The sequence below is a fragment of the Hemicordylus capensis genome, chromosome 5, assembly GCF_027244095.1.
Source record: "Hemicordylus capensis ecotype Gifberg chromosome 5, rHemCap1.1.pri, whole genome shotgun sequence".
Classification (NCBI taxonomy): domain Eukaryota; kingdom Metazoa; phylum Chordata; class Lepidosauria; order Squamata; family Cordylidae; genus Hemicordylus; species Hemicordylus capensis.
In genome coordinates this window covers 16435714-16724071 of record NC_069661.1, presented here as the reverse complement: position 1 = coordinate 16724071, position 288358 = coordinate 16435714, and the positions used below count along the sequence as shown (strand labels likewise).

Genomic DNA, 288358 nt, shown 5'->3' with positions numbered 1-288358 from the left:
CTCTTGCACAGTATGAGATGATGCCTTTCAGCATCTTCCTATATCGCTGCTGCCCGATATAGGTGTTTTCCCATAGTCTGGGAAACATACCAGCGGGGATTCGAACCAGCAACCTCTGGCTTGCTAGTCAAGTCATTTCCCCACTGCACCATTAGATGGCTTGACACAGGTCCATTTTCTCTGTATGCCAGCCAATATGTTCAGCGCACATACAGAAGTATGCTCCCTATCTATCCTGTATTTGATGGGTCCTGTACCTTGGCCCACTTTTAAAACGAACACATGTACAGTCATTCACATATAAACATGTCCATTTGTGTAGACATAATATCTGTACAGGGCTCTTAATTCTATTAGGCCCTCTGTTCTGAGTGATTGTGGAAGAAGGAGGCCTGCATAGATTTGTTTTGTGCTGCCACAGAAATGATTATTAGATCGATTGGGGTGATGCTTGATTGTTTTCCTGTTTTTATACTGTTTTAATGTTCTATATGCTGCCTCAAAACTCTAAGCCTGGAAATGTGCAAAGAGTCAAAGCTGTGTTGGGTTTCTTGGCACTTGCTGGAGTGGATTGCAGAATTCATACAGCTTTCTAGAATGCAGAATCTACTCCAGATTTCTGGTGGACTATAATAGATCCCATCCACTCTCTGCCAAAATATTCTTCAGCAGAACCTAGCAGTCCCATTCATCCCTATTTTAAGGAGGGAATGGTGGGTGATAAGCTGGAGTATCACTAAATCGCTCAGAGTGGACTTCTTGTTAGTCCCATCCATGGCCAAAGGCCATTGTGGCTGAGGATCATGGGAGTTGTAGTCCAACAACATCTGGGTACCCAAGGTTGAGAACCCTGAGTTATACCTGAGAGGAGAGCTGGTCTTGTGGTAGCAAGCATGACTTGTCCCCTTAGCTAAGCAGGGTCTACCCTGGTTGCATATGAATGGAAGACTAGCCGTGTGTGAGCACTGTAAGATATTCCCCTTAGGGGATGGAGCCACTCTGGGAAGAGCAGAAGGTTTCAAGTTCCCTCCCTAGCTTCTCCAAGGTAGTGCTGAGAGAGATTCCTGTCTGCAAGCTTGGAGAAGCTGCTGCCAGTCTGTGAAGACAATACTGAGCTAGATAGACCAATGGTCTGACTCAGTATATGGCAGCTTCCTATGTTCCTATACCATTGAGGGTTGAAAGACAATGCTTTTGAAAGGAATTAAGGACATAAGAATGATCATGTTGAATCAAACCAAAGGTTCATGCAGTTCAGCAATCCTTTCCTCCAGTGTTCAGTCACATGTTTCCACGAAGTTACCAAGTAAAGAAGGAAAGCAGCAACGGACTCCCTGTGCTGTTTAGATGGCCCTGACACCTAGTATTCAGAGGTATACTGCTTCTGCACCTGAAGGTTCTACAGGGCCATCACGACTAATATTAATTAATTAATTAATTAATTAATTAATTAATTAATTATATTTGTACACTGTCCCAAACTTACGTCTCTGGGTGGTTCACAACAACATAAAACAAATTAAAACAAAAATTAAAACAACTTATAACCACAATTCTAGTTAAAAACCTGGGTGGATAAATGTGTCTATAGACTTTTAAAAAGCTCTCAGAGATGGAGAGAGTCTTATCTCAGCAGGGAGCGCATTTCAAAGCCTCAGGGCAGGAACAGAGAAGGCCCAGACCTGAGTAGCCACCACCAGGTGAACTGATGGCAACTGGAGACAGACCTCTAGATGATCTCATTGGGTTATGTGGCTCATAGTAAAGACAACATTCTCTTAATTACCTTAAATTTAAGTTTTCTTATGTACTTAATAATAGCCATTGATAAACCCACCCTTCTCCATGGATTTGCTTATTTTCAGGCCAACGAAGACAGTGGTCATTATCACATCTTGTGGCAGCAAATTCGAGCAACCTGTAACACAAAGATGACCTTTTCCCTATCTGCCCCGAATTTGTCATGTGGCTTGTCTTGCTTGCATGAGTCACCTGGCAGAGGAACTTTGGGTACCCAGGCAGCTTGCCTGCTGTATTCCCGTGTCCCTTGCTAATTCAGGAGGCCGAAAGATGGTCTCTTGCCTGCTCACTCTCAAGATCCTGAAGCCAGCCCGGCTTCCCTCAAAGAACTCCCACGGCGTTCCAACCAAATAACTCAATGCACACAAAGACTCCCACCCCCCACAACAAACAATGCAGACAATACACTCAATATCACCCTGGCGTAATTATGCCGGATTAAGTGCTGAGCTATCCGTTTCCATAAGAGAAAATTGTTTAGTGGAAAACAGCATCAGATTATGTTAATGGCCTTTCCTTGCTTCCCCTCCCCCCTGCCTGTTTTGCATATGAACATTTCCCTAACGAGCTGACAATCAGACTTAAAAGACCTGCTAACATAAATGTAATAGGTCAGAAAAGGCATTTATTTGTGTAAGGGATTAATGGAGGCATTGTATAATGCTGCTTTTCAGAATTACTCTCAGGATTAAGAGGCAGATATAGCAAAGGGACATATTTTGTATTCACTATCCATTTTGATTAATGTTTACTGGAGGATTCACGGTGGGTGGTTGGGTGATGGTGGTGGTGGTGGTGAAAACTTACTGGTCTGGTCTCAGGAGCAGCAGTAACACACACAGATTTCAGGCCACATGTGACTCTAGGTCAAGGGTACCATGTTCCTGATTGGATCAGATCAAGGATTCTCTACACACTGATTTGTTATAACAGTTCAATGTATTTGGGATGGATGCTAGAGTTACTACAAGGTATATAGTATATTATTTTCTTTCTTTCTTTCTTTCTTTCTTTCTTTCTTTCTTTCTTTCTTTCTTTCTTTCTTTCTTTCTTTCAGTACATTTCTATACAAATGCACTATAAAAAAAATTTCCCTGGGCAGTTCATTAAAACATTAACACGATTAAAACAATTTAAAAATACAGATAAAAACTCAAAAACCCAAAGCTTTAAAACTATAAACTGAAAGCCTGGCTAAACAGGTATGTTTTTAGGTCTTTCTTAAAAACATTCAGAGAAACTCTAATTTCATTACAAGGCACATTCCAGAGGCCCAGGCAGAGGCATAACTAGGGAAAACGGCGCCCGGGGCAAACACTGAAATGGCGCCCCCCCCACGCCCCCCGCCCCCCAACATACTACATTATACTTAGGTTTTTCCTCACAAGCGCCCGCCGCCGCCAAGCCAGGCCACTGACTGGCCGCCAGGCGCCAGCAAAGCAATGGGGGGGGGGCGCAGGCGGTGCGGAAGGGACCGCTCGTGGGGAAGGGGGCACCGACGCGCTCCCTTGACTACTGCAGCGCTGCTGCACTGAGCAGGAAACATTTGTATTAACAAAAAATTAAAAAAAAAATTAAAAAAATTTTTTTGTTGTCATGGTGGCGCCCCCCACATGACCAGAAAAGATGGCGCCCAGGGCACGTGCCCCCCCTGCCCCCCTATAGTTACGCCTCTGGGCCCAGGGCAACTCTAGAAAAGGCCCAGTTTCAAGTCGCCACCAACTGAGCCAGTGGCAACCGCAACCAGATCTCCCCAGATGATCTTAATAGGCGGCAGAGTTCATGAAGAAGAAGGCATCACATTCTCTTAAATACCTCGGACCCAAGCTGTTCAGGGCTTTATAGGTAATGACCTGCACTTTGTATTTCGCCCAGAAACTTACAAGACTGCCAGGATCTCGGGAAAAGGCCTTTCTCAGCCCTACTTCATGAGCTTTTTCTGTCTAGATGAAGATGCCAGAGAAGGAACTTGGGACATTTGGTGTGCAAAGCAGGTGCTTTGGCATGTCTGGCAGTGATAAAAACTGTGTGATAGCTATGCTGTGAAGAGAAGAGAGAAAAGAGAAGAGAAATACTGTCTCAAGGCAATCCAGAACTGTACCAAGAATAGACACATTTGTGACCTGCATAAAATCAAATTTCATAATTTGCCATTGTAGTATTGTGTATAATTTATTTTGATTTTGCTAAAGATGCACGAGGACAAGAGGCTGTGCAGGGTATTGCACAGATATTCTTAAATTCATATCCAGGCCCATCTCTGGCTTTTGTGATTTTGACCGACATTGTTCATGCACTTTCAGGCAAGATTTTGTAGTCATGAGGGCTAGAAATGTACTCTTTATAAAATGAAGGATGCAAGAAATGAAGGGGAGGGAGGGAAGAAAGAAGTACGTTATTAAACTATTAACAATTTGGTTTCAATTCCAGTTCAGATACATCAGTATGTATTTAACTTTCCATTTCAATTTTGATTCAGATACTAAAGTGGTTTAGTAACCAGTTCAGATTAAACCATCTTTGAACTGGTGTAAATACACTCTGTGCAGAATAACTTCAAACTTGCTTACTTGCAGTGGAACTCTATACAATAAATATAACTCTTTAATTTGAATAAAAGTATTGATTACTTTTAAACTTTGTTTTTGTTACATAGATATGTATTTTATAAACTACATACAACAAATAAAAAACCCAAGAACATTAAACAGTAATCATATGGTCGCAAGCAGTCTGATTACTGAACCACTGATTTTGAACTCATTTCCACTTTTTGCATTTGGGGGTTTGGTTCTGGTTCAGCTCAAGGCAATCAAAAGATTTGAGATTCAGATTCAGTTCCAGGTTGTTGGGGTTTTTTGGGATCTCTTTCCATTTTGGGATTAGATTAGGGTTAGTTCACCCCTTTGTGACATTATCAAGGAGTGGAATTGTGATCTCAGTATCACATTTGCTGGGTTTTCTGCACTCCTGTGGAATTACAGCATGCATACCGCCCTGCCTATGGCCTCTCCCCATAAATAAGTTACCCCAAGGCTTCTCAACCTTGGTTCCCAGATATGGTTGGACTATAATTCTCACAATCCCCATTAACCATTGTGACTGGGGATGATGGGAGTTGTAGTCCAACCAGGGGCATAGCTAGCCCACCGGCGGCCCGTTTGTGGCCGTGGCGGGCGCCCTGATAGCCCTGCCCCCTGTGTCTGACGTCAGATGCAGGGGATAGCTACATCCCCGTGTCTGACGTCAGACGCGGGGGGCGGGGCGTGGTCTGGCTCCCGAACGGAGCCTTGAGGCTCCGTTCGGGAGAAGCAGCTTAACTGCTGAAGGGGCCATGCGGCCCCTTCGGCAGTTAGACAAAGGCTGGTGCGAACGCAGTGCCAGCCTTTGTTTAGCTCCCGAAGGGGCCGCGCGGCCCCCACTTGGGAGCTAAACTACCGCCCCCGCGTCTGACATCAGACGCAGGGGGCGTGTCAGGGCCGCGAATGGCAGCTCCTGATTGGGCATGGCCCAGATTCTTTGAACCCGTTCGCCCAATTATAGCTCCGCCCCTGAGTCCAGCAATATCTGGGGATCCAGGTTTGAGAACCCCTGAGTAACCCAAATGCATCCTCTTAAAATACATATTGTTTACCATTCCATCTGAAATATATTCAGGTGTGGGCCTTTAAACCTTGCTGAGAATTTTGTCTTCTCCATGCTTAAACCTCTTTGCTTGACCCCCTATTCAAACCTGAAATTGCACACTTGTCTGGCTTTGAAGAGCTAGCCTGGGACATGGGGAAGGGGCTTTGCAATAACTTGGAAAGGTTTCAGTTCCTGGCAGGAGATACTCCAGAAGCATTGCTGTGCTGCGCCAGTTTTCTTGTGCACTCCTGTTCTACTGGTTGTTCCTTTTCCTTCTTGTTTTGGAGACTCCATTGGTATGTGCAGCAGTGACACTAACATGATTTATTCCAAGCATTAAATTATGGGCGGGAGAGAGAGTTGTGGCTTTATGGCTGCTCCCTCTGCCTTTGGTCTCTACCCCCTACTTGCAGAGATGTTGAGCTACATAGAAATTTGCATGCAGGATGGAAAACTGCCATGGTTTTCCTCGAGCTGCCTGATGTCCAGCTGTGCTCTAGTGTGTCAAAGATTTGGAATGTCACACAGTGGCACATCTGCTAGGTGTGGGGAGCATTCAATAGCCAAGATCTCTCTGCTCAGTGAGATGCCAGCGTTCTGACAGAGCCCTGACAGTGAGATGCCAGAATCCTTGACGCCAATCATTCATTTGTTGCCAGTCCAAAGGCAGATCCATTTGGGGATGGCTCTTTGCCACACCTTGGCTCTGGGAGCATAGGAAAGGCAGGGAACCTGCTCCCCCAATAGGAACTTCCTTTTTCCAGACTCTGGGAGGGGGGCAGCTGGGGCAGCCCAAGGTAATATGGCATCTGAGGTGAGGCACCAAATGCTGGAACATAGGGACGTAGAAAACTGCCCTATACCAAGTCAGACCATTGGTCCATCTAGTTCAGTATTGTCTACACAGACTGACAGCGGCTTCTCCAAGGTTGCAGGCAGGAATCTCTCTCAGCACTATCTGGAGATGCCAGGGAGGGAACCTGGAACCTTCTGCATGCAAATATGCTGGTGCTCTTCCCAGAGCAGCCCCATCCCCTAAGGGGAATATTTTACAGTGCTCACATGTAGTCTCCCATTCAAATATAAACCAGGGTGGACCCTGTTTAGCAAAGGGGACAATTCATGCTTGCTACCACAAGACCAGCTCTCACCAATGCTGCCTTGCCTCATACCCCTGGTGGGGGCCAGCCTCCTTTCAAACCTTTGGAAGTGATAGAAAGGCATGGAGGAGGAAAGGTTGTCGGTGATCTCCTCTTCTCCAGCTTCTTGCAAGCTTTGCAAGGAGGAGAATTAGATATAGTGGGCATAACAGAAACATGGTGGAACAGTGAGAACCAGCGGGACACTCTTATCCCTGGATATAGGCTGTTAGGCAGTGCTGGGGAGGAGCCAGCTGTCGTGGTGCACATCAGCACCAACGATGTGGGGAAATGTAGTCAGGAGTCCTGGAAGCCAAATTTAGGCTGACAGGTAGCATATAGGTCCAGGACCCCCAAGGTAGCATTCTCAGAAATGCTATGCTACCTATTCCAAGTGCAGGGTCAGCGAGACAGGCAGAGCTGAGGGGTCTCAATGTGTGGATGAGATGTTGCTGCCGGGAGGGTTTTTTAAAGATTTGTTAGGCTCTGGGGATACATTTTGAGACAAGCAAAGCCTGCACAAAAGGGATAGGCTGCACTTGAACCAAGATGGAACCAGACCGCTGGCGCTTAAAATAAAAAAGGTTAAAGAACAGCTTTTAAAATGACGCCTGGGGAATTGCCGACAGGAGCTGGGCAGTTTCCAATTTGGCAAATGCCATCCTTTAAAGTGCGAGGGTGCAAAGGATTCAGATAAAACAGAAGTGGGCAGAGCAGAAACACATAACAGATGTGCACAGAACCAGTTCGGAGACCCTTTATGGGGCTGGCGGGGGGAAAGGCATATTGGCGACTTCCGGTCATATCTGGAAGACATATCTGGTCATATCTGGAAGGTGACAGGGTGGCAGGGAGGTACGCTGCTGCCCCAATGGACTTTGAAAAACATGGATGCCGGCGGGGGGTGGGGGAGTGGCAGGAGAGGTAAGTGCACCCTCCCCCGCTCTTAAAGATAGACCCCTGCCACCTTCGAGCCTCTCCACCGTGGTTCTGTGCACATCCCTACCACATAAAGAGCAGACAGGAGGCTGTGCCAGTTGGCCAAAGAGTCAAAAGAAAGATAGCATTCAGCTGGTAAGAGATTCAGCGTAGAGGTGCTTATATGCCAATGCCAGAAGCCTCCGAGCCAAGATGGGTGAGCTGGAGAGCTTGGTTGCTAATGAAGAACTAGATATAGTGGGCATAACAGGAACATGGTGGAACTGTGAGAACCAGTGGGACACTGTTATCCCTGGGTATACATTCTATAGAAAGGAGTGCACTGGACGTGGAGTAACACTCTATGTTAAAGAAGGGATGGAATCCAACAAGCTAGAAAACCTAGGAGGACCAGAGTCCTCCACAGAAACCCTGTGGGTGACAATAAAAGTAAAGTGTGTCATCAAGATGATTTCAACTCCTGGCACCCACAGAGCCCTGTGGTTTTCTTTTTGGTAGAATACAGGAGGGGGTTACCATTGCCTCCTCCCCTGCAGTATGAGATGATGCCTTTCAGCATCTTCCTGTATCACTACTGCCCGATATAGGTATTTCCCATAGTCTGGAAATACCTATAGGGATTTGAACCGGCAACCTTCTGCTTGTTAGTCAAGCATTTACCTGCTGTGCTGAAATGTGCTACTGGGGGCATGCTATTGCCCTGGATCAAAACGTGGCAGCTGTGAAAACGGCCAATTCCATGCTAGGGATCATTAGGAAGGGGACTGAAAATAAAACTGCTAATATAATGCCCTTATACAAAAATGATGGTGTGGCCACACCTGGAGTACTGCATACAATTCTAGCCACCACACCTAAAGAAGGACATTGTAGAACTGGAAAAGGTGCAGAAGAGGGCAACCAAGATGATCAGGGGTCTAGAGCACCCTTCTTATGAGGCAAGGCTACAACACCTGGGGCTATTTTAATTTAGAAAGAAGACGACAGTGCAGAGACATGATAGAGGTCTATAAAATCATGTATGGTGTGGAGAAAGTGGATAGAGAGAAATTCTTCTCTCTCTCACATAATGCTAGAACTGGGGGTCATCCCATGAAATTGATTACCAGGAAATCTAGGACCATCAAATGGAAGTACTTTTTCACACATCTTGTGAATTTTTCACATAATCAACTTGTGGAATTCTCTGCCACAAGATGTGGTGACAGCCAACAACCTGGATGGCTTTAAGAGGGGTTTGGATAACTTCATGGAGAAGAAGTTTATCAATGGCTACTAGTTGGAGGGCTATAGGCCACCTCCAGCCTCAAAGGCAGGATGCCTCTGAGTACCACTTGCAGGGGAGCACAGCAGGAGAGAGAGCATGCCCTCACCTCTTGCCTGTGGGCTCCCCAGAGGCATCTGGAGGGCCACTGTGTGAAACAGGATACTGGACTAGATGGGCCTTGGGCCTGATCCAACAGGACCATTCTTATTTCTAGACCAAGCAAGCTACTTTAATGGCAGTGATATGGAGCATCTTGTTGCCATGCTGGTGCCCTTATAATCTGTCACCTGACACCTTTCTCACCTTGCCTCATGAAAGGGCCAACACAGGGCAGAAATGGCTCTTCAAGGGATGACCCACTGGTGGGTTTCAGAAGCGGTGCAGAAGAGGGCAACTGAGATCATCTGGGGGCTAGAGCATCTTTCTTATGAGGCAAGATTATAAAATCTGGGTCTTTCCAGTTTAGAAAAGAAACTAAGGGGAAACATGATACAAGTTTATAAAATTATGTATGGTATGTAGAGAGAGAACTTTGTCTCCCCTCTCACTGTTAGAGCTAGGACCCTGGCAGCATCAGCTCTCAGCTGCAGTGTCTCATAGTGACCACTGGGGGGTGTTTCAGGGTCATGGATAAAAGTGATGGACTCCTCCCCTCTTTGTTTTTCCCATGTTAGTCTCCATTTTGTTGCTCCAGAGATGGCTGTTTGGTCTCTCTCCCCTTTCAGCCTTAAGCTCTGCTTTCCTATCCTTTCCTATAACTTCTAAATACATCATTGTTGTTCTTCAAACAAAGAACTGTCTCCAGACCTCTTGCTTGGCTGAATTCTCCCCAAACTGGTTTTGCTCTGCTAATGGGAGTTGAACTGCCATTCTCCCCTTACACTCACAACACTAGAACCAGGGATTGTCCCATGAAACTGATTGCCAGGAAATTTAGGAATGACAAAAGATAGTACTTTTCATGCAGTGCATAATAAAGCTATGAAATTCTCTTCCATGGGATGGGGTTTTGTCCGCCAGCTTGGATGACTTTAAAAGGGGCTTAGACAAGTTCATGCAAGACAGGTCTATCAATGTCTACTAGTCTGGTGGCTACAGGCAGGCTACCTCCAGCCTCGGAAGAAAGATGCCTCTAAATACCAGTTGCAGGGGAGCAACAGCAAGAAAGAGGGCATGCCTTCATTTCTTGCCTGTGGGCTTCCCAGAGGCATTTGGTGGGCCACTGTGGTGGGAAACTGGTTGCTGGACTAGATGGGCCTTGCACTTGATCCAGCAAGGCTGCTTCTAAGTGTTTGCCAGTCAGGAAGACAATTCCCAGGAGCTGTGGGACAAGAGGCAAATGTCCAGAGATGAAAGGCAGGCTTTTCACATACATGTTCCTTACTCAATGACTGCAGTTGCTTCTGAGGACTTGCATGTGACATTACAGATCAAGCATCAGAGGCGGAACATGCAGCTTGTGTCTGTCTCCTCACATTACCTCCCCATGCAATGCTTTTCAATGGAGCCAGGTCACCCAGCCATTTGCCAGACATCAAGGCTTGGTTCACACATGCTTGAGTATTGCTTGGTTTCTGACACCTTCCAAATTCACTGTGTGTGAGGGGCACTGAACATTCTGTCTGCCTTGTTATGTCTGTGATGCCCCATCCCACACACTCCAGACATCCCTGGATGCTGCAGTCATCAAGTGAGGAAGAGGATGTTGTATGTGAACCAGCTCATAGTTTTGTTTCATAATGGTGAAACATTGTTTTGTTTCATTGGTGATGGAGAACTTCCAGAATCCAATTATGGCTGCTGTGAAGGCAGAGGCGTATCTAGGGAAAATAGTGCCTAGGGCAAGCACTGAAATTGCACCTCCTGTCCAAACACCTGACACCCATCTTTCAGATAACTTTACCATAATATCAGCTGAAAAATACAAGTCAATCTTGTTGATCTTTTAATACTTCAAAAAATATTTAGCAGTGGACGTAGCCAGACCAAAAAAATGCTAGAAAACTACACATTTCAGTATTCTGGGGCTCATGAAATACCCAAATACTATGTGGAGGTGTACTTGTAAAACTAAACAGAAATGCCTGTCTAATTCTCTACTATGCACTGTAGCGTCACTATGACATAAGTTTTAAAAATAAATGGAGAATTTGACTTTTCCCAGATACTCTGAAAATAATTAAAGGATATGCAGAGTAAACTGTGTCACTGCTTGGAATATATTCTAGTATTTCAGAAAGACAGTTAAAATGAGAGAAAGAGAGCAAGAAACTCCCAGTGGGGCTTAATACTAAGGATTTAACACTGATTCAAAGACAAACTCACCATTAATAGACATATTAGCAAGACATCACATTTAATTCACTTATCACAAGAAGCAAAGTATGATCAAATGAATACAATCCTAACTCATAAGCTTCAGCTCAGTATTCACAAGCCCTGATTCTCTGTACATAGTGCCAATCTGAATATGTGTACAGTGACTGATATTATATTAATTTTTTAATTTTTTTTAACCTGTAGCCCCTTAAGGGGGCTTTCTAAAGGCCGTGGGGGGGGGGTCTTCAAAGGTTCCCCCTACCCTGCTGGCCTCTAGGGCCTCGCAGGGACCAATTGAGCATGTGTGGCATGGCCCAGGGCCTCACAGAGGTCATTTGAGCATGCGCGGTGGCCATTTAGTTTTTGGTGGCCATTAAAAAAAATTTTTAATTAAAAAAATGGCACCCCTCTTTCAAATGGCACCCGGGGCATGTGCCCTGCCTGCCCTACCCTAGATACACTCCTGTGTGAAGGTGTGTGAGCGGGGGTGTTGATGGGTACTTAAAAGATCTGGGCCCTGGACCCACAACCTCCCTTTTGATATTTAAACTCAGTTGTAACTATAATGATATTATAATATAGCACTTATGAAGATGGGAGCATCGGGGAGCTAGGTGAGCCTAAGAGCTCTCTTCCAAGCTCTGTGCAGGTGTGTCCACTGTTATTATTATTTTTTATTATTTATTCGATTTCTATTCTGTCCTTCCAAAAATGGCTCTGGGTGGTTTACACAGAGAAATAATAAATAAGATAGCTCCTTGTTCCCAAAGGGCTCACAATCTAAACAGAACCATAAGATAGACACCAGCAACAGTCACTGGAGGTACTGTGCTGGGGGTGGATAGGACCAGTTACTCTCCCCCTGCTAAGTAAAGAGAATCACCACATTAAAAGGTGCCTCTTTGCCAAGTTAGCAGGGGTCAGCCCTTCCTTTCTGAAAGAGGTTGTGGAGGGGGGACGTGGCTGATGAGATTTGGGGCTTGGAGCAATTAATTTTGGGCCCATGCCCCATGGGCAGCCCTTTAATGACTTTTGCCTCCAATCTGTGTGTGAGTTTGGAAGCAGTTCTCAAGAAGAAAAGGCTCATACCAAGAGAGACAGGAAACTTTTTCTTTCCTAAAGAAGCAAGCAAGTAAGTGAATAAATACATCAACAAGAAAGCAAGGGGGGAAAGGAGGACTAGGTGAGTTTGTTAGGGCTAGTCTTTCCTAGGGTTTTATTTTTGGCTAGCTAGGGGTTTGTGTTTTGACAGGGCAGTTTCAGTCTCAGTTGTACTGAGAGAGACAGTGGGTAGGGATTAGCTGCAGGTGAGCCACAAAGCCTGTGGGAGGGGCCACATTCCCAAGGAGGCGCAGTTTGGTGGCAGCTCTTGAGAAGACAAGGCTCAGACCAGGTGTCGTGCAACACATCCAGTAGCACTCATCCATCTGTGGTTGGAGATCCCATTGGCACTGGCAGAGGTGACGGTCCCCCAGTAGCAAAGGTTCAAGTCCAGTCTCATAGGTGAAAATTCCCAGTTCAGAGGTCACTAGGATAGGGTCTTAGTTTAGAATCAAAAGCAGAATCAGATGGTCAGGTTTAGGTAAAAACAAGGAGTGCAGGAACTCTAGATTCCAGCTGGCATAAGAGCTCAACAGACCTGTTTGAGCCATAGTTACCAGCAACTAGCCCAGGGAAGAAAGTGATCTAAATACTCTTAGGAAAGGGCCACACTCTTTCCCTGGAGATTGAGGGCAGACAAAGTGTACTCATTAAGAGTCTGGCTCTTGGTCCTCCTCTTGAAGAGACCCTTCAGTTGGCTGCTTTCTGGCTGCAAGGCAAGCACTTGGACAGTGTTGGTTGAGTTCCTCACAGACATGACTACTCTGCCATGTCAGACCAACCAGCGAGACCAGGCAGGGCCAGGGGGCTATGGCCATCCCCCTGGTTTGGGTTGGACTTGGGGAGGTAGGAGTGGCCATAGAGCAAGGAGTTTCCCATTTGGAGTACTGTGTACAGTTCTGATCACCATATATATTAAGAAAGACATTGTAGAACTGGAAAAGGAGCAGAGGAGGGCAACCAAGATGATCAGGGGCCAGGAGCACCTTCCTTATGAATCAAGGCTACAGCACTGGGGGTTTTAGTTTGGAAAAGAGCCAAGGTGACTACAGGGAGACATATTAGAGGTGTATAAAATTATGCATGGATTAGAGAGAGTGGACAGAGAAATAATGTTCTCCCTCTCCCACAACACTAGAACCAGGGCTCATCCCATGAAACTGAAGGCCAGGAAATTTAGGACCAAGAAAAGGAAGTACTTTTTCACACAGTACAGAATTAATCTATGGAATTCTCTGTCATGGGATGTGGTGATGTCCACTAACTTGGATGGCTTTTAAAAGGGGCTTAGAAAAATTCATGGAGGACAGGCCTATCAATGGCTAGCGGTTTGGTGGCTATAGGCCACCTCCAGCCTCAGAGGCAAGATACCTCTAAATACCAGTTCCCGGAGGTGGGGGGAAGCAGGAGAGGGCATGCCCTCGCCTCTTGCCTGAGGGCTCCCCAGAGGCAACGGGTGGGCCACTGTGTGAAACAGGATGCTGGATTAAATAGACCTTGTGCCTGATCCAGCAGGGCTGTTCTTAGTAAAGAATAATGTAAACGACTTCTTTCTTCCTATAGCTACCTTTACTGTTCAGGGTGACTCCTGGATACATCATCCTTGTTTAAAGCATTGTATATTATAATACCTCAACTATGAAGACGGAAGCAGCAGAAACATTTTTATTCTCACAGTCTTAGCTTCTGATTCTCACAACCTTGCTTGTGGCTGTCCCACACCTTCACATTGCTGCTCTGTTTGGGCCGAGAGGAGGCTGCCCTGGCCAATCACCTGCATAGCCGGCCATTCATTCATTCATTCATTCATTCGATTTCTATACCACCCTTCTCAAAAATGGCTCTGGGCAGTTTACTCAGGGAAATAACAAATAAATAAGATGGATTCCTGTCCTCAAAGGGCTCACAATCTAAAAAGTAACATGAGATAGACACCAGCAACAGCCACTGGAGGTACTTTGCTGGGGGTGGATAGGGCCAGTTACTCTCCCCCTGCTAAATAAAGAGAATCACTATGTTAGAAGGTGCCTCTTTGCCCAGTTAGCAGGGGTTGAGACTCGCTTCCCATTCGGAGGGAATATTTCAAAGAGCAAATATGGTGGGATGCTGCTGCTATGTAAGTTATGGCAGTTGGCTGACCCTGCCCAAGTCTCTGTCAGCTGCCTTGTGTATGGAAATTTAGGACCATAGACCAGCACAAAGTACAGTATCCCATCCAAATGCAAACCAAAATGAAATGCCAAGGGGCAGTTGATGCTTGCTACCAGAAGACCAGCTCTCCTGCATCATTACAATGGGCCCCTTCCACCCTCCAGTTCTGCATTTCTTTTGTATGGTGTCCCTCAGGGCTCCATATTGTCTCTGATGTTGTTCAACATCTACATGAACTCGCTGGGAGAGATCATCAGGAGATTTGGTGCAGGGTGCTACCACTATGCTGATGACATTCAAATCTACTTCTCCATGTCAACATCATCGGGAGAGGGCATAACCTCCCTAAATGCCTGCCTGGAAGCGATGATGGGCTGGATGAGGGATAACAAACTGAGACTGAATCCAGATAAGATGGAGGTACACATTGTGCAGGGTCGAAACTCAGGAGATGAGTTTGATCTGTCTCTTCTGGATGGGGTCACACTTTCCCGGAACAGGTACACAGTTTGGGTACATTGCTCTTAGCTGTGACTACCAAATGCAGAATGCAGTATGAGGGGAAAGCCAGCTCAATTTTGCATAATAATAATAATAATAATAATAATAATAATAATAATAATAATAATAATTCAATTTCTATACCGCCCTTCCAAAAATGGCTCAGGGCGGTTTACACAGAGAAATAACAAATAAATAAGATGGAACCCTGTCCCCAAAGGGCCCACATTCTAAAAAGAAACATAAGATAGACCCCAGCTACAGTCACTGGAAGTACTGTGCTGGGGTGGATAGGGCCAGTTACTCTCCCCCTGCTAAATAAAGAGAATCACCACGGTAAAAGGTGCCTCTTTGCCCAGTTAGCAGGGGCATACAAGCAACTCATACAAGCAAGACAGTTCTGCTTTTCCTGGAACCAAATGTGGGTTACTGTGGTAGAGAGCACAATTTTGGGACTCTTTGGGGAAGGAAACTGAGGGGGAACGTGGCTGGCAGGAGCGGGTTAAAGACTCCCACTCCTCTTGCCTCTCCCCGATGCAAATTTATTTATTTATTTATCACATTTTATATCCCGCTCTTCCTCCAAGGAGCCCAGAGCGGTGTACTACAGACTCAAGTTTCTCCTCACAACAACCCTGTGAAGTAGGTTAGGCTGAGAGAGAAGTGACTGGCCCAGGGTCACCCAGCAAGTCTCATGGCTGAATGGCGATTTGAACTCGGATCTCCCTGGTCCTAGTCCAGCACTCTAACCACTACACCACACTGGCTCTCCCCCATCCCATAGAAGGCCAGGGCTTTGTGATACATGGCTGCTATATCTCCCATCATTTGCCCCCTAGAACAGAAGTGTTTTTTTGGTAGCTGAAGTCTAGAATTGTGGTTGAGTTTTTACAAGATTTTGAATGTTTGTTTCGTTTGCATGTGACATTTTGAGGACAGGCAGAAAGCTACCTTTGCAAGGACAAGGAGCTGCTATTCCTAGTATGGAATTCTTCACGTTTCATGCAGTTATTGGCACTTCTGTGTCCTAATTCATAAAACTCTCCTGCCTTTGTTCCTCTTGAGTACAGCACAAATACTCGGGCTATTTACTGCCTGCTCAATAATATTCTTTGTTCAAAACTGCAAATGCAGTCTAAATAAGGACTATAACCCACTGCAGCAGTAGCAGCATTAGGCATCAGCTAACATTTTCGAGGGCATATGGTACTTCAGAAGCCCATATGTATAGCTGTTTAGCGATTCTGGCAGAGAGGCGTGGAATGGTGAAATCCAACTGCCAGCACTGCTGAAAACAAATATGTAAATGCTCCAGTGCTTTTGTTATTCATAACATACCTCTAACACAGCACATACAATATGTTGTCCATTCTGGAACTTACACAGCTACTAAACCACAGTTGCTTCAGATCTGGGTTGGGGGAAAGTTTCTTTTATTAAATGTTGACATTTCCTGTCATTTGCAGGTCCCCCCTCTGCTTCCATGGTCAGATGCTCTGAAATATTCAAGGGGCAGGGGATTTTGCCCATAGGGGTGAACACCTGGGAATGGATATGCACTCTGATCATCATCAGCTTGCATGGAAATGAGCAGATTCGGCCACAGCTGGAGATGGAAGTCTGCTTTGTCCCAGGGCTGGCCAGAAAGGTAAGGTTGTGCCGTCAAGTTGGTGTCGACTCCTGGCACCCACAGAGCCCTGTGGTTTTCTTGGTAGAATATAGGAGGGGTTGACCATTGCCTCCTCCCATGCAGTATGAGATGATGCCGTTCAGCACCTTCCTAGATTGCTGCTGCCCAATATAGGAATTCCCCATATTCTGGAAAACACACCAGCAGGGATTCGAACCAACAGCCTCCTGCTCTCTAGGCAGGTTGCTTTCCCGCTGCGCCATTAGGGTTGGCCATAGAGCTGCTATATCAAAGTGTGAGCAGGGAGCTGGGAAGTCACAGGAACCTAAGAAGATCCCTGCTGGATCGGGTCCAAAGCCTATGTAGTCCAGCACCCTGTTTCCCACAGTGGCCCACCAGATGCCTTTGGGAAGCCCACAAGCAGGAGATGAAGGCATGCCCCCTCTCCCACCATGGCTTTCCTGCAACTGCTGTTCAGAGGCATCCTGCCTCTGAATCTGGAGGCAGCCTGTAGCCATCAAGACTAGTAGCCATTGATAGTCCCCCTGACCTCCATGAAGTGCCTGGTTCAAATCTTGCCTGAGCCTTATGCTCACTAGCTGGCCTTGGGCAAGTGGTTTGCTGCTGCCCCCTATCTGTAATAGCAGGATAGCACTGATCTTCCTTATCGGTTGGTTATAAAGAGAACTGAGATAAGAGATCCAGCCCAGCTGGATCTGACCAAAGGTCTATCTTTCTTCTGGCAACAGTGGCCAACTGTCTGCTTCCTGGAAGCCCACAAGCATGGCTTGAAGGCAAGAGCCCCCCCACACCACACACTGTTTGCCACCCAGCATTGTGTATTCAGGGGCATACTCTGAACCCTGCAGGTTCCATTTTAGCTGCCGTGGTCATCTCTAGCTGTTGGTAGAGTTCTCTCTCATTAGCCTGAGAGTCATCTCAGCCACTGGTAATCACTACATCTTGTGGCAGCAAATTTCATCAGTCACTTATGTGCCAGATGTGAAGAAAGGGTTCCCTTCTGTCTTGGCACTGAGCCAGGGCAATCTCTTTCCACTGAATGGCCCTTAACGTCTAGTTGCCGTTTTTTTAAAATCCAGGCTTTTGGCCAATGGATTTTGATCCCTGGATCTCTTTTTAGGACAAAGCTCTGTTTGTTTTTATTTTCAGGTTGTTTTTATAGAAATTCTGTGATTATTTTTATCTTGTCCTAAACAGCCCTGGGGTCTTGGGATGAAGGACAGTATACAAATATAAATCATAATAAATCATAGTGATGTAGGCATGTAGGAAACTGAGTCAGACCCTTGGTCCATCTAACTCAGCCTTAGCTTCTCTGCCTGGCAACGGCTCTCCAAGGTTTCAGGCCAGAGTCTCTCCCAGCCCTACCTGGGCGTTTTCCTCACAGGGCTTCTAGCTCGCATCTCCTCCAGAATGGAGGGGGTGCATTCACATATTGGCCAGATCGACCCCAAAGTCCCTGTAAGCTGTTGGGGAGCACTTCACACACAATTTGGGTTTTTCATTGTGCATTAGCGTGTAGCCCGATTTATTTCTGGGGTTTAAAAAATCCACTTTTTGCATCTTTTTTCCCCCGGGGGCAACTTCGAACTCGCAGTAAAGCCTCGCGGTAACGCCTGCTGTCTGAAAATGCTCCCGGAGATTCCAGGGACTGAATGTGGGACTTCCTGCGTGTGAAAGCAGATGAACTACATCCCCATCCTGTATTTATAGTCCGACCCCATCCTTGGGGGGTTATGCAAAACATTTCTGTCTTTCTCTTTCCCTTCAGATCTACACTATGCATCCTTGTGGCTATCATATTCCTCCTTAGAGCCAAGCTGCGCATTATGTCAAACACATGCGATGCAGCTGCATGCTTGTTGTTCACTACAGGCTATGCCTGTATCTTTGATTGCTGACATGAGGATAGCAGATCTTGCCATGCCCACCTGGCAAATGCCCATCTACAGCTTCTCCCTGTCGCCTTTCCTGCTGGATGGACCTGTCATTTGAGGTTCATCCTCTGCCTATGGGCTGCTCTACAGCCCAATTCCCCTCAGTTGGTCACCTCAGTCATTTATCATGGAATGTATGTGTGGTAAAAGTAAAGTGTGCCATTGAGTCCGTGTCGACTCTTGGTGCCCACAGAGCCCTGTGGTTGTCTTTGGTAGCATACAGGAGGGGTTTACCATGGCCATCTCCTGTGCAGTTTGAGATGATGCCTTTCAGCATCCTTCTATATAGCTGCTGCCCGATATAGTTGTTTCCCATAGTCTGAGAAACATACCAGCGGGGATTCGAACCAGCAGCCTCTGGCTCGGTAGTCAAGCCATTGCCTGAGTGGAGGAGGGGCTAATTGCTTGCTGAGTTTTTACAGCTTTACTTATCTTTACAGTTTTACCCAGCAATGCTCAGCCCACACAAGGGTCTCTCACAGCAGCGTATAAACTCGGAGAAATCCATACAAACAAAAAAGTCAATTAAAACAAATATGCGAACCATCTAAAAGCAGGCGAGTCTAAAAATAGCAACGGGAAGAGTTTTAAGACTTAATAAATAAAACAAAGAGACACTTGAGCACTTGATAATCCCAAGATTTACAGTATTTCAGTGTACTTTCATAATCAAATGATTAACCAGTGAGTAGCTGCTGCTTCGCCATGCATCAGCTTCAGGCTCAGCTGCTTCTTGTTGGAGATGAACTTCCAGTGCATCGACCTTTTGCACCAACTGTCCTAATGACCACTAGGGGCATTGGGAGGAGAGACAGTGAGTCAGGGTCTCCCTATCTGTCCCTACTCTATGACCCCTGAACTGACTCTGCAGCACTTCCTGTGCTGAGTCACAATCCTTCCTTTCCTCCTAGAGAGAGCAGATGGAAATATCTCTCTCTCTCTCCTTACCTATCCACTATGTAGTCCTTTAGATTAGAGATAGGTCTTTCCTGTCTAAGTGTATTTAACCAATAAATGTGTAGTGTTTAGTCACACAAGGATCTTCATGTGTTTTCTTTAAATAGCTGCAATATCCAAACCATCCTCTGCTACCTACTCTGTAACTGGAGTGTGTGCTCATTCCTTAGTGCTCTGCTGTTTTACCTATTGTGGGTAAAAATCAACAACCTCTAACACTTCTTTGCCATGCACCCCACTGTTTGGAGTGGGATATAAACAATCCCCCGCACACAACCTAAGTTCAGAAGACTGGTTCCATTTTGTTCATTTGCAAATCATTTAGCACAGCACACGCAAAATGGCACCAGAATTTGCCTTTCTCCCCAGAAAAGTGGAAAAAGAACCCGTCACAAGTTACCAGCAGTATTGTTCCTCACATGCAGTTCTCTATAAATAGCAGCAGGTGGAGTGAGACGAAAGTTTGGAAGTTACTCTCCAAACATCCGACTGGCTGAAAAGTTGTTCCAGTCAGAGGCATGGTTGTATCTGAAAAATATGTATTGCTGCAACACTTTTGCTATGCCTAACATAGAGTGCACATGTTTTTACAGTCTCTTTTTAAAATGGAGAGTCTTGCATCCATTATTGGCAGCACTGAGATATATTCCCAGCTTCAGTATATTTATATCTCATCATATTACAGCTAGTAAAACACCCACCAAATGGCGTAGTGGTTAGAGTGTTGGACTAGGACTGGGAAGACCCGAGTTCAGATCCCCATTCAGCCATGATACTTTCTGGGTGACTCTGGGCCAGTCACTTCTCTCTCAGCCTAACCTACCTCACAGGGTTGTTGTGAGGATAAACATAACCAGGAAGAGCGGGCTACAAATGTAAATAAATGTAAATAAATAAAAATAAATGGAGTAACTGTACCAGCTGTTGCTCACCTCCGGCGGCTTCCCACAGCTATGCTCAACCCTTTGCTTCTGGACTTACCAAGCATTGCACTCTTTCTCCCTTTCCTTACTAGTGAGGTATTTTGACTGCTCAGCATGCAAATAGGTCTGAGATGAATCCTGGGTTTGATGGAATGGCTGCTGCTGTCAAAATGGTACAATTGTTCCCAGGCGTTGTGATGAAGAGGTGAGGCAACAGATATTGGGTAAAATGAAGGCCAGAACTTTACTGAAATGTAGTAATGACTACCTAACAACTATCTGCAATAAATGACCTAAATTAGTCAATCCACCCAATGCCAATGTGGGTAGCTCTTGATCTGTGGTGGTGGTTCCTACCAGCAACAGCTCGGTCTCTGAGGGAAATAGTCATGTGTGGCTCTATGCCTATGATCAGTCTATACCACCTTGGTCCAGGCACTTCCAAATCACACCTTCAGGTGTCTTGAGGGATTCCAGAGCTCTTCATCACCACCCAAGCCCTATGTACCTGAACATGTGGATCAGACCTTCCTCAAGGGGCTCTGCTCCCTTTCTTCTGAGCCCACTGACACTCAGGATTAGGTCCAGGGTGGAACCCCTTCACCCAGCAATGCCTCAGTGTGCCTGGCAACCAACCCAGCCCCCGGTGGACCCATAACCTGCATAAAGTTCTGAGAGTAAGTAGTCCCTTTTTATGAGGGACAATAAATCCCCCGATCACTGGAGTGCAGCACCTACCATTGTTTTTTTACTTCCCTATGGGCTCCATCCAAGAGCCTTCTATCCCCTGTGCCCCTACAACCTTTGGCCATTGTGGCTGGGGATGATGGGAGTTGTAGTCCAACAGCACCTAGGGGCTCCAGATTGGGAACCCCCACCCTACAGCACTGCAGACCACTCAGTAGGGCAGTTCACGCCATCAGCATTAGGAGGCTTCTCCTACCCTAATTCGGGAGCTGTGTGCTCTCCATTTGCCAATCGGCCCTGCATCCTACCCAGCTGGGGCTTAGCTCACAATCAAGCTCCCAGCCTCCAGTCAAGCTCCTCCAGCCTCTACATGCAGCTCCCAAATTAGGCTTCTACTACCCTAATGGTGATTGTGTGAACTGCCCTCGTGAGCGTTCTTGTAGCAGAGCACGGAAGTCCCTCTCCACCTGCACACTCAACTCCCTCCCCTTCATCTCACCCAACCCCTTCTCTCCCAAGCATAGCAACACAATGTCAGGAGGGGGAGCACTTGAAAGAACCACACAGCACTGTTGGCAGCATCTTATTCCACCCAATGCTGCAGTGTGAAGAAAGCCAATACGGTAAAACAACCCTAGCACACATTCACCCTCCCTGGGCTTTGCAGCCCCTTAATGAGGATGGATAGATCCCTTAAACATATTGGACCAACCATTCACTGCTTGGACTCCTCGGGCATCCGAGCCCAGCTGAGCAACTTTTGATTTTGGCCAAGGCTGGCCCAATGGGCCTTGTGGAACGCATTGATGGACCCAGCTGTCACTCTGCCAGCTGCCCAAGAGGATGACTGATAACCTGTGTACTCTGCAGACCATATCCCATCTCTTGGCTGGCACCAGTTACACACAATCGGTGTAATGATGAGCATACAGACTCTACTGTTAAGCAAATGCTTGACATGAAAAGAGGCCTCCTTGATGTGTCTTTGCTACGCAGTCTCTTAAAACACTCTGAAGTTGTTCGCACAATAGAAGAACACTGGTCCTCCCCTCTTCTCCCTCTTCCTACCTAGCTGTTCTTCCCTCCTCCTTCTCTCTCCTCCTACATAGCTAGGAGGAAGTTGGAGGAGGGAGCAGGGATTGTGTGAGAGTTAGGAGCTGAGTAGGACTGTTTTCCCCGCTACCTTGATCAAATGCTGGGTATGAAATCTGGATAGGAGAATGCTATCCTACCCAGCTCCTGCCTCCCACACAGTTGCTTCTCCCTCCTCCTGCCTAGTTATTTGCCCCCACACAACTGAAAACTGGGAGTGCACACAACTCTCAAACCTGGGTAGGACAGGTTTATCAGTATGCTGATGACACCCAAATCTCCTTGCCATCCTCATCATCAGGAAGTGGTATTCACTCTCTAAATGCTTGCCTATGGGCAGTAATGGGCTGGATGAGGAATAACAAATTGAAGCTGAATCCAAGCAAGATGGAGGTACTCATTGTGGGGGATCAGAATTTGAGGGATGAGTTTATCTTCCTGTGCTGGGTGGAGTTACAATCCCCCAGAAGGAACACATACGCAGCTTGGGAGTGCTCTTGGATCCAGGCCTCACCCTGGTATCTCAGGTGGAGGCTATGGCCAGGAGTGCTTTCTATCAGCTTTGGCTGATTCAACAGCTGTGTCCATTCCTTGAAGAGAATGATCTCAAAACCGTGGTGCATCAGCTGGTAACCTCCAGGCTTAACTATTGCGATGCGCTCTACGTGGGGCTGCCTTTGTACATAGTTCAGAAATTTCAGTTCGTTCAAAATGCGGCAGCTAGACTGGTCTCTGGGGTAACCCAGAGAAACCTTATTTTATTTTATTTATTTATTTGTTTGTTTGTTTGATTGATTTATATACCGCCCTTCCAAAAATGGCACAGGGCAGTTTACATCATATTATGCCTGTCTTAAAACAGTTGCACTGGCAGCCGATATGTTTCAGGGCGAAATACAAAGTGCAGGTTATTACCTTTAAAGCCCTGAATGGCTTGGGTCCAGACTACCTTAGAGAGCGCCTTCTTCTGTATGATCCCCATCACATGTTGAGGTCATCTGGAGAGGTCCATCTCCAGATACCACCAGCATGTCTGGTGGCGATTTGGAGCCGGACCTTCTCTGTAGCTGCTCTGGCCTATGGAATGCACTCCTGGTAGAGATCCACAATTTAGGCTTGCTGTTGACCTTTAGGAGAGCTCTAAAGACTTACTTGTTTGGCCCGGCCTTCCAAAGTTTTTAAATTGTTTACATATTTCAGTTGGTTTTAAATGGCTCTGAATTGTTTTTAAATGGTTTTTATATTGTTTTAAGCCGTGTGTTTTAAATGGTGTTTGTTTTATGTTTTTTAAATTTGTTGTGCATTGCCCAGAGCATTGGATGGGGCAGTCTAGAAATGTTAACAACAACGACAACATTTTGTGTCTGTATCCTCAGGATATAGCAGAGAAATTTAGTGTACATTTTAGGATGTGTTTCCAATTCACAGAGGGTGCTAAACAGCCCTTTGTGCCTAGGTCAGAGGTGGGTAAACCTGGCTTGCAACTGCCGTCATGCCCAGCCATGATAAATTGTGGCTGGGCATGATGGGAGTCGTAGTCCAGAAACATCTGGAGGGCCAAGTTTGCCCATCCCTGCCCTAGATGTTGCTCTGCACAAATGAAGAGGATGCCCTTGAATTCGCCCCACATACCACTTTGGTTACATATTGCACAGTAAGATCACTTTTGGGCTCTTGAGGGCCTCAGCTGGGAACCTCAGTATGTGAAGCTTGGAGCCTGTCTAAAGAATGACCACAGACTGTGTGTGCTGCTCAGGCCTCAAGCACAGAAGGGAGCAGGGGTGTGCAATATGAGCTCCTCCAATTGGCAGGTAGCATGAATACTCTGGATTGGCCAGGCCTGGTACAAAGACCAGGTAGGAGCTCAGCCTTCTGCCTTTTCCTGCAGGCTTGCTGAGCTATGTCTGCCTGTTCACATAGGAACACAGGAAGCTGCCATATACTGAGTCAGACCATTGGTCTATCTAGCTCAGTATTGTCTTCACAGACTGGCAGCGGCTTCTCCAAGGTTGCAGGCAGGAATCTCTCTCAGCCCTATCTTGGAGAAGCCAGGGAGACTTCTGCTCTTCCCAGAGCAGCTTCATCCCCTGAGGGGAATATCTTGCAGTGCTCACACATCAAGTCTCCCATTCAGATGCAACCAGGGCAGACCCTGCTTAGCTATGGGGACAAGTCATGCTTGCTACTACAAGACCAGCTCTCCTCTCCATAGACAACAATTCACAACTCGAGCCACTGAGCTCAGGACAAATTTTGTAGGCCTGGATTGGGGCACTGCAACTGCCCAGCACAGTCCTGGCAGTCAGTAAGACTAGGTAGCGCAGTATTTCCTTTCTCGTAAATGTATCCATAAATAAGTGCATGGTGCAATTTTTTAATTTCCCTTGGTAGGATGGTATAATTGACTATTGGTCTGTTTGGGCCCAACTGCTGATCTCATCTGTGATATGCTTCTGAAGAACTACTGCTGTGTATACCACACTGAAACAGAATCACATCCTGTGTGGTTTCCATACCCAGCAACCGAGTGCATGCAAATTACAGCACTGTCAATGGGATGTTTCTGAAATTATTGATAGAGGCGGCATTACATTGTCTCGGTTGCAGGAAGGCAGCTTTTCAACTGGAGTGACATTGAAAGCCATTCTGAAAGTCAGGCATGATGATCTGATATGCTGGATAACCTTAGACTGCGCAGCAGACTGAGACCCAGCAGTGAATACCTGCCAACATGTCCGTATTTTCCCTTTCAGGTGAATGAGAAAATAGGGACATGCTGGCAGGTATATCAGTGCAGGCAGGGGTAAGAGAGCTTTGCTTTCCAGCTGTTGCTGGGATTGCAGCTGGGGATGATGGGAAATGTAGTTCAGCAATAGCCAGACAGCCAAGGTTGTCTACTTCTGGTATAGCCTCCCACCCCACCCCACAAGCTGCAACTCTGACACACAAGTCCTGAGTATGCTGGGATGGACCTCTCCTCTCTCTCTCGGTTTCTTCTCAATTTCCAGTTTAGTGCTGCAGCTGCCAACAGCGGTTGGTAAGCTGACATGTGGGCAAAGCTCTGAACTTGGTGTGCATGATGATGATGAATACATAAAGTGTATAGAATCCACAATGCAACCTTATGCTGAGAACGTCCATATACAGCAGGCCTGCTCAATTTAGGCCCCCCCCAAGCTGTTTTTGGGCTACAACTCCCATAATCCCCAGCCACAGTGGCCAATAGCCAGGGATTGTGGGAGTTGTAGGCTGACATCTGCAGGAGGGCCGAAGTTGAGCGGCCCTGATATAAAGCATGGCTTCTCAAACTTGGCCCCCAGATGTTGTTGGACTACAGTCCCCATCATCCCCAGTAACAATGGCCAAAGAATTATTCATTCATTCATTCATTTGTCCTATTCATAAACCATCTGATATATTTATCTCTAGGTGAACACTGTTTAAAAAGACAGCAACAAGAAAAACAATTAAAAGAATTAAATGTTTTAAACTAAAAGCCTGAGAATTATGGGAGTTGTAGTCCAACAACAGGGTCTGCCCTGGTTGCGTATGAATGGGAGACTAGAAGTGTGAGCACTGTGAGATATATCCCTCAGGGGATGGAGCCGCTCTGGGAGGAGCATCAAGATTCCAAGTTGCCATATACTGAGTCAGACCATTGGTCTATCTAGCTGAGTATTGTCTTCACAGACTGGCAGCAGCTTCTCCAAGGTTGCAGGCAGGAATCTCTCTCAGCCCCATCTTGGAGAAGCCAGGGAGGGAACTTGAAACCTTCTGCTCTTCCCAGAGTGGCTGCATCCCGTAAGGGGAATATCTTACAATACTCACACTTCTAGGTTCCCACTCATATGCAACCTGCTTAGCTAAGGGGACAAGTCATGCTTGCTACCACAAGACCAACTCTCCTCTTCCTATATTGCTGCTGCCTGATATAGGTGTTTCCCATAGTCTGGGAAACATACCAGCGGGGATTTGAACCAGCAACCTCTGGCTTGCTAGTCAAGTCATTTCCCCACTGCTCCAGTAGGTGGCTCCTTGTAACACAGTAGATGGTTACAACAATGTCTGAATAGGGCTCATTGTACTACAGGACTAAGAATAGCTCCCATGAGTAGCAGTAAGTTGCTCTGACAAAGTTCTCATAGTTAAACTATGACATAGTTTCTTCCCCGCTCTGCCCCCCAAAGAGTACGATTACTTTCTGGTGCCAGGGTAATAGCAGTTTCAGAGGGGATTTAGGTTGGGAAAATTGCATAGTGGGAACCCATCATTATGTGGGAACTGAAATGGATGTCTCCCAGGTCAAAGGTCAGTGCTGGGTTGGGAATCCAGGATACACATTTGAGACATATATAAAATGAAGGCACAAATATAGTAAGTTGCATTGTGCTATGAGTTCTCCGAGATATTTAATATGCACCACTCTGCATCCCACTCTACTCGGATTGATTCTTCATTCTTTCATACCAGTTTATTTACATTAGTTCCACTCTGGTGTAAACCTGGGGAGACTATTACATGCGGACTAGACTCCTGTACCTTTGATAGCTGAGCTGCACAAAAAAGCCAGTAGGTGAAGTATCCCTCATCATCCCCTTTCTATGAGATGGACATATTTCACCAATTGACTGCCTGCCTGCCATGAAACTGTCAAAGACACAGACCACCTGGCTCTCAGAAAGGAGGCAAACCTCTTTACATGCTCTTGTGGTGAAATTTTCTATAGTTATTACAAGTTTGATAGTAGCTGTTTCTTCTTCTTCCCATAATTAAACTAATATGCATGCTTTGTGGCAAAGCAACTTGATGATTCCGAAGCATTATAATTTGTTCGTGCTCCTTACCAACATCTGTTAACTTCCTATTGAATCATTTTCAAGACACTGTTTACAGATCAGAAGGATTCAGTGTCCAAGAGCTTCATCCTTCAAGATGCTGTGTACATTTAACCTAGGAGCTTAAATCTTTTGGGGAGGGTCCATAGCCCAGAGTAAAAGCACATTCTTTGCACACAGAAAGTCTCAGGTGCAATGCCCACCATCTTCATGTAAAAAGATCTCAGGTAGCAGATTGTACCAAAGATCCCCTGCTTGATATCATGGAGAGCTGCAGGTAGTCAGAGTAGATACAGATCTGGGTCACCAGATGTTGATGGACTACAACTCCCATCATCCTTTGGCTGTTGTGGCTAGGGATGATGGGAGTCCAAAGTTAAAGGGAAAACCCCCAGTTCAAATGCTGACAAGGAACACATGTCAGTTATCCAAGTTGCAGTTCAGGAGTAAATTTGTCCTTCCAGAGTTGTATGATAATCCTTTTGGCAACCCCTCCAAGTATGAAGAATCCACAATTCTTGATATAATGCTAGAATTCATATGCTGGGGATGTACATCACATGAACATCCTTGACAGGCAATGATAGTTACAGTGTCATGTTACAACCTTATGAATTTCAAGCCAAAAAACTGTTTTACATATAAGAGGGTTTTCTTCCTTGCAGGCCTTCAGGTTTAAGAACCATCTTTTTAGCCTGGCTTTTAATGATATTTAGTTAATTTTAATTTAATTTTTAATTTTAATCTGGTGAATTTTTAAATTTTAATTTATTTATTGTGAGTTTATTGTATTTTATTTTAATGTAAACTGCCCTGAACCATTTCAGGAAGGGTGGTATATAAACTGAACAAATAAAAATAAATAAAAGACCAAGGCAATATGTAGGTGTTCCATGCACCTACACATTTCTAAAGCCATCATCGTATAGCAGACTGTGCAAAGTCTTTAAAACTTATATGGAGCGAAAGTTAAGATGGGCACCTTAACTTGCAATTTCCACCCCACCCCCCGAGCATGAGTGAAAATATAAAGTATCTTAACTCACCTCTTAAACCAAATGTTTTTTGATTTCTGAATATGCATATACTCAGCAGGCATCATTCTGTAGATTCCTACACTTTGAAGTGTTTTATCCTAATAATAACTTTGAACCTAATAATGTTAATTAATTGCAGCTTGAATTTTCAGTCACGGACACCTGGGCCAATCAGGCATGGGCATCTATGCTACAAGTCTTTGGGGTGGGAAACACAGACCCCATGCCTCTACTACAAAGTGAATTCTGATGAGAAGCTAGAAGAACGGCAGACTCTCTATCTAAGGGTTGGGGGCAATCTATTTTTTGCAGGCCTTCTCCTCCCCTCTCCTAAGCCTATATGCTTGCTATGATTTTTAGCACAACACACATTCCTGAATGCTCACACACCCACACACTCCTGTCATACTTTCTCTGCTCAGATGGGATGCAGAGCATGGAAATTGGGAGTCCTGGTGTGTTGTGGCGAATTAATATGCACTGTCTCCACAAAATGGAAATGAAGGCATCACACTTATAGCAATGATAAGTTAGACAGAAGTTTCACCATGTGTTGGGCTGTGCTTCTTCGGCAGGGTATCCTGTTATAGCTTGGGTACGGTAGCTTTGCTTCCTACTGCTGACACTTTGTCTGCATTGTTTCCTTTACTCCCCAGGCTCCTATATTTAATGCTTGCAGCGGTGCAGCTAGATAATTTTGGACCCTGGACCTAATGAGCTTACCTCTCTCCATCCCTGCCCCCTCCTCCCCCCCCCCCGCCACAAAATAAGCATCCTCTCCTTATATATACGTTTCACCACAAACCCACAGGTCTGGGCCAGAGTGCACTGCGGGGGAAAGGACTACACAACCCCCAAATGATCCATATACCTTCTTGATCATTCACCACAAACCCACAGATCTGGGCCAGAGTGCATTTGTTTTTTGTTTTTAAATGACTACACAAGATCCAATGGAGTCACATAGCTTCTTGACCATTCACGAAATAACTAGGACACAATATGTGTCCGTGTCCCTTGCTCCACAGTTCAAACACAAAACCAACTTGAACATATAGTGAATTTTAAGGGGGGGGGGGGAAATTAAAAATACATGTGCCCTTTGCTTCACAGTTCAACTTCTCATGCAGACCTTTTGGTTCACAAACCAACTTTAGCATAGTGCATTTATTTAAAAAAATGTTGTTTATTTATTCAGATATAAGTTCCACTTTCACTAGATGTGAAGTGCTCTATGAACAGAGATAACTCTTTCTGGCAGCTTTACTACAATAGGGAAAAATTCATTAAAAATCACAGGATTAACCGATTATCTTAAAATAAAAATACACAGAGTCCTGCCATCTTGGGCTACATATGCCCAATTTCAAAACTCTAAGCTCAGCCATTCTGGCAATGTAAAGGGTTGGGCAAAGCAGGGGGCATGCTTCATTTTTTTATGAAGGCAAATGGCAGGTTCCTTCACATGGAGGTGGGGGGCTTCACTTCCAGAAGGTTTTTTTGTAATTTTCTGCAATGAAAGAAGCCACTTATAGGACTTTGTCTTTTCTGAAGTTTTTTTTAAAATTCACAAAATCATTAAAAACCAACAGATTGACCAATCCACTTCAAGAGCAATACACAGAGTCCTGCTAACCTGCCCTACATCTGAGCCCAAATTCAGAACTCTAGGCCAAGCCATTCTGGAAATACAAATGGGAGGTGAACAAGGGGGGGAGTGATGTTTACTCTTTATTCATTTATTTATTGTTAAATTTATATACCGCCTTCCATTAAAAACTATCCCATTGTTTTGATGAAAACAATGGGAAGATTCCTCCACATGGGAGTGGAATGATGGTGTGGGGGTGGCTTCAGTTCCAGACGTTTTTGTAATTTTCTGCCATGAAACTAGCCACTTAAAGGACTTTTTTGACCTTTTATTTTAAAAATTGAAAAAAAAATCATTAAAAAATCAACAGATCAATTGATCTGCTTCAAAATCAATACACAGAGCCCTCATAACTTATACTATATCTGTGCCTAATTTAAGAACTCTAGGCCAAGCCATTCCAGAAATATAAAAGGGACCCTCTTTTCCCTTGTGGAAAATCATGGGCCCTCTAGGAGAGTGGGCACATGGACCTGGGCACCCAGGTCCATGCCTAATTGTGCTCCTGGCTTTGTCCTGACATGGACTACACAAGAAAATCCCTGGGGATGAGGCCAAAAAGCCTGCCCAGTCCAGCATCCTGCCTCTTGTAGTAACTCACCGGGTGCATCTGGGAAACCTGCAAGTGGAGGAAAGAGGGTAACTTCATCATGCTGATGTTCCTTAGTATCTGGTGTTCAGAGGCATGCCCCCTCCCCAATACAATAGCTAGTAGCCACTGATCACCCTAACCTCCAAGAACTTGTTGAATCCCCTTTTAAAACCACCTAGACTTGTGGCTATCACCACATCTCGTGGCAGCCTGATCCTGATTCTGCATGGTCCTGAGGAGAGCTGAACTGACTAGAACTTTATGGGGAAGGGGGTTCATAAGAGGAGGAATGGGCCCTAAGCTTTGCACACCATCGTGAAGACCAAGATTCATTGAGTGGATGAGGCTCTCCGCACGATCCGTGCATAAAGACTTGGAGGGTTCTGCTGGGAGAGCTTGCTTAGCCCACTCTCCCCGCACACGAGCAGTCGTGCAGCCCTGGGGAGCCGATTCGATTCATGATGCCGGTGGGGTCTGCGGGGATTGGGGGCCGCTCACTCCCCGGAAGGCCCAGGATGCCCCGTGAGAGTGCGCGGGAATTCTGGGAGGACCCCCGATACCAGGAGGCTGCTTGTAGCCTCCTGGTCAGGGGTCTACTCATGTTTTGCCATGTGCTGCGGTGGCACACGAGCAGGCAAACAAGGCCAATGGAGTACCTGCTCCGTTAACCCCATTTAACAAGAGGGTGTTTTAGGCGGGCTAGCTGCCGTGGAGGCACCAGGCTCGCCCATGAGCCCGGTGGTTCCCACTATCACTGGAAAGTGGGCTAAGCTCCCTTTGCCCGCTTTCCAGTGATTGTGGGAATATTTATTATTATTATTATTATTATTATTATTATTATTAACATTTATATCCCGCTCTTACTCCAAGGAGCCCAGAGCGGTGTACTACATACTTAGGTTTCTTCTCACAACAACCCTGTGAAGTAGGCTAGGCTGAGAGAGAAGTGACTAGCCCAGAGTCACCCAACAAGTTTCATAGCTGAATGGGGATTTGAACTCGGGTCTCCCCAGTCCTAGTCCAGCACTCTAACCACTACACCACGCAGCCTCGATATGTTGGTTTGTTTGTATATTTATTGGACGTGATATCCTGCACATTTGCTGAAAGGGAGCCCTGAGGCAGCTTACAAAAGAGATGATGAAGGGGAGAAAAACCCCCAGCATCAATAATATAAAAACAGCACACAGTCATCCTAAAAGAGCAGTCCGGCAGCACAAACACAGAGGACACTGAAAAATATAACCACAGTCTATTTTTAAAAGGGGCGTTGTGCTAGGGATGTTTAAACTCTTTAATTCCAAGGTATGGCATTGCCCTCCCCCGAATCCCCTGAAGCAGTTTGTGTAACATTTGTTTCAGGGGCACCAGTTCTGGGGACTCACAGTGGCTTTAGGAAGAATTTTTGGTGGGGCAGCGGCATGGAGATACAAGAGTTAAAACATTTGCCATCACTCCACACTGAGGTCCCTATCCAGACCAGGCCCGCATGTGGCTGCCATGTTTACTTTAGAGAATCCCAAAGAGAAAGGTTGTATGTGCTGCGGATGGGCGCTCCAGTCATAAGAAACTGCAGGTTGCCTGATATGAATAGAAAACCATTCACTGCTTGCAGGAGCGGCCTGAACAGGGGAAGTGGGGTGGTGGTAAATGAGCCGCTGATGTGGCTCGTTCCCAGTCACCACTCCCCACCCCGAACAACTTGTTCTTGCTCGTTTCACCCGCCACCATATTAACCTCAGGTGTGTGGGATGGTTATTCACTTGGTTCATAGGAACATAGGAAGCTGCCTTATACTGAGTCAGAACATAGGTCCATCTAGCTCAGATTGTCTACACAGACTGGCAGCGGCTTCTCCAAGGTTGGAGGCAGGAGGCTCTCTCAGCCCTATCTTGGGGATGCTGCCAGGGAGGGAACTGGGAACCTTCTGCTCTTCCCAGAGTGGTCCCCTAAGGGGAATATCTTACAGTGTTCACATGTCGTCTCCCATTCATATGCAACCAGGGCAGGCCCTGGCTAGCTAAAGGGATAAGTCATGCTTGCTGCCCCAAGACTAGCTAGGTGAATAACCAGTCCATGTGCCTGGGGTTAAGACTATGGCAGGCAAAACTAGGAACAGTGAGGTAGGCAGGGCAGGGAGAGGTGAGTGGAGTGGCTGCAGTGGGGCAGGGGATTTAACACCACCCCTGCCCCACCCATATGGGCCATTCCTGAGCAATGTCCCCTCTAAGAGGGATTCCCAGAGGTTGTTGACTCCAACTCCCATAACCCCCAAGCAAAAACCATTGCAGCTGGGGATTCTGGGAGTTGTAGTCAACAACATCTGGGAACCCCTGTTAGAGGGAACATTGCTCCTGAGTGTGGACACCCAACTACACTTGGGGAGAATATGACCCCCAAATATCCTCCGAAATTTCTCAGGGGGGAAATATGGGGGAATTCAGAGAGACCTCTACTAAGCTTTTGAAAATTCTCTGAAATTCTCATGAGGGCCTTTTTCTTCAACACAGCAGCTGGCTTGCTGGGAATGATTCATACCCCCACTACACGATCCTCATTTAGGGGAAGAGAATGAAGAAAACCCAATAGCGATCAGACACCATAGAGAAATAATTGAGAAAGAAAGAAAAGATGGCTTGGATTGCAGCTTGCTTTCTATAAAAGGGCAAGAGGATTATTCTGCAAGTGGCTGATAGACTCTATTTAAACTTATAACCAGGTTTATGAACAAAACAACATTTTCTCAAGAGCAGAGAAGAAAACCTTTTGCCTGGATGTTCTGAGAGTTTTAAAGGCAACCATGCTGTGCTAGATATGGAAAGGGATCTGGGAAAAGGATCTGAGGAAGGGCATCACGTGCTCTGAGCAACAGTTGAACAGAAAGTAATTTTGCTGCCATGCTTTGATTAGAAGCAAAAGGACTCCAGTGTGACAAGGGAATGTCAGAGAGGAGAAGGTTGTGGAAGTTAAGGTGGGAGGTGAACAGAGCAGCAGCATAGTATGGACTTTTATTTTAAAAAAATAAGCTTGTCTGCTGGTACTGATTTTTGCATAAAGAAACCCATGATAAGCATCCAAGAAAGCCCATAGCTTACTAGAACACAAATTTAAAAACCACCAAGCTGAGCAAGAATGTCCTTGGGATAAATATTGCCTCTTTAAGGGTAGACCTTTAAAGAAGGCCTCAGGCTGGAACAGGTCATGTGAGAGAACTGGAGGAAAGAGTTATACTTTTGCAGCAGCATTGTGTGTGGTGGTTGGGCCTCCAAGGTCTCCTTGGAACGTGAACATCCTGAGGCCGAGGTAGACCAAAGACAGTCCCCTGATCAGTTGTACTTGTTGTTTCACCAACTGAAGGTAGTTGTAAGCAATAAATAATTGAGTTATTAGGGACAGCAGGAGAAGAGGTGGTCTTGTGTCAGTGTACAGGACTTGTCCCCTTTGCTAAGCAGGGTCTGCTTTGGTTTGCATTTGGATGGGTGACTACATGTGAGCCCTAACTGCTGTTAGATATTCCCCTTCGGGAATAGAGCCATTGCTCAGTGGAAGAGCACCTGCATGCTTGCATGTGGAAGGTACCAGGTTCAATTCCTAACATCTCCAGGTAGGGCTGGGAGAGTCTCCTGCCTGAAACCTTGTAGAGCTGCTGCCAGACCGTGCAGACAATACTGAGCTAGATGCAGCAATGGCATGACTTGGTAGAAGGCAGCTTCCCCTGTAACAGTCTAGTGTATGCTGCTCTTTTCATGTGCTCAGTACAAACCATGAAAATAAACCCTCAGTGATTTGCTAATGGCTTTGTCCAAGGAGGTTCCCTATGAATGCACGACTTCTTGTGCAATGCAGGAAGCCTCCTTGATGACCTGGCCCCAATTACGCCAACCCACAACACAAAGCGGAAGACGACGCGGACTCGAACAAGGGAAGGACCTTGCCTCAGCTCTGGTGCAATTAGGAATCATCATAATCAAATACAGGAAATTGGCACATCTGCTTTTCAGGCTGTTGAGCCAACTGTGTTGCTGAGTGCGCACCCTGGCAAGAAGCTGCAGCTCGATGTGCTCGCAAAGATGTCTCTGCATAAATATTTACATAATTTCTTCTCCAGGCAGCAGGGCTCAAAGCAGTTGTTTTTAACACTTTTCTTCCCATGTGCAATTCTCTCTTCCCTTCCCTGATCCTGAGAAAGAGGAGGTGATTTGGCATTCCAGTGTTTGCCTACTTCGTTTGCGCTCTCTCTCTCTCGCTCGCTCTCTCTGGAAGAAACTCCCCTCCCCCCCATCAAACATTGGTTAAATCTTAACTAAGATAGTTTAAAGCTCAACTCAAGACAGTTCTGCACGGTGTGCAGCAAAAGTGATTGCTGTGCATGTGCCAGTATTTCCTGTAGCAAACAGGTAAACAATGACACACTTATGACTTTATTTGAAACAACCACATATTCACGTCTGAGAACTCTCAGGAGGGCAGGGTTTTCAGAGGCATGCTCATGGGTATTGGATGATGCATTAGTGTACATTTATTTTTATTGGCTGCTGTGGAGAGATTTAAGTACATGCTTCTCCAGGGGCGGAGCTACAAGAGGACAAATGGGTTCAGAGGACTTGAGGCGCCCTGCGTCCAGGAGGGGCCGCTGAGCTGTTGTGTTGTGTAATGTGTGTGACAACTGTAGGTCCCAATGGAGAGTGCAGAGTGCACTCCATCAAAGGGAGAGCTGAATGACGTGTTAAAGCAGAGCAAAAAACCCCAACTTTACATATACACAGATGGAGACTGAGCTGTCAGTGACCGACCCAGAATTTCTGGTCAAACCCCTGTGCTTAACCCTCAACAGATCCAGATTATCTCTTTTGGGTAGTAAAATCCAAAACAGATTGTGAGGAGCTCCAAAAGGATCTGCCCAAACTGGGTGAGTGGGCAACAAAATGGCAAATGAGGTTCAGTGCTGGCAAGTGTAAAGTGATGCACATTGGGATGAAAAACCCCAACCAAGTATACATTGATGGGATCTGAGCTGTCGGTGACTGACCAGAAGAGGGATCTTGGGGTCCTGGTGGACTACTCGTTTAAAGTGTCGACTCAATGTGCGGAAGCTGTGAAAAAGACCAATTCCATGCTAGGGATCATTAGGAAGGGGGTTGGAAACAAAAATGCTAATATTATAATGCCCTTATACAAATCTATGGTGTGGTCACATCTGGAGTACTATATACAGCTTTGGTCACCATACCTTAAGAAGGATATTGTAGAACTGGAGAAGGTGCAGAAGAGGGCAACCAAGATGATCAAGGGCCTGGAGCACCTGCCTCATGAGGCAAGGCTACAGCATATGGGGCTTTTTGGTTTGGAAAATAGGTGACTATGGGGAGTGGGGAGGGCTGTGTGGCACAATAATGAAAAACAACCCAACTCAAATTTAAGTGCCCTTATGGCTTTATTCTGTGCATGTCTGGAGGGAAGGGATTGTATTCTCCCTAAAGCAGGGTGTAAAATCCAGAGGAAAGAGTTGTGGCACACAAGGACAAGGAAGTGGAGTAGAATCAGGAATCTCTATCTATCTGTTAAAAGGCTAATAGTGTATGTGGCAAGCCACACTCACACAGTGCTTTACCAATCGGCGGGCAGTGGAGAGGGAAGATTGAGGCGGGGATGGCGTCAGAGGTGGTGAAAGTTCCTTCCATGGACCATGAGGGAGCCCCTTCAGGAGAAGGAGGCTGCCACTGTGCGAATTGTTGGGATTTCCCTCTGATAAGAAATACCCTTCTCTTACAGCAGAGTGCACTGAGGCACAACAGCGGAGTCTGCCTAGTCATGTGTGTATGCTGAGAGTAAAAGATCTAGTTCATAGTTTCAAATCAATATAAGGAATCTTTATTGGAGAACTCCATTCTAGATAGGAAAGTGGAAAGATAGGATCTAGGATCTAGCTAGCTAGCTGAATGTAGAGGGATAGTTTCTGCATCTCTGCACACATGGTGCAGGGAGAGAGGAGCATGGGTGTTGCAAGGAGAAGAAAGGGAAGAGGAAGAGAGCAGGCAGGCAGGAAGTCCCTGAGAGTAGCAATCTACATATCAAAGGGATAGTGTCAGAGCAATAGAGAAGAGATGACCAATGTCTTGACCCCTCTAGCCCTCTGACTCACTAATCGGTCCCCCTCTGTCATTGAGACATGAGACAGTGCAGAGACGAGTCCTTCACTTCCAACACGAATTAGATAAGGAAACAAGATGAGCAAGATCTGTTAACTCAGAGAGAGAGAGAGAGAGAGAGAGAGAAGAAATTTCTGGAGCGGATGTTGAGCAACCTACACTGCTCATTTTATTGCCCCCAGACATTTCCATTTCTACAAGCACTCTTCATTATGTGGAGAATTTCCCCACTGCCAATATTTAAATAAATACATCACAGACCAAAAAATGACTATACACAGAGAAGCACAGTTTTAATCATGGGTGCAAAAATGCTTTGCTTGTGAACTCATATAATGCCCTGCTCATGAATCTAAGATGAACCCCCCTCCCATTTAACAGGAAAGAAATGGAAGGAAAACTCATATTAGATTCAGGTAAATGTGATATTATGAGTATTTATATACTGCTTTTCAACACACACTTTCAACAAAAGTGTTTCCTAACGACTCAGTCTGCATACCTGCTACCATGTCCCTATTTTCCCCACTTACCTGGATGGGAAAATAGGGACATATTGGCAGGTATGAGGCAGTTGGGGTGATGTTGTGTCCCTCCAGAGTCTACTGGAGGGATACTGTGTTGGGCTGGACAGGGACAGTTGCTCCCCCTGCTAAAGATAAAAGCATCTCCACTTCTTAGATAAACTGTTTTTGAAATGTCCCAGCATTTTTTGGTTACAAGTCTCAGTAAGAACTGCCAGGTGCTCCTACTCCTCTTATCTGAACGGTAAGAAATTTCAGGGTATAGCTCTTTGGGGTGTTTCAGTTTGCCTTGGAGGAGAGATTACTGGAGTCTTATGGTTCCTTTGTGGTACTTGATTTACACAAATGTGCCGGATGAGCATTGAATATAGGTAACTTTCTGATCAGCTTCCATTGGACTCATTTCCTGAACATCATCTTGTCAAATATGTTACTTAGGCTAAGAGATGCAGAGTTGAATTGAGGCAACCATGGCTAAAGATTTTTGATAGATACAGTTTGTATGACTTTGTCTGGGCCTCTTTTAATCTTAATTTTAATTTAGTTTAATTTTTACATTTTATACCCCGCTCTTCCTCCAAGGAGCCCAGAGTGGTATACTACATACTTAAGTTTCTCCTCACAACAGCCCTGTGAAGTAGGTTAGGCTGAGAGAGAAGTGACTGGCCCAGAGTCACCCAGCAAGTATCATGGCTGAATGGGGATTTGAACTCGGGTCTCCCTAGTCCTAGTCCAGCATTCTAACCACTACACCACACTGGCACATCAGAGGTCTAGATTACACATATGGTATAAAGGTTCCAAACTTTGGGTAGCCAGATGTTGTTGGACTACAGCTTGCATCATTGCAGCTGGAAATGATGGGAGTTGTAGTCCAACAGCATCTGGAGATCCAAGATTGTGAACCTCTCATATAGTAGATGGAAGCAGGAGAATCCCAGATGGTACAACAGACAGTGCCACAGGATTGCAGGTGATGGATTACATTTTTATAGTATTCTCCTACACTGGGGGTGGGGGCGAATCCTTGCAAGTAAAAAACAAAACCTAGCTCATCAGGTGGTGGGCTAAACTAGATCTTTTATCTCAGGTGTTAATGCAGGGAGTTCCCTCTGAAGCAGAGTGTGATGAAATGGTGCAGGACTGCTTTTTTTTCAGAACTCTTTGGAGCTGTCAATCATAAGATGCACTTAGAGAGTGACAGAAGTTGGAAGGGAAGTTCAGTGAAAGTGAGGATTTGGGTCTGAGCAGGAACAGTCTCAAAGAGGAGTTGTTCTGAGACTCAAAGGATAAGGCAGTCTAAAAAAGTTAAAAGACAGGGCAGTCTGTAACAAAGACTGGTTCTGGGAAAGAACTGGATTCAAAGGTGAAAAGCCTTCTATATTGTGTGTAAAGTAACTAAGTACTGCAAGAAGTTCAAACCATCAGCTTTATAAGCAAACAAGATTTCAGCTCTACTAATCAGTAGTGAGCCACCTAATGGCACAGTGGGGAAGTAACTTGCCTAGGGAGCAAGAGGTTGCTGGTTCAAATCCCCACTGAAACACCTATATCAGGCAGCAGTGATATAGGAAAGTGCTGAAAGGCATCATCTCATACTGTGTGAGAGATGGCAATGGTAAACCCCTCCTATATTCTACCAAGAAAACCACATGGCTCTGTGGTCACCAGGAGTCGACACCAACTTGATGGCACAACTTTACCTTTAATCAGAAGTGAAACCAACAAACCTAAATAACATCTGTAAATAAATATTCTCCTTGTTTTGTTTTAAAGTATATCTGACTGAGTGATTTCTGTAACAAACCCTCCTCACAGTTTGCAAAGCCTTGTTATGAGGCTAAAGATACCACAAGTTACAGAGGCTTCATCGTATCATTGGAGGCAGCAGAGATAAAAGTATGTGTATGTGTATATATATATGCGCTAAAGTAACATCGAGGGTGCAAAACCTCTGAAGATAAACTTTACACACATCCCTGACGCAGACCCAACACCACACAGAGTACTACAAAATGGCACCTCCACCAGCAGACTGAAGTGGTATAGTCCACTCTACTTCTACCTCCTGAGTCTACAGTGTCATTTTGCTTTATGTGTAGACAGCCTTAAGCTAGCAGCCATCACCATATCTTGTGGCAATAAATTTCATAAGCTGGTTATGAACTCTGTGAAGAAGTTACTCAGTTTAAAATATGCATGTAGGACAATGATTGCACAGCAGGCACTTGTCTTTGTAAAGCTGGGAAAAAGAAAGCAAAAGAACACCCCATGAACAAAAAATGAAGGACACACTTGAAAACTAATGTGGAATATATAACAAAGATCACCTTTATGAAATTGCCAAAGCCACCTGGCCAAATGTGGACACTCAAGACAGGCATGTCACCAAAACAATGGTAAACTAACACCTTATCCAATTGTGGTCAAACTACATGAATTGCCACCCCACAATGAAAACATCTTATAACACATACAAAAATTGAATGACACAATACAAAGTAAGAATACAACATACAGGACCAATAAATATAAAAAGCAACAAATGCAAAAATAGTAAAGTTGGTAAGTTGTATATATAGGTATCCAGGCAAAATCCAAGATGTCTTCAGGATAAGGAAATGTAATAAATACATACAGTTCAGGTCATGAGTCCTTGAATCAGAAAAAAGCAAGTGACATGCTCTGTGAGATATTGTAAGTACATGCAGTTGGGATCATAGGTCCTTGATCAAAAAAGAGCAAGTGACATGCTCTGTGATGACTGGTGGTGGATGACAAATCAAGCAAGGGAGAGCACATGACAGCCACCCTGGGATAAGTAGCTGTTTCACAAAGTGCTTCATCAGGGGCTGTTTCCCATTGATACAGGCTGAAATAATGATATGAAAATACATGAAGCAATGTCTATTAAATAGTGAAACATTACTAATAAAAGCCACAAGAGATTTGAATACAAAAACATTCACATAAAGATTGAGCAACATTACTATACATTCAACCTCTTCCAAGCATATTGAAACCTCAAGACTCACCACACTAATGAGAGCTCTTCATAGGTTATAAACAGAAGGAATAATTAGACCAAAAGGTTTTGCAGCTGTTCTAAAGAAACCACAGACTTAACTTAAAGGTGTAGCCTATCATAAATGCAAAAAGGCTAACCCAGAACTGTACCACATGGATCATAAAGTTTAAAATGTAGATACTACCTGTAAGCCATTCCTTCAGTTATTACAACCTCATAGACAAAGTACATAATACGTGCCATACTTTTGAGGGACCCAAAGTAACCAAGTAGATACAGGTAAAAGATACAGAGCCTCACAGAACTACAGGGGAACCACACCACCCCAAAACAAGTGAACGTTGCTAACCCTGGGCAAAGAGCTGAATGTCCCATGGACTGTAACAAAAGCAAAAAGAGAGGGGGAAAGGACCCACAATTAGCCCTCCATATTCTATACCTTTTGAAATGACGGAGAAATGACCGAAAAACACCTCAAAGGAAATTTATTGAATGAAAGAGTGGTGAAACAGATCCTAGAGGTATATAGGCTAAGAGAACCCCATATGGATAGATCCCACATTTTTCAGAGCAGGGAATACTATAAAAAGCAGGACAGATCGTTGGAAGAATTCAGACCTTGAGGTACCTCAGTAGAATAATAGTGAATTTTAAAAGCCTCTTTCTGAAGAAGAGTCCGACGGACATCTACTAAAGCGAAAGACGGTCCATGATATTTATACAAAATGAAAAAATGAATATCATCTGCAGAATGTCGTTTATCAATATAATGCACCACCAGGGGAGCTTCTGCAACCTTGTGCAAAATATGGGAATGGTGTTCCGCAATCCGAACTTTGGCACTTCTTTCTGATTTACCAATGTATCAAAGGTTGCACGGGCACTGAATAACATAAACAATGGCTTTAGAGCTACAGTTGGCAAAAAAACCCGAATCAGTGATGATTTATGGGTAAAAGGATGATATACAATTTTGGTAGGAACAGCTAATGAAAATACCGAACAATGACCGCAAGAAAAAAAGCCGACACTGGCTCAGAATCATGCTTATTCTAAGGTGAAAGATCAGTGCTTATTAACATGTCCCAAATACTAGGAGTTTTTCGATAAGCAATCAGGGGTGAAACTTCACACCCTGGTAACTCAGCCACTATATGCCAGTGCTTGTTAACAATATTTTTGATCTTATATGCCAATGGAGTATACTGTAATGACCAAATGAGGCAAGATGTTGGACTACGAACCGCAGTGTTAAACAGTGACCGGCGTTCTTTAGAATTGGCTCGGAGATGAGCCTGCCGAATAATATGTCGAGGGTACCCCCGGCCAATTAGTTGTGATTCCAACAATTTGGACTCCCTGACATAATTGATACATTTGTTGAGTTTTGCTTAATCCTAAAAAATTGACTATAAGGGACGCTTTGCTTGAGATGTTCCGGATGGTAGGAATCAAAATGGAGATAAGCATTGGTGTGAAGAGGTTTCTTAGAAAGACTGAATGCAAGCTTACTGAGATGGTTTTTAAAGACCCTCGTATCCAGATATGGGATACTATCTTTGTCCCACTGATAGGTGAATTTAATATCGCTATAGAGCTGATTAAGCCAGAGAACAAAGGATTCGAGAGTAGAAGGATTATTATAAACCAGGAAGATGTCATCAATGTATCTTCTATAGATTAATATGTCCTGATAAAAAGGGTTGAATGTCGGATTAAAGACAAACTTCTCTTCCAATAATGCCATGAACAGGCAGGCAACGGAAGGGGCAAGGCTGCAACCCATTGCCAAACCTTTAATTTGAGCATAGAGTTGATGTTGATGTCTAAAAAAACTATTTTCGAATACAATTTCAACCAGTTCCATAAGAAAGAAGGTTGGAGGATGTGGTGATGGACTAGCAAAATGTCCTCAACCATTGTACGGGCTTCATCCAAGGGTACTGACGTGTACAAGGAAACAACATCTAACGTGCATAGAATAGCTAATTGGGGAACCTCAAAACCTTCAACCTTCATAATAAAGTCTTTTGTATCTTTAATGAATGATTGTGTTCGAGAGACCGAAGGTTTAAGAAAATGACCGATATAAATAGAAAGAGGATCAAGCACGGAATTAGAACGAGAAACAATAGGCCGGCCTTTAGGAACGACCCGGCTTATGAATCTTAGGTAAGATGTAAAAAATCAGTACCCAAGCATAAGGATTAAGCAGGAAAATTTTTTCAGCATCTGTAATAAATCCTAAAAGATTAGCCTCATCCAAAACCACTTTGATGATGGACATAATTTTAGAAGTGGGGTCTTTATCAAAGGAAGGTAAGAAGACCTATCATCCAGTTGTCTGGAAATTTCCTTTAAATAACCAGTCTTGTTCATAACAACAATAGCACCTCCTTTATCTGCTGGTTTAAAGATCAAGTCAGGATTCTGCTTGGCACTTGTCTTTGTAAAGCTGGGAGCAAAGCAGCTATGATCTTCCAGGACCTTTTCTACAATACATAAGAACATAAGAATAGCCCTGCTGGATCAGGCCCAAGGCCAATCTAGTCCAGCATCCTGTTTCGCACAGTGGCCCACCAGATGCTGCTGGAAGCCACAGACAGGAGTTGAGGGCGTGCCCTCTCCCCTGCCATTACTCCCCTACAACTGGTACTCAGAGGCATCCTGCCTTTGAGGCTGGAGGTGGCCCACAGCCCTCCGATTAGTAGCCATTGATAGACCTCTCCATGAAGTCATCCAAACCCCTTTTAAAGCCACCCAGGTTGTTGGCTGTCACCACATCCTGTGGCAGAGAGTTCCACAAGCAGATCACGCGTTGTGTGAAGAAGTACTTCCGTTTGTTCGTCCTAGACCTCCTGGCAATCAATTTCATGGAGTGACCCCTGGTTCTAGTGTTGTGTGAGAGGGAAAAGAATTTCTCTCTCTCCACACCATGCATGATTTTATCTCTCTCCACACCATGCATGATTTTATAGACCTCTATCATATCTCCCCGCAGTCGTCTTTTTTCTAAACTAAAAAGCCCCAAGTGTTGTAGACTTGCCTCATAAGAAAGGTGCTCTAGGCCCCTGATCATCTTGGTTGCCCTCTTCTGTACCTTCTCCAGTTCAACAATGCCCTTTTAAAGATGTGGTGACAAGTTATCTTTAACTCTTTCTAACACAAGGATGTGTATTTTGACCATATCCGGCCTGTTTCCCCATTTTAAACAATTTAAAAAAGCAAGTAGGGAACTGAAATGGCACAGGTGCTGGTCACATTCATAAATTAGCTGTGTGTTTCTGGTGGGTTTTGTGTGCCTTTAGCAATGGTAGGACAGGCAGAAATATAATCGGTGCAGCTTTACAAAGTATGGGGATGCAGTGATGGGACGTTCTTCTCTTGCTGAATTTCTGTCTGCCATACAGCTTATAAAGACACACAAGAAAGTGGCAGTCTTACATCTTCAACTTGTTCTTGACTACCTTCTTTATTCTTGTTGCATGTTATTAAACTCACACTCCCGCTGCATCGTTCCTTCAGCTGCCAAAGCTTGTGGTTATCACAAGAACACACACCACAAGTTAATTTTGAAATTTGGACCAAACTCACCTGATTTGCATCTGGCAGAAATGTATGAAGAACGAACAGATAAATCTTTTATATCAGGAGTGCCCAACTGGGAGTGCCCAGATGTTGTTGGACTACAACTCCCATCATTCCCAGCTATGATGGCCAAAGGCTGGGGATGATGGGAGTTGTAGTCCAGCAACCTATGGGGGGCCAAGACTGGAAACTCCAGCTGAACATCTAAGGCACCACTGCCAACTTCAAATTTCCTCTTATGTACACATCACTCATTTCTGCAAGATGTTAATGGTTGGTTGGTTTTGTTCCCACACTAGCTCCATGTGACCAGCTGCAACCAGATGTGGACTGTCACTGTTGCATCCATGTAGATGAAATGAAAAAGAATTGAGCAATGGACTTTTAGGCTGGGCATCTCATTTCAGTACATGATGGTGTAAGTGCTGGTTTTCTATATTTTATTGTGCATCTGTGGCTATGTTTACATGGCTTTTACTATTGTTCAAGCTATCCTGGGTTTCTATCAGAAGGATCCTATATAATAAGATGCTTGGTATCTGCGTCCGTGTCTTTTTCGGGTGTTCTGGGCATGCACGGCTGGGCTTGGAGCCTGATTGGTTGGGGACGGAGAATACTGGCGGCGGCGGCCATGGCCGCTGGAGGGCCTGGCCTGGCAGCAACAGCGACCAGGCTGAGGAGCCGAGAGGCGGTGGGCCTGGCAGGGAGGAGGCGGTGGGGGAGGCCGGAGAAGGTGGAGGCAGCGGGGGAAGCCAGGCCAGGCAGCGGCTCACCGGGAAAAGGAGGCGGGGGAAGCGGGAAAAGGTGCAGGCGGCGGGGGAAGCCGGGCGAGGCGGTGGCGGAAGCGGCGGGGGAAGCTGGGAGGCGGCGGCAGGGGAGGCCGGAGAAGGCGGCGGGCCCAGGGGAAGCCGGAGCCCGGGGGAAGCGGGCCTGGGGTAAGCCGGAGAAGGCGGCAGGCTCAGCTAAAGGCGGCAGCGGGGGAAGCTGGGCAGCGGGCCCGGCCGGAGCTGCGGGTGGCGGTGCAGAGCAGAGCCCAACTAGAGCGCCCGTTATTGAAACGGGCTTAATGAGACTAGTGGTTTATAAAACCTTAAAAATAAATAATAATGAATGAAAACAGATTTCAGCTGTGATATGTCTCTGGCCCCCCAATAAGTTCAATAGGCTTTATTGAACATAAATAAGAAACAGCAAAGTCTCTGTTTCTCAGGCCCAAAGCACATGTTTGTTTGTTTGTTTGTTTATTCGATTTCTATACCGCCCTTCCAAAAATGGCTCAGGGTGGTTTACACAGAGAAATAATAAATAAATAAGATGGATGCCTGTCCCCAAAGGGCTCACAATCTAAAATGTTATGTCCAATACTCATACCATGAGAGTACAATGTACACAGGTACAATTCTGTACAATTCTAGAGTTATTCATAAGTTAAAGTGAAAGCATTTATAGGTATGGTTGTACAACATAATATCTGAATAGAGCTTCAGCTCAGGCCATTCTGTCTGCAACATGGAGGTAAATATAGATAGATAGATAGATAGATATAGTGAGAATATATAAACTGTATGAAACAAGACTCTTTGGCTGGATTCAGATGTGATGGCTAACCATGGTTAAATGTGGCCGAGGTTGTAACTCCGTTACTCCCGAATGCATGAAACCTTGGTTATGGGCCAAAAGCGACCTCCTCACAAAACTCCAATTTAAACCTTTGGTTATCTTTAAGGTCCGACGCCAAGACCTGAGGTTTAGCTGCCAAGGCGTTCTGTCTGAGTGCTGACACAATTATAACTGTGGTTTTGCAGTGATTTTCAAATCACAGGCATAGAGGCGGTGGTGCAGACCCATCCAAGGACAAGGCTGCTCCATGCTTTCAGCACTTCTCACTGGCAGCATCTCGGGAAAACTAGCCCTGCCCCTCCTGTCTGCTATGCAGCTATGGATGCCAGACTACAGGGATGCCGCCACACCCCATCCTGGATTTGTCAGCCAGTCAAGCTGCACAGTTGAGCAAGGGCATACCCAATTCCTACTCTGTCCCTTGCTCCCCCCACCGGGCAAGTGGTAGGGAGAGGGCATGGGATGGCAGGACGGGCGCTAAGCGCTTTGCTTCCCAAGAAGAGAGCAACAGTCATGTATATTCACAAGACTCCATACAGCTGGTATAAATAGGTCAAGCTGAATGCAAGTCACCTAGTCTCTCAGAAATCTTTGAATAGGTAGGTTCTTGAAGACTCTGGTGGGAGACGTTTTACATTTTATGAGAACATTATACAAGTTGGGCACTGAATTACATGTCTATAAGAAGAACAGTCTTGATAAATTTGATTGGTGAGATCTTTATCTAAAGTGTAGTAAAGTGTGCCGTCAAGACGATTTTGACTTCTGGTTACCACTGAGCCTTGTGGTTTTCTTTGGTAGAATACAGGAAGGGCTTATCATTGCCTCCTCCCGAACAGTATGAGATGACGCCTTTCAGCATCTTCCTATATGGCTGCTGCCCAATAAAATCGATGTACAAGGAAGACAAGAAGGGAAGGGCACACAGAGAGAGAGAGAGAGAGAGAATACAAAAGAAACTGAAGAGTCCTATGCAAGGAGAGAGAGAGAAACCAATATAGGGTTTATCATTGCCTCCTCCTGTGCAGTATGAGATGACGCCTTTCAGCATCTTCCTATATCGCTGCCGCTCGATATAGTACCAGCAGGGATTTGAACCGGCAACCTTCTGCTTGTTAGTCAAGCATTTCCGTGCTATGCCACTTAAGGCAGCTGTAAAATACATAATACAAAAGTACAAATAATATAAATATAATCTATATAAACATTTAATAACCCATAAAATAATAATAATAATAATACATAACACGAAGCAGCAGCAGTAAAAATACTCTCATTCAAAACCCTGGATGAAGGCCTGATCCAGCAGGATCAGGATTGATCCAGTTTTTGGAATGATTCTTCCTCTGTGCGCAAATGGCTTCCAAAATGGCTGCTGCGGTGATATATGGAGGCCCAAACAGGCCGAAAAACTGGCCTGAACAGGCTGGAGGGGGTGATTACTGAGGCCAGCTGGGGAAAGGGGAACCTCCATGGACCCCTCCCACTGCCCCAAACTCCCCCAAAGGGGAGAAGGTAAATACATTTTTTTAAAAATAAAATAAAATTCGTGAACACCCCCAGACCAAACCAAACCGGGGGCGGGGGGTTCAAGGGGGGTGCCGGACTGAACTGGTCCAGTCAGGTTCGAGTCTGCTCCGGACTCGAACTGAACCGGGCCAGCCATTTCCATACACATCCCTACTCCCTCCATCTATCCAGACATGTAACTCAACTAAGTTTAAAAAAAAAAAATTAAGTAAAGTTTCTTACAGTTATGAATTATGGTTCTGAGTGGTTTCTTCAGAACCCAACTCTGCTAATACTTGTGAAGATTAAAAGATAATATGAAGTGTTTTGAAATTTCAAATGAGTTACACAAATTCAAAGTATTATTAATTACACGTGCTGCTAGAATTTGGGGGAAAATACAACAAAGGAATTAAAGTTGATCGAGGTTCTGTCACTTTATAATCCTGATCTGAAAACCCAAACAGTGCTTCCTACAATCTGCCATGCCATTGATGATTCAGCTTAAGAGCCACACTTACATGAACAGATGTTATGTATACTCACAATATTTCTTCTCTCACTATTTCAAACTTTTTGAGCCAAACTACATGCATTCTCACAATATTTTTAATCTTTTAACACCACACAATTGCTATCCATGAAAATCAGTGTTGCCAACTTTTTTACTCTGCTCTATGCCTTTAATAGAAGCTTGACACACAGAAACTAAGCAGGTGAAACTTTTATTGACATCAAGATAAGTGATAGGGGAAAAACCACCACTTGTTTCATTTCTGTGTGCCAGGCAGCTGTGAAAGACACTGAGGGACGTAGTAGCAGCTCTTTACACCAAGACAGCTGCATTTTGCAAGGAAAACATGCAAACCACTAATGCCTTAAGCTGTCATAGCACCACAAAACCTATGAGCAATGCAGGCAGCTACAACCCCTTCAACTGCAGGCAGCTACAACTCTCTAGAGGAGAGTGCCCCCTGCCTTCTGGTGAGCAGGACACCCAGCACCACACAGATCTCTTTCCCAGAGATCTGCTTTCTCACTGCCATTTTTGAGAAGGTAAGAAACAGAATCATTTCTGAGCAGGTGAGTGGTGGAGCTGGTTCTCCACCCCAGGGAGTGCTGGGCAGCACACAGCTCTTTGAGCATCTCACAGGTGCAACTGACTAATTAGGTAAGCACCTACTACTTTATGCTTAAAGGTGCTTCTCGCTGCCCCCCTCCCAATGGTTCCCGCACTGGGCACTACAGAGTGAGAGAGGGCTCCCACAGTTTCTTACCATCACTACAGGTAAAGTTTTGCCCTTGAGTCGGTGTTGACTCCTAGTGCCCACAGAGCCCTGTGGTTGTCTTTGGTAGAATACAGGAGGGGTTTACCATTGCCTCCTCCCATGCAGTATGAGATGATGCCTTTCAGCATCTTCCTATATCGCAGCTGCCCGATATAGTACCAGCAGGGATTTGAACTGGCAACCTTCTGTTTGTTAGTCAAGCGTTTCCCCACTGCGCCACTTAAGGCTACCATCACTATAATATAGTGGAAAGGACAGAAGACCTGCTTCTCTTCAAGGCCCTCTGCCTGTGTGCCAGAAAAGGATCTGAGGAAAGAGCGGGGGTTAGTGGTGACCACAAATAATGGCTGGCTATTGAGCTAAATGCCATGATGTGTCTAGACCGACAAAGTTTAGAATTGTTCGGACAATGGTTTCCCCCGTGACACTCTATGGATGCGAAAGCTGCACTTGGAAGAAACAAGATAGAAAAAACATTGACGCTTTTGAACTTTGGTGCTGGAGAAGAGTTTTGAGGATACCATGGACAGCCAGGAAAACAAATAGATCATAGAATAAATCAACCCAGAATTTTCACTCAGGCACAAATGACCAGGCTCAAACTACCATACTTCAGACACATTATGCGAAAACCTACCCAGCTCCCTTGAGAAGTCCATAATGCTGGGGAAAGTTGAAGGAAAGAGAAGAAGAGGAGGACGGCCAGCAGCAAGGTGGATGGACTCGATTATGACAGCAATGAATGCATCACTGAGAGACCTTAAAGGCCAAGTTGAAGACAGATCATCCTGGAGAGAATCTATCTATGTGGTTGCTAAGAGTTGACACTGACTTGATGGCACTTAATCAATCAATCAATCAAGCTAAACCTAAATTTGCGGACCCCTGCCTATGAGGCAATGCATCAGCAATCAAACTATGCCTAAAAGAAAAAACAAACCAAGCGCCAGGACCCTTAAATGAAGCAAGCAGTTGACAACACTGAAAGGAGAGCAGTGCAAACAGTACCTTCTGAAATTCAAAGCGGCAGATGGATTTTCTGTGGAAACCCACTGCTTGAGGGCAGGAAGAAAGAATTGTATCTGTGGGTTTGCTTTGGAATTGGCCTGATTCCAGCTGAGGGTCTTGAAAACCTCAGCTTAAATCTGCTCATTGTTCTGCTCTCAGCAAAACATGTACGTATGCCAAAGGAAAGGAAGGGAAGGAATCTCTGTGGGCTGACATCCTAGCGAAGCACTTGTGGTAGGATGCCATCCTCGTGGTAGTCCCTTATGCTGAGCCTGGAGCTTGCATTCCAGATTGCTGTTACACTACTGCAAGCATGCTTGTGCAATGGTGCCCAACTGCAGCACATCTCTTTAATTTTTAAATGGAATGTTTTGTGCTATTGCACAAATGGCAAATGCACAAGTATGTAGTCTTCTTTCGAGACCCCAAATTTGCTTGTTATTCAAGCACGTCATTAGTCAGAATGTCAGTCCATGCTTTTAATTGCCTTATCACAATCTGATTCCTGAATACTACAAGTTTCAGCATTTCAAAAACTTGCTGAACACAGGGGCTCCCTCACCCACGATTCCCCATGGCGGCTGATCTGCGTATGGTGCAACGCCAACCCAAGCCCGGGAATTTTGAACGTGTGCTAGGAGCCATCCCCGATCTTGCCAGACTGAGCCCACAGGGAAGCGGCCGCACACATGGAACAGCCTGGACTCCTTGGGAGCTGGTAGGGGTTTAGTGTAGAGGGGAAGGTGGGGAGCATAGGAAGCTGACATATACTGAGTCAGAACCTTGGTCCATCTAGCTCAGTATTGTCTACACATACTGGCAGCAGCTTCTCCAAGTTTGCAGGGCAGGACCTTGCTTAGGGCAGGGCAGACCCTGCTTAGCTAAAAGGACAAGTCATGCTTGCTACCACAAGACCAGCTCTCCTATCATAGACCAGTTTCCCCTCATTGATCCTGGATGGTGAAAGTCCATGGTTCCTTTTGGACAGCTATGGATTGTTCCATTGGCTTCCTTTCCAATTCACTGATTCTCTCTGATGAACCTATGGTTCCATCCAGCCGAGCATTCAGTTTCCAACCTTGGAGAAGCCACTGTCAGTCTGTGAAGACAATATTGAGCTAGATAGACCAATGGTCTGACTCAGTATATGGTAGCTTCCTAGGTTCCAAGAGTGTCCAGCCCAGGTCGTTTGGGAAACTTATAAGCAGAATATGAAAGCAACAGACCTCCCCTGTGGTATGCCCCCAGCTTCTGATGTTCAGAGGTATCCTGCCTCGGTCGGGGTTTAGTGTAGAGAAGGTGAGGAGGAGTAGTTCTATTTTTTTAACCGATATAATGGGGACCCCACATCAGCAGGGCCTTAGAGTCAGTTAGAGCTGTTCAGTTGCTGCTGAAAACTAGTGCCTGTTTGGGTATGTTGTTCAATAGCTCTCTCTCAGTATGTGGTGTTTTCATTCCTTAATAAGTCTTTGTATTATCTGAACTCAGCCTACTGTCTCCAGACAATCTCTTGGGCTGAACCTCTTTACCACCAGAGCCTATTTTGCTGTGTGAGGACTTTATTGTTTCTCCTCACACCCCTCAACAGTTGTTTGGGTCCATCTGTGTCACCCAGCATCTTCTCTCTCAGTTCTTTACATTGGCTAGGTAGACCACCACCACTACCCCCAGCTTAGCAAGGTGTCATCTTAAAGAAATGTGTGTGGTTCAAACATCCACACCTGAAGAAAGGGTCTGTGTAACTTCAACACTTGCTTCCAGGGTTTGAAGGGCAAGTGGCTCTATTAAGAGGCACTGTCTCGCTAAACTGTACATTTCCTGTTAAATGGTTGATATTGCTTATAAGGCTACATCAGGGAAAACAGAAATGATGTGTCTGATCTCACAACAGCAGAATTGTGTTGCAATCCCATCTAACAAGCACATCATTTAGAATTCCGTGTGAAGTACCACTGTGGTTTTTTCCCCTTTCTTCAACTGTCAAGTGAGTGCCGGGAAGCATTTTGTTAGAAGTGTCAAGGAAATGATGGATGTTAAAGATATCGACTTTGCTAGCTTATCCATGGTGTGACTGCTGCATGATTCTTCTTATATTTTATCATGTACGGACAAGAAAGATGTTAATTCAAGGAGTGGAGGTTTACTGAGGGTGGTGGGGGAAATAAATCCGTAAGGCAATAGATTTGTCTGAAATAACCTATTGGTGACATTAATCTCTGGGTGTCAGAATTCTCTTGAGTTGCATCTCACTGCTTGGTCTACGAAGAGGCTGAAAGCTTTAAAAGAAGTCCTACAGGAAGCTGCCCTTTTGCGATCGCCAAGTTGCTTTGAATCCAAATGATGGATTTTCAAAGCTTGTAAGAATGTGGCATAAAAGATGAGCCCCCCTCCCGCTTTCAAAGATACTTTGGCATTTGAAGACATGGGCTGTCATCCATTATCTTTACAATGGTAACAGGTACTGTGTGGTACAGCTGGCTATCAAAGAGGCCTGGGGAGATATGACCTGTTACCAGTTATTTATTTACTGTGTACACACACACACCTTTCTGCCAAAGTATGCATCAGCATTAACTGATGGCTAATTATCCACCACAGGGGTTCCCAATCTTAGGTCTCCAGATGGCATTGGACTACAATTCCCATCAACCCCAGCCTCAATGGCATTTGGCCATTGTGGCTGGGGATTAGGGGAGTTGTAGTCCAACAACAATTGGTGACCTAAGGTTGGGAACCCATGATAAAAGACAGAAAATGGAAAAGCAACATGGAAGGAAAACATGCAGATTCAAGTGCCGACATTTTCATATTATTACATAGGATTCTCCCAAGTCAGACCATTGGTTCATCTAGCTCAGTTCTGTCTAAACTTACTGGCAGCAACTTCTCCAAAGTTTCAGGCAGGAGTTTCTCCTAGCTCTATCTAGAGATGCCAGGGATTGAACCTGGGACCTTCTGCATGCAAAGCAGATGCTCTACTTACTGAACTACAACCCAGCCCCTAAGAGGAATATCTTGCAGTGCTCATATTTATTATTATTATTATTATTATTATTATTATTATTATTATTATTATTATTATTTTGATTTCATATGCAGCTCTCACCCATTCAAAAGCAAACCAAGGTGACCTGTGCTTAGCAAAGGGGATAATTCAGGCTTACTACCACAAGACCAGCTCTCCTCCCCAATTTGCAGAAATCTCTGGGAGGAGGAAGTCATAACAGTTGGCTTCCCCTTTCCTTTAGGGGAAGCCATAAAAATCTTAAGTCGGTTTAAAATAGATATATTAAGGCTGTGTTCACACAATCATGACAAACTTGGTTAAAGAGTTGATCAGGATCACTGAGCCCCACAGAGCTGATACTGATAACCCAGAATTTCTGGTCAAACCCCTGTGCATAACCCTCAACAGATCCTGATTATCTCTTTTGGGTAGTGAAATCCAAAACGGATTGTGAGGAGCTCCAAAAGGATCTCTCGAAACTGGGTGAATGGGTGACAAAATGGTAAATGCGGCTCAGTGCTGGCAAGTGTAAAGTGATGCACATTGGGACGAAAAACCCCGACTTCAAGTATACGTTGATGGGATCTGAGCTGTCGGTGACTGACCAGGAGAGGGATCTTGAGGTTATGGTGACAGCTTGTTGAAAGTGTCCACTCAATGTGCAGCAGCTGTGAAAAAGGCCAATCCCATGCTAGGGATCATAAGGAAGGGAACTGAAAATAAAAGGGCTAATATTAGAATGCCCTTACACAAAACTATGGTGCAGCCACACTTGGAGTACTGTGTACAGTTCTGGTCACCACATCTAAAAAAGGACATTGTAGAATTGGAAAAGGTGCAGAAGAGGGCAACTAAGATGATCAGGGGCCTGGATCACGTTCCTTATGAGGCAAGGCTACAACACCTGGGGCTATTTAGTTTAGAAAAAAGATGACTGTGGGGAGACATGATAGAAGTCTATAAAATCATGCATGGTGTGGAGAAAATGGATAGACAGAAATTCTTCTCCCTCTCACATAACACTAGAACTAGGGGCCATCCCATGAAACTGATTGCCAGGAAATTTAGGACCAACAAACAGAGGCATTTATTTCATACAACACATAATCAACTTGTGGAATTTTCTGCCACAAGATGTGGTGACAGCCAACAACCTGGATAGCTTTAAGAGGGGTTTGGATAACTTCATGGAGGAGAAGTCTATCATCAGCTACTGGTTGGAGGGCTAAAGGCCACCTCCAGCCTCAAAGGCAGGATGCCTCTGAGTACCAGTTGCAGGGGAGTAACAGCAGGAGAGAGGGCATGCCCTCAACTCCTGTAGACTTTCAGTGGCATCTGGTGGGCCACTGTGCGAAACAGGATGCTGGACTAGATGGGCCTTGAGCCTGATCCTGCAGGGCTGTTCTTATGTTCTCATCTATCCTGGTTAAATGAGGATTAACCATAGGGGTTTGATCAGGATTGCTCAGAAATTCTGGTTTCTGACAATCAGCTCTGCAGGGTCCGGCAATCCTGCATAACTCTTTAACCAGGATTGAAGTGACTGTGTGAACACAGACATACTGGCTGACATGCTGAAGAATATTACTCAAAGCAGTCCCATTGAAATTAAACAGGTTAAGCATGACATGAAGAGGGATTTTCCTCATCATGTCAGCCTCTGAGGCTCTACACACAATCTCAGTGTGTAGAGCCTTAAGGGGTTCTGTGGGGAGAAGGGGCTTAGCCTGCTCTGTCATGGAGCTGGTAGCGGTGGTGGGGATCAGGGGCCACCTGGCCCCTGGAAGTCCCAGGATGCCCTGGGCGAGTGCGTGGGGCATTCTGGGGAGACCCCTGAGGCCAGGAGGCTTGTGGTAGTCTCCCGCACTCGTGAGGGCTGCCTCATGATCAGGAAAACAAGGTTAGCGGAGCGCTCACTCTGCTAACCTCAATTAAGGGGAGGGCTAGCCACCCTCAAACCACTGGGCTCGCCCATGAGTCCAGTGGTCCTCACGATGGGGGGAAATTGGGCTCCCCTAGCCCAGTTCCCTGCCATTGTGAGAATAGCCTCATTGAGTATAGATATACATAGAGGCTGTTCTCACAACCACCCTAAACCAGCCTGGGGCAGCCCAGGCAGGGTTAGGCTAGTCCTAAGAAGCATTGGGATGCTCACGGATCCCTCTGCTCCCCACCCACCTAACCCTCTGAACTAACCTGGGTGTTAGCCAATGATAAGGGTGCAGGAGGGCTGGTCTTGTGGTAGCAGGCATGACTTGTCCCCTTAGCTAAGCAGGGTCTGCCCTGGTTGCATATGAATGGGAGACCAGAAGTGTGAGCACTGTAAGATATTCCTCTGAGGGGATGGAGCCGCTCTGGGAAGAGCAGAAGGTTTCAAGTTCCCTCCCTGGAAGCATCTCCAAGATAGGGCTGAGAGAGATTCCTGCCTGCAACCTTGGAGAAGCCGCTGCCAGTCTGTGAAGACAATACTGAGCTAGATAGACCAATGGTCTGACTCAGTATATGGCTGCTTCCTATCTTCCCATGTACTGCGTGTCTCTTGGGCTGAATTCAGCCCGAGGAGATACAGAGCTGGGCCCCAAAAGAGCCCATCTGATGCACTGCCATGCACTGCATTGTGGGATGCCCGGAGGCCGGAACAACAAATTCTGGCCTTGAATCCCTCTGCCCTGCTCCATGGATCTTACTGCTAAGTAAACATGGCTAGGACTGGGGTGCCAAGCACCACAGCCTTCAATCGTGCTGTTATTTGACAGCAGATAGGAGAAAAGGTGTAATAAGCACTCATATCCAACAAATTCTAATCATGTGGTCTTTGTAGATTGTAACAGCTGCTGCAGGCGCAAGTCATCAAGCACCATCTAACACTAAGCAATACCACATTTTTCTTCCCTTGGAACAGCTGCACTTCTGGACATGACTTGTTGCTTGCGGATGTATGTGCAGGGAATTTTAACTACAGGTGGCACTTCTGGAAACATGCTCAGTGGCTAAAACAAATGTGATAATCAGAGCAAGGTTTACAGTGGCTGCAAGAGGAGGAAAGAATAAGATCTTGATGACTAATACAGGGACTGTAATGCAGCACAGAGTGTTTGCTTGGCCAGTTGTCAGGCCTCCGGTTCTAACATGAGCTGTTTACGATGCCTCATATTCCTGCTTCCGCCCAAGAGATGAGTTTGCAGTTTGCAGATAGCACTGGGCTCTGTGTCCCAGCAGTTGGCTCTTGTATTAAGGCAGCTTTTAAGACTCCTGGCACAGCGGGGAAATGCTTGACTAACAAGCAGAAGGTTGCCGGTTCGAATCCCCATTGGTACTATATCGGGCAGTAGCGATATAGGAAGGTGCTGAAAGGCATCATCTCATACTGCAAGGGAGGAAGCAATGGTAAACCCCTCCTGTATTCTACCAAAGACAACCACAGGGCTCTATGGGCACCAGGAATCGAAATCGACTTGATTGCACATTTTACATTACTGGTTACCAAAAGCTTCTGGGCTCAATTCAAGCTGGCAGGGTGCTAAAAAACCCCCAAGGCCTGGCTCTGTGTATGATAGGAACATGGTCAGCAACATATAAAGAGCCCTGCTGGGTCAGACCAAAGGCTTATTGAGTCCAGCCCAGCTTGAAGCTCTATTACTGTTTCTCCCCACAACTGGTATTTGGGGGCTGGCAACAACCTTTCCTGTTAACGAGATTTCCCTGAGGGTGATTACGAGGAAGAACTGAGGGGTGATAGGCCAGTGCTTCGGGATCTGTCCGCATGTTATACTCAACATTCATACGATCGGTGTACAGTGTAGAGATCTGAACGCAGGTACAGTTATTCGCAGGTCGCATGAAGGCCCAGCAGTAGACTTCCTGTTTCCTGCACTTGAGGGGGCCTGTACCCAGGTTCACTTTTAAAATGAATGCAGATAGTCATTCACACAAAAATAGGTACATGTGTACAGACATCTGAACACAGGTACAAGATGATGTCTGAATAGGACTTCAGTCTCTGCCTGTTAGTGGCCTATGGTTAAGTTCCATTACCACAGATGGCACTTTCCCTGCACCTTTTCAGCTCCTATGTGGACAATGCAGAATGGGACCAGACGGCACATTTCAGTGGGCTGGATTTGGCCCAGAGCCTTTAGCTGCTGACGCTTATCTTAGTGCCTGCTGTTGTATCTACCTCCCTGATCCCTCAGACTGGTGAGTGAAGCTCTTCTCTGGTCACAGAGGTCTCAAAGCAGGAAAGCAGAATCTTCTCCATTATAAGACTCTCCCAGCCAATAGGTAAGTATCCTGAGAGATCCGCAAAGCTGTGCCATCCAAAGCATGGAGGAAACTGGAGATTTGTGTGCAGACTTGCTGTTCAGATTTACTTCAAAAAACTGTACATTACAGCCAAGTCACTTATTTGTTAATTAATTAAATTTATACCCCACCCAAACTTATGTCTCTGGGCGGCTTCTTCTCAGTCTTGATCTGAAAATCACAGCAGTCGTATTGAAATCCAAAATGCTTTTGATGAATCCCCTTAAGAGTCATGAAAGAGTACTAGATATTCTTGCACCTGCCAGATTTTCATATTACTTCAGTTTTGCCATGCTGAACCATCTCATGGGCACCATTTCAAAACTTAATATTTATCTTCATTATCAGGATACATTAACCCCATAATGCAGGGCCACAGTGAGAACATCTTTAAAGCAAAAAACTGATAATGTTGAATGAATTGACACACAAAAAAGCCAACATTCAGACTTGTCACTGGATTTGCTGCAGAAATCTGCTGGTCAAAAGTCCCATTAATTTTATTCAATGGAATTTAGTTCCAAAAATGTATTGCTGATCATATGCATGTTGACTCAGAAGTTCCATTTAATTAAATGGGACCTAAAGGTAAAGTTGTGCCATTGAGTCAGTGTCTACTCCTGGTGACCAGAGCCATGTGGGTTTTTTTTTTTTTTGTAGAATACAGGAGGGAAGTAAATGTGTGTAGAATCATGGAAATGCAGTCCTGTCCTCCTCCTGTAAGGATTTACAAATAGAGACTGGATAAGCCATCTGTTAGGGATGTTATAGCAGTTTTTTGCACCGAGCAAGTGGTTGGCCAAGAAGACCTCCAAGTTCTCTTCAAACTTTGATTCTAGGGTTCTGTGAAGCCCCATTGAGTTAAATAGGTTTAAACCCTTGATCTCAGGACAAGGAAAAGGCCTAGATGCAGCAAAGCTAAACAAGTCTGGTCTGCTCATTGTCTGGATGGGAGCCTACCTAGGAATCCCATCCTTGCCATGAGTTCTGCCATGGAAGCACAGTGAGATTCCAATGGAATAAATAAAACAATGCACAGAATGGCAATCTTTGATGATCAAGGGGTTCACAGCAAAGCATCAGTGGCATATATGTATTTGGAACAATTAGGAACATAGAAAGCTGCCTTATCAGTCAGACCATTGGTCCATCTAGCTGAGTATTGTCTACACAGACTGGCAGCACCTTCTCCAAAGTTACAGGCAGGAGTCTCTCTCAGACCCTCACCCCTATCTTGGAGACGCCAAGGAGGGAACTTGGAACCTCAAATTATTATTATTATTTCTTGTTTACACAGTCAGACTGGTTTGTTTTATCCAGACATCGAGTCCTTCCCAAGGACCTGGGATGGCTGAATTTTATCAATACTGTTGGTTATTATAGATATCGTCGCAAAATATAGGCTGTTCCCAGTAAAGCTGCTTTTTGTAATTGGCTGAAGGTGATTTCTGTGGCCCCTATGGTGTTGAGGTGCTCTTCAAGGTCTTTTGGGACTGCACCCACTGGGATTATTTTGGTCTTTTTCTGCCACAGCCTTTCAATTTCAATTTGTAGATCTTTGTATTTGGTGATTTTTTCTATTTCTTTTTCTTCTATTCTGCTATCCCCTGGTATTGCTATGTCGATTATTTTAACTTGTTTTTCTTTCTTCTCGACTACAGTTATATCTGGTGTATTGTGTGGCAGATGTTTGTCTGTTTGTAGTCGGAAGTCCCATAATATTTTTACATCTTCATTTTCTTCAACTTTTTCAATTTTATGGTCCCACCATTTTTTGGCTACAGGTAGCCTGTATTTTTTGCAGATGTTCCAGTGTATCATCCCTGCTACCTTGTCATGCCTTTGTTTGTAGTCAGTCTGTGCGATCTTTTTACAACAGCTGATGAGATGGTCCACGGTTTCATCTGCTTCTTTACAAAGGCGGCACTTGCTGTTTGTGGTGGATTTTTCTACTTTTGCTCTTATTGCATTTGTTCTTGCGCAGCCAGTGTTAAACCCTCTGTTTCTTTCTTCAAGCAACCATTCTTAAGCCATTGCCAGGTCTTGGTGATGTCTGATTTTCCACTTATATTGTGCAAATATTGACCATGCAGGGGCTTATTGTTCCATTTTTCTGCTTGGTTCTTGACTTTTTCTTTCTTGTAGGCCTGCTTTCTTTCATTGGTGTTGAATAGTTTCGCGTTATTGACCATTTGAAGTGTATCTTCTTCACTGTCCTTGATATACTCTTCAAGGCCTCTTTTCTCCTCCTCTACTGTTTGATGGACTTGCAGCATTCCTCTTCCACCTGAGCTGCGAGGGAGGTATAGCCTATCTACATCACTGCAGGGGTGCAGAGCATGATTGATGGTCATGATTTTCCTGGTCTTACGATCTAGCGTCTCTAGCTCTGCCTGGGTCCAGTTTATTATTCCTGCTGTGTATCTGATAACAGGTATAGCCCAGGTGTTTATGGCTTGTATGGTGTTCCCGCCATTGAGTTTGGACTTGAGGATTTTTCTAACTCTCCTGATGTATATTATTATTATTATCATCACTAATAATAATGATAATAATTCGATTTCTATTTTTCCCTTCCAGAAATGGCTCAGGGAGGTTTAAATAGAGAAATAAATAAATAAATAAGATGGCTCTCTGTCCCCAAAGGGCTCACAGTCTAAAAAGAAACATGAGATAGACACCAGCAACAGTCACTGGAGGTACTGTGCTGGGGGTAGATAGGGCTAGTTACTCTCCCCCTGCTAAATAAAGAGAATCACCACATTAAAAGGTGCCTCTTTGCCAAGTTAGCAGGGGACTATGGGGACTAGCAGGGGACAAATGCTCTCCTCAGAGTGGCTCCATCCCCTAAGGGGAATATCTTACAGTGCTCACACCTCTACTCTCCCATTCATATGCAAACCAGGGCAGACCCTGCTTAGCAAAGGGGGCAATTCAAGCTTGCTACCAAAAGACTAGCTCTCCTGTCGTAGACCAGTTTCTCCTCATTGATCCTGGATGATGAAAGTCCGTGGTCCCTTTTGGACAGCTATGGATTGTTCCATTGGCTTCCTTTCCAATTCACCAATTCTCTCTGATGAACCTACAGTTCCATCCAGCCTAGCATTCTGCTTCCAACAATGACCAGCCCAGGTCGTTTGGGAAACTTACAAGCAGAACATGAAAGCAACAGACCTCCCCTGTGGTATGCCCCCAGCTTCTGATGTTCAGAGGTATCCTGCCTCTGAGGTCCCCATCACCTACCCTTCTCACAACCATGAAGTCCCTTTTCCCATGAAAAAAGGCCCACCAAAGCTCTAACTTGAGCATCACTGAGTTAGGATTTGGTGCATGTAAGGCCAGGCCAGCAATGCTGGGTGTGTCGTGTTTGAGAATATCAGTTTTGTTTATATTTGAATGTCAAAGACATACCCAAGTTTGAAACTGGTGCCCTTTCTCAAAAGCATTTGAGATGGGATGACAGAGACATCTGCATCAATCAATAAATACATCAGTGATGTTCTTTTTGTAAACCACTTTCAGGACACTGTCTATATATGTGGAAAAAAGCTTAGCTGTCTGAATATTATTATTATTTTACATTTCTATCCCGCTCTTCCTCCAAGGAGCCCAGAGCGGTGTACTACATACTTGAGTTTCTCTTTCACAACAACCCTGTGAAGTAGGTTGGGCTGAGAGAGAAGTGACTGGCCCAGAGTCACCCAGCTAGTTTCATGGCTGAATGGGGATTTGAACTCGGGTCTCTGCGGTCCTAGTCCAGCACTCTAACCACTGCACCACGCTGGCTCTCTATACTGACTGCTAAAGTACTACTAAATACTTAAGCCAGGGGTTCTCAACCTCAACTCCCATTACCCACAGCCACGATCGCAGCTGTGGATGATGGGAGTTGTCGTCCAGCAAATCTGGGGACCCAGGTTCGAGAACCCCTGGGAGCGTGAAGTTTTCCTCCCTGCCAGTTCAAGGACACGCCGCGTGTGTCATTAGGAATCCCCGCCTCTCTCGGAGAGGCTAAACAAATCGCAGGACAGACTCCAGCCCCCTTGGCTTCGTTCGCGGGGGCGGGAAGGGAGCACCGTTGTTCTGGTTCCCCCCCCCCGCCCGCTCCGCTCCCCCTCAGTCATCATCAATCACTAAGTATTAGTCAGTGCAACATCCTCCTGATGCCATAAAAGGTCAGGAAGGTCTAAACAGAGAGAGAGAGAACTGGGCAGAGGAGGGGAAGAAAGGAAAGAAGGGAGCAAACAAAAGCAAACACACACACACACACAGAGGCGCCAAAGTTTCCTCCCTCTTTCTCTCTGGGCGCCAGCCGCTCGCAGAGCCTGCTTCGGGTCGCCATTGGCAGCCTGGCGTGGCAATCAAGGCTTGGCAGAAAGAAGGCGACGAGCGAGAGCAGCCCACGCACCCCTCCGGAGCGCGCAGGGCCCCGTGGCGGGCGCAGCGCTCGTTTCTCTCTACCATCCCCTCCAGCGCGCCGGCGGCCAGGTGTTGGTCCGGCAGCGGCGGCGGGGATCGCGCTCCCTCTCCGGGATCCGTGTGTCCGCGCGCGGACTTTTGCAGCACCTCCTCTTTGTCCTCGGCTCAGCCGCGCGGCCCCCGCCATCTGCCAGCAGACAACTCCGGCCGTTGCGAAGAGAGGGAGGCGAGGAGCGGAGAGGCGAGGCGAGGCGGGGGGAATATGGGGGGCCGAAGGCAGAGCAAGGCTGGGGTGCGGAGCGGGCCGGGCAGCAGCGGCTGGCCCTGGGATCCTCTGGGCCAGGCGGTGCTGGGCTGGCTCCTGCTGGCCCCGTTGCTGCTGCTGCTGCTGCAGCCGCCGCCTGCAGCTCACGCCCAGCAGGAGCGTTCGTGCAGCGGAGCTTTCGATCTGTACTTCGTCCTGGACAAGTGAGTGAAGTTACCGGGTGGGTGGGTGGCTGCCTGCCAGGGAGGGGGCTTGGTCGGAGCATGCCCGGCGCCGGCGCCGACTACTACTGGTGGTGCCCTCGAAACCTAGCTGTGTGGAGGAGGGCTGTGCTGACTCTGTAGTGATGGGAAAGCACTTCGTGCATGCTCAAGGGAGCTCTTTTGGGGGGATTTTGTGGTGGGGATTAATCGAGGTTAAGGTGTCAGGGTTCAGGTCCGCAGGGCTGCCGCTTCTGGAGCTGAGCCCCACTGAAGTTTGTTGCCTTGCCAGTGATGAAGCCCTGCTTGCCCTCCTAACGCTTTCTTGCACCACCTAAACCAGGACTGTGCAACAGGCAAACAGGTGCCCTTAAAATATAAATCTCTCTCTCTCTCTCTCTCCACACACACGAAGAAGTATTGATTGCTAATAGTGTGTTCAACATTTGTCTGTTTGAAACATGTATGCACTGCTTTTCATTGCCATGCCTTCAAGGCAGCTAAAACCATTAACAATAACATCAGGTGAATAAACAAACACAAATCTGTCCAACCAGCCACCTTGTCTAGTAAAAGGTAGTGGCAGTTACCAATATCAATAAGAATGACAACAACAAGAAGAAAATCCCACACAACTATTCACTGGATGCTCTAGAAAATAAGGTCGTTGTTTGTATAGATGAATAAGTGCCAGATTTTATGGGAAGGGAATTCCACAATTGGGGTGCTGCTACAGAAAAGGCCCTGTTGCTTGTTGCCTTCCTAACCCCTAGGGTTGTATCAGTAAAGGATGAGCATGTTGCAAGATGTCTTGCAAGAAGTCTTTGCATCACTTCCTGCTAGAAGACTTCCTTTCCCCATCATTAATTGACTGGAATAAATATATTGGGGACATTTGCAAAATCAACATTTTGAAGATTGAAAGAAAATGAAAAGGCAAAGAAATTAACAAATCAACAACAGATTTTATCTGTTTACTGAAATGTGAAATTCCGTGATGATGTTTATTCATAGCATGTTGCTATGATCAGTTATATAATTATTTGTATTTTGTCTGTTTTATTAAAAGGAGCATAGCATTAAAAACTGGCACCTTCAATTGCTTCTGAGAACTGCCTGGAAGCCAGTGCAGATCTTAATAACACTTGAGTCCAGAATGTCACCATTCGTGACTTCATTGCTGTGTTTTGAACCAGATGAAGTTTCCCAATACTCTTTGGAGGAACGTCCACATAACACAGTCGGGCAGTCCAGCTTGGATGTACTGCAGCATGGATAACTGTGGCAAGGTCATATCAACCCATTACAGGGCACAAGCTGGCAGGCCAACCAAAGTTGGTGAAAAGTGCACATGGGCTTCTCAGTGTCAGGTCTTGATCTTGTAAGGGAGAGTGCAGCCCCCTTCAGATCATGCTATATACCGGAGGTGTCCAATTTGGGGGCCTCAGATGTTGTTGGGCTACAACTCCCAGCTGCACTCCCTACTGTCTAGCCATAGAAGAGTTCAAGAGTGTCTGACATTCAGTCTAATGCTGCTCTAGTATATGTTGCCCTAGTGCAGGGTTGTCAGTCATTCTTTGGTTCTTCTGCAAGGATGTTGTGCTAGCTAGTTCTGCTAAGTCAGGAGTGTGCATTTCAGACTAGTGTTGCACTGGTGCAAAAGGTGGCACTTGTGCAATCGGTGGCATGTCTCCTGCTGTGAAACCTCTTCCTCAGTCCATATACGTTGTGGAGAATAATGTAGAGCTGTCCACTACCCTTGCTGCAGGAGTGCGACAGTTGCAAGGGGACAAAGAGTGCAAGAGACTGAGCAGCTTTGAGCATTTGCTCGGCTACGTGTCTTTCTTGCATGTGTACATCTTTGTTCAGTGCACTACAGCCACATTAGTCTGGATCTCGGCCAGTGATTGGAGGGGGATAAATCTGGGTGGAGTGATCTTGGACTGGCAAGGTTATATGGGGTTAGGGAGTTGGTATGCATCTGAAAAGCAAATCACCTGTGGTTTGCTTCAGTGGCCCTCTCTGGTTAGACTCTGAGGTCATTCACACAATCAAAAACTGAGTTCTACCCGGGTTTGGGAGCTGTGAATGCTCCCAATTTTTGGTTGTGTGGAAGCAAAGTAGGAGGAAAACCTAGGTAGAAGTGATTGTGTGGAAGCAAGGGAGGAGGAAAATCTGGGTAGCTTTTCCTCCTACCTTGCTTCCACAAAATCACTTCTACCCAGGTTTCCCTCCTACCTTGCTTCCATGCAGCTGAAAACTGGGAGTACACACAGCTCCCAAACCCGGGCAGAACAAAGCTTTTGATTGTGTGAATGACCTCTCTGTGTGTGAATGTGTTCTTGTGGCTAGTGCTCATTGTGTGTGTTCTGAGCAGATATATTTTGTCGCAGAAAGAGCAAGTTCCCTCTATTTCTCTGGCCTTTTTCAGACATTATTCCGTACATACCTGTTTTTATGTGAATATGTTCATTTAAAAAGTGACATTGAATATAATGTGTGAATAACTGTTCATTCATACAGATCTGTACATGTGTGCACTGTACACATGTTGTATTGTGTTGAAAATAATTTTTATTTTTTTACATTTTATATCCTGTTCTTCCTCCAAGGAGCCCAGAGCGGTGTACTACATACTTGCGTTCCTCCTCACAACAACCCAGTCAAGTAGGTTAGGCTGAGAGAGAAGTGACTGGCCCAGAGTCACCCAACAAGTTTCATAGCTGAATGGGGATTTGAACTTGGGTCTCCCTGGTCCTAGTCCAGTACTCTAACCACTACACCACGCTGGCTTCTTTTATGTGTGTGTTTAAATAAAACTTCTGGATTAAAGCATCTGGAATAGCTACTACCCAAGGACTTGGACTTGCAATCACTATTCATGGGTTAGAATCAGAGTTCCACACATTTGCGTGCCAGGCAAGACTGAGGGAAGAAAGGCAAATCCATCCCTTTGCTGCACTGAGTTGAGCTGAATTCTGGACTCCAGTGATGATCTAATTTGAACTAGTACTTAGTGCTCTTAAGGTCCCTATTATTCTAGATATCTTAAGGTCCCTATTATTCTAGATATCTGGAACTGGAAGTACATGGCAGGAAAGAGAATATTGGATTAATACTTCATTGTAAAAACCTCTCGGTCTCCCAATGAACCATTGGTCTGTCCCAGTTTTCCTCATTTGTGTATATGTGGCATTTTGATCAGTGACCAAATTTGAGAGGTCTGTATAATTAGGATGTGGTGTTTTTGCCCTCCATGGTCAGTATGGCTATAGACAGCCAGAGTAAAGCCAAACTTGAATATGTGCAGATTGACAGAGAGCCCCCGGAGCTGTTGATTTGTGGTTCAGTGTGGCCCCATTCACATGTTATGTCCAACACCCATATAATCTGCGTGCATGTGTACAGGTACAGATCCCTATGCCGGTACAGTTATTCACATGTTATGTCATGTAGGTAGAGCACTACGCTTCCTATCTGTATCCTGCATTTCAGGGGGCGTATACCCAGGTTCATTTTTATAATGAACACAGGTACGGTTGTTCAGACAAAAACATGTATGTGTGTATAGACAGCTGAATACAGATATAACACAATAAAGTCGTTCATAGCCACTTTGGTTGGGGCTGGGGAGGGTGGCGGAGGGAAGGTTGGATCATCCCTGTCTTCCCCCCACACGACTGCTGGTTCTTCTCAAGCCATGCCACTTGTGCACCCACACAATCTGGGCTTTAGTGAGCGGTGTGGCCATCTGGAGGCTGGGGGAATGAAACCCAGCCTCCAGATATCCCACAATGCACTGCACAAGGAGCTCTTTACATTATGGAGATCCCTGAGGCTAGGTCACTCCTTCCCGACCCCCAGCCTCTATCGTTTTCATGGCTGCTGGCAGCTTGGTTGCCCACATGACTGGGTGGTGAAGTAGGGGAGCATGTGGGTAAAAAACCCCAGGCTACCCAGCTGAGGAGCGCCGAGATAGGGACTGATCCCAGCGGTTCTCACGACCAGGTCTACTTGGGTAGTTCTGTGCTAGCCCAGGTAGACCTGGTTGTGTGAACGACCTCAATGTCTAAATAGGGCTCGTGTTGTGGAGAATGGAGTTGAATAAAAATGAGTGTTTCACAGGCTGAGGGATACTTGTGGTATATGGGGAATATCCAAGTATATATACGTTTGAAAATACCTGGGTAGAGGAATGCAGTGGGAAGACAGCCAGTTCAGAGGTAGATACAAGAGGTAGTAAGCTTGCTAGGCAAGGCATAAACCAAATCTGGTTAATGCGATCCAGACAAAGACCCAGGCTGAGTCAACATGAAAGCATCAATAGCTGGGTTTAGGAGAACCAGTGGGCTGCCTGAATGTGTGGTCTGAAGGGGGAAATACTGCCCTTTTTGCTATGCACTCTTCAGCCTAAGATGCTCATCAACAGGAGCTTTGACAAGCAGCTTTAGAACTTTTGGGTTAAAGTCCTTGCTGATCCGGATGTTTGGGCCTAGTTCTCAGTGAGCCCTTTGTCTGGGCTGTAGCACTTCAGAGTGCTACACCATCACATGATTGATTGTGCTCATGTAAAAAGCATTCCCTGCTCTTAAAAAACTTGCATGGCCGAGAGAAATCCAGGCTAGAAACATTCTCCCTGAAATCTAGATTTCTGTGTGCTCTCTGTGTGTGAATTCAGTGGGTCTTCATCCACACTAGACACAGGTTTACTAGCTTCTGGGTCAATTTTGGGACATGTTCTAAGGGTGTATGCAAGCGCTGACTATGCCTGTGCAACCTCATTGCCCTGTGTGAACCAAGTACACACCCTGGAACATTCCCAACACAAGCCTTTTTTAGACATTAGGCTTGTTCACACAATCACTTGAATCTAGGTTTAATGTGGGTTACCAGCATTGAAGTGATTGTATGAACCCATGCCAAGGTGGTTTATATCCCAAGATTCCCACTTCGACATGGGTTCGCATAATCACACTAATGTTGGGAATTCACATCAAACCTCAGCCCCATTCAGACATTATACCTGTGTACACTATACACTCGTTGATAATACTGTGTGAATGGGCCTCACAATTCAAACGTATGACTAAACCTGTATATGTTGTACATGTGTCTGTGCACATACTGTATACATGTTTTTGTGTGAATGACAGTATATTTTAAAAGTGAGTCTGTGTACAGGTTCCCTCAAAGGCAGGATACAGATAGGAAATGTATGGCTGTATGTTGAATATAACGTGTGAATAAGAACATAAGAACAGCCCTGCTGGATCAGGCCCAAGAATGCCCATCTAGTCCAGCATCCTGTTTCGCACAGTGGCCCACCAGATGCCGCTGGAAGCCTACAGGCAGGAGTTGAGGGCATGCCCTCTCTCCTGCTGTGACTCCCCTGCAACTGGTACTCAGAGGCATCCTGCCTTTGAGGCTGGAGGTGGCCTGTAGCCCTCCAACTAGTAGCTGATGATAGACCTCTCCTCCGTGAAGTTATCCAAGCCCCTCTTAAAGCCATCCAGGTTGTTGGCTGTCACCACATCTTGTGGCAGAGAACCGTTGAATAACGGTTTATGTCCAGTTACATAACTGTACTTGTGTACACAGATTGTGCCACATAATGAGCCCTTTCTGACAGTCAGAGAATGGACTCAAAAGGGGCGAGGGGAGGAAGCCTTCAAAAGCCTTTGTCTCCCCCGCAGATGAACCTCTTGAAACATCTGGGTGCGGAGATTGTGCTCCCAGACATGCGGCTGCCTCCTCAGGCAGCGTGGAGGGTTGGCGGGCTGGGAACATCTCTTTCCCCCACCGCGAACTCCCCATAACATCCCCATGATGCCCCATGCACTAGCATGGGGCATTATGGGGATCTCCCTGACGCCGCCCAGTAGCACCGCAGCCTCTCAGCCCTGGCTGCAAGACAGCACTTGCTCCTGGATGGCCAAAATGAGGTTACGGGTGCACTTGCTCCCTTAAACTCATTTTGTAGGCGGGCTCGAGGCGGATTTGTTGTTGCGCTGCTGCTGGGTGCCGAGCAATCCCGGTGGTTCTCACGTGTGGTTGAAACCTGGCTGGGCTTCCTTAGCATAGTTTCCCAGAGCAGCTTCATCCCCTGAGAGGAATATCTTGCAGTGCTCACACATCAAGTCTCCCATTCAGATGCAACCAGGGTGGACCCTGCTTAGCTATGGGGATACTTGTGGTTAGTGGTGCTGGTGATGAGTGTATGTGGTGAACAAGCAGAAGCAGCAGGTTCATGTGGCTTGTTGTGGGATTATGGTCCTTTTAGGGCACACAAGGAACTTGCAGTGGCCAGGTATTGATCAGCATTGTGACTTGGAATGGTATGGAGTTGAGGATGTGTGTTGTGGTGCTCTCAGAAGACAAGTTTGAATACCTTGGCTTGGGAGCCATTTTAAATCAAGGGAAGACCTGCTTCAGGCATTACATTTTCCTGAACTGGGAGAATACTTGCTAAGGGGAAACACCATCCTTGTGTAGTCAGAAGGAATGTCTGGTTCCCTAAAATGTGTGTATGTGGCTGCCTGCCCAGAAATCCAGTCATCTCCCCCTTCAACTTACAAATATATCCTGAGAGGAAGTCCTCCCTCTCCCTCACACACTCACATGCACACGGACACACACACACACACACACACACACACACATTGTGCCTATAATAATGGTGCATCCATTTTCCTTCCTGCCTTGTTGGCTTGCAAATGAGAAAGGCGAGCATGTTTTCCTCCATCTTGCTTACTTTGTTTGTCAAATATGCCTTTATTAGTGAATGATACATATGACAGAATATAAACATCCTGATATTGATGGTCTATATTAGGTTGACAGGTTGGTATTGGGAAAGTAGGATCTCGTTACTACAGGTCGTCAGTATGAGCCCCCACCTGGTTATATTATTCTATTCAGATTCTGCTTTGTGTACCAACAATGTGTGAGGGGACAACTGGGGCCACTAGAAGTAGAGTCTATACAGTGATTGCCCCGAGTCTGTGGAACAATTTTCATACTGAGATTTGGAGTTCCATTTCCATGCTTGCCTTTAGAAAGGCATGTGCTTTTCATCTGACTGTTGGATGACTGGCAGGCTAGATCCCAGAGGATTCAGTTGGCTATTCAATGCTGCCATTTTAGTTTGGTTTAGCTAGCTTTTTAAAATGACTTTTTATAATTTGTATATTTGTATCTCTTTTACCTTTGTAACTGCTCTGAGCAAAGGAAAAACAGCACAAACATGAATGATGCAGAAATAAGCGAATGATGTCAAAAGGAAGAACTGAACCCAAAAATTTAAAAAACGGAAGGAAAAGAGTATGTTTCAAGGAAGTGGTTAAACCACAATGGATTGCTTGTTTTGGTCCCTTTGATGAAGACATGTTTGCCTTTGTTTTCTTTGCAGATCAGGGAGTGTGCTGCATAACTGGATTGAAATCTATCACTTCGTAAGGAATCTGACGGACAGATTTGTGAGGTAGGTTACTGTCCTTGTGGTTTCCGGGCTAACCTGGCCCGGAAAGACTGCAAAGCTAACTCTTCTGGCTTAATCTTCGGCTATAAACTGTTCTTGAGAGAATTAGACATATGCTGTGCATTCTTTTGCTCAGATAAGGTGACTTATACGATAGCTTCACGTTCTCCAAACATGTTTGGAATGCTGCATATTGCTAACAAGCATGCATCCTTCACTCCCACCCCCCCTTCAAATTCTTTCTTTCTTGTTGGTTCAGACTTGTTTCTGGATAGCCTAAGAATATTTATTTATTTATTTATTTAACATTTCTTATATACGGATTAAGGACTCTAAGTGGTGAACAACAACAATACCAATAACAATTAAAAAAAAATTAAAGGGCAGATGCCTGGCGAAACAGATAGGTCTTGAGAAGGGCCTTAAAGGCAACCAAAGAGGGGGCTGAACGAATCTGGGGCGGGGGAAGAGTGTTCCAAAGAAGAGGGGCGGCCACAGAGAAGGCCCCCCTACGGGCCCAGGCACCACGCACTACATCAGGGCCCGGGACACTAAGGAGGGCTGGCTAAGAAGACCTCACAGGACGGGATACAACTGGCTGAGAGAGGCGATCCTGGAGATATACAGGTGCTAAGCCCATAAGGCTTTTGTAGGTGAGAACCAGCACTTTGAATGGGACCTGGAAGTGAACAGGCAACCTGTACAACAACCGTAAAAGAGGTGTAACACTATCAAGTCTACAGCCACCCTTGAGGAGGTGGGCCACTGCATTCTGGACTAGTTGAAGCTTCCGAATCGTTTTCAAAGGCAGCCCTAGGTAGAGCACATTACAGTAATCCAAACAAGAAGTAACAAAGGCATGAGTTATTGTTGCCAAGGCCTGACAGTCAAGAAAAGTTCATAACTGGCGATCCAGCTGAAGCTGGGCAAAGGCACCCCTGGCCACGGCCTCCACCTGCTGTTCAGGCAGGAGCCACAAGTGGAGAAGGACCCCCAGATCATGAACTGTCTCTCTCAAGGGAAGCGCAACCCCATCAAGAGATAAACTCACACACGGCAATTGGCCAGATTGCAAACGGAACAAGAGCAACTCGGTCTTGGAAGGATTAAGCCTGAACTTGTTTTGGCCCATCCAGGTCCTGACAGCCTCTAGGCACTGAGCCAGCACATGGACAGCATCACCTGTTTGGGCAGGGGTAGAGATATAAAGCTGAGTATCATCAGCATATTGATGAAAACATACCCCAAACCGACAGATGACCAAGCCTAGCGGCTTCATGTAGATGTTAAAGAGAATGGGAGCAAGGACCGAGTCCTATGGAACCCCACAAGAAAGGGGCCAGGACGCAGAACACTCACCCTCAATCGACACCGACTAGTGAGATAGGACTGGAACCACTGAAGAACAGTGCCCTCAAGGCCCAGCCCACTTAGGCGTTCCAGAAGGACAGCATGGTCGATGGTATCGAAGGCCGCTGAGAGATCAAGGAGAACCAAGAGAGGTGTGCTCCCCACATCAAGGTTGAGATACAGGTCATCCAGCAGGGTGACCAATGCCATTTCAGTGCTGTGCTATGGCCTAAAACCTGACTGGCAAGGATCCAGGAAATCAGGTTCCTCCAGGACTCTCATCTACTGAGCACAAACGACTTTCTTCAAAATCTTACCAAGAAAAGGAAGATTGGAGATTGAACGATAATTATCCAGATTATAGGGAGCTTGTGAGCCGACGGCTTCTCAGGAATTGTTCCTGTAAAGGGAAACTATATTTTCCATTACATCTGAATTGGCCCTGTGTGTACAGTGAACTTCATGGGGCAGAAAGATGCCCACATAGTGTAGTACAGGTGGCCCCCATTTTTCGTGGGGGTTCCATTCCTGCCAATTAGCACAAATATGGAAACCGTGAATAAACATACCTTAACCTTATGGGGGTTGGTGGGGTTAGGTTCCTTGAGCTTAAAAAACTGTTAAAAAGCAAAGAGGGGACAGAAATAAGGGTAGAGAAGCATAATACCTTGTTCTCCAGTCTCTAGGAATGCCCCCCAAATCCTTTTATTTTTCATTTTCTTAAAAAAACAAAAAAGAGTCACAAAATGGCTCTCTGCTTCAAAATGATGGTCGGAAATAACATCAGGTCATTTTCGGTCACACAGGAACTGCAGATAGGAAAATATTTATTTATTTATTTATTCATTCATTCATTCATTCATTCATTCATTCATTCGATTTCTATACCGCCTTTCCAAAAATGGCTCAGGGTGGTTTACACAGAGAAATACTAAATAAATAAGATGGCTCCCTGTCCCCAAAGGGCCACAATCTAAAAAGAAACATAAGATAGACACCAGCAACAGTCACTGGAGGTACTGTGCTGGGGGTGGATAGGGCCAGTTTCATGCCGCGGATAAAGAAACTGGGTCTCTAAGACCCATCCATGGATACATGGAACCGCGATCCGCAAAACCGCTAATAACGAGGGTCTCCTGTACTTTTTCTTTCCTTGGAATGAAAAGTTATGCATATCTGCTTGTGTATTGAAGGCAAGATTCAGTTAAGGTATTTTGTACATCTACACAGAGGTGCAACTAGGTAATTTTGGAGCCTGGACCTAAAGGCCTTTGGAGCCCCACCCTGCCCCGCTGCAAGTTAAGCACAATTTTTTAACATGTAAGTTCTTGAGGACACAAACAGCAACACCCAGGACAGACTAAAGAGGATATGGGGGGCCCCAGGGTGTGTGGAGGCCCTGGACTTTGGCCCCGAAGTCCAAGGGTAAGAGTACCTCTGCATCTGCACTTGGATTGCAGAAGGAGGGAGTTTAGTGTCTGGCACAGAAAAAACATGTTTCTAGTCCTAGCTGTGGAGATGAGCTTGTAAATGTTCGGACGGTGCCTGGTGAAATTTCAGACCAGGGCTTCAGTTGGCCTTTACGGTCCTATGTAGCTCATTGTCTTTCCCCATGGCTAGTGGAAGCAGAATAAATTATGCAATTTAAGGAAATACATGCAAAAGCTGCCCAATTTGCATAATTAATTCAGGCAACAGAATTTTCCTTTTTCTGATACTGAATTTGAATTACCTTCTCACATAATTTTGAGTTTTAAAAGTAAACAAGTAGTAGCAGAATATGCTCAGCTGTCTAAAGGCTCGACCCTGGGAGCGTGGGAAGTTACTCCACTGACATTATTGCAATTAATTAGTTCCTGTGGAAAATGAAGTATAGTAGTCAGTTGTGAGCTTGAGCAGCTGGCAAAGAGTCGTGTGAATAAGGCAGGTCTAATTGCGTATCCCTTCTTTAGATCTTCTTCTGGCCCCAAACAAGTTTTCTGCAGAACAAGGAGAGAAATTTTTTTAATTAACTTTCAGAGATGACTTCAACAAATTCAGTTAGCTGTTCTGAAGATGCCATGCAGTCCAGCCTTTCAGTAATTGGAAAAAGAGATGCTTGTCTCTTCCAAAAACAATGCAATTGGCCATTCTGAAGTCTTTGGATCATCCTTTATTTCAGCTAAAAAACATCCACCCTTCCTTTTTCTTTTTCTTTTTCTTTTTCTGTAATTGGCTGAAATAAAGTGATTTGGCTGAACCATTTGATGAACAGTTCTTAACAGCTTATTAGGATTCCACCCCCCCTGCCCCCGCCCTTAAAGCGAAAGGGGACTCTTAATGGTTGACAAATGCTGTTCAGCGCAGCATATGGTGAAAACACAGAGCAGGTTTCATTATAAGAATTAGATCATTCCGGTATGAGTTGTACATCTGTTTCCCATTTTGCTGGATCTCAAAGATGTAGGTCTGCAGTAGCCACTCAACACACATTTTATTCCTTTTAAAGTTGCTTGAACATACAGCGAGGGTTTAAAAGTACTCCTGCTGTTTCCATTATGATGGAGTTCTTTCTTGACAGTGGCATTAACAAAGGTTAGGGAGGCAAGTATTTGATTATTGTAGTTCCTGGTTTTTTTTTAAGAAAATGAAAACAAACACAATCAAACCCACTGAAGAAACTATTTAAGACTGACATCCAGTCTAAATCCATGTTTACATGTGGAAAGCCAAATTCGTTGCTAATTAAGGGGAGGAATCATTGCTCAGTGTGCGTGAGTAGATCCTGGCATTTCTAGGGGGGTGGGTGGGTGGGAAATCACTGCTTGTGACCCTTGAGCATCAGCCCTGACCCTACTGAGTCTAGGGTGGGGCAAGCAAAGGTGAGAGGGGCAAGGTAAACATGGCCTGTAGCCAGCAAGGACCAGTGGCTGACATGGTGTATAGCCCTCTGTCGGTGTTGGGGATCTGCTGGGGCTGCTGAGCAACTGGAAAGGCAGCCCTGATGGTGCAGCCTGATGGGGCTGCTACGGAATGATTCAGAACTGCTCTTGTGCAGTGCTCCTTCCACTGGGAACAACGGGAGGAGTGTTGCGCGGCTGCTCAGAAGCGGTTTTGTTATTCTGCAGCAGCCCCGTCATGCCACGCCATTGGGGCTGCCTTTCAAGTTGTGTGGTCAGCCCCAGCTGGTCTCCCCAGTGTCGAAGGAGGGCTACAGACTGGGGCTGTACAACAGCGGCCATAGTTGGGGATGGGATGGTAGCTGTGTTAGAGCCCTTTGCGTGCCGATACAGCCCAGCGTCGGCTGGGAGCAGCATCCCATTGGCGCGGCAGTTTAAAGGGGACAGCCGTGTGGCTTCTGCTTTTTCAAGTTAGTTTTAAAGAGCGACAGCGCTGCGATGGGGTGGTGAGGGGCAGCGGCGGCTCCCTGGAGGAGCAGGTAGAACCTGCCTGCCTCCTTTTAAAGGGACCCCTCACCCTGCGCTGAAATGTTTCAGCTGCAGGAGGCCAGATCACTTTGGCACCACTCCAAAGAAGCACTGAAACGATTTGCGCACATCCTTATTACATCGCTGCCTTGTGTAGGTAGGGCTGGGGAAGACTCCCTCATGAAACCTGGGAGGGCTGATGCCACCCAGAATAGACAGTACTGAGATAGATGGACCAATGGTCTGACTCGGTATAAGGCAGCTTCCTATGTTCTTCTGATGGAGGGCTGCCTGCCATGTTGGCTAGTGTCATTTTCTCTTTCCTTTCCTTTCCTTTTTTCTCTTTTCTTTCTTGAACTTATATAGCACTCAACCACTAGTCTCTGTGTAGCCTCTGGACCAGTGGGCAAGCCTGGCTTGGAAGTCTTTATAAGCGTCAGGGTGTGTTTGATCTGGCTGATTAGGGTAGCAACTACTTTGCTGGTACAGCTGGTCTCCTGGTAGTTTTCTTCTTTGGTCAAAACCAGGCTTCCCTCGAAGGTATGCGCCTGGGGAAATAAAAAAAAAACACAACAAATTGATTCCTGGGGTGTGTGTGTGTGTGTGTGTGAGAGAGAGAGAGAGAGAGAGATGTGTATGTGCACACTGCCTTTATAGTGCCGCTGATAACAAAACTCTTTCTGCTCACTGGTGATAAACATTAGAGGGAACACATCATGCGTTTGCATGATGATGCACAGACTCATGGTGGGCTCATCTCTTAATATGGAGAGTTGCTCAGGAATGTTAATATACCCAGTCCACTATATGTGCCCCTCCCCCAATTTATTGGGAACTGTGTGCTGGGCTGATGCCCCCGTTCAGTGGGCCAAGTAGGTTGAGCAGCTTATTTTGCCTCCCCCTCATCTCCATGTTCCAAGCCTCTTCTGGTGTTCAGGCAGGTGGTGGTGGTGATGGTGGTGGTGGTCCTGTGTGACTCTCCCTACTGGGCTCCTTGCTGTCTCTGGGTCCATATGAGAGGTTCTGTTCTCCCCTTTATTGTTGGCTCTGGAGCTATTGTGAGTCAGAGAAGATCTTATTGTTATTATGAATGGTTTTATGTAGCTTTGCAGCAACAAAGTTCTGCAAGTGGTTTACATAGCACTGCCTGCTCCCAAGGGTTTCTGACCGCTTGACAAGATCATTGGAGGGGGCTCTGCTCCGCGTGCAGTGTGGAGAGCTTGCAGGGTTTGTGCGGGGAGAGCAGGCTTGACCCGCTCTCCATGCACATTAGCATTCTGCCCTCTGGGCGCCCGGATTGGCTGCCCACATGATTACCGGCTCTGTCACGGAGCCAGTAAGGGCGGCGGGGATTGGGGGCGGCCTGGCCCCTGGAAGTCCCAGAATGTCCCACATGAGTTTCATGTTCAAGAAAACAGGGTTAATGGAGCATTTGGTTCTCATAATGGTTTGGTTCTCCGGGGTTAGCGGAGCGGTGATTCTCGTAATGGGAGAAAATCGGGCTGGGCTCCCTTAGCCCGGTTTCCCCCCCATCATGAGAATAGCCTCATTATTTTGATATTTATATTATCTGGACTTTTGTATTTTAATTATGCATTGTTTTAATTATATTGTAAATTGCTTAGAGATTATTTTAATGAAAAGTGGTATATAGATCGAACAATACATGAATAAATCTAAAAAGAAGCACAAGGTAGTCACCAGCAACATCTACTGGTGGGGACATTACAGTGGGGTGAATAGGGTTAGGGTTTCTGTTCCACTGCTAAATAGAAGAGAGCCACTACTTTGAAATATCTCCCTTTGCTCAAGGTCTATCAATGCTCTACCAGTGGGTAGAGCAGTGGTGTGAACTGTGCGTAGGTAATGTGCATGAAGCCAAACAGGACACATTAAGTATTCTAAAGATTTGGCCCTTGGGGATAACGCCACATATCAACTGAAAGCGTTGCGGAACAACTTTGAAAGTTGGAGACTTCCTGTGTGGTTTTGTGTTTACTTGGATTCTGTCAAAGGTCAAGATGGAGAGATCCTTAGAGTGCTGTTATGGCACATATCCTACTGAAATGCACGTGGGTGTTTGTGCTGCTTGCTACAGTCTGATTTATATGACTGAGATGGATGTTTTTCTTGTTTTTGTTTTCAAAAGCCACCAGACGAGAATATCCTTCATAGTGTTTTCCTTGAAACCCACCGTCATTCTGCCATTAACAGGAGACAGGTCAGTAGATTCACATTGTTGTGTATTTTTAGAGCTTAGATTGTAGCAAAATGGTGATGGCTACTTCTTCAAGTGACAGTATGGAACCCTTTGGGTGATTAAAACCCCCACAACATACTGTTGGTGGGGAATTCTCCTTAGGCCTCATTCAGTGCCAATAGCATGATTTCCTGTCTCCATGACATAGATAGGGTCTAACCTTCCTAAGGAGAATTGGCCATAACATGTTACTGAATAAATGCAAAATACATAATGTTGCCATACATCATTGCGTCGCCTGTGGGCCAGTGATGGCCCACATAGATGCCACTGGTGGCCCCGGCTTTCCACTCCCCCTGCTACCTCCTGTCTCTAGCCTCCTCAGTCACTGCTGCTGTTGTGGCTATTGCAAGCTCTGTCTTTCTCCCTCTCTTCCTTCTGCTATGGCTGCTTGTGCATGCACTCTCACCTCCTTTTCCTAATGCAGCCATAGTACTCATTCATTCTCTCTCATTCTCCTCCTCCTGCTACTGCCACTGCTGTTAGGGCCACTGCACTCCTGCGCACTCTCTCTCTCTCTCGCTCTCTCGCTCTCTCGCTCTCTCTTCCCTTTCCCTCCTCCTCCCTCTGTGGCTGCTGACTCCTGCCTGAAATCCTGAACCACTGCCAGTCAGTGTAGACAGTACTGAGCTAGATGGACCAATGGTTTGACTCTGTATATGGCAGCTTCCTTTGTTCTAAGTGCTCACATACAAATGCAACACCTCTGGTAAAAACAGTGGTTAAAACAGCACTAAAACAATTACTTCTAAAAGCAGAAAGCAAGCAGAGCGGGGAATGGAGTAGCTTAGGACTTTTACCCAGATGTGCACAGGGTGAGGTCATTTCAGGAGAGCAGGTCTTGTGGTAGCAAACATGACTTGTCCCCTTAACTAAGCGGGGTCCACCCTGGTGGCATATGAATGGGAGACTTGATGTGTGAGCACTGTAAGATATTCCCCACAGGGGATGGCGCCGCTCTGAGAAGAGCATCTAGGTTCCAAGTTCTTTCCCTGGCAGCATCTCCAAGATAGGGCTGAGAGAGATTCTTGCCTGCAACCTTAAGAAGATAAGAACAGCCCTGCTGGATCAGGCCCAAGGCCCATCAAGTCCAGCATCCTGTTTCACACAGTGGCCCACCAGATGCCGCTGGGAGTCCACAGGCTCGAGTTGAGGACATGCCCTCTCTCCTGCTATTCCTCCCCTACAACTTGTATTCAGAGGCATCCTGCCTCTGAGGCTGGAGGTGGCCTATGGCCCTCCAACTAGTAGCCGTTGATAGACCTCTCCTCCATGAAATGATCCAAACCTCTCTTAAAGCCATTCAGGTTGTTGGTTGTCACCACATCTCATGGCAGAGAATTCCACAAGTGGATCATTCATTCATTCATTCATTCATTCATTCATTCATTTGATTTCTATACCGCCCTTCCAAAAATGGCTCAAGGCAGTTTACATAGAGACATAATAAATAAATAAGATGGATCCCTGTCCCCAAAGGGCTCACAATCTAAAAAGAAACATAAGATAGACACCAGCAACAGTCACTGGAGGTACTGTGCTGGGGGTGGATAGGGCCAGTTACTCTCCCCCTGCTAAATAAAGAGAATCACCACATTAAAAGGTGCCTCATTGCCAAGTTAGCAGGGGTAACTTGGCATTCATTCATTCAATTTCTATACAGATTATGTATTGTGTAAAAAAGTACTTCCATTTGTTGGTCCTAAATTTCCTGGCAATCAATTTCATGGGGTGGCCCCTGGTTCTAGTGTTATGTGAGATGGAAAAGAATTTCTCTCTATCCACTTTCTCTACACCATGCATGATTTTATAGACCTCTATCATGTCTCCCCACAGTCGTCTTTTTTTCTAAACTAAAAAGCCCCAGGTGTTGTAGTCTTGCCTCATAAGAAAGGTGCTCTAGGCCCCTGATCATCTTGGTTGTCTGCACCTTTTCCAATTCTACAATGTCCTTTTTTAGATGTGGTGATCAGAATTGTATGCAGTACCCCAAGTGTGGCCACACCATAGTTTTGTATAAGGGCATTATAATGTTAGCAGTTTTATTTTCAGTCCCCTTCCTAATGATCCCTAGCATGGAATTGGCCTTTTTCACAGCTGCCGCACATTGAGTCAACACTTTCAATGAGCTGTCCACCCCGACCCCAAGATTCTTCTCCTGGTCAGTCTCCTTGGAGAAGCTGCTGCCAGTCTGTGTAGACAAGACTGAGCTAGATGGACCAAGGGTCTGACGCAGTATATGGCAGCTTCTTATTCTCTCATTGCCTATTTTGTGATACTAAATGTGTGATGAGATTTTTTTTTCCTTACTGGGGGAAATATTAAAAAGACCTAATATCTGGGCTCTTTGTAAGGGTTACTTGGATTATGGACCCGAAGCATTTTGAGCATTTGAATGCCATAGAGCCTAGTAGTACTAACTAGAGAAGCCAGGGACCTAATTGGGGCAAACACATGGACTTCCCGGTGTTTCATTAGAAGTACAAAGGCCTTGGAGGAAGCAATTGTGAAGCTGGGAAGGAGTGGGGTCAGCGAGAAAACAGACGTGATGACTGGTATGGATATAAATGTGTCTTTTCTGAAAGACAGAGGTGTGAGATTCTTGCACATATGTTGCATTGAGATGAAATGTTCTATTTGTGACCATACAGTGCAAATACAGACAGCCTGTAGGTTGCACCCAGCTGATTGTTTTTCCCTCACTTTGTCTTCAGTTCCAAGGCATGTTGCAGATCTCTGGTATTACAAAGTGTCCAACAGTAGGATTTAGATTTTTGCTTCTTAAAAAACAAAGTGAAATAGAAGATAAGATACTAAGACCTCTTTAATTCGTAAGTAAAACAAATAAAACCAAAGATCTTACCAATCTTGAGCAAACACTTTTCAGTGTTTGAAAACCCCCAGCTAACTTGCCAAAGAGGCACCTTTTAATGTTGTGATTCTCTTTATTTAGCAGGCGGAGAGTAACTGGCCCTATCCACCCCCAGCACAGTACCTCCAGTGACTGTTGCTGGTGTCTATCTTATGTTTCTTTTTAGATTGTGAGCCCTTTGGGGACAGGGATCCATCTTATTTATTTATTTTTTCTCTGTGTAAACCGCCCTGAGCCATTTTTGGAAGGGCAGTATAGAAATATAATAAACAAACAAATAAATGTTAAAACATCATTCTCAATGTGCTATCTCAAACAGTTGGAAACTCTTGAGATTAAATACAGCGACTGAAACTAAATAACCAATTAAAAAAAGGGGTACGGGAGCAGGTGATAACACATCACGTCCTCCCCCGCCCCCTGTTTTTGGATTGGTTATTTAGTTTCAGGCGCTGTATTTAATCTCAAAGCTTCCAGCTGTTTGAGATAGCGCATTGAGAATGATGTTTTAACGCTGAAACATGTTTGCTCAAGTTCGGTAAGATCTTTGATTTTAATTGTTTTACTTACACATTAAAGATGTCTTAATATCTTATATGGAGCAAGGGAGAATGCATACATCATCTTATTCAAAATAGAAGAAAAAACTAAAAAGAAAATACTACCTTACTACATGCCTTATCACATTTTCTTTAGATCTTGGAGCCAACCCAAATATTTAGGAACCTTGACAAAATTACCAGACTTTGTGATGGACATTGTGAAGGGGGAGGGTATATGGGCTTTCTTTTTATCCCCTTTACAAGTAACACACTTAAAACAGAAACAGGACTGCCTGAGACGAACAAAGATCTTTTAAAACAGCTCTCTGAATATCCTAGTCTAGCCATGACAGTTAAATTTCTAGGTTCGATGACTGCCTGGTGCCTGGGATTTGTCAAGCCTAGCCTTATCACGTGGGGTGAATCTCTGCTTTCATTGTTAAATATGTTTGGCATGTAGAGATAGCATTCAGTTCTGTTGCATACGCTGTGGCAACAAAAACAAAACAAGAAATAGACACTTCTGGGCCATTGACTGGCCCATATTCTTTTAAAGTGCCCACTTTACCAGGATGTAAGACAGCAATTAATTAATCCCCTGTTAAATAATCTGAAGGGAAAAACCGTGGATTTGCTTGTAAAGTATTTATTAGCTGATGAAGACTCAGTAATTTCTAGAATAGTTGCTAAGTACTATTATGTGGTTTTTAAAATAAGAGTCTCAAAGTTATGAGTGTATTTTAAAATTGCCATTTTTAGATATATGTATATGTTTATTTTAAGGATATTATGCTATTTAATGTCATTTACCATTGTATATCTTTCTTTTGGTCACTGACCGTAAATAAAGTAATCTGAATCTGACACTTCTGGGAAACAATTTTATTTTATTTGTAACATTTTTATCCCACTTAATTAATTTCTACTTAATTAAAAAATGCATAAGGTAGGAAACAACAAAAAATAAAATCATTATTAAAACACATTATAGTAAAGGCAACAACAACAACCCAGAAGATAAAACAGGTTCTAGGAGTACCAAGAAAGGCCATTAAAACCCATAAGGTAATTTATTTTGCAGTGTAATAATAATAATAATAATAATAATAATAAATTATTATTATTATTATTTTGTCTATTTGTATATCATCATCATCATTGTAAAGCACATAGTACTTTTCAAATTACTGTTTTGCTTCATATATTCTGCTTTTAAGTTATAAGAGAAATATACAAGGCATTGAATCATTACCCCTTAACCACTGGAAGCTGTAGCCAACAGTTTGTCTGATAAAAGAGACTGCAACATATATTGACCATGTCCTATTGGGCATATTTTCACAGCCATAAAGGCTATAGACACTGACTGACAGCCTGACTGTCAGAAGCACTGGTGGAACGGAAGAAGCACTCGTGTAGCACCAGTGCTTCTGAAGAGTTCCAGATTGGTGTGAATGTGTGGAGGAATGTAAATGACCTCCCCTTGGCATGGAAGCCGTCTGTCATCCTAAAATATGTCCCTTAAGGCTGCATGACCCTCAGGGACACATTTTCATATGGCACAACCATAGAGTGCTTCCTGCGGGGAGAGGGTCACTGAAATTTGCCCCACCACTGAGCCAGCAGTGTAGCTGAGTTTGTTGAACTTTTCAGAGGCATCAATGCTTCTCCTGTTGCACCAGAGCTTCATTAGTGAGGATGCCAGCCACCTTAAAATTAAAAAAAAGAAAGACAAAAAGATCAAAGCTGGGCTTGTCATGATTCTTTGCCAATTACTATATTCTGAGGTTTCTGCACTTCTTGAAATTTATGGCGAGGCTTGACAAATCCCAGCCGTCATGGAGCCATGGCGCCTAGAAATTCAACTGTGGCGCCTAAACTAGTGAATTCTCCTCTTTGGCCATTCATGACTAGGGGAGAATTGAGATCTGCTGGTGTGCTTCCATTGCTGTCTGCACCAGAGGTGGCTGGTTCTGTCCTCTTCCTTCATCTCCCCCCATGGCTAACATCTTCTGTTCCTTGCATCATCCTGTTGCAGAACTATTAGGAGGCAGGCGGTGACCTGCTTTCCCTGGCTGCAATAGCTAATTCTTCTTCTTTTGCTCTTTATTCGTTGGGCCTCAGTGCTGAAATAGGCCTGGAGGTGTTGGAGATAGCTGGGAGGTCTTGGTTATATGCTGGATAAATAAAATTGAACTGATTGTACGAGAGCTATTTTTTGCGCCGCAAAATCTGTTTCAGAAAACTGGAACTTGATTTGTCGTTTGTTTCTTGGCAGCAGAACTGCCGGCGCCTGTGGACATGCTGCCACTCATTCCTGGCAAGCACAAAGTGTCTGCTTTGTAATCTGAAATCGTACATAATCAGTTTCAAGTTGTTTTCAATAGACGCCGCGTGTAAAATATTTTGGATTAAACAGATTGCATTAACTTTACGTAACTCGCTCAGCTGCCATCTATAGCGCACAGCATGTCTTCCGTTGCAGCCAGGACTGCCAGTACAAATCTAAATGGCTTTGTACAAGTTTCTCCAATCTACCTTTTAAACTGCAGAAGGAGGAAAGGGGGCCACTCAAGAGCACTTCAAAAATCCTAAAGTTGCAAACCAAACCACCGTCACAAATATGGAAAGTGTGTATATATACGCTCTAATTCCACCCCCCCCACACCAGTTCTGCCTTTTTAGGGGCACAACCTTTCTGCTTCAAAGTGTGGATTTCTAGGCCCACTTTATACATGTGCTTTCATTCTATCCACATATTGAGCATTGTATTATCTGAAAGGGCATTTCCTGTTCAAGGCTGAGAAGAACCACGGTCCAGCTTTGTGTTAAGGTAATACCTAGGTTCTCGATTACGACAGCAATGAATGCACCATTGAGAGACCTTAAAGGCCAAGCTGAAGACAGATCATCCTGGAGAGAGTCTATCTGTGTGGTTGCTAAGAGTCAACACCGACTTGATGGCACTTAATCAATGAATTAATCAATACCTAGGTTCAGGAATGAGGGAGCAGTGGTGTAACATCGGACAATTCAAGAGTTGAGGATGGCAGGGCATTGGGACCCTGGACTGAACACAGGGTAGTTGGTGGCAAAGCAAAGGCAGACATGCGGGTTGCCTAAAGTGTTACTTCAGCGCTGATCAGTGTCGATCAGAAGCCAACAGAAGGGTGAAATACTGCTGCTTTACAGTGTCTTTAATCTTTTGGTTTGTTTTCTGCTTATTTTCAGAACTGAAATTAGGAGGGGCCTTGAAGAGTTGCGTAATGTTAAGCCAGAAGGTGATACATACATACATTTAGGATTACAAGAAGTAAGTTTTGTTTCTCCCCCTCTTTTCAATCAGCTGCACAATTTTTCTCTGTTCAACCACTTTCATCGATTGTGAGCCTTTTTGTTGTTTGTCTTTTTTTGAATCAAATGTTACAACCACCAAAAAAATCTCACCATGATGTTTTGAAACTCACCCCCTAACACGAGTGTTTATGTTCACTAGGCATGTACACGAACCGAGGTTTGTGCACCTGTCTGAATTTGGACCGGTTTGTGGCTCCATGAACTGTTTTGTTCTGGTTTGGCCCAACTATGAACTGGTTCAGCCAGTTCGGGGGCACACAGGCACAGTAGGGGGCAGGGCGAGTGACACCTTTAAAAGTAAGTAAGCAGGTCCTTACCTGCGTGCTCACTGCCCCAGGTAGCTTCCTGCTGCGGTGATGCTCCCCTTCCCCCAGCAGCCCACATGCGGTGGCACCGGCACGTACCTGGCCTCTGTGCATGCCCCCGCACAGTTGAGAAAGGGGGCAAATCCGTTCTTTGGTGTAGGTACTAGGATCACCAGGGTGCAGGAGGCAGTTGTGTTGGGGAAAGGACTGGAAATCTCCATCTCTCCCCCTTGCCCTGCCCATCTAACTTGATAGGCCTTTAGCTTGTCACAAATAATAATCGATAGTTTGTACAGTCCCCATCTTGTCTCCGATTTTTTTAATGCTTTCTTCCCCTAATTCAATTGTGACCACATGCATTCTTTTTCGTTTTCCAGGCAAATCAACAAATTTCGGAAAAAGGCGCAAAGACAAGCAGCATCATCATTGCTCTGACCGATGGAAGGTTGCAAGGCCTTATACCACAATATGCAGAAAAAGAGGTGAGTGCCGAATGGAGACGGCACCTCCTGGTTAGTTCAGCTCTCACATGTCTGTTATATTCTGGCAAATACATAGACTGTTTCTTGTCCCCTTCTTGCTGGAACAGGCAGACTCTGCCAGGAAATTGGGAGCAAGAGTTTACTGCGTTGGAGTCCTTGATTTTAACCAAGAACAGGTAGGGGAATCTTTTCCAGATACTTTCCATGCTCCATTTCAAAACCATAAATACATAGTTGATAGTTTCCCCAGATTTTCTTGGGTGCTTTTTCATGTTAGAAACACCTTTCTGAGGCCTGGCCTACACATACAGCAGAATGGGGTAGCAGAAGCTTCAGATGATGGAGTGGGCAGTGCTAGGTGCAGTTAGGTGATATTGTTTTTTAATGTTTCCCTATGTTAACAAAACTCTCTACATTGGGGTTCTCAGCCTTGGGTCTCCTGATGTTGTTGGACTACAACACCTATCATCCCTACCAAGAGTGGCCTTAACATCATCTGGGAACCAAGGTTGAGAATCCTGTCTTACACATTTAAAATACAGCACATCAAGGAGAATGGTTATAGGCTGGCCAGCTCCTTGTTAGCTTTGTATTTGCACTGAATCTTTCACATAGGAGAGCGTTCTTCTTGTTTTTCCGAGGCATGGGGAGGGCATCCTAAGTTGACGGGTGGTTAATCCCAACATGCTTCGAGACAGGGCCAATCAGAGAACTGATTGGCTGCCCTGATAACTGAGCAGAGGCATCTTTTAAAGTGGTGATTGCCTTATATTTAGCAGGGGAAAGGCAATTGGCTCTATCCATCCCCACCATCATCCCTCCAGTGGTGGTTGTTGGTGCCTCCCTTACGTTTCTTTTTGGATTGTGATCCCTTTTGGGACAGGGTTTTCTATGTAAACTGCTTTGAGAAATTCTTTGTTGAAAGCATAATATCAGTATTCTTTAGAATAATAAATGTGTTCCTCTCCTGCAAGTTGATGTGGCACAACAACTCCACCACCTCGTTCCCAGAACTATAGACCAATCCTGGGACTCATAACCATATGAAACTGCTTTATATTGTCAGACCATCGGTTGATCTAGCTCAGGATTGTCTCCTTGGACCTCCTTTCCACAGCTGAAAAGACAAGCTTCCTTTGAGCAGTTTCTTGCTTCTTCTGCTGTGGTGACAGCTACAAAGAGGACAGCAAGCAAAGTTCTGACTGCTTGTGTGGTTCTCCCCTGTGCATGCATTCCTCTTCTTTGGATCCCTGCCATCACCTGTGTTTTGTTTTTAGAAAGGCAGCATGTCTGACTTTGCCAAATGTATTTGCTTTTACTTCTCTAGCTTGAAAGTATAGCCGATTCGAAAGAGCACGTCTTCCCCGTCAAGGAAGGATTCCAAGCCCTCGGAGGGATAATTAATTCTGTGAGTTCTAGAAAACACATCTCACTGAACTTTTAACTAAAGGTTATGAGGTTTTATTTACTTGTGTGACTTCTCCTTTTTGATGACAAGTTTCTGGCTCTCTTTCTAGCATGAGCACTTGATTGTGGGTTAACAACCAAGGCCCAGCATGCTGAAAGAAATCAGATGATGTGACCATTTTCTTACTTCTTTCAATGTATTTGTCTCCTGTATCTAGTGGATTTTGCTGCTGCTGCTTGGTTTGTGTTACTGTGGTATTGCCTTCTTTATCTACCCAGTTAGCCAGGCAAGTCACTTTCTAGGGGCAGGGGAGTCTGGAGGTGGGGGACAAGCTGCAGATGGACTTAGGCTCATGGCAAAGATGTCAACCCACAGAAGCAGCCCTTCTGGTATTTCATAGTCATCTGGCCAGTGATGTAGTCCAGGCTTCTCCTTTATAAGAACCCCATAATTTGGAGCAATAAGAAATGCTTCTGCAGCAAGAGATGAAGCCAAACGGGTTCCTCAGCGGGGAGAGTTCCATAACTTGGGTGCAGCCATCACAATAGCCTTGAGTACCTATCAACCTGACTTTTGTTGGTGGTGGGTCATGGAGCAGAAACACCTCTGAAAACCTCAGTGGATTGGCAGCCTCATGGAGTAAGGCGATCCTCGGATACCCTGGACCCAAATTATGTAGGGCTTTTTCATGACCAGCACCTTGAATTGGGCACAGAAAGAAATTGAGAAGCAGTACAGATCAAATTATAAAAAGGGCGTAGTGTGCTCCATATAATGGATACCTGGCAGCAATCTGGCAGCGGCATTCTGTACCAGCTGTCGTTTCTAAACACTTTTCAAGGAAGGTCCCAGGTTTTGCAGTTGCAGTCGTCCACACCGGATGTGGCCAATGTATGTAAAGCCATGATGTCTAGATAGCTGGATTTGTCTTCTGATTCTTTACATGTATTGTCTGTGGCATTTTAGGTTTAGCAGGGTTCTGGGTGTTCGAAGCAGTCAGATAATCTGTTCACCATGCACTCAGCTGCTGTGCAGTTAATGAGTTTGCACTAAAATGAGTACCCAGATTCATTCTTGATTGGGAGACGTGCAGCATGGCAACCAATTTGTAGCATGACTTCCTGCAACAGTTTCACTTCCTTTGGCCTGGTTGAATGGCCATATGAATGGAAACGTGGTCAAATAAAAGTGAAAGCAAGAATGCCTAGCATTGCCTAGCTCAAAGCTTGGGAATCACTACATCCAAGACATCGCTGTATCTGCCGTGCACTATAAATCCTGAGCTACTTGTTACTTTATCCCTTTCTCACCTAATGGACTCTGTTTTTAAACTGTAAAGGTTTGGCCTGGTTTTCCAGGGTTTTAAAAACTGTTTTAATTGTTTGAAGAATAGTTTTATGTTGTTTTCACAGTTTTTGATTTTAACAGTTAATTGATTTTCGTGTTGTTTTAATGTAAACTGCCCCGAGCCATTTTTGGAAGGGCGGTATAGAAATAAAATAAAATAAAATAATTATACAATTTTAGGATAATATCTCAGTTTAAATATGAAATAAATGCTGCAAAGATGAGAGATGGCATTTACATATATCTACGTATAATAAGAGATCTATTTTGGAGGGAAAGCATATTGACAGTGTTTAATTCCTAAAACAGACTTTTTAAATTAAGCTCCATTTTTTTTTTTTTTGCTTGTTGAAATCTAAGATATGCAGATGGCGGGTAGAACAAATGTTTTAGGGCTCTTGGTATTAGAATATTACTGTGCTTAAGAAGATCTGTGGTGTGGCAGCTGAACATATGAACCTCTTTTATACTGAGAGACCTTTAGTCCATCTAGCTGAGGAGTGACTATCCTGTTGGGTAGGAGTGCACTCCAAAGTTTCTGACAGGAGTCTTTCCTCTGCTCTCCTTGGAGATGATGGGGATTGAACCTGAGACCTTCTGCATGCAAAGCATACACTCTACCCCTGAGCTATGTATGGCTCCTCTAGCAGCTCCATGTTTCTTATTTTATCCTAGCTTAGGTTGCAGCATCCCAGGTGAAGAGTGATACTATTGCATGGGGAGCAGGGCAGAACCAACTTGGGATCTTCTGCATGCAAAGTATCTAGTCCAGGGATTCTCAACGCTGGGTCTCCATATGTTATTGGACTTCAACTCCCATAATCCCCAGCCACAGTGGCCTTCAATTGGAGGTTATGGGAGTTGAAGTCCAATAACATCTGGGGACCCAATGTTGAGTATCCCTGATCTATTCTACCAGTTACAGTCCTTAAAAGCTGGAGGTTTTTGGGTTTTTTAAAAAAAGGATTGAGTTTAATCAAAAAAAGTACAGTGGGGGAAAAAAATCAAAATTCTGCATCAAGGAAAGCTGAATTCTGCAGCAAATGTAAATAGGAAAAGTCCTGCTGGATCAGACCAAAGGACCTTTGCTTCCTGCTTTCCCCAGTGACCATCCAGATGCTTCTGGAATACCTACAAGCCAGGCAGATCAGCTTTCTCTCTTTTTCCTTTTTGCAAATTAAATAACCTGTGCATATATTTACTCTGATGAAATGTATTCTGCTAGTCACTGGCGGTTGAAGATATTTGAAATGCGAATGGGATGGGAGTTACCTCTTCGCACTGGAGGCTGCCGGTAGATTACAGGAACATTAATGCGCTCAGTCCAAGATACACGTCAGTGGTTGCTGCTGTGCCAGAAGTCCATATATGTGAAGTTCTAATGCTTTAGTACAGTTTCTAAGGAAATAAAAGTGCATCTTAATTGTATGTCACATTGAGGTCATTCACACAATCGAAAACTGTGTTCTTCCTGGGTTTGGGAGCTGTGTGTACTCCCATTTTTTGATTGTGTAGAAGCAAGGTTAGAGGAAAATCTGGGTAGAAGTGATTGTGTGGAAGCAAGGTAGGAGAAAAAGCTACCCAGGTTTTCCTCTAACCTTGCTTCCACACAATCACTTCTACCCAGGTTTTCCTCTAACCTTGCTTCCACACAATCAAAAATTGGGAGTACACACAGCTCCCAAACCTGGGTAGAACACAGTTTTCGATTGTGTGAATGACCTCATTGTGTTACAGTGAATTAGTGGATCATTGGAAAACTGAACCTTCTTCATGGCATATCTTTTGCCATTCTACCCTGCCCAACCTCATTCTATGATCACCCTTCCTTCTCCCCCACTGCATTTTCTAAAAGTGGACATTAGCTCAAAGAATCTTTGTTTGGTGCTATTTCTAAGATGTCCCAGGTGCCTTCACAAGAGATGGCCATGTAAGAAAAGTAATATGTTGCCACAGTAATCAATATTTTTTTGTTTCTGAGCTTAAAAATGCGATTTCTAAATGTTTTATTAAGGGAGATCTGTGGAGCAGCCAGGATTTAGCTGCTATATATTTCTTTTTTGAAAAAAAGAATAAAATTATGTAGAGTCGTTAAATGGTGTACAGCATGCATTCTCTGCTGCTGTAACTCTGCCAGTGAACTTTTGCAAGCTTTTCTGGCATTGTTAACGTCTCCCAACTTTTCAAAGCATTTAAATGAACGCAGAGTTGTCAGAATGAATAAATCCAAGTGGAAAGTGGAGTGGCTTAAGAAGAAGAAATGCTGAAGGCAACGTAGTTATCCGATCAGTAATGGTTTACTGATCTAGTTTGGCTGATAATTATCTGGAAGTATGGCTTCATGAGCAAGCGGAATAAACGCTCTGGCAATGTGAAATTTCAGGGCTTGTGAGTGTATATGTTTCCCCTGCAGAGAGATGTTTCAAAGCAGATATTAATTCTTGCAAAATGCAAGACGAGTTGAATTAAGAAACACTCATCTTTAAACAGCCCTTTTGTGTAGAGGTGAGCAACCTGCTTAGCCTTGAGCAGAACTGCAATAGCTGTATGTAGACTGGAGAAGTGCAATGAGAGACTGCGAGGGGAAGAAAACCCCTCTGCCATGGCTGTTCTTGTTCTAATTCCTGCTGTCTTCGTCTCATCTCCCTCACCTGTAAAATAGGAGCATTAGATGGTTGTTTTTGACTTGGTCTTTGTTAGCTAGCTTTGCTGGCTAGTGTTACAGTTTTGTGTTCTGCAGTAACTCGGATGTAGATTTATATTTGTATATGCTGGCTGTCCCATTGCAAGGGATGTAGTAGGTCATTGGCTCTGTCCTCTGAGCCACCATTTTGTACCTAGCTGTGTAGGGGTGTGCATGGAACTGGGAAGCGTGGTTTGGTTCGAATTGAACTGGACTCGAACTGACCCGGGCCCAGTTTGGTTCTGTGCACGTTGAGCTGGGCCCCAGTTTGGCTCAAGGCTGGACTTGGTTGGGCCCCCCCGGAGGGGTGTTCTGAATTTTTTTAAAAAACAAATCTTACTGCCTGGTCTGGTGGCCTCTAGTGGGTACTGCCACGGAGGGGTCTGCAACAATCCTCACTCCTCCCACCGGGGGAGCAGTGCGCATGCACAGCAGCCCTAGTCCTCCCTGGGGTACTGCTGTGGCCGTGGAGGGGTCTACAATGGTCTCCACTCCCCCCCCCACTGGGGGACCAGTGTACACGTGTGGTGGCCTTCAGAATGGCCACTGCGAGCAGGCAGAGGGCTGAAAAGGTTCCATAAACAGGCTGAATTGGCCCAAAAAAGACTGAGGGGAGGCCAGTGGTGGGAGCGGGGACCATCGGAGACCCCCCCCACGGCCGCAGCACCCCCCATTTTTGTTAGGGGAAAAAAAAGCTTTCCTGAACCCCCGAGCCCAACTGGGCCCAGTTTGTCTCGAGGGTGAGCCACCGAACAGGCCCGGTTCGATGGCAAACTGGCTCAACCTCGAGCTGGTTTATACATCCCCATAGTTGTGTCTATGAATTACTATTTTGCACTTTATACTGCTTGCTGGACTTTGGCGGAGAGGTCTAGTAAATAATAAAGTAGATCCCACAAGGCTGACATCTGACTGTTCTTGGTGTAGTGGATAGAGTGTTTGGTTTAGAGTGGGTTGATCAAATCCTCACTTAGCTACAAACCTTGCTGGGCCAGTCACTATATTTAGTAGTAGCAGGGGTGTTCCTAGCTGAAGTCAGCTGGGAGGGAAAATAAGAGGTGCTCCCCAGTTGGACGAGGAGGGGGTAAATGAACAGTGTGCCTTAGCAGGGCAAGGAAAGACATTGACACCGGATACCCGTGGTAGCAGGGGCCCAGCATTTGCCACACCCTTCCCTGCCCCTGAGGTGACAGCTTCTCCTTCCCTCACTGAAGCCTGCCCCGAAAGTGGCGGCGGCGGGGGAAGCATCTATGCTGCCCTGAACTCCTTTGAGGAACAAAACAAAACAAAACAAAACACAAAATTTTATGTACAGGGAGGAAATCAGACTGCAGTGGTTGGGGCTTTTTGTGCTTTTGTTTTGAAATGGTTCCTCATCAGATATGAAATAAGAGTAGGATTAACAGCTGGGTCATTTGTGTGCCATTGACTCCACACGATGAGGTCATTTCAGGAGAGCTGGTCCTGTGGTAGCAAGCATGCCTTGTCCCCTTAGCTAAGCAGGGTCTGCCCTGGTTGCATATGAATGGGAGACTTGATGTGTGAGCACTGTAAGATATTCTCCTTAGGGGATGGAGCCACTCTGGGAAGAGCAGAAGGTTTCAAGTTCCCTCCCTGGCTTCTCCAAGATAGGGCTGAGAGAGATTCCTGCCTGCAGCCTTGGAGAAGCCGCTGCCAGTCTGTGAAGACAATACTGAGCTAGATGGACCTGTAGTCTGACTCAGTATATGGCAGCTTCCTATGTTTCTGTGTAACCAAAAACTAGGTAGGACAAGTATCCTACCTAGGTTTGGGAGCTGTGTATGCTCCCAATATTTGGTTGTGTGGGAGCAAACAACTCGGTAGGACGAGGGAAGAAGTAATTGTGTGGAATCAAGGTAGGAGAGAAAGCTGGATAGGACCGCTTTTCTCCTGCCTTGGTCAAACGCTGGGTATGAAAGCTGGGAAGCACAAGGGTGTTCTCCCATTTCCTGTCTCCCACACAGTCACTTCTCTCTTCTCCTACCAAGTTGTTTGCTCTCACACAACCAAAAATTGGGAGCACGCAGAACTCCCAAACCTGGGTGGGACACTTGGTTTTTGGTTGTATGAATGACCTCCATGACTGATAAAAATCAGGGTAAACTATGAAGAATATGCAGATGAGTATTTGCATCTTGCGAGTGCTGCAGTGTGCATATGCTGGAGAAGGATCCCCACAGGGAATCTATTGAGTCCCTTCTCTGCACCTGTCCTTGGTCAAGCTCACATTGTGCTGGGTGCATGGCAACGCGTCTGGCCTTTATTGAGCTCCATGACTGAGCTGTGTGCACGGGAGGAGATGGGCTATGCTCAACATTCATATGAAATAAGAATATTTTACTGTGTTGCAGAATGCAGCTTTTCTTTGTGAAGAAGTTGGGCTACATTACTGCAGAATTTCATTTGTGCTTAATATTAAATATGAATGAACGAAAGTGATTATCACCAGTATTTCAGAAGGTTACTCCAATTACTGTAATTAAGCACATGTTTTCAGTCTGTGATGTGCCAGATAGAACATATGGCTTGCACAATTTGTGTGCAGAGGGCTTAGAGGGGGATGATGGGAGCTGTAGTCCAACAACAGCTGGATACTCTCAAGCTGGCCACCCTGATATATTTGAAGCTGTCTGCAAAGGAAGAATCCGTCATATACACAAACATTTTTTATAAGTACATGTCTAATTTCCCACTTTTGTGCCAACAAACCTTCTTTAAATTATAATCGGTGACCTATTCTATCTGATAATAGGCCACCTAATGGTGCAGAGGGGAAATGACTTGACTAGCAAGCCAGAGGTTGCTGGTTTGAATCTCTGCTGGTATGTTTTGCAGACTATGGGAAACACCTCTATTGGGCAGCAGCGATATAGGAAGATGCTGAAAGGCATCATCTCATGCTGCGTGGGAGAAGGCAATGGTAATCCCCTCCTGTATTCTACCAAAGACAACCACAGGACTCTGTGGTCCCCAGGAGTCGACATCGACTCAATGGCACACCTTGCCTTTATTCTTTCTGATACCTGTGCTTGGGTCTTACCTACAGCTTGGAATGCCTACCCTGAAATAAAATAATGAGCATAGTGGGACTGTGTCAGTGTGGTTGAGGGCTTTGGGTTGCAAAGCAGTTCAGGTCTATGGGCAGCTTCACATGACATGAAAAAACTGGGAACTGCCAGTTATGAAGCGTGCCTGTAAGCCCAGCTTTCAGTGTCAGAATGGCTATGCCAACATTGAGCCTGTTGTCTGAACCTGCAAATGTTGGCATATCCTACTCTATTTGGGGTTCGGAACCCAATGTTTGCCAACTGACGTCAAATATGGATATCAGGTTCCAAAACACTGGTAGGGTAGGATATGCCAACAGCGACCGTTTCGGATGACACTCCCAGTGTCTGCATAATTGTCCCGACACTGGAAGTTGGGCTCATGGGTGTGTTACAGGAAGCAGTGGCTCCTAGCTCTCCATCCCATGTGAAGCTGCCTTATGTGGTGGAGATATTTGCTGCAGAATATGTGCAGTATGGGAGAGCACCCCATGGGTGTGTGTTTGTGTGTGTTGGGTGAGTGGGTTTGGGCGTTGGTTAGCAGCAGTTCACCTCTTTCTGCTGAGCACAGCGTGCAAAGAGGTTAGGAACAGTCAAGGTTGGTATCGCAGTGCCACCTAGGTCGCCTCAGGAGTGATGGAGGTGAACAGCTAGCATGAGGCCTCTTCCGCGTAATCCTTCATGCGCAGGGAAACTTTTTCTCCTCTCCTCTTCGCAATCACCTGCTTGGAGTGCAGCGAAGCAGAATGCACAGATTTCTAGAAGGGGTCAGACAAGAGAAGCGCCAGCCACCGCGTACGGAGCTCAGCCGTGTGCCGTTTTTGCAAGGGTACAATCCATTTAAAAGAGCATCTGATTACCAATTACAAATCTCCTTAATTGGAACATTTCCTGAAAGAGGGAAATATGTTTGGTTTGTGTGCCGGGAAAGCCAGGAAGCGAGCTGCTAAATGCTTAAACGGTAAGGGGGAGACGAAGGGGAGGCTTTCAGTTAGTACTGAGGAAAATTATCCCGATTATATCACTCTCTCCTTTAATCTACATGGATAGCCCAATGCTTGAGCTGCACTTGCTGCGAGATTTAGAGCAAACATGTTCTTTTGATGTGATTGCGACGCAGGAGCAGCAGAGAGCGGGGAATTGCGGTGTGGTGTTGTTAAAGCAACCATGGCCTAGAAAGGGACTCTCTCTGTGTTCCTACCCTTCAGTATCGTACAAGGCTTAATTTGACATCCTCTGACATATTACAAATCATATAATGTTCTGGTACACAGAGGGGCAGTCGGTAAGCAGTGTCTTAACTGATGAGGTTCCAGGTTATCTCTCTCCCTCTTTCTCTCCCCCTCTGCTCCCCCTTTCCTGTGCGGGCATGCACACGTTTGTCATGCAGTTTAGATGGGACTTGTCAGATACCCCTAAACTGCTATCAGTTGCATTACATAACTGATACAGTAAACTCGCTGAACAAAATCCAGCTCCAAAGCACAGCTCCCTCTCCATGCTCCGACCGCTTCTTGTCTGGGTACTCTGTGCTTGCTCCTCAGCGTGTTCGTTTTAAAGCATGCTTTGAGCCAGAGCTCGCTGGGGGCTTGGCTCTGCCACCTCTTTCAGAGCACCCTTGAGCATGCGCTGAGTGCCTTCGAAGAGAAATAATTTCATCCCAGCCGGGTTTAAACTCTGCATGCTTTTATTCCAGAAGTTAAAAGCAACCGGGATTCCCAAATGTTTGACACTTGCACGTCACTGGTTTGCTACCAGTCTTTTCGGTTCCAAATCATTCATAATGCATGGAGTATATAGGAAGCTGCCTTATACCGAGTCATACCATTGGTCCATCTCACTCATTATTGCCTACGCAGACTGGCAACGGCTTTTCCAAGGTTTCAGGCAGGAGACTCAGCCCTATCTTGGAGATTCCAGGGAGGGAACTTGGAACCTCCTGCATGCAAGCATACAGATGCTCTTCCCAGAGTGGCCCCAGCCCCTAAGGGAGATATTTTACAGTGCTCACACATGTAGTCTCCCATTCAAATGCAAACCAGGGTGGACCTTGCTTAGCAAAGTGGACAAGTCATGCTTGCCACCACAAGATTCATCTCAAGCAACCCTAAGTTAGAGTTGCCATCCCACAATCTGTCAAATGATTGCGAAATCAGCCATTTACTGAAGCTGTCCTCACGATCGCCTGAGAAGGCTTACCCTCTTTTGTGGAGAGGAAGCCCAAAAGTGCTTACTTCCCCGCAGATGATCACAGCCAGAGCTCTGGGCGGGTGGATCTGTGACGCAGACGAGTGGCGGCTCTTCTGCCGTCCACTTGCACCTCGCCCGGCAGCTCCAGGGTTTGGGTGAAGGGAAGCACCGCCGTTTTTTGGGCCCGCTCGCACCCAAAACCCAGGTTAAGCAGCAGGCTCTGTAAGCAGGCTTGCTCCTCTGCCAGGAGCCGCACAGCTCCCATTGCTGCACACGAGCAGCAGAAACTGGGCTGGGCTCCCTTAGCCCAGTTTCTGCTGCTTGTGAGAACAGCTTCACTGTGTTAGTGGAGAAAAGCATGTAGGATGTTTTGATTAAATCTTGGCCCCTTTATTATCCTTCAGAGAAACTTTAGCTTTAAAGCTGGTGCAACAAATAACGGCAAAGTCACCATGTATGCTCTGACAAAACCACTTCCTCTTATAAGTTGCTTTGTTCCTTTCAAATCACACTTCCTCTTTATACTTCTTTTAATCTTCTTCTTCTTCTGTGGCTCCAGAAGTTGGGTTTCCATTGTCATGACATTGATTTGGACATGTCCTTTTGACTTCACACACAAAAATGGATGGATGCATTCTACCTGTAATGCTTTCTTAGGATGTAAAGAGCTCCTGAATTAAGAGCAGTCCATAATGGGCGGTGGTGTGAACTACCTCAATTTCAGGCCATTGTCTAGCATACTGAAGGGGCTAAACAACTGTGTGGCACTAGCAGCCCTTTGTTGGCAAAGAAGGCTGTGGGTTCCGGTTGCATGTAGAGGTGCCAGTTTTTGATCGTACGGACTCTGGCACTGTAGATGGAGTCAGTGTGAACAGGGAGAAGTCTGCACATGTGCAGGCAAGCGGATGGGCAAACATTTTAAGCCCTTGACTAGCAGTCAGCCTGCCTGGCTTCGGGCTTCAGTGTTTTGTGTTTGTTGCCACTGGAATTAAAAACATCCCGGACCACACACGGTGGAATGGAGCTGGCCAGTATATCTCTGCGTGCCCCTTACGAGGGCTACATGATGGTTTGGCAAGCTACTGTTCATGTTCAGCAATTCAGGCATGTGCAGTTGCCTAAGAGTGGAGCAGAAACGCAGTGCAAATGCCCACTCGAAACACTAGTGGGGAGTGGAACACTCTCTCAAATTCTGGCTTCACCAACCAGAATCTGATCACCTACTGTTAGGATCAGTGCTCCGGAGGTGGGTGGGGTTGCTGGCTCCACATTAAATGCGGCAGCAGTCAACATACCAGGCTCCAAAAATGGAGAGCAGGCAGCTATGACTTCAGCAATTTGGTTGGTTTGTATCCACAAGCAGGATTGTGATGTCGCCCCACTATTGCCTATTTGGTACCCCTTACCTGGACCTGAGCTTATTACAGCGCAGCTGCCCATACTTCTGTTTTCAGTGGCTGACATCCTGACTAATGAAACATTTGGGGAAGGACATTTAGCTAGCTCAAAACTGTGGCAGTGGCTTCTTGCTCGAAGGCAGGAGCCTGTGTTCCAGCTTAGTCTTGCCCTATTGCAAGCATACTTGCACTTGTGCCACAGTTGCATAACCTGCAGCATGCACTGTCTGTTTTAGAGGGAACATTTGTGCAGGAGCGCGATAGCACAATAGTGCAATTCCGCAGTTCCCCGCTTTTTTGTACGATGATGCTGTTGCCTTGAGCTAGCACAATTGTGTTTGTTATGCAAGTGCTTTGTCAGCTACTATCTTTTCAAAGATGCCTGCTGGCCAGCATTCCAAGCGTAGTCTCTCCTGAAGGTGCTTCTCCTCAAGATGCTCCTTGTGTACTGGGCAACCTCTCTCTAGACCTCCTTTATCTCATCCAATGGTGGGGCCATTCCCTCTTCCCTTTTCCCTATATAGGTAAATATTAGGGATGTGCACAAATCAATTTTTCTGATTTGATTTGTGTCCAAAGCGAATCCCCGCTGATTTGTTTTGTGCCCAAATCTGTACCCCTGAATCACCCAAGATTCGATCTAGATTTGATTTGGATCGATTCAGACCACTTATAAAGGTCCTAGGGGCACCAAATTTGGGGGGTGGGTAGGTCCCCATGGGTGCCACCTACCACCCAAATTTCAAGGCAGTGGGGCACTTGGTTGATTTTTTAATGATTTTTAAATTTTTTATTTTACTGATTTTGTATATTTCTGCCATAGAAAATAATGGTGAAATTAGTGGCATCCCATGTGCCAACTACCCCCAACCTTCAAGCCACTGGGTACTCAGTTTATATTTTAGGAATTTTTGAGGTGTTTAGACTCCAATGAATCCTCATAGGGATGCATTATGAGGAAAGGATATTAGACACCAAAGAGTTGAAACACTTGCAAAAATTCCTAGAACATAAACTAAGTAGTACCCAAACTGCCTTGTGGGTGGGATGGTGATGTAGCTGGCATATGGCAGTTAACAGTTGGCATTGTGCAAATATAGTCAAAATGAATAGAAGAAATGAAGGTGTGTAATGAATCCTCAAAGGGATTCATTGAGGAAAAGTTATTGTACACCAAAGAATCCAAACACTTGAAAAATAGTGACCACACATTTTGCTCCATAACTCCACTTCTACAAGGGCTAGAGCTTAGCTTAAAAAAACAGAAAAAGAAAGAAAGCTGGGAATCCGGGGGAATTAATAGGAGGAATTCAAATCTTGAATCAAATCTGGTGTGATTTAATTTGTACCCAAATCTAGCCAATGGACCACAGGGTGATTTGTTCTTTCTCCAAATCACCCGAATCAGCTAGATTCAGGTACAAATAGATTTGTATCCGAATAGATTCACACATCACTAGTAAATACCAGCCACCCCTGGGTGAGGTCCCTGGCACTCCCTTCTCCCCTGAGCCCTGATGCTAATGCCTCCAAAAACTGTCCAGCATCTTTTGGCCCTGTCTGTTGTCTGCAGGGCGTGGTCCTAGGGGCGTGGTCCTAGGGCGTGGTCCTAGGGGCTTCAGTGGCACAAGGTTCACACCCACCCATGAGGTGAAAGCAACTGCCTGACTAGAAAACAAAAACCCAGCCAGCTAACGTCTGGTTGTGTGATGTTGCTGCTGTTCATTGCATTGTGCATCTCTTGGATTATGTCCTGTAAAATGAATAATTGGGTGGGACCTTTTCTTCCTCTCTCCCTCTCTTTTGTTTCACTTCATTAGCGTGCTCTGTTGACGTAACCTCAGGAAGGAGCTGTAATTATTGGTCCCCTCTGAGAGTACAGATGTAACAGAGAACTGAAACAAGATCTCACAGATTACCCAGATCTTAGCTGCTTCCCCTTTCTGCTTTCTCAGCAAATTATTCTAAGAAATGCAGGGGATGTCACAGCAGGGCCCCAATTTTGAAAAAGCTAAAAAAAAACCCACACACCTGTAATTGTAATTATTCTGATAGATTCCAAGTGGATATTCCTGAAATAAAACACCCTTACATTTTTTAAAAAGGTAAATTGTGTCTCTGGCATTCTGGGAGAAGAAAGGGATTGTTAGGAGCATGGTTTATAGGCAAGAGTTTCATTCCTTAGGTATCTGAGGCCTGCTAGACCGGTGGTCGTGGTGGATCCATTTGTAAGTGTATTTGGAGATGAGGCAAGTTTAGTGAGTTGCACAATGAGGTGTTGAGATAGAAATCTGAAGAGTCATCTCCTTAACGCAACAGGTGAGCACTGGAGGATGTTTGCTGAGGTGACAGGAGATATTTCAAGCACAGCTGAGTATATGTGTGTCTTACACATTAGTACAGCAGGCCTTTGGTTATGATCGATTCTGTGTCTGCAGTTTCAGCTATTTTGCACTTCATACTCGGTTTCAATGATTGCAGGGGTGAATTTCGGCCATTTGTGGTTCCTGTGTGTGCGTTTCATACTTCTGGTAGTATTTTCTGCTTGGAAACACTTCTTGAGGCAATGTGGAACCATGTTGGGATGTGTTTTGGTGGTATTTGGACGGATTTTGTTTTTGTTTTGGGGGGTCATTAATGGAGGTGCTGGAGAGTTGGAGTGCTGGAGTGGCCAAGGTACAGTCCTGTACTCCTCTCTTATTACAGTTCTGTACTCCTCCCTGCTAACTGGGCAAAGAGACACCTTTTTAACGCGGTGATTCTCTTTATTTAGCAGAGGGAGAGTAACTGGCCCTGTCCAGCCCCAGCACAGTACCTCCAGTGGCCGTTGCTGGTGTCTGTGGGGACAGGGATCCATCTTTCTTGTTTGTTTGTTTGTTCTCTATATTTATTTGTTTATTTGTTCTTTATGTAAACTGCTTTGGAAACATTTGTTGAAAAGTGGTGTCCGGCGAGGCCGGCTGTCCTTACCTCCGAGGACGGAGTGGTGAGAGGGCCCAAGGCCACAGGGATGGGTGGCATCCGGGGAAAGATGGAGGAAAGACTGCCAACGGGCAGGGACTCAGCTCCGGTGGAGGAGGAACTGAGCCCTGATAAGACTGAAGGGGAGGCATGTGAGGATAGCATCAGCAGCATGCCTCCCGAAGGGAGGGGGTCTGAGCAGGAGGAAGGAGAAGTGGGAGAGGCCTTGGCAACAGCTGTAAGGGGTAATCAATTACAGGTAATAAAGAGGGGCGTTGGCTCCGTAATTGGGGGCGAGTGGTGCATAGCCTGTGAGGAGGCATATAAGGAGCTGGCCAGGGATGAGAAGGAGGCTGGTGGAGAGTGTCAGGGGCCCCTGGTGAGGGGCAGACACAAGCAGCCTGGGACAGAGGAGGCACAGGGTGATGCTCAGCCCCCTCCCTGTCCCTGCTCTGAGCTCGGTCCTGATAAGCCTAGCCAGGCTGGGTAGGGGAAGCAGGGACGTGTAGCCGGACAAGTGGTATATACATATTTTTTGTTGTTATTTCTGGTTTCCCCCCTCTCTTTCGGTAATTTTTTAGTGCTTTTTAGCCTACTTTCCTTAAGGAAAATAAGCTTTGAGATCACCCCAGCTTTGTGTGTGTATATGTGTGTGTGTGTGTGTCCATATCAACCTTGCAATGCCTGGACGTATTTGAACCAAATTTGGTACAGTTTTAGGGGCACATAGGAACACCTCTGTGGCATAGTTTGTGATGATGTCATCTACTCCAGTTCAAGAAGGCAGACGGGTGAACATTTGAACCGGAAGTGGGCTACTTTGTGAAGATGGTAATTATCAATTAAGATTACAGTGAAAGAAAAGCAGGCAGATTAGTTCTTACCGGAACTTCTTGTTTATATACTGAGGAACCTAACTCCCTAATTCCCATAGGCACAAGGTTTCTATTATCATGGTTTCTGCATTCACAGTGGTATCGTGGAACATAACCCCTGCAATAATTGAGAGCCTCTGGTACAAATCTTGCTTTCCTGTTATCGTTGGGGCTTAATTCAAAGAGCCAATTTCAACCTATAGCCCTCCAAACAGCTTAGACCTGGCGCTCATGAAACTGCCACTTACCCCTCTGTGATAGTGGCTGAGGCTGGGCCCATAAGTGGGAATGAGGTGAGAAGGTTTTCAGGTTATACAACAGAATCTACCATTTCAGGTTCCAAGTGGGAAACACATTTCTGACTGCTGCCCAGTGTTTAAACAAAACCCAACACTCCCTGCAAATAAAAAATAGCATATCAGAGAGTGACTGGGCTGAATTGTTCTTCCTGTGTAATTTTTTACTCACAAGTTTTGTGTGTGTGTGGGAGGACACACGCACACACAATAGTGTGTTGTGGTATAGTTCATGCTACCACCTCAGGCTTCTGCCGTCTCATTCTGTGCCATGTGTTGGCCAGGCCTGCTACTAATCGGTGCTGAAGAATATGCTCTATACATCATGATTAGTCGGCAAAGGCACAGAGAGCAGCATCCTTGTAATTATGGACTCTTGCAGCTGTGGCTTGTCTTCCATGAAGGCTTTTTGACTTCCTCTGAGACTTTAACAAGTAAAGGACTGTGCTTGAGGATACTTTAAAGTTTTCTAGCTTAGAAGACCAAGAAAGTTTTATTAAAGAAACACAGGCGCTGAAGATATTTTTGAACCTGGAAGACCAAGATATCTCCAGTAAAAGACAACATAATTATGGGTGTTTCTTGGACAATTGCATAGTTGACTTTCCAGTTCATTTGCCTTCTTTGAGCATTTCATCCACTTGAAAAAAATCTCATGTTTTGAAACAGTTATTAGGCCTGTGTGTGTTCAGAAAATTCAGATTCGAGCCGATCTGAATTTTACAATATTGGATTAAGATTATATGTGTTCTGGCCAGGATTCTCTCTAACTTTTTTCATCGGTGTGCGGAATGAGTCTTGTTCTGGGTGGCAGTATCAAGGCAGTGTGTGCGCATGTGCATTCAGAATGGGGCTTTCCTGATTCAACCTGAGCAGGATCTAAAATTAACTGAGCGGACATCCAAAAACTTGTGAGTGTGCGCATATGCACATGCTTTAGAGGGAACACTGGTTCTGGCAATATCAGATTAGGAAATTTGGATTTCCCATCATTGTGGTCAATAGGGAATTTAGGGCGGGGAATCACTAAAAATCATCATTTGGTCCTAGAGCCTTGAAATATTGTGGGGAAGTTCTTCAGGGGCCCCTGTAGTGAATTTGAAGAGAATTGGTCAAGCCCCTGATTTTTGGTGGATTTTTGAAATGTTTGTAAAAATGGTGAAATCTGGCTTGTTTCAAGACAGAACTTTACACAAACCTCTGAAACTGAAGGCCCTCCTTCGACCATCATTTTATCAGCATGTGAAGGAACCTGTCCTTTGCCTTCATGAAAAGGGCATGCCCCTTTTACTCACCCCACCCCCTTTCCTGAATGGTGGGCATACAGTTATGACATCTGGTACATGTGAAGTCCACATTGGCAGGATTCTATGTATTTTCCCCCCAAGGCTGTGGGTCAATCCTCATGGGTCAATGTAGGAACAGGCAGACCTTTTGAAAGGGATTACAAGGAATTCATATCTTTTTAATCCCTTAATGGCTGGAAGGAAAAGTAAGAAATTCTTTCTAACCATAAAAATCGAAACACTAAAAGTACTTTCACTTTACTGACACTGTGTTTCTGCAATGGGGAAGGCAGAAATTAATATGTAATCAAAAGAATGTCCTTTTCCCTTCACATGGGGGTGGAATGATGGGAGGACTTCAGATCCAGAACTTTTCGTAAAGTTCTGGCTTTAAACAAGCCAGATATCACCATTTTAAGCCATTGTAAAAGAAAAATTTCAAAAATTCACCAAAAATCAGGGGATTGAATTATAACTTAAAATTTTTTTTTTACACAGAGTCCTGCCAAAGTGGACTTCATGTGTGTCAGATTTCATAACTATATGCCTATCCATTCTGGAAATATAAATGGGTGGGTGGGTAAAAGGGGCATGCTGTTACCCCTTTTGATGAAGGCAAAGGGCAGATTCCTCCACATGCTGATGGAAAGATGGTCCAAGACAGATCTTCAGATGGTCCAAGATGGATCTTGAAGCAAGCCAGATTTCAGAATTTTTAACCATTTTTAAAATAAAAATTTCAAAAATTCAACAAAAATCAGGGGTTTGACCAATTCTCTTCAAAATCACTACAGGGCCCTGACCTCCTTCCACACGTGTGTGAAAAGCTTCAAGGCTCTAGGCACAACCAGTGGTTTTTATGATTTTTTAAAATTTCTCTATTCACCTGTACAGGGGAAAATCCCTATTCCATTTTGCTAATTCAGAAATATTTCTGAAATTTTATTTTGATATTTTGGAATTAATTCTGACTTTATTGATTCAGGTTTTTTAAAAAAGGATTCAGATTTTACCATTTTTTTTACCAATGTTGGGCAATTTTGTATAAAATCTGAATTTTCGAATCTGAATTTGCAGAGGTCTAATGGTTATACACCTGGTACTGTTATGGATTTTTTGATTTATATTATAAGAATTATTCTGCCTATTTATGGATTGTCACAAGAATTTAGATATTTTGTATTTATAACTGAGATATTTGTATGGATGGTTGAGATATTTTTAATTTTTACTTCATGGCCTCTTTTGAATGATGCTGGCCAGCAATCATTATATATGTTTAGTTTTATATGAGATATTAAATGTGTGAGAGTTTGTGTTTTGCTGTTTGCTTGTTTGTTCCTTGGAGGCTCGCTATAGGACTAACTCTGAGCATCTTTCAAAAGTCTAGCAAAATCCTTGTGGCTTTGGAGTCTGAGGTGAAGCAGGAAGACGTTTGTGTGGTGGGAACTCTGCTGCCTGTTGTAGATTTGTTGTCTAGGTGCCTTTTAATTCTGTGTTAATGGGAGTTATATATGTGTTTATTTATATATGTAATACATTTCTACCCTGCTCTTCCTCGGAGAAGCTCAGAGCAGCTTGCATACGACTCCCCAAAGGTCTCCTATCTAAGTAGCTTCTAGGACCAGACCTGTCCTCAAAGCAATAGAGACAATTCTCTCATGTTGTTACCCACGCCAACCCTTTGGGGTAACACAAGGCTACACATGCAAATAAAAGGACAAAAATGAAAGATGATATGTGAATACGTCCTCATCAGAAATGTATTATTTCTTGCAGTGTGATGTACTTTTACCATGATTCATCATATTATTCAGCTCTTCTGCCAGTGGTGTGTGTCCCATTAATACCCAGCGGAATTTTGCATAATGTTGGTGTTCATAGTAACCAAACAGAAAAATAATAACAGCTGCCTGATTTGATTAAGGGTTTGTTTCCCCCCTGAGTTTGCTACTCTTTGAATCACTGCACATTGTGTTAAAACTGTTGGGGTTTTTGTGTGTGTTGGGGGGAGTTGTTTTCCCCCTTTTTCTTTATTGATACAGAATAGTGCATGTAGATTGCCCAATGTGTGCACATGCCTCTGGCAAGAGCGGCAGAGCCGAGAGGAGTGTTGTGCTTGCCATTTTATTAGAGTGCAAAGGGCAGAGTTAAATAAAACTTGCACATGGATGCTTGTGATTGAATTTAGTGGCAGTGAGCCACTATCCTGTTTTTACGTGATGATATTACTTCACTTTAAGTCTCTTGCTGCAAATCTGAGAGGCTGTCCATGCATCTGAAAACTGGGAAGGATAAGTGTCCTATCTAAGTTTGGGAGCTGTGTGTACTCCCAGTTTTCAGTTGTGTGGGAACAAACAACTAGGTAGGAGGAGAGAGAAGTGATTGTGTGGGAGACAGGAGCTGGTAGAATACCCTTGTCCTACCCAGCTTTCATACTCAACATTTGACCAAAGTAGGAGGAAAAGCTGTCCTTCCCAGCTCCTGTCTCCCATATAGTCGCTTCTCCCTCCTCCTGCCTACTTGTTTGCTCCCACACAACTGAAAATTGGAGAGCACACAGCTCCCAAATCTGAGTAGGACAAGAGTCCTACCCAGTTTTTGGATGTGTGAACAGCCTCTACATTTCACAGCTAATTGGTGGCAGGGGAGAGTGACATCAAATTCTTTGATACTCCTGTGTAAACATTCCAGAGTTCTCTGACTCTTAGGTTCCATTTTAAAAAAAAAGCTTCTAGTCCTCAGGGTGATGTCGAAAAAGGGAAAATGTGATAATTGTAGCTGCAGTCTAGCAACTCCAGTATGCAGGCAGAGATTCCAGTATGCCTTTGTGTGTTCCTCCATGTACATAGGCACTTTGTACTTGAGGGCAGAAAAATGGTCCCTGGGTAGAATCACTGGGCATACGAGGAGCATGTCCTCCTCCAGTAACCATATTTTTCTCTCTAACTTAAAGATCCTCACTTGCTTGAATCTTTCTTTCCAACACATACAGTATATTCCATTTCCAGATTGCCTTAATTGTTTTTTTTAAAATCCCCATTTAACTCAACTGTATTCAGAGGTTAGTCTGAATACAGCACTCTGTGCAAAAATGCAATGAAATTCTGTCCCCAGGCACAATAATAACTGAATTCTGTTATGCACACCGAGCAAACTTGTTTCTTGGATCTTATTTTAGCTAGTCAGTTTATTCTTATGTGTGTGGTCAGCAGACCATTACACAGAATTTACGGATCTTGGTTTGTATAATTCTTTAGTGAACATATGTTAGTAAAGAAGGTGCCTCATGCATAGAAGTGTAAATGAGGAGAAGGCTAACTAGTTATGGGACTTTATAGCTGGGCTTGAAAAATACCAGGCACTAGGGAGCCATGGCGCCTAGAAACTTAACCATGGTGCCTAGACTAGGATATATTCAGAGGTAGAGTTGTTTAATAAAATCTTTATTTATCCCAGGCTGTCCTGTTTCTTTTCTATACGTTACTTGTAAAGGGGATAAAGAGAAGCCCATTTACCTTTCCCCTTTAATTCTGTTAATTTTGTCAAATGACCAACTGTCTGACTCCTAAATTTTGAGACTGGCTCCTAGATCCAAAGAAAACAAGACCTGCTCTATAGGACACTGAAACCCAGCTCCTTGAAATTTCATCCAGCTAGCTCTCTGGCTTCTGAGATTTCCCCTGGAATTGTCCATGTCCTTTGAAGGCAACGGTTGTAGCCTGAAGGGCTAGAAACTTGGTTGTTTTAACAATAAAATCGGAACTTCTTGGGAATCTGAACTCTCCAAGCTCTGCTGCGCTTGACATTTTGAACTCGGATGGAATCATAGTGTTCACACAGCCCTGAGTGTTTTCTTTCTTTCTTATATAAAATAACTACTCGGATGGCACACAGGACTCTAAATGTGGACTAGATTGATAGCGAGGCCTTGTGATAAGTCAGTGGTATGACCAAACACTCAATCTTGTTTTGCTGTATTTAGTGTTTAGTAAACACTAATGCCTGCAATTCTGTGCATTGTCCTACTTCAACAGGATTTACGGTGCTTTAGTGCATGCAAGGTTGCAGCCAGTAACTTCCTGAGCATGAGCCTCTAGGGGTGTGCACTGAATTGCTTCAGTGCACATCCACGGGTGGCGAGGGATTCCCTTAAGAGGAGGTGGGCAGGTCCTACCTGCCCATCCTCCAAGCCCCCACCGGCCCGGCTGCGGCACTGTCTCAATGGAAAGACTTCCGTGCAAGCGGCAGCTTGTGCGGCTTGCCCCTTTAAAACACCACGCTGCTGCAAAGGGATGCGTCCCCGGCATTTATATCCCCGATGCCATTTACATGCCGACGCTGCACGAGGGATGCTGGGGATTCATCCCCTCGCCACAGCACGGCGTTTTAGAGGGGCAAGCCGCACAAGCTGCCGCTTGCAGGGAAATCTTTCTGTTGAGACAGTGCCACGGCGGGCTGGCGGGGGCTTGGAGGATGGGCAGGTAGGACCTGCCTGCCTTCTCTTAAGGGAACCCCTCGCCCCATGCCGAAATGTTTCGGTGCCGAAATGCTTCGGGCTCATCCCTATGAGCCTCTGTTTTTTCCATTACTCAATAATGAAAAATAATACAGTGACCAACATTCTGCGCAGTGCAGCTTCAGCATTAGCAAGCTGCCAGTTCTGCTTTGCATGTAAAAGGCAGCCCTGGGGCTGTTGTGGATACAGCCTATTGCAGTTCTCCTTAAAACAGTGCATGGGCATAAGAACATAAGAATAGCCCTGATGGATAGGCCCAAGGCCTATCTAGTCCTGCATCTTGGTTACATGCGCAAATGGCCTCTGAGAGGCCTTGGGCCATGACAGGCCTCACAGAGGCCATTTGCGCATGTGCGGTGGTGCGCAAAATGGCTGCTGCACCAACTTACGGAGGCCCAAACAGGCCAAAAAATGGGCTAAAATGGGTCACGGTGGTGATGACTGAGGCCAGTGGGGGGAGGGGGAACCTTCGTGGACCGCCCCGCAGCCTAGAGGAAGCCCCCTGAAGGGGCAAAAGGTAATAAATAAATAAAATTGTGAACCCCCCAAACCATCCGGGGTGGGGGAGTTCGGTCTGAGGTTGGACTGAACAGGTGTGTGTGTGTGTGTTCAGGCTAACTGAACTGATTCGACCTCGAACAATTCGACCTAGAACAGGTTCAGGGTTGAACCTGTTTGTACATCCCTATTGGGGAGGAGAGGGTTCCTAATCTTCAGATAAGCCTTTGCACCCTGGTTAACCCTCTTGGATCAGATGTGGCCGGAAATGAGCATGGAGGTAATTCCTGGCCACCATTTTCCTTGACAGAGGCATAAAAAGGCTCCTGTCTTTGTGAACAAATAGGAAAAACCCCTGATGATTTTTGGTTGATTTGGGGCCACAGCACGACTCAGGGGAAGCTGCAGAGCAAGAAGCTCCCTCTGTGCAATTCAGTAGATTTTTGGCCAACTGGGAACCTAACCCGCGATCCATAGGTTCCCTTAATTCAATATTTGCGGTTTCCATATCTGCGACTACAGCCCAGAACGGACCCCCCGCAAATATCAAGGTCCACCTGTACTTAATTTTGTTAGTTTAAGCAGAGTTGTTGTGAGTTGGACTAGTGTCGGGGGTTGGCAGTGGCCTAGGGCCCTCAGAAGCCTCCTGTTGGTCCCTGAAATCAACTTTGTGCCCATAATCTTTGTGTGGTGAGGATGGTGGTGGAGGAGGAGTAGCATTTGGTCAAGAGAACAGCTCTGTTGATTTATTTATTTATCATATTTTTATACTGGCGATATCTCTAGGCGGTGTACAAAATTAAAACAATGTTTAAAAATCAGTACAGATTAAAATACATGAAACAATTAAAACAGTAGCATAAAACAATTATTAAAACAAATTATTAAAATTAATTCTGATTAAAAGCCTGTGAGAACAGGTGGGTCTTGAGGGTCTTCCTGAAAACATACAGAGAAGGAGATGCTCTTATTTTAGCAGGGAGCATATTCCAAAGTCCCGGGGCAGCCACAGAGAAAGCCTGGTGTTGGGTTGCCACCAAACGAGCTGGTGGCAACTGTAACCCGACCTCTCCAGAATATTGTAACAGGCATCAGGGTTCATGACAAAGGAGGTGCTCTTTTAAATATCCTGGATCCAACCAGTTAAAGGCTTTATAGGTTATAACCACCACTTTGTATTTCACCTGGAAATATATCAGCAGCCGGTGCAATTCCCTTAAAACTGGTGTTATATGGTCCCTTTGAGATGTCCCGGAGACCAATCTGGCTGCCGTATTCTGTACCAATTGTAGTTTCTGGACTACGTACAAAGGCTGCCCCACATAAAGTGCAATACAGTAGTCAAGCCTGGAGGTTACCAACATATGTACCACTGTTTTAAGGTCATTTATCTGCAGAAATGAATGTAGCTCTCATATCTGCCGATGCTGATAAAAAGCTCTCCTGGCCACTGCCTCAACCTGAGAAACCCGGGAGGGCTTTGGGTCCAGGAGCATTCCCAAGCTATGTACTTGATCTTTCAAGGGGAGTGTAACCCCATCCAGAACAGGCAGATCTAAACCATCCCTTGGGTCCCGACCCCCCCACAGTCAGTACCTCCATCTTATTTGGATTCAACTTCAGTTGTCTCTCACCCAGCCCATTACTGCCTCCAAGCAGGCATTGATTGATTGATTGATTGTTAAATTTATATACCACCTTTCATTAAAACAATCCCAAGGCGATTTACAACAAAATTTAAAAACAAGATGGTAAAAAAGACACAATTAAAATATTAAGTGAAAAATATTAAACAAATCTGATTAAAAATTTAAAACAAAAGCATAAAAGCAATGAAGAATACAAAGAGCAGCATCAGAGAATCAAATAAATGCCTGGGCAAAAAGCCAAGATTTTACACTCTTTCTAAAAGCTGTGATGGAGACTGAGGAGCGAATAGCCACTGGGAGAGCATTCCAGAGTTTGGGGTCAGCAACAGAGAAGGCCCTGTCCCGCGTGCACGACAACCGAGCCTCCCTCATTGTTGGCACCCAGAGCAGAGCCCCCTCAGATGACCTTGTCAAGCAAGCAGCAACCCTTGGGAGCAGGCGGTCCCTCAGGTATCCTGGGCCCAAACTGTTGAGGGCTTTAAAGGTCAAAACCAGCACCTTGAATTGGACCCAGAAACAAACTGGTAGCCAGTGCAGCTCTTTCAAAATGGGTGTGATATGCTCCCACCAGGCAGCTCCAGATAAAACCCTAGGTGCCGCATTTTGCACTAGCTGCAGTTTCCGGATATTCTTCAAGGGCAGCCCCACGTAAAGCGCATTACAGTAAATCCAGCCATGATGTGACTAATTTAGAGAAGATATGCAATTTCCTGATGACATTGTCGTGGAGAAATAGATCTGGGTGTCATCAGCATATTGATAACACCCAGCACCAAACTTTCTGATGATCTCTCCCAGTGCTTTTATTCATTCATTCGATTTTTATACTACCCTTCCAAAATGGCTCAGGGTGGTTTACAATTAAAATAGAAACAATTAAAACCAATAACAATTAAAACAGAAATATAAATATAAACACCATTTAACAATTAAAACATCTTAAAAAGCAATTCAACAAACAGAATAATTAAAACCCTGAAAACCAGGTTACAGCATTAAAACTAATTAAAAATCCTGGAAGGCCAGGCCAAACAGATAGGTTTTAAGGGCTCTCTTGAAGGTCAATAAAGAATTAAGATTGTGGATTTCTGCTGGGAGTGCATTCCACAGCCCAGGAGCAGCTACAGAGAAGGCCTGCCTCTGAGTCACCACCAAACGAACTGGTGGTAACTGGAGATGGACCTCCTCAGATGACCTTAACGTGCGGTGGGGATCATTCATGTACAGGTGAAACTCGGAAAATTAGAATATCGTGCAAAAGTCCATTAATTTCAGTAATGCAAATTAAAAGGTGAAACTGATATATGAGACAGACGCATTACATGCAAAGCAAGATAAGTCAAGCCTTAATTTGTTATAATTGTGATGATCATGGCGTACAGCTCATGAAAACCCCAAATCCACAATCCCAGAAAATTAGAATATTACATGGAACCAAGAAGACAAGGATTGAAGAATAGAACAATACCGGACCTCTGAAAAGTATACAGTGTACTGTGCTTGATTGGCCAGCAAACTCGCCTGACCTGACCCCATAGAGAATCTATGGGGCATTGCCAAGAGAAGGATGAGAGACATGAGACAAAACAATGCAGAATTGCTGAAGGCTGCTAATGAAGCATCCTGGTCTTCCATAATACCTCATCAGTGCCACAGGCTGATAGCATCCATGCCACGCCGCATTGAGGCAGTAATTGCTGCAAAAGGGGTCCAAACCAAGTACTGAATACATATGCATGCTTATACTTTTCAGAGGTCCGATATTGTTCTATTCTTCAATCCTTGTCTTCTTGGTTCCATGTAATATTCTAATTTTCTGGGATTGTGGATTTGGGGTTTTCATGAGCTGTACGCCATGATCATGACAATTATAACAAATTAAGGCTTGACTTATCTCGCTTTGCATGTAATGCGCCTGTCTCATATATCAGTTTCACCTTTTAATTTGCATTACTGAAATTAATGGACTTTTGCACGATATTCTAATTTTCCGAGTTTCACCTGTAGATGTTAAAAAGCATTGAAGACAGTATGGAGCCTTGTGGAACTCCACACTTAAGTTTTTGCTTAGTGGAACAACAGTCTCCAAGTGACACCATCTGGAATCTACCATAGAGGTAGGAATGGAACCACTGTATAATAGTGCCACCCAATCCCACCCCGTTCAGGCAGTCCAGAATGATACCATGGTCAGTGGTATCAAAAGCTGCCGAGAGATCCAAAGAGTTACACTCCCTCTGTTGATAGTCAATTGAAGATTATCCATCAGGCTGACCAAGGCAGTTTCAACCCTATAGCCCACATGGAAGCCAGTTAGAAGTGGGTCTAAATAATCTGCATCATCCCAAACTGCCTGGAGCTGAGAGGCCACCACCCTCTGATGTCTCCTCTTCTCCATCCCTTCCCATCCACCAAAGTTAGCCCTACTACAAACTTGGGGGGGTGGGGCTCCTCCAATTAGGAGGGGCCAATGGAGGTCTAAGTGTGCCATGAAACCTGTAGCCAATTCTGTTCTGAGTATTCCACATGTTTCTAGAATATTGTTAAAGGTTTTTAAATCTAGCAATAACCTCTCTGGTACTTTTTTTTTTTTTAAGTGTGACTTGACATGCCTCATTGCACTTATGGTTTTCATTACATTTCGTTGATTTGAAAACTGAGACTTGTGGGGTGTGTGTGTATGTGTGTGTGTGTGTGTGTGTGTGTGTGTGTGTCTAGGAAATCCAGCTGTTCTGAAGGCCTGCCCAAAATCCTGAACTCTGTGTGCTGTTTTGTGGGAGGAACAGATGCCAGGAGAGTTATGATTTATGGTACTAGAGCCTGATATAAAATGTAAATAAATAAAATAAATAATGGTGTTTTGTTGGCTTTGACTGTTGTCCCCTATTTGTGATATTTATATTTATATGTATTTAATTTATACTGCCCAATATAGAAATCTCTAGGTGGTGTACAGAATTAAAACATAATATAAAATATAAAACATTTAAAATTCATAAAAAGATAAGAATCATTATAGATAAAAACACATTAAAATTTTAAAATTTGTTATCAGTTGAAGGCCCGGGAAAATATGTCCTCCTAAAAACAAACAGAGAAGGAGATGCTCTTATTTCAGCAGGGAGCAAATTCCAAAGCGCTGGGGCAGCCACAGAGAAGGCCCAGTCCCGAGTTGCCACCAAACGAGTTGGTGGCAACCATAACCGGACCTCTCTAGATGATCTTAATAGGCAACAAGGTTCACGACAGAGTAGGCACTCTCTTAAGTACCCTGGACCTAAGCCGTAAAGGGCTTTATAGGTAATAACCAGTATTTTGTATTTTGTTCGGAAACATATCGGCAGCCAGTGCAGTTCTTATGTGAGTTCTTCGTGTTGTGTCAGAGATCAATCTGGCTGCCACATTCTGAACCAAATATAGTTTCCGAATTATGTACAAAGGCAGCCCCACGTAGGGGCTGTAGTCAAACCTAGAGGTTACAGTAGTCAAACCTAGAGGTTACCATCATATGTACCACCGTTTTAAGGTAATTTATCTCCAGAAATTGATGTATCTGGCATATCAGCCGAAGCTGATAAAAAGCACCCTTGGCCACAGCCTTAACCTGAGAGACCAGGGAGAATTTGGGATCCAGGAGCACTTCCAGACTATGATCCTGATCTTTTAGGGGGAGTTTAACCCTATCCAGAATAGGCAGATCTAAACTATCTCTTGGGTCCCGGCCCCCTACAGACAGTACCTCTGTCTTGTTTGGATTCAACTTCAGCCTGTTATCCCTCATCCAGTCCAATATCACCTCCAGGCTTGGGGTGGGGGGCAGTCATGCAATCACACACACACGCACACGCGCGCGCGCACGCACACACACACACGATTAAAGAGACTATTTTTTGCAGGTTTATTTGGCAAATTGCATTGCACAGCATCTGCACAGACACTTTGCATATAGAGCAGGGATTTGAACCCAGTTCTTCCTGGCCCACTGCACTGGTTCTTGATTGTGGAGCTCAATTCATGCCGGTGTTGCACAGGGGCTGCTGGGAGATGCCCTGTGGTCATAGCTGGAGGAAGAGCCGCCATTACAGAAGTGGTGGTGAGTGGGGGAGGAGCAGGAATGGACCTGCTCTCCTCTGCTTTCAAGGGGCTGTGTAAGTCCTCACTTTTAAAGGGATTGTGCCCATGATTTGGACACTGAACCACGTTTGGGCACACCCCTACCTTCAGCTGCTGTTGGACTACAACTCCCATAATCCCTAGCCAAGTGGCCAATAGTCAGGGATGATGGGAGTTGTAATCCAACAGCAGCTGGAGGGATGAAGTTGTGCAGCCCTACCCTTCAGTTTTGCTTACATGCAGCTTTTGTAGATATCGTTGACAATCTGGAAACTTTTGGGAAGCCGGGCTTCTCTGCGCAAAGACAGAAAAAGGCTCTATATTTGGTTCAAAGCACAGGAAATAAAAGATGACATCAGTTCTTTCAGTCCCTCTACACTGTTCTGTCAAGGAAGTTTACAGTCATGTTTAGATTTATAGTATGTCATAAGAGTGCTTTGCTGTCCTGGGATGGCCTTGTATAGTATTTTTTTTTTTTTTGAAACATTACTTCTCTGCAATGGGTTTTTGAATGAACTTGCCGATTTTCTTTACTGCCTGACATGTGCTGGGGTTGGCATTTCCAACAACAGACTGCCCTTTCACATGATTCCAAACTTGCTCCTCGGGAGGTCCAGATTTTACTTAAACATAGGCAGACGTAAACTCGTAACCCCTCAAAACTCAGGGATGCTTTCTGTGTGATGTTTTTAAGGTCCGTATCCACATCATGTATGCTAGAAATTTGGTGTTCCGAAACACATTTCCGTCTGTGCAGCTTTCAGGGGCCCAGAAATCCTTTCACAGTCTAGAAGTGACCATCTCATGTTCCGGTAGCTCTACAGGCTCCAAGGCTTTCCCCTTTGTTAGTTCTGCCTGCCTTTCCCTGAGTCTCATGTTCACTCTGCCCCTTTCTTTTAGCCACCCTGCCTCTGTAATTTCTGTCTCTGAGCTGGCCTAAGCTGTGGAACTTTTTTGCATTCCTTATCCTTATCCTGCTCCTTGCAGCTTTTCCTTGCATAGGGACCATGTGAGGTTTTAATCCCAAACATACCTGTAGCAAGCGGCCATATACTGAGTCAGACCATTGGTCTATTTAGCTCAGTATTGTCTACACGGACTGGCAGTGGCTTCTCCAAGGTTGCAGGCAGGAAACTCTCTCAGCCCTATCTTGGAGATGCTGCCAGGGAGGGAACTTGGAAGCTTCTGCTCTTCAGATGCAACCAGGGCAAACCCTGCTTAGCTAAGGGGACAGGTTATGCTTGCTACCACTAGACCAGCTCTCGCTCTCCTCCTCAAATTGACAATTATCCCTTCTCATAGAAGATGGGTTGCTGACAGCTTTCCCTCTAGTTTTTATCGTCAGTGAGTGGAAACTCTTTTGTTCTGGGTGGTAGTTTCAAGGTATTGTGTGCACATAACTCTCTCTCTTTCACATGCACACACACACACACTCCCAATAATGCGCACCCACACACAACCCAATCATGCACAATTTTTTTTATTTCCCCCTCGCCCCCACCTTCCTCTTCTGCAGCGTATTAATCAACACTGAAACTAGTTATTCATTACTAAGCACCATAAATATGCACCATGAATATGGAAGGAAAAAGAAGTGTATTTTACAATTATACTCTATTTTATTACAAAGTTTAATAAAAACAAGGCAAGCACAGACAGCTAACAGCTTTTATCCCCACCCCCAGCAAAAAAAGGTTCACAGGGAATGATTGGGACTTGGGAGGCCAATAGTCAGGACTTCTAGGTATGTTTTGCATACTGCTGTGTTTTGCATACGACTCCCCTCCGCCCGCTGCTTGGGTGCTTCTTAAGGAGCGAATCGTTTCCCTCCATTGGCCACCATCGCTGCTCAGGCTCTTCTTAAAGAGGGAACTGTCTCCCCCGTTTACTGCCACCGAGCCCGATCGGCACCTCCGCCTCTGCCCACCTGCTGCTCAGGCTCTTCTGAAGGAGGGACTCCAAGCAAATGGGACTCTCCGAAGGAGATGATTCCCTCTTTCAGAACAACCCGAGAGGCAGGCGGGCAGAGGCGGAGGCGCCGCTGGAGCTCAGCGGCAGTAAACGGAGGGAGACGTTTCCCTCTTTAAAGAGCCCACAGGGGCAGGGAGAGGTGGTGGTGAGGTGGCAGTGGGGAAACGGGGGGGGAAGCAGCATCCCTTGCTGCAGTGGCAGCTTGAGGAAGCTGCGTGGAAGGCTTGGGGGATGTGCGCATGCGCACAGCCGCATGCCTTAGAGCAGGGGTGGGGAACCTTGGCCCTCCAGCTGTTTGTTGAACTACAACTCCCATCATCCCCAGCTGGCTGGGGATGGTGGGAGTTGTAGTTCAACAACAGCTGGAGGGCCAAGGTTCCCCACCCCTGCCTGAGAGGGAAGGCTGGTTGCTGACATTTATGTTGCTGGCAGCTTTGTGTCCTGGGCTGTTGGATCACACCTGTAGCATCACACCAGTTCAACTTGTGCCAGGGGCTTTAGTGCCCCAGGCGGGTTATAGAAAGCCCTTTTAATTTCCAGAGTGCATTACAGATTTGATTGAGGCTTTCTCACGAGCTGCCAACCCTGGGCCAAGGCAGCTAAGCCTGGGCAAACTGCCGGGAGGCTTGTGGCTCCTGGCAGCACATCAGTGGCAGATCTGCCTAGGGAGGAGCCTACTTCTTGAAGGAGGTCAACAACCATGAGAATCACCCCATTGTGTTTTGTCCTTGCAGTAGCCCTCGAAGGCTGGTCTCAGTAAACCCCTTCCCTGCAGATGGGAAACTGAGACTGGGAGATGTGGCTTGCCCAAGACGGTAGAATAAGTCTAAGACGAGCTTAAAACCCAATTCTTGCTCCACCCCTGTTCTGATACAAGTCCACCGTTCTATCAGCTGGGTCACACTACCTCTCAAATATTGCTCACTGGATAGTACAAAAGGGTGGAAGATAGCCAATACTCAGCAATGAGGCATGTGTAAGAAAATCCTTTAAGAACTGTGGATCTCCAGCATGCCATCACTTTCCCACATTTGTATATATCTGCAAGGATCTGCATTTGCAAAGGAAATGGACACGCAGGGAGATTTTGTAATGGTGATTTCCACCAAGCTTCCGTTTCTTGCAACAGGAATCGCTAGCAAGCAGAATGAAGTCATAGACATGAATATTTAAAGTGTTTATATTCTGAAACTTTCTCTATATGAACTCCATGCCTGATTCTAGCTTGTTTTTATCTGAATGTTAGCACATGGAATCTATGGAATTCTCTGCCATGGGATATGGTGGTTGTAACTAGTTTGGGTGGTTTTAAAAGGGGCTTAGACAAATTCATGGAGGTCTATCAGTGGCTACTAGTCTGGTGGCTACAGGACACCTCCAGCCTCAGAGGCATGATGCTTCTCAATACCAGTTGCAGAAGAGCAACAGCAGGAGAGAGGGTGTGCCCTCACCTCTTGCCTGTGGGCTTCTCAGAGGCATCTGGTGGGCCACTGTGGGAAACAGGGTGCTGGACTAGATGGGCCTGATCCAGCAGGGCTGTTCTTAGGTTGTTAACAATATTTTAATCAGCAGGGATAAGCACAGTAAGCTAGTGTGTGTGTGTGTGAACCTACTCTTAAGGAAGTCTATGCTGTCTTTGGCTTCCTTTGAAAATAAGGAACAAGAATCTTGAGAACCTTTTTATTTCAAGTATATGAGCGCAGTTCAACCTTCTGATTGCCTGATGGGTTCATGGTGGTGAATCATAGGCTGAAGTCAGTTCAAAGAGTTCATTATGTATATAAAGATACAGGACTTCCTGTATAATACGGGACTGTTGGGAACACTATCAGACGGGGCGTATATGTTAGTCAAGCATTTGGTAGACCACTGTTCATGCCTAATGGGTCACAGGTTATGTTAACCCTGACGTAACAGTTGGCAGGGTTGTTACTGCTTGTGAGAAACTATAGGAAAACTGGAGCTCATTCTCATGATGAACAGCATAAAGGTAGAAGGCAACAAACCCAGCTATGGGAAGCCCTCCAACTCAGCACACTCACATATGGGTAGCCTGACTTTTTAACCTTCATTTCCGCCTAGCTAGGACCAAAATATCAGCTGCCCTACCCTGGAGGTTGACTGTGTGTTGAATTCGCTGTTTAAAACTGTTCCTGGCTGCCAGCAGCCATGTTTGTCACAGAGTTCTGCTGCTAGAGTGACCAATCAGAGGATAGCTGCTTTGTGCTGTGGGCTTCCTCTCTACTGGGAGCACAATTCATCATGGGATACTTGGAGGACCTAGTTCCCTTTTTATCCTCATGGACAAAGAACTTGCTGCAATTTCTGGGTGGTGAGTGGCCAGAACCAAATGGAGGTTCTGAATGTCTGTGGGAATCGGGGTACGGGTTCTTTCCTCCCCCGAAACACCCCCCAGGTGGTCATGTGAAAGACATTATGGTGCCTTGAGAACTGGCTAAGATAATCACCGTGGGGATAATCACTGGCTCTGTGATGGAGCTGGTAGTTGTGTGGGCGGCTGATCCGGCTGTCGAGGGCTTGGCGCTGGATCGTCTCCAGGGTGGGGGGAGCGGGTCAAGCCTGCTCTCCCCACAGAAGCCCTGCAGGCTCTATACACGGACTGTGTTGCAGGCCTTCTCAATTTAGGCCCCCCAGTTGATTTTGTACAACTCCCATAATCTCCAGCCACAGTGGCCAATAGCTAGGGATTATGGGAGTTGTAGGCCAACATCTGCAGGAGGGCTGAAGTTGAGCAGCCCTGGTGGAGCCTCTACATCTGTTGATATTCTGTTTATCACTCACTCAGTTGCTCAGTTCATTTCAAAATGTTCATGTCATGCTCTTCTGCCTTTAAAAATGGGTTAGGTACCAATCTATAACTTCTAGAACAATCACCTGTTTAAAGACATACTAGTTATTATTGTTATGAGTGTGGTTCACTTAATCAATTAAATGTGCATATAGCTCAAAACAATACTTCTGAAGCAAGAAGAATATTTTGTTTTAGATGATGCATGCATGCAGCATAATATTGCAAGAAACCTTCTTCCTATGTGAGAAAGAGGGGAGAATGCCTCCTTTAAATAGTCCTTCTCATCTGCAATTTATAAGTATTTGTATGTTTTAAATTTGTTTTCTAAATAATGGGGGTACTGTTTAAATCTAGTAAAGGTTGTTTGATCAGGTAATCTAACTCAGGGGTTCTTAACTTTTGGTTTCCAGATGTTGTTGGTTTCCAGATGTTGTTCCAGACTACTACTCCCATCAACCCCAGCTACAATAGCCTCCAGCCACTGTGGCTGGGGATGATGGGAGTAGTAGTCCAGCAACATCTTGAAACCCAACTTTGAGAACCTCTAATGTAACCAATTGATCAATGAAACATTGCAGCCTTAACATCCGTAAAAATATGGAAACAGTCATGAGCACCCAATCCGACACAAAATCAGTACATTCATTAATTCATTAATTCATTCATTCATTGATTAAAAACCCCGAGGAACCAGGCCGAACACTTACAGCAGTTAAAAACAATTTACAACAAATTAAAAACCCTGTAAGGCCAGGCCAAACAAATAGGTTTTAAGGACTTAAAGGGCTTATAATATAAGATGCAGCAGCAAGATAAAATAGCAGTGTGAAAGAGCTCTTATTTAAACAGAATAAATAAATAAATCAGTAAGGATGTCTGTCTCTTTCAAAGTCCATGGCACATTTTGCTGTGGTTGCAAAAATATACAACCCCCATTCTGTGGCTCAGACTGATTTGTTTGAAGTCAGAGTTGAAATAACATGAACAAGCCCCACTTTCCACCTGATGTTCCCCTGCTTACATCTGAGATCTTGGGATCAGTAGTTTAGTGAGCCAGATATGGCTAATGTGGTGAATCACGTAAGTTATGGGAAATCACATCTGTTATGGGAAAACAACTTGATAAAGCTATCTAAGGTAAAACCACATTTTAGAATCTGTTTAGACGTATATCCTAATCCATACCAAGGGACTGTGATGCTGTTTGTCAGATAGGGAGGGGCCTTCTAGACAGCCTCTACTCCAGCTAGTTATTGCTGGTTTTTGGATGCTTGCTAGAGTGGTGAGGTGACCAGCAGCCATGCATCTGTTTGCTGTCTGGAGGATATTAATATACTTGCTCCCTTCGTCTTGACAAATCTTGGAATACTTTTTAATGTCTGCCCGCTTCTCCAAACAGATACTGAAGCAGTCGTGCACAGAGATTTTATATCTGGAGCCCTCGAGCGTTTGTGTAGGAGGTGAGTGGCTGGGATTGGAAAACAATGTGCAAATATTGACAATACTGCTGTTCCTTCCTTGGTCAAGATGTGTAACTCAGAAATTCATATGCTGAGTAGGAAGATGTGAATTAAAGGTGCTTCCTTCCCTTCTCCAGTTTGCCAGCATCTGCATTAGTAATTGAAAATGTCATGGTTTCCCTTGAAGAACCCTGGGAGTTGTGGTTTGGAAAGGCAGGCTGTTATACCATATTTTCTCCACCCTTCCTCCTCCAGAGCTCAGGGCAACATATAGGGGCTGTCCCATTTTATCCTCACAACAGCGCTGTAGGATCGGATAATCCAGGAGTGAAGATAAGCCAGACTGAAGGCTTCCAGGAACTACCAGCATGGAATAGTGGCTTGGAGAGCCAGAGTCAGTCACAAAATGGTGGCTTGGGGAGGCAAAGCCAGACACAGAATGGCAGCTTGTATATAAAAGTACTTTGACAGAATAAGGGATTTTAATAACCCCCCCTGATATCCCAGAGAAGTTTGCTGCAAGACGGTAGAGGAGCAAGAGGGGCTGTTTTGTGGGAGAGGGAACCGAAGAGAAATTAATGGGAGAGAAAGTAAAAGCAGCCCTGATCACTTGGAGAGAGAGAGATTAAAAATGGCATGGCCATGTCCCCACTCAGCCAGCCAGTCAGATTTTCTGTATTGGCTTGAAGGGAAGGGAAGGAGAAGCAAGCTCAAATGCCTGGAGAGTCACTTCATACAAGCCCTGGAGCCAGCAGTAGCCCGAGCTACCTGCTGCCTACCTCTGGGATAAGCTAAGTGACAATGGTCGACATCCAAACTAATGCTGCACTTGCATAGTGAACGGAGTGGTAGGGGTGTTCTAAGTTAGGTTCTTGTGCAAAAATTCCCTGCAAAACATATGAGGAAGGGATTTTGCTGCAGGAGGTGCACCAGCTTGTTGCACAAGTGCAAACATGTTTATGCACGTGCAGTCTTAATTTGGATGTTGAGTAGTGCCTTTCCAAAGACCATCCAGTGAGCTTTATGGTTAAACTGGGATTTGGCATTGATTTACCACAGTGCATGAATTCTAAAGGAGATACATTAAGCAATTGTGATACCATAATAGGCTGGATCCTATAGACCATGAGCGATCTTCTTTGGCTCATGAAACAAAGATTTCCTGTCTCTTTTCTTCCACTTCAGCCACCTGTGTCCGCAAAAAAGCAACTAACCAACAAAAACAAGAAAATCCTGAGGGCCAGGGGACCGTCCGTAATGGAGGAAGTCTGTGTGGGATCCCATTTGCACGAGTGGAAGTATCTTCTGCTTGTTCTGCAGCACTGCTAGATCCACTCCTTGAAGCGATCCTCACGATCGCTGCAGGAGGCTACCGCCTTCTGCAGGGAGGATACCCGAAAGTGCTTGCCTCCCCATAGATGTTCACTGCCTCCTCTCTGGGCGGCCGGCTCTGTCACGGAGCTGGCAGGGGCTGCAAGGATCGGGGGCCGCATGTCCCCTGGAAGTTCCAGGATGCCCCGCGCAAGTGCGGGGTCTCTCCTGGAGAGACCCCCAAGCCTGGGAGGCTGTTTGCAGCCTCCTGGTCGGGGGTCTACTCATGTGTCGCCGTGCGCTGCGGTGACACACGAGCAATGAAATGAGGTTAACGGAGCACTCCTTCCTTCCTTCCTTCCTTCCTTCCTTCCTTCCTTCCTTCCTTCCTTCCTTCCTTCCTTCCTTCCTTCCTTCATTCCTTCATTCAATCAATTTATACTCCGCCGAAACTTACGTCTCTGGGCAGCTTGCTCAGTTAACCTCATTTAAGGGGATTGTGCTTTAGGCGAGCTAGCCACGTTGGGAGCACTGGGCTCACCCGTGAGCCCGGTGGTTCCCACAATCCATGGAAAGCGGGCTGAGCTTTCCCGCTTAGGATCTTAGCCCGCTTTCTGTGAAGCTTAGCCTGCTCTCCATGGGAGCTTAGCCAGCTTTCCGTGGATCGTGGGAATAGCCTCATTATATGCAAGAAAATGAGGTCATTCACACAATCAAAAACTGCATTCTACCCGGGTTTGGGAGCTGTGTGTGCTTCCAGTTTTTGGTTGTGTGGAAACAAGATAAGAGGAAAACTTGGGTAGAAGTGATTGTGTGGAATCAAGGTAGGAGGAAAAGCTACCGAAGTTTTCCTCCTACCTTGGTTCTACACAATCACTTCTACCCAGGTTTTCCACACAACCGAAAATTGAGAGCGCGCACAGCTCCCAAACCCAAGTAGCACACAGTTTTTGATTGTGTGAATGACCTCAATGTCCTGTGCTTCTCTGTAAGTCTGTACATCTTGTGCCTTACCCTTGACATTTATTTATTTGTGCAGATCTCTCAAAGTGGTTTACATGCAATTATAAAACAATGAGGTTTCTGGCTGCAGCTGCTGGTGGCTCTTAAATCTGTGGCAGACCTGACTTAAATAAAAGGGATGTGCCTGGAACCGGTGGGGGCTGGTTTGATGGTGGGGTGGGGATGGGGTGGAATGCCTTTAAGGGCGGGGGAGGATGCACTTACCCCCTCCCCCCTGCGTTTCCCCCACCGGTGCATGATTTCCAAAAAACTGCCGGGGCAGCAGCATACCACCCTGCCTCCCCATTTCCCAGTTTACCAGATATACCTGGGCTGAAAGTACTAGATGCGCCTGCGTGCGCTGCACATGTTGCAGGCATGCACCTGACATGCGTGTGCCTGATGCACACCGGCGCATCTAGTACTTCCAGGTATATCTGGTAAACTGGGAAATGGGGAGTCAGGGAGGTACACTGCTACCCCGACAGGCTTTTTGGAGATCTTGCAGAGGAGGGGGGAGTGCATCCTCTCTTCCCTTAAAGGTGGACATCCCTCCCCTCCCGCCATCGAACCTTTGAGTCAGCCAGGGTTCGAACCTGTTCGGAGGCCCGTAAAAGGGCCTCTGAACAGGTTTGTGCACATCCCTATTCAATAGGCACCAAGAAAGATCTGATAGCAGAAAACAGTAGCAGGGGATGGGGCTTCTCCTCCATTGGACAGCAGAGGTAAGAGTGGCCCCGGTTGCTGACTCTTCTTCTCTGCAGCAGCTCCAAGCAGCTGCAAGAGATGGGGAGATGAGATGGCAACAGTCCTCAGCCCAACCCAATGGTTCTGGTAGCTCCTGCTTTCTGAAGCAGGTAAAGAGTCCCCAGGAAAATGTTTATGCTTATTGGTAAATTATAGGCCTAAGGGTGCAATGGGGTCATTTGTTGGAGGTGTCAGAAAAGGTTGTGTCAGAAGATGGAGTTTGGAGACTTATCATGGAGCCTTTGTGAACATTATTCTCTCTGTGTCTCAGTCTCTATCCAATAAAAAGTTTTCAAAATGAAAAAAAGAGGGGAAAAAGAAGCATTTTTTCTGTCCCAAAGGGGTTTACAATCTAAAATTGTTGCTGTCCAGGGAGACAGCAGCAATAGCCACTGTGCTGGGAGGGATACTGTGCTGCCAGTTGAGACCGTTGTTATCTCATTGCTGAGTATAAGACAGCCAACACTTTAGGAACATAGGAAGCTTCCTTACACCGAGTCAGACTAGTGGTCCATCTAGCTCAGTACTGTCTACACTGACTGGCAACAGCTCTCCATGGTTTCAGGCAGGAGTCTTTCCCAGCGCTACCTGGAGATGCTGCCAGGGATTGAACCTGAGACCTTCTGCATGCAAACCAGATGCTCTTCCACTGAGCTCCTTTAAAACGTGCCTGTTAGTAGGTTGTCCAGTTAGCAGGGGTTGCTTTACAAATAATGGCTGAGGAAAATTAAATTTAGTCATTAACAAAATACACTTGGTTGGCCATGTGTTTTTGCGATAACTATCAAAAATGATTGCCATGATGCTTTTCTCAGATATTTTCTAACATAGTAAATGTTGATGTCATTCACACAATCGAAAACTGTGTTCTACCCAGGTTTGGGAGCTGTGTGTACTCCCAATCTTTGATTGTGTGGAAGCAAGGTTAGGGGAAAACCTGGGTAGAAGTGATTGTGTGGAAGCAAGGTTAGAGGAAAACCTGTGTAGCTTTTTCTCCTACCTTGCTTCCACACAATCACTTCTACCCAGGTTTTCCTCTAACCTTGCTTCCACACAATCAAAAATTGGGAGTACACACAGCTCCCAAACCTGGGTAGAACACAGTTTTCGATTGTGTGAATGACCTTGTTGTCTTTTACTAGTCAGTGCAGAAAATGAAATTGGTTCATTTCCCAAAGCTACTTGGTTGGCACTGGGCTGCACCAGTCAACGTTTCTCTCTCATGTGCAGCTAATTTAAAAAAGAGTGTCAGAACATTCTGTCATTTTACTACTGGACCCCTGAAAACATAGGAGATACGATAGTATAAAATGTGAGTGTCTAGAACTCCTCAAGATATCCAGGGATTTTGCTTTCATTTTTTACTGGCATCATGTATTTGGTTTGTGAGATTACAGACTGATGTCTGTCTTTCTGCTTTCAGAGAAATTTGAAGTTGTTCTAAGAGGAAATGGCTTCACATTGGGAAGGACTCAAGATACTGTTGTTTGCAAATACGTTTTCAATGAAACCACAATAATCAGTAAGTATCCACATTAAACATAAAATACTATCTATCTATCTATCTATCTATCTATCTATCTATCTATCTATCTATCTATCTATCATATTTATGCAATTGAACTGTGAAGTCAGAGACTCTTTCTTCTGGTCCCATCACCAGTTCTCAGGCATCTGTTACTTCTGCGAATATGTTTTTGGAACATTATAGGGAAAACTTCTATGAGGCAGGAATGTATGTCTGTTTTGGAGCAGAGAATCAATGGAGGGCAAAGGGTTGAGCACCTTATCTCCTCTTCTCATGTTTCTCTGCTTTAAATTGTCCATACCTAAAGCTGATTTTCAGTTAAAAATAATAATTTGGGGCTCATTTACAGGTACAGATGTAGTTAGCCCCTAAGTGCACAATGGGGAAAAAAATCCCAACTTTGCATATGGGGTCTGAGCTGTTGGTGACTGCCGAGGAGAGGAATCTTGGGGTTGTGGTGGACAGTTCACTGAAAGTATCAGTTGAGTGCACAGCAGCTGTGAAAAAGGCAAATTCTGTGCTACCAGGGAACGGATTGCCAGGAAATATAGGACCTTTTAGGAAGTACTTTTTCACACAATGCATAGTTAGTCTGTGGAGTTCTCTGGCTCGGGATGTGGAGATGGCCAGCAGCTTGGATGGCTTTAACAGTGGCTTAGACAAAGGGTACATCTATCAAAGAAAGAGGATGTGCATAGCTAGAGGGCAGCCAGGGGTGCCTTTGCACGGTTTCGGCTAGTGCACCAGCTATAGCCCTCTCTTGAGAAGGCAGATCTGGCCACAGATAGCCATGTTTTTACCATGTTGTGGCTGGATCAAGGCAATGCACTCTACGTGGGGCTGCTCTTGAAGAATATTTGGAAACTTCAATTGGTACAGAATGCAGCTGCCAGGGTTCTCTCTGGAACTGCTTGTTTGGAGCATATTATACCTATTTTGAAAGAGCTGCACTGGCTGCCAATTTGTTTCTGGATCTAATTCAAGGTGTTGGTTATTACCTTTAAAGCCCTTAATGGTTTGGGCCCTGGATACCTGAAGGACCGCCTGCTCCCAAGGGTTTCTGCCTGCCAGCATGGTATTCAGGGAGGCCTTTGCTCCATGTGCTGATGTTGAGAGAGGCTAAATTGTTGTACGCATGGGACAGGACCTTCTCTGTTGTTGCCTCCAAGCTCTGGAATACTCTCCCAGTGGATGTACACTTTTTAAGGTTTTAAATGTGACTTTAATGACATTTTATTTTAAGTTCTGTAAACCAGTGTTTCTCAACGTTTTTGGAGTCATAGACCGGTACATTATTTGTGCAAGGTTTCCTGGACCAGCCGTCAGTAAGGGGGTCACCCCCTTCATCCATAACCCTACACCCCGGCACCTCCCAATAAATAATTTCGATCAGTTCTCCAGAGCTCATTTCCTGGCAGCCCTCGCTACTGGATAATGTTCATTTCAAGGAAGCGAAATGAACATTAACCAGCAATGAGGGATGCCTGGAAATGAGCTCCGGAGAGCTCCCGGTGGCCCCTGCTGGCGCGAAAATTTTTTTTGGGATGTGTGTGTGATTTTTATTAGTGATGCCTCACGGACCAGTACCCAATGCCTTTCGGACCAGCACCGGTCCGTGGACCGGTGGTTGAGAAACACTGCTGTAAACCACCTTGGGATGCCTTATGAAAGGCGGTATAAAAACTGAACAGTAAATAAATCAGTGGCTACTATTCTTGCTAGTGATAGGGTGCCTCCAAGTCCAGAGATGGGACACCTGAATACCAATTGCAGGGGAGCAACAGCAGGAGAAGAGGCATGTCTTCATCTCCTGCTTGTGGCCTTCCCAGAGGCGTCTGGTGGGCCACTGTGGGAAGCAGGATGCTGGACTAGATAGGCCTTGAGCTTAATCCAACAAGGCTCTTCTTATGTTCAAGGCTCAACAGAGATCTAATGGGGAAATCACATCACTCTGCCTGTCCACTGGCTCATCTGAGAGGGCTCTGCTCCATTCGCTCTTCCCATCAGAGGTGCGGTGGGTTGACATGTGAGAGCGAGCCACTTTTATCGCAGCCCTCTAGGCTTTGTAACGCCCTGTCCTGGGAGATGCAAAGGCATTTGGATACCAGGGTTGATACAAATAGATGGTTTTTAATTTTTTTTAAAAATAGATTTTTTAAAATTTAAATCGATTTTTAAAAAAACCATAAAGAACTTAGTCAAAGATATCATCGTGAATATTCATCATAATTATATTCCATGAATATCTTGACTGCAGTATATGGGGATGAGAGATAACAGACCTGAGCAGTCCTATTCCGCAGGTGATGTACGTGCAGCCCACACACACAGTCAAGCCCTTTCTTCCCTGCCCTCCCGCCCAAGTGTCTAAGACAAAGAAGGTCAAGGAATGAATAGAGGATTTGTGGGGACAGAGTAGACCTGAGCAAGGAGGAGGAGTCTGGATAAATTTTTTTCTTGATTGATTGTTCAATTTATATACCTCTCTTTTCATTAAAATAATCTCAAAGTCGTTTACAATGTAATTGAAACAATGTATAATTAAAATACAAAGGTACAGATGATCTCAAAAATTGGAATACATAATATAAAAGTACAAATAATATAAATATAAAAATAATCTCTCTATAAAAATTTAATAACCCATAACATAATAATGATAATACATAACACAAAGCAGCAGCAGTAACAACAAAATGCTCTCATTCAAAAGGTTGGGTGAAAAGCCACGTCTTTACTTTTTTCCTAAAAATAAAAATATTGATTATTATTTATTTATAACATTTCTACATCCTATTTCTATACATGGAGAGGAGGGAAATGCAAAGTGAAACCAAACGAGAGAGGAGAGCTGGTCTTGTGGTAGCAAGCATGACTTGCCCCCTTAGCTAAGCAGGGTCCACCCTGGTTGCATATGAATATGAGACTAGAAGTTTTAGCACTGTAAGAGATTCCTCTGAGGGATGGAGCAGCTCTGGGAAGAGCAGAAGGTTCCAAGTTCCCTCCCTGGCAGCATCTCCAAGACAGGGCTGAGAGAGATTCCTGCCTGCATCTTTGGAGAAGCCGCTGCCAGCCTGTGAAGACAATACTGAGCTAGGTAGACCTAGGGTCTGACTCAGTATATGGCAGCTTCCTATGTGAACAGAACATATTCATGCAGTCCTGAGGAAACATTTTTCTCAGTTTTAGAAGGGAACACCTATCATGGCAGTAGACCATAAAAGAGACTCATTTGGGGAATATTTTAATGAAGTTCCTGTACCTGTGGGTAAGACAGGCATACGTGCAAAATGCAAACAGTGCAACAATGAAATGCAAAGCCTGGTTGCCCGAATGAAACAGCATTATGAGAAGTGTGTACCTATTACAGTGTGTACCTTTTCAAAACGAAACCTACATTTATCTCTAAATATGTATTTATCTCTAAATATGTATTACTAGCTGACCCCGCACAGAGCATCTGTGTACTCTTTGGGTTACCTCTCCCCCCACCCTTCTGCCCCAGTCTCTGCTTCTGGGCCCAGCCACCTCTCCTCCCCACTGCCACTTCTGCCCCCACTTTCTTTCCCCCCTCCTGGGCCTTGCCTCCGTGGCCGGGCCGGGCCCACCACCTCTGGCCACCTCTGGCCTCCATGGCTGGGCCGTGGTGGCAACCAATCCTCCTGGGTGCACCTCAGCCAATCAGGTGCGTCCACTGCCCAGCCAATCAGCTGGACTCTGGGACGCACATTCCAAGGCACACCCAGGAGAATTAATATAATAGAAGGTTATATTAGACAATAAGAATGTACTGTTATAGAAAATGATGATTAAATAGAGTTTTCTGACTTGTAATTTAAATTGTGATTTAACTCATTAAAATTGAGTCCTTCTGTGAAGCAATTTAAATCATGATTTAAATAATGATTTAAATGGATTTGATTTAAATCAAATCAACCCTGTAGGATACCAGGCCAAAATATTTCATTTTCAGCATATTTACAGAGTGACTTTCTCCCAAGTTTGCTGGTGATTTCTGCTGCTCATTTTCTGTTTGTGCTCTATGGTTTGCTTTCATGTACCAACACTTAAACTTGCTTTTAATCTATGTTGATGTTAGCTGCTTTGGACATCTTGTTATGAGTCTGGAAAAAAGCAAAAAATATATTTTCAGCATATTTACAGAGTGACTTTCTCCCAAGTTTGCTGGTGATTTCTGCTGCTCATTTTCTGTTTGTGCTCTGTAGTTTGTTTCCATGTACCAACACTATCTAGCTTAAATTTGCTTTTAATCTATGTTGATGTTAGCTGCTTTGGGCATCTTGTTATGAGTTTGGAAAAGAACAATATAAATATTTAAAAAGAAATAATGGTAATAACGCCTGTGATGTTAAATGGAGGAACGATGATTGCCGACTGAATTGGTTCCACTTTCCATTAGATGGGGGGTTGGGGGAGTGCTGGGAAGGAGCTCCCTACTAGATGAAAATAAAAGAGCAAGGCAGAGGTTCTCTCCTCCATTTGGGAGAAATTGATGGAACGGTTCTCCAGGACAGGCGGTATGCTTCCCTTTTCTCTTTAGAAAAAGCCTGAGTTCTGCAACTGCATTGTCACCTTTGCCTCTCTTCTACCTTTCCTCCTCTGCTTTCTGCTTCATTGTTGAAATGTGGGTTGTGTAAGCTCCTTGGGTTAGGGACCTGACTCTGGTGCTCACAAAGCATCAGTGTTTCATTAGGATATTGGTCAATATTATTTATATGCAACTTTCAGTGTGCAGATTGCCAGAACATTTAGCGTAGCATTGTCTACTCTAATGGGCAGCATCTCTTCAAGATCTCAGGCAGGGGTCTTTCCCAGACTTTTTAAACTGGGTGTCACAGCTCCTACACAGTTGATCTTCAAAGGAAACAGCCACATTCATGACAAGTGGCAATTTCTTCCAACCCGTCTTTGCTTTTTATATCCCCACAAATGGTTGGATGCTACCACTTTGGGAAATCTAGCTCTAAAGTGTTGCGTGATGCAGAAGGACAGAGCACTCTGCGAAGTGGTCAATTGGCCTGACAGTTAAAGTTCTGCTTATTTTTCTGCAGCCTGCAGGTTGTGTGTGTGTAGGTGTTCTTTTTTTTAAAGTATTGAATTTGGCTCCCCTCCTCCCCTTCGGATTTTGAGAAAAAAATTATTGCCACATGGTGGAAAGGAAACCTGCCAAAGACAACAGCAGAAGACCCTCCCTCACCACCCTCGAAAATGAGGGCATTTAAGACAAAAGCATATGGGCATATGCTAACCCACTCTGTTACTGCTAGCAGCAGATCTGGAACGAGCAGTTGGTGCAAAATGTACTGCACACAGGAGGAATGTTTGCTGCTCCTGGGCCTGACGATCCCATCTTATTCCCTGTTAGCAGAGTGTACCTCCAGTGACTGTTGCTGGTGTCTGTCTTATGTTTGTCCTGTGCACTCTTATATGTATTTTGTTTCCCTGTTTTCCTTTATGCACTGGTTTAGTTATTTATTTGATTTCTATATTTATTTATTTATTTGATTTCTATACCATCCTTCCAAAAACAGCTCAGGGCAGTTTACATTAAAATAAAACTAAAATAAATTAACTGTTAAAATCAAAAAGTATAAAAACATAAAACCATTATTAAAACCTTTAAAACAATTTTTAAAACCCTGGAAAAACCAGGCCAAACCCTTACGGTTTAAAAACAGTTTAAAAACTCTGGAAGGCCAGGCCAAACAGAAAGGTCTTAAGGGCTCTCCTGAAGGCCAACACTAAATTCAGACTACGGATTGCTGCCGGGAGTGCATTCCACAGCCCACGAGCAACTGTAGAGAAGGCCCGCCTCTGAGTCGCCACCAGACGTGCCGGTGGTAACTGAAGACAGACCTCCTCAGATGACCTTAACGTGCAGTGGGGATCGTGCAGAAGAAAGCACTCTCTAAGATCCTTAGAGATATCTTATGCTTAGGATATCTTGGGCTCTCTCTAAGGAAGGGTCCACTTTGCTCCCCCCACTCACCCATTATCCTTTTATGACATACGCAAATCTTGCACAAGAGTGCAAGAATATATTGCTAAGCCTGTATATTCTTCTTGATCTTAGTCTTTTTGTAAAAATAATAATAATAAAGTTTTCCTTGAGGGGCTGAACATGATCTCTTGACCTTAGCCCCATCATAGTAAAGCAACAGCTTCTCATCTGGTGAAATAATGCAGTGCATTAAGACCATATGATGCTTTGTTTTTCAGATGAAAAGCCCAGAAAGGTGGACTCTAGTTTTATGCTCTGTCCCGCACCCATTCTTCATGAAGTTGGCCAGTAAGTATTTTGCTCAGTAATTTAGCTCCTGAGTGTGCCAGGAGGAGTTACTAAACAAATAATCAAAAATTCCAGTGAGCTCAAAGTATCCAGTCCACCGAGGATGCCTGTGGTTTCTCTTTATGATTTGCTGTTCTGTCCATCTCATTGCTATCAGCCTCCACTGAGGAGGGGACAGTGATGCAGCCAGATTGCCTGTTTTCAAAGCAACTCTGTGTGAGTGACTGTGCCTCCAAGTCAGAAGACTCACGGAAATCAGCGAGTTGCACAGGAATATGGGATGAGCTTCCCTGAAGGTGGATAATTTTTAAACTTTTGCACTCTAAAGATCAAACTAGATGATTTGCCTATTGCCTGTTGTGTGATGGGGCCTGCATGCCTGATTGTTTTAGTTGAAATATCACGTATTGGTGGGGGGTGGTCTGTGTTGGGACCCTTGCCCTCACCAAAGGGCTAAAGCCCTCTCCACAAGCATGCAGGCCCCAATCACACAGTTGGCTAGTTTGTACCGAAAAGGAAATGTCTTTGAATATGTGTGCGTCAGGTATGTGAGGTTTGGTTTTAGCTGTAGTGTTGATCTGTGTTTTAAAAAACTTTGGAAAAGGGCTGGGTTGGTAGAGCTAAAAGCTGTCGTCTCTCTCTTTCTCCCCATCTCTCCCTGCCCACTTCCTTTGTGCTAGTTCTCCAGGGAAATTCACCGAATCTGAAATGAGCTTTAAATAGTCAAGTGTGACTAAACAGATTTGGATAGTGCCTTAAAAATGAATCCACAGCCAGTTCATTTAACTCTAAAAAGGTCTGGCTTGTCATAAGTTGTGTGCAGATTAAGTACTCTCGTTTTAAAAATAGGACATATAATATGCTTTCTTCTGCATAAACTCTGGGCTCATAGTTAAATGTCTTAGATTATCACTGGCACTTACAAGCTATTATTAAAATTATGTGTCAAGATGTGTACTGCCGTTTCATCATGTGGTGATAAAACAAGGCAGCAATTTAACATTCATGGCAACATCTTAACAACACTGTGGCTGAAATGTTGCCTGGGCCTTATTCTTAGTGTCGCTGGCCCTGGCTGAAGATCATGTCTGTAGCTTTAAAAACTAATTCCTCCTTTCACTTCTTCTGCATTCAGAAGTGCCTTAGGCTTTTGAGGTCACTTTAGCTTAGGCTTAATTTCTTGTATACTTGGGAAAGAGTTTTTCCTTCCTTAATGCTACCCAAGCTAGCCAGGGAATCGAACTTTTATGGTGATGGACACAGGCGGTCAGAAGACTGCATTGCAGTGCAGCAGGGGAAGGGGGTCTGGTCATCTGCCCTTTGGAGTAGAACAGCAACTCCAGCACCATCGTTGAACTGAGCCACTTAGGGCAGGGGTTCTTAAGCTTTTTACACTTAGCACTTACGGACCTCGCAGATGCTCAAGTATTACTCATGGGGCCCCACCACATTTATGTAAACAGGGTTTTCCAACATTGGGTCCTTGAATGTTGCTGGGCTACAATTCCACATCATCCCCAGCCATAGTGGCCAAAGGTCATAGTGGCCAAAGGCTGGGGATGATGGATTGTAGTCCAACAACATCTGGGGACCCAACGTTAGGAACCCCTGAATATATTTTCATAGTTTCCCCCTGCTAGCTGAGCAAAGAGGTACCTTTCAAAGTGGAGATTCTCTTATATTTGGCATGGGGAAAACAACTGGCCCGATCCAATCGCAGCACAGCATTTTCCCAGTGGTGGATGTTGGGGTCTACCTTATGTTTTATTTTTAGATTGTGAGCCCTTTGGGGACAGAGTCCTCTTCTTATTTCTAATTTCTTTTTCTGTGTAAGCCACTTTGAGAACTTTGGGTTGAAAAGTGGTACATAAATATCAGTAGTAGTAATAGTAATATATTTTCATAAGACTCCAGTAAAAAATAGAGTAAAGGTAAGGACCATGTTTGTTTATAAATTCTGTTTTAGGAGAGCTAGCTTTAATTATATATTTAATTTTCCATGGACCACTCAGACCTACTCCGGATCCAGGTTAAGAATGCCTGACTTGGGGCCTAACTACAAATTAGAAGCAAATGTGTAAACTTGAAACCTTTCCCTCTGTTTTGTTTCTTCAGGAAACAAAGTTGGTTCAGAAGGAGGTGGTTTGAAGCCAAGAAGTGGTGGGAGGGAAAAGGGTGAAGCATCTCGCATCCTGCTACTTTTCTGCTCAGATGTCCTCTGTCTGAGTAGCAGAAAAGGCCGCTGGGATTTGGTTATGCTCATATACATGTCAGGTGTAGTTAGGCTTTTATCCAGCATTGATGTTGTAATCTGATCCTGGAAGGGAGCATCAGAACGGATCAAGTGCCTAGCAGTTTGGAAGAATGTCAGATCCCTTTTCAAACTCTTTCAATATTAATTAATTAATTAGATTTATATCCTGCTCTTTTTGATAGACATTAAAAAAATTAATAACCGAGCCTCGAATGGGCTTGCCGTAATTTTTGTTTTTAAAGGAAAAAAATATTTTAAGGGGAGGAAAGTTCTCAGAGGAGAGGGGCCAGATGACGGTCAGTCATCCTCAGGTTGACGGAGGGACCTCGCTAAAAGAAAGCGCGGGGGTGGGGGGCTCTCTGCAGTTGTGCCTGTTTAAGCATGAACCCAACAGGACTGTACAAAACATCCATTGACTTATAGTGTTAAATACCAGGAAATAAACAGAGGGACATTGGAGCACAAGAAGAGCCTTGCTGGAACAGGCCCAAAGGTCTGTCTGGTCCAGAATCCTGTTTCCCGCAGTGGCCAACCTGATGCTTCTGGGACCAGGGGTGTAACTATAATAGGGCAAGGGGAGACAGTTGTCTGGGGGCCCACTGCCTTGGGCACCCCCCCGAGGCAAGTCACATGACTGACTCCCCCAGCCGGTCACCTCCCCGGGCTTCCTTCAGTTGTATTCATCCTCCAAAATTGATGTGAGTGTTAAGACCTGGAGCTACAAGAACAGCATGTCTTTCTCTAGTCCCATTAAATGACTTGCATCGTCCACAATTTACAAAACCTTAAAAAAAAAAATTTAGGATGATATTCTATTGTGGCACATAGGTGTGTGTGTGTGTGTACACACACACACACACACACACACACACACACACAATTTTTTACTATGCTTTTTGTTACCACTATTCAGCCTAATTTAAGATTTCTTTACTTCATGAGCTGAGCTTCAGTGAGTGGGAGGCAATTTTAAAATCTTGTCTCTGGGCCCGCTCCAGCCTTGCTGCGCCCCTGTCTAGGATGCTCATAGGCAGGGCATGAAGGCAATATTTATTTCCTACGATTGCTCTGTAGAATCTCATATTAGTGGTATCCTGCTTCTGAATGTGGGATTTTGATATCACTGTTGTGGCTAAATAGCCATTGATAGACTTCTCCTCCATGAATTTTCCTAAAAACCTTTTAAAGCCATCTGAGGTAGTGGCTATTGCCACATCCCATGGCAGTGTGCCCTGTGTTAATTATGCATTGGGTGAAGGAATACTTCATCCCATCGGGTCATCAGTCTTCTCTGCCCACAAAACAGAAGCATTCAAGCATTGTTTGATTTTCCTCTCAGTCTGAAGTGGCATAGCCCAGCCACAAATTTGTCACAGGGCGCTTTTGCTTATCTGTCTTCACACTGAGATAACAGTGCATCCTGCCAAGCAAACACAAAATGTGCTGTAGTTTTGTTGCTGCTTGTTTTTTCAAGCTTTGGTGCAAATCATTGGAATTTGTTGTATTTTGCTTGCACTGGGATGTGAGTGTTGGGCTGCAAAATTACTGCAGACCACAAGGCACCACATTCTAATGGCAACACAGACAAAGTACTGGATACTCAGGCAGTTGTTTTTGAGTAGCCTTAGAGAGAACAGCAGGGCTGCACAACTTTTGGCCCTCCAACTGTTGATGGACAACTCCTCCCACCATCTGCAGCCACTGTGGCCAGTAGTCAGGGATGATGGGAGTTGTAATCCAACCGCAGCTGGAGGGCTAAAGTTGTGCAGCTCTGGAAAACCATCTCTGCAGCCAATTATGCCATATGCTGATGTTACATAATGGTGTCACCTTTCAAAAATTTCTGCTGGTATGTATGCCAGATTTTAGAAAGGCTGCTTTGGAGGAATTTAAAAATTGTGGAGTTTGGCTTGGACAATGCGTGGCAGATTTAAAGACGGACAGCTATGAGAGAGAGAGAGTTTGTATCTGAACTTCTGACTTTCTGTTGGCACAGCTCATAGTGTTCCTGGAGATCTCCCAGGAATTCTCCTGAAGTGGAGTGAACTTAAGCTGCAAATGCAGCAGTAATCGGAAGATTGTCCCCTTTCCTTAAATAGGGTTTGACTGTTGTATAGGTAAAGTTACACTGATTGGAAAGCTAGTTTTACATCTTCTAGTGCTGAGAGTAATTTTATACGTTTGTGCAAGAGGTGAATAGTGTTTGCTGCAATAAAGGCAAACAGGCTGACCAGGGAAAGAGGCCAAATTACCCAAGATAAATTGGTATGGCTGGCAATCTGCTGGCTGCAGGAGGATTTGAGCCCCAGTTGCTTACTTCTGTTGGTAGCTCTAGTTCATAATAGAAATTTATAAGATACTTCCCATAGCTTTACATATGAAGCTGCCTTATCCTGAGTCTGACCATTTAGCTCTTTACACTGGCTGGCAGTGGCTCTCCAGAAGCTTGGGCTTTGTTTCTTTAAAAGAAGCAGCAGCAGCTGAGATTCTCAGGAAGCTGCGTTCTTCACCCAGTATCACATTCTGCATCCATTTTTCTGCTTTCTGGTTGAATCACAGAATATGCACAGCCCTGATTGGAGGAAAGATTTGAGGTGTTTGTGTTTTGTTGTGCTGTAGTCTACATGCCTGCATTTCACTGCATGGTTTCCTTTTGCAGCATGTCTGAAGAGAGCTTTACAGTGGTGGAAGGTGATAAACACAGCAGCTAGGCCTTCTGTGTTAAAGAATACGGTAGGAGTGCCTTCTGTCTCAGTGAGGATCAAAAGCCATTCTTCATATGCATTTTCCTATGAATCTGAGAGTCGCTTTAATGTGGTGCTGAAGTGCATAAACTGGGAAAGTTAAAAAATCTCCTCACAGCCATGAGCTCTTGCAGTGGCAAACTCTTTTCTCTAGGCTCCAGTCCCCAACTTCCTGATCTGTTTTGTATGGGAATAATAACTGACTTGGCTTACACCAGAGGTTTTCAAATGTGGGTACCCAGATGTTGTACAGGTGGACCTCTGTATTCACTGGGGTTCCATTCTCCGCAATTACCACGGATAATGAAACCACGAATACAGAATTATTAAGTCTATGGGATTGCAGGGGTTAGGTTCGTGGAGTCCCGGAAATCTTGTAATGGCAAAAACCGGTCATAAAGGGCAAAATAAAGTGCCCTGTTGTGCTCCATGGGCTTCCAAAAATATTTTTTTCTTTAACAAGAATTCTTTTTTAATGAAACGAGCAACAAAATGGCTCTGTTTGACAAAATGGTGGCTAGAAATTACCTCCAAGGTCATTTCTGGACACCCACCAAACCGTGGATACATGGATTTATCCCTCCCCCCTTTTCTCTCCTACGTATGCCGAGGTCAGGTGCCAGTTCCCTAACCATGGATATGCGAAGCCACGGATTCTGGATACAAGGAAAACTAGGTTCTGCTGCACTGCAATTCAACTCCCATCATCCCCCATCTTTGACCATTATTGCGTGGGATGATTGGAGTTGCATTCCAACAAAATCTGGGGGCCCACATTTAAGAAACACTGCCTTACAAGATTGTTGTAATGATTATCGTGCTGTCTCCCCGCTCCCCCCTCCCCCCTCGTCTTTGGTTGGGATTGAGTCCTTAGGAAAATTCCAGCATAACTTGGACTTGTCTCATTGGTCCCTCTTCTCATTGTTCCCTTGACGATAACTTATGGCTCCCTTTTCTAAAATTTAAATTATTTTAAAATTTAAAATTATATTATCCAGGCATAAGTGTCAGATGACTCGAAAGATATGAAGAAAGGTGTTTTGAAGGGCTGCCCCCCAATTGAGGTACTCTTTCCTGGCTGCAGACCTGCCAAAGTCCAAGTGTGAGCACATTTTGGAAGCATTATGATGGCTAAACTACACACTAAAACTACATTTAAAACAAGGGGACAAGAGATCCTGGTTGGATTATAATGAGATGTAAGGGAAAAGTAGTCTTTTCTTAAATTATGTTTGGTCCATGGTGCATGAGTATGTACAATAAAAGAGGACAGTGCTTCTACTTTGCTTTTAGAATAGGAAAAAGGTTGTGGTGTTTATTTTGAATGTTTTATTCTAGAGTAAAGGAGTTTGGCTTTTCGAATGCTCCCCAAATGACCAAAGCAGAGATGCTGGCCACAGTCCAAGAATCGCATACTTTTAACTGAATATTCTAAGACAGAAAATACATGTGTGTGATAATGACCCTTAGTGTAGTAGAGAGACTTTACCTCAAACAGCTGGAAGCCAATAAGCTTTTTGGAAGACCTTAGGACATACTCTCTCCTTCCCTACCTCACAGGGTTGTTATGAGGATAAAATGGTAAAAAGCGTATGTATATGCCATTCTGAGTTTCTTGGGAGAATTGTGGTGTACAAATTCTTACCCCCTGCCTCAAAAGATGAGTTTGCTTCCTTCTAGTCTAAGTGGGATGTGATTTTCAGGTCATATGCTATGGTATAGTTCATATACCATAGCATATACTTGTGTTGTGTAATATCCAACTCCATTTTGTGACCTCAGAGGTCCGTGCAGCTTATTTCAGTGGCCCCATTCTTCAGGGTAGTTGTTTCCCCTCCATTTCTGTAACTCTGTCCATGTCATGATACACACATTCTTGTTTATTAAGCAACTTGGAAGTTTGGGCAAGGTCTGGGCTCTGTTACAGCAAGCAGATTTTGAAATCTTGTTTTTATTAGTGTACAGCAGCATCCGGCTTGAGAAGGGGTTTGTTGGATGAATAAACCAGGCACTGTTGAAACATATGTGAGGAACAAGATCTGGTTTGTAGACAGATCTGTCCTCCTGTGAGGTCAGATGACACTATCCCGTAAAATGGTTGACTAGGGTAATTTGCAGAGGATGGAACTGTTTTTATCTTCTCATCCTTCCTTCCTTCTCCCTCAGTGTCCCCTATAAGAACATAGGAAGAACCCACCTGGATAAATTCCAGCATCCTGTTTCCCACGGTGGCCAAACAAATGCCTCTGGGAGACCTTTCATGCAGGACATGAAGCCAGATAGCCTTCCTCTATTGTTTCCCCTCCCCAGCAACTGGTATTGAGAGGTATACTGCCTCTGAACATGGAGGTTCTACATGGCCATAATGACTTGTGGTCCGAATAAGACCTCTCCTCCCAGTGTCAGCTCAAGGTCTTTGTGTGCTTGAGGCAGGGTGTCCCCTTTGTGTGTATCCTCCTCCCCGTCTTCCTTCCCTCTTTCAAAAAAACAAGGCAGAAGGGCATCTTGCTGCCTCACTGGTGCCCCAATAATCTGCGTACCGATGCGACTGCCTCGCCTTATGGAGGGCTGTCCCCAATTCTTCCATGCATTTATCTAAGTCCCTTTTAAAGCTAGGGTCCACTGCCACATTCTTTGGTGGGGAATATACTTTGCTCTCCCTGTTCTACCCTCCCTGGGTTCAATAGCTCATCCAGAAGCCACAATGTTAAAGTGGCAATCTGTTTATAACACACTTATGGTGTAACAAAAGCCACTTAAATGGGACAGTAACATCTATCTATCTATCTATCTATCTATCTATCTATCTATCTATCTATCTATCTATCTATCTATCTATAGCTAGCTGTCTAGCTATCTATATATCTAGCTGTCTAGCTCTCTATTTGATTTCTATACCGCCCTTCCAAAAATGGCTCAGGGCAGTTTACATTAAAACAAAACTAAAATCAACTAAGTATTAAAATCAAACTAGCCGACCTGCACAGAGCATCTGTGCGCTTTGGGGCCGGCTGTTTCCCACTCCCTCTCCCTCCTGCCCTGTCTCTCCTCTCTCCCCCCTCCTTCCAGGCCCGCGCTCTCTTGCCCTCCCCCCTCCCGTTCCTCCCCCTCCCCCCACATGGAGCCTAACCAGGCTGCAGGCGGACAAAAAGGGCCCTGCCACCGCCGCTCCTCCTCTCTGACGGCGAACAGGGAAGCCCCGCCGCCCGATTCCTTCCCGCCCCAGGCTGCAACAGGTGAGGGGGCTGCGCCCCACTGCCCGTTCCCCACTCACCCCTGTAGGCACCTCCAGGGCCAGTCTGTCCCGCTGCCTCCCGCCTTCTCTCAGGTCATGGCTGCGATGGCCAGGCTAGGGCTGCAGCTACCTCTGCCGCCACCTCCTCACAGCAGCCCGCGGCGGCTGCCACTGCCTCCTCACCACAGCCACCACCATTTCCCCCCACAGCTGCAGCTCAACGGCCTCAGTCCTGCCGCTTGCCCAGCCAATCCCAACGGCTCCCGCTGCCCAGCCAATCTGGAGCCTCCGCTGCCTAGCCAATCTGCTGGGTTGCCGGGCCGCATCCCCACAGAGGCACGTCTACGGGGATTAAACATATGGAAACGGTAAAAACTACATAAAACCATTATTAAAACACTTTGTAAAACAGTGGAAAACCAGGCCGAATCTTTACAGTTTAAAAACAGTTTTAAAACCTTGGAAGGCCAGGCCAAACAGATAGGTCTTAAGGGCTTTCCAGAAGGCCAATAATGAACTCAGATTATGGATTTCTGCCGGGAATACATTCCACAGCCCAGCAGCAGCTACAGAGAAGGCCCGCCTCTGAGTCTCCACCAGACGTGTTGGTGGTAACTGAAGACGGACCTCCTCAGATGACCTTAAAGGTGGGGTGGGAAACGTGCAGAAGAAGGCGCTCTCTACGATAATTCGGACCTAAGCCATTCAGGGCTTTAAAGGTAATAACCAGCACTTTACATTTTGCCTGGAAACATATTGGCAGCCAGTGCAACTGTTTCAAAACAGGCATAATATGGTCTCTCCGGGTTGCCAATCTGGCTGCAGCATTTTGAACTAACTGAAGTTTCCGAACTATGTACAAAGGCAGCTCCACGTAGAGCACATTGCAATAGTCAAGCCTGGAGGTTACGAGCTGATGCACCACTATTTTGAGGTCATCCTCTCCAAGGAATGGACGCAGCTGTCAAATCAGCTGAACCTGATAGCACTCCTGACCATAGCCTCCACCTGAAATACCATTATAGAGAGATCTTTATGAGCCAGGGGTGTAGCAAGGTTGGAGTGGACCCTGAGACAAGAAGTATAGATGGGCCCTTACCCCCACCCAGCCACCTTCTCGTCTCCTCCCCCTGCTATAACTCTGCAGAAAAACTGTAAGGACATGGCAATACTTAATTCTCAGTTTGGCACACTTTTGCAAAAAGCGAAGTCACTTTCAAGCATTGAGGCTATTTTATTCCATTGCAAGCTTATAAAAATAGTCATTATGTAAATGATTTATGTATGAGCTACTATTACAAGGAAAGGGAAAAAAAAATACCCACTAACTCTTTTGAGAGTCATATTGGGGTAGATAACAATTTTATCATACATTTTGCTATGTAAACTACTTTGGGGACTTATTGTGTGTGTGTGTGTGTGTGTGTGTGTGTGTGTGTGTGTGTGTGTGTGCGCGTGTATACATATGTATGCACATACGCACGTATTTGTGTATGTGTCCATATATATATGGACACACACATAATAAAACAAAGGCAGAAGGGAAAAATATAGAATCAGAGCAGTTTAAAACTAGCAAACCATTAAACCAGGATACTCAACTCTTCCCACAAGATTGTGAGCCATTTTGGGGGCAGGGAACAACTTCTTTAAATGTTTTGCTATGTACAGGTGAATTTCATCACTCACAGCCCCGACACCCAATTTCACGTATCCGCAGTTGGGCAATGGAGACCTGATCCTGGTAAACACAGTTTGCAAAAGGTTTAAAATCTGCCTATCTGTGGTGCCTAGGTGGCTGGAAATTTCCAGCCACCATTTTGTTGAAATGAGCCATTTTGAGGCTCTTTTGTAAAAAATAATTTTCCCCCCTGTGATTTTTCATGGAAAATTGGCTGAATTGGGGGTTGGGGGGGGCATTGCTATGGTGAGAGACTATGGCACGCCACTTCCTTTCTCTCATCTCTGCCCTTTAAACCCTTTTTGGTCCTTCAGGAACTTAACCCCACAATTCCCATTGACTTCAGGTCTTGTTATCTGTGGTTCTGTTATCCATGGTTGTAGCTGAGAATGGAACCCATGTAGGTAACGGGGTCCACTTGTATTCCATTTTGAGAACTTTTTTGGTTGAAAAGCAATATGTAAATATATTTTTAACAACAAGGGAAGGCGCTCTCTCTCTCCCACCTCCCATTTCCATCGAGGAGAATGAGCCCGAGCCCAGTCCCCACCCCAACTTATGAGTCATTGTGGCCCCTTCACTCTTCAACTCCATTCAGATTCTGGGCCGGGAGGATCACATGACCAGTACCAGTGGAGGAGGTGGTGAAGGACTAATAGGCTCCTACCATGAGATTGAGGCAGCAGAAAGCCTCCGCTTTTCACTCTTTCTGTTTCTCTCTCTGCTGCTGCCCTCAGTCAAGAAGAGTGAGCTGTTGCCCAGCCAGCGGTCTCTTCATTTCCTGTGATTTCAGGCTCTTCACTCGTGTCCTTCCTCAGTTAAAGCTATGCCCCTGTTATGAGCACATATCACATGTGATGTGAGAAACACATTTTTCTGGTGCACATATGCATTCTGTGCGCATCCGACCTTATCTCACTTTTCTTCTTTTAGCAAGCACCCTTGAATAAGTCTCAAACTTTAGAATTTCTCAAAATTAAAGCAAGCGATATAGCAGTGTGGAGCAGACCTTTTTAAAGGAGGCATGCTGCTGACATATAGGCGCCCCCACTTTAATTTTCCTCTGTAGTTCTTAGGGCTTTTGACTGCACTGCCTCAAAGCTACTGTTCGTTTGGATGCTTTAAAATCTTTATCCATGTGATGTGTATTCCTACCAGTTTAGGAGGAGACCACTTTATGTATCTGAAAGAGTGGCCTGTAGCCCATGAAAGCTTATGACACAATAACTATGTTAGTCTTTAGGGTGTCGCAAGGTTCTTTTTTAGTTTTCACTGCAATGGTTTTACACAGCTACCCCCGACCCCAGAACTTGCAAGTTAATCGCTGAGGTGAGATCTTTGAATTGTTGTCAGCTCTAGTTCTTAAAAATATATAGAAAGGTGCTTGTTGCCCGTTACTGCAGGGTGACTTCTATTTCCACCCCCTCCTCGCATTTCTTCCCCCCACCCCAGTTGGCAGTGACAAGGAATAGCTTCTGTGAACTGATCAAAAGTTTGTTTTCCCAAAAGGCAAGCAGAAAAGGGGCTGCCATGCAAGGTGACGGATGTTTAGTGTGTTTGCCTAATTAACTTTTGGCTAAAGATTCGGAACCATTAAGAAGCTAGTTAGTACACGTTCTGAACAAACACATCTGGTCCTGCGATGAGCGGAGGTTCTGCCTGGATGTGGGTGACAGATGTGGCGATGGTTCCCTCTGTCCTCTCCTTTAAATAATTAACAACGTGCTGGTGGACGAGCCCTCGAAGCCAGCTGCATAGTCTCAGAGCTGTTATCTGTGGACATGTGTCCCTACTCATTAGTCTGCTTCATCTAACGCGCTCTTTCCTCTTTGCTGTTCCAACAATGGTGTTTGGCTCAGCGGAAGAAAGAAAACCGCCTTCTTTGAAATGACTCTGGACTCTTGGCTTCTTGGGTTTGAAAAGGCAGTTGGGGGAGGAATACAGAACAGACCACCCATGTGGGAAAGTTAGCCAAGTGCCTATTAGCTGAGGAGATGGATCTCTTCTCCCAAACAAAGGGTATTTCAACCAGTTCCACCCAGATGTTTCATTCTTCGGAGGTGCTGGGTTGAGCTTGGAAACATCCTTCTTTTCAAAGGGGTGGCATCTTGTCGTAAGACTTGTTTCTTTGGTTGATGTATGACTGCCCAGCCTGCAACAGCTGGGAAATTGCTGTTAATGGCAGTACTTTCGGTGGGGTTGGGGAAGGCAAGGGAGAGAAAGCGAGCGATCGATGTTCTGACCTTAACAGAGGGGGCAGGAAGATGTACAATAGGAAATGTTGCTTGCCGGTTAATCCCCTCCCTCTGATTTTATAAAAAATGAATCTTGAACATGAAGCTTAAATTCATGCTGTCCAAAGGGCAAGGCAAAAACTCTCCCTTTTTCGACTTTTTGAAGATTTCAGAATCCTGCTACTTTCATGGCTGCTTGATAATGACCAGTGAGGCAGCTGTCACTGGCTTCTTCTGGAGATTTGGGCTGCGTCTGCAACCTTAAAAAAAACAAACCCCACACACAAAAATTGCAAAACGGTCAACAATAGCGCAGCTGTCCTTCCGCCTAGTTGAGATCTCAAACCTGCAATTTGGCAAGAAGAACAGAACAAATTGGATAAATACCAGTAAGCATGTTGAGAAGGAAAGGAAAACAGCACTGAAATGAACCCTACAACTTGTTTGATAGAAATGATTTAAGCAGGCATATGGTATAGTTAAGCGTGCTTTCAAAAACATTGGCCTGCTGCTTCCAGCAAGCTTTATATATTTATTTGTTTTAAAAAGGGTCTGAAAGAGAAAGGGAGCTGATAGTTATTTTACAGGACAAAGAGGATTACTCTTTGGAGTGTGGCTGGAGGAAATTAGGCTATGAATAACACAAACACTTAGATTGCTGTCCTGCCTGCCCAGCAAAAAGCCTTGTTAATCCAGCACTAGGTGTACGTAGCTGCAGCTTTCTAGCAACTTTTCATTCGCAGTCTTGGCTTTGGCTAGGCTGCTCTGCTGACCTAATGCAGAAAATGGGCATGGGTGGCCCTTTCATGAGGCAAGGCACGACAGTCACCACAAGCCAGGGGCGCAACAGGTGGCAAGAACCAGCCCCCTGCTGCCATGGGCACCACCTTATGGGGTGCTTGCTGCGCCACAACCCTTCCTCACCCTACTGGGACATGCTTCTTCTTTCCCTCTTTCTCCCTTGATGTAAGCTAGGAACGCCCCTGACACCACTGCGTGGGTTGGTGTCATATTGTGTCAGAGAGTACTTGCATGATGTTGTCGCTGCCTCAGCAGCATGGCCTGAGAATTCTGAGCACCTGCCTGCAGATGGGAAGGTGTCATATTGTCCTTCAGCTTAGCAGCAAAATGTCTCTAACTGCCTCTGAACATGATGAGGCCAGTGGATTGCATCTTATATTCATCTCGTTAGGGCAGTTATCTCAAGAGGGGAGAGAGACAAGAAGCTCCCTTTGTTGTGGAAGGTACAAGCTCTTCCTGAACGGATGGCTCCAAATCATAGAAACATGATATATGTCAGACCATTGGTTCATCTAGCCCAGTATTGTCACCTTTTAATTGGCAGCAGTTCTCCATTTTTTTAGATGGGGGCTGGGCGGTATTTCCTATGCCTGCTATGTGAGGTCCATTTTTTTTCTGGAAGTGCCAGGGATTAGGCCTAGGACTTTGTTGGGCTTGCCAGCATCCCGTTGGGAGAGTCCCACATTGAAAGGACTGGGGTTGCTCATGTTGTCTGTGCAAACCAAACCACAGGAGATGAACAGCTACTCAACGTCTTCAGTAACTTCTGTCAAGTACAGAAATATCCCCCACCCCGTCAATTTCTGGGGGCTGAAGGGCCTTGTCCTGCAGGGCCTCATGGCACATTACCTCATGGTCATTTTCTGTGGCTTCTCGCTCCTATTTGCTGGGTACACTCCCCAAATGCTGAAACCGAGGACTGGCACCCTAGTCTTGTAGCTCGGCCTTGAAATCTCCTCTGGCGCAGACCGAAGAGATGCTGCAGTATCAGTTGGACACTCAAACTCTCTGTGTGGGGTTTTGCATAGCTGGCTCCGCCCAGGGGAGCTCTGACTGAAAGAAACACCTGGCAGGTGTGAGAGGTTGCTGCCTTTTTGATTGGGGCTTCTGCTGGGTCCTACTGCAACTCCTTCCATACTAATTTTGCTTGCCATACCACTAGGTGACCTGCAATAGTTGCTGTTTGATCCACTTGGGTCACAGATTTCTGTATGCAAGGCATTTGTGCCACCACTGAGCTTTGCCCCTTCCCTTTAATGCTTGTTCCAAGTTGTTAACCAGGCTTGTAAACAGTCTCTCACCCACATGCTTGTAAATATAAATTGGCTCCAGGTGACAATCCATGAAGCCTACATAAGGTGCTTTTTCTTTCTCTCTCTCTCTCTCCCACCCCTGCCCCCACCCCCACTCCTTTTAGATAGGGATGTGCATGGAACCGGCCAGTTCGGTCCGGCACCCCCTCGAAACCCCCCCCCCCATTTGGTTCTGTCTGGAGGGGTGTCTTTGCGAACATTAAATTTTTTTTTTTTAACCTTTACTCCCTTCGGAGGAGTTCCTTGAGGCGGCGGGTGTGTGTATGTGTCCACGGAGGTTCCCCTTCCCCCTGCCGGCCTCTGTTCTCACTACCAGCGGCCTGTTTTTCAGCTCATTCGGGCCTTTGAACTTCGGCACGGTGGCCATTTTGGACACAGCCGCGCCTGTGCAATTGGCCTCTGTGAAAAACCGGCCGAACGGGCTGCTGGCAGTGAGAACGGAGGCCGGCGGGGGGAGGGGGAACCTCAGCGGATCCCCCGCCGCCTCAAAGAACTCCCCTGAAGGGAGTAAAGGTAACTTTAAAAAAAAAAGTTTGTGAAACCCCTGAACAGTTGGGGGGTGTTCGGTCTGGGGTTGGACTGAACGGGGTGGTTCAGTTCAACCCCGGACCGTCAAACCGAATTGGCTCGACGTCGAACCTGTCAAACATCGAGCTGATTTGCACATCCCTACTTTTAGATCACATTTGTGGCACAAATGACTAACAAAGGTATGTGTGAGCAGACAGGCTACTCAGTATTTTTATAGGCTAGTAACTTCGGCAATGCAACTAAAGCATCTGTAGGTTGAAAGGGCCATTTTCAATGGCAGAGCAGCTTATCATGAGTCAGCTTGAGAATTGGTTTGCCTGCTCTACCTATTAGCTCAGCTTAACCTGACCTCCAGCTCAGCTACAAATGATTCATGATTTAACTGGTGGTTTCCCTGCGATATGTTTCTTATTTTACCAAAGTCAGATTTTTAATTTAAAAACACCCAACATATATAGAGTTCATTAAGGTGATCTGAACAAAACCTTTTAAAAAAATCTCAAATGCCCCCAATCCTGAAACCATTATACAGTATGCTAGTTACTTATAATGCTGTCACCTATATTCTAAAAACCTCTTTAGTCACTACCGTTTTAATAACTTTTTGAGCAGTTGCCAGTTTAATCTTCAGTGTGTGGAAATTGGAGGTAAATTATTTATTACTTCCAGCAAATGTCTTTCATGGTTTTTATTTAATTTTTTTTCATCTTTTTTAATGGATCATAAAATGACAATCTTTTATTGGATGCTCATAAAGAAAGGAGCAAATGAATACTTTGCAAATAGGTTACTGTGGATTGAAATGTCAGCTGTATTTTATAACATGGAGAAGTCCTTAGACCAAAGATGAGCAGACATTTGGCAATGGACCATATCCTTCTCTTGTATCTTAAAACAAACCCAAAACATACAAAAGGGAAAGAAAGAATTGTGATGATGATGGATATTCCTTTAAAGTTGTCAGTGTTGTGCTTGTTAAGACAAAGAAGAGAGCGTCACTTAAAACCGGCTTCACTGTTGCTTCATCCTAGAATTAGTCTTTCCTTAAGCTTGTTCACACATGAAGTTCAGTACTCATACAATCTCTGTACAGGTTACACCGGTATGGATCTGCACAAAGGTTTTTTAAATGCAGGTACAGCAGTACAATCCCCATCTGTATCATGCATTTGGGGGACGTGTGTCCCAAACATGTACAAGTGAACGGACATCAGAATGCAAGCACAACAGCTACTAGTTGGTGGGCTATAGGCCACCTGCAGCCTCAAAGGCAGGATGCCTCTGAGTACCAGTTGCAGGGGAGTCACAGCAGGAGAGAGGGCATGCCCTCAACTCCTGCCTGTAGGCTTCCAGCGGCATCTGGTGGGCCACTGTGTGAAACAGGATGCTGGACTAGATGGTTCTTGGGCCTGATCCAGCAGGGCTGTTCTTATGTAGGCTTGTTCTCATGATCAAGGAGAAGGGCTCTGGGGCAGTCTGCAGGGAGAACAGGTTACATTTACTCTCCCTGCAGATGAGTAACTCTCCCTCCCTGGGCGGACGGATCACCCGCCTAGTTGAGCACTGGCTCCTGCTGGTAGCTCTGGGGGTGGAGATGCCGGGGTTCGTTGCCTTGCATCACCCCCCCCCCCGGAGCTCCAGTAATGCACCGCACTGGTTTGTGGTGCATTAGGGGGATCCACCCTCCCCTCTCCGAGTGTGCAAGCAGCTGCAGCTGACACACGATCTAAAAAATGGGGTTAGGAAAGTACTAGATCTTCTAACTCTGTTTGGAGGGGTGGCCAGGTGGGCGGGTTTGCTGCTGTGGAGCCGCCAGGACCGGGCCCGATCCTGGCAGTTCACATGGACATGCAAAACTGGGCTGGGCTTCCTTAGCCCGATTTTGCACTTGCGTGTGAATAGCCTCCGTGTCTGAAAAGGGCTTTGGAGGGCAGCTCTAGAACAGTTGATGTTGCTTTGTATTATTATTTTTTAACTGAAAAGTGTCATAGGAATGTGCCCCTATTCAGCAAAAGAAAAAGAAAAGAAGAAAAATGAAAAGAAGAAGAGAAAAAAAATCAGAAGGTGGTTTACGCAGGAAAAGGAATGTTATTTCCTGTCCCAATGGGGCTCACAATCTAAAGAGCACACAAGGCAGGTAACATCAACAGCCACAGTAGAGAAGCTGTGCTGGGTTGAATAGGAGCAGTTGCTTTCCCCCTACTAAATGTAAACGAGCTGCTGCTTTAAAAGGCGCCCTTTTGCCCAATTTCCAGGGGTCATAGTTGAGAAATAATGAAGTGCGATTCAAGTGAGCTGAATGTGTCTTTTCCCCACCACTGGTTCCTCCACATGCAGCAAGTTATTTAAAGTGTTTTGCTTTTCAAGGCGGTCTTTCCATTCAGTTAGGGGTCAGCTTCCAAAAGGGGCATGTGAGACTCAAGTTCGAACATTTAGTTTTTTGAAATATTTGAAATCTATGGTGCAGTTCACCACTTCTACCCTGCATGTGCAGCTCTGCACACATGCATGGCTATGTATGCAAGAAAGATAGGAATTGCACCGAATCAGACCATTGGGCCATCTAGCTCAGTATTGTCTACACAGTCTGGCAGCAGCTTCTCCAAGATTGCAGGCAGGAGTCTCTCTCAGCCTTATCTTGGAGATGCCAGGGAGGGAACTTGGAACCTTCTGCTCTTCCCAGAGCAGCTCCATCCCCTAATGGGAATATCTTACAGAAAGATAGGCCATAGGGCATTGAACCCTTGGCTGGGCATGCATTCTGTGGAGTGCCATGCCATTGCCTTCAGTGGGTGTCCTTCAAGAAGATCCAGCAGCCCTGTTTCTGTGCTGAGGCCCCAGCACATAGGTCAGAGCAACAAGAAGGAACATTTTTCCTGGCTAATAATTGAAGAAGCCATGTGTAGGAAAGCCAAGAGGGGAACAAACCCCGGTCCCCTCAAAAGTTTAATAAGCTACATGCATACAACAATGTTCAAATCATAATGTGATCTCAAACAGATTTAAGATAAGTGTAAAGATAGTGGGCACTTGGTTTGCAAGCAAATACAATGCACTTTCAGAACTGATACGATACCCACAATTTAAACGTGAAAATGAAGAGCTAAAATTTCAGTTTTCTGTGGATTTTTTTTACTGTCCTTTTCCGTGGTTTAGATGGTGAATGATCTCGCACATCCAAATGCAGATAAGTTGGGCCAGGCTTTTTCTTAGATTGAAGAGGGGTTGTAGCCCAGTGGAAGAGCATCTGCTTTGCATGCAAAACGTCCCAGGTGCAGTCACTGACATTTCTGGTTAGGGCTGGGAAAGATTCCTGTCTGAAACGGTAGAAAGCTGTTGCCAGTCAATATTGAGTCAGATGGACCAATGATCTGACTCACTATCAATTCATCTCTGCCTATGATGCATTCCACTACTCTAATAACCTTTCTTTTAAAAGTTTGAACAGTGTTTTGCTATAGTTTCTGAGATAATTTTTTAAACTTGGCTTTTGAGAGGGTCTGGGCCATGGTAATTTTCTGTGGGAGGCAAAGATGTATTTTGCATTGAAGACAATAGCCAGGCTCATGTTAGTGTTTCTGACACTGCATGCATCTAACCCAAGGGACCATGACAGTAGAATTGTGCATTTTGAATAATATTTCAGATCTTGTGAAATTCTACTCTAGCTCTAATTAACTGAGTGTACAAACCAACATCTCCCCCCCCCACCCCCACCATGTTCATAAGAACATAAGAAGACCCCTGCTGGATCCGGCCCAGGGCCTATCTAGTCCAGCATCCTGTTTCCCATGGTGGCCCACCAAATGCCTCTGGGAAGCCCACAAACAGGAGATGAAGCCATCTCCATCTCTTGCCATCTAGGCTAGTGGCCATCACTACGTCTTGTGGCCACCGATTTAATAAATGAATTATGCGCTATGTGAAGTAGTGCTCCCTAAATCTCCTGCCAGTCAGTTTTGTTGGATGATCCTCGGTTTTAATGTTGAGAGGGAGAAAAAAAATTCTCTACATCAGGCATCGTTTTATAAGTCTAATTTATGTCCCCTCTAATATGCCTCTCCCCCCTAAACTAAAAAGCCCCAAACATTGTAACTTTTGCTCAAAAGGAAGGTGCCCCAGCCCCCTGTTTATTTAGGTCGCCATTATCTGAACCTTTTAAAGCTCTGCAGTATGTTTTTTGAGATGCAGTCACCAGTCTACACTCTAGTATTCCAAATGTGGCTGCACTATAGATTTGTATAAAGGTTATTATAATATTAATAGTTTTACTTCCAGTCCTTTTCTTATTGATCTCTAGCATTGAATTCACTTTTTTTGTAATTACCACACACTAGGTTGACATTTGATGAAATATCAGGGTTATTCCTGGACAGCATCTTGACATGAGAAAGAGGGGTGTGTGTGTGTGTGTGTGTGTGTGTGTGTGTGTGTGTGTGTTTTCTCCCTTGCTGCTTGGTTTGGAGGGCATATTTAAGTCAACATGAAGCATGCCATAGATACATTCCGAAGACATCAAAACAAATAAAAAGGATTGCTCATGTCTCTCAAACATGACATTTGCCGTGATGATATTCTTTGTGTTGGGTCTTGCAGTTTTTATCTTTGATGATTATCTGTATGAGTTGACTTGAGTCTGGCTTCTAGAACCCCTCTGTCAATCTCCGAGCACTTACCCTGCAGCTGCATATCAAAAAAGGAAGCTGATGTGTTGAGTGGTTCTCCTTGGATTTTTATCTCCAGCTTGATATTTGATGTGCTCAATGAATCTGTTGCTTGAGATTTTTGTCAGAAAGCTTGGCAGCTAAAGGTTGAGAGATTCCGACTTGCATTTAGGAAAAGTCAGGATTTTGCAGGAATTTAAAGGGAATTTTGCCCTTTGGGCTTTCTGCAGAGTAAGCTAACTGGTGCCCAAATTAAGACTCTCTTAGATGTGGGTATAAATAAAGGTGGGGCTGGACCTTGAGAGAAATGCAGACTGAAAATCTAAAGCTGCACTTGTGTAGAGCATTGCACTAGTCCAAGGCAGGTGCATTTGCAACTTGTGCTAGGTCTGGCGGCAGGGCCGGACTGGGGACACTGAGAGGGCAGTGGAATGTATGTGGGGAGGGCGCCGGGTATTGAGCAGAATGGGTACTTAAGGGTGGGAGTATTCACTGCTGCTGAGTGTGGCAGGGCGCCCTGTGGATGGGGTGTACCGGGGAAAATGCCCTGTTGCCCTGTGGGCCAGTCCGAGCCTGTCTGGAGGTTATGTTTGAGTCTAGTGTTGCACTAGCTCAAGCAAGGCCACACTTGTGCAACAGGTGCACAACCTATGGCACATCTCATATGTTTTAAAGGCATCATCTGCGCAACCACTCAAGAGTGCAGGTTGAAAATCCCCATGCCTTTCTGCAGCTACTTGATTTTCTTGTGCTGGCACAACTTTGGCTATCGTGGAAATAAAGTGAACAACAACTAGCTGTACTGGTTGCAGAACATCTACGCTTCTAGTTTGTCGCCTGTTGCCGTGGCCCCCCCCCCCCGCCGCTGTCGCCGTTTTGTCACCCGCCTGTTGCCGCCTCCTTCCCCCGCCTGCCTGGTGCCACCTTCTTCTTCCCCCGCCTGCCCATTGCTGGCTCCTTCTTCTCTCATCCCTGTCTGTCCCCGTTGCCTCGTTTCGCCTCTCCCCACCACTGTTTTCTTGGTGCCGCCCCCCAGCTGGTCAGCTGGCCAGCCGCTGCCACTGCCGCCATTTCCCCCCTCTTTCCCATCTCGTGGCTAGCGTATCCGGCAGCTCTCTGAACTCTCGCGAGGGCTGCCACGCATGGAATTAGCCACAGGTTTGCCTTAGAGAATTAAATATATAGATGATTAAATATATATATATATATATATATAAACCCCAACTTTATTATTAAAAGTTTATGCCAGGCTGTGCTTCTCTTGTAATCTGGAGGCTGGAGAGGCACTTGCAGGGGAAGGTCAGTGAGCAGGCTGGGATTGCTTCATTGTTCTCCCATCCCCAGCAGCTTTCAGGGTTCTTCACCAGGCAGACTCAAACTGGAAGTGAGCCTGGCTTGAAAGCAAGTACTGGCAGGGATAGGAAGGAATAGCCCCCCTCCCCGCCCGCCATAGTTCTCTTCTTCTCAGTTTGGACTCTGTATTTGTCACTATAATGGCTAGCTCTTTGCTAAGAAAACTCCACCTATATGTGGACTATATTGCTTCAAATTACAGGAGGAAATTTGCATAACAGAAGTTGCTTCTCCCTACAAGCAACATTTTCTGCGTATAGAAGACACGCTGGTTCAGAACACATGCAGATATACAGTTAAAGCTTGGTTCTGTATGATGTCCATAAGTCTCACGAACATGCAGGCCACATTTTCATGTAACATGCGTCTGGAGGTGAAGGGACCTGAAGGGACCTCTAGTTTCAAAAACTGTCCGTCCAAATGCAGGCAACAGCCACAATTTCAACAGAAAGTGTCCCACAGTTTCCCTCCCTGGACAGTGATTTGTACCTTCAGTTTGTAGTTAGGTCTTCTGCCTGGACCTCTGGTTCCACTGTACCAGCGTTATGTCCAAACTCTGGCACCGCAGTCTGGTTGCTTTGCAACTGGAGTTGAGGGAGGAAGCTCCTCCCTCACTCTGTCTGTTATAGGCTGCCGGTGCTGTCCTTCAGTAAAGAAGGAAGCCCAGGCAACCAGTTCCCCCTCCTCTCTCAGTCTGCAAGACTGCAGAGAAGGAGCTCTCCTGGATGTCCAAATATAGACAGGAGAGCAGGGGTGGGGTGTGTGGCGCAGAACCAGTGGTTCCATGTTACGTACGAATGCGGCCATACTCTCCCTTCTTTGTACCCAGGGAGAGCCAAGGGCATGGCTGAAGAGCATGCTAGCATCCAAGGGGATGTGTGGCTAGCTGGTAGACATTTGTTCCTTTGTACAGACCCTCAGTTTGTTCCTCAGTTTTGAATAAGAACCGAACAGGGTTTGAATAGGCATAATATGGGGTATTGTGATGGATCTGTGTGCTTGTGTGGGTGTCATGGGCACCTGCTGGACAGTCCCTGTGCCATTTACTGGTGATGAGACACCATTTCCTCTCTCTGCCAGCTCCAGGTCTGCAACTGCTTTTAAAAGAGATGTAGCTTAATCAAGAGTGCTTTCATCTGGACTTGGGGCATCATGAACTTCTGCTTTGAGATTTATCAACAGATGACCTAAAAAGGAAAGTAAACAGTTTGTTGTAATTGCTGCAGAAAAGTTTGGTGTGAGTTAAATGATCACATTCCTTGTTAGGTCTGTTTAACTTTCTTGGGTTCATTCTAACCAGTTGAACTCAGCACAGCCCTTTCATCAGGGTAACTGAAATCTGACTTTGGCCACGGATTGTCTCCTTGTGCAACTTAAGCTTTAAATGATTATCTGTTCTGCTTTGGGATCACCAGGTCAGTTGCAGGAGTGGAAAAACTCCCCTCATAAATTCACATAGTTGCATGCTTTGTGTGTGTTTTGCTAGGAGATGCTTATTTGTACTTAAGGGCTAAATTTTGTTCTCAGTATCACTTTTGGAACCCAATTTTAATTATCTGGTGGCTTCCCATATCCATAGAACTGAGCAGAAAGAGGTTATGGAGAGTAAAATGTAAAGTGTGTATAAGTGGTGCTGAAACCTCAGACGTCTCGAGATCCATTTTGATCCATTTTTCCCAGAGTGGAGTGCTTCTCCTGGAGCAATACAAGTCCAGAATGGTTGGAGGCAGCAACTAAGGGGAGATTTGATAGAGAGGTCTATAAAATTATGCATGGTGTGGAGAGAGTTAGGGTCACAACATTAGAACCACGTGTCATCCGATGAAACTGATTGTCAAGAAATTTAGGACCTACAAATGGAAGTACCCTTTCACACAGTGCTTAATTAATCAATGGAATTCTCTGTCATGGGATGTGGCAGTGGTCACCAGCTTGGATGGCTTTAAGTGGAGCTTAGACAAATTCATTTACAGGACCACCCATGACTACTAGTCTTGATGGCTATAGGCTACCTCCAGGTTCAGAGGCAGGATGTCTCTGAATACCAGTTGCAGGGGGGAGCTATGGCAGGAGAGAGGCATGCCTTCATTTACTGATTGTGGACTTGCTAGATGTATCTGGTGGTGCACTGCGGGAAACAGGATGCTGGGCTAGGTAGGCCTTGGGCCTGATCCAGCAAGGCTGTTGTTATGAGGGGGATAACAGGCCAAAGGACACTGCAGTACCTAGCCCTGAAATGAAAATTAGAATCTTGGCTGAAAGTATAAACCCATGTCCAAGATCACTTAGTATATGGGAGATCTACAGGGAGATTTTCAGTGGAATGGTAAGGATTTCTAACTTTCAGTTCTTTAACGGTAGTGACAATAGAGTTGACACTGGAAATCTGAATAAGTGAAATCTGATGCAAATTCCACAGTTCCTTGTAAGGAAAAACATCTGAGAATTTGCAAGGGAAGCCAAACTAGTTTCTGTAAGACAACTGATATTTTTCAGAGGAGTTTCTGCAACAAAAAGGCTCCCCCCCTTCTAAGTTATGCTGCTGAAATGAAGATAACTTGAAGGAAACCAGGAGTGGGGTTTTGTATGAATTCCGGCACTAAAAGCAAATCGCTGGACTTAGCATGTGCTCAGAGGCACCCTGGTCAGTTCCTCTGTGCCTATCTGGACCACTGTTTTGCACTCAAGCCGATAGACCCCAGGGCTATAGTAGAAAAGAAAGCAGATCCTGCAAACCTTAAGTCCGGTCACCTCAACTTGGTATCTGTGAGTTATCCCAGCTGAAGTGGCCCCTCCCTCTCCCAACTGCTACCACAGAGAGACCAGGGACCATCTTGCTTTGAGGGGAGGAGAGAAAAAAGAAGTGAGACTTATGCGCATGTAAAGATGTAAACCTGTGGCTTGATATATTGTTCTTTATTTAAATTTTTTGTAAACTGCTTTGGGAGGTTTGCCTGAATAGCGGCATATAAATGCAACAACAACAACAAACAAATAAATATGCCTTGTACTACTTTTAATTCATTAGTATGCACTTTTGGGATGGTAAAAGAATGAGAACAGCGTAGATTTCCCTTGCCTTCCAGCCCACTCACTAAGGGCAGAACACTCAGTTTTAGGTAGAGAAGTCTTCTCTGCCTAATTTAAGTAGAGTGGGAGTGATACTAGTGAAGTTTGGATTAAAGGATCCAAAATCTGCTACTTCCTACCAGTGCAGTTTTTGCTGATACAGGCCTGTAGCCAGAGATTTGTGGTGAGGAGGCTTAAGGGGTTGAAGAATCATTACAAAACAGCCAGAACATAAATTCAGGGAATCTAATGTGCTTTAAATGGTTTATTATTATTTTTATTTAACATATTTGTATACCAGCCAAAACGCAAGTCTCTGGGTGGTTTACAACAAAACTACAAAAACAACAAATAAAAAGATTAAAACATTACCACAATCTAAAATTTAAAATGTTAAAACTATTAAAAATCATCAGAGTATTAAAACAGTATCTAATTGAAAGCCTGAGTGAATCAATATGTCTTCAGTGCCTTTTTAAAAGTTGCCAGAGATGGGAAGGCCCTTATTTCAGCAGAGAGCATGTTCCAAAGCCTTGGGGCAGCAATGGAGAAGGCCTGTCCCCGAGTAGCCACTAGACAAACCAGTGGCAACTGCAGATGAGCCTCTCCTGATGATTTCAGGGGGCAGTGTGGTTCATAGCGAAGAAGACGTGCTCTTAAATACCCACGGCCCAAGCTGTTTAGGGCTTTATAGGATTTAAGTGTATTACTTCTAAGTGAGCTGTTAGAATGCTGCCTCTATACTCTTTTATATCTCCACAAGCAAAAAGGACAGGAAACTTTTTTTAAAAAAAGGTAAATATTCAAGGAGGCGGCAGGGAATATTCTCGGAAGGCGGGGAATAGCCTCTCCCCACTCCACCCATGGCTGCAACTCTAAGCTAATAGAAGACCAATGAACTGTCCCATAACAAGTCATCTTAATGATCTATCTAGGCCAAAGTCTTGTCTACTATGATGGGAACTTTCATTTTAGGGTTCCGATCAGAATCTCAACCCCACAAACCCTGCCAGCTGAAGACTGAACTCTGAACGTTAGACATGCAAAGAATATGCTCCACCATCCTTCATGGATCTCCATGAAGCTATTCACACAATTGCTAGGGATGTGCACGAAAGGTTGTTCGGCACGGCGGGGGTAGGGCTTTAAGGGCGGGGGAGAGTGTACTCACCCCCCCCCGCCGCATTTCCCCCGCCGGCGCTCTCGGAATTAGAAGCCCCTCGGGACGGCAGCGTTCCTCCCTGCCGTCCCGTTGCCCCCGTCGGCCGGAAGTGGCCGGAAGTCCCGTTCGCGCGTGCGCCCGTCGTGCAGGCGGGGCTCTGCACAGCAGCACTCTCCTTCCCTCGGAGCTCCAAACAGAGCTGTGGCCGGGCGGAGAAGTGCACAACCGGAGTAGCTGGTCACCCAACATCGGGTGACTGCTCGTGTGCAGGGAGAGTGGGCTAAGCCCTTTCTCCCAGCACAAACCCCATCTGGTGCTTCACACTCATTGTGTGAAGCACCTCCATGTCTATTCCAGAAGTGGCTCAGGGTGCAAATCCCAAGTAAGTCATTGAGGTCATTCACACAATCAAAAACTGTGTTCTACCTAGGTTTGGGAGCTGTGTGTGCTCCTAATTGTAGGTTGTGTGGAAGTAAGGTAAGAGGACAACCTAGGTAGAGGTGATTGTGTGGAAGCAAGGTAGGAGGAAAAGCTACCCAGGTTGTCCTCCTACCTTGCTTCCACACAACTGAAAACTGGGAGCACACACAGCTCCGAAATCCAGGTAGCACACAGTTTTTGATTGTGTGAATGGCCTCCTAGTGTCCTTGACAAAATACATTGGGGCTATTCTGATAATCGGGAAAAATCAGGCTAGGAAAGCCTAGCCCGATTTTTCCCAATCTTCAGAACCACCGGGCTCGACTGCGACCCCGGTGGTTCTAGAGCGGGTAACCAGCTCAATCAAGAACCCCTGCCCCCAAACCAGGTTTGCGGAGCGAGTGCTCCGCAAACCTGGTTTTCTAGCTCGTGAGTAGCCGCATTGAGGCTTTGCGCCGCGCCTACTCACGAGTAGACCCCCGCGGATGGGAGGCGAAAAGCCGGAGTCTCCCCAGTATGCCCTGCGCGCTCGCCGATAATACAAAATACAAGGTGTTAGTTATAACCTATAAAGCCCTAAACAGCTTGGGCCTTGGGTATTTAAAAGAACATCTTCTTTGTTATGAACCCCACCGCCCACTGAGATCATCAGGAGAGGTCCCTTTGCATTTGCAAGCGGCTTGTCTGGTGGCCACTCAGGGACGGGCCTTCTCCATTGCTGCCCAGAGGCTTTGGAATGCGCTCCCTAGTGAAATAAGAGCTTCTCCATCTCTGACAGCTTTTAAAAGGTCCTTAAAGACACATCTATTCACCCAGGCTTTTAACTGATACTGTTTTGATTGTTTTTAATGTTGTTTTAGAGCATTGTTTTTTAAAAAATTTAAATTGTTGTGTTTTAAATTTCTTGTTTTTGTTTTTAACTAATGTTTTAATGTTGTTTTTATCTGTTGTGAACTGCCCAGAGACATAAGTTTTGGGCGGTATAAAAATATGTAAATAAATAAAAACAAAACAAAACAAACAAATAAATAAATACGGAGGCTTACGGGGGCCGCGCAGCCCCCAGTCCCCGCCGGCTAGGGCTCCCTGCCCGATCGTCTGCGGGGAGAGCGGGCTTAGTCCACTCTCCCCGCAGTTTTGGAGAAAGCGGGTCTCACGGATCGTGAGACCCGCCTCATTGACATCCCCTCCCTCCCCGCCCCATCTTGGGGGCCAGTGTGGCGTACTGGAGCGATTGTTTGACTTGGCCTGGTGAGATTCGGATTCAGTTTCCCTTTTTGGATGACACTCCCATGGCAACCTGCCACCTAACTTGCTTCACAAGGTTGTCATAGGAATAAAAATGGGACAGTCAAGTATGCCCCCTGAGCTGCTAGGAAGAAAGGTCTGAAACGAATGTGAAAATAAAATGACCATAATTTTATAAATCCATAAAACTCTAATGTCTGCATTTGCAGTTCACATTCGGGCATAAACAGAAACCCGTCAAGTTTCTAAAGTCAAAGCCAGGGAAGTTGATCTATAATCCTTGCCATGTGTTGGGAGTTTTCCAGGGTTATTTGAAGAAATGAGAAACCACTTCACTATTTATGTTTCTCTGATGCCTGCCTGCTCTTTGCAGAAGGCCTCAACCATTTATAATTAGTGGTTTTTATGCTGCATATATGTTGTCAGAGTGGCAATTAGCATGTTTATTGCCAATCTGAATTTTTGATGTGCATCAGTGAATGCTTCACAGCTATATGTAGTTCTTCACATCCCAGGAACTTTCAGTCAGACTGCAACGTTTAAACCACACATCTTTCTGAGATGGTTAACTACCTACTTCACCACTGGCATGTAAAGCCCACATTTTCTTTTTTGAAGGCCTCGTGTCAGGATGTTATTTTTATAACTTCCATATTTTATAGCTTCCTCAATAAAATGATAGTTAGAATAAGTGGTTATGATTTTCTATTGATATACACACCATTTGGTAAATCTGCCTTTAGCAAATGACATCGGGAGGTCCTAGTTTCATGTTTCACCAAGCTTTAAGCAACGTTGGATGCACCATTGATACTGCCTCTTCTCCTTCATTCAGCACTTCACAGCCTTTTATTGGTTTCAGTTCCCACATTGACCCTATTAGACTGGTCACAGCAAATCCCCAGCTTTGGCTAAAACTAGTGATTTTAAGGGGAGGTTTGTCTGAGGGTGCTGCCAGTTCATCTGGTGATGACTCAAAGGAGAGCCTTCTCTGCAGTTGCCCCAGAGCTGTGGAACATATTTCCTGCTGAGATTAGAGCTGCTCCATCCCTGTTGGCTTTTAGGAAATAACTAAAGACACATCTCTTCAGCCAAGCTTTTTAGCAATCTGGTAGGTTTTGGGGGGTATTTTAATTTGATTTTTATATTTTAATTGTTAGAATTTCTTGGTTTGTTTTATTGCTGTAAACTGCCTAGAGAATTTGGTAGTGGGCGGTATACAAATATGTTAAATAAAATAAATCAATTAATAATAAAATGAAATATCGTAACTTGCCCAAGGCAGTGAATTTGTAGAGGTGGTGGGATATGATCCTTGGGTTCCCAGATCAAGTGTAGTTTTCTTTTCCTTGGGCACTCTGCTGTAAGAATGAAAGAAGGGCTGTACTGGATCAGCCCAGCTAGTAACCACCCTGCTTTCCATAATAGCTGGCCCAGAGGGCTGTGCAGCCCTCAGGGACATTTTTTTGGGTGACTTGGAGCGCTTCAGGGGGAAAGAAGATTGGCAGAAAAGGCCTCCCCATGTGAATGCCCATATTGCTTTAGTTTGGAACGCACCATGCTGCACACATGCTTCCTTTGCTGCAAACGTGCTTCTTTAGTCTGGATGTCAGCCATTGTATCCACCTCCCTACCCCCCAAATAATCTCAAGTGGGACAGTCCAGGAACAGTTTTACCATTTCATCTGTTGTTCCATGACTAAGCAGCTGTTTAGACTTTCACTCCCTGTGTCTAGTCCTCCCAACTACATCTGTCCATTACCCTTCACTCCACATTGCTTCATACAAACAGTGGAGGAAGTGGTAAAAGTGTTCCTGGATTGGCACAGTTGAACTCATTCATATAAAAACTCGGCACAGATACAAAAGTAGTTGTTAGGGAGGCATGTTCTACCATGGCATGTTAGATTTTTATCTGAAAAGTCCCCCAACCCCCAAAAGCAAATATCCCACCTGGTGACTCCATGCTCACCCCTGTAATATGACATGGGACCGCCCAGAAACAGTTTTGTCGTTTCATCTTCTGTTCCATGACTAAGCAGGGCTTTAGACTTTGGCTCCCTCTGTTTTCTCCTCCCAGATACACCCATCTATTATCCTTCGCTCCACATTGCTTGGCTCCAAAGACCTGTACTTGAGCCATTTAGCAAATCAATTAAACCCACACTATGTGGCTCGTAGTCTACTCGCGTACTGCATTCACTGTTCTATTTTAACTGAATCTGGCTAAACTCACAGCATACTGTAGTACTCAAATGCTAACTTTCCTTTCCTTTCCTTTTCTTTTCAGAAAACTGGAAGTTTCAGTCAGTTTCAATCAGGGGCTGTCTTCAGCCTCTGGTTCTGTGACAATTACTGCAACAGAATGTGTAAGTCTTTGACTGACAAGAACCTGGGATGGGAATGTGGTATTTTGTTGTGGTTGTTGTTTTAGGGTTATTCCACCAGTTTTGAACTGGATAGTCTCATTTTCTTCAAAGCAGTGAAATTCAGAGGTTGCTGTCTCAGGGGTATTATCCATAGATAACATCTATTTAGCTGTAGAAGGCATTTCATAATGTGAAATTGTACTCCATCCAAAGTTTCAGTTGTGGATGGAAGAAGATGGCTTTAGTTGCATTGAAAAAGGGGGGTTTGCAGGATTGCACTCTGGTGCTATAACTCTCTTGAGCCAAAGTCCACATTAAAACAAATGAGGCATGTTACATTTGCACAACGCTAGTGCAATGGCTTTGCACTAGCACAGTGTCCTTCCGCAAGCAGTTCATTGGTCTGGATGTCTGCCAGTGTTTTCCTTTATGGAACCCACCCCTCCATAATAGAGAGTTCATGCTACTTATAGGTGCTATGACCACTTTTTCTGGGATGAGAAAGCAGGGATTTGATCTTGTCTAGGAACTCTTGACTCACTTTTAATTCACTCCAGCCTCACACTTTGCATTACACTATATAACATATGAAGTGTTAGGCTTTGTCTGGGATAACCCGAGTTCAATCATGAAGAGTGATGTAGTTGCAAATTGACTACAGTTGAGTACACACACACTTACTTATGTACATATGAGTGCCCCCTTGCTGGGAGCACAGCCAGCAGTTGATGTGGAAGGGTCCCCAAAACCACTTTCTCTGAAAGACCTCTTTGAGGTGCATGTTCCTTTAAAAACACCACCACCATTCCTTGCTTGATACTTTCTGTCCACAGAGAGTCTGGGGTAGATCAGAAGAAGGTTTGGGTTATCCTTATTATTATTATTATTATTATTATTATTATTATTATTATTATTTTACATTTCTATCCCGCTCTTCCTCCAAGGAGCCCAGAGCAGTGTACTACGTACTTGAGTTTCTCTTTCACAACAACCCTGTGAAGTAGGTAAGGCTGAGAGAGAAGTGACTGGCCCAGAGTCACCCAGCTAGTTTTATGGCTGAATGGGGATTTGAACTCGAGTCTCCCCGGTCCTAGTCCAGCACTCTAACCACTACACCAAATAAAACTCCAGGTTCTGCAGCTGGAAAAATACAGGTGGAGGGGGAATAATGAAAAACAATGCACATTAAGTGTATTTTAATTTTAAGTTTCATTCACTCCTGCTAACTTGGCAAAGAGGCACCTTTTAAAGTGGTGATTCTCTTTTATTTAGCAGGGGGAGAGTAACTGGCCCTATCCAGCACCAGCACAGTACCCCTCCAGTGACTGTTGCTGGGGTCTATCTTATGTTTCTTTTTAGATTGTGAGCCTTTTGAGGATAGGGATCCATCTTATCTTATTTATTTATTATTTCTCTGTGTAAACCGCCCTGAGCAATTTTTGGAAGGGTGGTATAGAAATCGAATAAATAAATTGATGATGATGATGATGATGATGATGATTTAAAGGATCAGCCTGAATTGTTTTATATCTGATGCTAGGCAGGTCCAATAGGAAAACTATACAAGTATTCTACACGTCTGTTGATCTAATATGAATTTGATTTAAATCTTTGTTTTGGCCATGGTGTTAAATTGGAAATTTGAAAATAAAAAGTGGAAAAGGTATAGAATTTCTTATCTACCATCAGTTTTATCTAATTATCTCATCTAATTGATCTGAATTCTGACATTTGAAAATATGTAAAAGAGAGTAAATCCCTTAATCAGATCAGCGGAGTCTGTTTTATGGTGAAACCTAGTTACTCATTTGGTGGCCCAGCTCTGTAGGTTGTTTTCAAAAAACAGGAAACATATTTGCAGATTGTCAGTGACAGAAAAGGCAGCAGCTCTTCTGCAGAAAGCAGAAAGGAAGCATGTCCTAAATACTGCAGTCGTACAAGGCCTATATTCTTCTTCTTCTTTTTTTAAAAAAAGGAAACATCTGAAATGTTAGAAATGTGCCAAAAAAGGTCCCTATTGCTACAATGATCAGTTAATGATGTGTAAATAATCACAAAAAGAAGGTATAGGACAAATGAGTGAAGGCTTTCGCTTCATCAGCTTAGGTTTGTTTTATAACCATTTCAGAACTGAAATTGTGATAACAATCCCTTCAGTACCAGATTGTAAATAAAGTGTGCCCACCCCCACCCCCCATTTTTTAAAACCAATCTGGCTATACTTAGGGGAAGTGTATGATGTCTTTTAATGAGAACCATTGTAGAAATTCACACACATTCCAAATCTGCTACATTTTCATGATATGACAATGCAGATTTCAGTTTTTGAAGAGCTCCAAGTCAAAGTGATGGTGTCGAAACTTTCCTTTCTCACCAGAGTTAGAGCACAGGGATGCATTCTCGGGACTTTCTCAAACAGTCACTGACACAGAGGGCCTTTGGATAATGGTTGCTCTGTTCGTGTGTAGTCCTGAAATAAACACTGGAAAGTGCATAGCTGCACAAATTCCACTTCAGCTGCTTTCACGTTTTGATGCATTTTGGAACTCAAACTGAACAGAAATTGATTCATTTCCTTAAATGCCTCTTAAGAATATGAAGTTTCGAATATTGAATTGGCCTTTGCCTAACTGGCCTGTCCCTTGAGATAAATATGTAAGTGTGCATATCTCCCCAAACATACTATTCGTCCGTTGCATGAGTGTGGCTCATCCAAGCTGCCTCTCATGGTTCGGATAAACCATGTTGTCCATGTGATTAAGTAACAGAGCAGTTCTGGGGGTGGGAGGAGACGTGCACACTTCATGTCTTTATCATTGGGTGCAGCCTGGCCAGGCAAAGTATCTGAAACAACCTAGTGAGTGGTTTTGCAAAGTAATAAAGCTTCAGCCCTCCCAGATGTTGTTGGACTGTAACTCCCATCATTTCTGACGCTTGCCCCCTGTGATTGGGAAGGGTGGGAGTCGTAGTCCAACAAGGGCCAAAGTTGTGCAGCCCTTTCCTTTATTGTAGGACTGAAATTATGAACCCATTCAAGACAGTGCTTTGCTGTTGGCAGTGGACTCAGATCTGTATGATAGAATTGGAATTTTACCATACATATCAGCAGATGGATGCATCCCCTGTGACTCTTATTGTATTGATTAACTATCTGTTTCTGTTTTGCTGTTATAATGTAGCACTATGCAAAGAGAGAGAGAGAGAGAGAGAGAGAGAGAGAGAGAGAGAGAGAGAGAGAGAGAACTATTCTATACTTTTCATGAACAAGAATGTCATTGCTGTTCCCCCTCCCTTTTCCCATAGACAAATGGTATTGCTGCACTTATAGCTATTCTAATATTGTTATTGCTGCTGGCTATCGGTCTCCTCTGGTGGTTCTGGCCTCTGTGTTGCAAAGTGGTGAGTGAAACAAATCCATGCATAAATATTTCCATAGCATGTATATTATTCAGGGAAAGGTCCATCGCTTGGTGGAGGAGCATCTGCTTTGCATGCAGGGGGTGCCAGGTTCAGTCCCCGGCATTTCCAAATAGGGTTGGGAAAGACAACTGCCTGAAACCCGGGAGAGCTGCTGCCAGTCATTGTAGACAATACTGAGCTAGATGGACCAATGGTCAGACTCAGGATAAGGCAGCTCTCTATGAAACTTATTCACAGCTATAGGCCACGACCCCCAAAACCTACAAAACTCCCTAGCAGCAGATTGTGTGTATGTATGTGTTTTTATGTGTCTGTGCATGATTTATAGTTGATATGGAGAGGAGAGCTGGTCTGGTGGTAGCAAGCATGACTTGTCCCCATAGCTAAGCAGGGTCTGCCCTGGTTGCATATGAATGGGAGACTTGATGTGTGAGCACTGCAAGATATTCCCCTCAGGGGATGAAGCTGCTCTGGGAAGAGCAGAAGGTTTCAAGTTCCCTCCCTGGCTTCTCCAAGATAGGGTTGAGAGAGATTCCTGCCTGCAACCTTGGAGAAGCCGCTGTCAGTCTGTGAAGACAATACTGAGCTAGATAGACCAATGGTCTGACTCAGTATATGGCAGTTTCCTATGTTCCTATGGTCAGGGCTCCACCATTCCATTTTCTACCCTCATCATGTGAGTACCCCATCACCATCTAGTGAAGGTGATGAGAGGTGTCTTAGCCTTTCTCTTCATCTTGGAACTGGGAAAGGGGCAGGGATCCTCCCCACTTTGTGCAGCTGTGGGGAAACTCCCACCCCCATTTTAGACTACAAGCTGAAGGGGACAGCTAGGACTGATGGTTCCCACTTTGGGTGGTGACAGCCTTGCAATTGCAGCTGCTGACCACCACCACCAAAATGAGTCTTCGACTTTTCCTCCAATGGCATATTTGGAGCTGGAGTGCGGAGGCAGGGAGCATTCCCACAGTTGTGCAGGCTTTCCAAGACCACTCTGACATTTCTCCAAAGTGAAATTTGAAAGAGAATTTCCCTCCTAAGGAGAATCATCCAAGACATTTCTGTGACGGTTTCTCCACATCTGTCTTCAATCTGTTATAATAGTGGAGATGGTCCTTCGCACCATTAGGAAAGCAGAAGGTTGTTCCTGACCTCATACAGAGGGGTAGTGTGTAGGTCAAGCGTAGTGTGAGGTCAAGTGTAGTGTGAGGTCAAGATGATAGACACGTAAACTTTTGAGGAGCAAGAGGTCTAATTTGTGGACCACCTAACTGATTTGAGCCACATTTAGTCCAGTTGTAGGGATAGTCAACGAAAAGCAGGCAGATTAGTTCTTACTAGAACAACTTGTTTAGTATATTTTCACCCAACAGACTAGCTGAAACACTCACACATTCACTTCTCTCTCTCTCTCTCTCTCTCTCTCTCTCTCTCACACACACACACACACACACACACCTGCCACTCTTCATTTCTCACCACAACACTAAAAAAAACCCCAAAAGAACTTATTTGTTTGGCCTGGCCTTCCAAGGTTTGTAAAATGTTTTTTAAAGTATTTTAATTGGTTTTAAATGGTTTTAATTGTTTTTAAATTATTTTAATATTGTTTTAGCACTGTGTTTTGAATTGTGTGTTTTTATATCTTTTTAAAGTTGTTGTACACCTCCCAGATCCTTTGGATGGAGCGGTTTATAAATGAAATAAATAAAATCTCACAAACAAGCCGAACCACAACTCAAGGAAGACAGGCGCCCAAATTCTGCCTTTGTTAATCTTAGAATCAGCAAAACCAGATAGTGACAGCAGCAATAACACAGCATCTCAGTAGTGCTGTGAAAAGAAAACCACAAAACCAAACCTACATTCCTTCTCTCCTCTGTAAGGGTTCTCTCTGCCTCCCAGTCCTTTGAATCCATTTGTAAATTCCCTCCTTTTGTGTCCCCCAGCCAATGGGAGCGCAGTTACCCATGACCACACTTGATTTGTATTATAACAAGTCAACCAAGAAGCAAGGAGATCGCAAGCCAATCGGAAGCCAGTGCCAGAAAACCAATCAGCAAGGGAAAAACAGGCCGCCAAAATGGTGCCTGAAATGTCAAAATGCTTTGCTTGAAACAGGCTTGTTCTGCTCCGAGCTCAAAACAGGCCCTTTATTTAAAGGCTGTTCTATTTCGAGCTCAAAATGGTCCTTTTCGAGTTTAAACGTTTCAATGTCGAAACGTGCCACACATTCCTACAACAGAATGTGCACAGTGTGAGAGGCAGGGCCCATTTCAGGCTTTTTTCGGCAGTCAAAATGGGTTCTTCTAAGTCACCACTTTAGCTAATCTGATTTGCAAAATAAATAGATAAATGAAATGAAATATGGTAGGGTTTGAACAAAACAATTAATGTTGAAGGGGAGGAGCCCCCCCACCCCCCGCCATTCAGTTTCCTTTTGGCAGCAGCCAGTTGGCGTCTAGTGTGTCAGATGAATCGGGCATGCTGTTTAATTTTTGGCAGGAGCCAGTTGGTAATTTTTTTTTAATGCTTGATCTGTAGTCCATGCATACCACCAGGTTGTTGGTTTTTAGTTTTTCTTTTCTTTTCTTTTTTTTTTAAAGGAGTTTGCTGTTGACAGTTCTTTCGTTCTTCTCTGAACGTTGGAACATATGACTGCATCAAGCTGGCTCCGGGCTCTGGTGCTGACATTTCTTAATGCCCACCTCGTTCAAACACTTGAAAAGTGTTAATGAGCAGATCAAAGGGACTGTTGCCTGAAGCAACTCGTTTTTTAAAAAAAAATCAATTTGGGGGGAGGGGGGAAATCGGCTGTCCTCCAAATTGGAGTTTTAATTTTAGAAGTTTTTTTGTGGTTAAGTAAACGTGAAGCAGCCCGTTCCTGACAACGATGATAATAAAACCAAACCAAATAAAATTGGAGGAGACTCAAACTCTGCATATGGTAAATAAAATGGAGATTTAGTCTCCTAGGTCCTCGGGACGGTATTTAAGAAAGCTGAATTAAACAGAAATGCTGGCCGCCTAGCAATATTATGTCTTTTAACATGTGCAAGTTCTCAGGCTCCTTAAAAAAAAGAAAAAGAAAAAACCCAAGATAAGGGTTCCTGCTCATCTTGATTTTGAAAAGATCAGTGCAGAATAAGTATCATCAGGGCACTTTCAGAAAGGGTTTGTCTATGCATGCATATGCAGTGTGCTTCTTGATTCCTGTGCATGGATCGAATATTCCTGATGCAGTTCTATTGCCAAAGTTAAGCTGGCCCAGCCTTGGGTACTGCCTTCACGGGGGAATCTGGGGGAATTAATAGGAGGGATCCGAATCTCGATTTGATTCAAATCAAATCAGGCACGATTATATTTGTACCCGAATCTAACCAATGGACCACAGGGGTGATTTGTTTTGTCTCCAAATCACCCGAATCAACTAGATTCAGGTATAAATCGATTTGCACATCCCTAGTAGCTGCAGCACCTGTTACCTCTTCTTTAACATCTCTCATGCTCAGCTTGTCCTTGACCCACTGCTTCTCATAACTACCCCCCTTCCCTATAGCTCCTTCTACTGACATATTCCCCAGCTGCTTATGCAGATTGGAAGATTTTGCTTCTCGGTCTTCCTGTTTGCCAGTTTGTCCCAGCTGGGCCACAATCTCTTTTGAGTGCATTGCAGAAAGATAGGAGTACCATTTTTAAAAATAAAGGAAAAAAAGATCTGTTGCCCAGGACAAAATACAGTGGTTGGTGATAAGATTAGCCAAAGGACCATTGTATGGCTAAGAACAGGAAGAGCCCTTCCTGCGAAAATTCACAGAATATGAAATTAAGGTTGAATGTTTCAGTTGTTGCCCACCTTGATTTGGTACCCTGTAGCCCATCAAGTTGAGTGACATACTCCAAACAAGTGTTATTGGTCTGCAATTTATAATTCTCTAAGTATAATTGTCTTGCAGCTGTAAAATGCCCAGTCAGGATATCCTGTTACAATGTGACTTTAAAAGATCTTTGCCATTGCCATGTCTATCTCTTATCCTTGATTTCCCCCTCCAACAGGTCATTAAGGATCCTCCTCCAGTACAGCCACCACCTCCAATAGAAGTACGTTGTGAAACTGCTAAAGAACTTTGTTTTACTAGATGAGTATTTCTACTTAGGTGCCAAATCCTGATTATCTATCCTGGTTAAATTGCAGGTTAATCACAGCAGTTTAACCAGGATTGCCTGGGAAATCTGCATTCTCACAACCAGCTGCACAGCAATCCTGGTTAGCTCTTTAACCAGGGTCAGTGTGAAAACGCAGTCGGAGTTGAGTTAATTTTGGTCACTAGACTTGATATTTAGCTTGCTGCAGGAGCTACTTGATTCTACAGTTTATTGCATAATAGTGACTGTTCTGGGCTCTTGGCCCTTAGTGCTATTTGGGATCTCTCAGAAGCATGTATAATCATGCACCTCATTTTAATCTGAACATTCCAAGTTGTCACAATGAATATAGCCAAAATTGATAGTTGGGGATGATAGTGCAACATTCCTCTATAGATAACATATTCCATTAGACAGATTGGTTCTCCAAAAGTACACGGGCAAAGTGGCTGTGTTGCTCAAATGGGAATTGGATTGTAATAGACACTTCAAAATGCATTCCGCGACAAATTGATTTTTCTTGCACATAACCAAAATGCTGCGTTTATGTGTTCTGTGGCTGAAGGAAGCAGGAGTGGTGGGGGGGATAATTTGAAGAATATCTTATTTGCTGATTTTCCTAGAAGCAGAGCTTTAAACATGGAAGCATCTTCTGATCATATCAAATATCAGACACATCTATATTTTCCCTGAAGTGTCCTGTTTGATAAAAGCTTAGTTTAAAACCACAAGATGCACACGGGATAGTTGTACATGCAGTCACTGAGTGACATCCAGAACAGCAGTCTGGTAGTGCAACAGGAAATCGCACCAGTGTGAGGCGAAGTTTCTCCGCTGCTGTTCCGGCCATGCAGGTGTGCTCAGGTGTGCCTCAAGGGGGAGCAAATTTTGATTACTCACTCTGGCTCTGGGGCTGGGCTGTGTCAGCTGGAAAATTGTCCAGCCTGACAAGAATTCTGGAGAACTCAAATGGTTGCTGTTTACAACCTTAAGTTATTGTGGTTGGCCCTAATAAAGAGATCACCTGACTGTGATCAGCTTCAGAAAAAGTGGATTGCAAGTAAACTGGTGTTTGACATGCAGCTGAGAACAATTGGTTTTTCTTTAAGATATATTGAATTTTTACCCAGGAAGAAGAAGATCCTTTGCCTCAAAAGAAATGGCCAACAGTGGATGCTTCTTATTATGGTGGACGAGGAGTTGGTGGAATTAAAAGAATGGAGGTTAGTACTCTAGAGTCACAAGCACTGGGGGTTTGTAATGTACATCAGTGAAGGCACTGATGGTTCAGCTTAGAGTTTAGAATTGCAGATGTAACTGTGCTGCATTTCATGACATGATGGTGGTTGCTCTGCTGCTGCAGGTGGATATACCTTTGCAAATATTTTAGGTTTGATCGTAAAGCTGAATTCTGAAAATGACTTCAAATTCCGCTCCACCCTCCACCGCGCCAGCCACTGTGCAGCTTTGTAGTATGACCAGTAGTGGTCGATGCGTGCACCAGTGGCGGGGGGGGGGGCAGCGAGAGGCACCTTTAAGTGTAAATTAATAGGTGCTTGCCTCTACTACTGCCACACCAGAACGCTGCTTTGAGCAGCCGCGCACCGCCCAGCACCTTTTGCAGTGAGGGATTGCCTCCATCACTCACTTGACCTCTGCTGAGCCGATCCCCTGCTGGCAGACAGGTGAGTGGCGGAGGTGATCTCCTGCCACATGGGGTGCTGGGTGGTGCGCTGCTGCTTGAAGCAGCATTCAGGTGCAGCAGTAGTGGAGGTAAGCACCTATTAATTTACAGGTGTTAAATGTGCCTCTTTCTGGGCCCCCTGGCGGCACCCACACCGGCTGCTACTGAGTATGACTTGCACCAGAATACAGTAGATTCAGGGCAGATGAAAGAAAGTACTTCATGTGTATATGAAATTTTCTGCTGCAATGTGATAGCTAGTCATTGACAACTTGGTGAAGGATAGGTCTGTAGATATCTGTTAGCGATGATAGTCTGATCACCTTCAAGCCTCTAGCTGATTTTAGACATGTTTGCTGATTTTGCTGTTTTTCTTTCTTAAGTTATGGGCTTGATATCCTAACTAATGAAGTAGCATTGCTTTGTGAGATGCACTAATGCTTTGGACAAATTCCAGACTAACACAACACCAGAGCTTGCAGGATGGTGGTGGTGCATTTCAGTGATCTTCTTTTCCCCTTGAGGTCCTCTGTGTTGCCCAAAAATATGTCCCTGAGGGCCGCACAACTCTCAGGGACCTATTTTGAATTGGTAAAGAGCTCTTCTGAGGGAAGGGGAGGTCATCAAAATTTACCTGTGTGAGTGTCAATGCTGAATTAGTCTATCACATCCACAGCACTGGTACATCTCACAAAGCATCAGTGCTTCATTAATCAAGATCTCAGTGAGCTTTGGGGTTTTTTTGTTGGGGGTGAATTTTTAACAAGCTGCCTGTTTGTTCATGTTTGTTACGATGTTTTTGTTGCTTATGGATTTCATTTGATGTTAGCCATTTCCAAGACTGTAGAAAAGTGGGATGTAATTATTCTTAATAAATAGTACATAGATGTTGGTGATAAAATAAATAGAGGGGAAGGACTGTTGCCTTCATGCCCTTCATGTGAATTTACTGGAAGTATTTGGCAGACCAGCCACCTAATGATGCAGCAGGGAAATGACTTGACTAGAAAGCCGATTCGAATCCCCGCTGGTATGTTTCCCAGACTATGGGAAACACTTATATCGGGCAGCAGTGATATAGGAAGATGCTGAAAGGCATCATCTCATACTGCACGGGAGATGGCAATTATAAACTCCTCCTGTATTCTACCAAAGACCACCACAGGGCTCTGTGATTGCCAGGAGTCAACACCAACTCGATGCCACACTTTACATTTACCTTTATTTGGCAGACCACTCCTACCGGTAGTAATAGAATGCTGGACTAGATAGGACATTGCCTTATCCACCAGGGCTCCTGTGTTCTTAAGTTCAATCACATATGTACTAGCTTTAGAGCAGAGCTGCAAAACCTTAGCCCTCCGGCTGCTTGTGGACTACAATTCCCATAATCCCCAGACACAGTGGCCAATAGTCAGGGATGATGGGAGTTGTAGTCCAACATCTGCAGGAGGACCAAAGTTGTGCAGACCTGCTGTAGAGGTTTGTAGAACACATTCACCATGACTTCAGTGATGTTGATATTCATACAGTTTGACAAGGACTCAGTCCAGAGCTTCAATGCCAACTTCTATTCCTGAAGCTAAAATTGATTTTAAAAAATAATTAAAAACAAAGGCTCCTAAGTTTGCTAAATTTCATTGTAGCTGGATTGGCTTAGATTTTCATGATGTCAGCCTTCCAGATGATTCTTTTTTTAATCTAAAGAGTAATTCTAGGCAACTCTCCCATTGATTAGGAATGAACTGATTTCATTAGTTCCATTTCATCGGGACTTTAATAGCTCTGAAAAAGAGAGGCTTGTTCCAACAGACTAATGCAAAAGAGAGGGGTAGGGGGGTTCAATGCACTTTTTATTTTGTTTTTATCCTTTTGGAAAAAATTACAGCGTAGCATGAGTATTCTGATTGTGGGCCAGCCAAGTATTCTTACAAGGATGACATTATATTAGATGCCTTGCTTCTTCCACAGCTGGTTTAGTGTGGTGGTTAAAAGCATGGCCTGTGAGATAGAAAGTCTCTGACTCAAATCTCAGGAACTCATTTGGGAGTCCTAAGGCAAATCGCTCCCTCTTCCCCTAAGCCCACATGTGTCATATGTGGATAATAATACTTGGCTAGTGCAGAAGGGTCAAGTAAGGATGACTAGATTCTGATTTAAATGCCAGGTTTACTAAATCCTAATTTAAGAACTATGACACTTCCAGATTCCAGTCTAATGATACAACTCCCTAAAGCAGGGTTTCTGTGCTTGGGCCCTGAAAAATGGCCATTTTGGCTGGGGTTGATGGTAGTCCAACGGTATCTAGGGACCCAAGTTCGAGAAGCCCTTCCCTAATGAGTTATTGTACTCTTCTTCAGTCGTTTTACTAAAGAAAACGAAACTATTAATATGGAATAAGGTAGGACTATCAAAAACCCATCCACCCTGCCTGTCAAAATCATTTTTTTAAAAAAACGAGGCTATTAGGTTTATTATTTATTAGGGAATTATTGATGACTCAGACAACTAGTATAGTTGTACTACTTACTCTGCATGACCAATGGATTCAGTACCTTGTGTCAAAACACGACACCACATTGATGAGATCTTGGTTTTTTAAAGGTGCGTTGGGGTGATAAAGGATCGACTGAAGAAGGTGCCCGGCTAGAGATGGCCAAAAATGCTGTGGTGACACTCCCAGAAGAATCTGAAGTAGACTTTCAACCTAAACCACCAAAACCCAAGCCTACCTCACTGCCTCCTCAGGCAAAGTGGTACACACCAATTAAGGTACTCTTTGAAGCTTGGTCATTTAACACAGTGTCTCTGAACATGTACACTTGAAATGTGGTGCCTATCCCCCGCTTGCTCTTCTTTCAAATATCTCCTCAAACCCTACCTTTTCTTTGGGGCTTTTCCTCACAGTCTTCATTTCCAAGGAAGATTACTTGTTTACCAAACTCCAGGTCCGTGTAATGGAATTTGGCTGCCTTCTTTCTTCCCTACCATTGTCTGTCCCTCCTTCTCTCTGTAGTTTCCTTGATGGCTATTCTAGATTGTAAGCAGGGACTTGTCTATGTTGCCTGTATAACTCTGAAGGTGTCATACTAAAAATGGCGACCAACATCCTAACTAATGAAGCACTAGTGCTTTGTGAGATTTGCGGGTGCTGCAGGTGAGTTTTAGAATAACGCAGCACTAGTGCTCATGGAGGGTGGGTTTTTCCCAGCAATCACCCCTGCTCTCAAAAGTCCTCTGTGCCACCCAAAAATATGTCCCTGAGTGCTGCCTGTCCCTCAGGGATATATCTTTGGATGACACAGAGGGCTTTCAGGGGAAGGGGAGGTTGTCAAAATTTGCTGCGTGCTGGTGCTGTGTTAGTTATTCCTGTCCATGGCACAGGTGTATCTCGCAGAGCACTGGCACTTCATTAGTTAGGTTGTTGACCAATAATGTGCATTTTGCAGTTGTATTAGGGGGCTGGTCTTAAAGCTGTTGGGCAATCTGGAAATCCCAGGCACTACACACATTTTTCCTGATTTAAGGGCACCAGTGAAATAATAAGGTGGGGTAGTGGGATAGGCTCCAGCCTGTGTTAGTGCTGCAACATGATGACAGTCCTTGATAGTCATGCGTGACAGGAGACATGATTCTGGAACCAGACTCTCCTGCAGATGAGCTCTGTGTTCTAAATACTTTTTATATTTGTTGTATCTTGGACTATGAACATCGCCTAGAGATACATTTATTTATTTATTTATTACATTTCTTTTCCCGCTCTTGCTCCAAGGAGCCCAGAGTACATGGTTATGCTTATCCTCATTTTAAGGTAGGTTAGGCTGAGAAATACTGGCCCAGAGGAATACTGGCCCAGTTTCATGGCTGAATGGAGTATCAGGTGGTATATAAATTAGATAGATAGACAGATAGAGAAATAGATAGATGGAGGCCTTTCCTTGGCCACAGAAGCCCAGCTTAGGAGCATAGGAAGCTGTCTTGTACCAAGTCAGACCATTGGTCTGTCTAGTTCAGTATTGTCTACAGTGATGGGCAGCAGCTCTCCAACATTTCAGGCGAGAGTCTTTCCTAGACCTATCTGAAGATGCCAGGAATCGATTCTGGGACCTTCTATGTGCAAAGCAGACACTCTGCCACTGTGGCTCCATCCCCAAAGTTTCCCTGGGCCTTTTTGGTTCTCCACCCCACCTTCTTTTTCTTTCCTGGGTCATTTTAGTCTTCTGCTCATATTCCAGCCAAGGTATATTCCAGGCACGGCCATATCAGTGTCTATATAGCTAGGAATGTTTGGCAATTGAATGGAAAGTATCAGGTGTTTGTGTGCAAGAACCTGGTTGTGCTAGGAGTGTGCTCCTTCCACCTGCAGTGACTCAGAGTCCACAATTCGGGAAGGCTCAGCCTTATCAGTCCTCCAGCATGTGCTACTTTGGAAAAGTGCCATGTGAGCTGGTCTTGTGCTAGCAAGCATGAATTGTCCCCTTTGCTAAGCAGGGTCCACCCTGGTGCATTTTAATGGGAGACTACATGTGTGAGCACTGTAAGACATTCCCCTTAGGGGATAGGACCACTTGGGGAAAGGTGTCTGCATGCTTGCATGCAGAAGGTTCCAAGTTCCCTCCCTGGCCTTTCCAAGATAAGGCTCAGAGAGACTCCTGCCTGTAATCTTGGAGAAGCCATTGCCAGTCTGAGTAAACAATACTGAACTGGATGGACCAATGGTCTGACCTGGTATAAGGCATCTTCCTATGTTCCTATGAGGTAGTCTTGCTAAATTATGGTGTTGAAGGAATATTGAACAGGTGGCATTTTGCAAAGCAGACAGAGCAACTTCAAACAGTGAGAGGATGGCCCTCCCAGGAGTTAACCTTGGTGAACCATCAGATCAGTAGCTGTTAGACTGGTCAAAACGTTATTGAAACAATGGGAAGACAGAAAGGCTTTCAGAGGCAAGACCAGAAAGACACTTAATCTTTATTTGATTTTCATGTGTGTATGTTTTTTAAAAGCCCTTCAGCTTAAAACTGTAAAAGACCAGAACTTAGAATTTCCTACTCATTTAACACGTTGTTAAGAACCACTTACTTAATCACACATCGCTGGCTCAATGTGTTCCCATTAAGCAGAATTTATGCCTAATAGCATCCCATTTAAGGAGCTCTCAGTGTCCTACACTGTCGTTCAGCTGAAGATGTTCCCTGGGACATAACCAAGGGCGGTTAATGGTTTTGAGAACTGCTGTTGTGTCTGCCAGCTAATCCAAAGTCCTCTTCGTCTCCAATTTCCAGGGTCGACTTGATGCACTGTGGGCTTTGCTGAGACGGCAGTACGACAGAGTGTCTTTGATGCGACCACAACAAGGAGATGAGGTTTGTGCGTATGTGTGCTTGATAGACTTGGCTGTCAGTTGACTGAATAGCCACTAGGAGAGTTCTTGAGCCAGTTCAGATGAACACTGACTTCTTCACACAATCACATCAGGGCCGTGGTGAAAACGCGCCCATCCCAATACCACCTGTAAACATGCTGATGCACTCTTGGCACATCTAATTGTGTATGAGTGGTGTTCATCTGGATCATCTTTCTGCACATGCTACAAAATGGGTTTTGTAGAGGCAGTGCGGAAGAACACTTCTCTCATGTGATCAGAGGATGTGCCAAGAGTGTGCTGACACATCTGCCTGTGCTGCCGAGATAGGAGATGCATGGTTCCCCTAGCCTTGGTCCATTGGGCGGCCCATGTTCACTGCACATGGGCGCTCAATGGTAGACCCCATTCTTGTTCTGCACCGTTCTATTTCAAGCAGGTCTCCATGTGGCTTCCTTGCGTGTAAAAACTGGGTCTTATCCATTCTACAGTGTGAGATTTGTGTAGGTCTGAAAGTGGAAAGTGTTCAGCACTGAGGACCTGTTTTTAACTCATGTCCTCAGAGGAATGTTGGAAACCTATTACTTTATTTGCATGCCATTAATATAAATCAGAAAGCTGGAGCTGATTTGTATACTCTTTAATTACTGGGGCTTTTCACAACAGCAAAATGGGCATCAAAAGACACCTGGTGGATGTGTTGCAGTTTCTCTTTTCTATCGTCTTATTTGAGACTTGTTAATCCCAAAAGTACTATAAAGTTTCTGTATTTTTTTTAAACATGAAGTTCATTAAATGCATGTTTCCCCCTCCAAAAACAATATAAAAGATTAGAGCTAGGGAAAAAATGTAATGTAAACAACAACAACAACAAAGATATACACACATAAAACAAACGCATTTTTAAGAGTATATACAAATAAATATAGAAAAATAACAAATAACTTTAGAATTAAAAATGTTTTTTTCATTCAAGTATGATCAATTAAATGAGAAAGGAAAAGAACAGGAGAATTCTACTAACAGCTCTGAAATATACACATTTGTATTTAGGAGGTACACTCTTGCTTGGAGGAGGAACTTGAATATGGTGGGCATCTGGTGGACCACTGTGGTTTCACATCCTGTGTGAAACAGGATGCTGGACTAGATGGGCCTTGGACCTGATCCAGCAGGGCTGTTCTTATGTTCTTAATATAGGGTATAAAAGGCATACTGATTGCCACTGTATTGGTATTCTCAGTTTTGAGTTCTTGGCCTGCCTTTTCCAATGCTGGTTGCCCATGAGGTGAGCAGAGGCTAAGGCAAGGCAGTGCAAAACAAGTCCACAAGACCTTAAAGAGGTTCAAGGGAGCAAGTTTACTCAATACCTGTCAGAGGTAGACTGAACCCTTAAGTATCTCTGAGCTCAGACTACCCCTCCTAGGTTCCACCTCCCTACCTGGAGAGTGGGAGGCTGAAAGGAACAATCTTTCATAGGCTGATACTCCTCCTCCTGCACTCTGTCTGCTCCTGCCAAGTTTCATGCTGGAACTGGTGTGCAGATATCATGTGTCTGGGTGGTGGTGGTGATTATGTGGGAGCGATCAGCTTGCAGTGGGCTTGGGTTCTGAAGGCAGTGCCTCAGGGAGGTTAAGCTTTGAGGGAGCTGTCTTGGGGGACTCAGGTCCAGGGCTCTGTGCACTTCTGGTCTGGTATTACGATCCAGGACTGCAGGTGGTCCTGCCTCCTCAGCATCTGATGTAAAGTTGCCACTGTGAGCAGGGACTATGGCAGTCTTGGCCATGCCATGTCTAACTTGTTGACTTGGACATCATCATAACCTTTCAAATGTTCTCCATCTGTTGGTTTTTGGTAGGTTGTTGGAGTGTTTCCTACAAACTAGCAATGTACATTTTGGCAGCTGCATGAAGGCCTTAAGCAGTGTTCCCTCTAAGGTGTGCGCATGCTCACACATTTTTTGATTTCTGCTCAGTTAATTTTAGATCCCACTCAGGTTGAATCAGGAAGGCCCTACTTTGAATGCACATGCACACACACTGCCTCGATGCTGCCGCCAAGAACAAAACTCATTCTACACATAGATGAAAAAAATTAGAGAGAACACTGGTCTTAAGTGGCGCCGTGGGGAAATGCTTGACTAACAAGCGGAAGGTTGCCGGTTCGAATCCCTGCTGGTATGTTTCCCAGACTATGGGAAACACCTCTATCAGGCAACAGCGATATAGGAAGATGCTGAAAGGCACCATCTCATACTGTGTGGGAGGAGGCCATGGCAAACCCTTCCGGTATTGTACCAAAGAAAAGCACAGGGCTCTGGGGGTCTTGGAGTCCAAATCGACACCTATGGAGTCAACACCTTTGAAGGCTTTGCAGCAATGATCTATGAAGGTAGCCAAGATCTTTTTTAGCAGAAGGATGTATAAGCATGAAATTGTGCTTAAGCATGTGCTTAACTTTCTGTAAATTTTAAAAGAACAGCAAAGGAAAACTTAAAACCTTGGAGAAAAATAGAAATATTTGTGGAGTTTATTAGACCATCGGTACTAAACTTGATTTTAGCATTTGACCCACAAAGAGAATGGCATGAGCATGCAGATAAAAAAGAATCTCATGAAGTTGCTGGGGGAAATTAGCATATCTATCAAAAAGCCTTTATCTTTAATAGTGAATGCATGCATAAGGGATTCAGTGTTTAGCTGATCAACCAGTTAGTTCAATGAATTTAAACCTTTTGATTATTGAAAATGGTGCTCCTGATTAATTTAAGCCATTATTTATACATGATGTGTGTGGCTGGTGTCATCCTCAAGAGCATACCTCTTCCTTTGTCTCTCAGGAGGGGATGCCTCTTCTAAGATTGGCTTTGTTGCAATTTATCTTTGTATCATCTAAAAGCAAATAATGAGGTCACTAAACATCAAACAATCAAAAACTGTGTTCTACGGAGGTCTAGAACTGTGTTCTACCCAGGTTTGGGAGCTGTATGTGCTCCCAACTTTTAGTTGTGTGGAAGCAAGCTAAGAGGAAAACCTGTGTAGAAGTGCTTGTGTGGAAGCAAAATAGGAGGAGAAGCTACCTAGGTTTTCCTCCTACCTTGCTTCCATACAACCAAAAACTGATCGCACACACAGCTCCCAAACCTGGGTAGAACACAGTTTTTGATTGTGTGAATGACCTCAGTTTTCATTTCTTTTTCTGAACTTTTTATTATCCAGATTTAATCAATGAATTGATCACTGTTTAGCTAATGTGATTAACTAAGATTCATTCAGTTGGGTAACAGCCTCAGAATACATACAAATTGTAATTGCTGTAAATACAGTATTGGTTTCCATGTAGGGCACACTGACACGTGCTGCACTGGGGAAAGAGGAGAAAACATCCAGAGATTTCTCCTCCAGGTGTTTAACTTGGCACACACAGGCAAACTGAATAGCCCACATGGATGGGGGAACAGATCCACTGGGCCACATGCGCATGCTCTCTCACACACCCATTCAACCCAGGCTCCACCCCTCTAGCCATCTCTCAATGCAAAAGCAAAAGAATGCACACCTCTGGTATTTGCCATTGCCCGTGAGTTTCTCCTGCTCATGGCACCAGTTCTGCACAAGCCCTTCTTGTGTGTGAGTACCTCTGAATCTGGTAGGTTTGGGACATTTGGTATTTTACTAGCTAAAATAGTGTCAACTGACCTTTTAATTGACTTCAACAATGCAAGGAAGAGGTTATTCTTGCATGGCAGAAAAAAGAAATCTGTTTTCTAAGGCCACCAGGAAAGAAGACTTCTGCTACCTCTAAAACACATCGCAGCCAATCTTTGATTTGTTTAGAAAAATCAGAGAGACAGTTAGGTGGGGACGGCGGGGGGAGGTTGAAAACAGGGTCAGTGGTTTCACTGTTGGGCAGAGTGCTAAAGACAGCTATCATCTTTTGGTGTGACTTGTGGTGTTGTAAAAACACAGATTCGATCTGGAAAACAGCATGTTTTATACCCCAAAGGAAAAATTACTCATTTATTCATAAGTTCCTCAATGCAGATCTGCTGCAGTTACCTTGTGTGAGTGTGAATGAGTAAACAAAACCACACACACAGCAAATGTCAAAAATGGGTTCTTGTCATCTTGTTCAGATTTGCTAAATAATTCACATTTGAATTCAACAACTTGATCAAATCAGTGAAGTTGAAGCATGAGGAATCAAAGCAGTTTCCTCCTCCACCACCACCTCCTCCTCCTCCTCCTCCTCCTCCTCCTCCTCCTTTTCTTACAAATGCCAGCTACTAATCGGGAGGCTGGCTCAGCTTGAGTGCCGCCTGCCGTTGATCGAAGAAGCTTTGATTTGTGGACGGAACTCCTTGGAGTCATAAATTTTTCAGCTGGCAACCGGCGAGGTGAGTGAGGCCTGTACAGGTGTGAGCTAGCAGGTTGTCGTAGACATCTGTTCTGAGCAGAGGCCCAGCTCCACACCAGCCTGCAGCAAAGCTTCTGGATTTTCAGCAGATGTAGTTAAGAATGGAAGAGCTGTGTTTTTTGGTCTCACATTTGGTGCCCGAAGGGGGGCTGAAACACGAAAGGTAGAGTGGGGGGTGGACACAGCTGCGCTCCCAAACATGCCTGAGGCACAAATAGAAGAGATCTAATGTAGCTTGACTCTGTTGTGGTGGGGAGATGAGGACAGAGAGCCACTTCAGAGACAACTTAACGTGGCAACATCTGCCACTAAGTTTCCAGGGAGTGACAGGGGACAGCAGGTACAGATCGAAGTCTCCACATAAACAGCCCACATTAAGCCGCGGACCCTTTTGAAGGCCTTCCATCAAAGATGCTGGAGTCCGCAGCAGGAGTTTGAGTTTTGTTTTTCAAAGCGCTGTTTTGGGGTGGGTGTTGATTTTTTTTTTTTTTTGATGCGTTAACAAGGTAATTTATAAATGATGCATCACCACACATCCTTGCTGTTTGTTTCAAGTCAAGAGAGAAAGCGGGGAGAAGAAAGAGCCACAATACTTTTGGGGTTGTTCTGTAGAAAAGCCAATTAATTCTCAGAAGTGCTTCTTCAGTTTAATTGAGGTTACGTTAACCTTCAGACCACATCGCTACACCAAGGCAGCCCACAGAGCCTGTTTAAACGCTGTCATGGTGACACCTTGTTGTGATGCTGCAGAAGATGGCATCGGTTGTTCTTTTTCTCTCTTCTTAAGTGTTTGTTTCAGGCAGCAGTAGACAGAAACTTGGCATGGAGTTCGACATGCACATCCAGCTCCTTTGCTCCTTATCTGAGGCCGGCTCATGCATTTTGATTTGCTTCTAAGATTGGCACATAGAAACTTCTCAAGCTATTTCAGGGACCTCTTTATTTCTCTTCTGGTTGTGTTTTGCTGGGGTTTGACACTTATAGCCATTTTTGATCCTGAAAATGTATTAGCATGTTATAGTGCAAGTTCAAAAACACTCCAAACTTATTAATAACTTTAAAAAAGGATTTACTTTCACCCCCTTGTCTGGTGTCACAGAATGTGCTGACTTGTTTTGGTCATGGACAGGGGTTGCCCAATGTCTTTGCAGAAATTGGTTCAAGCAGGTTACTGACAAATCAGAACTATTCAGGATTTGGGATTCGGAAAGGTCAACATAGACAGTGGATTCTGGTGGCTGCAGGTCAGTTGACATACAGAATCAATAGACAGAGAGGCGGGTCTCACGATCCGTGAGACCCGCTTTTGCTAAAACTGCGGGGAGAGCAGGCTAAGCCCACTCGCTCCGCAAACCTGCTTTTTAGCAGGGGTTCTCAAGCGGGTTACCCGCTCAAGAACCACTGGGCTCAGCTGCGAGCCCGGTGGTTCTTACGGCCAACAAAAATCGGGCTAGGCTCTCCTAGTCCGATTTTTGTTGGTTGTGAGAATCCCCCCAGTTTCAATAGCCTGGAAAACCTCTTGTTATTAAACAAGCTTAGGATTGCTTTTGCAACATGTTGGCTCATGTTTCTTACCTCATTTCTTTAAATATTAACACACAATGAGGTTGTTAATTTGGTTGTGTGGAAGCAAGGTTAGAGGAAAACCTGGGTAGAAGTGATCATGTGGAAGCAAGTTAGGAAGGGCTACTCATGTTTTCCTCCTACCTTGCTTCCAAACAACTGAAATTAGGAGCACACACAGCGCCCAAACCCAGGCAGAATAGATTTTTTTATTGTGTGAATGTCCTCAAAGGTTTCAGAGGCTGTTAACCTGGAATTGCTGTCTCCAGATAGTAACTCCTGTCTGCACTAATAAGAAATCCCAGAGTGTCTTAGGCCCATCCCTTTACTTTCTCTTCTTCCATCTACTCTGGCCAGCATCCTGACTAATGAAGCTCCAGCCACAGCAGGATTCGCTTCTAGAACAAGGCAGGGCTGATGTGGCGGGCAGGTGGGGGGGGGGACGGGGACGGTTCTCCGCTTCCTTCTGCAGCTGCCTGGACCACCCAAAAATATATCCCTGAGGCTCAGGGACTGTTGCACCAGTTCTTCGGTTGGCCATTAAGGATTCTTCGATCCCATTTCAATCTTTTCCATTTCAAACCTGAAAGTGGCTTATGTCAAATTAAAAATATAAGCAGCAATACTGCTGCACTGGTGCTTTATCAGTCAGGATATTGGCCACTTAAAAAAAAAAATTATGCACAGCATGCAACAGCCTTGTTCTTTACATGATTGCTTATCCCATGCTGAATTAGGCAACTGGCCTTGCTTGGGGTCACTGACTTTCCCCCAACACTCATAAACATCTGAGCAAGGGGTTGTTGTTGCAAAATAATGTGAAACAGCCCTTTATTCCTCATTTCTCTGATGAATCAACATTGCATTAAAGGGTTTGTATGAAAGTTACTGTAGCTTTGAATGCTGAAGCAATCAGAGTGCTGAAGCAACCTGAGTATCTTGGGGGTATACCTGGAGTAATCCATACATTTCTGTTTTATCTAAAAATGACCAACTAGTGAGGTCATTCACACAATCAAAAACTGTGTTCTGTGTTCTGAGCTGTGTGTACTCCCAATTTTTGATTGTGTGGAAGCAAGGTGAGAGGAAAACCTGGGTAGAAGTGATTGTGTGGAAGCAAGGTAGGAGAAAAAGCTACCCAGGTTTTCCTCCAACCTTGCTTCCACACAATCAAAAATTGGGAGTACACACAGCTCCCAAACCTGGGTAGAACACAGTTTCCAATTGTGTGAATAACCTCAGTGTCTGGAGTATAGCTGAGTATATGCACACAATGTTCTGAGACTGACCTGAAATAATAGGTGTGGCATGGACCCTGGTAGTTCATGCCTGATCCTAAATGTTGCTGTGCGGATCCCATGGGACAGTTGATCCATAGGTGCCATGTTTGGGACTGGGTCCAAGCTGCATTGGTATTGTGTTTTTACCATTCTCTATCTACTTCTGGACACTACAAATGACCAGCTTTCATTGTGTCTACAGATGCCCTGCCTTGAGCATGAAAACAGCCACCACGTCGCACTTGTAACCATTTATCAGTACCATTTATGTATCGGTGTAGATAATACAGAGCTATTATTTCCTATAAACTCAGAGCAGCTAGCAAAAAGAACCACATTTTAAGTGTTTGTTAAGAAGATGCAACAGCTTTTTCAGATACTTGTAATATTTGTTTGGGATTGATTAAGGCACTAATCAAAAACACAGACACAGTATCCATAGAACAAAGAATGAGCAAATCAACAGCGGAGCGGTTGGAATATCTATATTCCTATAACTGCATTAGAGCTATAGGAAGCTGCCTTATACCAAGTCAGACCACTGGAGGGTTTCCCCAGCCCTACCTGGAGATGCCAGGGATTGAGCCTGTTGAGCCACAGGCTCTTGCTTTAATGCAGAGCTGCATAACTTCAGTCCTCCAACTGCCTTTGGACTACAACACAGCCATAGTGCCCAGTAGTCATGTATGATTGTTTTGGGATTGTTTTAATGAAAGGTGGTATACAAATGTAACAATCAATCAATCAGTCAATAAGATGGGAGTTGTTGTCCAACATCTGCAGGAGGGCTGAGGTTGTGCAGCCTTGTTTTAATGCCAGAGTCAATGGCCGAATGATGCATAGCCTAAGGTCAGCTGGGACTGCTGCGCCCACAAAATCTAACCCTGGCAGGCTTGTGCAAGAGCACAGTTGTGCAACGACTTAGAAAAGCATGCATGCACTTGTGCAATGGAGTGTCCATTGAAAACAGTGGAATCTCCATTGCACAAGTGCTGGTTCACATTTCTGTGTCATTGCGCAACTGCGCTCTTGCACAACTCTGCCCAGACTAGATTTTGCATGCACTGCAACTCTGGTGGAAGGGAAATACAGGAGTTGGGCTACACATCATGTTGATCAACGTAAATAAAAACTGCACCAATTCCGCCCAAAACCATGTGGGAAAGTCAGTTCACCTATGATGTGGTATGATGTATGATGTGTTGGGGCCTGATGGGCCTCTCTAGAGAGAACATTCCATAAAACTGGCACTGTTGGTGCAAAACCCTTGCTTCTAGTGGCCACCAAGCACACCTCATTCAGTGAAGGCAACCAGAGCAGAGCCTCTGTTGAATGGAACATGTGGGATGCCACATATGAGGAAAGGCAGCCCTTAAGATAACCAAGTTCCCAAATTGTTTAGAACCTAGGAGAGCTGGTCTAGTGGTAGCAAGCATGACTTGTCCCCTTAGCTAAGCAGAGTCTGCTCTGGTTGCATATGAATGGGGGACTTGATGTGTGAGCACTGTAAGATATTCCCCCTAGGGGATAGAGTCATTCTGGAAAGAGCATCTAGGTTCCAAGTTCCCTCCCTGGCTTCTCCAAGATAGGGCTGAGAGAGATTCTTGCCTGCAACCTTGGAGAAGCCACTGCCAGTCTGAGCTAGATGGACCAATGGTCTGACTCAGTATACGGCCGCTTCCTATGTCCCTAACCTTAAAAATTAAAAGTAGCACCATGAATTGTGCCCAGAAACACACTGACAATGTAGATCTAACAGAATCAGCATTATATGCTCTGACCAACCGGTTCCAGCTACTGTACACCAGCTGAATTTTGTACATTAGACAGTTGGTTTCCCCCACCACCACCCGAGACCTGGCCCTTGGAGCAACCCAACTATACACTGTGTTTGGGGCAGGTTTGGTGTACCCAGGGCACAGTCACATCCGCTTATTTGGCACTTGTGACTTTCTTGGGACTATTTCCTGGGAGCCAAAGATTTAGCCTTATTTACATGGAAACCAAAGAACTGTGTACTCTATATATGCTGATTGCCCAAACATGGCACATGTATGCCATTGTTAAGAAGGGACTCTTGTTCGCTCCCGATTGCAGTGTGGTGTGGAAGAGCAGGTAGTTTCTTATGTATGTTGGGCTATGGGAAAGGTGTAAGGAAAGGATATTGGCAACCATCCTCTGCACAGAAAATGTACTGTGGTGACCATCCAGGATCTTGTAGATCTGCAGAATGTATGGGAGATAATGTTGAAAGGATGATGGAAGCTATTTAAAAAATAAAAAATAAAAATGGGTGCATGGTTAATTCCCCTCCACCACCCGCAGCTGTCAAATATTGACTTGGCTTCACTGGAAAGCATTAGAGAACTGGTTTTGTTTCATGGTTGACTTTGCCCCCATGTAACATATCTATTGCCAAAGTTGATGTAGCCATCTCAGTTTTTCTCTGTTTTCATTTATTTGTTTAATAAAGTATTTGTATCTCATCATCTTGTGCCAAAGCACCTCAAGGCTTTCATAAAGACACCATGCAACCAGGTAGATTGGAACAAAACAGTTGCATTCAATCCGAATGATGCTCCCAGGGAGTGAAACGCCTCTGATATCTATATATAACTATGCTCAATCATAAAATGCAAACTCCCCAATTCCAACACAGCTATTATGACCTGTTGGGAACTGACGTGGTTTATGTTAATGCTGAGTATCTCATTAGTCCAGTTTACAGAAGGGCTCGCTACCCTTCCAGAAACAGCAAGTAGAAAGCTGACAGTTTAATTCAGTTGCTCCTCTCCAGAGGAGACGTGACAGCTTTAACTGTCTTGTGCACCCAGATTTATGAACTAGTCCTACGCTCTTAACCAGATTAGTTCCTTTTCCATTAACTGTGGAAAATAGGGCAGCTGTCCGAGCGGCTGGTTGTAAATTCGATAATGTCTGCTGTGTTAATCTGTAGGCTTTTCAGATGGAGAAGGCAACAGATAACAGGATTAAAGTTTCACGACCCAGGATTTTCACAGCCTGAGATGGGGGCACCAGGAGAAGGAGGGTGGGGAGGGAGAAGGAGGGGCACATACAGGGATCTTCTTATGTTCTTATGAATGGGGAATGACTGCTGTCATTAATCTTAATTGATTGCCAAGAGGTTTTAATCTGGGTTATTAATTAGAAAAGTCCTTAACAGACTGTCCACATAGGAGCATCAGATGCTCTTCTGTGAATTATGGTGTTTATGTCTAGATACAGGATTTATTGACAGACAGTATATTAGTCCATATTGCATGAAGATTTCTGTTGATTACACACGCGCACACACACTATATGTTTACACACAGACAGTGAAAGTCGAAATTTGGTGAATGTTGACATTCACATATGAATGCTGACAGTCCCTGAAGAATTTCATGGATGCCTTAAAATAAATATATATTTCCCTTCTTTTTGGATATACTCCAAGTGAATGTTGACAATCACATTTAGGTGACTGTCAAGATTCACCAGTTTTAATAAACTTCAAATTTTAAGGGGAAATTTAATGCAACTTTTTCATTCCCCCCTTACTCCAAAACACGTACATTTTTGCATGAAATATGTACCTCTTTATGTATGTATGGAGGTGAACACACATATATGCAGAGCTATCAACAACCTCTGTGCAATATACTCATTTACATAAATATCCATATTTATTTATTTGTCAATACCTTCCAGTAACATAACTTGGCACACCTTCTAGTATACTAAGCACTGTGTATAGCATAGCATCTTGAATTACATCAGCTTTAGTAATTCAGAACATGTTGTTGCAAAACCTTGGAATACTGATTTTTCATCTAGAACCTTGCCTGTTTCAGGCCAGGTTGAATATTCTCTTTCATCGTAGGTTAAAATTGTCCTATGTCAGTAGCTTCAAAGAAATATATAGATACATCCAATATTTCATCTTCTTGCTTTTAATTTTCTTGTAATATAAAAGTAGGTTAGGCTATTCAGTAGTAAAACTGACGCATTTTGTAAGAGAATACATGGATTTGCATAAACATAGTAGTTCTGCCCCTAAAATATGGTAACTCAGCAAAAGGGAAACCCTGAAATAAATGCATGCTGTAGTCTCTGACATAAGATCTCTGGCTTCAATATATTGAAACAGCCACCCCTCCCCATCATTGATTAAGTTGCTATGGTATTATGAAATGTTTATGAACATTTTAACTGCCCTGAAATAGATGGATGGATGGATGGATAGAACACAAAGAGGCTATTCACATGAGCATGCAAAACCGGGCTAAGGGAGTCCAGCCCAGTTCTGCACGTTTGTGTGAACCACCGGAATCGCGCCCGATCCCAGCGGCAAACCCACCTATGAAGCCTCCTGCTAAAATGAGGTTAAGGAAGGGAGCGCTCCCTTATCTTCATTTTTTAAAATCGTGGCAGCCATGGCTTGCAGCCACGGCTAGCACACTTTGGGGGGTGGGGGATCCCAGTATTGCACCATGCACTTTTGCAGTGCATTATTTTGGCTCCGGGGGGTGTCCCGGCACCCTGACCCTGGGAGCTGCAGCTGGAGCCGCTGCACATCTGGGCGGGCGATACGCCCACTCAGGGACTGACAACCAATTGTCTGTGGAGAAGGTAAGCTTAACCCTCCTTCCCCGCAGACAGCCCGCGAGCTCATCTCATTGATTGTGAGAAGAACTCTACGGTTTAGGAATAGATAGGCATGTGATGTTGGTGGAAAGGGATGCAGTAGAGAAGGGAGTTGACATCACTGCTGCAGTGTCGATTTACTTTAGGACTATGTGTATGAGAATGGCATGGGAATGGTGTATATGAATAGTACACAATACCAGTATTGTGTGTGAATAACTGTGTGTGAGACTGAATGGACACAGAAAAGGCACACGGACACATACCCATGAATTTATACTTGTTCCCAATGAAAATTCTTTTAATGATGGCCATAGTTCAAGCTAACTTGATCCAGGATTAACTTCATTTTGCTCAAATTGGACAAAATGTGTGAAACAAATGCAATTTTATGATGGGTGCTTGAAAATTTGGGCTGAATGTATCAATGCAGAGTTTGGCATGCAGCAAAAGAGCCACCTTCAGCAAGGAGCCCAGTCTGTAACTCAACCCACGTTGTCAGTGCCATGATGTAGCCCATTATTGGCAACTTTTGAGGTTTTGCTGTAAAAGTGTATTGTACATAGGAGCTTGCCATTAGCTCTAGTGTTAGCAAGGCAGTCTTCTGTAGATTGAGAGAGGACCAGTACCTTGAATAGAGGTAAGAATTGGCAAGCAGGTAAGTGTTGGGCAGACAGCCTGGAAGTGCAGAAGGACGTCCAGGGCTTAGGGAGTGCAGTGGGCACCTGGGAACCTTATATCTGGTACTGGCATGCGGTTGGTTTTGTGGGATCACCTGGTTCATAGGACCTAAAGGATTCTGGTCTGTGGTATTCATATTCTGGCTTGAACTGAGTGCAGTTCTCTCCTCCAGCCAGAAACACAGGGAGCAGAGAATCAATTCTTGATAGGCAGTTCTTTTGGTTCAAGTCCTGTAGTGCCTGACACCTATGCTAAGAGGAAAATCACTGTTAATATATATATAAAAAGCCTAACAATTTGCCTATACACAGTCTCCAAACAATATTTTGGAGTTTCAAAACCTAGAAGGCATAAGTGGATTTGAGAAACATAAGAACAGCCCTGCTGGATCAGGCCCAAGGCCCATCTATTCCAGCATCCTGTTTCGCACAGTGGCCCACCAGATGCCGCTGGAAGCCACAGACAGGAGTTGAGGGCATGCCCTCTCTCCTGCCATTACTCCCCTGCAACTGGTACTCAGAGGCACCCTGCCCTTGAGGCTGGAGGTGGCCCACAGCCCTCCGACTAGTAGCCATTGATAGACCTCTCCTCCATGAAGTCATCCAAACCCCTCTTCAAGCCATCCAGGTTGTTGGCTGTCACCACATCCTGTGGCAGAGAGAAAGAAGAATGTTTTGCTGGTGAACTAACTGGAGATAGTTTGTTTCAGGTAGGCACTTTAAAAAATCCAATCTTACCTCTTCTCATCCTTTTATTGTACTCCTATAACTCTCAGTGATTTTATTATTTTCACAATTAATTTTTGCATGCTCATGGCCCGTATTAATGAAGTACAGTTTCATTAAGATATTAAAAGTGGGAAAGGAGGGGGAGAAATATTAAAAAGTTGAGTTATTAACATTTTGAAATTACTGAGTGTGCTCACTAAGTAAGATTTTTATCACAAAAGTCTGTATTAATTTGTTGAGGCTCCATCAGATTTGAGATATATATTTGATCGGGGAACTTGCAGGACAGATTTGTGGTGTTTGGGATGTGTTTTTATCAGATGAACATGCATCTTAAGAAGAAAAATAAGAATACTGTAGAAAGTGCCAGAATTGTAAAAATGTTTAAGTTGCATTTGACCAGGTATTTTCACAGCTCTGCTGGCCAGTTTTACAGATCTGTCTTAGAATCCCTGATCCGTACTAACTTGGTTGTTGTTTTGTACGTGTATATGCAGGTTATCCCTATGTGTGATGCATGACATGCATTAAGTAATTTGTAGGGCTGTTCATGGCACTCATTATGAGGATCAGGATCGGCCTGATCGCGGTAATGATCGTCTCGTGCACCGGATATTGGAATCTCCTGGATTGCATTGAGCCGATACATTGGTACTGACTCAGTATGAGTGGCATACCTTTTACTGAATATCTGGCATTTCCTGACGATAACGGCTGCCCAAAAGGCAACCACAGCAACAGTAATTCAGATAATTTGCCCTCTTGTTTTCTCAGCCTAGAATGCACCAGGGCAGGAAGCAATGTCATTACTACATGTCCTTTTCCTGGTACATTTCTGTAAACTGGGAACACCAGATCTCTCTGATGGGTTTGATGCTATGTTGATATGATGTGGCACTGTATCCTATTTTTGACTGGACCTATTTTTGATATCGGGAACATTTTTTATCATAATCATTTCTGGTGAAAAATGCCACAACATGACTTGCATCTCATAGTAACTATTTATTGTTATGATTCAGTGCACAGTCCTACTAATTTCCTCTTCCCAATCACCCACTCCCTGCTACTAATTTGTACTTGTCTCCATTTGGTGAGCCTTGGGGTTCAAATAAAAAATAAACTAGGTCCCTCAAGCCTGAATTGCCCCACCTTAGTCTAAGGCAACTTCATATGCTATTGAAGGAAGTGTGAAATAACTTAAAATTTAATGAGCAAAAAGCTCCTGTTCATAATTTGGCAAGAAAGACATCTCTAATATTTTTCTTTTAATTCCCTATCATAATAACACACCAGAACCAAAATACTTAAACAAAAAATAAACAATTGTGCCCTTAAGTCTCAGCTTCACTGACTAAAATGTACCCTTGCCAATTAAAATTGGTTCTCGCTAATTAGGGAACTAAAATTTCAGTTGATTCATCTAACAATGAAAGGTTGAGACCCTGTTTTATACCCATGGGAGGCTATCTGGAGAGATGGGATCAGGCACAAATCTTCTTCCCAACACCCCCCATTACACAACTCAGCACAGGCAGCAGAAAATGGATCCGTAGGAAGAATATGGTGTGACAGATCTCACTGCCGATCACTAATTCCATCTTATTTTTGTTTAACAACATCACTGTTCTTAGCATTGTAATGCTAACAGTGCTCCTCCTTGACAGCTTGTGTCACAACCTTAGTATAGTTTAAGTGTAAGGTAGATGCTTTTTATTTCAACAACAAAAAGAGAGAGCATTAATTCAATTACAGGTAGTGCAGTATTAATGCTGCTGCCTCCTGTCACTAAATATATATAGATACATATGACTCGCCTCATGTTGGGTCACCCTGCAATGGATTTTTCAGTGATGGCTTGGCAAATGCTAAATGAAAATCAATCGCTTCCATTTAAATGGGCTAGCCATGCTGTCTTTATTAAATAGTCTGTGGCAGACAGCTAACCTAATGATAAGGAGCAGCTTAACCTTTAGCCTTTGAATGCTGTTCAACATACCCCTCTGAGGACTGTGACCTCATTACTCTTATGTGCTTTTTCTGTACAGTGTCCATATTCTTCCTAGTTCATATCAAGGAATAGCTTTCCTTAGAAAACAGCAGTTCTATTCCCATTGCCTCTGTTTACCTTTTATTCTGCTAAATTGGACTTAGGAGAGTGAGCTGGGACAAAGGGGAGAATCTCTAGTCTGTAATTATACACTTTATAAACTTTTTTTAAAAAGGGGGAGGATATTGGCGTTTTATCTTTATAATAGTATAGAGTAGTTAGTTGTGATTGATGTAGGTGGGTGTTGGTCTTGTTCCTTGTTGGCTTGGCTTCAAATGGTTTTAATTTTATTTTTATGCTACAGAGTTCTGTACTGCCCTTCATCCAAGGATGCCAGGGGAGTGTAAAGATAAATAAATAAATCTGCCTTGCTGGATAGACTTCTGCAAAGCACTCTAGCTCTCTTGAGACCGTACTTAGTGAATCCATGGAGGGGGAAGTAACACTGTGCATGCTATCTCCATCCCTACTGGCACGCACAGTCTCCCTCCCCGCGCACCCGCCCCAACTTCTACACTTTTGGAGGAAAGACTGTAAGGAGAGCCACCCCATGTTGTCCTTTCTTTTCCACATAATGAGGTGGGTGTCACGATACGTGAGACCCGCTTTGGCTGGGTTTGCGGGGAGAGTGGGCTAAGCCCGCTCTCCCCGCAGACAAGCAGGGCAGGAGCCCTGGGTGGCCGGATCGGACGCCCACACGATTGCCGGCTCCGTGATGGAGCCGGTGGGGGCTGGGGAGTTGGGGGGCCGTGCAGCCCCTGGGCGCTCCAGTATGCCCTGCTTTTCGCCTCCCCTCCGGGGGTCTACTTGTGAGTAGCCACGGTGCAGAGCCGCGGTGCGGCTACTCATGATCGGGAAGCCCGGGTTAGCGGAGCACTTGCTCCGCTAACCCGGGCTTAGGGGAGGGCTACAAAAGCATGTAACCCGCTTTGACTCAACTGGGCTTGACTGCGAGCCTGATGAGTCTCTCGATCAGTGGAAAGCAGGCTAAGCACCCTTAGCCCGCTTTCCACTGATTGTCAGAATAGCTCCAATGTCTACTAAGACATAGGACCCTAGGAAGCTGTCTTATACCAAGTCAGACCATCTAGCTCAATATTGTCTACATCAATAGCTCTCCAGGATTCTTTCCTAACCCTACCTGGAGATGCCAGGGAGTGAACCTGGAACCTTCTGCATGCCAGGCAGAATTATGGCTCCATCCCCACAAGGCAAAATATCTGCTGTGACTAGGTTGAACTGCAGTATGCCCTGCCGCTGGCTCCACTTTATTGTCTGTCACTTAGGAGGGCGAAGAAACCCGGAACTCGATGATGTCGTGTCACTAAGCTTAGTGGAGACGTGGGAAGCCAACACAGGTGTGCTGTTTTTAGAATGGTCCAGATGTCATCTCAGCCGTTTCTGTGAACCCCAAGCAGTGTGTAAGGGTGTAGGTGGCAGGAAAGAGTATTGGGCAGCAAACCTAGACTGTCTGGCAAACTGCCCAATAGAATCTGGGCATCAGGAGCTCGGCCAGGAGGCCTGAGCAGCAGAGGAGCAGTATCTGTTCTGCAGTGCTAGGTGAGGAGCTTCCACATGGAGCCGTTGTCCCAATGGCTAGGAGGTAGAGGCTGAAAGATACGATTGTGCCAGTGGCTGTTCGATCTCTTCCTAGAACTCTCCCAGGGCATACTTTTGGGTTTGCCGCCTTCTCCTCTTGCATAGAGCTGATGGATGGGTTGACCTTGCAGGAGGGCAAATGCATGCTGCATAGCTTGTTCTGGGCTCCTGCATATGTTAGTCATGTCAGGAGCTGCTGCTCCTGAGGTCCTCGGGTGAAGGGGAAAGGCCCCGAGCTGGGGTGGGGGTCCCAACAGGAGTCATTGGGTCTCTTAGCATTGCCGCCCCCTTGAGGGGAGTGTTGTTTGAGGATTGGGATTCTGGCTTCCTGGGGTCAGGCCTGTTCTGAGGGCTACAATAGGGTCCCATCCTTCCTCTCCGGAAAAGGTTCTGGTTAAACATGAAATCTTGGTCTCAGACAATCCCCACATTGACACAAAGGACATGATTCTCCCTGTGTATAACCTGTTTAGAAACATGGTTGAGTGATTTCAGTGGCAGTCAGATCCTTCTGCATGATTTTTGACATATCTCACCATTTTGGCTGAGGAAAAATATACCAGAATAATAAAATGCTAATTACTTAGGAGCAGGAGATTATGAAGCCATCAGAAAATGGTATATGCAAAGCAAAGTAGCAGTAGACAATTTTATATCATGTTGCGTCTGTGTAGCGGGAGGCATTTTTTATGTTGTATTATAGTCCAACATAAAACTAGCTCCAGGTTGGAAGGGTAATAAAATGATGGGCAGGTAGCACTGGAGATTTACAGATACATGATCTGAAATGGTTGATGCATTATACCCCAGAATGTTCAAAGAAGCTGAAGGAGACTGGGTTTCAGCATGATTGCTAGAAATACAATTTTTGCAGCTTCGTGCTTAGTACTCTGCCAGCACAATTAAGTGGAATTTGCATTAGTAAGATGCTTTAAAGTTGCTTTAAAACCTTCAAAAATCTGCTTGTTATGGTGGCATTTCTGGCAAAGTGATTGTGAATGACTTGTCCATAATCTGGGCAATCTCTCAGGTACTGAGATCTGCCCTGGAAGTAGAAAAACTGAACTAGGGAGCTGAAGCAAATTGTTCCATGCAGTTACTGTAACTTTCAGATGATTGTCCATTAATCCAGTGGACCACAGTGTCGTATTGGCTATTGATATCTTCCTTGCATGCCACTTCCTTTAAGACTGCCTGTAATTCAGGTAGTGTGGCTTTAGTCTGACTGGCCCATGGAATTAATTTGTTTCAGATCTCAGGTCTCTATTTTAAACCTTGCTGAACAGGAAATGGTTGCAGGTTATCTTGCTTGATTTACATGGACCATGAGGACAGACTAACGCTTCTGTCTGGCCAAGTTTGCATCAGAAGAATGGTTGACAGGCTAGTGATCTTTCATTAGTGCCACCATTTTCACATTCCTATTTGGAGGTCAGGGTTAACAGCGTTGTTAATAGACAACAGGTGCCTTTGATAATGTGACATAAGTACATCTGAGCAGATGGGGAGAGATTACATGTGGCTCATACACTCTACAGAGTGTCCACAGAGCCTGTGGTAGCAGCATACTAGGTTTTCTGTTGGTATCAATGCACCAAGTACAAAAACTTTGTAAAAGAGAAGTCTATCATCCTCTGAGGTTTTGCAGAGGCTATTGAGAAGCTACTGGTTTTGTATATCTTTTTGTCAGTACAGTTGAAGAGTAATATTTTAACATAATCTTACTGTATTATTATTATTATTATTATTATTATTATTATTATTATTATTATTCCCATGTCCTTAGTATCAAAGAGCTAGCTATATAATAAAGAAAAATCACGATAGGTTCTGCCCATAGATTTACATTCTATACATCAAGAAAAACAAGGGAGGGGAAGGGAAGGAGGTAGAAGAAGTTGGGCTAACAAGCAAAAGCTTAGGAGAAGAGACTAATCTTAATGATGTTCAAAAACTTACATAGATGGAGCTGTTTGAATATCCAGAAGGCAGGGCATTCGGAGTTAAAGTATAGAAAGTGAAATGTGGCAGTAGAACATAACTACTGAGGAATATTGTTGTAAGATAAGGAGGAGCAGGAAAATGAAAATATATATTAAGTAGGTGGAGGAGGAGTCTGAATTGAGCTCTTTAAGGAAAAGGGAGCCAGTGCAAGGGCATAAATGAATGGAGAAATGTGAGTAAAGTGAGAAATCAGGAATGAAACTAGAATGCCAACAACCAGCTCTCCAGAAATTTGACTTGCCTTGGTGGCCAATGGTTTCCACCCCTACTAGCTTGCTGTTGAATCCAAGCCCACCATAACATTGCAGTAATATTAATATGCATTTTCATAACAGATATTAATTTCATCAGAATGTATGAAGTTATGCATTAGTAACTCAGGCTTTATCTAGTATGCTATCACACACACACACACACACACACACACACACACACACACACACACACTTTATCTGTGTACTATACCAACCAATATAGGATACTTTGCTGTTGACAAAGTGGGTCCTGTTCCATATAAACCAAAATGAATTGGTTCATTTCCATGCTACTTTTTGTTCTCCTTTCACTCTATATTCATAAGCTTCTTTCCTCTCCTTCAAATTCTTCCGCAAGGGGGAAGGACTAGCTCAAAGGCCGGGCATCTGCTTAGCATGGAGAAGGTTTCAGGTTCAGTCCCTGGCATCTCTACATAGGACTGGGAAAGCCCCCATCTGTACGTAGGACTGGGAAAGCCCCCATCTAAAACTTGGAGAGCTGCTGCCAATCAGCATGGACAAGTATGAGCTAGATGACCTAATGGTCCAGCATAGGGCGGGTTCACACATAGTGGGGAACCTGCAGTTCCTCACCCCAAGATATGGAGGGAAATTGAAGTTGATGCTGCAGATGGGCACATATCTTGGTTTGTTGGAAGCAGTGTTCCCTCTAAGGCGTGCGCCCGTGCGTGTGCTCACAAGTTTTTTTTATTTCTGCTCAGTTCATTTTAGATCACACTCAGCTTGGATCAGGAAGGCCCCGCTCTGAATGCATGTGCGCACACACTGTCTTGATACTGCCAGCCAGAACAAAATTCATTCCGCACACAGATGAAAAAAAATCAGAAGACTGGTTGGAAATAGCTGGGTTTTGCTGGAGGCACACCCCCTGTTTGTGTCTCCCAGTGAGGCCCTGGATGCTATCCCAGCCTGCCTTGTGCTGCCTTTTGCCTGGCAAGTCTTCCTTACATAATCTGCTTCATAGCTATTGGTTCCAATGGCAAAGGGAGCGGTCTAGCCTGGAACAAGCTAGACGTTCATGAAGGACATGAGTTCAGACGTCGTGTGACCTCTGGGCAAGCTGCACTTGGTTTGGTAAGCCAACTTCAAATCTTGGCACCCCGAGTCAGCCTCCGGTTCCTGCCTTGGCATGGCTTCAGATGGTCAGAGATAAGTCGGTTGAAAGTAGGTTCCGCACTATGTGTGAACCCACCCATAGTACAATGCAGTTACATAAATGTAAGCACCACCTTCTTTTAGTGGCATGTTTTCTGAACCAACGTAGCCTCTGTTTACCTTGAGAATGCCATCTTCTTTTAGCAACAAGTTTTCTGAATCCATCTCTAAACCTCCCTTTGCTTTCCCCTCATCTTGCCATTTCTGCCCTCTCCTTCAAACCTTTTTGAGTCAGATTAAAAAGCCTTTGGGCGGAGAGGGTCACTTTTCCGTTCCGTATGACACCTGGCTGGTGCTGGCACAAAACAAATGTTGAATTGTGGCTGTAGCTAGTGAGTCACTCTTTGCCCAGGATTCTTCTGCAGTCCAGAGAAATGGTCATTACTACATGCCTTGGAGTCAGGGATGGAAGCAATTGTGGCTGTGGCTGTGGAGCCATGCTTTGGAGAGCTATTTTTGGCTACGTTCAGCCTTGTTTCAACAGCTGGACCAAAGCCGTGTCTAGAAGTTTGCAGGTTGACTAAATGCTCTGCGTCTCCTCCTGTTGAAGCAGCCTGGCTTTCCTAAAGTGACAGCGGTAGCAATTAAGTCACAAAAGGAAGGCACAGCAGGTTTGTAAGGGTTGTGTTGTCTGAACAGGGAGAAGTGATAAAGAATGAAGTCAATGATGGCATCTGACGTTTTCAGAAAGATGATGCAAACAGCAACTAATGAAGGTTAAGAGCCCAGGAAATGGTGGAGGATGGGAGAGGGGAGAATCTGTGAACAGAATCATAGAGAAGAAGCTTATTGGTTCAAATGGGTATCCCCCATTTCCCTTTTTACAGGAACGAAGCTATATCAGGCCAAGCCTTTCAGCATACATGAGCCATGTTCTAAATGGATCTCTGTGTGTCCCCAGCCCTCAATTCTATTGTGCTTGGCTAAGTGTTGAAGCCAAAGGTGGGTTGGTGATAATGCTGATGCATAAGCATATGCAAAACTCAGAAGCAGATATTTATTTCAGAACCAGATACTTATTTCTGTTTTTTCTAGCACCTGACAGCAGATTCGGTCTGTGTTTTAATCATGGCCATTTTGATTTGTGCTGACTTTCCTTCTGTAGTTTCAATTGTGGGCTTCATCTAGAGGTCCTGAATGTTTTACCACAGGCACATTTTGTTCATGCTCACACGGCATCATGAGTTTTGTACTCTTAAGGTTGCATAAGCTGAATGAGTGTAATAAACTGGATCAGATGAAAAAGCATCTAGGCCAGCATACTGTTACTAACGTTAGCCATCCACACGTCTCCGGGAAGTCCACAGGCAGGGCATGAAGGTAAGAGCTCTCTCCTAGCATTCTCCAGCATCTGATATTCAGAGGGCCAATCTGGACAATACTTTGCCAGCTGACATGATAGAAGGGGGATGTGCAGTGTGGCCTTTTGGATTAACAGCTCATCCTCACACAATAAAGGCACATGCTGGAAAGGTGTTGGGAAATCTGCAGAAGAAGTCCCAACGGGGTGGGTTTTTTGGCACATCCCCTTCCTAATCTTGTGGGCTGGTAAGGTATCATCCAAACTAGCCCAGAGTCTTACTACCTCTGGAACACTGAGATTGCGCAAAGCTATCATGGCTAGTAGCCACTGACTGACCTCTGCTTTATGAAATTGTCAGATTCTATTTTAAGACATCTAAGCAGGTCACCACGTCTTGTATCAGTGAGTTTGTTTATTTATTGTTAAATTTATATGCCACCTTTCATGAAAACAATCCCAAGGTGGTTAACACAGAAAAATTAAAACAAGACTATAAAAACACACAATTAAAATATTAAGCTAAAATATAAAAACATAAATATGACTAAAAATATTTAAAATACAGTTAAATCTGTATTTGAGTTCTACCCATGCCAAGAGCACTTTTAAAATTTGCACCTAAGAGCAAAGATCACCTTTTAAAGTTGTGATTATCCTGTAGCGGGGCAGAGCAATTGTCCTTATGCAGCCCTCGCACAGCATCCCTCAAGGGGTGTGAACCATTTGACATCAAACTGGTTTGCCTTGAACCAGGCCAGTTTAGTGGCTTGATCACAAATTGAACTGCAGGCACTTTGGCCCATGATCAAACTGAACCAAGCCCTCTTTGGGCAGACTGATTCGGCATCAAATGGGCAGTGGGGGGCAGAAGAATGTTCTGTCCTGAGCAGAGGCCAGAACAGCACCACCACCGTGTGGGTGGGCTGTGGCAGTGGGGGTGAGCGGCCGTGCCGGCAGCCACACCAGGGGGGAAGACCCTTTAACTACCTCTCTTGCTGCCCCCTGCCACCGCCCCCTAGAGCTTCTCAGGACCCCCATCCCTTTACTTGTAAAGGGGAGTCCTCACCGAATTCCCCTTCACGAGTATAGCGATTCAAAGCTCCGAACCAGTTTGGCACCACGTGGTTCGGTTCGAATGTGATCTTAATTAGAACCGAACCACAATTTTTGGTTCTTGCACACCTCTGCATCCTTCCAATGGTTGTGGCTGGTGCCTAACTTGTGCTTCTTTTAAGACTGTGAGCCTTTAGGGAAAAGGCAACTGTAGGTAGGTAGGTAGTTAAACTGCTTTGAGAATTTTTGTTGAAAAGTGGTATTTAAATCTTCTTGTAGTGATAGCATAAGTGATAGTTTGTGTGAAGAAGTAGTTTATTTCTCCTCTTATGAAATGGGAAACAAGGGCTTCTTCCTTCACTAAACCCGAGAAGTATCTTCCCAATGTCTTAAATCACGAGCCAGCTGGTTACCAGAGAAATCTCGTCCTGGGCAGTCATATGTGCTATAAAGGGAAGTTCAGCATCCCATGGTAGCTTTGCGAGGCATGGAGGGTTTTGTGCTTTTGTTTTTTGTCTAAACGGCAATTAATATTATGCAACATCTTTCTTTGTGGCTCTACTGGGCCTGAGCTGTGCCCGGTTAGGCCTCAATGGAGATGGAATTATGGAAGGCAGGGTCAGCTCACCTGGGAGAGAGACAGCTGTTCTAGCTGACTTCAGCCTTGTCAGCATTAATGACCTGCTTTTGACACCTCATCCCAGCCGTCCTTGTTTCACGAACGATCTACTGCTTTCGAATAATTACTACCTGTCATCCCCCATTTAACGGACATTCTCCTCTTAGTCAGCCTGGACATGTAAGTGACGTGATTGTAGGCTAAAGCAGTATCCGTTAACTTAGCTGCCTCTCTCCCTCCTGCCTTCCCTCCCCTGTGTGGGCTGTGTGAGGATTTTCATTTGGGCATTCATTGTAATAGGACAGAGTTCTTCCCTGCAAGACTCAGGGGCCAGTGAGGGCTCCCATCAACCCTAAGTGCAGCTCCCCAATTGATTGTTTATTAGTTCTATGTGAAGCTTCAGCCAAAGCTGAGTACTCCACACAATACCCCTGGTATTGCACAGAGGCAATTATTCCCAGTGGGACTCCTTTAAGGAAAATTGAGCCCCGCTGGAAGGCAGTGTAATCTTTCCCAGTTCTTTCTGCACAAAGCTTTATGGGGAAAGTGCTAGGAAAAAAATTATACTAGCCAGCATTCTGTGTGCTCCTCCCAAGATGGTGCTGCTGAGGCTCTGCAAGCAGGCGTGTAGCTACAATTGAGTAGATGGGTTCAAAGAACATGGGAAGCTGCCATATACCGAGTCAGACCATTGGTCTATCTAGCTCAGTATTGTCTTCACAGACTGGCAGCGGCTTCTCCAAGGTTGCAGGCAGGAAACTCTCTCAGCCCTATCTTGGAGAAGCCAGGGAGGGAACTTGGAACCTTCTGCTCTTCCCAGAGTGGCTCCATCCCCTGAGGGGAATATCTTACAGTGCTCTCACTTCTAGTCTCCCATTCATATGCAACCAGGGCAGACCTTGCTTAGCTAAGGGGACAAGTCATGCTTGCTACCACAAGACCAGCTCTCCTCTCCTGGGCCCCCCAGCTCCCGCGGGCCTCCAGCTCCAACCCTCCCTATTTTCTTCATCATCTCTCTCACTCCGAGGGGCCACCAGGGAAAGGGGCAAACACGGGCCCCCTCTCCCCTAGCTACGACCCTGTCTGCAAGGCTTTGTTTCTTTTAAAGGGATATGCGCAGCACTATCTGGAGGTCAGTGTGGTGGATGGCTCTTACATTGAAGGGTTGTTGCTTGTTTTTCCTCCCCATAGAAGCCTTTCATTTGAGTTTACAACAGTAGGTCAGGATAGACAGAAGGCAGAAGAGGCTACTGGCAACTTTCTCTCTTCCCTGCCCCTATCAAACACCACTTTTAAGGCTTGTTGAAAGGTGGCTGGTCCTCACTAGGGTTGTAGGGCAAGGCAAATTTTCACCTTACCTTAGGCACTGTAGTACCTTGGGTTACATCTGGTGAGAAAAAAGTGGAGCACCAAAGCTGTTGAGTTTAAACTTTGTATATGTGTATGTGGTGTGTGTGTATAAACATGCACACACAGAGAGACAGACCTTGCTATATGCTGTACTGCTATTTGCGGTTCCACATATTTGCGGGTGTCTGACTGTCAATATTAATTTGCCTGCCCACAGTGACATCATCACATAGTCCGATCTGGTTGGCTACATAATATGATACCATCACTTTCATTATGTGATCCCTGATTGGCTGAGATTGTCCATGTCATGTGTGTCAGGAAAGAGAACAAAGCAGCTGTTAGCATAGCAATGAACAGGTGAATATTTGTATAGTTAACGTATTTCAGAAAACATTTCCATCCCAAATTTTATTTTGCTTTACTAATTCTTTTTCTTTAGTTACTCATATTGAGTCTCTGAGATGGGCTAGGCTATCAGTCCAAATAAATAATTAGGCACTGATATCTTACTTATCTTGAAAAATAAGATTTCAACCAAGATTCTCCTGAGGTCAGTGGTATCACCATTGCTCTTACAGATACATGAAGCTATTGATGTTTGGAAAGAGCCTTTATTCAAAGCTTTTAAAGATGGTTCAAGAAGAAATTACTAGCATATATTAATTATCGAATATGCCTACGCAGGCTGGCAAAGTTGCGTAGCCACTAGAAAGTGACCTTGCTGGAAAGAGGGAGAGGGGAAGAGAGAGACGTTGGGTGCCTCTTGAGATCAAGTGGAGTGATGCGTATCAAGAGAAGGCACTAAAGATTTATTGTCTGTGGCAAAAGAAACACAGATCTCTGCTTGTGCAGTAAGTGTTTTTGACATCACGCGCTGCAAAGGATGATTGGATACTGTAGGTTATGAACTGTTTGGCTGAAGGAAAATAACAGGCATTTTCACACTGCTGTTTTTATGAGGCTGGGATTGTCATGCTGTTTTGATGTTCAGGGCCCAGAAATTGTATAACTGAGGCTGCAAACCTACACACTTACTTGTAGGTAAGTCCCATTGAACTTAACTGAATTTATTTCCAAGTTAGTATACATAGGATTGTGCTCAGGTTATTTATTTCATATAATTTTTACCATACCATCCAGTCACAAGAGACCTTTCAGGTAGTTTACAATAACAGTAGATTGATTATTTTAAATCAATCCAGATTAAAACCACAAATTAGAATATATTAAAAACAAACAAATGAGATCAGTAAAATGGCAAGGACAATAATGGAGCCAAACTAAATTGTTACCCCAAGGCCATTGGAGGTCTTGTGTTCCAATTTGTTGGCCGGGGATCGGGGATGTTCTTAATTTGTCTTCAGTAGACCTTCAACATCCATCCAGTCCTCTTTAAATGAAGTCCATCTTAAATGATCCCTGTGTTAAGGTGATTGTACAATCCAGAAGTTACAGACCTTCAAAGTTAAGCAAGCTCTGATCAAATAGTTATGCACACACTAATTAAATGGGAGTGTTTGGATTTTAAACTGGGTTAGTCCCACAAGCCCCTGACCCTCCTCTCTGCCAGCAGTAGATCGATGCAATCAACTGGCAGGCGATCTGCCCGCCCAGGAGGTAAGGATCGTGAGAAAGGGCTCATAGAACATGCATAGTGCTTTACAGTGTAACAAACAAAAATACTTGCCTCTTTTCCAAGGTGTGCGTGTCTTGTGGTAGAGCTGGTAGAGGAGAGCTGGTCTTGTGGTAGCAAACATGACTTGTCCCCTTAGCTAAGCAGGGTCTACCTGGGTTGCAGATGAATGGGACACTTAATGTGTGAGCCCGGTAAGATATTCCCCTCAGGGGAATGGAGCTGCTCTGAGAAGAGCAGAAGGTTCCAAGTTCCCTCCCTGGCATCTCCAAGATAGAGTTGAGAGAGATTCCTGCCTGCAACCTTGGAGAAGCCGCTGCCAGTCTGGGTAGACAATACTGAGCGAGATGGACCTGTGGTCTGACTCAGTATATGGCAGCTTCCTATGTTCCTAGCTTACATTCTAAAATTCAACATGTAGACACAACAGTGGAAAAGAGGGAGATGGAATGGTAGGTATCTGGGAGAAAATAATGCATTCAGTTTAGATATAGAGACAGCTAATGAAAGTCTATGGGGTTGACTTCATATAAAAGGTGGGGTTTGAGAAGGGACCTGAAAGAAGAGAAAGGCAACATCATGTAGGTGTTTTGCGGGGTTCTAGGCAATAGGACCAGCAAATACAAAATGACAAAGTCATTTAAGTGAACAACAGACCCTGTAACAGTCATTTAAGGGAGTGAGACCCTCACATTGGTCTTTGCTAATTCATCTATTAAACACCAGATTTTAATATTTTGTAGCAGGTATCCATCTTTCTTTCTCAAAAGTAAAAGTGAATGGAGTTCTAAACAGACCTTGTCAATATCTTTCCTGCCCTCCCACAAAGTTTGTTTCACATATCGTATGTCCTTGCTGTTTCAGTCGCAATTCTTTATAAACACCCTAGGATTTATAAGTTTCTCATCTACTTTTCTTTGGTTTGTCGATTGTCTGTTCAAAGGCCTTTGAAACACTGAAAGTGCAGTTTCCAGGCAGAAGATTCTGCTAGCTGGATATCAGATCTGGCTGTTCATATGGCATTGTTTTCATGAAATTAAGCACAAAATAAAATAGGCACATTGTGGCTTAAGCTCTCTGTAGCCTGGGTCTACTTCAGTGTAGAAAGAGCATGAGAGGAGCCAATAGGTGCTTTTAGTTGAACTTTATAAATGGCAACTTATTTTTTGCAGTGGTCGGAGGACAGAAAAATGCATGAAGTGTTGACTTTCAAGTATATGTAACTTTCATTTACCAAAAGGGTGGGGAGAATGGCACTAGGCTTTTGAAGTGGTAGATCATATCCCCTGTTTCCTTGAGACTTTCAAGAATTTGGAGGTACTGTATTGCTGCACACTGCTTAATACAACAGTTGATTAGTTGATAGCCCCAGGTGTTGTCGTCTTGCCTCACAAGGAAGGTGCTCTAGGCCCCTGATCATCTTGGTTGCCCTCTTCTGCACCTTTTCCAGTTCTACAATGTCCTTTTTTAGATGTGGTGTCCAGAGTTGTACGCAGTACTCCAGGTGTAGCTGCACCATAGTTTTGTATAAGAGCATTATAATATTAGCCGTTTTATCTTCAATCCCCTTCAGGGGCGTAACAAGGCTGGAGTGGGCCCAGAGACAAAATTTTAAAATGGGCCCCTCGCTGATACACACACACACACACACACACACACACACACACACTTCACAATATATAGTCATGTGACTTTCCTCATGTGACTTGCCTCTGGGGGGCCCCTCGAGGCATGGGGGCCCCCAGGCAGCCGTCTCCCCTTCCCTAATAGTAGTTACGCCCCTGATCCCCTTCCTAATGATCCCTAGCATGGAATTGCCCCACCCCGTTCTTCAGTTTGGTGTTATAAGTTTCTAATATTGCATACACAGGACATAAGAAGTTACCACAGTATCGGAGTGGAAAAACAAAGCACTCAGTAGTCACTTGTGCATCCTGTGATTGTCCTGGCAGGGGCAACAAAAAGCTCCACATTAGTCTATTAGAGAACTGACTTCCTTCCTATGATGCTTAATGGCCTAATCTTTGGTTAACTTTTTTGGCTTTGGGTTTTGGCCATGAGTAGTTAACCAGATGTGCCTTAACCTTCTTCACTCATCATGTTTTTTAACAGTTTTGTCATGAATGTGAGGAGGCAAAGGAAAAATCCTCCCCAAACGGATCTGTATTAAGGATGCAGATTTTTATGGAGTGCATTGCAGGCAAGAAGGAACTTTGAATATATATATATATATATATATATATATATATATATATATATATATATATTCGAAAGCTTCCTCATATTTTTAAAATTCCCAGTTATAATTTGTGAATCTTTCTTTCTGTATTTTGTAACCCAGGGATACTCTGATATCTCTTGGTTCCTTTTAAGATTTGGATTGTGGACTTGCATTTGTTCCAAAGATTCAGTGGCACTGGATTAAAGACTGAATGCTAAGCCATATTTATGTAATCCGTAAGCCCCATTCTCAGCCGGAATATTAGAGGCAGCCTAACAGCAGAGCTGAACCAAACTTTAAAAATGTTTTGAAGCCCCTTAGTAGTTCAACATTTGGATTTGTGGCCTCATTTGCTTGTTTTGTTTTTAAAATAGATCTTCCTGCTTTTTCCCTCCTCTGCATCTAATAGCAACTGGGCAGATTTTAACTGAGAAAACTCTGCCATGGCCCCAATCCATTCCCCCGCCCCAGTGGCTGGTTTTAAATCTGAAAAATGATTTGAGATGGTCCCAGAGGGTCTCCTGCATCATGTTTCGTTTGGTCTGAGCTCTTTTTAACCAAGATGTCAGTGAATGAACCTGAGACATTCTGCATGGCAAGCTCACACACCTGCCATTGAGCTGTGGGTTTTTCCTGACATTTGCACGCATTCCAGGGTTCACCACAAACCCCACATTAAATTGTTGTTATCTGCCCCGAGCCATTTTTGGAGGGTCGGTATATAAATCAAATAAATAAACATATGGTGTGCTGTGCCATAACATTTGAAAAAGGAAAATTAATTGTTTTTATTCCTACCATTCATCTGACTGTGGGTGGCAGCTATACACATACTTGTGAAGCACTCCTTTGAACCTGACCTCTAAGTTTGGTTTTAATACAAAAAGAAAATGATGTGAGAAAGAAAAGCTACTATTCTCCTTAAGAACAGAATGACCAGGGGGCCATAGTGCAGTGAGTGGCTTCGTAAGGCAAAATTCTCTATGAAAGTCTCAAAATTCAGACACATTCCTTGATGCATGAAAGCAACAGAATCAGAAGCATGCAGTATTCTCTCACAAGCGCTGGATATGGTTAATGTGTTTAAGAGCTTTAACAGCCTATTGAAATCAACTTGCAAATGGATCCCATCGTTATGTTTTAAAAGTCTTATCTACAGTCTGCAAAGTCATATGTGCTGCTATGTCAGGCACCTTTATTCTCCTGTCTTTATGACATTCAAAAGAGTCCAAATGATTTTAAATCTCCTAAACAACCAAAAAATAGTATTAAAATTGACAATGAACTGAGTGAGCAAAAATAATGGCAACTATGTGGAATAATATCTTTTAATGCTTGCAGTAGGAGTAATTATTCCTTCCTTGTCTCCTGCTAATTGAACAAAGTGGCATCTTCTTAAAGTGATGATTCCTTTTATTTATCAGGGGGAGAGCAACTGGCCCAATCCATCCCCAACAGCATCTCTCCAGTGGCTGTTGTTGGTGTCTATCTTAGGTTTCTTTTTTAGATTGTGAGCTCTTTGGGGACAGGGAATCTATCTATCGATCTATCTGTCTATCTATCGATCTATCTGTCTATCTATCTATCTATCTATCTATCTATCTATCTATCTCAATGTAAACTGCTTTGGGAATTTTTGTTTAAAAGAAGTATATAAATATTTGTCGTATTCTTTCATTGTGTTAATGCCTTCGTTTCAGTTCTTTCCCATTTGCTTTGTACAGTCTGTTATGACAATACAATCCTTGTTGCTGTGTTTTCTGAGCTCTCAAATGTTATGCTTTATACCTGGAAAACCCAGATTTTTTAATCCCCTTCCTTAGATATTACGTTCCATATAATGCAGATATGAAGCTAAGCTGTAGTGTCTTACCTAAGGCCAATTAGCAACTTTATGGCTCAGATGAGATTTGGACTGGAGACTTCCTGGCTGGTACTTATCGCCACATTTACATCAACTCTGGGGATCCCTGACCACTGTTTGCCCAGGGACTTTGAGGTGAATCCCTTTAGGGCCAGGCTGAAAGTCCTCAGATGAGAACTTCTGGCTGTTGTTAGGGGAAATTTCACGGGGTGGGGGGTGGGATAAGGGAATGATGTAGCATTGTTCCAAGAGGATTCTGGAAGGGAAAATGGCAGTCTCCACTGGCAGCTGTGACAGAACCTGTTACCTAGAACCTACTTCAGAGCAATTCTACATGATGGTGTAGCATTGCTTTATAGGGGAATTATAGGGGAGAAATGACAGCCCTCAAAACAAGGTCTGGTGCTGCTGCTGCCACTACCATCACCAGAGTAAATTTCAGCCTTAAATTTCACTCCCACCCTCCATAAATATGAGAAATGTACCCTCCTAGGTGTTAAAGGGGCTGTGAAATTGGAGACAGCATTTCAGGACAGCTCTATACCCATCATGGACCACCAGTTCCCAGGAGACCTTTAGTTTGGGAGCCATGGCTGACATCCATGTCAGCCTTCCAGTAATGCTCCAGGAAGATGGCCCTGTACCGTGGAAGACCTTCGTAGACCTTCGTAGCTGCTCTGGAGCTGTCCATACATCAAGGGGGAGTACATTTTGACTCTTTGCTCTGACTCCAGAAGTACCTTGTGCACGCACACAAAAATATGCCCCTGAAAGTCAAGAGGGAAATATTTTGGGGTGACACAGGGAACTTCTGGAGCCACAGCAAATCATCGAAATTCACTCCCACCCGCCCCAGCTCTGTGTCCAAGGCTGGAAGCTCTCTGTCATGTGGGATGTATCTTCTGAAAGGTTCCTCTGGATGTCAGCCCATGACAGTCAAAGTGATTGAAATGTGTAGTGTAGGCATGCCTTAATTCTTTGAATACTTAATTCCTCCAAAGGCAATCTGCATCTCACTGAAAGATTCACCAGTTTCTATATGTGAAGATTTTATCCTCCCGTTTTTATAGAAAGTTCGATGTCCCTGATTGCAAGGATCATTATTCCTCTTTCCCCCTCACTTAAAAGGCTCTGTCCATAATTTTAAAATCCCAGAGTTTGATATGTGTGTCCCGATTAGCATTTGAACCTTCTGACTGACATTCGTGGAAATGCTTCTCTATTTCTTAGCGATGCCAGTGGAAGAATGAAAGATCCTTTGGCTAAAGTCAGTCATTTGGGCTTTTTCAAATTACTATTCCCCAATTTATTTGTCCCAGCAGGCCCTCCAGGCGGTTTATAGAATAAAATCCTACCTGCAGTCCATGATGAATTTTTACTGGCAAATAAAAAAAGCTAGAAAGAGCAAGGAGAGTGCCTTTCTAAACAGCTTGTCTCTTGCAAGCATCATCAAAAACATTTCTTTCTACATTAACCTCATCATTTGAGTTTAATCTGTGCTGCCCTTTGGGGAGGGCAGGGGTTCTTGGCACGTGGTTCTTTTAATGTCCACATGGCAGGCTTTCAAGCAAGTGAGCCCATCCCTGTCCTGACAGCTTACTCCAATTAGGGCTGATGCTCTTGTCCTTAACTCATTCCCCCTGTGCTTAGGTAGTGCAGCACATATGGTGAGCTGCATCAGGCACTGATGTGAGACTGCTTCCTGGTACCTAGGCTCCAGAGAGGAGCTACGCTGGGACTGTTGTCAGCTTTGTTTTCGTTTGGCGTGCTCTAGTTTTTCATTTGGGTTGTTGTTCTCCCTTCAATTAGCGATGCTGCCGAAGTTTGTAGTTCCTTGACTTGGGTTATGAACTTTGGCAATGCATCGTGCTTGCCTCCAACCTGAGGCAGCCCCAGAGTTCATTACTGGCTTGGGTAGTAATCCAAGCCAAAAAACAAAAACACAACGCACTCCTTCCTATCCCACTCTACCTACCTACCAGTAGTGCAGAGGCATTATGAACTGCCCTGAGCTGTTTTTTGATTGGATGGTATGCAGATGAAACAAACAAATAAAAAAAAGTTTCCAAATTTAGAATTGGGCTCAGAAACCAGCATTTTCCAATATTTTAGAAAAATTTGCTCAATTAGCTGAGCCCGATTCCAAATTCCTGAGTCCAGGCAGGTTCACCCATCACTAAGTTGCCTGTGCTCCAACTTTTGGGGGGTTGCCACTACAAAGCTTATCTCCTAGGGTTGACTCCCATACAGTTCAATGAAATGTCTTGCTATTTTGATCACAGAAATGGCCCATATCATAGGAGTACTTCCATGCCAGTGTCACCCCATGGGATACAGGAAGCTGCCTTATACCAGGTCAGACCATTGGTCCATCTAGCTCAGTACTGTCTACATTGACTGGCCATGACTCTCCAAGGTTTCAGGCAGGAATCTCTCTCAGCCCTTTCCTGGAGATGCTGCCAGGGACTGAACCTGGAAACTTCTACATGCAAAGCAGATTCTCTGCCACTGAGATACAGCCCCATTTGCCCCATGATAATGCCAGGGTTGAGTACCTGTTGGGTTACTCAACTATCGGTTGAGAGGACCACCCACAGAGCCAGTGCTCCCATCTTGAATTCCCTCAAGTATACACATGTGTGCTTAATTTTCAGTTTACCTAATCACAGGTACTGTACAAGAGAGTGATTAGTGTGATTGTGATGATGATTGTGAGAACCCTGAATTGCCGGGCAATCCTCGTTATCTATTCTGCCTAAATGCGAGTTAACCACAGCGTTTTGACTAGGATTGCCCTGAAACTTTGGGTTCTTACAATTAGCTCTGCAGGGCCCAGCTATCCTGTTTAACTCTTTAACCAGGATTTCTGTGACTGTGTGAATGCAGCTTAATAAAGTGAAAACCCTTTTCTTCTTTATCATCCTTTTTCTTTGTCATCCTGCTGAGGAATAGGCTTGGTATTAGTTTCCCCCGCTTCTGCCCTTCTTCTACATATACCCAGGGACCTTGGTATTTGGTACCTCTTCTAAATTAATAAATAAACGTGCTCGTTTGTCTTAGAATTTGTATTGTTGATTTGGGAACAGCAAGTTCATGCAAATCTCAGCATTAACCTTGCCAATCACCATATATATTCCTGCAAATGCACTGCAGCTATTTGGAACCTTTTCTGGGTTGGCGTTGGCATCCTTTTGCTAGATTACATTTATGCATTAGTACCATCTGTGCCTGCTGTACCTTCTGTGAATTAGCCCTGGCCAAATGACTGGCATTTATCTGGAAGTGCACTCAGAATAAGAGAGAGGAGGGAGAGGAAAGAGGCTACCTAGAGCCTTTCCCTTTCCCTTTTTGCTTGCTTTGCTGCTGGCACTTGATGGATCTCAGGGAAGGAGTAAGCTAGCAAGCGCAAAACATCTGTTGCTGGTATCTCACACTTCAGTTGCACTTTGCCATTTTGTTTCTCTGTACACATAAGATCCCAAGCTATTTATTTTTTAATGCTATGCTTGCAACTTCCATAGTCTTATCCTCTCACCCCCTGCATATTTTCTTGAAGCTGTAACACAGGCAAGGACACAAAATAGTGTGGGTTAAATTGTGACCCAGGAACCACCAGTAGTCTTTGGTGTCCTTTCTTGTGCCCCCTGAGGCAATATTGAAAACGGCAGAGGAAAATGCTGAAGAGCCAGAAGTTTCTTTGATGTTTTCACTGCATGCTGAAGAGTCAATCCGTTATTGACATTTTAAGTGGAAAAATAGCTTGCCTCTTCTGCAGCATGAGCAGCAGCAATATGCTGCTGAAACAAAGAAACCCCTGGCTCCATGCAGGACTTCCCATCTTTATATCTTTTTATTTCTCTCTGTAAATCACTTTGGGAACTTTTGTTGAAAAGCAGTATATAAATATTTGCCATATTCGTATCACCCCCCCCCCCAAGTTTATAAAATAACAGCTACAAAATGCTGACTCTAGCCATGGGACCCAGGCAGCTTGCCAGAGGAGGGAGCTGATGACCTGGCCTCTGTTGTGCTGCAGTGGCATCACTGCAAATGGTCGGGAGGGTAGCATTGCAAATATTAATTCATCAGGGTTCTGGTGATACTATGGGACCAGTAGGACTCCTTCTGGCCTTGTGAATCTTCTGGCACTTAACCTGCTCCTTAGTCAGGTAGCTCTACCCATCTTTATTTGCTTCCACACTACCATGTCGGGGGGGGGGGGGTGCTTGTCCAAGATGTTGTCACCGTGTCATTGTGAAGACCTCTAAGAGAATTTCAAGCTAGCTTTTTAATGCAAAAAAGTGCTATAGGAGACCATGGAAAAGTGTGGATGACTATAGGGGCTACGGAGCCCCTGGTGGCGCAGTGGTAAAACTGCCGCCCTGTAACCAGAAGGTTACAAGTTCGATCCTGACCAGGGGCTCAAGGTTGACTCGGCCTTCCATCCTTCCGAGGTCGGTAAAATGAGTACCCAGAATGTTGGGGGGCAATATGCTAAATCATTGTAAACCGCTTAGAGAGCTTCCAGCTGTAGAGCGGTATATAAATGTAAGTGCTATTGCTATATTGCTATAGACTAAGCTAGCAAGCACAATAGGAGAGACTGCAGGTCCAGTCACTCCTCTCCAGCATCTTGTATGACTTGACTTTCAGTCACAAGCATTGGGGGTTTGGATTCTTTTTCATCAGCTGCAATTCTGTTGTCTTTGTGATGAAGTGTGCAGCGATCAGGAGTGTCATTTTAAGGCCAGCAGGTCAAAACAAGCCAACCTATTTGGGAGGCATGTTAGAGAAGCGTTTCCTAACCAATGTACCCCAAGACTTTGGCCAGTGAACCATGCTGACTCAGCCAAAAAGTGGGGAGTTTAAATGTTCTGTGTGAGGAGCTGACTCGTCCCATAATGCACCTGGAAGGGCACATCCCTCCTGGTGCACATGGGAGCAAGCTGGCTTCAAAAGTGGGACATTTAAGCATTTAAGCATTTAATTTAAGTTTTAAAAAACGAGGAAACACTGTGCTGGAGCATGGTATGCACTCATGAATGGAGAGGACTCCTTCGCCACTGGCAGAGAGTGAGAAGATGCATTTGGTAGTGGTTGTGTGGATCAGACCACTTTGCACACTAGCAGTGGTACGTCTGGGAGAAAAGGGGAAACCAACTCCACTGTAACTAAAACCGCCTTGAAGCTAAGAGCGACTTAGCTGACAAGAAGTGAATGCTTGCAAGGTATCCTACAGTGCAGTGTGCTGACTTGCGCAGCAGGAGTAGTGCTTGCAGACGCAGAGGCGGACATGTGAACAGTGTGAAGCAGATGTCACTCCTGGGGACAAAGATGGAAGGGTGCAGGGATCAGGCGTGATGTATAAATCATGAGCTATTCCTCTCTCCAGTGCAAGGTCATCAGTTCAGAGCACTGGGGATGGTGCACACAGTGATGTGTTTATTATTGCAACTTTGTCAGAATTCCAGCCAAATGTCTTGGCTTGCTAAAAGGCTCGCTTGTGAGGTTGTCCTGATTTCAGAGGGGAAAGGACAGAGTCAGTGATTGACTTGCCGGTAGAGCATTCCAAAGCCTAGAGGCTATGACTGAGAAGGCCTCATCCCGCATGCTTGACAGCCAAGCCTCTCTCACCATCGGCACACAGAACAGAGCCCCTTCCAATGATCTTATCAAGCGGACAGAAACCCTTGAGAGCAGGCGGTCCTTCAGAAATCCAGGGCCTAAACCATTAGGGGCTTTAAAGGTCAAAACCAGCAACTTGAATTGGACCCAGAAACAAATTGGACTCAGCAGGCAGCTCTGGATAAAATCCTAGCTGCCACATTTTGCACTAGCTGCAGTTTCTGAATATTCTTCAAGGGCAGCTCCATGTAGAACATTTTACAGTAATCCAGCCATGATGGGACTAAGGCATGGGTAACTGTGGCCAGACCTGCCTTCTCGAGAAAGGAATGCAGCTGGTGCACTAGCCAAAGTTGTACAAAAGCACCTCTGGCCACTGCCTTCACCTGAGCATCCAAAAGCAGAGCTGGGTCCAGCAGTACTCCCAAGCTGTGCACTGGCTCTTTCCAGGGGAGTGCAACCTCATCCAGAACCAGTCGAATCGCTTCATCCCAGTTGACTCTCCTACTGACCAACAGCACCTCTGTCTTGTCTGGGTTCATTTCAGTTTACTAGCCCACATCCAGCCCATCACAGCCTCCAGCCCCCGATTCAGGACATCCACCGCCTCCCTAGAATCAGGTGATAAGGAGAGATCGAGTTGAGTGTCATCTGCATACTGCTGTCAACTCAGTCCAAGTTCCAGCTGTTTCATGTAGATGTTAAACAGCATGAGGGACAAAATTGAACCCTGCGGGACTCCACAAGCCAGTGGCCAAGGAGCTGAGCAGTAGTCCCCCAGCACCACCTTCTGGGCCCTTCCCTCAAGAAAAGTCCAAAGCCACTTCAAAGCAGTGCCTGCCATCTCCACATTCGAGGCGGTCCAGTAGGATACCATGGTCGATGGTATCGAATGCCACTGAGAGGTCCAGCAGAATCAACAGAGATGCACTCCATCAACTAGGGCGTCCAAGGCCTGTTCTTATGAGGCATGCCACACTTGTGCAAATGCATTCTGTTGCACTGGTGCAATACTAGACTGGAATGCAAGTTCCCCACTTAGTGGAACTAGCTAACACAACTTTCTTGCACTAGGGCAAAATGTTTGCTCTAGTGCAGCACTAATCTGTATGTAAACTGAGACTTAATCCCTCCACTCTTTGTACTGTGCAAAATGGGTTCTTACCAAGACATTTCCCTTCAAAGAAATGTACTGGATTTTTTTTAAAAAAAAATCTCCCCATAGAACATAAGAGCAGCCCTGTGGGATCAGGCCAAAAGTCCATCTGGTCATGCATCCTGGTTCCAGTTGGATGCCTTTTGGGAAGCTCACAAGCAGAGAATGCAGGCCATAGCTTCCCCCGTTTTGTGCCCCCAGCACCTGGCATTCAGAGATACACTTCCTCTAAACATGGAGGTTCCACTTAACTCTCAATGGCTATTAATTTCAGCTGCTCCTCCCATAAATTTGTCTAAACCTTTATGTTCTACTTTTTGCTATGGTATTAAGAATATTTTGCCTGGAAATCAAGACTTGCTTTTTCTTTCCCCCATATGCTCTGTGTTAAACATATGCTACACTGTATATTTAAAACTAGCAGTGCATCAAAAAAAATCCACTATCAAAATATGTTTTCTTCATTATTGAAAGCTGCCATGTCCTCATTCACGCAGGCACACCAAAAAAAAAAGGAACGAAAAGGAAACTTGACAAGAATCTATGGATATAAAAAAGAACAATTTTTAATAGCTAGAGAGAAAGTGAAATCTGCAACAGTGATTTCACTTGTTGGAATGATCTTGTATAGAGCTCGTGGTTATGCTCTTCAGTTTGCATGTCAGTAAGGCCACCAACTGACCTGGTGAAATAGTCTGGCTTGCTCTTGTGCCTTTAAAAAAACGTTCAGAGTAGTGCTCTGCTTGTGGGGATATCATGTGCTAGTGCATAGCTGTTGTGCTAGTTAGTTGCTTGTGCTCCAGGCTAGTGTTGTGCAACTGCAAGTCTGCTTGTGGCTTCACAGCAGTTGTGCAACTATGGCATGCCTCATTTGTGTTAATAGGCACTTGTGCGTGAGAAGACCATAGTGCAAACCCCGTTTTTAGTTCAACTAGTACAACAATGCTCATTCCACATGCAGGATGCCGCTCTGGATACCAGCCAGCTTGTTGCCCAGAGGTCCATGGGTGAAGCTTTTCATGGCATAGACATTATCACCTGCTAATGCTGTCCCATCAAACTGCTGATAAGGAGGACCCAGTTAACAGAAGCTATTTCAAACGTTGGCAACCCTGTGTGGGCTGACTGGAACATAAGCCAGCATATTTGCCTTTTAGTGGATTTAGCAGAATTGAAATGAGGAGGACTATGCAATTTTTGCTTATTTATTTCATCCATTTATTTCATGTCTCTCCCCAAAATCACAAGGTGGCTTAATAATTAAAGCTGAAAAGTCCTACCATAAAACCAACAATAAATAAAACATCTCAACCGGATTAAAAATACCTCGGCGAGGGAGTGTCATGGTGAAGAGACCATAGCTACAAGTCAGAAATACCCTGGTTCAGATCTCACCATTGTCATGATAATAATCACAATAGTGATTACTTGCCTGACAGGGTGGTTGTTGCAAGGTTTATATTAAGAAAATCAGTCTGAAATACTTTGAACACTCCAAACTGTTATAGAAATGCCAAAGACTATCATACACTAAAGTCAAGGCAGCCAAAAACATAATAATCATGATCCTCAGGTTGCCCTTCTCAGTTTGTCCTTCTTTCGGTCCCTGGTCTCAGAGAGGTCCATAGCATTAGGGCCCGTGGAAGGGCTTTCTCTGTTGCTGCCCTTACACTGGCATTCTCTTCACCCCCAGATTCAGTCTGCCTCCTCCTTTAGATCTTTCAGCCTTTAAGATCTTATTGAAGACATATCTTTTCTGCCAGGCATTTGCCCTTTAAATCTCAATCTCTCTCTCTCTCTCTCTCTCTCTCTCTCCCTCTCCCTCTCCCTCTCCCTTTCCCTCTCTCTAAATCTCGGATGCTGTATATTAAATCTTTTAATAAATAAAAAAATAAAAATTAGATAATGCAGCCCTCCAACTTTGGGCTTTGATGGCTTCTTAGAAACCATCAAGAAAGTGCAGGGATGCAACTCCTTGGGCGACTCATTCCAGAGTGTCATGGCCACATTTGAAAAGGCCCTGCCTGTCATTTGAGTTCTCATTCTGATGAGGAAACCCTAAACAGTCCCCAGCTCACTGATTTTCAGGGGACATATAGGGGGAGGAGCTTTTTAGGGTCCATTTCAGAGACTGGGTTGTTCAGGGCTGTGCATAACCTGTACTGAACAAAATTTAAAATTTTACAGTTATTTAACTCAAATTCTGCTCCAAGAAAAGCAGAAATTTGTGCTCTGCGTAAATTATAATATCTAGCATTTGTATAGCACTTACAAATGCTTCACGTAAACTACGTTGTAAGGTGAGCAAGCAGCCTTGATCATGTCAAGGACTTTGTATATTCTGGCCATCAAATTGTCCAAATTCTACGTCAAAAAGGCCCAGTGTCCATGGCTGACGTACAGAGCAAGGATACAGCACTGCAGCAAGAACAGCCTAACAGAATTCCAAACTAACTTCACTGGTGCAGTGGAGAAGCAGCAATCCCTGACACCCCCAGGAAACCCTCTGTGCCACCTGAAAATATGTCCCTGAGGATTGCGCAGCCCTTGGGAACATATTTTCAAGTAGCACAAAACAAAATTTTCCACTGCACCAGTGCAGTTGGGGAGTTCTGTTAGGTGCATCCTTGTGGTGTACCCTTGCTCTGTACGTCAGTGCAAGTTCCAAATGCCTAATGGAAATGAGTCATAGTATTAATTAATAACCGCCTGACTCCAAAGGCCCTAGGTGGTTCACAAAAATAAATATGATATATTTACAATATACAATAAATACATGAGCCAGTGTGGTGTCGTGGCTAGAATGCTGGACTAGGACCAGGGAGATCTGAGTTCAAATCCCCATTCAGTTATTATTCTAGCTGGGTGACTCTGGGCCAGTCACTTCTCTCTCAGCCTAACCTACTTCACAGGGTTGTTGTGAGGAGAAAGCTAAGTATGTAGAACACAGCTCTGGGCTCCTTGGAGGAAGAGCGGGATATAAAATGTAAAAATAAACACAAAAAGCTATTAAAACAACAATTTAAAACAATATAAAGCATTCAAAAATTACTATAAGCCAGGCTGAAAAAATGCATCTTAAGGGCTCTTTTAAAGGCTGGTAAAGATGTTAAACCACGAATGTCTCTAGGGAGCGCGTTCCACAGCCCAGGAGCAACTATAGAGAAGGCCCGCTCCCAAGTCGATGCCAGATGAGCTGGCAGTATCCGGAGATGGACCTCTCTTGATGACTTTAATGTGCGGTGGGGATCTTGCATCCTTGTAGTTGCATATATTTGCTTTGTATAATTTATCTGCTTCCAAGAGGTCCAGCTATGCAGAAATTTTCTTTTAAAGGATTTGGGGAGGCAGAGAGCAGGAAGGACAAAGTCCAGAATGGAGATGGTGTATGGAAGAGCAGGAGGAGGACAGCTTAGAGTAGTAGTCAGTGGAGGAGAGAAAGGGCTCCTCTGTAATCACCGGTACTCCCAGCACTGCTGAAGGCTCTGAGCCAGTTGTGCAGCCAGAAGGCCTTATCTTCAAAAATGCCTCCCTTGTCTCCCATCACAGAGGGAACTGTATTGACTGTGGCGGTCCTAGCTCTGCTGGGAAAGCGCAGTGGCTTGCATCTAAAATGCCCAGTCCTTGAAAATATCGGAATGCTGGAACGTGCATCTGAATGCTGAAACATGAAGGTTGTTTGTCAGGGATGTCATCAGAAGGCGAAGAGGGAACATTTAACTGTCATTTCAGATCTTTTACCAACTGTCCACCCTGCTAAGAGCGCAGGTTGGCGTGATGGGTCAGCTCAGCCATTTCAGTGGCATTGTGCTGCGTCCACAGTTGTAACTGACAAGGTGCTGAGTGGGGACTTTTTCCAAAAAGAAAAAAGAAAATTAGGGCATTCCAGAGGCTTGATATAAAGGGAGAGACTACATATCACCTTCATATGCTTCCTCGGGGAGGGGAAAACCAAACACTTCTTTGTTTGATCAGCACCCGATCACGTCTTCCTGCTGCCAGGGCAGTTCATATTCTTTCCAGCAGGAGTCCCATGGCAGTGGAGGGCACTTAAACTTATTTATTGCTTTAGAAAATATTGACCACCCCCAACCCTGCCACAGTCTCAAGTGGCTTGCAGTAAACAATGCAGCATGTGCCAATATCATATTGATCATGTGTAAATGGGTACTTGGAGGTTCTTCAGTTGGTTTCCCTGTGGTCACTGTGCGGTCATGCTCAGCTCTGCACACTGGGTGAACTACTCTTGCCACAAAACAGAAATGGTTTGGCACTGACGAGCAACATCAGAGAATGCAAAGAAGAATAAGTTTCCTCCCCTGGGAGCTCCAAATTGGGCCTTGAGCAACTCCTTTCCTGGACACGTGTAAATTCTGGCAGTGACATTTGGGAATTGTGGGACAGGGGTAGGGAAGGCAGTGTGTTGCCTAGGCAAGCATGCACTGCTCCCTTTGGGGTATTTAGAAAAAAGGTGGACAAGTGGGGGGACCATGCTAGAGATATATAAAAGCATCCATGGGGGCTATTCACATGTGCAGGGAAAACCGGGCTAGGAAAGCCTAGCCCACTTTTGTTGGCCCATGTGAACCACCAGGAGCCATGCATCTCTCCGTGGCGGCACGGCAGCATACTCTCTTGGCTGCCCTGGCTGTTAACTAGGGTTAAGGGCACAAGCACACCCTAAACCCGGGCTAAAGGATTGTGTGTTAGGAGAGGAGAGCTGGTCTTGTGGTAGCAAGCATGAATTGTCTCCTTAGCTAAGCAGGGTCTACCCTGGTTGCATATGAAAGGAAGGCTAGAAGTGTGAGCACTGTAAGATATTCCCCTTAGGGGATGAAGCCGCTGTGGGGAGAGCAGAAGGTTCCCAGTTCCCTCCCTAGCAGCACCTCCAGGATAGGGCTGAGAGAGATTCCTGCCTGCAACCTTGGAGAACCGGTGCCAGTCTATGTAGACAATATTGAGCTAGATAGACCAATGGTCTGACTCAGTATATGGCAACTTCCTATGTTCCTACATGTTGGTGCTATGCAGCTCCCCATAATGCACTGCACTCTCATGGCCCCAGAAACTCCCTGATGCTGGCAGGAGCCAGCAATCATCTGGGCAAACAATCTGCTCTCCCAGCAAAGGAGAGAGGATTGTCTGCGAGGGAAGTCGGCGTTTCGAGGCTTCCTCCCCTGCACAGCGGAGCCCTTTCCCACTAATTGTGTGAAAGGGCTCATGCTGTGGATCAAGTGGATGAAAAGAGGTTTTTCTTCCTCTCTCATAATATCAGAACCCAGGATCATCCTTTGAAGCCGAATGCTTGGAGGCTCAGGACAGACAAAAGGAAGTACTTCTTTAGACAATATGTAGTTAAAATATGGAATTTGCTGCTGCTGGATGTGGTGATGGCCACCTGTCCAATGTTTTTTTAAAGGGATTAGATACATTCTTGGAAGTTAGGGCTACCAATAGCTGCTTGCCTGGATAGCTCTATATTTTCATCAGGATCAGAGGAGGCATGCCCATGAACACAAGGCGTTAGGGAACATTAACAGGAGGGGGCAATTGCTCTCTTTCATCCACTTTCACCCTGATTGATATGCCTGGTGGGCTTCCGAGTGAAGCAGGATGCTCTCCTAGATGGGCCTTTGGCCTGATCCAGCAGGGTTATTTTTATGTTCTTTCCTCCCATTCCATGTACATTGTGAATGAATGACATCTTGCCCCTTGATGGAGATCTACAAATCTCAGTGGTTCACAAGGCAAGGTGTTTCTCTTTCCTCCTCCACAATTGTCTGATGATCCTCTATCTTGTGAGTTATAGTGCTTGTCCTGTCTACTAGCATCACACACACACTTCCCCACTTGTCCCTTTCTAATGGCAAAAACACGGAGCAAAACGGTTTGTGAATCTAGATATTCTAAGAGGGAAATTTTGAATCTTCAGCACTTATTTGTTGTAACCAGTGGGGGGAAACTGATGTTGGCTGAGGGAGCGGGGATAGCTTAGCACTTAGCCTCTTCTTTGGGGAGGTGGGGGCCAGCAGTCATTGCATCGACAGTGCCTCTGAATCCATCTATTAAGTAGTATAGTAACTGCTTGGGTTGGTGAAGTGACTGCTGGATCACAGTGGCATCTAGAGGGCTGTTCGATACAGAATCTTCTATGCAGGAGTCTCCCTCACTTTCTCCTCCTTTGCAGAGAACAATCCGGCTCTGTGCTGCTCAAAGTACCATGCAGTGCTTGTGCCACTGGGTTTATCAATCACTCCTAAAGAGCATTCTTCTTTAATTCCTCGACATAAAAACTCAAGACTATTTTGTTCTTTCATCCTACTATTGCAGCGTTTAATGATCAAATACATGGCATCAATCTTCCCTGTTACCATTTTTCTAGTGTTATTACATGTCTTGTATTGTTGTTGTTGTTGTCGTCGTCATCAATAATAATAATAATAACAACAACAACAAAAACAACAATAATAAATAATAGAATGTAAATGCTTCCATTCCGTTTTGCAGACATGTAGTATGTTCCAAATGTCAGGGGAGTCTGGTTGTGTGTGTGTGTGTGTGTTTGTTTTGTTTTTTTGAATGGGCTTAAACAACAATGGTTAGAATATTCTTTGCAATGAAAGTTAGCACTTAGGCAAATGGCCATTTTGTTTCACATTCTTAGTGTTTTTTGCACTACTAGCCAACCCCTCACAGAGCATCTGTGTGCTCTTTGGGGCCGGCGGATACCTCTCCCCCACCTTCTGCCCCAGTCTCTGCTTCCGGGCCCAGCGACCTCTCCTCCCCACCACCACTTCTGCCCCCCCTACTTTCTTTCCCCCATCCTGGGCCTTGCCTCCGCCGCCGCGGTGACCAATCCTCCTGGGTGTGCCTCAGCCAATCAGGCACGTCCGCCAGCCAGCCAATCAGCTGGGCGCTGGGACACACATTCCAAGGCACACCCAGGAGAATTATATATAGAGATAATCTTAAGAGAGGGAGCACTATACTTGCTCCCTCTCTTAAAGCACTATCATTTTAAGGGAAGGAAGAGTGGCTGCTGTTTATCCCAAGTAGCATCAGGATATACTGCCTACACAAGACACCTTGCCTGTCCTCTTCTCCCTATTGAAGCTCCCTAGCCCCCATGAAAAGCTGTTGCTGAGGGTTTGGGGACCTTTGGCAATGACAGGAGATGTGGTGTAGGGGGCTGCAGGGGAGTGGGGGCTACCTGGAAAGCATGAGGGGCATTGCTAATAGAGGCACCACTCTGCTCTCTGTTTCTGGAGATTTCTTCTTGCAGCCTCCTGCACCACATCCCAGGCCATTGTGGAGGGCCCCTCACTGCTGAAGAGTGATCTTTCAGGGTTCTGAGGGCGCTTCAGGAGGGAGGAAAGTGCCTTGCACTGGCAATGTTGCTTCGGGGGTACTCTGGGTGCTCCCTACAATTTATTAATATTTAGCACTTTAATACAGCACTTTTGAATACTTTTAATACAGCACTTTTCTTAGTATTCAGCAGACTTCATGTATCTTAGATTAGTAATCCTTAAAAATGGCAGGTTGCCGGTAAGTGAGAGACATGAACGATTGTCCCTCCCCCGTGGCTGATCAGTTCACATACTCCCCATTGGAATCGCATCCGCATATAGGACCCATGCTGCTGGAGGTGTGTGGGAAGGGGGACCTAATAGGCCAATATGAATCCTGTATGACCAATTTAAAGGTAAAAGGTAAAGTTGTGCCGTTGAGTCGATGTCAGCTTCTTGCAATCACAGAGCCATGTGGTTTTCTTGGTAGAAGACAGGAGGGGTTTACCTTTGCCATCTCCAACATAGTATGAGATGATGCCTTTTAGCATCTTCCTATATCGCTGCTGTCCGATATAGCTGTTTCCCATAGTCTGGGGAACATACCAGCAGGGATTCGAACCATCAACCTCAATTTAGCTACTGATATTAGTGTTCCTGTTATCACTGTAGTTTCCATTGCTGTTTTTACCAATTTTTATCAGTTTTTGGCTGACATCCAGACTAAATTACTCCTGAGTAATCCTTTTGAAATTACATAGTCCTTTAGAGTAATTCCTGACTAATGGTGTTTAGTAATATAGGTTGAATGTCAGTCAGTATTCATATTTGGAGCAGTAATATCTATCTATCTATCTATCTATCTATCTATCTATCTATCTATCTATCTATAATTCGGTTAGACGTACTTGTGGCTACTCCCAAGTGTGGCAGCTCGTGCAAGAGTTCGCAAATGAGCTGCTGGGAGGGGGAGAGGAAAGCGACAGTGGCGGCAAATATAAAGCCAACGGGGAGGCCAAAGGGCGGGCAGGAAGACAGGCAGGTGGGGAGAGAAAGCAGCAGCCGGAGGGAAGCGGTGTTGGGGAACGGATGGCTGGCGAGTGGGTGGGGATGAAGAATGGGCAACTGGCAGGCGGGGGGCGGGGAGAACGGACAACCAGGCAAAGGGGGGGGGGAGGAACAGGCGATCGGTGAGCAGGGGGAGGGAGGAATGGGTGAGCAGATGAAGGGAAGAATGGGGGGAGGAATGGGCTACCGGCGAGCGGGGGCGAGGGAAGAACGGGTGACTGGCAAGCAGGGGAAGGGAAGAATGGGTGATGGGGGAGAGGAACAAGCAAGTGGGGGGGGAGTCAAAGGCTGAGTGCACTCGTGCACAGATACTCTGTGTGGGTTCAGCTAGTAAAATTAATGTTTTATTATTTTATATAACTATTATTTATTTACTACAGTTACTATGCCTGTTATTACTACTTGTTCTTTGGTTTGTTTGCTTGCTTCTAATTTTAATATCTCACCTTTCATTGTCAAACATTTCCAGGGTGACTTCCAACTGTAAAATCTAAAAACAATAAATAACAATAAGCATAGACAAATAATGAATAAAATGCCAGGATTAACAGCTGCAGTTAAAACACTTTCCATCACAAGATTCAAAGGCCTGGGGAAATGAAAAGACCTCTACCTGTTTCTGAAAATATATGAATGTAGGAACCAAGGAACCAAGTGAGCCTGCCTGAGCAGGGAGTTTGAAAAGCAGCCCTCTCCCCCCATCCAAGAAGAGGTTCTCCTTTGCCACCTACCTGTGGTGTTTTTAGTTAATCCATTCCTAAATCCAGGCCAGCTTTTGAATGGGGTTTTGTATATCCAGTCCTTGAGTAGAGGCGGGGCTAACAAACAGCCAGCAGCAAGAGCTCTGAAAAGTAGTCTACACTTGCCTCTCTGTAGGTAATATCTGTTTCACTAAACTATTGATATTCCTGATTCTACTCCACAGCCTTGTCCTTGCATATGCATACCTCAGCTCTTTCCCTTGGATTCTAAGGTGCCCCACCTTAAAAAACGGGGGACCTAAATAGATTGCCTAAATATCTGGGTAGGCTTATGCTGGAGCAGCTGGTCTTTCAGAGACCCAGGTCCCAAGCCTAAGTAGTGCCCACGATAAATGCAGAAATAGAACAGGCCCCAGCTGGTAACTTCTGTTCGATGAAAATGACGGTACAATATAAACAATGGATTGGACTGTGCAACTCAATAAAGGATATATTTTTACCAATATAGGAAATGGATTTCACTTTAAATGTAAAACAATGTCGTTTATTAAAAGTCTCTGCTAGTGAATATTGGAAGCACATATACCGTATCTCCTTTTTCTGCCCCCACCAGTGAATTGTTTGGCCAGCAAATGTCTAGAGCCTCCCATTTTAAATCACCCAGTCTTATTTTTGACTGCCCTTCTGATCATGAGAGAGCTTGGCAAAGGATGTGACTTCACTGCATCAGTATGCGTTGCCTGTGTCACCTCGGCAGGCCTGGCATTCACAAGGTTAAATTGCCAATCAAGAACTTCTTGAGGGCTTTATGCTCTGTGGTAACATATGTCCAGTTACAAAATAAGCACTATTAGCGGGATAAAAGAACTGCCCTTAATAGCATTTGCTAAAAGTAGCCTGTGAACTAAAAACATGGGCAATAATAGTCTGTTGACTCTCTCGGGCCAGCTCTGGCACAACACATGGTTCATTTCATTACTTGGGGAAAGTCATGCTCTGAATTGGCTCCAGCTGAATCTTTTTCCTGGGATTATTCTGCCACTATGGATTTGTACTCCCAATACTTGTCCCAGTCCCCTATATTTAATTATATCCCCATTACGACAAATGACAAGTATTTATATACCACTTTCCAACAAAAAAAAAGGTCTTAAAATGGTTTACATAGAAAAAGAAGTAAGATAGTTTCCTGTCCCAAAAGGGCTCACAATCTAAAAGAAGCATAAAGTAGACACAGGCAACAGCCACTGGGGGGCGGGGGGAGGGCTGTGATGGGGCTGAATAGAAACAGTCATTCTCCCCCTGCTAAACATAAGAGAGTCAGCACTTTAAAAGGTTCCTCTTTGCTCCGTTTACACTAAGTTAAGTACAGGATATAACTGAAATAACTGCATATTCTTTCCATTTATCCCTATCTCCATTTCCCTCTTCTTCCTCTGTGGTCTCCATCAACACTAACCAAACATAAGCATACTTGTTCCCTTCCTCGCCACTCCTAATATTTGCATATTCAAATTTGAGTAAATCAAAACATTCTCCAGCTAGAGGTTTATTTACAACTAGCTGAACCAGGCACAGACCATCTGCGCCTCTAGTCCCCCCCCCCCGCTCTCTCCCCCTCAAGCCCACCTGCCAGTTGCCGCTTTCTCCTGCCCGACGACCGCTGCTTTCGTCCCCCTCCCCACCGCCGGCGTCCACTTTCTCTCACCCACCCACCCCTGCCGCTGCTTTTCTCTCCCCCACATCTGCCCACCCACCAGCACCGGTTTTTTCTCTTCCCCACCAGCCCACCGCCGCTGCCCCACCAGCCCACCGCCGCTGCCCCCCCCATCTCTTCCCCACCAGCCCACCGCCGCTGCCCCCCCCATCCGTCTGCCGCCCGCCCGCCATTGCCACTTTCTTCTCCCTCTCCTCCTCCCGCCTTACTTGGCGGGTCTGGGCCGGGCTGGGCTGCCTCCATTATTATTGCCGGAACTCCCGCAGTGTGTCGTGAGAATTCCGCCGCCAAATCCTGGGCACGCATGCCAGCTAAGAGAATTGAATATATAGATTTCTTTGCTTTTGTTTACTTTATTTACTTTTTGTTAATATGATTAGAGATACATAGAGTATTCTCAGGTTTGCATTTCCCCTGAGAAAATGCTTGATTCCAGTGCACAGAAATGTGGGATTACCTTTCTCACCTGGAGACAGCTTGGTCACTTGTATCATTCTACCAAGTGCTATGAAGGATTTTCTGCCATTTAGTGCCAGTGTGCGATGAAATCATCGTCTGTATGGGCCCAAAAGTATATTTGATCATGCAGGTTCTGGTTTTTAGCCTACTTTCCAGTAGGCTTATGAGATCACCCGGCATTCTGTGTGTGTGTCCGTGTGTCCCTCCCCATTAACTTTGCAATGCCTGGACCAATATGAACCAAATCGGGTACAGTTGTAGGGACACATAGAGACACCTCAATGGCGTAGTTTGTGATGATGTCATCCACCCCAATCCAAGATGGCGGACACGTAAACTTTGGAGGCGCAAGTGGACTAGTGAACCGCTTAACCGATTTGAACCAAATTTGTAGGGACACAAATCTGTAGGGACACATCTGTAGGGACACATAGGGATGCCCAAATGGTATGGTGTGTGAGGATGTCATCCACTCCAATTCAAGATGGCAGCCACATGAACATCCGAGGCACAAGCGGGCTAATTTGTGGACTGTCTAACTGATTTAAATCATACAGTTGTAGTGCGTGACACACAGGGACACCTCAATGGGTTTTTTGTAAAAACCCTTTAAGCATATGCTGAATATGAATCAGCTCTAAGTTATGCACAGCCTACTGTCTTAGCCTTTGCATCCTTGAGAAGTGTGGTTAGCAAAAGAATGAGGGAGATAATATGCAAGTTTGTGAGTGAGAGAAGTTGCAGTTTGAACCTTTGGTCCCAGTTTCACAGTCTCAATCCATTCCCTGTGTTTAAATATAAATATATAGTATTTAAACTAAACTGCAGGTGTCAATGGATATTTATGAGGTAAACTCAATATTATAACAGTTATAGGAGTGAAATACATCCTGTGCAGGGAGCCAGCCAAGTCACATGGGAAAGTTAATGCCCATAGAATGTTAACACCTCATAGCCTGGAAAACATGACAATGCTTGCTTAAGTTCAGGAGTGGGTTGGTGATTTCAGTTTCTAAAAGCAAAATGTAACACATTTAGAGGGGAATGATTACTATTAACTCTTTAAAACAGTGGCTGACATCCTGACTAATGACGAAAAATGCACCCACGCAAGAAAGTTACACAGCCAAGCAGATGCTGAAATTTGCTCCATCTCATGTACCCTTGGTCTGCTTGCCATGACTAACTTGCCCTATTAATTTTAGTGGGACTTGCGTCATAAGTGCCAAGATAAGTTAAACAAGGCCCACAGTGGCTATATTCTGTGCAGAAATTAAAAGGCTGGGGAAAAACATCAAGTGATGTCTTGTGCTTTAAATTATTATCTCACTCTCACTCTTTGTTAGTCTGCTTATTTATACATTTATAAGATGCTATAAGAAGATTTTATCTTCTGAAATGTATGTGACCCATCCAAGCTATACCCTGATCTCTCATGAGATAATCATGGGATACTTGCATAACTCATTATTTAATTACTGTAGCCCTAAGACACTAATTTAGTTCAAATTTATACTGACTGCATGTTGGTATTGTTAAGGTTTATGACCCAATGATTTACAAGGCATAATACATCTGAATTCAAATTGGATGTATTGATTGTTTAATTGAGTACAAGGGCATGAATGTAACATTAAGCCACTGTGATCATGTGGCTGAGAAGATAAACCAATCTCAGATTTCTCTGTTTAGTTTTCATATAAAGAAGAGGGAAATCTGGAGCAGGAAAATTCATCTTTCCATAACAGAAACAGAAAACTTGTATAAAGCATTGTAATATAAAATATTATAACAAGTTTTAATATCAGTGTACTGCAGCCAAGATAATGCATTTTATATGGTTTTTTTAAAAAGTTTATAGCTTTATTGAAATCATTTTAAAAGAGTATTTTAGTTGAGCTTGCACTGCCATTACACATACCTTTGTGGCACGAAATTGTTCCTGCTTTTCAGTGCATTTTCAGTCAGGAGTTCTCAAACTTGGACCCCCTGATGTTGTCATAGATGTAACAATGTAATATTCATGTCACCATAACCCAGGGGTTCTCAAACATGCATCCCCAGATGTGGTTAGACTACAATTCCCATCATCCTCAGTCCCAAATGACCTTCAGCCATTTAATTTGGGAAATTTAATTTAGGGATATAACTTGGGGGATTTGCTGCCACAAATATGTGGTGATGGCCACAAGTTTACATTGATTTAAAATGGGATTAGACAAATTTATGGCAGTATTAGCCGTTATAATGAAATTGAGCCTCCAAGTTCAGAAGTGGTATATCTCTGAATACCAGTTCCTGTGGGAAGGTGTCAAAACAGCAAGGGAGGGCGGTTGGCTCTAAACCCTGTTGGCTTTATGTCCATGCTTCCCTAGTTGTTCTCTGTTGGAAACAGCATGCTGGGGTAGATGATCCTTTGATCTGATCCAGGTGGGCGGCTTGTTTATTCTTAGATAATCTATTTAGTACTTCTCAAGTAGTCTGCTATCTATCAAGTGCTGCATATCAAAAGTGGAGTGTCAACAAGAGAAAATCAAAAGTCTCACAGGTTTCATAAGACTCTGGAATCCAGAGCAATAGCTTCCTGGTGGAATTTGGGGTAATGAGAGGATCCCCTGTTTGCTGGTAAATCATATGATCTGTATTTGCAAGTACCAGGTTCAGTTCCAAACATCTCCAACTTAAATATCTCAGGTTGCAAGACTTGTAAAATTAGAGAATTGCTGCTAAAAAGCATGTGGTTGGCCATCATGTCGTAGGAAAAATGGTTGAGTTGCTAAGTGAAATTCAAACAAAGTAAGGAGGTGTAGAACAGGATCATTTTACATGTTTATTTTATAAATTCATATATCAACTTTCAAGAAAAATATCCATGTCAATTCATAAAAACAAGCCATAGCAGTCTAATAATCTTAAGGCAACAATAATCCATAAAGTAACAGATAAAACCAGTGTCAGCGGGTTAAAATCCCATCAGATGTTAAAACACCTGGGGGCATAAGAAGGTGAAGGGCATCAGCACAGGTTCCAGAAATTCTAAAGGTGGGGCACCACAACTAATATGGTTCTGTCTCCGGTTCTTACCCATCTCATCTCAGCTTTGGGGGGTCACCCAGAGGAGGGCACCTAGAGCTGGTCTTGCTGCATAAGCAGAATAATGTCAGTGACTGACATACTATACAAAGTTCTGCATATGTTGCTGTGGAGTGTATGCATAGTTGCACAACAGCGCTCTTGCGCAGAAATTGCACAAATGGAGTTGCGGGACTGTGCAGCTAGTATTTCCAATGGCTATGCAGCCACGCGCCATTTTTGCGCTTGCGCAAGAGCGCTCTTGCACAACCGCATGTACGTTCCTTTACAATGCATGCAGGATATAGTTCAGTATGTCAGCCGGTGTCGTCATTGCTTGAGGTGCCTGGATCCCAAGCTCTGTATGGCTCTAAAGGAACCTTGATTCTTGCAAGCTAATAGATGGATTCGGTTCAGTTCTCCTCTGGGGAATGTCCTCACACCTTCTGCCTTCCCTGCCACAGAAATAAGATGTCCGTATTTTTCCACTCAGTTTCTTCACTCACAGTTTGTAATTTGTAGGCCAGTTCTATTAATGTTAAGGAATGACTCAGTTATAATGGAGATAATGAGGTCATTCACACAATCAAAAACTGCGTTCTGCCCAGGTCTGGGAGCTTTATGTGGAAGCAAGGTAAGAGGAAAACCTGGGTAGAAGTGATTGTGTGAAAGCAAGGTAGGAGGAAAGGTTACCCAGGTTTTCCTCCTTTGCTTCCACACAACCAAAAATTGGGAGCCCACACAGCTCCCAAACCCAGGTTGAACACAGTTTTTGATTGTGTGAATGACCTCAATGTATGTGAAGCACTTTGAACACTTGAACACACTCTATAAATGTTGTCATGTTGCTTATGCCTTAAGTATATGAGGCCATTCCCACGATTCACGGAAAGTGGGCTAAGGGAACTTAGCCAGCTCTCCGTGGATTGTGGGAACCACCAGGCTCCCAGGCAAGCTTGATGCTCCCAAGGCAGCTGGCCCACCTACAGCACCCTCCCCTTAAATGAGGTTAATGGAGTGAACGCTCTGTTAACTGCATTTCGTTGCTCGTGTGTCGTTGCTCATGTGTCACTGCGGCACACAGTGACACACGAATAGACCCCTAACTGGGAGGCTGCAAGCATTTGCTCATCTGTGGGGAGCTCTCCCCGCAGAACCCCCTCAGGCACTTCGCATTTGTCGTGTGAAGCGCCTCTGTAAATGTTAAGTCATATTGCCTTTTAGTATTATGATTACAGTAACAATAGTTCAGCCGTATTTTATATGTAACTTCCACTGAGTTCTGTAGGCTCTGATGTGTATATGTTACAGTGACTGTCTGAAATTTGGTGACAGTCTATCTACATGCAAATGTTGACATTCTCAAATCCCATCGATTCATAAAAAACTCAGATTCTGCATTGAAGACAGTCATTTATATGACAACATTCACTTGTGTATGTCACAAAAATGAGAGCATATATGTACGGTATTTATTTTGGGTATTCAAAACTTTCATCTCAGATTGTCAGCATTCATATGTGGTTTCAGACAGTCACCAAATGACAGTCATTCACTGTATTGTGTGTGTGTGTGTGTGTGTGTGTGTGTGTGAGAGAGAGAGAGAGAGAGAGAGAGAGAGAGAGAGAGAGAGAGAGAGAGAGGAATGCCCCCAAATAAATGCATGTATGTTCTCACTTTTATGACACACACAAGTGAATGCTGATGTGTAAATGCTGGCAGAAGGGAATGCTATCATTTAGATGACTGTCAGCATTCATTTGAGTACAGTATCTCTGATTTTTTTTTTTAACATATTGACAGATATGTAGAAGAATGCCATTTTTCACATTTAAATGTTGACCACCACCAACTTTCAGACATTCTCCCTAACATATGCACATCAGAGCCTTTGGAACTCTATGGGAGCTTTCCATTGTCTGAGTCTATTTCACTTGGTTCGCAAGCTATTCAGAATCAAACTTCAGATTAAATTAGGTTGTTTGATTTCCAGTGAATATGAACCAAGCATATGCGGATTCAGATTTGAATATTCATGAGTCACGGCAAATACATTTGATTTGCTAATTTGAAGAGCCCTACTCATTTCAACTCATCTTTATAATCTGAATCTCCAGTCTATGTGTGAAAATGGAACAGGGCATTTTCGTCAGAACGTTAGAGTTGTTCGACATCAAACGCATGCAGAGATACTGTATGACATAGCCTAGTAGGCACAAGGATGCACCCTGCCAATCTAGTAGGTTCTGGTGAGTTCTCTGATGGTCTCAGTGGGTGAGTTGCCAAGCCATGATTTTGCTTGATACTCCTTATAATCCTTGGGCACTGAGCGGGGTAGAGTTCTTAGTTAGCACTAGAAATCTACAGCACTGAGGTGGTATGCAAAACCCCTTCCCTTCTATCAATTTATGGCCTTGTCCCTCTGTGCCCTGTGGCTCTCAGCTCCCATCACACCAATCCCCAAGATGATTGACAAGCCCATTCTGCCACTCTCATAACCCCTCAAGGACTCTTTCCTTGTTCTCTGTTGCTTCTGGAATTCTCTCAAACACATGAAGGTTGTTCACAAGATCTTTAAAAAAAAAACAACTGTGCGGTGCTCCTGATTGTGTGTGAGCAAACAACTAGGTGCGAGGAGTGGGGAGTGACTGTGTGTGAAAGAGGAGCTCTCATACCCAGCATTTTAAAAAGTTAGGAGGAAAAGTTGGCTCCTCTCTCACGCATGGCCACTCGCCCCTGCTCCTAGCTAGTTGTTTGCTCATTTGTGATTGAAAAGCGGGAGTGTGCACGCTTGTCTTACCCAGTTTTCAATCCTATAAACTGCCTGATTGATACATGATTACTGGCTGACATCCGGAATAATGCTGCACTAGCACAATGAACAAAGTTGCACACATGCAGAAGCTTGCGTCATTGTGCGGACGCTCACAGATGTGCAGTCCCTTGCGCAGTTGGACAGTTTGTACAAGTGATTGGCTTGCACAACAAGGATTCCAGAACATGGTGTGGATGTCCTTGTGGGGCATGTTCTCCTTGTTGTGCTAGTGCAACACTAGTCTGGGATGCATGCACAGCATTAGTCCAGATGTCAGTCAGAATCTCCTTTTCTTGGCTTTTGGCAGGTATCTGCAGAGATGGGATCCCAAGACCTACTTTAGTTGGATCCAAGAACTTGAAATACCCAGTAGGACTTTGGGCATGTTCCCTCCCCCTTTGAACAGCAGCCTCCTATGCCAAATCACAGTGCTTTTGAAAGGTCTGTGCTGTGTGGCACAGGGTGGTGCTGTTAGAGGGACAAGCCCAAAGCTCCCTTGAGTACATGTAACTTGTTGCGGAGTTCTTTGAAACCTGGCCTAGGACGGGGCATTCTGATTTCTATGCTAGCACACTTATTGCAAGCTACTGTGTGTTATTTGTAGGGAAGTTATTCTGATGTTGTGGGTAGAAGAGCCAACACAAATGCTTGGGATTGAGATATTGAGGGCATGCAACGAGCAGCCCTACCCGGGTAGGGCTGCTCATGTGCAGTGCTGCTGGGATTGGGCCCACATCTGATCAGATGCAGGGGATTCTTCTGAATTGTCTACTTATTCAGCATATGCAAGATACTGTGCATTCATACGTGGAGCAGTAGGTATGCTTTCTCCTTCTTTGTGGGATATTCTGAGTTTCCATTGCAGTGGATCAGGTTGTAAGTGCAAAAGTCAGAGCAGTGGATTTGTCTTATCTTTTTGTGAAGAGGGATCCTGTGTTCCTTTGCATCTACTAGAATATTTTTCTTTTTTTGCCTTTCTTTTTTTTAAATGGATTTTTAATTAGTGTTGGTTTTTAACATTTTAATCAATTAAAAAGCATTGTTAATATTTCAAAATTTAGGGCAATATTTTCTGAATAAGGAAGTTGTAGGGAGAATGCAGCAGTTCTCTGAACTGTAAGTTGTCGATAGCTATGTTCATGAAAGAGACATGCAAATTATGTTAACTGCATACAACTAATATATGTAAATCAGTTATGTTCCTTCAACACATGATACCTACTCAATGTGGCCCTCACTGATGAGCAAGCTGCTTATCTCCTTGATTTTAATCAAGGCCTTCTGCTGGTGATGATGTAAATCACTATTACATTAATCTTTTCACATAGAAGCTGTGTTTAAAGAGGGACATGCATTTGGTTTACTATGGTGAAAATATATTCGAGTTACTATCAGTGTATATGGTGGGAAAGATTCTACTTGAAACATTCCAGGAAAAATAACCGTGTTAGTCCTTTGGAGCAAAACCACTAAAGATTCCTGTGGCACCTTAAAGACTGACACATTTATTTAACATGAGCTTTTGCAGACATGCGCCTACTTCATCAGATGCATGAAGTCATTTAACAGTAGAACCAGTTGCATTATTCAGTGTGTGAGAAACAGAGAGAAACCTTATCATGAGGCTGTGCACACGAGCAGCCAAATCCAGAGTTTGGCTGCCTGTCCCGGAAGCCTGGGAATTTACCCCAGGCTTTAACCTGGGTTAAAGAGCATGAGAGAGCTCTTTACTCCAGGCCTGGGTTCGTGAGTATACTCACAAATCCCCCAATTTGCACGGTGCATTGTTGGACAGCGTTGCACAGTGCATTGTTGGATTCCTGGAGGCTGGGAAAATGAGAGATCCATGCCTCCAGATATCCACACTGCACAGAGCAGACAGCACATCAAAGCAGACATCACCAATCGTCTGGAGGGAAGATAGGTCCATCCCTGCCTTCCCCCATGCCCACCCTCCCCGCTCTATTATGGTTGTGAGAATGACCTTATTATCTTTTACTAGACCATGCTGATATAAATTGTGATTATATGGCTCCAATAAAAGCTATCACATGACCCCTTTTCTTTTTCATTCTTTGCAACTAAGATCACAGAAGTGTGGCAAATATACTCTATCTACATAAACCAAAAAAACCACACAAAAAACCCAAAACACTGAACCTTCAAGCTAGGTCGTGGATAGTTAATCTTTGGTTGACACATGGGAAGATTTCCCCTCTGAAGACATGTTTTGATAAGAAAGTTTCCTTTCGGTGGGTAGCTGTCATCATTCATAGGCCAGTAGGTTAGTCTTCTGCAAAGACAAGAGAAAATCCCAACCAAGGAGTCTTCCATTGTATGGCCTTACCAATGAATTTCATGAATGTGTGACCGAGAAAATAGTGTATGGAACGCCACTGATATTGTTCCTCATAGTAAACCATGTTTTAATATGTATGGAGTTATATAGGATTATTATAATCTAAAACCATGGCTGACATCCTCACTAAAGGTGTGGATGCACTGCATGATGCAAAGCAGCTCTGCAGCATTTAGTAATCCAGAGTCCCTCTGTGTGGACAAAGGGGCAATTTTTGCCAATCTCTCCTTCCCCCAGAAGTGTCCTTTAACAAATATGTCTCTGAGGGTCACACAGCCCTCAGAGAATGTATTTAGGCATGTTAAAGAGCTTCTGGGGGAAGGAGAGATTGGTGAAGATTGCCTCTTCTAAACATTTGCCTCTTACTAAATGCTGTAGAGGCTCTTTGTATACGGCGTCTCCACACAGTTAGTGTGGATGTCAGTCCATCAGTGCATGTGCCATAGAAATAGAATGTGCAATAGAAATGTACAATAGAAAGCCATAGTTACTCCTGTAGATTTGGTCTTAGGGATCACAGCCATTATGTAGCCATTTTGACATCTTTACTGTGAATATATTACAGTCACACATAGTAACAGTTGCATTATATTCTCTCTTTCTCTCTCCTTAGGGTCGATGCATCAACTTCTCCCGGGTTCCGTCTCAGTAGAGGAAGACAAAAGGATGAAAAGCCATCACTGTTGTATTGTAACCAAAGGAAGATAATGAAGCACTTAAAACCAAATTCTCCAAACCACTTCAGCCTGGAAGTTTTGCTCTGTTTCATTCCACCACAAACCACCTACTCTGCTGCACTAAGCTCATATATCCGCCATTTTCTTTTAAGCTTGTTACCTCACACAGTATTCATTACAGTATTATACAATTGTGGTGGTGATGTGGAAAAGAACAGGAGAAGAACGTCAGCTTTGCATGCCTGGGTTTCCACTGAAAATCCAGTACAGAAATCGCAAGCAAATTACCAAAGATGTTGGCTTTTGTTGTTGTAGATGAACAGTACATATTCAAGCCTTTATGTGCCTTTAGCAGGAGCTACATTGTCTCTCAGTTATGAAGGCGGCACTCGTTATTTAAATAGGGAACTATTAGCCACAGGCAGAAGAGTGAAATTCCCACCAGGCCTGGAAAAATGTAAGAGTTCATTGCCTTACAGCGATGTCATATCACTAAATCCTTCTGAGTCTCCCCCCCACACCAGATTATGCCTTACGGGAACCTTCTGACTGAAAATCTTGTCATCCTAACACTGAGCAGTGCGCATGCATGACAAAATGTAGACATGATGCCTCAAGGTATTGGTGGCAAGCAAGACTTTGCCCTTTCGTTTCTGAAGACACCTTTCTTTCATTATGTACCCAGGACAGGAAGAAAAATTAATAGAGCGTTATTCTACAGGAAGACAGCCTGTAACCAGAGATCTTGAGCGGAGATGGAAGGACTGATGCTTCAAGGCCTTGGCACTGTGGCTGATATTTTCCACCCTTTTCTGCACTTGGCGTTCAGTAGCGCATAAAAACAATACCCTTTGTAAACATACCTAGTAGTTCTAAGCTTGTGTATGGGGATGATGGTGACAAGATTGAAAAAAAGCAGTTGCCACAAAGCTCGTATCTCAGGGTCCGTCCCCCCCTCACAACTCTCCAAGGGCTCTTCAGCGTCACAAGCCAGCAACTCTCTTTGCATGAGAATTTCAAAGTTTAATTAATATAATTAAAGGCAACAGCAAGCAGCAGCCTGTGAAGGTTTTGCTCATCTTTTTTATGCCTTTTGACATTGAATGACCTATTACTGTATGCGCATTACTCAGTTTTTGAGGGGGTACCATGCCTTGGTGGAGATTCAACACTGGGGCCAACAAAAACAGCAACAATGATAGAAGGAGAGAGACTATCTTCCCTCCATTAATACATTAAATATACAAGAGTGCCGACCATCGGAAAACATTGACAAAGTATGTATATAATTTTTTAAAAAAAGAAAAAAAAACAGTGTTGTGTCACGTCGGCGGTGCCAAATTATGTTAGCGTGAGTGGAAACACTGTGGGGGAGGAAGGAGGCAGCAGCTGAAGAAAAAGGCTCAAATGATCCAGTCACTTTCGATACTGTACTTCAGATGCAAAATGGATATTCAAGTCGAAACCTGACAAAGTGCGCCTGCTTTGATGGGAACTGGTATAGACAATGACCAGTGGCTGGGTCAGTGGGATGTCTCTCTGCGAGCAGGGAGGCTTATCAAATGACACTAAAAATAAGTTCAACAACCATCACGTTTGAGGGGGAAAGGCGAACATTTCACATTTGGTGGGCATGCATGTGCGCAAGACGGGAAAGAGCGAAGGGATGCGTACTGGTCTAATTATCCCCTTTGTTGCTTTTCATTGAAATTGTAAGAGACATGAAACAATTCCCTTGGTCGATGGCCAAATTTGCAGCTCTTCTCGAACAAGACTTCCGCCACACCTTAGCCTTGTGCTTACATTTATTACTGGCTTGAGATTGTTTACGCCACCAGTAAAATTACCAACGCCCCAGGTGAGCAGCCATGAACAAAATCCTTTACCTAAGGTTCTACTACGGTCACTTCTCTCTTTTATTTAAACCCTTCTTTCCAGAGCGTATGCATTCTTTGACTGGGGCTGAAATCTTCTCCACTCGGCTGGGTTCAGCCAATAGATGCACCTTCCCATGTCATCACATGAGGTCTAAGAAGGCATGTCACAGGCTAACTCAGGGGGTTTACGCTTGTTGTACAATTATTTAAATTGGTCAGATGCTACATGTATAATATGGCTTGTTTGCTGTATACATAAAGCAAGAAAATGTGCCACAATTGCTTTTTGTGAACTCTAGTGGGGATGGAATTTTATCTTTAAGATCAGATCTACAGACCTTTTGGACAGAGGCTAGGAGTAATCATGTGGTCCATTTCAGACATTGTAGGCACGAAATCTCTCCACAAGTAACGATTTAGTTTACTGCATATCCCTGGTTAAGTCTGTATGTGAATTCTTATTTCCTCTGCTAGTAGTGATAATCAGATGATATCTATTTTCTAATATGCTACTTTTACTATACCTGCATAAATGGCACTAGAGAATCAGTTCAAAATATTGAAACATTGAAATATTAAATTTGAAATAAATTAAAACATTCCCTGCGTAATGAAAGTCTGCATTTGAACTGAAATGCTTAGAAAAACAAATATTTTTCTTTCCTGTAAAATAGCATAATTGAAACCACTTATTTAAATTAGGACCAAAAATTGTTATGTTGAAAGCTCTTGTTTTGCAGGAGATTTCAAAAATGAATATTTAAAGAGAACACGTGGTTAAAATATCTGTTGCATTTAAGAAGATCACATTTTAAACTGATCATACAGTTCTATCTATATAGTTTTCTATTTTCAAGAAATAAAATGCTGAAACATGATTATTTATTTTAATAGTCTTTTATTAAGGAGAATAAAAATTTCTCAGGGCTTAGTGTTGCATATTTTCCTTTAAAAAAACCCCTTTTTTGTTGTTATTTCTGAACATCATAAATCTTAAGTGGTAAAAAGAAAAATTGCTCCAATATATGTAATGATAGAAACTGGGGATAATTTATGACCTATTTGTAAAAGAGTGGATTAATAATAGCATGACTGTGTTTACCGAATTTATGTCCAGCAAGCTTCCATACACATGAACCAAAGCATTATTAAATTAATAAAATTTATTAAGTGTATTAAAGCTATATGTTTATAAAATTGCATGAGTCTTCTGTACTAATATTTGTATGTACTTTCATGGACCATACCATGGGATAATAACACTTTGATACTGGAAGCAAATTGACTTCAATCCTATAGCATCAGAAAATCACATGTAAAGCACTATTTGGAAATTCACATCATTAGCGATGAGATTTCTAGGAACTTCAGAAAGTGGGTTACTATTTGTAAATTGTTTTTGATAATTTTCATTTGTGTTTTATGAGAGCTCTTAATAATGTGGCTAAACTACAAATCATTCATGTTAGTCTTCACACTGAAAAGGGGAATTTTATTATCGTTCCTAGGTAAAATAAATAGTTATAAGACATTTTAAGGTAAAGTTAAAAAGTAAAAGCAGAAATCAGGCTTCACTAACAAACATAGAACATAATTGTCATAATGGAGTTCCATGCTGCTTATCATGCTTAAATTGCATTAAAGCCAATAAAATAACAGCTCGTGCAACTGGATACCAAACCCTAATGTTTTCCATCAGTGTATATATTCTTAGAGAAAATCGAGTCTATTAACAGTTACTTTCCTCCCCCAAAAATATTTTGCTTATCAATTCCCACCCAAATAATTGTCATCAATAGTTCATCAATAGAATATTACGTTGATAAAAACATTTTATTCTTCTGTTGTAGTAACATTCACAGGCCTTGACAAACCTGATAAATATTTTGAAAGAAGTTAATATTTAACCTGCATGGATTGAGACTAATACGTGTACATATTATGTGTACATGGTTTACTTAGAGTTGTGGGAAGAAGAGTTTATGTGTGTTGAAAACAGGGGGACCTCGTCACTCATGGTCTCGACACCCACAGGTTCATGTATCTGCATTTCTGGCAATGGAGACCCAACCTCAGTATACATGATTTACAAAAGGGCTAAAATCCACATATGTGTGGTTCCTAGGTGGCCAGAAATGACCTCCAAGGTCATTTCCAGCCACCATTTTGTTGAGAGGAGCCATTTTGTAGCTCTTTTGTTTTTTTAAAAAAAAGTTTTTTGTGATTTTTTGTGTGGAAAATTGGCTGAATGTGAGGTTGGGCGGGGGAGCGTTGCTGGACAGCTGAGGAGCATGGTGCATTACTTTCTTTCTCTTATTTCTGCTTTTTAAAGCACATTTTTGCTCTCCAGAACCTAATCCCACCTCCCACCCCAGTTCCCATTGACTTCAGGTGTTGTTCTCTGCTATTTCATTACCCGCAGTTGTGTCTGAGAATGGAACCCCCGCAGATAACGAGGTCCACCTGTACTTAAGGATTTCATCAGGTAGTCATTTTAGTTACAATACTCTATGGAGGAACACAAAAACGGAGGAACACAAAATTGAACAAAGTACTCTTTTCACACATTATCATGTTGAATTTACATTCTACACAATAGTTGAAACATTTTAAGCAGAAACAAGTTGGTGACTATAGACTGAATTTCAAACATTTCAGAGAGCACAAAATAATACTTGTATGCAAATAACCTTGTGTATACTTTGTAATAAATGAGCTAATGCTAGAGGCTAGAATGCATACAGTGCCTGTGATCCAGAACAGATTAAACAGTGCATGGATCTCCCTCGCTGAAACCTACGGAGCTTAAACATGTTTGATGAAGGTTGGCTTGTGCCCATAGTTCTTTCATGGTTTTAACAAGTATCCACTATCCTGATCCTATCCTGTTGTGCTGGAACACCAGCAAGTAAGACAAGCAACACCAGTACTGGGTATTTATGCTTCACTTGACTCTAAGCATTAGGAAAATCCTCTTGCTCTGCTTCTTGACTGATGCACAGTTGTGCTGGAATTAGTGCTTTGGACATAGTCAATCAGAGTGGCAGAGCCAGGGAACGGCGGCCCGGGTTCTGCCTTGTCCCTGGTGGCTCTGCCATGGGTGCTGTGTGTGCCAGTGATATTCCTTGTGTGTGACGTCATGCGCATATGGGTGTAGCCCAATCGCCAGAGGGCCTGTGCGAGCCCTCTGGAGCGCAAATGCTGGCTGGGTGCTTTCCCTTTCTCTCCCTCCAACGAGGGAGAGGAAGGGAAATAAATTCATCTAGTCAGCAAATGCGGGATGGGAAGGCATTCCAGAGGGCTTGTGCAACCCTTGTGTGGCTTGTGGACAGGTTCTTTGGGATGAAAGTATTCTATTGTAGCCCCATTCCTTCCTGATCTCCAAGAAATGGTACTCCCATGCTTGAGAATCAATGAGGCGCCTCACACGACACGTGCGAAGCACCTGATGGGGTTCTGCAGGGAGAGCGGGCTTAGCGGACGAGCAGCCGCTTGTAGCTCGGTGGCCAGATTGGCTGCTCACATGGCTGCCGGCTCCAACACAGAGCCAGTGGGGGCTGCAGGGATCAGGGGCTGTGTGGCCCCTGGAAGGTCCAGGATGCCCAACATGAGCGGGGCATCCTGGAGAGACCCCTGAGCCCAGGAGGCTGCTTGCAGTCTCCTGGTCGTGGGTCTACTTGTATGTTGCCGCACGCCGCAGCGACACATGAGCGCAAAAACAAGATTAACGAAGCAATTGCTCCGTTAGCCTCATTTAAGGGGATTTATCATGGCTAGCTTCCGGGAGCCGCGCTGCTTCCGTTGCAGCACATGATCATCCAAAAGTTGGCTGGGCTCCCTTAGCCTGCTTTTGGGTGATTGTGGGACTGGCTGACATCCAGACTATAAAACTGCACTAGTGCAAGAAGATGGCATGGCTGTTTGAAGTCAGAGGGAGTTTTGGAATTGAATTATTGTGCAAAAGCTCCTTGCAAAACATGAGATTTGCAACTGGCCGTGCACTCCTCTGCACCAGCACAAGATAATAAATAATAAACTAAACTAGCACAGGGCTTCCTAACCTTTGGTCCATAGATGTTATAGAACAACAGTCCCCATCATGAATGGAGTTGTAGTCCAAAGATCGCTGGGCACATGCACTAGTGTAGCACATTAACATAACCACTTTGTTAGTCTAGATGTCAGCCTGTGTTGGTTCCTGCTGCTCCTTTACCACCAGACCCAGAGCTAGGATGGGAGTTCCTTGAAGTGGCACAGGGTCCTGGTCCTGATTTTATACACTACACTGCAGAGTATAGATTTCAGTTCCAAATAGTCCTCTGTTTTCCCTTCAAAGCACAAAGTGATGCCATCATGCTAAAATATGTAATATGGGGGGAAGGCAGTTTCCAGAATATTACACTTAGAAATAAAAATAACAATATGCCAGTAATATATTATTAGGTAGAAATTCTAAGGAGATTTATGAGCAAAGAAGAAGCAACTATGTAGAAAAGTGTCCCTTTCAAGAATCTTTTGCATATCAACTTTGTATTTACTCAATCCTATAATATGATAATTTAATTAATTGGTACAAATGTGAGATAAAGAGAATCATCGTTTTGTAAGCATGCTGTTCCGGCTTGTTTTTAATTTAACCATGAGTGGTGTGGTTTTCACTGAGCATTAATCTCTTGGACTGAAACAATGAGAGACAGTTCAGGCTCAATATTAAAGGAAAAGGCACGAGAAGATTTTTGGATGCTATAATGGAGATGTGTCCTTGTTGAGAAAAACTGAATGAAAAAATAATAGCAAGGCTAAGGCTGATGTATATATCCATGATACACTCTCCTCTGCTGGATTTTCATCTTTTGATCTTTGAGTGTACAAAGTACTTCATGAGGTCATTCACACAATCAAAAACTGTGTTCTACCCAGGTTTGGGATCTGTGTGTGTTCCCAATTTTTGCTTGTACAGAAGCAAGGTAGGAGGAAAACCTGGGTAGCTTTTCCTCCTACCTTGCTTCCACACAATTGAAAATTGGGGGCACACACAGTTCCCAAACCCAGGTAGAACACTTTTTTTTTAATAGTGTGGATGATCTCCATGTGTATTACCACGATGTAATCCTTACAACACTCCTCTAAAACCAGGGTTCTCAAACTTGGTTCTCCAGATGTTGTTGGACTACGACTCCCGTCCCATCAGCCTTGCCACAATGGCTGCTGAAAAGTAAGTGAGTATTATTGTCCCCACATTTTTACTGAGGCCGAGAAGGAATGCCTTACCTCAGGTTACCCAGCAAGTTAATGGCAAAGGTGAGCTTCCAACTGGGTAGTCTGGATTCATAGCTCAGTCTCTTCACCACACTACAGCAATGATATTGCATTTACTTTGTATTTATTTTTATTTATTTCTATCTAATGGATTCAAAAGGCAACTTGCATCAAACAGTAATAAAACAATTTTAATTCCACATAAAGCCAAAATAAAGGCAGTAGGATAAAGCAGCAAATAGTGTTAGCATAACATCCCATTCTTTGTTCAAAGTCTAAGTGGATAAAACTCTTTCGGCTTTGTGTCAAAAACTCAAAGGAATGAGCACTAGGTGGGCCTCCCTGAGAAGGAATTTCTATGTAAAGGAGGCCACAGAAAAGGCCCTATCCATAGTCATCAGCTGCCGGACCTCTGAGGAGAGGGACACCCTGAGAAGGGCCACCAAAGATTAGTTCAATGATTACTTCAATGCTAATAAAATTCTTGGCACTGCACTGCTTCAAAGAAATGATGGAATAACAAATTCTAACCTGATATAAGCTGTTCAAGTTGACGTAATTCATTTTACTGAAACAAAGGGAAAGCAGGAAAAGTACCCAAAGTGCATAATCTAATTTGTCCTGTGCAAAGTCTGCTGAAATGATTACCAGCTGTACACAAGTCCATCATTTCAAAGGCATGCATGCGAACACACTTTGGATCGGTCTCCAAGTAACCCAAATTCTCACCAAAACCAGTTTGCTAATGATGTCAAGAATTGATGTGCAGCTACGAGCGGCAAATATGCAAGTCATCAAAATGGAAAGCATATGTGTGTGACTGTGACTCTCTCTCTCTCTCTCTCTCTCTCTCTCTCTCTCTCACACACACACACACACCAAATATTTATATACCACTTTGCAGCAAAAGAAATAAATAAGATGGTCTCCTGATTCCCCAAATGTTGACTTCCAAGGGCAACACTAGCTGGCTTGGTTTCCTTTTGATGAAAAAGCACTGGAGACTTGCGATGTGCTTTGTAATACTTACTTTATTTGCAAATATTAAAACCAAGCACTGGTGGGGACAAACATGTACTCCTGAAAGTAGATCCAACGCCCTTCATCCAATCCCCAAGAAGAGCCTCCCCCCTCCCAGCCAACATGTCTTCATGGGTCTCTCCTTCTCACCTTGAGATGGGCTATGTGTGGTGTCAGCTTCCTCAAGCTCTGATGGAGGCCTCATTCAAACACAAAAGAGAGATTCCTATCTCCAGATGTCACTTTCCATTGAGAATACAACTCCCAAGCACCCTGGGCTCTTGGTTCTTTTTGAACCCATGCCCAAGGTCCTCAGGTATTACCCATGAGCTCATTTATATATCATATTTTCATAAGGCTTCAGTAAAAACTGGGGTGTATGTGTGTGGAACATAGGAAACTGTCATATCCTGAGTCAAACCAGTGGTCCATCTAGCTCAGTATTGTCTTCACAGACTGGCAGGGGCTTCTCCAAAGTTGCAGGCAGAAATCTCTCTCAGCCCTATCTTGGAGATGCCAGGGAGGGAACTTGGAACCCATGCAGATGCTCTTCAAAGAGTGGTTCCATCCCCTGAAGGGAATATCTTACAGTGCTCAAACATCTTGGAGATGGCAGGGAGGGAACTTGGAACCTAGGTGCTCTTCCCAGAGTATGTATGTATGTATTTTACATTTATATCCCGCTCTTCCTCCAAGGAGCCCAAAGCAGTGTACTACATACTTGAGTTTCTCTTTCACAACAACCCTGTGATGTACGTTAGGCTGAGAGAGAAGTGACTGGCCCAGAGTCACCCAGCTAGTATCATGGCTGAATGGGGATTTGAACTCTCCATCCCCTAAGGGGAATATCCTACAGTGCTCACACATCAAGTCTCTCATTCATATGCAACCAGGGTAGACCCTGCTTAGCTAAGGGGACAAGTCATGCTTGCGACCACAAGACCAGCTCTCCTCCTGCTGCTCCCCCGGTGGGTGGCAAAGGTGCATTTGCTGGTGATGCAAATGGCCTCTGCCAGCTGAGTGGCAGAGCTGATCCTCCATCACAGTGGGTGCTGGGCAGCACACCGCTGCTCAGCTTTCAGGTGCAGCACGAGGAGAGGTAAACACCTATTAATTTGGAGTTAGGAACATAGGAAGCTGCCATATACTGAGTCAGACCATAGGTACATCTAGCTCAGTAGTGTCCACACAGACTGGCAGTGGCTTCTCCAAAGTTGCAGGCAGGAATCTCTCTCAACCCTGTCTTGGAGATGCCAGGGAGGGTACTTGGAATACATGCAGCTCCTCTTTCTAGAGCGGCTCCATCCCCTAAGGGTAATATCTTACAGTGCTCACACATCTTGGAGACGCTCGCACATAAGAGGCTCACATCTTAGAATGCTCACACATCTAGTCTCCCTTTCATATGCAACGAGGGCAGACCCTGCTTAGCTAAAGGGACAAATCATGCTTGCTACCACAAGTCCAGCTCTCCTGTGAGTGTTTGTGTGTGTGTGTTGGGGGCGATGGTGGAGGGTAAGCACTCAGGACAGTCATTTTCAGTAGTTTTATTGTGGCTCACCAGGAAGCAAATTAAAGTCAGTGCAGCAAAGTTTTTCCTAGGACTTGTCCCATGCACTCCCAAACTCAAAGGTGATTTTGTGGCTAGATCCTTTGAGTCATTGTGTTGAAGCAGAGCGGTTTATGAAATCATGGCAGCATCTACACATATATCTGACACTGGTCTTTCTGTGCCATCTTATTTGGAATCCATCCCGCCAGCTCCAAAAAATGCAGATGCATGGTACACTATTGCACACTTTTTTAAAAAATAGAAAAGCTGCTTTAAAATCTGCATATAATTAATAAATACAACAATTTATTAATTATACAAATTCATATTTATGAATAATAAAATGAATAAATATATAAAATAAACAATACTATAATAAAATATAAACATGAAATGAATGTGATGTTTGTTTTCCTAAGGAGCGATGAGTTCCTTTTTGTCATCTTCCCATCCAGTTTGGGTGTGTGGATTGTAAAACAGAACTTCCCCACTAACTGTATCATTTCAACAGGGAAGCAGAAATGGTTGACACACTCTCCTTCCCCAGAAATCCCTCTGTGCCACCCAAATATATGTCCTCAAGGGCTGCACAACACTCAGGGACTTAGTTTTGGGTGGCACAGAGAGGGCTTCCTGGAGAATGGGAGGATTTTAAAAACTTCTGCTTCCTCACTGTACTGGTGCAGTTAGTTCTGCTCTCTCAAGAATAAAAATCACTAGCCCATGGAGGAATAAAAGAAATAATATATTTGCAGCTGAGATATCGCAGAGATAAACTCAACAGAGTGAGATATATAAACCACAAAAGTGGTTGCAGCCTTAAAGAATGTAGAATGTTGTTTGTTTCTATAGTACCATCCATGTGCATGGAGTGAATGTAAAACAATAGATGTTTAAGCTGTACTTGTCAAGTGATGCAACAAATATACTTCTCGACAAACATAAATTTAAACTGCATATATTAAATATATTTATAATTATTTCATCTAAACAAAAATGACACTGCCCCTTTCCTAATTTTAGCCCTGACCTTGGGAAAAGCAATACTTTATGGATTCATTCAATTGAACACAATTACAAATTGACCTGCTGTGCAAAAGAACAATAAGGATAAGGAAACACAGTAAGTAATAGTGGGGAGAAGGGCGGTATAGAAGTAGAATGAATGAATGAATGAATGAATAAACAAACAAACAAACAAACAAACAAACAAACTACAGACCAGAATATGTCACCACATTGTAGCTATTTTAAGTGAGGCCCAGTTGTTTTCCCATCACTAAATAGAGATGGGCCAAAACATGATTCGGCTTCTGAATAACAGCATAATCCCTTTAAAACCAATAGCTTACCCAGCCCCAACATGGAGGCGAGCAGGCCATTGTAGTATTCCTCCTCCAGTCACTGCCATTGTAGTAATCCTGGCACTCCCCCCAGCTATGCCTGTGCATCAGCAGGGCATCTTTCAGCTGTATGCACATGGCTTCCAGGCATGCACGGAGGTCATATGCATGCCAGTGTCATAGGCAGATTCCTGGGGGAGAGCGCTGCCGGCATGTGGTCATAGCTGGTGGGAGAGTGCTGGGATTACCACAATGGCAGCGATTGGAGAAGGAGCAGGGATGAACCTTCTCTCCTCTGTGTTAAAGGAGCTGGGTAAACTCTTGATTTTAAAGGGATTGTGCCATGATTTGAAAGCCGAATCACGTTTACAGCACACCGCTCATATGAAGGCTCTGCATAACATCATGTGAAGAACCCATGCTATGCAGCCGCAGATTAATGCAGTGGCAGAAGAGGCATCTGCCTACGGCAGCAAAATTTGAGGAGCAAGCAGCTCCTCAAATTTTGCCGCAGCTCTCTGAGGGCAGCAGCAGGAGTAGGTACCATTCCCCCGCTTTTACTTTCATATTTTAAAAAGCTGCGGTGGCAGCAGTAGCTGCAGAGAGTGGGGGCGACTGGGCAAGGGGAAGGTTACCCCCTTTGCCCCTTAAAGTTAGATCACCGCTGGCTGCAGTGGTGGGAGGGCTGTGGGGTGTTGGGGTGACCAGGCGAAGGGAATGTTCCCCCTTTTGGCCCCTAAAGTATGTTCACTGCTGGCTGCGGCAGTGGGATGGGGTGTGGCGTGGTAGGCTGCAGGGAGGATGGTGGGGGGAAGGGAGAGTATGCCTTTTTTATCCAGCGAAAGCCCACTTTTCCCTTCCATGTGGAAGGAAAGCTGGAAATGGGCTACAGATTGCAGAGCCCATGCAGTCACTTGGGAGGAGGGGAGGAGGAAGGATCACACTGCCTCCTGGCTGCACAGTGGGCTTTCACAGGTTAAAAAAGGCACACTTTCCCCTTCTTGCTCCACCTCCCTGCAGCCAGCCATGCTCCAACCCACTGCTGCCACCAGCGGCGATCATACTTTAGGGGGGCAAAAGGGGGAACTTCTCCCTTGCCTGGTGACCCCCCATAGCTACTGCTGCCGCCATGGCTTAAAAAATATTTAAAGTCAAAGGGGAACACTCCTCTCGCCCACTCCCTGTCCCTGCAGCTACTGTCGCCACATAGCAGCAGCTTTTTTTTTTTTTTTTTAGGGGCTGCAAATGCCTTTTTGCATACGGGTGGCAAAAAGGTTAATCCACCCCTGATGCTATGCATGTAATCAGGATCCAAATGCAATCATCACAAATGGTGATTCTACAGTCCTTGGAGATTTTAATCAGACTCTGACACTATCTGTCAAACCAATCAAACATCTGGTTTTTAAAGAAGTCTTTGAGCTTTAATTGATCTGGCTCATGTTAATATCTCTATCTCTATCTCTATCTCTATCTCTATCTCTATCTCTCTATTATATATGTGTGTGTACACACACACACACACACACACACACACACACACACGGCAGTGTGTAACTATGATAAACACATAAATATTGGTCACAGATTTTCTGATTTGTTGCTTTTTATTATTCTGCCTGAAATGTACTTTTAGCTAATTTGTTGTTTGCTGTGGTATTGTTATATCTGATTGGGTGGGGGGGCTGGACTGTGTATTTTGATACTTGCTAGTTCAGATTCTCCTATAGTTCTTAGTATCCACTTCTTCACTGCAATGGGCAAAGGGTTTGTATGAGCTGCTGAACTCAAAACACTATGGCGCATATGAGGACTGAAATGTGCAGAATGCATCTGATCTTTGCTGAACACCTTAACTATACAGATGTGTCATGCAGCTGCATAAATACTACCCAACCCCATTGGATGTGGTATTTTCACATTGTGGCAATGTTGTGGATATTATACAAAGAGCTCCAACATTTGAAGAGTAAGTCTCTAATAATTCCTTCCCCTGCATGTCGCAGTATCTTCTGAGACACCCATCACTGAAGAAATTGAATGTTCCTTTAAGTGGTCTAATTCAAGGGTGGGATTAGAGTTGGGAGATGGAAACCCCATTTCTTTTTTCTGCCCCCCAGGGCAGATGTGAATTCTGATTTTATTCTGGTGGCAGATCCAAGTTCAATTTCTCTCCCTACTCCATTCATTTCAGAGAAAGGAGGAGGTTTGGGCTGGGAATAGCAGAAAACTGACAATGATATGATCAAGGTGACATCAAATGTCAAAATGGAGCAAGAGGAAAATGGTATCAACCAAAGGGAATTAAATCAGGTAGAAAGGTATGTACCAAAAATTATTTTAGAGCTTACACTGAGCTCGTTAATGCTACATTTGCTAATGAACATCTCCTTAATATCCATTGTGCAGTTATAGAATTTGTCATAATTTCCAGAAAGACACTTATCAGACCTGGCATGTTCTCTTCTATTTTGCAAATCTGTTTTACATTGGCTCAATTAAAATTGTTATATATTTTTGATCCTCCAGAGGTGCCATCTGTTTAGTGGTACTAGGGGGGTCCGGTGATACTCTTTGTCAATTCTGTTCTGTAATAATTATTTGATTGTAATTAAAGGATTTGGGTTCAATCCAGAGAAAATTAGGTGTACCTAATCAATTGGACTTAAATGCTTCACTGTGTCCTTACGTTGTGTTGATTTCACCGGACGTTCTACTTGTACATCTTGCAAGTATTTGCTTTCTGTTAGCACTGAGCAGAAAATTTCAAGAGTTCTTCTCAATATCTGCATGTTCAACAGGGCAGAGTGTTTTTAATCAAACAGGTATGTAAATAATGCGAAACAAAAATGCTATTTTTAAAAATCCACATACAAATATAAGCTGTGAAAATGCTGTATAGGCATTTTAGGGCTCTGGTGAGCAGTCCTGTACACATTCCATTCATAGGATTAAGCTCAAGAAAGTTCCCAAGTCTGGGGAACAAGAGAGCTACAGTATGTAGCCCTAAAAACAGTCCTGCCCCAAGCGACGCCCAGAATCACATTGTTAGAGAGCTCGGGAACGGAGCTCTCATTTGCCCCAGCTACAGTGGAAGTGCATAGGTAAGGGAGCACTGCGAATAAATATAGTCTGGAAACGTGGAGTTGGAGTTCTGAATAAGGTAAGAAACATATCAGGGAGATAGATAGATTGAGACCTACATGCCTCATTGCTAGCCACATACAGGAAGAAGGGAAGAGAGAAGAAGGAAGTCTCTTTCTGCAGGGCCTTTCCCAGACGGTAGGCTTAATGGCGGAATTAAGTGCAGTAAAGTAGAGGAAGTTATGAGGTAATATATCAGCTGCATATAAGCACAACAAAGATAATTTGAAGAAACCTGGGGGCCATTCACATAGGGCTGCTTTAATAGTTTTGGAATCTGTTGGTTCCTTCCAAATTCTTTCCACACACTGTTTATACCATTCAAGTCCGTGTAGGGTGTATCACTCCCAGAGTGATACTGGGAGTGTACCACTCCTAAGGGTACTTATTTTATTTATTTATTGTTAAGTGTATATACCGCCTTTCATTAAAAACAATCCCAAGGCGGTGAACATAAGAACATACATAGGGTTTTCTTAAAGCCTTGCTTTTTACTATTTAAAAAAACACCACAAAAAACATTTGCTTGGTGATCTTGTGGAACATTGTATGCCCCTGCCCCATGCAGGTGTGGGTGCATATGATGTTCTGCAAGATCACCAAGATCTTATGATCTTGGTGATCATATGCATATGATGGGTGCATATGATGTTTGATTTGACTGGGTGCATATGATGTTCTGCAAGATTATCAAGCAAATGTTTTTTTTAAAGATAAATAAAAAAGTTTTAAAAAGTTTTTAAAAAGTAAGTTTTTTAAAGTAAGTTAAAAAAAAAGTAAATAAATTAAAAGGTACTCTATCACTATGGCCCCCATATATCTCAGAAAAAAATGTCATGGTACTTTGAAGTTTCCCAAAAAGCTGCAGTAAAAAGTTGAACTTTTTAGCACGGACATAATTTGGGCTGAGCAACAGTGCACAGGCAAAAACCTGAATTGTGTATGGAGTGCACCTCGATATTTGCAGGGACTTCAAGGTAAATCCCCCCGATGTGCAAATGCACAGCCACCATTCCTGTGGTCAAGCAAAGTAAATCTGCCATCTGGGCATAGCCCAGGTGAGAGAATGAAACCTTAGACTACTACTCTAACAAAGGGGAAGCGGAGAAGAGAAAGCATGGTCAAAGAGGGAATGTCCTTACTGTCTTGTCTCTATCCCTAATGCCCCTAGTGGTCAATAGGGCTGCTGGTGCTATGAGTCGATGCCATGCAGGAGCTACATCTCCGACACACATGACCTGGTGGCGGGCTTGCAAAGCTTCTCTAAAAGGAAGCTGCCTCCCCTTTTGTTCAGTGGAATTGAGAACCTTCCCCACCCATACTCTTTGTGGGGCTAATTCAGAGACTGTAACTCTTCCCAAGATTTAGGAACACTAGAGCCATGGCTGTGGGAGTCTGCTCCCCTCAGGAAATTCCCTGGCCCAACCCTAAATTTATTCATTTATTCATCCTATTCAATTATCATATTTCTATACTGCCTGATATAGACATCTCTAGGTGGCGAGGGGTCTAAATGTTCATCTTTCTATATGTTCATCTTGCTGAGATGTCTAAATGTTCATCTTTCATGTACAAAAAGGAAAGTCTATAGCACTTTTATTATGCGAAGACCCAGCTCCATTGAGAAGTCCATAATGCTGGGGAAAGATGAAGGAAAGAGAAGAAGACAACCAGCAGCAAGGTGAATGGACCCGATTACAACAGCAATGAATGCACCACTGAGAGACCTTAAAGGCCAAGTTGAAGACAGATCATCCTGGAGAGAATCTATCTAGGTGGTCGCTAAGAGTCGACACCGACTTGACGGCACTCAATCAATCAATCAATCAATCAATCAATCAATCAATCAATCAATCGCACTTTTACTTGTGGAAATAATACAATACAATACAATACAATACAATACAATACAATACAATACAATACAATGAATATTTATATACCGCTTTTCAAAAAAAGTTCCCAAAGCAGTTTACATAAATAAACCTAAGCTAATACGTGTCCCTCTTCCTTTGAATCAGAATCTGGAACCATCAGTTACCCACTGTGGCATGTTTAATGAATTCTTTGCAGGGGAAATCTCTCGTATTCGGGCCGACTTAGACTCAGTCTCCACAATTACTTCAGTATCTGATGTGGATGTATCCAGCAACTCCTCTAGGTTGGAACAGTTCCAGTTTGTGACTCCTGAGGATGTGGACAAGCTGCTTGGAGTGGTACGGCTTACTACTTGTTCTCTTGACCCTTGTCTGACATGGCTTATAATATCTAGCAGGGGGGTTGTTGTAGGAGGTCTGGTAGAGAGCATAAATGCTTTTCTGAGGGAGGGAAGGATGCCTCCTTGTCTTAAGGAGGCAATTATTAGACCACTTCTAAAGAAGCCTGCCTTGGATCCCTCAGAGTTGGGTAACTAGAGGCCTGTCTCCAACCTTCTGTGGTTGGGCAATGTAATTGAGAGGGTCGTGGCTTCCCAGCTCCAGACAGTCTTGGAGGAAACTGATTATCTAGATCTGTTTCAGACTGGTTTTTGGGCAGGCTATGGGGTGGAGACTGCCTTGGTCAGCCTGATGGATGATCTCCAATTGGGAATTGACAGAGGAAGTGTGACTCTGTTGGTCCTTTTGGACCTCTCAGCGGTTTTAAATACTAAGCCCACTCTCCCCACAACCCCCCTTATTGTGCTTCTCACTGATCGTGAGAATCACCTCTCTTTGTTCAGCTGGAGCAAACACACAATCCTGGACTTCATGCCTTTAACACAGGCTAAAAGCCAGGTTAAAAAGCTGGGCTTGGTGGCGTTTTAGATACACGTGCGGGTGTGGGGAATTAAAACAGCATCCCATCCCATTTCAGGTATTGCTTTTTAATAAACAAGCAAAAGAAGCATTAAAATCCCTGGTCTTATTAAAATCCCTGGTTATGCACTACACAATGCTAAATTCCGCCTTTCTGCAGACTGTTTAGAAAAACTCCATCCAAACCAAGCACTCCAGCAGTTTATGCATATATAGTTCTCAGCTGCACAGTCTCCACCCAGGCATGAGTCCAGTAATAAGTGTGAGAATCCATTGACAGGTACAGCTGCAGTGAGAGCCAGCACCCAGGTTATTTCTGTATGTGGACAAAATTACTCTGTTTCTGACAGCATCACGACTTCCTCTCACTTTCCTTATTTAGGAAGCACTAAAGGAAGCACACAACAAGCTGGCTGGCATTCCAGTGTGTGGAAAATTAATTTTCCTTCCAAAGAAATGAAACGACGGGTTGAGAAGGTCATGAACGGTTGCTATTTCAGCATAGGGTAGCAGCTGCAACAGCTCTTCTCCGGCCTTAAATACAGATGACTAGAGAATCAGAGAATTGAGGGAAAGGATCCTTAGGCATGCTTCTGTCTTGTGGATTAGGGCAATTTTGTAGAAAAATCAGTTGCTGACTCAGAGTTTGGCAATCTTTGTAGGATGCAAGCATTTCGCCAGCACTCAAACACTAGTTTAAAAAATCACACCATTCCGTTTACGTCATTTTCTGTTACATTTCTTCCTTTATGTGAAAATGTGAAATTAAGGATTTCCATCTGGGTCTGTCTCCATAAACATTAGCTGTGGCTGATGGGGGCACCACATGGGGCGGGCGGTGGGAGGCACCTTAAATAGGTATTCTTATTAAATACTTATTCTTATTAATTCTTAAATAATACAGTAAGAATTAAATAGGTGCTTACCTCTCCATATAGGTTGTGAGCAGCGGCACACTGCCCAGCACCTGCTACAGCCGAGTATCAGCTCCACCACTCAGCTGGCCTCTGCACATGCATGGAGGCCATTTTCTGGACATGTAAATGGCTTCTGCCAGCTGTGTGGAAGAGATGATCCTCCTCCACAGTGGGTGCTGGGCAGCATGTCGCTGCTCAGCTTTCAGGTGTGGCAGGAGGAGAGGTAAGCTCCTATTAATTTAGAGTTAGGAACATAGGAAGCTGCCATATACTGAGTCAGACCATAGGTCCATCTCGTTCAGTATTGTCTACACGGACTGGCAGCGGCTTCTCCAAGGTTGCAGGCTAGGAGGGAACATCCAGATGCTCTTCCCAGAGTGGCTCCGTCCCCTGAGGGGAATATCTTACAGAGCTCCCTCATCATGTCTCCTATTCATATGCAACCAGGGTGGACCCTGCTCAGCTAAGGGGACAAGTCATGCTTGCTACCACAAGACCAGCTCTCCTCCTGCCGCTCCCCCGGTGGTGCCTGCAGCAGCCGCTGCTGATTAACCTTACACATGTTAGGTTAAAAGCAAGCTCAGTTACAAATGAGTAAGTAAACAAGCATGGCAAATGCCCCCCAATCCACTGTCTGAAGCAGCCTGCTTCATCCTGTCCTCCTGACTCCTTCCCTTGATTCCATCATGATCTCTAAGCTAACCATCAATAGCTACTAGTCTGGTGTCTATAGGTCATCTCCAGCCTCAGAGGCAAGATGCTTCTAAATACCAGTTACAGGGGAGCAATAGCAGGACAGAGGGCATGTCCTCACCCCTTGCCTGTGGGCTCCCCAGAGGCATCTGGTGGGCCACTGTGTGAAACAGAATGCTGGACTAGATGGGCCTCTTACCTGATCCAACAGGGCTGTTCTTATGTTCTTAACCTGAGAGGATCTTTTTGACTGTAGCACCCAGGTTCTAAGTCCAAGCTGCAAGGTCACCTAGAGAGGAGACTGCAGCCAAGGGATCTGTTTTGCACAGAATTCCAGACCGGCTTATCTATTCGTAGGAGAGGTATTTCTAAGAGACCAATTTTAGCTCATCAGCCAAAATAACTGCATAAAGAAGATAAACTGAACTTCAGAACCGAAAGGCTTGCAGTCTCTTTGTTGAATGGAGAGACTGGGCTTTGCAAATGTAATGGTTGATCTGATTTTATTTGATTAGGCAAATTATGAAACAACTGTGTGAAATTTATTATTGTGCTAATGTGATTCTGAGGATTGGAGTCTTATTACAGCTTTTGCCTTGATGTGTTTTATTGTTCTAAGCTTTAAAGCAATTTTCAAAAAAACACATAGAGATAAATAATATGTTGACAGTGTGATATGCTCCCCACTTTCCCAAGCAGTGAAAGGTTCCTGGGACAGGTCTACATAGGAACCTAGGAGCATAGGAAGCAGGCATATACTGAGTCAATCCATTGGTCTATCTAGCTCAGTATTGTCTTCACAGACTAGCAGTAGCTTCTCCAAGGTTGCAGGCAGGAGTCTCTCTCATCCCTATCTTGGAGATGCCAGGGAAGGAACTTGGAGACTAGAATGCTCTTCCCAGAGTGGCTCCATCCCCTGAGGGGAATATCTGACAGTGCTCACACATCAAGTCTCCCATTCATATGCAACCAGGGCGGACCCTGCTGAGCTAAGAGGACAAATCATGCTTGCTACCACAAGACCAGATGCTGTCACACCTCTAGATGCTGTCTAGATGCTGTCACACCTGTGCAGCAGCATCCAGGGAAGCATTCACATTAACTCTCTGGAAGTCTACGAGAACTCCAGGAAGTTAATCCAAATTATTCCTGCATTGAATTTTAGGTGTGTTGTGTCAGGGAGCAGAGCTGATCTTGCAGTAGTGAGCATGAAGTGTCTCCTTCGCTAAGCAGAGTTTGCAGTTCGATGGGTGAATACTCGTGAGCGCTGTCTGCTGAACAATATTTCCCTCAGGGGATGCTGCTCCCCACCCCCACCAACTTGGCCCCCTCCACATGGCCAGGGCCAGCCAATCAGGAGAGAGGGTGGGGAGGAACCTGCCTGGCAACCAGCAACTTACTCAGTCCCTCAGCAGCCGGGCACCCACCCAGAGAGGGATAGCCTATCAGTGAGGGATAGCCTATCGGTGAGGGATAGCCTATCAGTGAGGGATAGGATACTTGGTCTGCGGGGGCCAAGTAGGAATTTTTTGGGTCATGCTAGATTGGCTTTGGGTGCAACCTTTTCCCGTCTACTTCTCACTGAGGCTTAGGAGTTGGATTGTAGGCAGGCATCATAAAACAACTGGTCACTTGGCAGGAGAGTGTGCGTGTTGGGTAGGCAGATTCAGTATCGGTGTTTGGCTGGATGGCCAGTTGGAGTGAGGGGGTTCAAGGAACAGCCCTTCAGGGTTTTGGTGGCCCGGAGGGCTGGGAATGGCCCCCACGTGGGGGTGGGGGTGGGGGTGGCATGACTCACTGGCTCAGAGCTTTGGCGGCTTGGGTTTGGGGTGGGGTGGGCCACTCCTCCCTCAGTGGGGGAAGCCTCACGGTGAGAGGAGGTCAGGACATGGAGCCTGACCTAATCAGGACCCAGCCCTTCGCCCTGGTGTGGGATGGTCTTCACTAGGAGGGGCCACCACACGGGAGGAGTACCTGCACTCTGATCAGTTAGGGACCTCGTTGCAAGTTTGTTATCTGCTGTACAATAATAAAGTGGCCCTTATTTACTCCAACTAAGTGTGTCCTATCTTCATGCAATGAGGCTGTGGATCAGTGGTGGAGAATCTGCTTGCATGAAGAAGGTCTCAGATTCACTCCCTGGCATCTCCAGTTAGGGCTGGGAGAGACTCCTGCCTGTAACCTTGGAGAGTTTCTGCCAGTCAGTGTAGACAATACTGATCTAGATGGACCAATGGTCTGACTCAGTATAAGGCAGCTTCGAATGTTCCTATCCCTAGAGAAGGGAAGTAGCAACATGGGAAAGAAGTAATGCGGCTACCTACACAATACTTCTTTGAAAACCTGTTGTAAGTTAACAGTGACTTATTTTTTTGGCGCAAATTCCTTGCTTAAAATATATTTTAATTTCACTCCTATCAATCTCTATTTTCTTTCACGGTATCCATGAAATATAACATGGAAGATGAAAGCAATAAAAATAATTCACCCTGGTTGTAAGTGAGTGAAAGTAAAATGACATGAGTAATATATAAGCATTTTAATAAAGAGCAGGATGACAAGAAAGGCAAGTATTCCTTCCCTGATTGATTTATATAACTACCTTCATTACAGGAAGCTAACGACAATGGCGCACACACCTTAACGCCAAGAGCACAGTGGAAAGGTGGTGTATCTTTCAACAGGAATATAACAAATGAGATGGGATGCTTTGCTATAAAACTAATTGAAGCTCTTTGCATAAGAGTTCCCTCCCCTTGCAGAAGATAAAACGCAAATGTTTGAGTTGTTCCATTTTTCACACCTCACCTGCTTCTTCGTTTTGACCAGCATTTTCTTACTTCATTAGAGGGTTGTTGGTGAAAACCCAGTTAAGCAAATGACTACCGCCAGGACTTCTGAAGTGATACGTTGAGGCAATTCTCACGATCAGCCAAAATTGGGCTAAGGGAGCCTAGACCTATTTCAGTTGAGCGTGAGAACCACCAGGCTTGCAGGCTTCTGCAGCCCTCCCCTTAAACGGGGTTAGCAGAGCGAGCGCTCCACTAACCCCATTTATTTGACCGTGTATTGCCGTGGCATGGCTCCACGCTGCGGCAACATATGAGGAGTGTGTTGCACAGGGCATCCTAGAACTTTCGAGGGCCGCACGGCCCCAATCCCTCAGCCCCCGCCGGCTCCATGATGAAGTGGGCCGTCGTGTGGGCGGCCGATCCAGCCGCCCAGGGCTGCAGGACTGATCGTCTGCGGGGACAGCGGGCTAATCCTGCTCTCCCCGCTAATCCCCTTACGGAGAGTCTCTCTGATCATGAGACTCGCTTCATTGACATTTGTTCAGCTCAGAAACATGAGTATGCTTGTAAGGCTCACCTTTAATATAAAGCGAGCATTATGAGCCCTGAAATTCTTCTCCAGCTTGGATGTTAATATTGTATTTGTTTGTTTGTTTGTTTGTTTGTTTGTTTAACACATGTTTATACCACCGAAAACCTACGTCTCTGGGGAGTTTACAACAAAGCAAAACAAACAGAAAAAGTTAAAGCATTAGTTTAAAAAATGACAATAGAAAAATTAAAACATCAGTTAAAACAGAATAAATAATGAGGCTATTCACACGATGGGGTGAAATCAGGCTAGCAGAGGCTAGCCCAATTTCACCCCATCGTGTGAACCACCAGGCTTGGCTGCGAGTCCGGTGGTTCCTAGGCGGGTAACCTGCCTAACTACCCCTGGCCTAAAACTAGGTTTGTGGAGCGAGTGCTCCACAAACCTGGTTTTAAAGATTGTGAGTAGCTGCGGCGTGGCTCCGCGCCATGGTTACTCATGAGTAGGCCCCCAGAGGGGAGGCAAAAATCCACCTCCCAGCCTTTGGGGTCTCCCCAGTATGCCCTGTGCGCTTGCGCAGGGCATACTGGAGCTTCTTGGGGGCGCACGGCCCCCGCTCCCCCCGGCTCCGTCATGGAGCCAGCAATTGTGTGGGCGGCCGATCCAGCCTGCTCTCTCTGCTCACCCTGGATGAAAGGATGAAAGGATGGAGACCTCTCCTCTCCTCTCCTCTCCTCTCCTCTCCTCTCCTCTCTCCACTCTCTATAGCATGCTGCCATAGCTTTCTGTGGAGACCTCCAAGCCCAGGAGGCTGCTTGCAGCCTCCCAGTCGGGGCTCTACTTGTGTGTCACCATGTGCTGTGGTGACACACGAGCCACCAGATGAGCTTAACGGAGTGCTTGCTCCGTTAACCTCATTTAAGGGGAGGGGAAATTAGGCGGGCTAGCCGCCTTGGGAGCTCCAGGCTCGCCTGTGAGTCAGGTGGTTCCCACAATCCCTGGAAAGCGGGCTAAGCTACCTTAGCATGCTTTCTAGTGATCGTGGGAATAGCCTCAATGCCTTTTTGTTTAGCTTGGCTAGGGAGTACTCCTTATCATTACTTTTCAGGTCATTGTGGTACCATCACAACACTGCAAAGTTGTACTTTATTTTACAGTGATTTCCATTGAGGTAACACAAGATGCCCTGAACCACGTGATAGGACCCAAGGTTGCCATTTTATTCTTGCCAGAAGCCCCCAAGAAGGCTAGAATTCTCCACTTTGAATGCAAGATTTATGTGTGGAGGGAATTTTTTTTGTAAGGAGAAGCAATTCATCATATGAAGACTCACTTAAGTAGTATGTCTCAGAATCAAGTCTACTGTCTCCCTGATAACAGGGGCTTCAGAGCTAATATGAATGCATATATAGAGAATGCTCGGGACCTTACCACCTTAGGGGTTTTGACTGGATGGTTGTGCTGGGGTTAGATAGGGAGACCACCACTTTAAAAGTGGTTCCCACTTTCCCCTATAAATTCTTCCTTTCTTGTGCCCACCCTTGGGGCTTTAGACCTGTGCCTACCTCAGACATATGTCTGAAATGCTTCCTGAGCATGTGGAACCTCCATGCTCAGAGGCAATATACCACTGAATACCAGTTGCTGAGGAAGCACCATAGGGGTGCAGTGGTTATCAAACAACCTCATCCTTCTGTTTAGTGGTGATGGGACTCTCACAGCTCAGGTGCAACCAAAGGATCTGTTTTCTCAGGGATGGAACTAGGAGGCAGCAGCAGAGAACCGAAAGCAGCTCGGGGGTTAGGCAGCAGGGGTAAATCCAAAAAGGTGTCTGTTTTCATGTAGCCAGCTTCTCATAGCAGCAAGGTGAGCTGGATAGATCGGACAAGCTGGGAAGGCTGATCTGGAGGCTGAGAGTGAGAATGGCGCAAAGACATGGCCTGGTGTTATGACTGCTGTCTGGTCTATCCCAAACCATGTGTGACTCCAAGGTATAGAGACCAAATGAAACACACTGGTTCAAGAAACCAGGGCCAGTTATAGCCCAAAATAGGCCCTGAGGCAAAATACCGGCCACTCCTTCCTGAGGAAGGAAATTCGGGTGGATCTCAAAAGGATCCATTGTCTTTGTTTGTTGTGCTTGAGTAAAACACAATGGCATGAATGGCCAAGAACAACCTGTATGTAAATGGACTGAACGGATGTGCAAGGATGGTATTTGTCAGGTGGAAAGGACCCAGTAAACCAATCCGTAATTTTAATGAGTGCACCTCCTGAGTTCCTATTGGCCACTTAGTCCTTTTGTGATGGGGAAGGGAGTACTGTGTCTTATCTGCTTTCCTGCTGAGGTGATTCGTTTAGCTTGTTTGAGGCAACCACAGAGGAGGGGGAAGTAAAAGGGTCAATCTTTGGAACAGAGTGACCTTGAAATGGCATTAACTAGAAAGCTAACTCTGGGTCTGCTTAGACATCCCCAACATAGGGAAAGGCATGAGGCTAATGCCCTTTCAATTTGCTTGGTAGCTGGTGAACCTGGGGCAGATCATCCCACTGCCTGCTAAGTGACCTGCCCCCGTATGTCAACAAATGGGGAGCCCATGATCCTGTGAGGCTCCTGAGCATGTTAAGAGTGGGAATTACAGGCCTGTATTTCCAGACACAAGAAGAGAAGCTTCTGGGAGCCCACAGAATGGCAGTGCTGGCAACACAGTATACATGAAGTCCCCAACTTGCAATGGGTCGTGTTCCCAAAAACTGGTCTGTTAGGTGGATGTTGATAACTCGTGAAGCATTCCCAAGTGCATTGACCTGCTTATATGTATGGGTTGGCATTTGTAAGTTTGGAACTTGCTTAATTGAATATGTTATGGAGCTTTGTGTGGATGTATGTATATTTGTAAGTCAGAGGTTTACATCTCTGGAAGGCACTTCACATGACCCGTGTGAAGCGCCAGACGGGGTTTGGCGGGGAGAATGGGCTTAGCCGATCAAACAATCAAACCCCTAGCCCTGACGATCCCAGAGCCCTGACGAACCCACAAACCCCTAGCCCTGGGTGACTGGATCGGCCACCCACATGACTACCGGCTCCATCATGGAACCGGTGGGGGCTGTGGGGATTGGGGGTTGCCCCACTTCTGGAGCCCCAGTCATGCACCATGTGAGTGTGTGGTGCATTTGTAAGATACCCCTCCCCCGTGTGCCCACTGTGATTGCACATGATCAATTTAACGAGGTTAATGGAGTGCTCGCTCCGTTAACCTTGCTTAAGGGGGTGGCTACAGAGGTGGGCTTGCCGCCGTGGAGCCCCCTGGCTCTCCCTCGAGCCTGCTGGTTCTCACGAGCGACCAAAACTGTGAGAATATTCAGTGAGAATATTCGGTGAGAATAGCTTCATTGTGTTCTATTTTCTTTCATTGCCGATACTTTGTTTTATGGCTTTAATGTATGCCACCCAACATGTGCTGGCAGGGTGAAATATAAAGAGATGGATAGATGAAAAAATTAAGCACTCTTCAGATGTTATACAAAAGAGACTCTACATGAGCAGAGCAGCACTTCCTGATCGCCCAAGACCGCAGAAGAACACCACTCTAACCGTGAATGGGTTCCGACAGAGGTGACTGATGGCGCCGGGACGGAACTTCCAGCCCAATTATAGACAATGCACTTGTAGAGCACCTTTTCTATAATGTCTGATCAAGGCTACCGATTAAGAAAGATAGAGAAGAAAGATTCCATGTGGCTAGTGCAATGTGTAGCTTGCACCTGGCCAAACAGCTTGCGGGAATGCTAATGAAGGAGTTGAAAAGTTCAGCCACCCACCATGGAAGTCCGCTGTTCTTATTTTAAGTGAGCGATGACAAGATAATATTCACACCCTCAAATGCCTCCCCCACTCCCCTTGCTGGCTCAGGAGCTGCTTCTCAAATGTCTCTTGGCAGTCCCTAGCAGCTCTCCCTGCCCACTGAACCTCTCCATGTTTCTGGGGGTCCAAGTATTTGCCAAATGCAGTTCATAGCAGCAACACTTTTAAACAGGTGCTTCCTTCATAAACATGAAGCAATCTTATATTTGTTTAACTAAGCTTTATTCAGGAGCAACTCCATTTGCCTCCTTCTCCTCCTTTCCCACCCTTGTCTTTTCGGGCTCCACCCCCCACACTCTCTACAGGATCCCCACAGGGACAAACTTCTAATAAACAAAACAAAAGATTGCCAGATAGAATACAGCAGGCTCCTGCTGTGAGTGCTAATGAGAAAATGCAACACAGGCCATCTGATGAGGCCACGGGTTATGACTTCCTCTTCTGTCGGAGTGGAGTTCCTGTCATTCCTTCAACATGCACTCTCCCATCTTGGCCCTGGTCCCAGCCAAGGGAGTGAGGATGAACTCGTGACAACAAGTACCTTGGAGAGAGAGAGTGACACTGTGAATTTTCCCCAGAGCTCAGCAGCGCCGGAATGGTCACTGCTTCACCCTTCCTGTTCTAGGGACTTGCACCGAGGAGGGGCACGGCCAGCTGTAACCACCCAACTATCTCATAACTCAGCAGGCAATTAAAACAGGGGTTCTGGATTAGCAGTGCTGAGTCACCTCCCTTGTTTATGTCAATCGAGCTACAGGAAGGATGAACCAATGACTCTTCCCTAACCTTCCGAAACAGATAGTTGTGTTGATCCATAAGCGGTTGTGTTGGAAAAATTCAGAAGTAACATTAGGGCAGTGCCTTGATCAGGGCCAACTAAAATCTCACTAAGCTTGCACTTTGTTGATTCTCCCAATTTAAAGACAGGACTGAATCCTGGGGAGGCTCTCCAATCGCTAGGTAATGCTGGTTGGCTCTTCGTTGAGTGTTTAGTGCACCAACTGAAATTACTCTCCAGCTTTGCTAATATAAAGACCAGCACAGAGGCGTAACTATAGGGGGGGCAGGGGGGGGCACGTGCCCCGGGCGCCATATTTTCTGGTCACATGGGGGGCGCCGCCATGACAAAAAAAAATTTAAATTAAAAAAAATTTTTTTTGTTAATACAAATGTTTCCTGCTCAGTGCAGCAGCGCTGCAGCAGTCAAGGGAGCGCATCGGCACCCCCTCCCCCACGAGCGGTCCCTTCCACGCCGCCCGCGCCCCCCCCCATTGCTTTGCTGGTGCCTGGCGGCCAGCCAGTGGCCTGGCTTGGCGGCGGGCGCTTGTGAGGAAAAACCTAAGTATAATGTAGTATGTTGGGGGGGCAGGGGGGCGCCATTTCAGTGCTTGCCCCGGGCGCCGTTTTCCCTAGTTACGCCTCTGGACCAGCATGTTTCTCTTTATTTCTGCTCTCTGCCTCACAAGGGATCTGTGTGTTCTACTTAGTGCTGGAGAGAAATCTGACCAAGAGTACATTGTACTTCCAGGGCTCTGTCATCTCTACTGGCTTCTTGTTCAATTGTGGGGAAGAGTCAAGTTAACTGGACCTGCAAACCTATAAACAGGTTGGGCTCTCCGTCCTTCCAGAGAGTTTTTCTCCAACATTTTGTATAGACTCTCCTGTAGAACTTGCTCCAACTTTTGTCTCCTGCAACCCAGCACCAACTCTCTGTTCCTCTGTAACTGTAGTAATCCGGGCACATAATCCTGCAAGGATCTGTGAATCGGGGTACTAGGATCTGTGAATCGGAGAGGAGAGCTGGTCTTGTGGTAGCAAGCATGACTTGTCCTCTTAGCTAAGCAGGGGCTGCCCTGGTTGCATATGAATGGGAGACTTGATGTGTGAGCACTGTAAGATATTCCCCTTAGGAGATGGAGCCGCTCTGGGAAGAGCAGAAGGTTCCAAGTTCCCTCCCTGGCAGCATCTCCAAGATAGGGCTGAGAGAGATTCCTGCCTGCAATCTTGGAGAAGCCGTTGCTAGTCTGTGAAGACAATACTGAGCTAGATAGACCAATGGTCTGACTCAGTATATGGCAGCTTCCTATGTTCCTATGTTCCTACCCAAGAATGCCATTAGAATAACATTGCCTTATCGATATCATTTTTGTCATGGTAGGATTGGTTCTTACCTCTTTAAACTACTTAATTGTTGGACGATCCATTGGTTCAAAGGGAGTTTTCTTGAGAGGTTCAAAATCCTTTATTGAAGGTTAGATTTAGATTTAGATTTTGTGAGACCTGTTATCCTAATATTTCCTTCTCTTCATATATACACATATATACATATACAATTACTATTATTGTATCTTTCTTACGTACGGGGATTTTTTTGATGGATAAGATCTTGTTTGTATGGTTTTCTTTTCTACCTATAATACTAATAAAAGCATGCATAGCCATCTGGTGACTGGATTCTGAACTATTTAAAAACTCCTCCAACTATTTTCGTGTTAGAGGGGGTGTCTGGAGGGTGCCATCCTGCCATCAGCCAGCCAGCTGAGCTGCTCTAATTTTTAATTCAGTTTTGACTGGAGCCCTGGGCCACCAGCCAACTAGAAGCTCTCCCATGTATGCGTGGCGAAGCCCTACTCCTCCTCTCACCTGACCCACGCCAAACCAGCAGCTTCAGGCCTGCACTCTTGGTGTGTTTGCACAGTGCTGCCGGCCAGCTGCCTTTCTGTTGCCACTGCGCATGTGTGCTGTGCCACCACCAATCAAAAGCTCTTCCACCCTAGTGACTGGCACAACGAGTGAGGGATGCTGACGGGGCACAGGCGAGAAGAAGACTGGCTTTAGAGCACATAGCAGAGACGGAATCAGTGAGCTGCCCCTTACTTCAACTCAGCCAGTGCTCTGTGTTGCTGCCGCTGCTGGTGGCAGCAGCAGCAACACCCTCATCCTCTCCTCGGAGTCTCCAGTGGCCCAAGGACTAGGAGGGACTTCTCCACTGCTGCACGCAGCGCACTCCCTCCTCCAGGTCAGAAATTTTATGTGTAGAGAAAGGGTTCTCTGGTGGTTCCCCCCTCCCAGCTAAAAAATGAAATAAAAATGTGCCATTTGTCCCCATGGGATTCTGTGATCCTTCATAGTGGTGAGCTGTATTTATTCTCAGATCATCCCATTTTTTTTTAAAAAAGCAAAGTATGCATATATTATATCAATCAGCACATGCAAATTTCATGCAAATTTTATGCAAAGTGAAGACTTTTGGGGGCCTTTTAAAAAAAGTGAATAACACCAACTATTTCCACTTTTTTGGTGACAGGTTTTGACTATTTTCACCATCTGGACCTGGTAACCCAACATTAGAAGGAGAATTGCACAGGGCATCTCCATCGGTTTCACACACAGAAAGACATCATTAGAATAGCTTTTCCTGAATTCCCTTCTCCCCAAATCATTTTGGGGTGATGGGGAAACCATCCTCTGCAAATCCAATATGGATCAGTGAGGTTGATCTGCCAGTGGGCATTTAACCTACCCAGATTGTGACTAGTGATTGGGGGAAAGGGTCCACCTGCCTTAGGATTCTACTCCTCCCAGAAGCATTTATTTATTTATTTACTTACTTACTTACTTACTTACTTACTTACTTACTATACTGCCCAAACTTGCATCTCTGGGTGGTTAACATAAAAACATTGCACCTCATCTCCCGTTGGCCTCTGCCCCCCTGGGGTCCTTCCACATATATAGGGCTGCCAGCACTTCAGGACCAGCATGGAATCTCCAAGAACTGGCATCAATTCCCAAGTGACTGTTGTAAGCAAAGGTTTGATATTGTCAAAAACACTGAAAAGGTGCGGAGGAGAAAATCTCCAGGAATAGCTACAGTCAGAGTAGGCAACTCTAGCCCCTCAGTTTGAGAATCTAAGTTTGCAGGTATTCTTTTTCTAGTTGCCTACTTCATCTTGACTTTTAAGTGAAACTTAATTTAACTTCTTGGAAACCACAGAGACAAATTATGAGAAAACAAACAGCATATGGTAGGTTGTACTGCACCGTTTATAGCTGAAGCAGCCCATCAGATTGAAATCAGGGCATGGCAAAGTGGAGAAGTAAGTTGAGTTCAGGGTCTGCCTTGAATATTTGCCTTAACATCATCATGTTTTTCAAAGGGGCAATCACATTTCACATACAGAAGAATATTGTTCATTGCTAAATGACCAAGAAATGAAAAAGGAAACAAAAAAGATGCAAGATGCAATTCTTCGTATCCACAGAACTCTCCCCTTCTTTCTGGATGGTTTGGCTGCATAATGAGGTCATTCATACAATCAAAAACTGTGTTCTTCTGGGTAGGAAAAGCTACCCAGGTTTTCCTCTTCCCTTGCTTCCACAAAACTGGAAATGGAGAGTACACACAGCTCCCAAACCTGGGCCATTTCTGATTGTGTGAATGACCACACAGTCTTTTAAACTTTATCTTCACACATGGCCTCCTTCCCTCTTCTTAAAACCTGCCAGATATAGCTGCCCAAGAATAAGCTAAAAAACAAACAAACCCCAAACCCAAAACTGTGGCCTGTACTGATCTCTCCAATTCTGCTAGAAGGCAGGCATTAGAACCCTTTGTGATGTCATATATTCAGGGTTCTGTCAAAAGTAGGTGGCCCGATACATTAAGAACTGCTGCTACCAGATGGATGTGATTTCTTAAAACCATCTTGTCCATTAATTTCAATGGCTGAAATCCTGTCTCTCTCTGTGCTTGCATCTAAGAATAGTGTGCGTGCAGTGCTAGGCTCCACACTAGTCTACTTTTGTGCAAGAGCCAGTAGCAGCCAGTCTGGGTAGCATGGGGGTGGTGGTAAATGAGCTGCAAGTATGGCATCCTCCTCTTTCACTGTGCATTGTTCTCCCACCACCACGTTAACCCTCAGCTGCATGCCAAGGGTTAACATGGCAGTGGGCGAAACAAGGCCTCTGAATACCAGTTGCAGGAGAGAGGGGACGCCGTCATCTCTTCCCTGTGGGCTTCCCAGAGGCATCTGGTGGGCCCCTGTGGGAAACAGGAAGCTGGACTAGATGGGTCTTGGACCTGTTCCAGCAGGGCTGTTCTTATGTAAGGTACTGCAAGGTGGTTAGGATGGAGAGAGGGGAGAGGGAATGAGCATACCTGCAGCTCATTTACTGCCCCCACATCCTATTCATCCTGGCCGCAACTGTTTGGAAATCCAAAACAGATTGTGAGGAGCTCCAAAAGGATATCTCCAAACTGGGGGCGTGGGTGACAAAAGGGCAAATGTGGTTCAATGTAAGTAAGTGTAAAATGATGCATATTGGGACAAACAACCCAATTTCCCATATATATTTATCAAATTTATATGCTGTCCAAACTTTTGTCTCTGGGTGGTTAACAGTTAGATAAAACAATTTAAAAACAATTAAAACACATAAAATTTAAAACAATTCAACAATTTAGAATCAGCCAAAAAATTAAAACATACAAATTTTTAAAAGCTGAAAAAGCTTGAGTAAAGAGATGGTTTTCAGATTTTTTTTTTTTAAATTGCCAGAGATGGGGAGGATCATATCTTAATGGGGAGCGCATTCCATAATCTCAGGGCAGCAACTGAGAAGGCCCGTCTCTGTGTAGCTACCAGATGTGCTGGCGGTAACTGGGGACGGACCTCCTTAGATGACCTCAATGGGCAGTGGGGCTCGTAGTGAAGAAGATGCTTTCTTAAATACCCAGGGCCTAAGCCGTTTAGGACTTTATAAGTTATAACTAGCACTTTGTATTTTGTCTGGAAACCTATTGGCAGCCAGTGTAACTCCGTCAGCAAAGGAGTAATGTGGTCTCTCCGAGATGACCCAGAGAGCAACCTGGCTGCCACATTCTGAACCAACTGAAGTTTCTGGACTATGTACAAAGGCAGCCCCACGTAGAGTGCATTACAGAAGCCAAGTCTGGAGGTTACCAATAGATGTACCACTGTTTTGAGGTCATTGATCTTGAGAAACGGGAGCAGCTGGAGTATCAGCCAAAGCTGATAGAAAGCACCCCTGGCTACTGCCTCAACCTGAGAAACCAGGGAGAGGTGTGGATCTAGAACTCCCAGACTGCGTACCTCTTTCTTTTGGGGAAGTGTGACTCCATCTAGAACAGATAGGTCTAAATCGTCTCTGGAATAAGTACAATAAGTACCTCTGTCTTATCTGGATTCAGCTTCAGTTTATTCTCCCTCATCCAGCCCATTGCTGCTTCCAGGCAGGCATTTAGGGAAGATATGCCAGCTCCTGAAGAGGTTGACATGGAGAAGTAGATCTGGGTGTCATGAGCGTACTGATAACACCTGGCTCCAAATCCCCTCATGATCTCTCCCAGCAGTTTCATGTAGATGTTAAAAAGCATTGGAGAGAGTATGGAGTCTTGAGGGACATCATACTTAAGCTCAGATTTCGAAGAGCGGAACTACTGTAAAACAGTGCCTCCAACCCCCAACACCCTCAGACGTTCCAGAAGGATACTACGGTCGATAGTATTGAAAGTCGCTGAGAGGTCCAAAAGGACCAAGAGAGTCACACTTCCTCTGTCAATTCCCAATTGGAGATCATCCATCAGGCTGACCAAGGCATTCTCCACCCCATAGCCCACCGATAAACCCATTTGAAATGGGTCTAGATAATCAGTTCCTAACATCAGGGTGTTCCTATATAGGCTGAGCAGCAAGCTCAGTAGGTGGAACCAGGAAAATTGCCCAGTCACCCTTGCAGGCCCCAGTCCTGCAAAGCCTCTACACAGACAGTCCAGGGGTGGGGGCAGATGGCAACCAAGGGAGGCAGAAAATAAGAAGCAGCCAGGCAGGCACCCCGGCCTCTCACCCTGGAGTAGATGGTGTCCTTCTCCTCCTCCTCTCCAGCCGGCTTCTGATGGGATCTGAGCAGTCAGTGACTGACCAGGAGAGAGATCTTGGGGTCATGGCAGACATGAAAATGTCGACTCAGTGCACAGCAGTGGAGGAAAAGGCCAATTCCATGCTAGGGACCATTAGGAAGGGGATTGAAAATAAAAATGCTAACGTTAAAATGCCCTCATACAAATCTATGGTGCAGCCACATCTGGAGTAGTGCGTGTAATTCTGGTCACCATATCTTAAGAAGGACATTGTAGAACTGGAAAAGGTGCAGCTAAGATGACAACTAAGGTGACAACTAAGGTGACAACTAAGATGATCAGGGGCCTGGAGCATCTTGCTTGTGAAGCTACACATCTGGTGCTTTTTTAGTTTGGAAAAGAGGCAACTACGGGGAGACATTATAGAGGTCTATAACATTATGCATGGAGTAGAGACAGTGGACAGAGATATTTTTTTTCTCCCTCTCTCACAACACTAGAACCACAGGGCATCCCATGAAACTGGAGGCTTGGAAATTTAGGGCCAATAAAAGGAGGCAACTTTTTCACACAATGCATATTAATCTATGGAATTCTCTGCCATGGGATGTGGTGATGGCCACTAGAGTGGATGGCTATAAAAGGGCTTAGACCAGGGATTCTCAAACATGGGTCCTCAGGTGTTACTGGACTTCAACTCCCATAATCCCCAGCCTCAGTGGCCTTTGGTTGGGGATTATGGGAGTTGAAGTCCAATAACACCTGAGGACCCAAGTTTGAGAATCACTGGCTTAGACAAATTCACGGAAGACAGGTCTATCAATGGCTACTAGTCTGAGGGCTATCGGCCACCTCCAGCCTCAGAGGCAAGATGCCTTTAAATTTCAGAGGAGCAACTGCAGGAGACAGGGCATGTCCTCACCTCTTGCCTGTGTACTTCTCAGAGGCATCTGGTGGGCCACTGTGTGAAACTGGATGCTGGACTGGATGGGCCTTGGGCCAGATCCAGCAGGGTTGTTCTTATGTTAGGAACATAGGAAGCTGCCATATACTGAGTCAGACCATTGGTCCATCTCACTCAGTATTGTCTACACAGACTGGAAGCAGCTTCTCCAAGGTTGCAGGCAGGAATCTCTCTCAGCCCTATCTTGGAGAAGCCAGGGAGGGGACTTAGAGCCTAGATGCTCTTCCCAGAGCGGCTCCATCCCCTAAGAGGAATATCTTACAGTGCTCACACTTCTAGTCTCCCTTTCATATGCAACCAGGGTGGATCCTGCTTAGCTTAAGGGGACAAGTCATGCTTGCTACCACAAGACCAGCTCTCTCTGTTCTAACTGACATGAGCACAACTAGATTGTCATAGCCGAAAATAGGAGTGCTCTTGAGCGAGAGCACTTGTGTTTCCGAAATGCAGGGTCTACCACACAGGCTAGTGTTTTTTGTGCACTGTTGTTGGAAACAAGCACGCAGCATTAAGATGCCAGCCAGTGGGACATTGTCATGACTAACTTAGACTGGTTGTTTCCCATTCTATGGTCGCTGAGTCACTGGAACAATCTGTCAATGATGTAGCTGCAAAGCCTTTTTGTCTGTTACACATTTATTTCCATTTCTTTCATGATGCCATTGCCGCATCCCCTGCAGCTCTGTGTGTAGAGGTTCCCTTTAAAGCCAGCTATAAGATATTTCAGTTTTTAGCATAAACATATGGTCTCCAATAGGACAGAATGAGGCTGTTGAAGTTTCTCTCCATCTAAATCAAACTAGCTGATGAAATTGCTTTGGTGTTCCAAATGATTCTTACCGCAGTGGCCATCTGGCTGTTGACCAAAGCCCTTGTTGTCAATTTAGTAGGGTGGTATCAATTAATAATGTGCCATTGAGGCTGCCAATGCAAGAGGCCAATGCAAGACAATGAACTTTGGACCTGGGTTTTACAGGACCTAAATTTAAACATGGTTTTGGAGCACATGCCTTTCCCCTAATGCGTGGCTTCCGTATGGATGGAGTTCAGTTGGGGGCTTTTATCATGTGAGAACAGCAGGGGATATGTGCACCACTGAAAGGGTCACTGTTTGAAATCGTTTCTCATGTAATGCCAGCCTGTGGCCAGAACTTGTGTTTATGCCTGAGAGTGGGGTGGATTAAAGTAGATGGCAGGGACATCATTTTGTATTGGGAAATAAATAAGTAAATTCAGCAGGGAGTGGAACATGCTAATTACCCCAGGCTAGCAGAGAAGAATTGATTCATGATGAGTGGTGGTACCAGGGGGGAAAAAGATTGAGGGTGGGCACAGAAGGGACAAAATGCATTTATGGGTGGGCAAGCTGTATCCTACATATTAGCCTGGAATATGCGAAATATATTCCAAAAAATGGGGGTCAGGTGGGGGGGTATTCAGAAGTGGGCATCCTGTGGGGCACAAACTACTTGTCAGAGGGGGCGCTTGCCCCTCCTGTAGAGAGCTGCCTAGTTCAGGATATGAGTTCGATTTGAAGAGAACTTGTTTGTCGGTTTGCTTGTTATCCCACATTCTGACCATCAGGGTCTCGAAATGGCTCGCAAAGTTGTAAAAAACAATTTCAGCTGCTTCCCAGGAGCCAAAGCAGGAAGGAGCCAGGTGGCTGAGGTGCCTTTTGTGGGAAAGTATGCAATGAGAGTTGTGTGGATGGCATCTCAGTAGATTCATAGCACTGCAAGTATAAGTAGTGGAATTCTTTGCCACAAGATATGGTGACAGCCAACAACTTGGATGGCTTTAAGTGGGGTTCAGATAACTTCATGAAGGAGAGGTCTATCAACGGCTACTAGTCGGAGGGCTACAGGCCACCTCCAGCCTCAGAAGCAGGATGCCTCTACTCTTAACTCCTGCCTCAGGCGCGTAACAATGATAGGGCAAGGGGAGACAGTTGTCTGGGGGCCCCACTGCCTGGAGGGGCACCCCAGAGGCACCTCACGTGACTCCCCATTGCCCCCTGCCCAGCCCCATAGCCTCTCAGCCACTTGCCCTCTTCCCCGTCTCTCCTGCTTGTTCTGCTGGCCCGCAATCGAAGCAGCAGCCCAGCTGCAAAGAGCTCCTTTTCTCCCGCCTCTCAGCTGATCGGCGGGTGGGCGGGGCTTCCACGGAGGCCTCAGTGTAGGCCGCAGTGAAGCCTGAGCTCCAGTAGGGCCCAAGCAAGCCAGGAAGGAGGAGGCAGCCAGAGTGTTCTCTGCAGCAGAAGACCCCTTGCTGCCCTGCTTAACCCAGACCAGCATTTGCCAGGTAGAGTGTGAACTCCTTTTTGTGGTTACCTTTCCCGCCCCACCCCACCCCATATATAGGGATCTGCTTGCCATAGGGCTTGGATATGGGGGGGGGGGTAGGGACCGAGAAGTCTCTGAATATTTATTTTGAAACAGCTTGGAAAATTTGCTGACTTAAAAAAAACTATCTAAAAAGCCCTATAAGTGGCTTGTTTCATGGCAGAAAATTGCAAAAACTTCTGGAACAGTATTTTATTAATTTTATTTATTCATTCATTCATTTATAAATGCACTTATGTTCAAGTTGTTTTGCAACCCAGAAGGTCTGAGTGAGAACTGTGAAGCATGTGTGGTGCTTTTATTTTATTTTTCTTGTGTGTGAACTGCTCCCCAATAACTTGCAGGGACTTCAGGGTAAATCTGGCCAACATGTGAATGCAGCACCTCCATTCCAGAGGAGATGTGTGTTAAATGGCTTTAAAAGCCTCCTGTGAAAAACCTCCTGCAATCAAACTTGACTGAATTTGTTCAGAATTCTGGGAAAACAAACATAGGTTCACCCTGCATGGTTGAAAGTCTCCTTTGCTAATCTGCAGCGAGGGGCCCATTTTAATAATTCATCTTTCTAGTGTGTTCTAGGCATTAAAAGTAATACAAATGTATAGTACTCAATGTATATCACTATATATTGTGACGTGTGTGTGTGTATTCAGTGAAATGTATTTCTAGGCAGCATACTTATTTTGGAATATCAGACTTAAATCCTTGGGGGCCTGGGGTGTGCGGAGGCCCTGGACTTTGGGGGGGGGGCATTTTAAAATCTTGTCTCTGGGCCCACTCCAACCTTGCTACGCCCCTGTCCTGCCTGTATTCTCCCAGTGGCATCTGGTGGGCCAGTCTGTGAAACTGGATGCTGGACTAGATGGGCTTTGGGCCTGATCCAGCAGGGCTGTTCTTTAGGGATGTGCACGGAACCACGGAGGCACGGTCCAGCACTGGGGGGATGTCTAGCTTTGAGGGCAGGGGGGTAGTACTCACCCCTCCCACTGCTTTCCCCCCTCTGGCGCTCCACTTTGGTGCAAAGTTTTTTTGGGCGGCAGCGTTCCTTCCTGCCGCCCCTGCCCCTATCATTGCCCGGAAAAAGGGGAAGTCGCCTCCATGCATGTGCTCGTCACGGCAATGTGTGACGTGTGCGGGGCATTCCCAGGCTAAACAACAAAAGATAGAAACATGCTGTTTGGCAGGTAGGTTCCAGACCTCACGTACATTACCAGAAAAATCAAAACCCACAGAAAAACTCTTCCATTGGAAAAGCATGGGAAAGGATGACTTCTGACAGACTTTGGCAGTTTTCTGGGGTATCTTTAGAGACAGGAAGTCTGGACTTGCACAGAATGCTGAAGAAACAAACAAGTTATATTGTTTCTGCTCACTGGATTTCTCTCCGTGTCAGATGTCAATGAAATTCACTTAGGAAACTGAAAAACACGAAAACATTGCACTAGATATCTCTGTTCATCTATCTCATTCAGTCTCCTAAAATCTGTCTTTTTAGGAGTTCTTGGCAGCAACACTATTACACACTCAAAAGAAAACAGCTCTTCTGGTCATCAACTAGCAAGGAGTGAAGGGAGAGTGCATGGTCACTTTGTGGTACAGGAGGAATGCTTGCCAACTACAAGCCTGTTTTACTAGCATAAAAATATAACCTGTTTAACTTAAATTCTTGCAACTTCAATTGCTGTTTGGGCCCTTAAGAACTCCGGTGCTATACAAAGTCATGGTGTGGTCAGGAAGAATTGAGTTGTCCTTAGAATGATTTACTGGAAGAGTAATACAAATGATGATAGTGGTAGTAGTAGTAGTAGTAGTAGCAGCAGCAGCAGCAGCAGCAGCAGCAGCAGCAGTAGTAGTAGTAGTAGTAGTAAAAACCAGAATAGTGGTCCTGAGAAGAATTGTGTAGTCCTTAGAAGAAGGTCATGGTGTGGTCAAGTAGTATTGTGTAGTCCTTAGTTAGTAGTCATTAACTACATGACATATGGTGCCTGAGGCCTAGAATAGCTTCATGTCTGCAAGGAGCCCAGCTTCAAAACCCACCTCAGCCACTGTCCTCCTGCTGATGCCCTTCTGCTCTGGGATTCAGGACCGGCCTGTCTGCTAGTCAAACTAGGCGGTCACCTAGGGTGCAAAGTGGGGAAGGGCACCAACAGTCTAGATCACATGTTGCTATCACAAGAGATGGTCGTCTTGTACTAGCAAGCATGATCTGTCCCCTTTGCTAAGCAGGGTCCACCCTGGTTTGCATTTGAATGGGAGACTACATGTGAGCACTGTATGATGTTCCCCTTCAGGGGTGGAGCCTGGGAAGCAGCTGCATGCTTGCTTGCAGAAGGTTCCAAGTTCCCTCCCTGCCATCTCCAGGAAAGGGCTGAGAGAGACTCCTGCCTGTAACCTTTGAGAAGCCGCTGCCAGTCTGTGTAGACAATACTGAGCTAGATGGAGTGATGGTCTGACTCAGTATAAGGCAGCTTCCTATGTTCCTATGTCGCTCCCATGGGTGGGAGTGAACGACCAAGAGGGTGGGCGACCGAGTGGGCACTCCCCATCCCTGCTGCCTGCCTGGCTGCCCACTTGTTCTGCTCACCACCTCTGCCCATCACTCCTGCTGCTACTTCTGGGCAGCTGGCCTGCCGCGGTGCATTAGAATCACAATGCCATGCTGCACAGCAGCAACATTATAAAGCAGCGTGGCAGGAGCCACGTGGCAGGAGCCACGTGGCAGGTCCGTGGCAGGAGCAGCAAGGATAGCAAGTGGGCAGTAAGGTTGGCGACAGAGATTGCCTGCCCGCCTACCCAACAGAAGGTGCCTAGCTGCACAGGCAAGAGGGCAGGAGCAACTGCTTCGCCTGGGGTACCACCAACCCTTGGGCTGGCCCTGCAGGGACTTAACGGAGAGTGTGGAGGCGCTAACATTCGTGCACCCCTCCCAGTCACATCTGGATTCTCTGATCACAGAGCTTGTCTCGTGTACTGAACTGATTCAGGCTCCAGACACTTGTTGGTAACTAAGAGGCTTATTAAACAAGGTTATCTGCAACAGGGTTTCCATTCATTTAGAGAAGCGCAGTGAGTGTCATGGGCCATGGGTCTCAGCCCCCCACCTGCATCAGAGACAGACCCCCAAAACAGTCTCTGATGATGCAGAGGAAGAAGTGGTATATGAATCCCCCCCCCCACTCCAGGACTCTGAAGATCCTCTATCCCCTGAGCCTCCCCTTCGGGCTGAAGATGCCCCATTGCCCTCTTCTCCCTCTTCTAGTTCAGAAGAGGAGGCTGAAGCCACACCAGCGCCATCACTAGGGCTTCAGCTCTGCTGCAACCAGTGATCTCACACCTAGGCACAGGCACTTTCAGTCTTGCAGAGTTCCAGGCCAAGGGGCATAGTCAGGAGCCACACTTTCCCTTCACAAAGGCTGCTACAAGACCTTGCTGAAGCAACGTTGTTGCCAAGCTTCCAGGCTGATCCTTGCTCTTTACCTTGCTCCCATGTAGACCTGATCTCCTGGCTTCGGACCTTGATTTGTTACTTGACCTGCTATATCTGGCTCTTCTGTACACCTGATTCCCCAACTTCTGACCTCAGCTTGGTGACCTTCATTTACAGCTCATTTGCTTAGTGAATCCTTGCCACGAGACCAGCACTGCAGGGAACACGACAGTGAGAGGGAACTGTAGACTGGTCTGTACTGTACTGTAGGGATGTGCAAACAGGTTTGGGACTGAACCTGTTTGACATCAAACTGGTTCGGTTCGATGTTGAACAAACCGCTGCAGTTCAGTTCGGCATTGAGCCAAACCTGCCGACCTGTTTGGGGGGTTTGAAGTTTGGGGGGGGGTTGGAGTTTTTTTAAAAAAAGAAAAATCAACTTACCACCTCCGGGAGGTTTCTCTAATGCGGTGTGTGGTGGTAGTGGGTCCTCTGGAAGTCCCCCTTCCCTCCGCTGGCCTCCATTACTGCCAAAGTCACCCAGTTTGGGCGGTCTTCATGACCCAAGTCTGTGTCATGAGCTTGCCACACACATACCCATTGGGCATGTGCAGTGGCCTCCAAAATGGCTCCCATGATGGAGGGCAGGCCCAGAATGGGCCGAAGATCACCCAAACTGGGCAATTTTGGCAGTAATGGGGGCTGGTGGGGGAGGGGAAACCTCTGGAGAACTTCCCATGGCCTTGGAGAAGCCCCCTGGAGGGGGTAAGTTGGTTTTTTAAAAAATTTAAAAATCTGTGAACCCTCCCACCGAACCGAACAGGAGTTTGAGTGAGTGAAAAACTGAACTGGTCTGGTCTGGTTCGAGTCCAGTTTGGACTCCAACTGAGCCGGGCCAGCTAGTTTAGTGCACACCCCTACTGTACTGTAGAGTGCTAATGCACCGTGGTGAAGAGATAATCTTCTCTCCCACCTCTGTCCCTTCTAAGATTTTGGAAGGCGCCTGTTTTAATCTCATTTGAACATTATTCTTGTGTTTGTGAAATGGAAGTCACTGAGGACCTGACCTGATTTTTTTGGTGGGGGGGGGATTTCCTCTTTACTGTCATTCTAGGCAGGGCACACCTTAGGGGTGGGCCTGGGGTGCCTGCCTGAAGGAGGAACCAAGCTGAGCTTGGTGGCTCACTGTTTGATGAGTATATTGTCTGCAGTGAGCTAAGAAGGAAACAAAACACATGGATAAATTAACCATGTGGGCTGCCAAGGGCACTGTTTGTCTTAGGGCTGGCGCTGATTCTAGAAATACATTTCTGTCACCAGTTGCATGCAGACATTTCTATTGCATTAAGAACATTTGTTGGGCATTAAAAATCTCATCATCACAAAAGCAGGGGTCATTATTGCCTTGCCTCATTGCAGGCAAAAAGAGACGGACAATGGCAATGGACAATAGTTGTAATAAATATGAACCCACACCAAGGTTTTGCAGTATAGCCCTGGTGTGCACTAGAGTCTGTGCTTGAGGATGGTGAAAGCGTTGGACCCCCTTCCACCTCAGAAGCAGAAGGGTTTGTGACTATCTTGAAGGAGTATTCTTGAAGCAGAGAAACAGAAATCTTTTGCTCTTTTTATTCAAACCCTTTCCCTCCCACTTCTTGCCACTGAGTTCCATTAGCTCTGCCCATGTGGTTGTCTGTTCACTGCCCTCTGAGTCCATGAACATTCCACACCACTGAGTTACATTGGAGCAGTTCGGAGGGGAGGTGCACTATTACATTTTTTCCTCCAGAGTTTTGTGAAAGCTAAGTATCTGCAGATTACCCCTGTTCTGCCAGTACCTCCCTCTCACCAGTATGGATGTTCTGGTTATACATCCATAAAGATCATGACATTTCTAGCTCTTTCAGAAATAGATATAAGATTGTGTGCTGATGACTTTTGGATGACTATTGGGTTTGGAATCAAGACTTTAAAAAGAGAGAGGACCCCCCCCCCCGGCATGCTTTTTGTGTCCTCCATTATATTGCTATAGGGGGTGCAAATGCTAAGTAACATTAACAAAAGGATTCTGTTTTAATTTGGACTTTTTGCTATGTTTACACATTTGCCAATGACGAAGGATGTATTTTAAATACAACTAGCTGAAATATAAACACGCAGGGCAGCCTTGTGAATCAGTGGTATAAGCACAGCCATTAAAGAGATGTATATAGACACACGTACCACAATATTTTCTGTATTTGCGAGAGGATGACATCTCTCCTTGCCCTAAGCATGTGCCAGATTACTCATAAACCTGGACCATATGCCGCTGCAATTTGTTGATGGGCCCAAGCTGTTTGGGTAGCTAGAAAATCCAAGGGGATTAGAGAGGCTCGATCCACACTGGAAACAGAACAACGGTGTCCAGGCAGCTGCTTTCTCTCCCTTTCCTGCTTCTCAATTTAGGTCAGCTTTCGACAGAGAGCCCGAATGATGCCGTTGAGAGTGGCTGAAATATGCGCAACATACTGAGAGAGATGGCCTGCTTCTGCTGACCCTTTATGGCACGTGGCGCTTATGTGGCCCGGTGCCCAGGCTGGAATATGCAGAGGACAAACAGTTCATGCAGAAATGCTCCAACTTTTGCTTGTCTGTTAGAAAGATGATGGAGTTGTTGAGGGCCTCTTTTCTCACTGCATACATTTGATTCACTTTCAGCCTCCGCTTCTGTACACTGTTGTCCCTCTCAAGTATTTGGATGGTTAGGAACATCCCGGATTTAGACCCATTTCTTTCTAGAATATTCCTCTTGGTCTTTATCATGTTACTGATGGTCACCATGAGTTTCTGTTCTGCATATACTTACAACCATTCCTGATGGCTGCTAGCAACAATTACATAGGCTACATAGGGGGATGATGGGAGCTGTAGTCCAACAACAGCTGGATACTCTCAAGCTGGCCACCCTGATATATTTGAAGCTGCCTGCAAAGGAAGAATCAGTCATATACACAAACATCTTTTATGTCTAATTTCCCACTTTTGTGCCAACAAAGCTTTAAATTATAATTAGTGACCTATTCTGTCTGATAACAGACCATCTAATGGTGCAGCAGGGAAATGACTTGATTATCAAGCCAGAGGTTGCCGGTTCGAATCTCTGCTGGTATGTTTCCCAGACTATGGGAAAAACCTATATCTGGCAGCAGCGATATAGGAAGCTGCTGGAAGGCATCATCTCATACTGCGTGGGAGATGGCAATGGTAAACCCCTCTTGTATTCTACCAAAGACAACCACAGGGCTCTGTGGCCACCAGGAGTCGACACCAACTTGATGGCACACTTTACCTTTACTTACAAGCCACCAGCTTGGATGGCTTTAAAGGCCCACCGACAAATTCGTGGAGGACAGATCCTCAAATTCGTGGAGGAACAAATTCGTGGAGGACAGAATGACTCTGAGTCGTGATCACTATAGGCTGCAGATGTCAGGAATTGAACCTGGGACCTTCAGCATGCAAAGCAGATACCTTTGCACTGATCTATAGCCACATTGCAGTTTTTTTTTAAACCAGTGAAAAGTCTTCTGTCTAGATTTTTCTAGGGAGTGCTTGGTTGCTAGGAAATGCAACTTCTCTCATCGGGTTCCATAGACAGACATGGCGTATTATGAACTTCTAGTTTTCCTGAAGATCTATCCTCTTCTCACACAAAGGAGGATACAAAAATAACAGTACAAAACCTCTACAAAATTACACCTTAACCCATTTTTTAAAAGCAACTGTGATTATTGCATTTTTCAGCGTGGTTTGCCTTGGATTGTTCACTATTTCATCCCTGTTCTCATATTCATTTCTGACCTAGTAAAGTCATGAGGTAAGTGTTCCCTGTCACTTTCTTTATGCACACCTTCTTTTGAATGCACTCCTGCATCACAAGCTTCTCACATCCTAAAAAGCTTTAGTTTTCAAAGAGTCTCAAAGAAATTAATCACAACAATTTCCGGTAACGTAGAATTGCCAGAAAGCATTGTAGTTGTAACAATCAGAGCTGAATTCCTCATGCATGCTAATAATAAAAAGTTTCTATTCTGTATGATTCTTTGCAAAACAATTCTCCTGCTGTTAGAGGGATGTCTGTACTAGGCGGTATCATGCTATCATGTGCACTCAGTATATGATTTGGTCATGAAGAACCAAACCAAGGAGTAGACAGGTTTAGTAAACAGCAATACAACAGATGTTGGTAGGCAAGTTCCATGCCTTTCCCTTCATTCATTCACATGCCAGGGTCAGAATCTCCTTCTCACAAATCCAGAGACAGATAGTGAAGTTCTTCTCATGATCCGTGAGAAGAGCTTCTGTTGGGCTTGCCGGGAGAGTGGGCTTAGCCCGCTCTCCCCGCAGACGATCAAAGGGAAGCCCTGGGGTGGCCGGATCAGCCAACCACATGACTGCCGGCTCTGTCATGGAGCCGGCGGGGGCTGCAGGGATCGGTGACTGTGAGGCCCCTGGGAGTCCTAGGATGCCCCGTGTGAATGCACGGGCATCCTGGTGAGACCCCTGAGCCCGGGAGGCTGGCTGCAGCCTCCCTGTCAGGGGTCTACTCTTGTGTCACTGCCCGCCATGTGTGCACACCGCAGCGACACACGAGCAAAGAACTGAAGTTAACGGAGCACTCACTCTGTTAGCCTCATTTAAGGGGAGGGTGTTCTAGGCAGGCTAGCTGCCTTGGGAGCACTGGGCTCACCTGCGAGCCCGGTGGTTCCCACGATCAATGGGAAGCAGGCTCCCTTAGCCCATTTTCCATCAATCATGGGAATAGCCTCAGTTTCTGCTTGGCTTGCGAGGTTTTTCCATTGGAAAACCAGGCTCCATCCTTGAGGCCCAGGCACAACCAGTTCTCACAACAAGAGCCTTTCTTTGACCAGCCAGTTGCTGACCTTTGCCCCTGACATGGTGCCACCAGGCCACCGGGGGTCTCTCCAGGTACCACCAGGCTCCCCCTCTATCCCACCAAACTCCACCCTTGGCTCCACCTTCTGTATCTCAAGGGGCTGAAGCTCAGGGAGTCCTGGATGGATGGAGATTTTCAGGAGCCCTGGATGGATGGAGGGAGGGAGCCCTAGATGGATGGAGTGACATGGATGGAGATTTTCTGAAGCATTGTTGACAATGCATGTTTCCATTTGGTTATCCATCACCACTAGTGGGTATCCTATTTGTATTTTTAAAATCTCTTCTTTGTATCCAGGGCTTCTTTCTAGTTCCATAACACTAAAAGGTGTGTGGGGTGTGTGTGTGTGAGGGGGGATAAGAGAAAACCATGGCTGGGGGAGCTCAGCCTCAGCCCTTCCTGGAACCTCCTGCATCCCAAGCATATCCTGACAAGGAGATGAGGGAGCACCAGCAGGCCTTGCTAGTTTGGAGGGTTTCAATCAGCATTCAAGGACTCCTTTTTAAAAAAATACCTGCAGACAGTTTCTTCCCATCATATTCCCAAGATTGTTGTCAGGGAACCTGGAGAACAGAGTTTCCAATACCTCCTTGTACAATGAATTCAAATGAGAGACATTGGAATTTCAATGTCTCAGGTTTTGCAAAAATAACACATCCTTCTGAAAATTCGAGAGAATTCAGGTCCAGCTCAAAATTCCATGCCATATTCTGAACTGGGGAATTTGGTGTCCAAGCTCACTGTTCCCAATTTCGACTCCATCAAGGAAAGCAAGTGCCACATGCATACACTTCATTTAAGCTGGGGATGAGGAATAAAGGGGTTCCATGAGAGGTGCCAGTGTTCTATGGACAACCATAGAGACTTATAAGCCTAGATAGTCTCTGAATTATTAGCCATTCTGGCAGCTGAACAAACTACTCGAGCGGGCTAGCTATGGATGTCTACCCAGCAGGGTCCAGTGTGATCATAATACAAATGAACATAATGTTATGAGAGAAACCAAATATGCCAGAGTATGACAGAATTCATGATGTGAATTTTTGAGGTGGAAAGCAGGAAACTCAATGTGTCATCTGCACATGACATACTTTGCAAATGAATGCAAAGATCAAATGAAGAGGCCAAACATCACAAGGTAAGTGTAACATCTGCAACCACTGCCAGCAACTATTGTTATAAACAATTAAGTGGCCTTCTCTCTCTACTAAAAGGTGAGTTTGGCCTGTGTCGATTGCATTGTTATGTTCATTATGCAGCATAAAATGTAACCACAATGATTATACTTATAATGCACTGGCTGTTTTATTTTATTTTATTTATTTATTTGCAATTTAATCATGTATTAATTCAAGAGCAAGCCTTTGGATCCAGCTGTGAATCCCTGCCCCTCAGATTTTGTAGAGAGAAATATCTCTTTGCCATCCACCCACTGAAACCTGAAACGGCACTCCCTAGATTAAATATTTTCCTTTGGACCATTTCTTTCTGATCATTAAATGTCACTGACTGTTTCCTTCTGACCAAATGTGAGTTCTTGATGGAGTGAGCAGATGTGCAAGAAGGTTTGGGTGATAATTTCCGCTTGAAACTTTTTTAAACACCGCTTTCCTCCCAAAAATTGCAGTGTCACAGAAAATACTGTTTATGGCGTTTGAAGTAGCATTTCATTCTTCTCTCCATTTTTAAAGAATGAAAATGATTTAATTGTTTTTGCGCTTAAGGCCATGTTGCCTTCTTGGCAGCGAGTGTGCTAAATTATTTAAAGACACTGATAGTAGACAATAGATATATTTTCCCCCATCTGCGTCTGTAGTGCCCTGGCTTCTGATTGCATTCAATTTCATTATTATAACAGCACCTCTTAAAAACAATTGCCTTGGCTCCACAGGATAGTTTTATAATGAGAGGAGAAGGGTACTTAATGGATACATGAGTCAGAGATGAACAGCTTCTCGGGGCTAACAACAAAGCAAGGGAATAGTATGTCTGAAACGAGGCCTGCCCACATGTTTCATTGAAGGGCAAATTTTCAGTACAAAGCACTCAAGAACCATGTAGGGATCCAATTTAAAAAAAATAAAACAGAGAAGACTGTCATGTAGCCCTTGAACATGCACCAGACACAGCCCAGCCTGCCAGGAATGAAAGTGTGTGGAGTATATAGTACAATATCTACGAAATGATTGATTCCTTAAGTGTGATGGGTAGGTATTTGTTCCATTCTGTCTCCCCCACCCTTCGGGCCCCTGCCAAGATGTTCTCGATTACAAAGCAAAATACATGAACTGTGCCCAACTTTAAAAATTGATTTTGGGATGGATGCCAGACCAGATGGCTGGAAAACCTAAATACCATTGATTTATCTCGCCCACTCTACAAAGCAATATTAGAGACAATGGACCTTATCAGGAGGAATGAGAATAAACAACGGAATGCACACTCAGTACAAAATTAACAACCAAGGCTTAGTGGATTTTATTATGCTGTGATTAATTCAGAATTTATGCACATGCTAACTAGTGGTGGAACATGGTTGGTTTTACCTAATGGAACCAGAGCCAAGATGCACTTGGCCTTCCATTATGTCATCTTTGGTTTGTTGGCATCATCATGGTAGAACCATGCATGCTCCGGAAATAAGATCTAAGAGGGGTGGGGGATATCCCAAATATTCTGCTGAGTATCAAAGGGGTGAGCCAAGACTTTAAGCTATAATTGGGTTAATTGTTCAGTTTGTCAACTAAAGACCACAGTCCCTAGGACAGAGTTAGACACATTTAAAGGCACTGATTTCAGTAGATTTGCACATTTCTAACAGTGCTGGATCATAGCCATTGTTGAAGGCAAATCTGAACTTGGTAGGGGCTGCCAATTAAGAGCGCATACAATAAGTCTGTGTTTGTTTAGGCTATTTTGTGTCTCCTGTAATTGCAATAACAGGAAAATCCATTGCTTTACGTTTATCATTCCTTCAAGCCAGGACCAGGAGTTGTTGTTTGTTCAAATTTAAAAAACCTCTCACTTCCTTTGGTATCTCAGCAAATCATCCGTATTGAATTTTTGGTGATGTCAATTTTCTTTAAATATAATCAGATGATTATATTTTATTATCAGCTAAAAAGATGATCAATCACCTTGTGCTTACTTAATCAGTTTTTGTCCCTAGGGCAGGGGTTCTCAAACCGGAGTCCCCATATGTTGTTGAACTACAACTTCCATCATCCTCGAGCCACTGTGGCTGGGGATGATGGGAGTTGTAGTATTTGCCCTAGGGAGAACAATAGCCAGCACTACTAGATGGGTAGTCTATTTGAGGGGAATGCTAATTGCAGGAACACAGGAAGCTGCCATATACTGGTCCACTGGTCCCTCTCGCTCAGTATTGTCTATGCTGACTGGCAATGGCTTCTCCAAGGTTACGGGCAGGAGTCTTTTCCAACCCTACCTGGAGATGCCATGGATTGAAACTGGGGCCTTCTGCATGCAGTCAGATGCTCCACAAATGAGCTACGTAGCAGGGGCATAGCAAGGTTGGAGTGGGCCCAGAGACAAGATTTTAAAATGGGCCCCCCTTCACTGAAGCTCAGATCATGAAGTAAAGAAATTTTAAATGAGGCTGAATAGTGGTAACAAAAAACATAGTAATGTGTGTGTGTGTGTATGTGTGTGTATATATATATATATTCACAATAGAACATCATCCTAAATTATTTTTAAAAGGTTTTGTAAATTGTGGATGGCGCAAGTCATTTAATGGTACTAGAGAAAGACATACTGTTCTGGTAGCACCGGGTCTTAACACATCAATTTCGGAGGATGAATACAACTGAAGGAAGCCCCGTGGGTGCACGGCTGGGGAGTCAGTCATGTGACTTGCCTCTGGGGGCCCCCCAAGGCAGTGGGCCCCCAGACAACTGTCTCCCCTTGCCCTATTATAGTTACACCCCTGCTACGTAGCCTACGGCCCCATCCCCTAATGGGAATATTTTACAACAGACAGCGAGGCACTTCACACAATCGGTGTGAAGCGCTGTAGGGGGTTCTGCGGGGAGAGTGGGCTTAGCCTGCTCTCTCCGCAGATGAGCAGCCGCTCGTAGCTGGGAGGCCGGATTGGCCGCTTACATGACTGCCGGCTCCATCATGGAGCCGACAGGGGCGACGTGGCCCCCATAAGTTCCAGGATGCCCCACGTGAGCACAAAGGGCATCCATCCTGGAGAGACCTACAAACCTGGGGTCTCTTCATGTGTTGCCATGGCGCGGAGTCACACGACCAGGAAACCTGGGTTAGCCGAATGCTCGCTCTGCTAACCTGGGCTAAGGGGAGGGCTGCTTTGGTGGGCTAGCCACCAGGGAACTACCGGGATCGCCTGCAAGCCCGCTGGTTCTCACGATGGGGAAAAACAGGGCTGGGCTTCTTTAGCCCGGTTTCCCCCCATCGTAAGAATAGCCTCAGCATGTAGCCACCCATCCAAACGAACACCTCTGCTTAGCAAATGGGACAATTCCTACTCATTACTGTAAGACCAACTCTCCTCCAGATTGTTTCCTGTGGCGATTATGTGAGTTTGAGAAAAGAAGCACAACTCCTGCTCTGTGTCTGGTAACAGGAATCCTCCTGAAAGACACGTGCAGTTGAGCCCTGATCACCTGAATGTAACTCCAACCCTACAGGACGGGAGAAACAGTGCCTGCTCAATTAGTGTAAGTCATTCCCTCCATCCTTTCAGAAGGGGTGCAAAAGGCACCCTTCCAGCTGTTTGGGACACCTGAGGAATCACATTGTTTTATGACATTGTTCTTCCATTCTGATTTTTAATTTTTAAAAATGTGATTATTATTTGCTTTTTGTGAAGATGTACACTGCTATGAGCAGAGGAAAAGTGGCATTATTATTATTATTATTATTATTATTATTATTAATTCGATTTCTATACCGCCCTTCCAAAAATGGCTCAGGGCGGTTTACAAAGAGAAATAAAACAAACAAGATGGCTCCCTGTCCTCAAAGGGCTCACATTCATATTATTATATATTTTATATCCCGCTCTTCCTCCAAGGAGCCCAGAGCAGTGTGCTACATACTTGAGTTTCTCCTCACAACAACCCTGTGAAGTAGGCTAGGCTGAGAGAGAAATGACTGGCCCAGAATCACCCAGCAAGTATCATGGCTGAATGGGGATTTGAACTCAGGTCTCCCTAGTCCTAGTCTGGCACTCCCACTACACCACGCTGGCTTATTTAAGCAAATCTGCTCAGAACAAGAAATTACACATCACCCCTAGAGATGGCGAGATGGGGAGGACAGCTTGTCTTGTGGTACCAAGCATGAGTTGTCCCATTTGCTAAGCAATCTCCACCCTGGTTTGCATTTGAATGGGAGACTACCTGTGTGAGGACTGTAAGACATTCCCCTCAGGGGATGGGGCCGCTCTGGGAAGAGCACCTTCATGCTTGCATGCAGAAGGTTCCAAGTTCCCTCTGTGGCATCTCCAAGATAGAGCTGAGAAACACTCCTGCCTGTAACCTTTTCAGTTTGTGGGGTGGGGGAATGACTGCGGGGAGACATGATAGAGGTCTATAAAATCATGCATGGTGTAGAGAAAGTGAATAGAGAGAAATTTCTCTCTTACACACATAACATTAGAACCAGGGATCATCCCATGAAATTGATTGCTAAGAAATTTAGGTCCAACAAACAGAAGTACTTTTTCACACAACGCATAATCAACTTGTGTTGGCTAAAAGTTTGGATGGCTTTAAGAGGGGTTTGGATAACTTCATGGAGGAGAGGTCTATCAACGGCTACTAGTTTGAGGGCTACAGGCCACCTCCAGCCTCAGCGGCAGGACACCTCTGAATACCAGTTGCAGGCGAGTAACAGCAGGATAGAGGGCATGCCTTCAGCTCCTGCCTGTAGGCTTCCAGTGGCATCTGGTGGGCCACTGTGTGAAACAGGATGCTAGATTTGATTTTGGGCCTGATCCAGCAGGGCTGTTCTTATGTTCTAATCTTGGAGAAGCTCCTGCCAGTCTGTGTAGACAATACTGAGCTAGATGGACCAAGGGTCTGACTCTGTATAAGTCAGCTTCCTATGTTCCTATGGTGGTCTCCAGACCACCCCTCCAATATGCATCTTGTGCATATTATGCATCTCAGCTAGCAGCTGGACCAATGATAAACCAGCAGCAACAATTATGAATATCACGTCTCCCTTTTACATGTTCTGGGAGTGCATTTAACCACTCAGCCACCCAACAGTACACAAACAATCTTTAATTGCCTTACCTCTCCAAATGTTTGCAATGCTGCTAAACTACCCGGAGGTTCCACTATCTCAGTGGAATGATCATCCATCCCCAGTTAACGGCTGTTAGCAATACAAGGAAATAGATTTTCTGATGGAAATGTTTAAGGCCTGTTATTTGTGAGATGCACCGACGAGCTTGTATATAATGAATTTAGCCCTGCCTCACTTCATTTACCATGGCTAACATATATAATAAAAAACTGAGTTTATATTCCAGTGCCACCATGCATGAACATCTCATTATAGTAGCAGAGCCTTTTTATTTTTATTGGAAATGGTAACTACACTGTGGTGTGTTAATTTTCAGTGATCTAACAAACATAAAGTTGCAAATTCTTGTATCAAAGAAACTTCATTAGGACAACTTAGAAGCAAAGTGGTTAAAAACAACAACCCACCGGTTGGGGTTTTATTTTATGGAGCTGACGGCTGGGTAAAGGTTTATAAAGTGCTTAGATGTTTTGGAATTAAAAAGAAGATATCTGGGCTTTTGCAGTCTCTCGTTTTATTGCCCATGATGGAATGAACAGTTGTCACTCAGTTGTGGAAGATCCAAACAGCTTTTCCCCACCAGCATGTCTGCTGTGGAAAAATTAACAATGGACAGTAACACTTTGTTGCTGAGGAAAATAGAACACCCTACCCCCACTCACAGATCCCAGCTAGAACATAATATTGCTGCTGAGAACTACTGTGCTGGAGATCTTTTAACCTCTTCCTCCTCTGCAGGCCAGATTAGGTCACGCCACAGCTACTATTTGCCTTGGAAGGGAAGCTCCTAGTGGGAATTAAGGGGAACTTCCTTTCAGAGGCAAATAGTAGCCACCTGGGGTTTGTCTGTGTTCCATATGAGGACCATGTTAGGGGCAAGGGGTAAAAGAACCTCCCCACTTGCCTGGTCCTGATTCATGGGGAAGGTCCCTCCCACTGCTATTTGGTTAAGAATGAAAACAAAGTCATTAATATTAAGCATGTATTCATCCAATGGTGCAGCGGGGAAATGACTTGATTAGCAAGCCAGAGGTTGCTGGTTCAAATCCCTGCTGTTATGTTTCCCAGACTATAGGAAGCACCTATATCGGGCAGCAGCGATATAAGAAGGTGCTGAAAGGCATCATCTCATACTGCGCAGGAGGAGGCAATGGTAAACCCGTCCCGTATTCTACCAAAGAAAGCCACAGGGCTCTGTGGGCACCAGGAGTCGACACTGACTCGATGGCACACTTTACCTTTACCTTTACCCACCCAAACATGTAGTTTGACCCTGGCATTGCATTCCTAAGAGTGTTTATTCGCAAGTGAGTTCAGCTGAAATCAAAGACATTGAGGCTATTCTCACGGTCTGCCAAAATTGGGCTAAGGGAGCCTAGCCTGATTTTGCCAGACCATGAGAACCACCGGGCTCACAGGCAAGTCCGGTTTCTCCTAAGTGGGTCACCCGCTTAACTACCCCTCCCCTAAGCCCAGTTTAGCGGAGCAAGTGCTCCGTTAACCCGGGCTTTTGGATCGTGTGTTGCCGCGGTGCGGCTCCGTACCACGGCAACTCATGAGGAGGCTCCCAACCGGGAGGCTAAAAAGCAGCCTCCCGGCTTGGGGGTCTCTCCAGCATACTCTGGAACTTCCAGGGGCCATGCGACCCCCGATCCCCGCAGCCCCCGCCGGCTCTGTGACGGAGCTAGCAGTCATGTGGGCGGCTGATTAGGCCGCCCAGGGCTGCAGCAGGGACCATCTGCAGGGAGAGCGAGCTAACCAATTGTGAGACCCACCTCATTCACTCCCAAGGAAACATGCATAAAGTGGCAGTGGGACTCAGAGGGGGCAGGTGAAGCAGGGGGAATAAATGAGCCGCTTGTGTGGCTCGTTTCCACTCTCCACTCCCTGCCTTGGCCACCTCACTTTGCCTTCTCTCTCCCACCACCACATTAACCCCAGGTGTATGGGCTGATTATTCACTCTTGTTGCCAAGGGTTAACACAGTGGCGGGCAAGAGAGAGAAGGTAGAGTGAAGCAGCCGGAGTGAGGAGCGCTGGACTGCGTTCTGCATCTGTGCTCATTTACCGCCCCCGTCCTGACCGCTACTGGTGGGGCACTAGCCACACCTTCATGTGAAGGCTTCCTGGTAAAACGCAAACATTGCACAAATGTAGTTGTGCAATAGATGGCCATGATTTCCAGTAGCCACCCATCATGCAGATTTGTGTGTTTGTACAAGAGTGCACACACATTTCATTAAAAAGCACATGGAACATTGCACGGTTTGCCAGCCAGTCTCTCTGTGTTGAGCTCTTGCCTCTGCAAGCAAGCACTGAACATGCCAGGGGACGTGGCCAGAGGCATGTCAACATGGGGCCCACAGCTAGATGGCAGACCCCCATTCGCCCCTCCTTGTGTTGGCTGTTCATGAAAATTGTAACATCTGCACAGGTCGAGGATTTCACCCGATAGTTATTCCAGCTAAGGTCAACAATAATATGCACTCCCTAATTGTCTTCCAGGCTCACATTTTACAGTTCGATCTGTAAAATGAATGGAACTTTTGACTTCGGCTTTGAACACCTGCTTTTGGGATCAATACGCCACAGATGCTTTTCTGGCAAGGCCAACTTTTTAGCAGGATATGGCATCTGAAAAATGTGATCTCCTGAATCTATCAAAGGAAAGAATGTGTTCACCACTCAGAACTGAGCCTGCATGGATCTGACAATTGTTCCTCTCCCCCACGCTTCTCTGGGGAGGAAAACAATGCTAACTAGTGCCATATGAATGTTTGTTCTTTGATTCAGAGACTTTGCCAAAAGGGCTGGGAACAGAAAAACAAAGTGGTTGAGGAGCATGATCTGTCAGGTCCACTGCAAAGAGATTTCAGCTTGAAAGCAATCGGCTCTTTTAATGTCACAAACCCCAGAACGAAACATTTAAATGAAGTAAACAGGAAATGTTTGCTGGTCAGATCCAGCTATAGGGGAACTCTGGCAATGGGTGCTGAGCTTCAGCCTTTCTAGTTGGCTCTCCTGGCTAAATAGTAGGGCTGTCATTCCAGTGAATTAATCATGTGAGTTTAATGGATTAATTCAGGATTCTCAAACTTGGACCCCCAGGTGTTGTCAGACTACAACACTCATTGTACTTTTGAGAATGGCCTTTTGAGAACTCTTGGATTAATCCATTAAATCCTCCATACATTTGCACATGAGAAGAAAAATTGTTTTTGGTGGAAAAGGAGTGAAGGTTTACACATGCAAACCTATGCATGTGTTGTTGGTTGTGAGTCTCGGAATGGGGCGTAGCTCAGTGGTGGAATATCAGCTTGGCCTGCAGAAGATGCCATGCTCAGCCCCAGGCATCTCCAAGCAAGGCTGAGAAAGACCCTTGCCAACAAAGTCATGTCGCTGAGCAGATGCTCAAAGTTGTGCACACTCTTTGGTCCACTTGCACGAGCATTGTGCTAGTGCAGCAAGGATAGCAAGCAGCTTTCCTTCACTCCCAGCAATATATATGGGTTGAGGAAGGTGTTTCACACGAGGAACATGTCCCCGTTTGTGCAAGGGCACTCTCGTCTGCTGGAAAGGAAGCTCTAGACTGAGTGGAACTAGCTAACACCACATCTGTGCACTGCTGCAACATGTTTGCACAAGTGCAGAGTTAGTCTGGATGTCTAATATTCACCTGCTCTGAAGGCTTCTTTACGCAACAGACTGAGTGCAGAGGGGGGTGGGGGAGCAATTTCCGCATCTCTACTCTCCCTCCAAAAGCCTTGTCCCCTGGTATAACTCTGTTCCCGAGGGCTGCAAAAATTGCCCCTCCTCCCCGCTGCACAAAGGAGCTTTCAGAGCAGGGACACTGACAACTCCCTTGCAGGCCTCCTTAACCCTCCTTCCGTCGCTGGAGGGCTGAAGATCATGTCAGCCCATAATAATTTACTTGAACCTCCAGCAGCTCCTAGTGTTTGCCAGTATCAGGGCAAGTCACAGCAGATCCATGCAGCTGTAGAAGTCACGCTGCGCTGTCCTTTCAGTGTCATTTCTAGGCTGCCTCTGGAGTCACCCAGGAGCAGATGGATCACCTGCAAGGCCTTGGCAAGGGTCAGGCCCAGGCTGCTGGATCCCAGGGGAGCTGTCAGTCCAAGCAGGCTGGAAGCAGGTGTATGGCCCCAAACTCACAGGGGGTCAAGCCAGATCAGAAACAGGGGGCCAGGAGGGGTAGAAGGAGGTGCATTCTTGTAAAACGATTAGAAGCAATAAGCACAGCGGCCACGAGTTCCAGGAAGGGAAGGGGAAGGACAGAGCTTTCTGTAGCTGCATGTGCTCAGTGAAGTTCTTGTCTGAGGCGTCCTCTCGTTTCTCTGGTGACAAGATGCTGTTGGAGCAGCCTTTTCCTTCTGAGGGAGTTGCTGCTGGGAACATAAGGAGCCATCCCTTATGGGATACTAATTAAGCCCCAAAGAGCTTTGGCTCAGGATGGGACACAGAGCAAAGGAAGGGTTTAAAGCAGCCTTTTTCAGATGTTTTGGCATGTTCTGTTCTGTAATATTTTTGCTTCCCAGGGTTCAGTTGGAGGTCTAGGAAATTTGGATCAGAATGCTTGTTCTCAAGAAGAAAGCGAATGTTCAGCTGGAACAAAAATGAAAGGAGAGGATTGTTCCTCCTCATGTGACATTTTATGGGTTCTCCTAGTTAATCTTCAAAATAGCAGTTTGGTTCGTCACCAGGCCTGGGTTGGCCCAGTCAGGCACAGCCAAGGGGCTCAGGGATGCCAGAGGGCCCATGACCCAGTGCCCATCTCTGTCTGTGTGGCAGGATTAGCACCACGACTCTCCCAGCTGAGCAAGGAAGACACCAAGAGCAATCCTTTCCATGTGTACATCACTTCTTTCTCCTGGCACCCCTTCATCAGCAAATGGAAGCATCCCCTGGAGGCCCCTACATAATTGCAGGGCCTCTGCGGGCATTTACATTTGCAGAACGGGGAGGGAGTCCAAAAGAAGACAGCAGCAGCAGCAGCAGCAGCAGCAGAAGGCCTCTCCTGCCCTCTTCATATGCAAAGAGGGACATCCCCCAGAGGCCCTGCAATGAAGCCCTTTCACCCATGAGGAGTGTAGAAAGAGGAAAGTTGATGATCACAGTAATGGGTTAAGAACATAGGAACATAGGAACGTAGGAAGCTGCCATATACTGAGTAAGACCATTGGTCTATCTAGCTCAGTATTGTCTTCACAGACTGGCAGCGGCTTCTCCAAGGTTGCAGGCAGGAATCTCTCTCAGCCCTATCTTGGAGAAGCCAGGGAGGGAACTTGAAACCTTCTGCTCTTCCCAGAGTGGCTCCATCCCCTGAGGGGAATATCTGACAGTGCTCACACATCAAGTCTCCCATTCATATGCAACCAGGGCAGACCCTGCTTAGCTATGGGGACAAGTCATGCTTGCTACCACTAGACCAGCTTTCCCTTCTGAGTTCCCCCAGTTCTGAGTTCCCCCAGAAAGATAAAAATTACCCTCAAATATGCATGCATGGAGGAGGGGACAAGTGCTCCCTCTAACAGGGATTCCAAGGTGTTGTTGATTACAACTCCCAGATAGGGATGTACACAGAACCACGGAAGTGCGGTCCAGCACTGGAGGGAGTGTGGCTTTAAGGGCAGGGGGGTAGTACTTACCCCTCCCGCCACTTTTCCCCCTCCGGTGCTGCACTTTGGCACCGCATACGTCATACGTTGCGAGTGATGTATATGGTGCGCACATGGTGGCGGCAGTGGGAGCAGGCGCGCGCGCGTCGTGACGGGCGCATGCGTGGCGGCAACTTCTTCTTATTCCAGAGAATCCAGACAACGATGGGGGCAGGGGCGGCAGGAAGGAACTCTGCCACCCCAAAAACTTTGCACCAAAGTGCAGTGCAAGAGGGGAAAAAGTGGTGGGAGGGCTAAGTACTACCCCCCGCCCTTAAAGTCACACTCCCCCCCCCACCTGACCACCAGAATGGCCAAATTCTGAACCGGTCCCAGAATCCTCAAGTAAAAGCTATTGCAGCTGGGGATTCTGGGAGTTGTAGTCAAAATCTGGGAATCCTTGTTAGAGGAAACACTGGAGGGAACCCAAGGTGTTCATATGCCAAAGGCCTCCTCAGACCTGAAGTTGTCACATTGGGTGAGCTGGCCTGTCATAAGAACCTAAGAACAGCCCTGCTGGATCAGGCCCAAGGCCTATCTAGCCCAGCATCCTGTTTCACACAGTGGCTCATCCGATGCCTCTGGGGAGCCAACAGGCAAGAGGTGAGGGCATGCCCTCTCCTGATGTTGCTCCCCTGCAACTGGTACTCAGAGGCATCCTGCCTCTGAGGCTGGAGATGGCCAATAGTAGCCCTCAGACTAGTAGCCATTGATAGACGTGTCCTCCATGAATTCTTCTAAGTCTTTCTTAAAGCCATTCAGGTTGTTGGCTGTCACCACATCTTGTGGCAGAGAATTCCATAAGTTATTTATGCATTGTGTGAAAAATTGCTTCTCTTTGTTGGTCCTAAATTTCTTGGCAGTCAGTTTCACAAATGGCTTTAAAAGGGGCTTAGACAAATTCGGCTGTTGAGGCCCTGCCTTTTCCTCTTCACCACCAGGAGGCAACCTGCTGGGCCATGCTGGCCCACCCAAGTCATTTGGTTCCCAGTTCTCCTGTCTCTCCCCAGCAACTAGGGGAGGTCCCGGCTGGCTTTGACTGTGCCGAGGGGTGGTGCGGCCCCCTTGGCTGGCAGGAAGGAGATAAATATATGAATGACCAGTCCCGCAGTTTATTCAACAAAAGATGGTAGGCGGGAGGAAGGAAAGATAAAATTGATTCCAGCACATATATAGTTTACAATAAATCTCTCACCCAAACACACAGTGGAAAACCCTCAGAGTCCAATGATTTAGTTGAGTCAGACCTGTCCTTAGCTCCATTCCTCTTCTGAACTCCATTCCTCTTCTGAAGAAAATGGATGTTGTCTTCCTGCTTGTCTTATCCTCCTGCTTGCCTTCTTTCTCTCACTCTAATCCTCTCGCTCCAGAATTTAAATGTTTTCCCTCTTGTTTCTTTCTCTCCCTCAGTCCAGCTCTTCCTTCAGAATCCACACTATGGAAACCCCAAATGTCCAAAAGCCCCATCTGTCCTTGTGCTCCAACAGAGGGGGCTACACGAAGTTTACACAAACAAACAAACAAACAAACAACTTGCTCCTCGTGTTTCACCAGGGTTACTTCCATGTTTATGTTTTATGTATTTGAAATATGTTTGCCCTGCTTTTCAGTGTGAATTTCCCAAGGCAACACTGTGCACGATGTAAGCTAACACAACATGCCAGCACATTGCCTGCCTAGACCGTGGTTCCCTGGCATGCAAATGCTGCCCGTGCTGGCAAAGTGACCCAGTATGAATAGGGCGCCAGGTGCATGGAACACCCCATGGGTAAGTCTTGCATGCCTAGAATCAGGTTTAAATTGGGCTTTTCCACATAAGTCATAACATGGTCATAATGATCCATAGAGAGGGACCAAAGATCAGTGGCAGAGCATAGGCTTCACATGCAGAAGGTCCCAGGTTCAGTCCCTGGCACTTCCATTTAAAAGGATACCAGCAAGCAGGTTTGGCACATAGCTCTCCCTGAGATTCTGGAGTCAGAGCAGACAATCCTGTGCTAGATGGGCCAATGGTCTGAATCATTATGAGGCAGCTTCATTTGACACTGTGGACGTATCTGTCTATGGGGATGCATGACTCAGTTGCCTTTGCACATCCTTTATCAAAATAAACCAATCTAGACTTCATGAAAAACTTTTATGGATATCAAAATGTGTTTTTCCATCCAATTTCCGTCTGTAAGTAGGCTTCAATATTAGGGAAAACATCAATACAGTTACACACGCTGAATGCTTCCTGCAATCAGATGCAGGTTTTATTTTCCTCTGTTTAAACAGTTTCTTTTAAAGAATCAGAATCTTACAGTTTTCATTTCTGTTTGGGTGATTGGATCTTTAAATCCAAAATGTGTTCAATCTCTGCTTT

The 288358-nt window shown here is 44.9% G+C and overlaps 1 protein-coding gene and 3 long non-coding RNA genes across 5 annotated transcripts; 1 reads left to right on the top strand and 3 right to left on the bottom strand.

Moving 5' to 3' along the window:
• Positions 1–39189: 39189 nt before the first annotated feature.
• LOC128328533 (uncharacterized) lies at positions 39190–39988 on the bottom strand. The gene is made up of 2 exons (XR_008309277.1): positions 39915–39988; positions 39190–39751 (listed from the first exon to the last, which is right to left on the bottom strand). It is a non-coding gene; the product is annotated as an uncharacterized LOC128328533 (long non-coding RNA).
• A 20474-nt stretch (positions 39989–60462) lies between these two features.
• On the top strand, positions 60463–232749 carry ANTXR2 (ANTXR cell adhesion molecule 2). Of its 2 annotated transcripts, XM_053256645.1 has the most exons (17): positions 60463–61117; positions 68523–68594; positions 75498–75569; positions 82254–82335; positions 83062–83166; positions 83274–83342; positions 84494–84574; positions 117639–117699; positions 122183–122281; positions 128528–128597; positions 157597–157675; positions 160979–161074; positions 165152–165196; positions 166372–166464; positions 169530–169697; positions 172211–172291; positions 229609–232749. In XM_053256645.1, exons 1-17 carry the CDS (start codon positions 60912–60914, stop codon positions 229645–229647), a joined length of 1518 nt encoding a protein of 505 aa, XP_053112620.1. In that variant the 5' UTR covers positions 60463–60911; the 3' UTR covers positions 229648–232749. The 2 variants fall into 2 exon arrangements, with proteins under 2 accessions (XP_053112620.1, XP_053112621.1); XM_053256646.1 differs by lacking the exon at positions 160979–161074.
• LOC128327621 (uncharacterized) lies at positions 124813–137050 on the bottom strand. The gene is made up of 2 exons (XR_008308704.1): positions 136870–137050; positions 124813–126411 (listed from the first exon to the last, which is right to left on the bottom strand). It is a non-coding gene; the product is annotated as an uncharacterized LOC128327621 (long non-coding RNA).
• Positions 232750–255786: 23037 nt separating the features above from the next.
• Positions 255787–259252, bottom strand: LOC128328488 (uncharacterized). Its single transcript, XR_008309244.1, has 3 exons — positions 259100–259252; positions 257636–257704; positions 255787–256005 (listed from the first exon to the last, which is right to left on the bottom strand). It is a non-coding gene; the product is annotated as an uncharacterized LOC128328488 (long non-coding RNA).
• Between the last annotated feature and the right edge of the window lie 29106 nt (positions 259253–288358).

What these genes read in the sequence shown, in the direction of transcription:
- ANTXR2 (XM_053256645.1), top strand. Translation starts at nt 60,912, where the DNA reads ATGGGGGGCCGAAGGCAGAGCAAGGCTGGGGTGCGGAGCGGGCCGGGC. An exon ending in CTCGAGCGTTTGTGTAGGAG is followed by an intron (nt 117,700 to 122,182) that starts GTGAGTGGCTGG and finishes TTCTGCTTTCAG; the next exon opens with AGAAATTTGAAGTTGTTCTA. An exon ending in ATTCTTCATGAAGTTGGCCA is followed by an intron (nt 128,598 to 157,596) that starts GTAAGTATTTTG and finishes TTTTCTTTTCAG; the next exon opens with AAAACTGGAAGTTTCAGTCA.